Genomic DNA, 288358 nt, shown 5'->3' on the forward strand with positions numbered 1-288358 from the left:
AGCGTGAGCGTCAGAGCGTGAGCGTCCGAGCGTGAGCGTCAGAGCGTGAGCGTCTGAGCGTGAGCGTCAGAGCGTGAGCGTGTGAGCATCAGCGTGAGCGTCCGAGCGTGAGCGTCAGAGCGTGAGCATCCGAGCGTGAGCGTCAGAGCGTGAGCGTCAGAGCGTCAGAGTGTGAGCGTCAGAGCATGAGCGTCAGAGTCTGAGCGTGAGCGTCAGAGCGTGAACGTGAGCGTCAGAGCGTGAGCGTCCGAGCGTGAGCGTGAGAGCGTCAGAGCGTGAGCATCAGAGCGTGAGCGTCAGAGCGTGAGTGTGAGCGTCAGAGCGTGAGCGTCAGAGCGTGAGCTTCATAGCGTGAGCGTCAGAGCGTGAGCGTCCGAGCGTGAGCATCAGAGCGTGAGCATGTGAGTGTCAGAGCGTGAGCGTCAGAGCGTGAGCGTCAGAGCTTGAACGTGAGCGTCAGAGCGTGAGCGTCAGAGCGTGAGCTTCATAGCGTGAGCGTCAGAGCTTGAGCGCCAGAGGGTGAACATCCGAGCGTGAGCGTCCGAGCGTGAGCATGTGAGCGTCAGAGCGTGAGCGTCCGAGCGTGAGCGTCAGAGCGTGAGCGTCAGAGCGTCAGAGTGTAAGCGTCAGAGCGTGAGCGTCAGAGTCTGAGCGTGAGCGTCAGAGCGTGAACGTGAGCGTCAGAGCGTGAGCGTTCGAGCGTGAGCGTGTGAGCGTCAGAGCGTGAGCGTCAGAGCGTGAGTGTGAGCGTCAGAGCGTGAGCGTCAGAGCGTGAGCTTCATAGCGTGAGCGTCAGAGCGTGAGCATGTGATTGTCAGAGCGTGAGCGTCAGAGCGTGAGCGTGAGCGTCAGAGCGTGAACGTGAGCGTCAGAGCGTGAGCTTCATAGCGTGAGCGTCAGAGCGTGAGCGCCAGAGGGTGAACATCCGAGCGTGAGCGTCCGAGCGTGAGCATGTGAGCGTCAGAGCGTGAGCGTCCGAGCGTGAGCGTGAGAGCGTGAGCGTCGGAGCATGAGCATCCAAGCGTGAGCGTCCGAGCGTGAGCGTCGGAGCATGAGTATCCGAGCGTCAGAGCGTGAACGTGAGCGTCCGAGCGTGAGCGTCAGAGCGTGAGCGTCCGAGCGTAAGCGTCAGAGCGTCAGCGTCCGAGCGTGAGCGTCAGAGCGTGAGCGTCAGAGCGTGAGTGTGAGCGTCAGAGCGTGAGCGTCAGAGCGTGAGCTTCATAGCGTGAGCGTCAGAGCGTGAGCGTCCGAGCGTGAGCATCAGAGCGTGAGCATGTGAGTGTCAGAGCGTGAGCGTCAGAGCGTGAGCGTCAGAGCTTGAACGTGAGCGTCAGAGCGTGAGCGTCAGAGCGTGAGCTTCATAGCGTGAGCGTCAGAGCTTGAGCGCCAGAGGGTGAACATCCGAGCGTGAGCGTCCGAGCGTGAGCATGTGAGCGTCAGAGCGTGAGCGTCCGAGCGTGAGCGTCAGAGCGTGAGCGTCAGAGCGTCAGAGTGTAAGCGTCAGAGCGTGAGCGTCAGAGCGTGAACGTGAGCGTCAGAGCGTGAGCGTTCGAGCGTGAGCGTGTGAGCGTCAGAGCGTGAGCGTCAGAGCGTGAGTGTGAGCGTCAGAGCGTGAGCGTCAGAGCGTGAGCTTCATAGCGTGAGCGTCAGAGCGTGAGCATGTGATTGTCAGAGCGTGAGCGTCAGAGCGTGAGCGTGAGCGTCAGAGCGTGAACGTGAGCGTCAGAGCGTGAGCTTCATAGCGTGAGCGTCAGAGCGTGAGCGCCAGAGGGTGAACATCCGAGCGTGAGCGTCCGAGCGTGAGCATGTGAGCGTCAGAGCGTGAGCGTCCGAGCGTGAGCGTGAGAGCGTGAGCGTCGGAGCATGAGCATCCAAGCGTGAGCGTCCGAGCGTGAGCGTCGGAGCATGAGCATCCGAGCGTCAGAGCGTGAACGTGAGCGTCCGAGCGTGAGCGTCAGAGCGTGAGCGTCCGAGCGTAAGCGTCAGAGCGTCAGCGTCCGAGCGTGAGCGTCAGAGCGTGAGCGTCAGAGCGTGAGCTTCAGAGCGTGAGTGTGAGCGTCAGAGCGTGAGCTTCAGAGCGTGAGCGTGTGAGAGTCAGCGTGAGCGTCCGAGCGTGAGCATCAGAACGTGAGCATCCGAGCATGAGCGTCAGAGCGTGAGCATCAGAGCGTCAGAGTCTGAGCGTGAGCGTCAGAGCGTGAGCGTCAGAGTCTGAGCGTGAGCGTCAGAGCGTAAACGTGAGCGTCAGAGCGTGAGCTTGAGCGTCAGAGAGTGAGCGTCCGAGCGTGAGCGTGTGAGCGTCAGAGCGTGAGCGTCAGAGCGTGAGTTTGAGCGTCAGAGGGTGAGCGTCAGAGCGTGAGCTTCATAGCGTGAGCGTCAGAGCGTGAGTGTGAGCGTCAGAGCGTGAGCGTCAGAGCGTGAGCTTCATAGCGTGAGCGTCAGAGCGTGAGCATCCGAGAGTGAGAGTCCGAGCGTGAGCGTGTGAGCGTCAGAGCGTGAGCGTCAGAGCGTGAGTGTGAGCGTCAGAGCGTGAGCGTCAGAGCGTGAGCTTCATAGCGTGAGCGTCAGAGCGTGAGCATCCGAGAGTGAGCGTCCGAGCGTGAGCGTGTGAGCGTCAGAGCGTGAGCGTGTGAGAGTCAGCGTGAGCGTCCGAGCGTGAGCGTCAGAGCGTGAGCATCCGAGCGTGAGCGTCAGAGCGTGAGCGTCAGAGCGTGAGCATCCGAGCGTGAGCGTCAGAGCATGAGCGTCAGAGCGTCAGAGTCTGAGCGTGAGTGTCTGAGCGTGAGCGTCAGAGCGTGAGCGTCAGAGCGTGAGCGCCAGAGGGTGAACATCCGAGCGTGAGCGTCCGAGCGTGAGCATGTGAGCGTCAGAGCGTGAGCGTCCGAGCGTGAGCGTGAGAGCGTGAGCGTCGGAGCATGAGCATCCGAGCGTGAGCGTCCGAGCGTGAGTGTCGGAGCATGAGCATCCGAGCATCAGAGCATGAACGTGAGCGTCCGAGCGTGAGCGTCAGAGCGTGAGCGTCCGAGGGTGAGCGTCAGAGCGTCAGCGTCCGAGAGTGAGCGTCAGAGCGTGAGCGTCAGAGCGTGAGCTTCAGAGCGTGAGCGTGAGCGTCAGAGCTTGAGCGTCAGAGCGTGAGCGTGTGAGAGTCAGCGTGAGCGTCCGAGCGTGAGCATCAGAACGTGAGCATCCGAGCGTGAGCGTCAGAGCGTGAGCATCAGAGCGTCAGAGTCTGAGCGTGAGCATCAGAGCGTGAGCGTCAGAGTCTGGGCGTGAGCGTCAGAGCGTAAACGTGAGCGTCAGAGCGTGAGCTTGAGCGTCAGAGCGTGAGCGTCCTAGCGTGAGCGTGTGAGCGTCAGAGCGTGAGCATCAGAGAGTGAGTTTGAGCGTCAGAGCGTGAGCGTCAGAGCGTGAGCTTCATAGCGTGAGCGTCAGAGCGTAAGTGTGAGCGTCAGAGCGTGAGCGTCAGAGCGTGAGCTTCATAGCGTGAGCGTCAGAGCGTGAGCATCCGAGAGTGAGAGTCCGAGCGTGAGCATGTGAGCGTCAGAGCGTGAGCGTCAGAGCGTGAGTGTGAGCGTCAGAGCGTGAGCGTCAGAGCGTGAGCTTCATAGCGTGAGCGTCAGAGCGTGAGCATCCGAGAGTGAGCGTCCGAGCGTGAGCGTGTGAGCGTCAGAGCGTGAGCGTGTGAGCGTCAGCGTGAGCGTCCGAGCATGAGCGTCAGAGCATTAGCATCCGAGCGTGAGCGTCAGAGCGTGAGCGTCAGAGCGTGAGCATCCGAGCGTGAGCGTCAGAGCATGAGCGTCAGAGCGTCAGAGTCTGAGCGTGAGTGTCTGAGCGTGAGCGTCAGAGCGTGAGCGTCAGAGTCTGAGCGTGAGCATCAGAGCGTGAACGTGAGCGTCAGAGCGTGAGCGTCCGAGCGTGAGCGTGTGAGCGTCAGAGCGTGAGCGTCAGAGCGTGAGTGTGAGCGTCAGAGCGTGAGCGTCATAGCGTGAGCTTCATAGCGTGTGCGTCAGAGCGTGAGCGTCAGAGCGTGAGCATGTGAGCGTCAGAGCGTGAGCGTCAGAGCGTGAGAGTGAGCGTCAGAGCGTGAGCGTCAGAGCGTGAGCGTGAGCGTCAGAGCGTGAGCGTCTGAACGTGAGCGTCCGAGCGTGAGCGTCCGAGCGTGAGCGTCAGAGCGTGAACGTGAGCGTCAGAGCGTGAGCGTGAGCGTCAGAGCGTGAGCGTGAGCGTCCGGGCGTGAGCGTCCGAGCGTGATCGCCAGAGTCTGAGCGTGAACGTCAGAGTGTGAACGTGAGTGTCAGAGCGTGAGCGTGAGCGTCAGAGCGTGAGCTTCAGAGAGTGAGCGTCAGAGCGTGAGCATCCGAGCGTGAGCGTCAGAGCGTGAGCATGTGAGCGTCAGAGCGTGAGCGTCAGAGCGTGAGAGTGAGCGTCAGAGCGTGAGCGTCAGAACGTGAGCGTGAGCGTCAGAACGTGAGCGTCCGAGCGTGAGCGTCCGAGCGGGAGCTTCAGAGCGGGAGCGTCAGAGCGTCAGAGCGTGAACATGAGCGTCAGAGCGTGAGCGTCAGAGCATGAGCGTGATCATCAGAGCGTGAGTGTGTGAGCGTCAGCGTGAGCGTCCGAGCGTGAGCGTCAAAGCGTGAGCGTCAGAGCGTGAGCATCCGAGCGTGAGCGTCAGAGCGTGAGCGTCAGAGCGTCAGAGTCTGAGCGTGAGCGTCAGAGCGTGAACGTGATCGTCAGAGCGTGAGCGTGAGCGTCAGAGCGTGAGCGTCCGAGCGTGAGCGTGTGAGCGTCAGAGCGTGAGCGTCAGAGCGTGAGTGTGAGCATCAGAGCGTGAGCGTCTGAGCGTGAGCGTCAGAGCGTGAGCTTCAGTCTGAGTGTGAGCGTCAGAGCGTGAGCGTCTGAGCGTGAGTGTCAGAGCGTGAGCGTGAGCGTCAGAGCGTGAGCGTCCGAGCGTGAGCGTGTGAGCGTCAGAACGTGAGCGTCCGAGCGTGAGCGTGTGAGCGTCAGAACGTGAGCGTCAGAGCATGAGCGTCAGAGCGTGAGTGTGAGCGTCAGAGCGTGAGCGTCAGAGCGTGAGCGTCAGAGCGTGAGCTTCATAGCGTGAGCGTCAGAGCGTGAGCTTCCGAGTGTGAGCGTCAGAGCGTGAGCATGTGAGCGTCAGAGCGTGAGCGTCAGAGCGTGAGAGTGAGCGTCAGAGCGTGAGCGTGAGCGTCAGAACGTGAGCGTCCGAGCGTGAGCGTCCGAGCGTGAGCGTCAGAGCGTGAACGTGAGCGTCAGAGCGTGAGCGTGAGCGTCAGAGCGTGAGCGTGAGCGTCCGGGCGTGAGCGTCCGAGCGTGATCGCCAGAGTCTGAGCGTGAACGTCAGAGTGTGAACGTGAGTGTCAGAGCGTGAGCGTGAGCGTCAGAGCGTGAGCTTCAGAGAGTGAGCGTCAGAGCGTGAGCATCCGAGCGTGAGCGTCAGAGCGTGAGCATGTGAGCGTCAGAGCGTGAGCGTCAGAGCGTGAGAGTGAGCGTCAGAGCGTGAGCGTCAGAACGTGAGCGTGAGCGTCAGAACGTGAGCGTCCGAGCGTGAGCGTCCGAGCGGGAGCTTCAGAGCGGGAGCGTCAGAGCGTCAGAGCGTGAACATGAGCGTCAGAGCGTGAGCGTCAGAGCATGAGCGTGATCATCAGAGCGTGAGTGTGTGAGCGTCAGCGTGAGCGTCCGAGCGTGAGCGTCAAAGCGTGAGCGTCAGAGCGTGAGCATCCGAGCGTGAGCGTCAGAGCGTGAGCGTCAGAGCGTCAGAGTCTGAGCGTGAGCGTCAGAGCGTGAACGTGATCGTCAGAGCGTGAGCGTGAGCGTCAGAGCGTGAGCGTCCGAGCGTGAGCGTGTGAGCGTCAGAGCGTGAGCGTCAGAGCGTGAGTGTGAGCATCAGAGCGTGAGCGTCTGAGCGTGAGCGTCAGAGCGTGAGCTTCAGTCTGAGTGTGAGCGTCAGAGCGTGAGCGTCTGAGCGTGAGTGTCAGAGCGTGAGCGTGAGCGTCAGAGCGTGAGCGTCCGAGCGTGAGCGTGTGAGCGTCAGAACGTGAGCGTCCGAGCGTGAGCGTGTGAGCGTCAGAACGTGAGCGTCAGAGCATGAGCGTCAGAGCGTGAGTGTGAGCGTCAGAGCGTGAGCGTCAGAGCGTGAGCGTCAGAGCGTGAGCTTCATAGCGTGAGCGTCAGAGCGTGAGCTTCCGAGTGTGAGCGTCAGAGCGTGAGCATGTGAGCGTCAGAGCGTGAGCGTCAGAGCGTGAGAGTGAGCGTCAGAGCGTGAGCGTGAGCGTCAGAACGTGAGCGTCCGAGCGTGAGCGTCCGAGCGTGAGCATCAGAGCCTGAGCGTCAGAACGTCAGAGCGTGAACGTGAGCGTCAGAGCGTGAGCGTCAGAGCGTCAGAGCGTTAGCGTGTGAGTGTCAGCGTGAGCGTCCAAGCGTGAGCGTCAGAGCGTGAGCATCCGAGCGTGAGCGTCAGAGCATCAGAGTCTGAGCGTGAGCGTCAGAGCGTGAGCATCAGAGTCTGAGCGTGAGCATCAGAGCGTGAACGTGAGCGTCAGAGTGTGAGCGTCAGAGCGTGAGCGTCCGAGCGTGAGCGTGTGAGCGTCAGAGCGTGAGCGTCAGAGCGTGAGCGTGAGCATCAGAGCGTGAGCGTCAGAGCGTGAGCTTGATAACGTGAGCTTCATAGCGTGAGCGTCAGAGCGTGAGCGTCCGAGCGTGAGCGTCAGAGCGTGAGCAGGTGAGCGTCAGAGCGTGAGCGTCAGAGCGTGAGAGTGAGCGTCAGAGCGTGAGAGTGAGCGTCAGAGCGTGAGCGTCAGAGCGTGAGCGTGAGCGTCAGAACGTGAACGTGAGCGTCCGAGCGTCAGCGTCCGAGCGTGAGCGTCAGAGCGTCAGAGTCTGAGCGTGAGCGTCTGAGCGTGAGCGTCAGAGTCTGAGCGTGAGCGTCAGAGCGTGAACGTGAGCGTCAGAGCGTGAGCGTCAGAGCGTGAGCGTCCGAGCGTGAGCGTGTGAGCGTCAGAGCGTGAGCGTCAGAGCGTGAGTGTGAGCGACAGAGCGTGAGCGTCAGAGCGTGAGTGTCAGAGCGTGAGCTTCATAGCGTAAGCGTCAGAGCGTGAGCGTCAGAGCGTGAGCATGTGAGCATCAGAGCGTGAGCGTCAGAGCGTGAGCATGAGCATCAGAGCGTGAACGTCCGAGCGTGAGCGTCAGAGCGTGAGCGTGAGCATCACAGCGTGAGCGTGAGCGTCCGAGTGTGAGCGTCAGAGCGTGAATGTGAGCGTCAGAGCGTGAGGGTGAGCGTCAGAGCGTGAGCGTCAGAGCGTCCGAGCGTGAGCGTCAGAGCGTGAGCGTCAGAGCGTGAGTGTGAGCGTCAGAGCGTGAGCTTCAGAGCGTGAGCGTCAGAGCGTGAACGTGAGCGTTAGAGCGTGAGCGTCAGAGCGTGAGCGTCAGTGTGTGAGCATGAGCATCAGAGCGTGAGCGTCAGAGCGTGAGCTTCAGAGCGTGAGCGTCAGAGTGTGAGCGTAAGCGTCAGAGCGTGAGCGTCCGAGTGTGAGTGTCAGAGCGTGAACGTGAGCGTCAGAGCGTGAGCGTCAGTGTGTGAGCGTGAGCATCAGAGGGTAAGCGTCCGAGCGTGAGCGTCAGAGCGTAAGCGTCAGAGCGTGAGCGTCCGAGCGTGAGTGTCAGAGCGTGAGCGTCATAGCGTGAGCGTCAGAGCGTCAGAGCATGAGAGCGTCAGAACTTGAGCATCAGAGCGTGAGCGTCCGAGCGTGAGCACCTAAGCGTGAGCGTCAGAGCGTGAGCGTCAGAGCGTGAGCGTGAGCGTCCGAGCGTGAGCGTCAGAGCGTGAGCGTCCGAGCGTGAGCATCAGAGCGTGAGTGTGAGCATCAGAGCATGAGTGTGAGCGTCAGAGCGTGAGCGTCAGAGCGTCCGAGCGAGAGCGTCCGAACGTGAGCGTCAGAGCGTGAGCGTCAGAGCGTGAGTGTCAGAGCGTGAACGTGAGCGTCAGAGCGTGAGCGTCAGTGTGTGAGCGTGAGCATCAGAGCGTGAGCGTCCGAGCGTGAGTGTCGGAACGTGAGCGTCAGAGCGTGAGCGTCTGAGGGTGAGCGTCTGAGGGTTTGAGGTTGAGCGGGTGAGGGTAAGCCGCTAACGGCCGACAACTTGTTCTCAAATCCCGCATCGCTGATTGGCCGCGGCCTGACCAATCAGCGACGTGGGATTTCCTGGACAGACAGACACACAGACAGACAGACAGACAGACAGACGGGATAAGACAATTATATATATTAGATTGTGACGCGCCCCCTGGGCCGTGTGTGGGGGAATACCCGGAGCCGGGTCTCTGTGTAATGCTGGGGGCTTGTAGTCTCCGTGGCGGCGACCCGGTCCCGTGGCTCAGGGTGGTCAAACCTGTGGCGGATCTGTTTGTTTGGTTTTTAATGTTTAAATGTCCGACTACGCCACCCGTGGATTGCAGTCACTGAGAGCCGCCGCTGCGGGGCAGGCCGCTGAGGCTGATGTTGGGTGCACAGCAGAGGGTAGTATAACTCCCCACGGGAGGAGTATAGCCTCAGGGCAGCGTGTGTAGATGGTGAGGGTTGTGGTGCATGAGCGCAGCAGAAGTGACTCAGTTTTCTGCCAGGATGAGCTCTATCAGCTCCAATCCCTGACCTTCAGCTCCTGTCTCCTACATAGCTCCTTGCTTGCTGCTCTGTCCCTTCCTCTGGAACTAACTAACTAACCCTGCCCCAGATCCAGTTTATAAGGGGCAGGTTCCTCCCCTCCCTGGACTGGGGCAGGAGGCGTTGCATGCAACAGTGCTCCTGACTAGAGATGAGCGTTGTTCTACTCGGACTGTTCGCCAATCTCAAATTCGAGCTGTTTTGGGCGGTGTTCGAGCCGTTCGGCGAACACGAACAATTTGAGAAAAATTCGGCTGTTCGAGGTTATGTTCGATAACTGTTTGTGCACCAAAATCATAACTGGATTTTTTCTCAGTAATGATGAAAATTAATGTTAATACGCAGTTTGAGTGTACAGCGGGGTGGGTGGAGGGGCAGGGGATGGATCTCTGCAGGAACAATGAAGGTCTCCATTTTTTTTTTCTCTTTCCCGCATTTACAGTGGGGAGGTGCAATCTGTCAGCCTATCAGCAGCGCACACACGGAGCGAAGTGCTTTTTTTCACACAAGCAAGGGCATGTGTCATTGGCAGTGTATGTCACATGTCCTTGCCCTATAAGACCAAGCCATTTTCCCCGTCGCCACCATTTTCTCACTGCTGCAGCTGCGTGTTAGACGGCACCGCTGTTGCTGTGTGCGCTATACCTTGTTAATTTCAAGCCAATTTTCACACAAATCTACAGATAGCTTGGGAGTAGGGAATAGTTGTGATTGCAGTCCTTTTAAGGACTAGGTTACAGCATTTCCTTCGACTTTTATCAGGCAGGTCTGTGCTCTTAAATAGATAGATTGTGGGAGTAAAGACTAATTGTAATTGCAGTCCTTTTCAGGACTAGGTTACATCAGTTCCTATCAGTTTTTGCCAGGCAGGTCTGTGCCAGTGCTGTGCAAGTTTTTTTCACAGCATTTGTCTGAATCTAGCAAAGCTAATGCTTTTTGGCCTATTGCAGAGTGTGTTAGTCAGTGGAGTAGCCTATCTGTGTTGCAAGATATACCACCTGTGTATAGAATACCAATTTTTTTACTGCACCTAGTGAAGTAAAATCTTTTGGGCATAGCATCATTCTATTAGTCCATCTATACTGACCTCCATCAGGTTGCAAATTGAATATAATTTTTTCTGCATCTAGCTCTGAAAAAATATTGGGCTTCTAGCTGTGTGTGGGACTTGTTGTATTAGTCCATCTATACTGACCTCCATCAGGTTGCAAACTGAATATATTTTTTTCTTCATCTACCTCTGAAAAAATATTAGGCTTCTAGCTGTGTGTGGGACTTGTTCTATTAATCCATCTATACAGACCTCCATCAGGTTGCAAACTGAATATATTTTTTTCTGCATCTACCTCTGAAAAAATATTGGGCTTCTAGCTGTGTGTGGGACTTGTTGTATTAGTCCATCTATACTGACCTCCATCAGGTTGCAAACTGAATATATTTTTTTCTGCATCTACCTCTGAAAAAATATTGGGCTTCTAGCTGTGTGTGGGACTTGTTGTATTAGTCCATCTATACTGACCGCCATCAGGTTGCAAAATGAATATATTTTTTTCTGCATCTACCTCTGAAAAAATATTGGGCTTCTAGCTGTGTGTGGGACTTGTTCTATTAATCCATCTATACAGACCTCCATCAGGTTGCAAACTGAATATATTTTTTTCTGCATCTACCTCTGAAAAAATATTGGGCTTCTAGCTGTGTGTGGGACTTGTTGTATTAGTCCATCTATACTGACCTCCATCAGGTTGCAAACTGAATATATTTTTTTCTGCATCTACCTCTGAAAAAATATTGGGCTTCTAGCTGTGTGTGGGACTTGTTCTAATAATCCATCTATACAGACCTCCATCAGGTTGCAAACTGAATATATTTTTTTCTGCATCTACCTCTGAAAAAATATTGGGCTTCTAGCTGTGTGTGGGACTTGTTGTATTAGTCCATCTATACTGACCTCCATCAGGTTGCAAACTGAATATATTTTTTTCTGCATCTACCTCTGAAAAAATATGGGGCTTCTAGCTGTGTTTGGGACTTGTTCTATTAATCCATCTATACAGACCTCCATCAGGTTGCAAACTGAATATATTTTTTTCTGCATCTAGCTCTGAAAAAATATTTGGCCTTCTAGCAGTGTGTGGGACTTTCTCTATTAGTCCATCTATACTGACCTCCATCAGGTTGCAAATTGAATATAATTTTTTTCTGCATCTAACCCAGCCAATAGTTTTGGCCTAATACCACAGTTTGGCCACTCAGCTCTGCTCGGTTCCCATCCATTGTTTTTTTGTGCAAACAACTCCAGAGTTGTTAATTAGTTAAGCACCAAAATGAGTGGAAAAAGGCCTGCTGCTGGTGGAAATGGGAATAGGCGTGTTGGGAAGGGGAAAAAAGGTTGTGTCCGTGGGGTAGGTGTTAAAGCAACAGTAACATCTGCAGAAGAAAGACCATCTTCCAGCCAAACTAAAATGTCTACTTCTTTTAGCGGACAATGTGATAAGATCCCTTTCTTACGGCCACGCCAATCGCTACAAATTCCAGATGAGGCACAAAAACAGCAGGTGCTTCAACGGATATCAAGTGCTCCTTTAAGTGGGCTCTCCTCCACATCAACTTCAACATCACAAATACTCCAGTCCTCAAAGGTGTCACCCCAATCGCACTTGCTTCCTCACAGCTCCCAAATCTCCAGCTGCCCGTCTGAGTATGAGGTAGAACAGATGGTTGAGTCTGCAGAGCTGTTTACTCATACTATAGCCTGGGAATCAGAGGTCGACTCCAGCGCTTCTCTGAATCCAGACGAGGAAATGATCTGCACTGATGCCCAGAATCTTTATGAGTCGGATCCAGGACCAGACGCAGAAGGTTCTGACCATAATGTAGACCCTCATTCCCAAACTGTAACTCCTGTTGGTGGAGACAATGAGGAAGACGATGATAAGACTCAAATACCTGATTGGAGCGACAACTTTAGTTTTTTGTCAGGGCAGGAACAGGTTGGCTCTGAGGACGACGGGTGTGATAACGCACAGGGTGATGATGATGAGGATGGAGATCCCACTTACTGTCAACCCACAGTCAGCCAAGAGTTGAGGTCAGCAGAGGAGGTGGAGGAAGATGCTAGTGACGACGAGGTCAGGTTGCGCCTTCCTGGAGAGAGACGTAGTACTGGAAGCACGTCAACAACTGCATCCTCAAACACAACTCTGCCTCTCACCACAAGTCGTGGTGGCTCTTCAGGTCGCATGGGTGCTAAGACTTGCATAGCCTGGGCATTTTTTCAGATCGATAAAGATGACCCAACTCGTGTTATCTGTAACATTTGTCAGCAAAAGCTAAGTAGAGGTCAAAAAATACATAGTTTGAGTACTTCATGCATGAACCGGCACATGGACATGAAGCATAAGTTGCAGTGGGAAGCTCAGTGTGCTACAATGCGGCCTAGCCGGCCGGGCCAACCACCGTCTGCCATATCTTGTGCATCCGCGGCCTCTTCATCCTCTGTGACTGGGGGGACAGCAGTCACACCTGTTTTGGGGCGCAGACCTGCCACCTCTTTACCCGCAACAGCCAGCGTGATTGGCAGGTCATCATTTTCTTTGGAGGTGGTAACACCAGCTGGTGTTGAGCGCTGTCCGACATCGATAGCACCACCTTTGGATCAAGGCAACCTAACATGTCCGCCTGCATCTTCCTCACAGACCGGCAGTTTGCCGGGGACACCCTTATCAACCCCGTCTAAGCACAATAGCCAGCCCTCGGTCCCTCAGATGTGGACAAGTAAAAGACCATTTCCTCCTAGCCATGAGAAAGCTAAGAGGTTGAATTTCACCATCTGCAAGTTCTTGACTACAGAAATGCTGCCTTTCCGCCTGGTGGACACAGAGGATTTTCGAGACCTTATGTCCGTCGCAGTGCCCCAGTACCAGATGCCCAGTCGGCACTACTTCTCAAAGAAAGGTGTGCCTGCGCTCCACCAGCATGTCGCACACAACATCACCGCTTCTTTGAGAAACTCTGTGTGTGACAGGGTACATTTCACCACAGACACTTGGACGAGTAGGCATGGACAGGGGCGTTACATGTCGCTGACTGGGCACTGGGTAACTATGGTGACAGCAGGACAAGGGGCTGCTGTCCAAGTCTTGCCGTCCCCATGAGTTGTGCGTCAATCCTCTTTATGTCAAAGTTCCTCCACGGCTTCTGCCTCCTCAACCTCCTCTCGGTCTTCCACCTGCACCCAAAGCCTGTCTGGTCATGCCACAAGCTTTCTAACTGCGCAGAAGGGATCCTGCACACCTCCTTACTATGCTGGCAGTAGGGCTCAACGTCATCAGGCGGTTTTTACATTGAAATGTCTGGGAAATGTGAGTCACACAGCTGAGGAGTTGTGGTCAGCTCTGGAGAACCAATTTCATGAATGGTTGTCTCCACTGGACCTGAAACCAGGGAAGGCCGTGTGCGACAATGCTGCAAACCTGGGTGCGGACCTTCGCCGGGGCAATGTCACACACGTGCCTTGTATGGCTCACGTGTTGAACCTGGTTGTCCAGCAATTTTTAGCCCACTATCCCAGACTAGATGGCCTTCTGCAGAGGGCACGGTCGCTGTGTGCTCACTTTCGCCATTCGCATCCCGCAGCTCAGCGACTTACATCTCTACAGAAGTCGTTGGGCCTGCCACTTCACCGGCTAAAATGCGATGTGCCTACCCGGTGGAATTCAACTCTGCACATGTTGCAGCGACTATGGCAGCACCGACAAGCCCTGGTGCAATACGTTCTGATGTATAGCCTGGGCCAACGAGATCCAGAGGTGGGGCAAATCACGCTGCAGGAGTGGTCTCAGATCAGGGACCTATGCACCCTTCTGCACAGTTTTGAAATGGCGACGAAGATGTTTAGTGCTGACGATGCCATTATCAGCATGACTATTCCGGTGATTTACATGCTGGAGCACATGTTAAACAGAATTCGGAGTCAGGTGGTGGCACAAGAGGAGGTGGAGGAAGTAGAGGAGGAGGAGTTGTATGCGGAAGGGCTAACATCTGCAAGGTCCAGACGGTCGGCAGCACCAAGGCGGCAGGCATGTGAGGGTGGGGGAGATGGTTTTACCAAGGCACATGGTAGCAGCCAAACTAGTGAGGAAGGTGCAGGAGCCCAGGAAGAAGTGGAAGACGAACTGATGGAAGACTCATCAGATGAGGGAGACCTTGATCACATTTCTGTTGTGCGAGGTTGGGGGGAGAGGACAGAGGAAGGAAGCATGATTGTTACCTCGCCACCAACACAACAGGGACTTGGTGCTCCTGGATGCGCAACACACATGAGTGCCTTCTTGCTGCACTACCTGCAACATGACCCTCGAATTGTGAGAATTAGAAATAATCCTGACTACTGGGTTGTCACACTGTTAGATCCCCGGTACAAAAGTAAATTTGCAGAAATTATTCCTGCCATAGAAAGGGATGCACGCATGCAGGAGTATCAGCAGAGACTGTTGCAGAATCTTACATGTGCTTTTCCACAAAATACCAGTGGTGCACGTAGTGAATCTCACAGTTCCAACTTGCCAACCGTGGGACCGTCAAGTGTTCAGCACTCAAACCGTAACAGAACCACAGTATCTGCTGGTAACATCAATTTTGCGGAATCATTTCACCACTTTTTTAGCCCATCCTTTGCAAGGCCACAGGAGACAAGAAGTCTGACACATAGTCAACGCCTAGAGACGATGGTACAGGAGTATCTCCAAGTAAACATTGAAGCAACGACTGTGTCACTGGACCCTTGCTCTTTTTGGGCTTCCAATCTGGATAAATGGCCGGAGCTAGCCACTTACGCCTTGGAGATCTTGTCATGCCCCGCAGCCAGCGTTCTGTCTGAACGTGTGTTCAGCGCTGCTGGTGGTGTGCTGACAGATAAGCGCACGCGGCTCTCCACTGATAATGTAGACAGACTCACGTTCATAAAGATGAACAAATCATGGATCCGAAACGACTTTTCTACCCCTGTGTCATCCTGGGGAGAGTAAAAGCTTGATGATTGGTTAAAATCACCCTACCAACCGTTTTAAGCTTTCAAATTACTAATCATGTTTATCTGTATCTTGGCTGGAAAATAATTTGGGCTTTGTAGCAGTGTGCAGCACTGATTCTATTAGGCCATCTATAATAAGCTCCACCAGATTTAAAATAACTAATCATGTTTATCTGTATCTTGACTGGAAAATAATTTGGGCTTTGTAGCAGTGTGCAGCACTGATCCTATTAGGCCATCTATACTAAAGCTTCACCAGATTTAAAATTAATAATAATTTTTAGCTGCATCTAACCCGGAAAATAATTTTGGGGCTCCGAGATGCGCAAGACACATAAGTGCCTTCTTGCTGCACTACCTGCAGCATGACCCTCATATTGTCAGAATTCGAAGTAATCATGACTACTGGGTTGCCACACTCTTAGATCCCCCAAACTTTTCGATCAACCTTTTCATTTTAATAAAGACCAAAAAAATGGTCATTTTTGAAATTATAAGCATTAGCAGGTTGTTAGAAACTGAAATCAAACAGTTTTCAACTCAAAACTTGATTCTAGGTGATGTTACATTTTCACATAGGACCCCTTGTTCGAAAGGAGCTTCTGAACTCTCTCGTCCATTGAATTTGTCAGGTTTTGGATGGTTTCTGCTTCAATTGTTTTGCATGAGGACAGAATACCCTCCCAGAGCTGTTGCTTAGATGTGAACTGCCTCCCGCCATCATAGACACTCCTTTTGATGATGCTCCAGAGGTTCTGAATGGGGTAGAGGTCAGGGGAGCATGGGGGTCACACCATAAGTTTGTCCCCTTTTATGCCCATATCAGCCAGAGATGCAGATGTTTTATGTGCAGCATGAGATGGTGCATTATCATGCAGAAAAATGATCTTGCTGTGAAATACACGGTTCTTCTTCTTGAACCATGGCAGGAAGTTCTGTTTGAGAAAATCCACATACATTATGGAGTTCATCTTTAGCGCCTTCAGGGATCCTAAAGGGGCCGACAATCTCTCTCCCCATGATTCCAGCCCAAAACATTACTCCACCTCCTCCTTGTTGGCGCTGTAGCCGTGTTTGCGTGGGGTGTCCATCAACCAGCCATCCTCCACTCCATCCATCTGGACCATCGAGCGCTGCACGGCACTCATCCGTGAACAAAACAGTTTTGAAATCAGTCTTCATGTAATGTTTGGCCCACTGGAGCCGTTTCTGCTTGTGTGAAGTGGATAGAGGAGGTCGACAGGATGGCGTATGCACAGCTGCAAACCTCTGAAGGACCCTGCATCTTGTTGTTCGGGGGACGTTGGAGGCACAAGCAGCTTCAAAAACTTGTCTGCTGCTATGACAAGGCTTTTTTGCCGCTGCTCTTTCAACCTGACGTAATTGCCTGTAGGAAAGAGTCCTCAATTTGCCCTTATCAGCACGCACACCTGTGTACTGTGAATCAGCTACATACTTCTTGATTGCCAAGACACTTCATCCTGATCATCGCACAATGTTGATTGTAGTCATGCCTTGACTAGTGTTGAGCATTCCGATACTGTAATGTCGGGTATCGGCCGATATTCGCAGTATCGGAATTCCGATACTTAATTCCGATACTTTTACAATATCGAATACCGGAATCGGAAGTTCCCATAATGCCTGCGCTCTGCAGTGTCTGTGAAGGATGACAAGCTGGATGGCAGCGCGATCCAGCCTGTCATCAGAATGCCATCCCAGCGGGGGAGAATTCTCCTGATTGTTTAAAAGCCGGCGCGCGGTAAAAAGCCGCCGGCTTTTAAACAATCACACAGCCCCATACTGCTTCCCCGCAGCCTCCCACCCCGATCCTCCGCTCCCCTCGCCACCTCCCATCCCGATCGTAAGTTAGGACCGGGCAGGGAGCGCAGCACCAAGGAGCGAAGGACCCGGGCGGGGAAGCCGGCAGTGAAAAGACTTCACCGCCGGCTTTCCCGTTCTGTGCTGCGCTTTCCCGCCGGTTATTTCAAATGAACAGCTGAGGTATCAGGTGATGCCGATCAGCTGTTCATTTGAAGTAGCCGCGGTGCCCTCAGAGGGTTCATGTGAGTTCATGCTTGACTGCATGAACTCACATGAACTTTCCCACGACCGCACAGGTCAGCCACACCTCACAGACCATCAGACCGGTCATGATTAGTGTGTGTGCGGGGTGTCTGTGTGCGGGGTGTCTGTGTGCGGGGTGTCTGTGCGATGTTTGTGCGGGTGTCTGTGCGGGTGTCTGTGCGTGCAGGCAGACATAGGCCGATGTGACACTACTACTCCCATCGGCCTATGTCTGTCCCCCGTCCACTCGTGCCAGCAGGATCAGCTCGATGGGAGCAGTAGTTCCCATCAGTCTGATCCTGCTATTTAAATTGCCCTACTGTGTCCCCAATAAATGTTAAATACATGTCATTGGTGGCCAGTGGTTACCTACAATAAATTAGTTCATACATTACCTGTCCCCGCCGATCGCCACCTAAAATAAAGTAAAAAATAAAAAACTACACCTATACTCACCAAGACACCTAATTCCCCGAAGCCATCGATCTCCTGTAATAAAATATAAAATAATAAACCACAGCCTTATCCTTACCCCTCCGGAGTAGTCCACGAGTGTCCCACGATGATCTCCAGTTCAGAGCAGCCACATAGAATGTGACCGCTCTGAACCGCTGCCGCCGCTAGAATGACGGGGCCGTAAAGCAGCCCCGTCATTGCATAAGCGGGTTCACCGGAGTTCAGGCAGCGCTGCTCCGGTTAGCTGCTTTACGGCCCTGCTGTATCGTGAGAAATTCCCACGGTACAGCACTGCCGTAAAGGAGGTCTCCGGAGCTGCGCTGCCTGAATGCACTCCGGTGACCTCAGTCAGTGGCTCCCGCTGCCGGGAGCGGACGTGTTCCCGGCAGTGTGAGCTTACAGCAGCCATGCACAGCTGTCACCATCTCCAGATGTGACAGCTGTGCATGGGAGATCAGCGCAGGAACGTGGACAGGTAACTATTATTTTTAGTGAACTAAGAATTAAATAAAATGGTGTGTTTTATTTCAAATAAATTATTTTTTTCTGGGTGTAGTGTGTTTTTTCTTTTTAACACTTTGTAGGTTAGTAATGGGGGTGTCTTATAGACGCCCATCATTACTAACCTGGGCTTCATGGCAGCTGGCGCTGACATGAACCCCACCACTATTACCCCCTGCCACCGCACCAGGGCAGCGTGGAAGAGCGAGGCTAAGTGCCAGAATTGGCGCATCCTACGGATGCGCCATTTCTGGGGCGGCTGACGGCTGGTGTTTCTAGCCTGGGAGGGGGCCATTATTCATGGCACCCTTCCTGGGCTATTAATATCAGCCCCCAGCTGTCTGCCTAGCCTTTGCTAGCTATTAAAATAGGGGGGACCCCACGTCATTTTTTTTGGGGGGGTCCCCCATTTTAATAGCTAGTAAAGGCTAGGTATTCAGCTGGGGGCTGATATTAGTAGCCTGGGAAGCTCCGTGGGTTTTACCCCCTTCCCAGGCTTCAAACATCTGCCCCAGCCGTCTGCTTAACCTCCGCTAGAGACTAAAATTATGGGGGATCCCACGCCATTTTTTTTTTAAATAAATCCTTTATTTTAACACTAAATGACATTTGAGGAGTTAATAAAGATGCAGTCCCTAAATTATTATTTATTTTTTAATTAATTTTTCCCAAAACTTTTGACGTGGGCTTCGCCATATTTTTGTATGCCAGCCAGGTACAGCATCCAGCTTCTATGAACGCGCCATTTTCCGGGGCGGCTGCGGACTGCAATTTTCAGCGGGGGGGGGGAGGGGGGCAGAAAGCTTGGGCCTCCCTGCGCTGCGGATTCCAGCCCCCAGCTGCCTAGTTGTACCTGGCTGGACACAAAAATAGGGAGAAGCTCCACGTTTTTGTTTTTTTTTCATTATTTCATGAAATTCATGGAATAATTAAGAAAAAAAGGGCTTCCCTATATTGTTGTGTCCGGCTAGGTACAAATAGGCAGCTGGTGGTTGGGGGCAGCCCGTTCCTGCCTGCTGTACCTGGCTGGACACAAATATAGTGCAAAGCCCCACGTCAATTTTTTTTAATTATTTCAGGAAATTCATGAAATAATTAAAAAAAAATTGACGTGGGGCTTCGCTCTATATTTGTGTCCAGCCAGGTACAGCAGGCAGGAACGGGCTGCCCCCAACCACCAGCTGCCTATTTGTACCTAGCCGGACACAACAATATAGGGAAGCCCTTTTTTTCTTAATTATTCCATGAATTTCATGAAATAATTAAAAAAAAAAAATGCGTGGGGCTTCGCCCTATTTTTGTGTCCAGCCAGGTACAACAAGGCAGCTGGGGGCTGGAATCCGCAGCGCAGGGAGGCCCAAGCTTTCTGGGCCCCACCCGCTGCAAATTGCAGTCCGCAGCCGCCCCGGAAAATGGCGCGTTCATAGAAGCGCCATCTTCTGGCGCTGTACCCAACTCATCCAGGGCCCTGGTGCGGTGGCTCACTGGGTAATAAAGGGGTTAAGGCCAGCTTGGCATTATCAGCTGGCCCTAAGCCCGAAATTCATGGGGTCACGCCAATATTAGACATGACCGCCATGAATTTCTAGTAAAGTATTTAAAAAAAACACAAACACCCAGAAAAAAGTCCTTTAATTGAAATAAACACACAATTCTTTATTGTTCTAAATTAAACCATACTTACCATCACGCCCATTCCAGCTGAAGCCAACGATCTCCTGCAATAAAAGTAAAATAATAAAGCAACATCATCCTTACCTTTCCATGGCTCCCACGACAGCTTCAGCTCTGCTTCATCGAGATGACAGCCTGGATCGCAGCAGAAAGTTGCCATCCAGCCTGTCATCCCGCAGACACTGAGAAGCGCAGGCATGCTTGCGCTCCTCAGTGTCAGGCTGTGACGGCATCCCGATAAGCCGAGTCTCTCACGCTCACCGCATGCGCAGGAGAATTTTCCCACGCTGTCAGTGACGTGCATGAGGTGAGCTGAGTTCATTGGACATGACCTCGGCTCATCTGGATGCCGTCACAGCCAGACACTGAGGAGCGCAAGCATGCCTGCGCTTCTCAGTGTCTGCGGGATGACAGACTGGATGGCAGCGTTCTGCTGCGGTCCAGCCTGTCATCTCGATGTAGCAGAGCTGAAGCTGTCGTGGGAGCCATGGAAAGGTAAGGATGAGGTTGCTTTATTATTTTTCTTTTATTGCAGGAGATCGTTGGCTTCAGCTGGAATGGGCGTGATGGTAAGTATGGTTTAATTTAGAACAATAAAGAATTGTGTGTTTATTTCAATTAAAGGACTTTTTTCTGGGTGTTTGTGTTTTTTTTAAATACTTTACTAGAAATTCATGGTGGTCATGTCTAATATTGGCGTGACCCCATGAATTTCGGGCTTAGGGCCAGCTGATAATGCCAAGCTGGCCTTAACCCCTTTATTACCCAGTGAGCCACCGCACCAGGGCCCTGGATGAGTTGGGTACAGCGCCAGAAGATGGCGCTTCTATGAACGCGCCATTTTCCGGGGCGGCTGCGGACTGCAATTTGCAGCGGGTGGGGCCCAGAAAGCTTGGGCCTCCCTGCGCTGCAGATTCCAGCCCCCAGCTGCCTAGTTGTACCTGGCTGGACACAAAAATAGGGCGAAGCTCCACGTTTTTTTTTTTTTTAATTCATGAAATTCATGGAATAATTAAGAAAAAAAGGGCTTCCCTATATTGTTGTGTCCGGCTAGGTACAAATAGGCAGCTGGTGGTTGGGGGCAGCCCGTTCCTGCCTGCTGTACCTGACTGGACACAAATATAGGGCGAAGCCCCACATCAATTTTTTTTAATTATTTCATGAATTTCCTGAAATGATTTAAAAAAAATTGACGTGGGGCTTCGCACTATATTTGTGTCCAGCCAGGTACAGCAGGCAGGAACGGGCTGCCCCCAACCACCAGCTGCCTATTTGTACCTGGTTGGACACAACAATATAGGGAAGCCCTTTTTTTCTTAATTATTTCATGAATTTCATGAAATAATTAAAAAAAAAAAATACGTGGAGCTTCGCCCTATTTTTGTGTCCAGCCAGATACAACTATGCAGCTGGGGGCTGGAATCCGCAGCGCAGGGAGACCCAAGCTTTCTGGGCCACCCCCGCTGCAAATTGCAGTCCGCAGCCGCCCCAGAAAATGGCGCGTTCATTGAAGCGCCATCTTCTGGCGCTGTACCCAACTCATCCAGGGCCCTGGTGCGGTGGCTCACTGGGTAATAAAGGGGTTAAGGCCAGCTTGGTATTATCAGCTGGCCCTAAGCCCAAAATTCATGGGGTCACGCCAATATTAGACATGACCACCATGAATTTCTAGTAAAGTATTTAAAAAAACACAACACCCAGAAAAAAGTCCTTTAATTGAAATAAACACACAATTCTTTATTGTTCTAAATTAAACCATACTTACCATCACGCCCATTCCAGCTGAAGCCAACGATCTCCTGCAATAAAAGTAAAATAATAAAGCAACCTCATCCTTACCTTTCCATGGCTCCCACGACAGCTTCAGCTCTGCTACATCGAGATGACAGGCTGGACCGCAGCAGAACGCTGCCATCCATCCTGTCATCCCGCAGACACTGAGAAGCACAGGCATGCTTGTGCTCCTCAATGTCTGGCTGTGACGGCATCCAGATGAGCCGAGTTCATGTCCAATGAACTCCGCTCACTTCATGTACGTCACTGACAGCGTGGGAAAATTCTCCTGCACTCAGCACTTCAGCGTGAGAATTTTCCCACACTGTCAGTGACGTGCATGAGGTGAGCTGAGTTCATTGGACATGACCTCACCTCATGTATGTCACTGACAGCGTGGGAGAATTCTCACGCTGAAGCGCTGAGTGCAGGAGAACTTTCCCACGCTGTCAGTGACGTGCATGAGGTGAGCTGAGTTCATTGGACATGAACTCGGCTCATCTGGATGACGTCACAGAGAGACACTGAGGAGCGCAAGCATGCCTGCCTTCTCAGTGTCTGCGGGATGACAGGCTGGATGGCAGCTTTCTGCTGCGGTCCATCCTGTCATCTCGATGTAGCAGAGCTGGAGCTGTCCTGGGAACCATCGAAAGGTAAGGATGAGGTTGCTTTATTATTTTTCTTTTATTGCAGGAGATCGTTGGCTTCAGCTGGAATGGGCGTGATGGTAAGTATGGTTTAATTTAGAACAATAAAGAATTGTGTCTTTATTTCAATTAAAGGACTTTACTCTGGGTGTTTGTGTTTTCTTTTAACTTTGACTATGGGGTTAGTAATGGGGGTGTCTTATAGACGCCTCTCCATTACTAACCTGGGCTTGATGTCAGCTGGCATTATAAGCTGACATCAACCCCAACCCTATTACCCCCTGCCACCGCACCAGGGCAGCGTGGAAGAGCGAGGCTAAGTGCCAGAATTGGCGCATCCTATGGATGCGCCATTTCTGGGGCGGCTGACGGCTGGTGTTTCTAGCCTGGGAGGGGGCCAATATTCATGGCACCCTTCCTGGGCTATTAATATCAGCCCCCAGCTGTCTGCCTAGCCTGTGCTAGCTATTAAATTAGGGGGGACCCCACGTTATTTTTTTGGGGGGGTTCCCCCATTTTAATAGCTAGTAAAGGCTAGGTATTCAGCTGGGGGCTGATATTAGTAGCCTGGGAAGCTCCGTGGGTATTACCCCCTTCCCAGGCTTCAAACATTTGCCCCAGCTGTCTGCTTAACCTCCGCTAGAGCCTAAAATTAAGGGGAACCCCACGCCAATTTTTTTTTAAAATAAATCCTTTATTTTAACACTAAATGACAAGTACAGTAATCAACACTGTCACTGTACTTCATATATATGTGACTGACATGTTTCTATCTATCTAATCTATGTGTGATTCTCTATTCTTTCTGTTCTAAATTGTCGGGTACAGATGCTGAATTGCCGGCCGGCTTTCTTAAAGAGACAGTGCATGAAAACACTATTATTTTTTTAAATAAATCCTTTACACTAAATGACAAGTACAGTAAGCAACACTGTCACTGTACTTCATATATATGTGACTGACATGTTTCTATCTATCTAATCTATGTGTGAAGCTCTATTCTTTCTGTTATAAATTGTCGGGTACCGCTGCTGAATTGCCGGCCGGCTTTTTTAAAGAGACGGTGCATGAAAACACTAATATTTTTTTTAATAAATCCTTTACACTAAATGACAAGTACAGTAAGCAACACTGTCACTGTACTTCATATATATGTGACTGACATGTTTCTATCTATCTAATCTATGTGTGATGCTCTATTCTTTCTGTTGTAAATTGTCGGGTACCGGTGTATGCCGCTGATGAATTGCCGGCTTTTCATGTCATTCTACATTATTCTTAGTTGTTTTACTTCATGTAGAATTAACCTACAAGGAAAGAAAGGGTTTATTTTCATTCCGATATTTGTGTCCCATTGACTTGCATTGGTTTCCGGTATCGGAATCGGCGATATCCGATACTTTTTGGGTATCGGCCCGATCCAATCCGATACGATATTTCCTGATATCGGAAGGTATCGCTCAACACTAGCCTTGACCTAAACACTCCACAATTTGTTGCTTCTCAGCAGCCGACACATCCTTTTTCTTTCCCATTTTGGCAGAAAATGTAGGCTGCTTAATAATGTGAGACAGCCTTCATAAGTAGTCTTGCCTTTCATTGGACACACCTGCCAAACTAATTAGCACAGGTGTCTGCAATTGCTTACAGTGATATAAAGAGCCCTGACACACATCACCATCAATGAGTTTAACTGACAAACAAACAAATTCTTCCCTTATCACTCCTAAACACTTTTTGCATAATAATTTGGAACACAGTGTACATGTGCTTTTCCACAAAACACCAGTGGTTCACATAGTGAATCTTACAGTTCTAACTTGCCAACCGTGGTCTGTATGGAGTTGTTCAATAAAGGGCCCAAAATTAAGATAACATAGATGGGAGAGGTCTCTATGAATAGGAATTCCTAAGTATTTGATACCCTGTGAGGGCCAGGCAAAGGGAAAGTTGGACTGGATGGAATCCTATATGGATTTGGGGAGGGAGACATCGAGGGCCTCAGACTTCGCTGCATTGATTTTAAAATTTGACCATGTAACAAAGTGATCTATTTCAGCCATAACAGCATGGATGGATATATGTGATTGAGTGATATATACTAGGACATCATCAGCAAATAGAGAGCACTTGTACTCTGTGCCTCCCACCTCAATGCACCTAATATTGGGGTTATGGCGAATTGATGAGAGCAGGTGCTCCGTCACTAGGATGTATAAGAGAGGGGACAGAGAACATCCCTGCCTTGTCCCATTGGTGATTGTGAAAGGTGATGAAAATGTTCTGACGCGCCCCCTGGGCCTTGGGACACCCGGAGCCGGACCCTTTTTGGTGGATGCTGGTGGTTGTAGTCTCCGTGGCGGCAACCCGGTTCCGTGGCTCAGGGCGGTCAAACCAGTGGCGGAACTATTTATGTGGTTTTGATGTTTAAATGTCTGACTACGCCACCCGTGGATTGCGGTCAGAGTGAACCGCCGCTCCAGGGCAGACCGCTGAGGCTGGTGTTGTGGGTGCAGCAGAGCGTAGCATAACTCCCCACGGGAGGAGTATAGCCTCAGGGCAGTGTATGCGGAGGATGGGGGTGATGGTGCAGGGCAGCAGCAGTAATGACACGGAGTCAGTGATGCAGTCCAGGGCCTTTACTCACAGTTCTTATTATCCAGACCACGTCTGCAGGTAACGGCTGCCCACGTCGTACTGTGCTCACCAGGTGAGGGGCTCAGACAACTCCCAGATAACTTTGGAGTGCTTCACAGGACCCCCTTTGTGTGTCCTTTGTCTGGCCTTTCTTACCAACCCTTCTGTCCGGCTGCCTCGGGCCCCCTCTTGGTAAACTTGGCGCCAGTTTCCCTGACCCTATGTGGTGCCTTCCTAGCGGGTGTAGCGAGGGGCTGCGCCACATAAAATGTCACAGCCTCCTGTTTCTAGCTGAGGGTCGTTTCCTGCCTCCACTAGTTTCGGGGACCGGTCTCCCCCTTTGGCCTGACCCCTCCACGCAGGTGGATTCGGGCGTGCGGTGGCGACTCGCCCGTCCGCACCCCTGAGATCCCTTCGTTCCTCATTCCTGGAGCCTTCTCCGCTCCTCTTCCTTCCTTCTCCCTCTTCCAGGCCTAGGCCTCTGTTACTAGGCCCGCCTCCAGAGCAGAGCTCATGCAGAGCCCCTGCTCCCTGCCACTTCTGCTCAGACTTCTCTGCACTGAACTAAGATGGTGCCCACCTTTTATACTCCCTTCTCAATGCACCCAGGAACTGCTTCCTCCCTGCTCCTGCACTACAGGGTTCCCCTTCCTCAGTGTTCCCTCCCCCCACTCCAGCCAGGGACAGGGACTGTCGTGCCCATCTCAGGGGCATATTGGTCGCCCTGCCCCACGGCAATGTGGTGTAATGCATGCAGGTGTCGGGTCCTGATCCACACTACATCCTTACCTGAGAGTGAGATATCACACCTCTGGGTGAGGTGCAATACCTCTGTAGCAACCGAGCCCTCAGGGTGCTACAGTTCCATTTATCTTCAGCCTAGGTGACGTATTGCGATACAGGGCCGTGATTTTGGCTATAAAAGGGTCCCCTAGACCCCTACCCCAAGCTTTTTAAGAGAATCATATATGGCGTGCCAGGAGACTCTATGGAATGCTTTCTCAGCATCCAACGAGAGTATCTAATTACAAATTTTTAACTGCATCTAGCCCAGGAAATACTTTGTGCCTAGTAGCAGGGTCTGCTAGTCAGCGGATTATCCCGGCTGTTAAGCAAGCTACACCACCTGTAGTTTGGACACTTCATTTTTTCAAAGGAAATGCTTCGGGACCACGGGATACTCAGTGAAGAGCATCAGGAGGCACCCCAAGGCATAGGGGCTCGGACTGGCAGTAGGATGCCTTGCGGTGGACAGCCGAGCTCGATCCTTATAAAAGCTTTTTAACTGCAGCAGCTTTAATGGACGCTACTGGAGCTGGAATTACGCGGCTGCTGGCATGAGACTTGCCCTCCAATAGATCCTTGTAAATGGATTTAAAGTGTATTTATTCAAATTAGAGAGACAATTTAAATTAAAAAGCTTAGAGCTGCCTCCACCACAGGGGGGCTCGCTCGACCCACCAGCGGACAGGCACCAGTATTGGGAGAGGGGGGCTGGCCGTCAGGGTTCACCGCGGCTCTGGCACAAACCCGGCGACACGGAGGTGGCACGGGCAGGAGCGGACTGAACGTGTCGGCTTCTCACTTTTTGGATTTTAGAAGGGCATGACATGCCTATATCTGTGTCTCCCCCTCCTTTTACTCCTCCACCTCTTTTATTTTCGCATGACTATATGTACTTGTCACTTTTCCATGTGTTAGTTGTGTCTTCTGAGCAGTTTGTCAGCTTTTGGACACCTTTGAAGGTGTTTTCTATGTGTTTCTATGTGTTTTTGTTTGCCTGCCATTGGTTTTAACGGTGTTCGAAGGTGTTCGACGAACAGTTCGACGAACAGTTCGGCGAACACACGGGTGTTCGACGAACCGAACTCGAACACTACGGGGGTGGCTCAACACTACTCCTGACCAGGAAAACCCATGCTCGCTCTCAGACATGGTATTTCTACCACTGTTACAACCAGTTTCGGAACCAGTCCTGTTCCTTCCTCAGGTACAAATGGCAATATATAAATGTTTTTGCATATGTTGTTAGTCCTCTTATCTTGCCTTCTGAAAATTATCAAATGCACATTTTCTTGTACCCTTGTATTTGACAACACTAATTGGCTTACAACCATAAGATATGATCCAGTCTTCTCTAAAGAGCAAGGTTGTTTTGATGAGCACCATAATGGTAGGTCATTAGATCACTTTGGTTTAGAACATTTGCATTTTATTTTCTTGTTTTTTTGTTCAGATGACTTTAGGGAGGGGAGGAGAACGCAAAATTGTTCATGAAAGAGGACAAATGCTCGAAATTCAAAGGCTGTTCCCAATCATGTCTAAATCCAAAAGAAAGAGAGAACTGACCCTCATTTTTTTAACTGAAAACGTTTGTTTTTGTTTTTTTAGTAGAGGTTATTGATACAAATAACACGTATCAATGTACGATACACTGCACTGATCAATCTATCAGACTTTTTAAAATATTCATTTGTCATATCTTGTCTGCTGCAAAAATCAATTCAGCAGTCCACTACTCATCACAGAAAACATAGAGGAAAATAACATGATCAATTGCCAGTATTCAGAGCAACATGAAAGGAAAAAAATGCTATACAAGGAAGCATTTAATGCTACAATCTTCTTATGAAATTGAACAGGCTTATGGAAATTTTGTTTTTCACATTCAATTGCAGATATATTATTGTCGCTGTTAGACTTTTCTAAAGTACATAATTAATCATTCTATAATTTGCAAAAGAATATTACTCAAACACTATATTACAAGATTTATTTTTTATTTTATTTCTTTTTTTCATTTAGAGTAGATTAACTTAAATCCTATTAATATCTCAATTATTAAATTAAACCAGTATATAGAAAAATCCAAAAATACTGTAAAGAGCTAGTTATTCAAAGAAACACATTAAAAGATTTAGCAAAACAAAAAAGATATTACAAATAGAAAAATCCTATTATATAAAATGTTAGGTAGAAGCTTAATCATGGGGTGTCTCAATGGATTTTCAGAGAAAAACGTTTTTTGCCAGCAGGAAGGGAAAATAATAGAGAAAATTTAAATTGCAAATTCTTATTGTTATTTTGTTTGTGTCCATCATTTGGTAATGAAGAAAATTGCAGATAATTTTCTTCATTCATCCTATTAATGGGACCAGGATAATTACACATACAATAAAACATTTCGCTTGAGATGGGTGTAAATGCAAAGTATATCTGCTTAAATGTTAATGTATTACAGGGTAGTAAGATATTGTAAAGTGATGAAAGGGTGATTATTACTTAAGAGTTTATAATCCTTTAACTTGCTCTTTCAACAGGCAGCAAAAACGTAACATAGAAGAAAATTAGTTACTATTGGAAAAGTACTATGTAGAAGCCAGGACTCACAAGTTATCAGCATTTACTTGTTATAATTCATGAAATACAAAAAATATAGTTCTTTCAAAGAGGACAGTGGCAATTATGTAATGGACTTATCATAGACGTCATGTTATACAAAACATATAACATATATTATGTATAGTAAATTAATCTACTGAAATTCGATTAGGGCACATTTGTCAATTTAGGGGTAGGGGGTTTGATACACATTAAATAAATTTAGTGCTAATCAAATCTTCTGGGAAGAAGTTAAGAAAAATTATAAGCTCTTATACTCACCTCTTTTCTGCTCTTCCCATATATATCCCACCATAGTCACTTCTGGCCTGGCCATTCAATTGGTTCCTTTTCTTTATTTTTTGTCTTGGGGTCTTCTGGGGAGTGCTGCTGATGACTTGGCCCAACAAGGGCAGAATGCTACAGGATGGTGACTGGCCGGCTGAAATTTTGTTGGATTAGCTCCAAGTGAATTTCCTGTGTGTCTACCTCGCCTCTCCTCCTTGGTTGGGCAAGGAAGCTTACCCCCTGACATTAGCGGTATCTGATGAGAATTTTCTCAACATATTTTCCACAATGGCCTGCTGGGATAGCACCATTTTAGAAAACCTCTCCACCTCAGGAAGGAAAAATGCAAAGTTATCCTTGTAGCATGGGTCTAGCAAGGTGAACAACCAGTACTCTTTTTTGGCCAAGATAAATAAAACGCGAGGGTCACTGAAAAGGCAGCGGTACATAAAGTCGGCCATATGTGCTAAGCACCCTACAGCCAACACTTTCCTGTCTCATCCATGGTGACGACGCTCCATCTCCTCTTCCTCCTCCCTCTCTTCCTCCTCATTTCCATCCTCAGCCCATTCGAGTAAAAGAGACATGATGAAGGTTGTGTGGATACTAGCCTCTGTTGCTCTAGCAACCAGCTCCTGCTCCTCCTCAGCCTCCACCTGCTCACTGTTACCCAATTCACGCTGAGCAGATTAGATGAAGCTAGGCTGGGTAGTATCTCCCTGTCTGATGTCTTCCACAATTTCAAACTGGTCCGCATGCATAGCTTCATGTTTAATTGTGAGCAGCAACTGTTTAAGTAGGCACAGAAGCAGAATCGTTGCACTGACTGTGGTGTAATCGCCACTCATCATCTTGGTGGAGTCCTCAAAGTCTTGGAGAACTGCATAAATGTCAGACAGCCATGCCCACTCCTCAATTGTTATGTGTGGAGGCTTACCAAAATACCGACGGGCATTTTAGAGCTGGTATTCCATAAGTGGCCTCTGCTGCTCACAAAGCCTTGCCAGCATGTACAGTGTGGCGTTCCAGTGCGTGGTCAAGTCGCACACTAGTGCGCTGCTGCAGCACTGCCAGAGCGGCAGCAGCTGTAGACGACTCGTGGAAATGGACGCTGATGTGGTTTGCCTTGACCAGAAGCTCTGGCAAATCTGTGTATGTTTTCAGAAATAGCTGAGCTGCCAAGTTGAGCATGTGTGCCTTGCATAATACGTGTGTGAACTTTCCAAGATTCACAGCCGCCACCAGGCTACTCCCATTATCACACAAAACCATGCCTGGTTGAAGGTTCAGAGGCAAAAGCCACAAATCTGTCTGGTCTGTTATTCCTTTTAGTAACTCTGCCACAGTGTGCGGTTTGTCTCCTAGACAAATTAACTTCAGCAGAGCCTGTTGCCTCATGGCGGCTGGGGACCGAGTACGGAGGGACGGCTGCCGCCATGAGTCAATGGAAATCCTCCGTGTCGAAAAAGCCTAAATGGCAACATTTCCATGACAAGCAGCCTGGAAACGTGCCTGTTTAGCATTAAGGCCTGTGGGTGGGTAGATGGAAACTTTCTCTTTTGTTCCAAGGCCTGGAGTATGGACTAAAATGCCAAGGTACTCGTTGCTCGGGTCGAGCAAATTGGAATACTCGGGTGCTCGACCCGAGCAATGTGCCCAATGTAAATCTATGGGAAACTCGAGCATTTTTCAGGCGGCTCCTCCCGGCGGTCTGAACAGGGCCTAAAAATTGCCCAAATCGATGGGAGCAGTGCTCAAATAACATGGGAACAGCATGGGGAAGACCCCTGGAAGTATTTCTGACTCCCAGGTCACTGCTGTCAACAACGTTGTCAGAGTATTACGCCACTTTTACGGATTCACAATAGAACATACAAAAACAAAACCAAAATGGATTTTCCTGGGAAATATATTAAGAAACATCCTTTCCAGGGTAATGACTTGTATATAAAGCAAAATAAATAACCAAAAACAAAAATACTCCTCCACACCTTGGGCTATGTTCACACGTAGCGTTTTTTATGTATTTTTGCACTTTTGCATTGCTTTCAACAAAGACAAATGCATCCACCAGGAAATGTAATTTTAACATTTTACAACCTTATCTGGCCATGTGGTGTGTGACACATCATCAGACACATGCATACAGTGCTGAAAAGACATGGGAAGAGCATGGGAAAGACCTCTGGAAGCATTTATGACTTCCAGGACACTGCCTAAAAGTGTGCCCATCATAAGTGATGCTTGGCGCATGAGAAGATGCCTCCCGCCATGCACCTGTCATTGCAGACTTGCAACAATCACCGTCCACGTCCTTGTCCCAGTGCAGCGTTCAGTTGTCCCTACCCCATTCCTTGGAATGCAAGCGCAAGTATGCAGCCAGCCACCCACCCTCAGGCTGCCAAATTTCTGACAGCTGCTTGCACTTGAAATGTGGCCTTTTAGGCTCGTGGAGGCGGAAGCTTTTCATAACCTAATGCCGGCGGCGGCCGGGTGTCCATACTTGGTCCCCAGCCACCACTATTTTTCCCGGTATCGTCTCCGCCTTCCACAAGCACGGGTCCCACAACATTACCTGTGCCCTCCCCAGTGCACTTACTGGGAAGGACCGCCTAACCACAAACACGTAGACAGGTGAATGTGGCCAGGGACGGTACGGAGCCAGTCCACAGCTTTTTTTGCTGAGAGTTGTATTTAGCTTGGTGAAAGGACTGGCATAGAGGGAAACTGTATCTACCCTGGGTGTCATTTCTCCCAGGAAGTCCTCTAATGCAGCTTCTTGCAGAAGCAATGACAGCCCGTCCAACATCAACTTGCACTTGTCGGTGGTGTTTTGACACACAAACATCTTTCTTTGCGCATTTAATTTCATGAATACAAAGTTGGACAATGGCCTGATCTGCAATGCGGTTTAGGAAATAACATGCATAAGGATGTCCGATCCACATTAAAAAAACAGCCATAGAGTGTCTGGGAACCTTCCCCCACACTTTTCTTAGCCAGGGCTGCTTCTCAGCAGGGTTGGATGGGCCCACCAGAGAACTGGAGACTCCTCCGGTGGGCCCTGGCTTCTCCTTCAGGAGAATTCATAGTGTCGAGGTGAGGCCATGATGATGATAGAGGCCACCATCTGCTTAGTTCTCGGTTACTTAGAATGCAAGCGCAAGTATGCAGCCAGCCACCCACCCACAGGCCGCAACACTAAACTGCAAGATTTCTGGGCAGCTGCTTGCACTTGAAATATGGCCTTTTAGGCTCGTGGAGGCGGAAGCTTTTCACAACCTCATGCGGGCGGCGGCCGGGTGTCCATACTCGGTCCCCAGCTGCACTATTTCTCCCGGTATCGTCTCCGCGTTAGACAAGCACGGGTCCCACAACATTACCTGTGCCTACCTCAGTGCACTTACTGGAAAGGACCGCCTACCCACAAACACGTGGACAGGTGAATGTGGCCAGGGATGGTACGGAGCAAGTCCACAGCTTTTTTTTGCTGAGAGTTGTATTTAGCTCGGTGAAAGTACTGGCATAGAGGGAAACCGTGTCTACTCCGGCTGTCATTTCTCTGTCACCAGGTTCCGCCCATTGTCACACACGACCATGCCTGTCTGTATGTTCAGCGGTGAGAGCCACAGATCAGGCTGCTGTGCTACAGCTTTCAACAACTCTGCAGCGCTGGGCGGTTTGTCAATTAAGCATGTTATCTTCAGCACAGCCTGTTGCCGCTTGGCCAAGGCAGTGCTGCAGTGCTGTCAGCTTGTGACTGATGTGGTCACTTTGGAGATGGAGGAGGAGGTGCAGGAGCTGAACAATGTGATTACATTGAGGTTAAATTGGTGACGCTGTTTTTTATACTAAAGAAAGATCCTATTGTTTTGTTTTTTAAAGTTATTTTTTAAGACAAATGCATTCACCGGGAAATGTCATTTTAACATTTTACAACCTTATCTGGCAATGTGGTGTGTGACACATCATCAGACGCATACTTTTTTATTTATGATGGAGGAACTCTGAAAGTCATAAAGCCTATTTTTATAGAGACATCAGATGGCCCTTACTATTCTTAAAAGGCCACCAGTCAACCCTCGCTATTGCTAGAGAGCCATCATCGGCTATGCTTTGTTGTTCCCATTGTTAACAAGTGGGTCTCCTATACTGTTATTGCGTATCCAGTGACTGCAAGGGGCTGCCAAAAATTTGGACGCAATCCAATACCCCTTTGAAGAGACATAGAGGAGGGTCTCAGTAAAAAAAATGTTCCCATTTATAAAGGAGCGGGCCTCCTATAGTGGTAATGCCCATGCTGTGACTGCAAGGGCTGCCAAAATTTTTTAAAAAAAACACTAAGAATTTAAAGACACATACAGCAGGGCTACAGTAACAACAAATTCCATTTAGAAAGGATAGAGTCTGCTATACAGTTATAGGGTATGCAGTGAGTCCAATGGCTGACGAATTTTAGGAAAAACCCCACTAAGAATTTAAAGACACACACAGCAGGGCCACAGTAACAAGGTACGACATGTTCCCATTAGAAAGGAGAGAGTCTGCTATACAGTTATAGGGTACGCAGTGAGTCCAACGGCTGACCAATTTTAGGAAAAACCCCACTAAGAATTTAAAGACACACAGAGCAGGACCACAGTAACAAGTACGACATGTTCCCATTAGAAAGGAGAGGGTCTGCTATACAGTTGTAGGGTATGCAGTGAGTCCAACGGCTGCTCAATTTTAGGAAAAACCCCACTAAGAATTTAAAGACACATAGAGCAGGGCCACAGTAATGAAAAATTCCATTTAGAAAGGAGAGAGTCTGCTATACCGTTATAGGGTATGCAGTGAGTCCAACGGCTGGCCAATTTTAGGAAAAACCCCACTAAGAATTTAAAGACACATAGAGCAGGGCCACAGTAACAAGTATGACATGTTCCCATTAGAAAGGAGAGAGTCTGCTATACAGTTATAGGGTATGCAGTGAGTCCAACGGCTGACCAAATTTAGGAAAAACCCCACTAAGAAATTAAAGACACATAGAGCAGGGCCATACTAACGACAAATTCACATTAGAAAGGAGAGAGTCTCCCATGGTGTTGGCCTATGCAGTGAATGCAAGGGCTGAAAAAAATTGGAGGCATTTCAATGCCCCTTGGAAGTGACATGGAGGAGAGCCTCATAAAAAATGATCCCATTAGAAAGGAGCTGGCCTCCTATACTTGTAATGCCCATGCACTAAGTGTATGGGCTGACAAACATTTACCCCTGGGGGGTATACATGAACATACGGTATAAAAAATTTTTTTACGGTCATCATAAACACCCTTTAAAAAAATTATGTGGGTGTTGCATCACGGACCACGGTCACCCTGGTGATATGGTGGTGGAGGATGAGAAGAAGGAGGAGGACTAGAGCAAATAGCCAAAATCAGGAAGCGCATACCCATGTGTGGGTGTGAAAAGGTGTATGGGAATACACCTCCCAAGAAAAGACACTGGATTTGAGTTTATGTTACGCTGCTATCATTCGGTGGTGTTGAGAAGTCTTCCCCAATCCAGCCCTTGTTCATATTTATAAGAGTCAGCCTGTCAGCATTTTCAGTTGACAGGCGGATGCGCTTATTAGTTATAATTCCACCAGCGGCACTAAAAACCCGCTCTGATAAAACGCTGGCGGCAGGGCAGGCCAGGACCTCCAAGGCATAGAGAGCCAGTTCATTCCAAATATCCAGCTTGGATACCCAATAATTATAAGGCACAGCGGAATCACGGAGGATGTTGGTACGGTCGGCAAGGTGCTCCCTCAGCATCTTCCCAAAGTTTGCTCTCCTTGTGAGAGTACCCCGCGCCTCAGGGCCTGTGCGATGGGAGGGTCTGAGAAAACTCTCCCAGAACTTTGACAGTGTTCCCCTGCCTCTGCTGGATTGAAGTTGTGTCTGTCTCACCTGTACTCCTTGGTTGTCCAACGAAGTGTGCCATCTGCCGCCAGCATTTTCAGATGGGAATTTTTTTAATAGTTCCGCAAAAAGGGCCTTCTGGTACAGCCCCATTTTTGTAGACCTGTCCGACTCAGGAATAAGAGATATAAAGTCCTCCTTGTAGCGTGGGTCTAGAAGTGTCATCAACCAGTAATGACTTTGAGAACGCGACGATCATGGGAAAGGCAGCGTAACAAACTCAGCCATGCGTGCCAGACTGCTAACAGGCAAGACTTCCGTGTCCTCACCAAGAGGATGACTGACCATGCTCTCCTCCTCCTCCTCCTCTCTGTCCTCTGGCCATCCACGCTGAACAGACGGTATGACAGCTGTGCAGGTAGTACCGTCTATAGTGCATCACCTTAGCTCCTGTCCTTCCTCTTCCTCATTGTCACCCAATCCACGTTGGGATGAGATGAGACTTGGCATGTGTAATCACCCTGTATAGAAAAAATCAACCACATCCATCAGGACATCTCAGCCCAATCTCCTCAGTGCCTGGATCCCCTTCCCTGCCGCACTTCAAGCTCACTAGCCATCTTTGAGCCTGTTACAGAAGAAGAAGTTACCCAGCTCCTCGCTTCTTCTCAGCCTACAACCTGCAACAGTGACCCCATTCCTTCACATCTCCTGCAGTCCCTCTCACCGGTGGTCACCACTCACCTGACTAAAATATTTAACCTCTCTCTTTCTTCAGGTATCTTTCCCTCCTCATTTAAACATGCCATCATAACCCCTTTACTTAAGAAGCCATCGATGGACCAGAACTGCACTGCTAACTGCAGACCCATCTCTAACCTACCTTTCATCTCTAAAATCCTGGAACGCTTGGTCCACTCCCGTCTAATCCGCTATATCTCAGATAACTCTCTCCTCGACCCTCTACAATCTGGTTTCCACTCCTTACACTCCACTGAAATTGCCCTCACCAAAGTCTCTAATGATCTACTAACAGCCAAATCCAAAGGTCACTATTCCCTGCTGATTCTCCTGGATCTATCTGCAGCATTTGACACTGTGGATCACCAGCTCCTCCTCACTATGCTCCGCTCTATAGGCCACAAGGACACTGTTCTCTCCTGGTTCTCCTCCTACCTCTCTGACCGCTCCTTCACTGTATCTTTTGCTGGCTCCCCTTCCTCTCCTCGTCCCCTTTCTATCGGGGTTCCGCAGGGCTCAGTCCTAGGCCCCCTCCTCTTCTCTCTATACACTACCCCTATTGGACAAACAATCAGCAGATTTGGGTTCCAGTATCATCTCTATGCTGACGACACCCAATTATACACTTCTTCCTCTGACATCACCCCTACTATAATACAAAATACCAAGGATTGTTTGTCTGCTGTGTCCAGCATCATGTCCTCCCTCTATCTTAAACTGAACCTCTCCAAAACTGAACTTCTTGTGTTTCCCCCCTCTACTAACCTAACTCTACCTAACATCGAAATTACATTGGAGGGTTCAACCATAACTCCCAAGTAGAGATGAGCATTGTTCTACTCGAACTGTTCGCCAATCTCAAATTCGAGCTGTTTTGGGCGGTGTTCGAGCCGTTCGGCGAACACGAACGATTTGAGAAAAATTCGGCTGTTCGAGGTTATGTTCGATAACTGTTCGTGCACCAAAATCATAACTGGATTTTTTCTCAGTAATGATGAAAATTAATGTTAATACGCAGTTTGAGTGTACAGCGGGGTGGGGGGAGGGGCAGGGGATGGATCTCTGCAGGAATAATGAAGATCTCCATTTTTTTTTCTCTTTCCCGCATTTACAGTGGGGAGGTGCAATCTGTCAGCCTATCAGCAGCGCACACACAGAGCGAAGTGCTTTTTTTCACACAAGCAAGGGCATGTGTCATTGGCAGTGTATGTCACATGTCCTTGCACTATAAGACCAAGCCATTTTCCCCGTCGCCACCATTTTCTCACTGCTGCAGCTGCGTGTTAGACGGCACCGCTGTTGCTGTGTGCGCTATACCTTGTTAATTTCAAGCCAATTTTCGCACAAATCTACAGATAGCTTGGGAGTAGGGAATAGTTGTGATTGCAGTCCTTTTAAGGACTAGGTTACAGCATTTCCTACGACTTTTATCAGGCAGGTCTGTGCTCTTAAATAGATAGGTTGTGGGAGTAAAGACTAATTGTAATTGGAGTCCTTTTCAAGACTAGGTTACATAAGTTCCTATCAGTTTTTGCCAGGCAGGTCTGTGCCAGTGCTGTGCAAGTTTTTTCACAGCATTTGACTGAATCTAGCAAAGCTAATCCTTTTTGGCCTATTGCAGAGTGTGTTAGTCAGTGGAGTAGCCTATCTGTGTTGCAAGATATACCACCTGTGTATAGAATACCAATTTTTTTACTGCAACTAGTGAAGTAAAATATTTTGGGCATAGCATCATTCTATTAGTCCATCTATACTGACCTCCATCAGGTTGCAAATTGAATATAATTTTTTTCTGCATCTAGCTCTGAAAAAATATTTGGCCTTCTAGCAGTGTGTGGGACTTTCTCTATTAGTCCATCTATACTGACCTCCATCAGGTTGCAAACTGAATATATTTTTTTCTGCATCTACCTCTGAAAAAATATTGGGCTTGTAGCTGTGTGTGGGACTTGTTCTATTAATCCATCTATACAGACCTCCATCAGGTTGCAAACTGAATATAATTTTTTTCTGCATCTACCTCTGAAAAAATATTTGGGCTTCTAGCTGTGTGTGGGACTTGTTCTATTACTCCATCTATACTGACCTCCATCAGGTTGCAAATTCAATATAATTTTTTTCTGCATCTAGCTCTGAAAAAATATTGGGCTTCTAGCTGTGTGTGGGACTTGTTGTATTAGTCCATCTATACTGACCTCCATCAGGTTGCAAACTGAATATATTTTTTTCTGCATCTACCTCTGAAAAAATATTGGGCTTCTAGCTGTGTGTGGGACTTGTTCTATTAATCCATCTATACAGACCTCCATCAGGTTGCAAACTGAATATAATTTTTTTCTGCATATAGCTCTGAAAAAATATTTGGCCTTCTAGCAGTGTGTGGGACTTTCTCTATTAGTCCATCTATACTGACCTCCATCAGGTTGCAAATTAAAAATAATTTTTATCTGCATCTAGCTCTGAAAAAATATTTGGGCTTCTAGCTGTGTGTGGGACTTGTTCTATTACTCCATCTATACTGACCTCCATCAGGTTGCAAATTGAATATAATTTTTTTCTGCATCTAGCTCTGAAAAAAAATTGGGCTTCTAGCTGTGTGTGGGACTTGTTGTATTAGTCCATCTATACTGACCTCCATCAGGTTGCAAACTGAATATATTTTTTTCTGCATCTACCTCTGAAAAAATATTGGGCTTCTAGCTGTGTGTGGGACTTGTTCTATTAATCCATCTATACAGACCTCCATCAGGTTGCAAACTGAATATAATTTTTTTCTGCATCTAGCTCTGAAAAAATATTTGGCCTTCTAGCAGTGTGTGGGACTTTCTCTATTAGTCCATCTATACTGACCTCCATCAGGTTGCAAACTGAATATAATTTTTTTCTGCATCTAGCTCTGAAAAAATATTTGGCCTTCTAGCAGTGTGTGGGACTTTCTCTATTAGTCCATCTATACTGACCTCCATCAGGTTGCAAACTGAATATGTTTTTTCTGCATCTACCTCTGAAAAAATATTTGGACTTCTAGCTGTGTGTGGGACTTGTTCTATTAGTCCATCTATACTGACCTCCATCAGGTTGCAAATTGAATATAATTTTTTTCTGCATCTAACCCAGCCAATAGTTTTGGCCTAATACCACAGTTTGGCCACTCAGCTCTGCTCGGTTCCCATCCATTGTTTTTTTGTGCAAACAACTCCAGAGTTGTGAATTAGTTAACCACCAAAATGAGTGGAAAAAGGCCTGCTGCTGGTGGAAAGGGGAATAGGCGTGTTGGGAAGGGGAAAAAAGGTTGTGTCCGTGGGGTAGGTTTTAAAGCAACAGTAACATCTGCAGAAGAAAGACCATCTTCCAGCCAAACTAAAATGTCTACTTCTTTTAGCGGACAATGTGATAAGATCCCTTTCTTACGGCCACGCCAATCGCTACAAATTCCAGATGAGGCACAAAAACAGCAGGTGCTTCAACGGATATCAAGTGCTCCTTTAAGTGGGCTCTCCTCCACATCAACTTCAACATCACAAATACTCCAGTCCTCAAAGGTGTCACCCCAATCGCACTTGCTTCCTCACAGCTCCCAAATCTCCAGCTGCCTGTCTGAGTATGAGGTAGAACAGATGGTTGAGTCTGCAGAGCTGTTTACTCATACTATAGCCTGGGAATCAGAGGTCGACTCCAGTGCTTCTGTGAATCCAGACGAGGAAATGATCTGCACTGATGCCCAGAATCTTTATGAGTCGGATCCAGGACCAGACGCAGAAGGTTCTGACCATAATGTAGACCCTCATTCCCAAACTGTAACTCCTGTTGGTGGAGACAATGAGGAAGACGATGATGAGACTCAAATACCTGATTGGAGCGACAACTTTAGTTTTTTGTCAGGGCAGGAACAGGTTGGCTCTGAGGACGACGGGTGTGATAACGCACAGGGTGATGATGATGAGGTTGGAGATCCCACTTACTGTCAACCCACAGTCAGCCAAGAGATGAAGTCAGCAGAGGAGGTGGAGGAAGATGCTAGTGACGACGAGGTCAGGTTGCGCCTTCCTGGACAGAGACGTAGTACTGGAAGCACGTCAACAACTGCATCCCCAAACACAACTCTGCCTCTCACCACAAGTCGTGGTGGCTCTTCAGGTCGCATGGGTGCTAAGCTTTGCATAGCCTGGGCATTTTTTCAGATCGATAAAGATGACCCAACTCGTGTTATCTGTAACATTTGTCAGCAAAAGCTAAGTAGAGGCCAAAAAATACATAGTTTGAGTATTTCATGCATGAACCGGCACATGGACATGAAGCATAAGTTGCAGTGGGAAGCTCAGTGTGCTACAATGCGGCCTAGCCGGCCGGGCCAACAACCGTCTGCCATATCTTGTGCATCCGCGGCCTCTTCATCCTCTGTGACTGGGGGGACAGCAGTCACACCTGTTTTGGGGCGCAGACCTGCCACCTCTTTACCCGCAACAGCCAGCGTGATTGGCAGGTCATCATTTTCTTTGGAGGTGGTAACACCAGCTGGTGTTGAGCACTGTCCGACATCGATAGCACCACCTTTGGATCAAGGCAACCTAACATGTCCGCCTGCATCTTCCTCACAGACCGGCAGTTTGCCGGGGACACCCTTATCAACCCCGTCTAAGCACAATAGCCAGCCCTCGGTCCCTCAGATGTGGACAAGTAAAAGACCATTTCCTCCTAGCCATGAGAAAGCTAAGAGGTTGAATTTCACCATCTGCAAGCTCTTGGCTACAGAAATGCTGCCTTTCCGCCTGGTGGACACAGAGGATTTTCGAGACCTTATGTCCGTCGCAGTGCCCCAGTACCAGATGCCCAGTCGGCACTACTTCTCAAAGAAAGGTGTGCCTGCGCTCCACCAGCATGTCGCACACAACATCACCGCTTCTTTGAGAAACTCTGTGTGTGACAGGGTGCATTTCACCACAGACACTTGGACGAGTAGGCATGGACAGGGGCGTTACGTGTCGCTGACTGGGCACTGGGTAACTATGGTGACAGCAGGACAAGGGGCTGCTGTCCAAGTCTTGCCGTCCCCACGAGTTGTGCGTCAATCCTCTTTATGTCAAAGTTCCTCCACTGCTTCTGCCTCCTCAACCTCCTCTCGGTCTTCCACCTGCACCCAAAGCCTGTCTGGTCATGCCACAAGCTTTCTAACTGCGCAGAAGGGATCCTGCACACCTCCTTACTATGCTGGCAGTAGGGCTCAACGTCATCAGGCGGTTTTTACTTTGAAATGTCTCGGAAATGTGAGTCACACAGCTGAGGAGTTGTGGTCAGCTCTGGAAAACCAATTTCATGAATGGTTGTCTCCACTGGACCTGAAACCAGGGAAGGCCGTGTGCGACAATGCTGCAAACCTGGGTGCGGCCCTTCGCCGGGGCAATGTCACACACGTGCCTTGTATGGCTCACGTGTTGAACCTGGTTGTCCAGCAATTTTTAGCCCACTATCCCAGACTAGATGGCCTTCTGCAGAGGGCACGGTCGCTGTGTGCTCACTTCCGCCGTTCGCATCCCGCAGCTCAGTGACTTACATCTCTACAGAAGTCGTTGGGCCTGCCACTTCACCGGCTAAAATTCGATGTGCCTACCCGGTGGAATTCAACTCTGCACATGATGCATCGACTGTGGCAGCACCGACAAGCCCTGGTGCAATACGTTCTGACGTATAGCCTGGGCCAACGAGATCCAGATGTGGGGCAAATCACGCTGGAGGAGTGGTCTCAGATCAGGGACCTATGCACCTTTCTGCACAGTTTTGAAATGGCGACGAAGATGTTTAGTGCTGACGATGCCATTATCAGCATGACTATTCCGGTGATTTACATGCTGGAGCACATGTTAAACAGAATTCGGAGTCAGGTGGTGGCACAAGAGGAGGTGGAGGAAGTAGAGGAGGAGGAGTTGTATGCGGAAGGGCTAACATCTGCAAGGTCCAGACGGTCGGCAGCACCAAGGCGGCAGGCATGTGAGGGTGGGGGAGATGGTTTTACCAGGGCGCATGGTAGCAGCCAAACTAGTGAGGAAGGTGCAGGAGCCCAGGAAGAAGTGGAGGACGAACTGATGGAAGACTCATCAGATGAGGGAGACCTTGATCACATTTCTGTTGTGCGAGGTTGGGGGGAGAGGACAGAGGAAGGAAGCATGATTGTTACCTCGCCACCAACACAACAGGGACTTGGTGCTCCTGGATGCGCAACACACATGAGTGCCTTCTTGCTGCACTACCTGCAACATGACCCTCGAATTGGGAGAATTACAAATAATCCTGACTACTGGGTTGCCACACTGTTAGATCCCCGGTACAAAAGTAAATTTGCAGAAATTATTCCTGCCATAGAAAGGGATGCACGCATGCAGGAGTATCAGCAGAGACTGTTGCAGAATCTTACATGTGCTTTTCCACAAAACACCAGTGGTGCACGTAGTGAATCTCACAGTTCCAACTTGCCAACCGTGGGACCGTCAAGTGTTCAGCACTCAAACCATAACAGAACCACAGTATCTGCTGGTAACATCAATTTTGCGCAATCATTTCACCACTTTTTTAGCCCATCCTTTGCAAGGCCACAGGAGACAAGAAGTCTGACACATAGTCAACGCCTAGAGACGATGGTACAGGAGTATCTCCAAGTAAACATTGAAGCCATGACTGTGTCACTGGACCCTTGCTCTTTTTGGGCTTCCAATCTGGATAAATGGCCGGAGCTAGCCACTTACGCCTTGGAGATCTTGTCATGCCCCGCAGCCAGCGTTCTGTCTGAACGTGTGTTCAGCGCTGCTGGTGGTGTGCTGACAGATAAGCGCACACGGCTCTCCACTGATAATGTAGACAGACTCACGTTCATAAAGATGAACAAATCATGGATCCGAAATGACTTTTCTACCCCTGTATCATCCTGGGGAGAGTAAAAGATGGATGATTGGTTAAAATCACCCTACAAACCATTTTAAGCTTTCAAATTACTAATCATGTTTATCTGTATCTTGGCTGGAAAATAATTTGGGCTTTGTAGCAGTGTGCAGCACTGATTCTATTAGGCCATCTATAATAAGCTCCACCAGATTTAAAATTACTAATCATGTTTATCTGTATCTTGGCTGGAAAATAATTTGGGCTTTGTAGCAGTGTGCAGCACTGATCCTATTAGGCCATCTATACTAAGCTCCACCTGATTTAAAATTAATAATAATTTTTAGCTGCATCTAGCCCGGAAAATAATTTTGGGGCTCCGAGATGCGCAAGACACATAAGTGCCTTCTTGCTGCACTACCTGCAACATGACCCTCATATTGTCAGAATTCGAAGTAATCATGACTACTGGGTTGCCATACTCTTAGATCCGCCAAACTTTTCGATCAACCTTTTCATTTTAATAAAGACCAAAAAAATGGTCATTTTTGAAATTATAAGCATTAGCAGGTTATTAGAAACTGAAATCAAACAGTTTTCAACTCAAAACTTTATTCTAGGTGATGTTACATTTTCACATAGGACCCCTTGTTCGAAAGGAGCTTCTGAACTCTCTCGTCCATTGAATTTGTCAGGTTTTGGATGGTTTCTGCTTCAATTGTTTTGCATGAGGACAGAATACACTCCCAGAGCTGTTGCTTAGATGTGAACTGCCTCCCGCCATCATAGACACTCCTTTTGATGATGCTCCAGAGGTTCTGAATGGGGTAGAGGTCAGGGGAGCATGGGGGTCACACCATAAGTTTGTCCCCTTTTATGCCCATATCAGCCAGAGATGCAGATGTTTTATGTGCAGCATGAGATGGTGCATTATCATGCAAAAAAATGATCTTGCTGTGAAATACACGGTTCTTCTTCTTGAACCATGGCAGGAAGTGCTGTTTGAGAAAATCCACATACATTATGGAGTTCATCTTTAGCGCCTTCAGGGATCCTAAAGGGGCCGACAATCTCTCTCCCCATGATTCCAGCCCAAAACATTACTCCACCTCCTCCTTGTTGGCGCTGTAGCCGTGTTTGCATGGCGTGTCCATCAACCAGCCATCCTCCACTCCATCCATCTGGACCATCGAGCGCTGCACGGCACTCATCCGTGAACAAAGCAGTTTTGAAATCAGTCTTCATGTAATGTTTGGCCCACTGGAGCCGTTTCTGCTTGTGTGAAGTGGATAGAGGAGGTCGACAGGATGGCGTATGCACAGCTGCAAACCTCTGAAGGACCCTGCATCTTGTTGTTCGGGGGACGTTGGAGGCACCAGCAGCTTCAAAAACTTGTCTGCTGCTATGACAAGGCTTTTTTGCCGCTGCTCTTTTAACCTGACGTAATTGCTTGTAGGAAAGAGTCCTCAATTTGCCCTTATCAGCACGCACACGTGTGTACTGTGAATCAGCTACATACTTCTTGATTGCCAAGACACTTCATCCTGATCATCGCACAATGTTGATTGTAGTCATGCCTTGACCTAAACACTCCACAATTTGTTGCTTCTCAGCAGCCGACACATCCTTTTTCTTTCCCGTTTTGGCAGAAAATGTAGGCTGCTTAATAATGTGAGACAGCCTTCTTAAGTAGTCTTGCCTTTCATTGGACACACCTGCCAAACTAATTAGCACAGGTGTCTGCAATTGCTTACAGTGATATAAAGAGCCCTGACACACATCACCATCAATGAGTTTAACTGACAAACAAACAAATTCTTCCCTTATCACTCCTAAACACTTTTTGCATAATAATTTGGAACACAGTGTACATGTGCTTTTCCACAAAACACCAGTGGTTCACGTAGTGAATCTTACAGTTCTAACTTGCCAACCGTGGTCTGTATGGAGTTGTTCAATAAAGGGCCCAAAATTAAGATAACATAGATGGGAGAGGTCTCTATAAATAGGAATTCCTAAGTATTTGATACCCTGTGAGGGCCAGGCAAAGGGAAAGTTGGACTGGATGGAATCCTGTATGGATTTGGGGAGGGAGACATCGAGGGCCTCAGACTTCGCTGCATTGATTTTAAAATTTGACCATGTAACAAAGTGATCAATTTCAGCTATAACAGCATGGATGGATATATGTGATTGAGTGATATATACTAGGACATCATCAGCAAATAGAGAGCACTTGTACTCGGTGCCTCCCACCTCAATGCACCTAATATTGGGGTTATGGCGAATTGATGAGAGCAGGTGCTCCGTCACTAGGATGTATAAGAGAGGGGACAGAGAACATCCCTGCCTTGTCCCATTGGTGATTGTGAAAGGTGATGAAAATGTTCTGACGCGCCCCCTGGGCCTTGGGACACCCGGAGCCGGACCCTTTTTGGTGGATGCTGGTGGTTGTAGTCTCCGTGGCGGCGACCCGGTTCCGTGGCTCAGGGCGGTCAAACCAGTGGCGGAACTATTTATGTGGTTTTGATGTTTAAATGTCCGACTACGCCACCCGTGGATTGCGGTCAGAGTGAACCGCCGCTCCAGGGCAGACCGCTGAGGCTGGTGTTGTGGGTGCAGCAGAGCGTAGCATAACTCCCCACGGGAGGAGTATAGCCTCAGGGCAGTGTATGCAGAGGATGGGGGTGATGGTGCAGGGCAGCAGCAGTAACGACACGGAGTCAGTGATGCAGTCCAGGGCCTTTACTCACAGTTCTTATTATCCAGACCACGTCTGCAGGTAACGGCTGCCCACGTCGTACTGTGCTCACCAGGTGAGGGGCTCAGACAACTCCCAGATAACTTTGGAGCGCTTCACAGGACCCCCTTTGTGTGTCCTTTGTCTGGCCTTTCTTACCAACCCTTCTGTCCGGCTGCCTCGGGCCTCCTCTTGGTAAACTTGGCGCCAGTTTCCCTGACCCTATGTGGTGCCTTCCTAGCGGGTGTAGCGAGGGGCTGCGCCACATAAAATGTCACAGCCTCCGGTTTCTAGCTGAGGGTCGTTTCCTGCCTCCACTAGTTTCGGGGACCGGTCTCCCCCTTTGGCCTGACCCCTCCACGCAGGTGGATTCGGGCGTGCGGTGGCGACTCGCCCGTCCGCACCCCTGGAATCCCTTCATTCCTCGTTCCTGGAGCCTTCTCCGCTCCTCTTCCTTCCTTCTCCCTCTTCCAGGCCTTGGCCTCTGTTACTAGGCCCGCCTCCGGAGCAGAGCTCATGCAGAGCCCCTGCTCCCTGCCACTTCTGCTCAGACTTCTCTGCACTGAACTAAGATGGTGCCCACCTTTTATACTCCCTTCTCAATGCACCCAGGAACTGCTTCCTCCCTGCTCCTGCACTACAGGGTTCCCCTTCCTCAGTGTTCCCTCCCCCCACTCCAGCCAGGGACAGGGACTGTCGTGCCCATCTCAGGGGCATATTGGTCGCCCTGCCCCACAGCAATGTGGTGTAATGCATGCAGGTGTCGGGTCCTGATCCACACTCCATCCTTACCTGAGAGTGAGATATCACACCTCTGGGTGAGGTGCAATACCTCTGTAGCAACCGAGCCCTCAGGGTAATACAGTTCCATTTATCTTCAGCCTAGGTGACGTATTGCGATACAGGGCCGTGATTTTGGCTATAAAAGGGTCCCCTAGACCCCTACCCCAAGCTTTTTAAGAGAATTATATATGGCGTGCCAGGAGACTCTATGGAATGCTTTCTCAGCATCCAACGAGAGTATCTAATTACAAATTTTTAACTGCATCTAGCCCAGGAAATACTTTGTGCCTAGTAGCAGTGTCTGCTAGTCAGCGGATCATCCCGGCTGTTAAGCAAGCTACACCACCTGTAGTTTTGACACTTAATTTTTTCAAAGGAAATGCTTCGGGACCACGGGATACTCAGTGAAGAGCATCAGGAGGCACCCCAAGGCATAGGGGCTGGGACTGGCAGTTGGATGCCTTGCGGTGGACAGCCGAGCATGATCCTTATAAAAGCTTTTTAACTGCAGCAGCTTTAGTGGACGCTACTGGAGCTGGAATTACGCGGCTGCTGGCATGAGACTTGCCCTCCAATAGATCCTTGTAAATGGATTTAAAGTGTATTCATTCAAATTAGAGAGACAATTTAAATTAAAAAGCTTAGAGCTGCCTCCACCACAGGGGGGCTCGCTCGACCCACCAGCGGACAGGCACCAGTATTGGGAGAGGGGGGCTGGCCGTCAGGGTTCACCGCGGCTCTGGCACAAACCCGGCGACACGGAGGTGGCACGGGCAGGAGCGGACTGAACGTGTCGGCTTCTCACTTTTTGGATTTTAGAAGGGCATGACATGCCTATATCTGTGTCTCCCCCTCCTTTTACTCCTCCACCTCTTTTCTTTTCGCATGACTATATGTACTTGTCACTTTTCCATGTGTTAGTTGTGTCTTCAGAGCAGTTTGTCAGCTTTTGGACACCTTTGAAGGTGTTTTCTATGTGTTTCTATGTGTTTTTGTTTGCCTGCCATTGGTTTTAATGGTGTTCGAAGGTGTTCGACAAACAGTTCGACGAACGGTTCGGCGAACACACGGGTGTTCGACGAACCGAACCGAACTCGAACACTACGGGGGTGGCTCAACACTACTCCCAAGCAGCACGCCCGCTGCCTTTGGGTCATATTCGACACCAACCTTTCCTTTACTCCCTATATCCGATCACTCACTCGCTCTTGTCACCTGCATCTTAAAAACATCTCCAGAATCCGATCTTTTCTCACTTTTGAAACTGCTAAAACTCTTACTGTTGCTCTTATTCACTCTCGCCTGGACTACTGCAACTCTCTCCTGATCGGTCTCCCTCTTACCAAAATTTCCCCTCTCCAATCTGTCCTGAATGCGGCAGCCAGGGCTGTATTTCTGTCCAGCCGTTTCACCGATGCCTCCACCTTGTGCCAGTCATTACATTGGTTACCCATTCGCTACAGGGTCCAATATAAACTCATTGCTCTCACCCACAAAGCTCTCCACAGTTCTGCACCACCTTATATCTCCTCTCTCATCTCAGTCTATCATCCTACCCGTGCCCTCTGTTCCACAAATGACCTAAGACTAACATCCCCCATAATCCGAACCTCGCACCTCCGTCTCCAAGTCTTCTCTCGTGCTGCGCCAGTTCTCTGGAATGCTCTACCCCAGACTATCCGATTGATGCCTAGCCCTGATATCTTCAAGTGCGCTTTAAAAACCCATCTCTTTATACAAGCCTACCACCTCAAATACCCAGTAAACTAACTTTCCCCTGTTCTCTCCTAAATACTATTCAGAATCCGCCCCCCACTGTTCATCCTTCTCTATACCCTCCATGCACATAACTGCACCCGGTAATTGAGTACCGCACTTAAACATACAGGCTGATGACCAGATCATACAGCTTTATATGACAATCCCGACTTATTATAATTGCCCGACCTGATATAACAAGCACTCTCCACTTATTGTGTCCCCCCATTTCCTTGTAGAATGTAAGCTTGCGAGCAGGGACCTCACTCCTGATGTTACTGTTAAAGTGTCTCACCTGTATTGAATTTATTGTTTGTACATGTCCCCGCTTAATTGTAAAGTGCTGCGGAATATGTTGGTGCTATATAAATAAAAAAATATTATTATTATTATAAATTATTATGGTTCCTTGCTCCATCTCATCGTGCTCCGCCTGCAATGCATCCTCTTTGATTGTGAGCAGAGAGTATTTCAGAAGACAGAGAAGTGGGATGGTGAAGCTAATTATGTCGTCATCGCCGCTCACCATCTTGGTGGAGTCCTCAAAGTTTTGGAGGATGGTACATATGTCTGACATCCATGTCCACTCCTGAGGTCTTATGTGTGGAGTCTGAACTGAATACCGACGGCCTTGTTGATGCTGGTACTCAACAACTGCCCTCTTCTGCTCACAAATCCTTCCCAACATCTGCAGTGTAGAGTTCCAACGCGTGGTGACATCACACACCTGTCATGAGCCAAAACCTCTAAATGCTGCTGAAACACTGCAAGGGCGGCGGAAGCTGTAGCTGACTTTCTAAAATGGGCACACAGGAGGTGTACTTTAACAAGCAGATCCGGCAGCTCTGGGTAGGATTTGCGAAACCGCTGAACCACGAGGTTAAGCACATGGGCCAGGCATGGTACGTGTGTGAGCTTGCCTCGCCTCAGAGCCGCCACCAGGTTCCGGCCATTGTCACACACAACCATGCCTTACTGTAGGTTCAGCTGTGTGAGCCACAGATCTGCCTGCTCTTTCAGAGCTGTCCACAACTCTTCAGCATTGTGCGGTTTGTCACCTAAGCATATTAGCTTCAGCACAGCCTGTTGCTGCTTGGCCGAGGCAGTGCTGCAGTGCTTCCAGCTTGTGACTGATGTGGTCATTTCGGAGATGGAGGCTGAAGAGGAGGAGGAGGCTGAGGAGGATGAGGTGCAGGAGCTTCTCGCTGTGCAGCGCTGACATCCTGCATGGCACAGGGATGGTGCTCCATCTCTATGCCATGCAGGCAATCAGAGTAAAAAAAGTGAAAATCCCATAGTGGGACAAAGTATAAAAATAAAAAAACTGTCAGAAAGTGGAAAAAAAAAATTAAAAAAAATTGTAAAAATATTAAAAAAATAATAATATAATGTACCCATCAATAAATATTATTATGAAAAAAAACAAACAAACAATAAAAGTACACATATTTGGTATTGCCGTGTCCGGAACGACCTGACCTATAAAATTGTCCCACTAGTTAACCCCTTCAGTGAACACGATAAAAAATAAAAATAAAAAATGAAGCTAAAAACAATGCTTTATCATCATTCTGCCAAACAAAAAATGGAATAACACGCGATCAAAAAGACGAATATAAATAAAAATGGTACCGCTGAAAATGTCATCTTGTCCAGCAAAAGACAAGCTGCGATACTGCTCCATCATCCGAAAAATCAAAAATTTATAGCTCTCAGAATAAAGCGATGCAAAAAAATAATTTTTTCTATAAAATAGCTTTTATTGTGTAAAAGCACCAAAACATAGAAAAGCGATATAAATGTACTGACCCGAAGAATAAAGCTACCTTATCAATTTTACAACACGCGGAGCAGAATAAAAAAATGTAAAAAAACACAATTCCTGAATTGTTGGTTTTTCTTTATTCTGCCTCTCAAAAATCGGAATAGAAAGCGATAAAAAAAGTCACATGCCTGAATATGGCACCAATAAAAACGTCAACTCATCCCGCAAAATACAAGCCATCACATGACTCTGTCGGCCAAAATATGGAAAAACTATAGCTCTCAAAATATGGCGATGCAAAAACTAGATTTTACAAAAAAATGCGTCTTTTAGTGTGTGCCAGAAGTCAATCATAAAAACCAGATATGATTCTGGTATCTCTGTAGTCGCACCGATGCGAAGAATAAAGTCGTCTAATCACTTATACCGCACTAGGAACGGCGTAAAAAATAAACGCTACGGCTGGGGTTGGGTTTAGGGTTGTTTTTTTTTTCAAAAGTAAAAAAAAAAAAAAGATGACAATATGGCAACTAGTGTTGAGCGCAAGTGCTCGCTACTTGAGTTTGCATTGGGTGCTTGGGTATGAATTGAGTATCGTGGGTGCTCGAGTGACATGCTCGAGTCTCCGCCCCATATGCTCTGCGGCCAAAAAAACCTTACGGGGATTACCTGCCATGCACAAGCAATCCCCGCATGTTTTTTTTTGGGTGTCTAATAACCATGAAACATGTGGGCGGTGACTCGAGCATGTCACTCGGGCACCCTTGATACATGGTGCATACCTGAGTAACCGATGCAAACTCAAGTAGCGAGCACTTGCGCTCAAGACTAATGAGAACTTATTCAATATGATGACCTAATGTTATCAAATTCTGTGTCGTACCTCTGGGTTCAAAATGTTCACTATACCCCTTGATAAAATCCTTGAGGGGTGTAGTTTCCAAAATGGAGTCAATTGTGGGGAGTTTCCACTATTTAAGAACATCAGGGGCTCTCCAAAGGCGACATGGCATTCGCTCTCGATTCCAGATGATTTTGTGTTCAAAAAGTTACACAGTGCTCCTTCCCTTCTGAACTCTGCCGTGTGCCCAAACACTGTATTTTCCCCACATATGGGGTACTGGCATACTCAGGAGAAATTGCTCAAAAGTTTATTTTCTCCTCTTATCCTTGTGAAAATAAAAAAATTGGGGCTAAAACATCATTTTTGTGGAAAAAGTTTGATTTTTTTATTTTCACAGCTCTATCTTATAAACTTCTGTAAAGGATTTGGGGGTTCAAGGTGCTCAGCACACATCTAGATAAGTTCCCTGAAGGGTCCAGTTTCCAAAATGGTGTCACTTGTGGGGGGTTTCCACTGTTTAGGCACATCAGTGGCACATCCGCTAATTATTCAAGCAAATTTTACAATCAAAAAGTCAAATGGCTCTCCTTCCCTTTCAAACTCTGCCGTGCGCCCAATCAGTGGTTTTTCCCCACATATGGGGTATTTGCTTACCCTGGAGAAATTGTACAACAAACTGCATGGTGCAATTTCTCATGTTACCCTTATGAAAATGCAAAAGTGGGGGCTGAAAAACATTTTTGTGGGAAAAATGTGAACATTTTATTTTTACGGCTCAATGTTATAAACTTCTGTGAAGCACCTGGGGGTTCAAGGTGCTCACCACACATCTAGATAAGTTCCCTGAGGGGTCTAGTTTCCAAAATGGTGACATTTGAGGAGGGGTTTCCACTGTTTAGGCAAATCAGGGGCTCCCCAAATGCAACATGGCGTCCGCTAATTATTCAAGCAAATTTTACATTCAAAAAGTACTGACCCGAAGAATAAAGCTACCTTATCAATTTTACCACACGCGGAGCAGAATAAAAAAATGTAAAAAAACACAATTCCTGAATTGTTGGTTTTTGTTTATTCTGCCTCTCAAAAATCGGAATAGAAAGCGATCATAAAATGTCACGTGCCTGAATATGGCACCAATAAAAACGTCAACTCATCCCGCAAAATACAAGCCATCACATGACTCTGTCGGCCAAAATATGGAAAAACTATAGCTCTCAAAATATGGCGATGCAAAAACTAGATTTTACAAAAAAATGCGTCTTTTAGTGTGTGCCAGAAGTCAATCATAAAAACCAGATATGATTCTGGTATCTCTGTAGTCGCACCGATGCGAAGAATAAAGTCGTCTAATCACTTATACCGCACTAGGAACGGCATAAAAAATAAACGCTACGGCTGGGGTTGGGTTTAGGGTTGTTTTTTTTTTTCAAAAGATAAAAAAAAAAAAAAGATGACAATATGGCAACTAGTGTTGAGTGCAAGTGCTCGCTACTTGAGATGACCTAATGTTATCAAATTCTGTGTCGTACCTCTGGGTTCAAAATGTTCACTATACCCCTTGATAAAATCCTTGAGGGGTGTAGTTTCCAAAATGGAGTCAATTGTGGGGAGTTTCCACTATTTAAGCACATCAGGGGCTCTCCAAAGGCGATATGGCATCCGCTCTCGATTCCAGATGATTTTGCGTTCAAAAAGTTACACAGTGCTCCTTCCCTTCTGAACTCTGCCGTGTGCCCAAACACTGTATTTTCCCCACATATGGGGTATTGGCATACTCAGGAGAAATTGCTCAAAAGTTTATTTTCTCCTCTTACCCTTGTGAAAATAAAAAAATTGGGGCTAAAACATAATTTTTGTGGAAAAAGTTTGATTTTTTTATTTTCACAGCTCCATGTTATAAACTTCTGTAAAGGATTTGGGGGTTCAAGGTGCTCACCACACATCTAGATAAGTTCCCTGAAGGGTGCAGTTTCCAAAATGGTGTCACTTGTGGGGGGTTTCCACTGTTTAGACACATCAGGGGCTCCCCAAATGCAACATGGCGTCCGCTAATTATTCAAGCAAATTTTACATTCAAAAAGTCAAATGGCGCTCCTTCCCTTCCGAACCCTGTCGTGCGCCCAAACAGTGTTTTTTCCCCACATGTGGGATATCTGCGTGCCCAGGGGAAATTGCACAACAAATTTTGTGGTCCATTTTTTTCTGTTACCACTGCAAAAATAAAAAAAATTGGGTCTAAAGTAACATTTTTGTGAAAAAAGTTAAATGTTAATTTTTTTCTTCCACATTCTGTCATAAAGACCCCTCAAACTGACTTCAAATATGATGTGGTCCCTAAAAAAATGGTTTTGTAAATTTTGTTGAAAAAATCAGAAATCGCTGGTCAACTTTTAACCCTTATAGCTTCCCAATAAAAAAAAATGTTGGTTCCAAAATTGTGCTGATGTAAAGTAGACATGTGGGAAATGTTATTTATTAACTATTTTGTGTGACATATCTCTCTGATTTAATGGCATAAAAATTCAAATTTTGAAAATTGGAAAATTTTCAAAATTTTCTCCAAATTTCCATTTTTTTTACAAATAAATGCAAATGATATCAAAGAAATTTTACCACAATCATGAAGTACAATATGTCACGAAAAAACAGTCTCAGATTCAGGGGGATCCGTTGAAGCGTTTCAGAGTAATTACCTCATAAAATGACAGTGGTCAGAATTGTAAAAATTGGCCTGGTCATTAACGTGCAAACCACCTTGGGTTGTAATGGGGTTAAATGGAGGACAGTATCCTCCACGCTCACTGCAAATGACTGCGTTTGGAGCAAATTTATATGCGATCCATGTGATGGAGAAAACAGAGTTTTAAATACCTGGCCTGTAGATAACTAGTTTGAACAGCAAACTGCGGTGAATTGCTTCACTGACACACTGAAGGAAATTTTTAATGGAGGCCAGAAATGGCAGTATTTTCTGACAACGTGTGATCCGTGATATGTGATCCGTGTGACATAGAAAACAGAGTTTTAAATACCTGGCCTGTAGGTAAGTAGTTTGAACAGCAAATTGGTGTGAATTGCTTCACTGACACACTGAAAGAAATTTTTAATGGAGGCCAGAAATGGCAGTATTTTCTGACAACGTGTGATCCGTGATATGTGATCCGTGTGACATAGAAAACAGAGTTTTAAATACCTGGCCTCTAGGTAAGTAGTTTGAACAGAAAATTGGTGTGAATTGCTTCACTGACACACTGAAAGAAATTCTTAATGGAGGCCAGAAATGGCAGTATTTTCTGACAACGTATATGTGATCCGTGTGACGGAGAAAACACAGTTTTAAATACCTGGCCTGTAGGTAAGTAGTTTGAACAGCAAACTGCTGTGAATTGCTTCACTGACACACTGAAGGAAATTTTTGAACACTTTTTGGAGTGTTATATTCCATCGAAATTCAATACTCTATGGATGACTAATTGAATCCAAAAAAATTTTGAATGCATTTTTGGTGTGCTGAAATGTAACACAAATCAAGTGATACTCTATGGATAAGTAATTGAATTCAGAAAAAAATTTCAGTGCTTTTCTGAAGTTTTATAATCCACCGAAATGTAAAACAAAGTACGTAATACTCTATGTATGACTAATTGAATCCAGAACATTTTTTCAACGCTTTTTTGGAGTGTTATATACTACCGAAATTTAACAGAAAGCCCGTAACAGTCTATGTATGACTAACTGAATCCTGAAAAATTTTTGAATGCTTTCTTGGAGTGTTATATACATCCAAAATGTAACACATACCATGCAATACTCTATGGATGACTAATTGACTCCAGAAAAAAAATTCAACGCTATTTTGGAGTGTTGCTTTCCACCTAAATTTAACAGAAAGCATGTAATACTCTATGGATGACTAATTATATACAGAAAAAAATTTCAACACTTTTTTGGAGTGTTATATACATCTGAAATGTAACACAAAGTACATAAGACTCTATGGATAACTAATTGAATCCCGAAAAAAAATTCAATGCTTTTTTGGAATGTTATATACCACTGAAATGTAACAGAAAGCATGTAATATTCTATGGATGACTAATTGAAAACATAAAAATGTTTGAATGATTTTTCGGAGTGTTATATACCTTCAAAATTTAACAGAAAGCACATTATACTCTATGGATAACTAATTGAATGAGGAAACAATTTTGAGCGATTTTTGTAGTGTTACATACCACCTAAATGTAACACAAGCCATGTAGTACTCTATGGATGGCTAATTAAAGGCAGAAAAAATTTCAATGCTTTTTTGGGTGTTCTATACCAACGAAATGTAACACAAAGTACGTAATACTCTATGGATGACTAATTAAATCCAGAAAAAAAAATTAACACTTTATTGGAGTGTTATATTCCATTGAAATTCAACAGAAAGCAAGTAGTACTCTATGGATGACTAATTGAATCCAGAAAAGTTTTGAATGCATTTTTGGTGTGCTATATATCGCTGAAATGTAACACAAATCACGTGATACTCTATGGATAAGTAATTGAATCCAGAAAAGAATTTCAGTGCTTTCTTGAAGTGATATATACCACCAAAATGTAACACAAAGTACGTAATACTCTATGTATGACTAATTGAATCCAGAGCATTTTTTTCAACACTTTTTGGATTGCTATATACTACCAAAATTTAACAGAAAGCCCGTAATAGTCTATGTATGACTAACTGAATCCAGAAAAAATTTTGAACGCTTTCTTGGAGAATTATATACATCCAAAATGTAAAACAAACTATGCAACACTCTATGGATGACTAATTGAATCCTGCAAAATGTTTTCAGTGCTTTTTTAGAGTGTTATATACCACCAAAATGTAACACAAAGTACATTATACTCTATGGATGAGTGATTGATTACAGAAAAAATTTCAATGCTTTTTTTGAGTGTTATATACCACCAAAATGTAACACAAACCATATAATACACTGTGGATGACTAATTGAACACAGAAAAAAAATTTCAATGTTTTTTTGGAGTGTTATATACCACCAAAATTTATCAGAAAGCACGTAATACTTTATAGATGACAATATAAAAAATTTTTTCACCCCCCAAAAAATACAATGTGGTTACGTGTAGCAGTTAAATGTTACGGATCCAGGTGGTGGAACCTCTGTGCTGCAGTGCTAGGAGGGACCAGAGGGGCATGACTAAGTATCTACTCAGCCTGACCACGGCCGCACGGCGGCTCAGTCGACTCTGTGAACTAGGGAGGGACCGAGCAGAGGGACCAGGTGCCACTCTGGGACCGACCTTGTATGAGAGCCGGTGACTCTCTCGAGTCAGAAGGCTGGAACTGACCGGTACAGTGGATGAGCACGGCAGGCAGGCTGACTGGTGGTCTGGATAGACAGGTAGGCTGATTCAGCTGATAGCCAGACGGGTGCTCCGGGTAGGCAAGCTGGCGGGCACAACAGGTAACAGGCAGGTGCTTCCAGGTAAGCAGGCAAGTGGGCACGGCAGGTAACAGGCAGGTGCTTCCAGGTAAGCAGGCGGGCAGCGCCCATAGACAGACTGGCAGACTGGACTGTAGGCAGACTGTCGGGCTGGAAAGTAGTCAGACTGGTGGACTGGGCTGAAGAACAGACTGGCGGACTGGACTGACTTGCAGAGGACCTGAGGGCTGAAGCAAAGTAAGTATAACAGAGAAACAACCTTGCACGGGCACCTCCATATTGGAGGAGGTGCCTTTTATAAAGAAAGTCCTCCGGCCATTGGCCGGGGACTTTTTAGTACGGCGCGCGTGGCCCCTTTAAGATGGAGGGAGCTTGCGCGCCCTAAGCACAGAGCCAGGGAAGCTGCATGTACCAGCAGCCACAGCAGGGAGGCCGGAAGACGCAGGAGCAGGACCGCGGAAGTAAGGGGGACGGCGTCTCTGCCTGGCAGGGGGCAGAGACGCCAATGCTACATTAAATATTTAGCAACTGACTGCAAAGCCCTAAGCCCTGCCTAGAGGCTGTATTCAGCCACTCTCCCTGCTCCTGCAACTGTCCCTCCCTAGGATTTATTCAGAATGTATCTGATACAAGCAGCAAAGCACAAGATTATCCCTTAGGCCACAGCCCCACTATCAGTATTCGGTCAGTATTTTTTCTCAGCAGTGGGAGACAAAACCAGGAGTGGGTGATAAATGCAGAATTGGTGACTTGTTTCTATTATACCTTTTCTCTAATTGTTCCTCACCTTGTTTTGGCTCCCACTCCTGAGAAAAAATACTGACCGAATATTGCTAGTGGGGCCATGGCCTTAGAAGGACTGTTAGTATGATCTTTCAGTATCAGCACCAGAATTAACAAAGTCCTGGACAACCACTCTCTCCATCCAATAAGAACTGTCCCTAAGCTGCGCAATGACGTTGGTGTGTCGAGCGTGGCAGTGTCAGTTCTTTTTATAACCCCAGATGATATAATACGGCCAGTCAATCACAGTAATACCACTACCAAGATGGCTATGGCATTACAGTGACTGCATGTTTATTGGCTGTATAACAGGCAACCAAACATGCGGGGCGAGGATTTGAGTTTCAAATCCGAGCACCCAGATACTCAAGTGATATCCAAGTATCAACAAGCATGTTCGTTCATCCCTAGTCCCTACCCATCCTCTACCTGAGCTAAACCAACAATGGTCTTAGAAAAACTTCTGCACTCCAAGACTGTTATACCATGCCTAAAAAGGCTAGAGAAATGTAAGATATTCACATAAATCGGAATAAAATCTTCTGGATTTTTCTGTTGAAGTACAGAAGAAAAAACTATAGTTTATTGATGTGAAACATCATTTATAATACCTTCATGTGCTATGCTCTGCCCTGCCAGGCTGCAAGTATTGACATTCGAGTCTACCCACTTTGACGCACTTAAGGAAGCTCTCACTTGGAATGACTTTCATGAGCAGCGCATTCAATGAGCTGAGATAAGTGTAACAGATCACTTTTCCACATCTAGGATAATACTTTCCTGGATCAATCTCCATGAACAACGCATGTGGTGATTTGAATGCTATCTGCTGAACCTAGAGGAGTCACTTACTTGGATTGATTATTTTTGTTTAGTATATTCAGGGAGCTGAATGCAACTGATTTCTTTGAATCAACATTATCACCTGTCTAGAATATAATTGGTTCAAGACATTGCTCACAGTCTGTAGAACACTATACCATATTTTCTATAAGTAAATTAACTTAGAAAGAAATAGTGCCTAGTTCGGATGGGTTAGGATATTGTCTTTTTTGGAGGGTGCAGGATTTAAAGGGATGCCTGTTTTATTTGCAGTATTGCAAGTGTTTTTGTCACTATATTATGACACTTTGCTAAGTGTGAAAGATGCTCTTTACTTCATATAAGGTCTTCTGTTATCAGAGTCAGGTAACCCTCCAAGGGGCACGGAAGATACCGTTAAAATTTACTTTAAAGATAACTAAGCCTCAGCTGATTCTTAAGTAGTATGGGGTGCTATGAAGGCCTCCCTTAGAGGTACATTTATTCAGCTTATAAGCCATAAGAAAACTAATACTAGAAAGCGTGCAGAGACCCTGTCCAAATAGGTAAAGGAGTCTGAGTTGGCTTATATTCACTATCCTAGTGAAACCAGGGCCTTAGACACAAGGGGGTGGGAAACTTTGGAAGCATGTAAATTTGAGAAAGCACCTATTAAGCATTTCTTTGAAAAACAAACATACTATGAAGAAAGAAAAGGGGGCATAGAAACTGCTTGCTAAAATAGCAAGGACCCTGGAGGGGGTTTCAAGTTTGAACTCGAGTACATTGATGTCAAAGGTAAAAGATATTCATGAAATCTTCCAGAACTTCTTTGATAACTTATATAAATCTAGATTGAGATCCTTGATGTGTAGTATGTGTATCTGTATGAAATTACATTACCAATGTTACCGCAGAAAGACAGGAGCCAGTTGGTGGCTCCACTTACTTTGGAAGAGTTGCAGTTGGCAGCAATATCAATGGCGAATTCTAAGGCATATGGATCTGAAGGTTTTTCCTACTGAATATGTAAGGTATTTGGTGAGGTGCTTCTTCCTGAATTGCTACAGGTATTCTAGCATGCTCTCTAGGTTGCATGGCTCCCCCCCAGTGAGCGGGTATAGGGCCTCCTGATCCGTGGCTTTACTCGTCAAGCTTCTGGCCTGCCTGGAACTAGGCCTAGCTTGGTTACTGTCTCTCTCTCCCTTGCACCTGCTGACCTGGTGGTAGGGCCTTTTCTTGGAGATCACTCTCCCTGGATGCTGGGGCCTCCGTGACTCCTAGCCCTGGTACTGTAGTCAGCGTTTGGTAAACCTGGGACCTGTAGTCCTCCAGGGGTTCCGGTGGTCCCTACTGGGTATAAAGGGTCCCTGTAGGTGCGGACCCGGTGTCCGGTATATATCTCGGGGTGAGCCTGGTATGCTCCTCTGCCCCCTCGCTACTTCTTCCTTCTCCTCTCGCCTTCGGCCACACTCAGGGCCATCACTAGGCCTTCACTCGTGCTGTAGGCCTTGGCTTGCCTAAGCACGGCAGCCAGCATGCTGCCTCTTCGCTGCTCTCTGAGCGTCAGCACGCTCTCAGACTCTCTCTCTCAGTCTGACTGAACACTAAACTCAAACTGAAAACTCAGCTGCCTGGCTCCAGCCTCCCTTTATATATCCCTAACAGGCTCCCTCTGCTGGTCTGAGGTGGTAGGGTGGAGGTGTGTAAATGTGTGAGGGCCTCTTGTGGAAAAGTCCATCCATGTACCCTTCTGGGTTCTGTGGCACCAATGCACAGCAGGGCACCACACCTCCCCCCTAATAAAACTCAGTACTCCTGGACTGAGGCATTTTTTTTCAAAACAGGTTAAACAATAACATTTCTTCCCTTTATGGGAGGCACTTTTCTTGAACGTTACAGGTAACATTATAATACAATAATAACAATTATAAATAACATTAATTAAGTCACAGTAAGTCCCGTAACCTGGTGTCCATTTCACTGATGAAGGAACATGAGGGACCCGCCTGAAAACCCTCAACGTAGGCCCTGGGCGTGGCTACAGGGCATAGGTGATCCAGGTGCTGGACCACGTCTTCAACCACGCCAAACGGGTTTTTGTTCCATGGTCACTTAAGGGGCACTCCAGGGAGTGCAACTATGTACATGACAGTTTTTGGGCTGCTCACAGTCCTCAGCCACCGAGTCCTTTACATATACCCTTATGGGTAACTAAATACAATGAGAAGTGTCTGTGTCACATTAATTGTCCATTAGCAAGGCAAAATAAATCAATAAATAAATACATTCAATTATTACAAGAACATACCCTATGGGGTAACTATTTATACTGTCAGTGTTTCTCTTTTCACTCTCTATACCTGACAGGGGTCTGGCCTTTTGTGCTACGCGATGACCTGCGTAGTACTGGGATGCGTGTAGAGTGGATGCTTGCGCTATTTTCCGCTCTATGTGTTGGTGGACTGCAAGACTGCCTCAACCTCTCTACGGGACTGGCAAGTACACTGGTTACTGGGCCTACTGGCTCTGCTTCTACTGGTGTTCCTTCTTCCGGGGATTCTTCCTGAGCAGGCTCTTCTGGGGCACTTACAGGTCTTACTTGCGGTGGAGAGTCTTCTGGCTGCTGGTAGAAGTGTATGACAGGTATTATTACCGCTCCATCCAGTTGAGGCCAATCTGCCGGGAAATCTCCTAAGACAGTATGGAGTACTTCTTCTTTAGGCTCCTCCGGTACAGTGAGAGGCACTTCCTCCTGGGGCTTCAGCGGACTTGGGCACAACTTCAGATGGTCTTTTGATACCGTTGCAGTTGTTCTTCCTCCGTCTTTGCTAATTAGACAGGTTTTCCTATTGTCGAATCTGGAATTCAACACAGTGTAAGGTTCCCTTTCCCACTGGTCGTCAAGCTTGTGGCTTCTTCTCTTTCGTTTCAGCACAACTACTCCAGGAGTCAAGGGTTCGGCTGGTGCACTCTTGTTGTACTGTGCTTCCTGCTTATCTCTCACCTTACTTAGACTGTCTTCGACACAGGCCTGTACTCTCCTGTACTGCTCCTGTCGCGTCACATCCCAGTCTTCAGTGGACATATCTGCTTCTGGCTCTACCACTCCAAGCTCCAGGTCCATGGGCAACTTTCCGGGTCTTGCTCTCATGAGATTTGCTGGAGTACAATTGGTGGAACTCACAGGTATGTGATTGTACAGATCTACCAGGTCAGGTAGTTTGTCTGGCCACTGGTTTCTTTCTTCTAGAGGTAAGGTCTTCAACAGGTCGATGACTATGTTATTCATCTTTTTACATAACCCATTGGTTTGGGGGTGGTACGGTGTAGTCCGGATCTTCTTAAACCCGTACAGATGGCAAAACTCTTTGAACAGCTCGGCTTCAAAGGCAGGGCCTTGATCCGTCAGCACCTTATCCGGGTATCCATGGGGACTGCAGAAGTAGGCTTGAAACGTCCTTACTGCAGTTTCTGCCGTCAGATCCTTGACGGGGGCTACCACCAGGAACCGGGGATAGTGATCCACCATGGTCAGGGCATACGAGTAGCCTGACCTGCTGGGTGACAGCTTGACGTGGTCCAGAGCGATGATCTCCAGGGGCTGGGTTGTCTTGATGGACTGCAGGGATGCCTTCTGGCTGCTGTAGTCTTTTCTTCTGAGGCTACAGGGTCCACAATCCAGGCACCACCTCTCTAGTGAACTCCGTATTCCAACCCAATAAAACCGATTCTTCAGGAGGGTTTCGAGCTTCTTCCAGCCAAAGTGCCCTGCTTGATCATGGTAAGCCTCCAATACAATCTGGATGTCTGTCCTGGGCACTATAATCTGCCATACCATCTCATGGGTCCTTGGGTTGACATACCTTCGGCACAGCTTCTCTCTATAGATGAACAGCCGGCTTCTTTCACTCCACAGTTGCTTGGCTTGGGGAGGAGCGTCCGTCTCCAGGGAGAAACCTTCCTGGGTTATCAGTTCTTTGAAACGGCTGACAACCGGGTCGCTGTCCTGGGTCTCCTTCCAACTGTGATGAGGTAAGGGGTTTAATGTCTTACCACGATACCTCCTGGAGGTGCGCTGCTCATGGACCATCCCATTTCTGTGTAAGGCAGGTAGCTCAATCTCCTCCAGGTCATCCACTTCTTCTTCAGTGGCCGACTGGTGCGGCATTCTGGATAGGGCATCGCCGTTGGCGTTCTTGTGGCCTGCTCGGTACTTGATGGTGAACTGATAGATTGACAGCCGAGCCATCCAACGCTGTTCCATGGCTCCCAACTTGGAAAACAAAAACAGTAGGAGCGCCAATGGTGAAGAACCTGAGGATTGGGGGGGAAATGAAGGGGGAGATGTAGTGACCACTCACCTGGTCCTGTTGTGCAAAGGAGCCCCGCACAACAAGGGAAAACGCTTCCAGGTAGGAGTCTGTAAGATGATCACAACTTGGCAGGAACTGTTGTAGGGAGCTTCTGTCTGCTTCAGCGGTCACATGACCAGGACCGTGTGACCGAAGTGGGCATTCCACAATGACATCATGGCAGGTCCTGTAGTAGGCTAGTTGTAAACAGAGCAGCTTCCACCGCTCTCCACAGGGGAGATTAACAATCAAGAAAGAAGGAATTCTGCGGTGTTAGTGAAGCGCTAGAACAACTAGACAGTGGATTAGGTTATAACACACAAACCTTTTATTGTTTAGTACGCTCTCTAACGCCAGGACGTGTTTCGATAGCAGACGCTATCTTCCTCAGATTCTTCGGTTCTGGCCATTTCTGGATGGCAGTGACCTTCTCCGGGTCTGGTGCTACTCCTTCTGGACTGATGAAGTGCCCCAGGTACTGAACCTTCCGTTTGAGCAGGTGGCACTTGGAAGGCTTCAATTTCATCCCATACCGGGACAGTGCTTCAAATGGTCCTCATACGTCTTGGAGTACACTATCACGTCATCCAGGTATAGCAGCACGGTCTCGGAGTTACGGTGTCCCAAACAGCACTCCATCAATCTCTGGAAAGTTCCAGGGGCGTTGCAGAGTCTGAACGGCATACTGTTGAACTCGCAGAGTCCCATCGGGGTAGTGAAGGCCGTCTTCTCCCGGTCCTCCTCAGCAACTGCTACTTGCCAGTACCCACTAGTGAGGTCAAGGGTAGAGAAGTAATTTGCAGACTTTAGGGCAGCCAGGGATTCCTCTATACGGGGCAAAGGGTATGCATCCTTGTGTGTTATGCGATTTACCTGTCTGTAATCTGCACACATCCTCATGCTTCCATCCTTTTTCCTGACCAGGACCAGGGGAGCTGCCCAGGGGCTACAGTTATCTCTTATTACCCCTGCCTTCCTCATGTCATGCAACATTTCCTTTGCTTTCTGGTAGTGTGCTGGTGGTATGGGCCTGTAACGTTCTTTGATTGGTGGATGGTCACCTGTGGGTATATGGTGTTGTACCCCTTTAATCCTCCCAAAATCAAGTGGGTGTTTGCTGAATACCTGTTCGTATTCCTGGACCACCCTGTATACACCTTGTTTTTGATGCACAGGAGTGGCGTCTGACCCAACATGGAGCTGTTGATATCAATCCCCCACCTAGGTTTCTGAGTCATTGTCCTCCACTGTATCTGTTGGGGTCAAGGATTCCACTGTGTGTATGGCCTCATCATTCACAGTATACAACCTGGCAACAGTGGTGTATCTTGGTAATTTAACTTCATCCTCCCCACAATTTAGGAGACGTACGGGTACCCTCCCATTGCGTACATCAACCACCCCTCTGGCAGTTAAGAGTGTAGGTCTGTGCTCTGAGCTAATGGGCTCCATTACCGCCTGGTAGTTCTGTCCTTTGAGACCTATTGCTGCCCTACACCGAATCAGCATTTCACTCATCGGGGGAATCACAATGGGTATCGGGTCTGTCACCCGTACATTACCAATTTCACCACCTGTTAGCTTTACCTGTTGCTGGTACCGGAGGGCTCGTATCTCCCTCTGGAGCACCTTCCTCTGCCCTGGTTTGGCGGTGTCAGCAATCTGTTGGAGCAAAAACAACACTTCTCCCAAACAGTTACCGACAATATTTGTACCAAGCATCATATATAAGTCTGTATCACCAGGATTAGACTCCACTACAATCAGTCCTTGGTCCTTTAGTTCCGCTCTCCCCACCTTCACTGTCATGTCCTTAACCCCTACTAGGTTAAGAGGAAGGCCATTAGAGGCATACACTGAGAGGTTCGGTGCTGGCAGCTGGAGTTCATCTACGGACCAGTACTTTTTGTAGAGGACATCAGGTATGATGGTTACCTGAGATCCAGTGTCCAGCAGGGCAGGTGTCGCGATGCCATCCAGCACAATGGACAAGAAAGGTCTTCCTCCCACGAACCGATGGTACCAGCTTGATGCGCCTGCTTGATTTACTCCTGGGTGTCGGCCCTCGGCCCCAGGGTTTGCTCGTTTAAAGGACAGTTCCGCGCTGGGTGGCCAGCCTTCTGGCAGCGGTAGCAGATGAATTCTCCTGGAGGGTGACGTTGGTCGTTAGTCCTCCCACGGGGTGGCGTTGTCTTCCTTTTTCTCCTCATCCAGGGGACGTCCTCATGGCTGTCGGGCAGTAGGATCCTTCTGGATCAGGCTCCGTGTGTAGCTGCAGGGTGCTCAGGACAGTGGCCAGGGTTTTACTTAACTGGCGCACTTCAGAGCATAGGCTGTCCAGCTCGCTAGGAGGCACTGTTTGCATCTTTGTTTCAGCCGTTAATGAAGGAGCAGTGGGCACTGGGATAGCAGTATCTGTTGTTTCCAGGGGCTGCAGCCCCTTTATAGCCATGTCCTTAAGGGTGTCAAAGGTGGCATCTGAATGGTCTAAGGCCCACCACCTTACAGTTCTGCTCTCCTCCTGGGACCTCAACCCCCGGATGAACTGTTCCGTCAGCATTTTATTTTGATTTTGTATGCTGGCTGGACTAACCTGTTTCAGGGCCCACAGGGCTTCCTGTACACACCAGGAGTAGTCCCAGACACTGTCCTCAGGTTTCTGGACACAGTGGTAGAACCTCATCCGGAGATCCGTCTCAGTGCGGTTTTCAAACACAGCTTGCAGTCTCTTAAAGATGATGGATACCGATTCCTGGTCTGCGGCTGGCCAGGTTTCAACTTCCCGCTCTGCGGCACCAGTCAATTGTCCCAGCACAACAGCAGCTCTCTGCTTACCAGTCATAGAATACATGTCTAGCACACCGCATATTTTTCTCTTAAATCCGGACAGGGTGTCTGGCTGGCCATTGTACTGGGGAAGCCATCTCGCTCCAGGGATATACGGCAGGGCCATGGGTATCAATGGGGTCATGACCCCTGCTGGTGGAGCGGCTGCTCCGGTCTGTGCAGCGCCGGGCACAGGTTGGGCTCCAGGAGCGTTAACCGGTGCTCCGGCGGCTTGCGGGTCGTCGGCCATGGTTATGCCGCCCTAGTGAACACGAGCCTACGTTCTTCACTTTCTTTATCAGGTAGGCCACAGCTCCGCGGGCGACGGTCTTCTTCGAGGACTTTGCGTCGCTCGCGTCTGACAGGACCTGACGCTTCCTGGTTCGACGTCAGGGGCGGGGCGTGTTCTGAGCTTCGCGCGCTTCCAGCAGTTACACCTCTCCGATTCCCGCGGTTACGCCCCTCTTCTTCCCACGCGGCGACAGGAAAATGGCGAACAATGGCGAGCAATCTCGGGAATGGCGGGAAACCTTCACCACAGTGAGTATTACAGTCTTTTAAGGCGCACAGTACACGGTGGCAATGGGCATGGAATCCTGTTCGTTGCAAAGGGCATGAAATCCTGTTCGTGACGCCAGAGCTGACGCGCCCCCTGGGCCGTGGGGTACTTGACAGCTGGGCCTCTGTGGATGCCGGTGGGGGATATCATGGTGGCTGGCCCGGTCCATGACCCAGGGCGGTCAGTAAAAAAGGGGAATTTATAGGGGATTTGTAAAGTTCGTGACGCCACCTGTGAAATGCGGCAAAAGGGTGCTGCCGCTGCGGAGCAGTCCTCTGGAGCTGATGTTACTGCAGCAGGGATAGTGTGGCCCTCCACAGGTAGAGCTAACTCCAGGGCAGTGTAGGGGTAGATGGTGGATACGGGGGAGAGACGGCAGGACGGTCCCGGAGGAAAGACGGACACTCACACGGGGGTAAGCTTCAGTACCTTTACTGGTGATGTTGCAGGCACGGTCCAGGGTATTTTGGACGAAGGGAGCACTTTTGGACTCTCCCCAGTGAGCGGGTATAGGGCCTCCTGATCTGTGGCTTTACTCGTTAAGCTTCTGGCCTGCCTGGAACTAGGCCTAGCTTGGTTACTGTCTCTCTCTCCCTTGCACCTGCTGACCTGGTGGCAGGGCCTTTTCTTGGAGATCACTCTCCCTGGACGCTGGGGCCTCCGTGACTCCTAGCCCTGGTATTGTAGTCAGCGTTTGGTAAACCTGGGACCTGTAGTACTCCAGGGGTTCCGGTGGTCCCTACTGGGTATAAAGGGTCCCTGTAGGCGCGGACCCAGTGTCCGGTATATATCTCGGGGTGAGCCTGGTATGCTCCTCTGCCCCCTCGCTACTTCTTCCTTCTCCTCTCGCCTTCGGCCACACTCAGGGCCCTCACTAGGCCTTCACTCGTGCTGTAGGCCTTGGCTCGCTAAGCACGGCAGCCAGCGTGCAGCCTCTTCACTGCTCTCTGAGCGTCAGCACGCTCTCAGACTCTCTCTCTCAGTCTGACTGAACACTAAACTCAAACTGAAAACTCAACTGCCTGGCTCCACCCTCCCTTTATATATCCCTAACGGGCTCCCTCTGCTGGTCTGAGGTGGTAGGGTGGAAGTGTGTGAATGTGTGAGGGCCTCTTGTGGAGAAGTCCATCCATGCACCCTTCTGGGTTCTGTGGCACCAATGCACAGCAGGACGCCAGACCAGCAAAGGCCACTGCGATTAATTTGCTGTTACCTTTTGACAATTATGGGCAGAGGATAATTTGTTCCTTAGATGCCACCAAAAGCTTTTGATAGTATGGAATGGAAATTCTTTTGGGCAGTCTTGGTAAAATGGGATTTGGGAATATAATTATTTCTTCAGTAGTTACTCTATAGAGAACCCAGGGTGTGGATAAGGATAAATAGTTTTTTTTTCATTGGTGTTTGCATTGGGCAGGGGCATGCAGCAAAGTTGCCACTCTTCTGCTCTTTGAGATTGGTATTAAGCCTGCATTGAGCTTTTATTAGAGCGCATACAGTGCTTTAAGAGGAAAAGATAGAAGAGAAATTGTCCCTATATGCTGAAGACATGCTTATATTTTTGGTAAACCCAGATCCCTCATTAAAGAATGCCATGGAGACTGTCACGCGGTTCAGGACCTTTTTGGGTCTGACTATGAATTTTGATGAATACGAGATCTTACCAGTGGATGATATCTTCATACACCAAGATGGAAATGAGGTCTTCCTGAAGTACAAGGCAATTATAAAATACTAGATGGTGGCCCAATTCTAACGCATCGGTATTCTAGAATATGTATGCGGCCGACCGGGCGCAATCAGCAGAGCGTTGTTTAAATTTGGCGCCAAAATCGCTGATTGATCGCGGCCGGCAACCGCGACCAATCAGCAAAACGGTGTTTAAATTTGGCGGCAATATCGGTGAATGGTCGCGGGTGGCGGCCGTGACCAATCAGCGAACTGTGTTAGTGAGGACCAGAGAGCTTGTTTAAATTTGGCCCTAAAATTGCTGATTAGTCGCGACCGCGACCAATCAGCAAAACGGTGTTTAAATTTGCCGCCAATATCGCTGATTGGTCGTGGCCGGCGGTTGTGACCAATCAGCAGAGCGGGGTTTAAATTTGGCGCCAATAATGCTGATTGGTTGCAGCCGGCGACCGCGACCAATCAGCAGAGCGGTGTTTAGATTTGGCGCCAATGTCACTGATTGGTCGCAGCCGGCGGTCGCGACCAATCAGCAGAGCGGTGTTTAAATTTGGCGCCAATAATGCTGATTGGTCGCGGCCGGTGGTCGCGACCAATCAGCAGAGCGGTGTTTAAATTTGGCGCCAATCTCGCTAATTGGTCGTGGTCGGCCGCCGGCTGCGCCCAATCAGCAGAGCGTTGTTTAAATTTTGCGCCAACCTCGCTGATTGGTCGCGGCTGGCGGCCGCAACCAATTAGCAGAACGGTGTTTAAATTTGGCGCCAATCTCGCTGATTGGTCGCGGCTGGCGGCCGCGACCAATCAGCAGAGCGTTGTTTAAATCTGGCGCCAATCTAGCTGATTGGTCGCGGCTGGCCGGCTGCCGACCGTGACCAATTAGCTGATCGGTGTTTAAATTTGGCGCCAATCTCGCTGATTGGTCGCAGCTGGCCGGCGGCCGCGACCAATCCGCAGAGAGTTGTTTAGATCTGACGCCAAGATCACTGATTGGTCGCGGCAGGAGGCCGCGACTAATCAGCGGCGTATTAGTGAGGACCGGGGAGCGGCGCTGCTTGTGCGGCTACTTCCGCTGCTATGACAAGCCGGGAGATGAGCGGCTGCTCGCAGCTGAAGTATCCCGACCGACGGCACCGCTCCCCGGTCCTCCGTTCACACTTGCTGTCAGGAGATCAGCGGGCCAAGCCGCTGATCACCCGACACTAGCCGCATGGAGGTCAGCGGCGCCGCCTGTCGGGGTACTTGTGCTGCCCGCAGCGGTTAGATGAGCGGCTAGCGCCGGTCATCTCCCTGCTGCATCGCCGCTGACCTCCATCCGGCAGATGAGCCGCTAACGGCCGCCATCTTTTTCTGAAATCCCGCGTCGCTGATTGGCCGTGGCCGGACCAATCAGCGAAGCGGGATTTCCTGGACAGACAGACAGACAGACGGGATAAGACGATTATATATATAGATTCTGATATCTGGGTTTCCCTGACTATTTCTAATTATAAAAAACGTAACTTTGGTCCTTTTTTATCTAGATTTATACTTAAGGGGGAGTTGTTGCATAGTTTACCTCTTTCAATGGAGTGACATGATAACTTGATAAAGATTACTGTATATGGATGTCTCAATTATTTATATACAGGTGTTTCTCACAAAATTAGAATATATTCAAAAAAGTTAATTTATTTCAATTCTTTAATACAAAAAGTGAATCTCATATATTATACAGTGGCTACGGAAAGTATTCAGACCCCTTTAAATTTTTCACTCTTTGTTTCATTGCAGCCATTTGGTAAATTCTAAAAAGTTCATTTTTTTCTCATTAAAGTACACTCTGCACCCCATCTTGACTGAAAAAAACAGAAATGTAGACATTTTTGCAACTTTATTAAAAAAGAAAAACTGAAATATCACATGGTCATAAGTATTCAGAGCCTTTGCTCAGAAATTGAGTAGAAGCACCCTTTTGAGCTAGTACAGCCATGAGTCTTCTTGGGAATGATTTCCAAATGAAATGCAAAATTTACTTTCATCTGAAAACAACACCTTGGACCACTGAGCAACAGTCCAGCTCTTTTTCTCCTTGGCTCAGGTAAGACACTTCTTGCATTGTCTATTGGTCATGAGGGGCTTGACACAAGGAATGCGAAACTTGTAGCCCATGTCCTGGATATGTCTGTGTGTGGTGGCTCTTGAAGCAATGACTCCAGCAGCGGTCCACTCCTTGTGAATCTCCCCCAAATTTTTGAATGGCCTTTTCTTAATCCTTTCAAGGCCGCGGTTATCCTGGTTGCTTGTACACCTTTTTCTACCACACTTTTTCTATTTTACTCAATGACCCAGTTTGAATCCCAAGGCACCTGTTTTATAAAGTTAAATGTCTCTTCAGAGAGTTGATATGGAGGTGGAGGGATGGGAGCTGCTTGACTTATATTAGAGACCTTACACATACAAAAAGATGTGGGAGGATTGATGGCTTTTAATTTTGAAGCGTACTATTTGGTGGCACATTTGCAGCATATTAAGGCTGGAATACTTAAACTATATCACAAAGCAAGCTGATAATCTGTTATTTTCTCAAATTAGACTCTGTTATGGATGCTTCGGAGACAAATAGGTTTAGACTGAATACTCAGCAGTTCCTTACCATGCATGCAGTAGGAATAACAAAGTATGGTGGAAACTCAGGAAGATCTTTAATGTAGAAGGATGTACTCAGTTTACTTATCTTTGGAATATGCACTAGCTCCCAAAACTTTGTAGCTTGAAGGGATTTAGGCATTGGAAATTTAATGACATACAGTGTGTTTCGCAAGTCATAGATAATGGTGTGGTCAAACAATTCTCCGATATGCAGACTATCTTTAAACAGAATTTCTTAGTAGGATCGTCCCTCCTATGCCGTCTATATGGGCATGCAGGTCATAGAAAGATGAATAAGATGATAGTTTGATATCCGCACACTGATGTTTTATTCCAGAGAAATCCACATTTTTCTTTAATGTAAATGAGTGTGCCAGGCTATGAGGCGGACACAGATCTGAATGAGATTCTGCCTCCAGAGATTATTTTACATGAAGGACAAGTTACCAGTGTGATATGTAATGGCCGCTCTCTGCTCTCCTGATCTCACTGCAGAGCTGTGTGTGATCATACCTGACACATCTGCAGGTTCCTCTCAGTTTCCATCTCACAGGCAGACAGGGCAGCAATATTGTTAATTCAGCAGAGCTCAGAGAGCAGCAAAAAATGTGTTTGCAAGAAGATAAGGTTAATTTCTCCTGTTCTGTGTTAATTACACACTGGTAACTCACCTTTTTATTTAAAATAAGCTCTGGATTTAGATTCTCATGCGGATCAGTGTCCGGCCCACAGCCTGAAAAGTTCATTTACATGTAAGAAAAATGTGGATTTCTCTAAATTAAAACATAAGATTGCCGATATCAAGCTATCATTGTCTTCAGCTTCCCATGATTTACATGCCCATATAAATGGTTTTAGAGGGTTGAACCTACTGACAGATTTTCTTTAACTTAGCTTCAAATCAGTTTTACAAGTACGTGCAGCTGAGGAACCCTCTGGCAGCTGAGGAACCCTCTGGCAGTTGAGTTGGAGAAAAGTACATTACATAGTCTAATTGTTCACAGGATGTAATATTTCATATGCTGGGTTCTGCAGAAGGTATGCAAGGGCTTATTTCCTGTTTTTTATCAACATTTTGACAGTAGATTATTGGAGCAATACCCAATATACAGTATGTCAAAGTAAAATGGGAGTGGGATTTGGGCCCTTTTGAGGAGTACTGGCGAGACATACTTGATAGGGCACCACAACTTTCTCTTAGTGAGGATCATCATGTTTCTTACCTATATATGATGCACAGGGTAAATAAGACATCTCGGTTTTAGCATAATATTGGGGTTCTTGATTCTCCCTTGTGTCAAAGATGCAGAATATATAATGTAGATTTGCTCAATATATTGTAGTCATGCACCACTTTAGAAAGTTTTTGGATCGGGTGGAAACATTGATCAATAAAGTATATGGTTTGAATGCTGATTTATACCCTGTTGTATGTGTTTAGGGGTATGTTGAAGGACTCCCTGTTTACCAGATGAGAATTTATGAATAAGATTGATTGGTTTTTCTCAATGGAGAAGAGTATCTATTGTAAAAGAAATGCAATTAACACATATGAAGATTTATGAATTCCATGGCATGATGGTGTGGTGTTTGTCCCCTTTTTTCTCATTGGGGATTGTCTATTCCTCCATTAAGATACCGTTAGATGATCTATAACAAACATATTAAACTCTGGCCCGCTGGCCAAATCTGGCCAGCAGGGTGATTATATTTGGCCCTCGATGCCGGGATCACCCCCCATCATACTGTATGGAGGACTACATGGGGCCATTATACTGTATGGAGGACTATGTGGGCCGGTTATTCTGTATGGGGGACTATGTGGGGCCATTATACTGTATGGAAGACTATATGGGGCCCATTATACTGTATGGAGGACTATGTGGGCCCATTATTCTTTATGGGGGACTATGTGGGGCCATTATACTGTATGGAGGACTATATGGGGCCCATTATACTGTATGGAGGATGATGTGGGCCCATTATTCTGTATGGGGGACTATGTGGGGCCATTATACTGTATGGAGGACTATATGGGGCCCATTATTCTGTATGGAGGACTATGTGGGCCCATTATTCTTTATGGGGGACTATGTGGGGCCATTATACTGTATGGAGGACTATATGGGGCCCATTATACTGTATGGAGGACTATGTGGGCCCATTATACTGTATGGAGGACTATATGGGGCCCATTATACTGTATGGAGGACTATGTGGGCCCATTATTCTGTATGGAGGACTATGTAGAGCGCATTATACTGTATGGAGGACTTTGTGGGGCCCATTATACTGTTTGGAGAACTATGTAGGGTGCATTATACATTATGGAGGACTCTGTGGGGCCCAGTATATTATATGGAGCACTATGTGGGGACATTAAACTGTATGGATCATATGTGGGACCTTTATACTTTATGGAGGACTATGTAGGGCCCATTATACTGCAAGGAGGACTATTTTGGACCCATTATACTGTATTTAGGACTATGTGGGACCCATTATATATTGTGGAGGGCTGCGTGTGGATCACAGTTGGGGCATCATACGGTGTTGAGGTCACCATACTTTGTTGGGGGGGTACAGTAGGGTCATGATACCATGAGTATGGAGGGCACTGTGAAGGAATTCACTGTGAGAGTATCATACTGTGTTTGAGGGGGGCACTTTTGTTGGCATCATACTTTATTATCTGTATTACGAGGGTCAGTCAATAAGTAATGCCTCCTATTTTTTCTCTCCTTTTAATTGGCAAGAAATTCAAATGCAATTACATAGGTTGAAAACCACAACATTAATAATTAATTTGTCACTTTTCAATATAATCTCCATCCATTTCCACAGTCTTGGTCCACCGTTTAACAAGGGCATGTATTCCAGCATGGTAAAAAGCATTCTTGGGACCCACCAAGCACAAACTTTTCTTTATCCCAGTTGTCCAATAATTTTCATCACACTGCCTTTACTGAGGCAGATAATGGCACACAATTCATCTGCAGTCACCCGGCGGTCACCACGAATGATGTCATTGACTCGCTGAATGTTGCTTGGAGTCACTGCGGTTACTGGCCTGCCACTCCGCATTTTATCAGCCAACGGTGATGGCCCTTCAGCTGTGTTACAGCGACGAACCCATCGTCTAACAGTACTGACATCCACTGTTGCATCACCGTACACATTTTTCAGTCTCTCATGAATTCGAATGGGCGTTTCACCTTCTGCATGCAAGAATTCAATCACAGAACGTTATCTAATACGAACATCGATGTCAGCCATTTTGCAAATGGATACAGTCCAGCCACCTGTTGGTGCAGGAAGTTGCAATTGCTGTGGATTGGAGAAGAAGGTTTGAGGAATTGTGCCAAATTCAAATATTTAACATAACTACCTTATTTAAGGAGAAAAAAAATAGGAGGCATTACTTATTGACTGACCCTCGTATTTATTAATTTAAGTTTTTTATCCTTTGTTATTGCATATTTAAATTAGGCCATTGGGTCATAAGCTTTTTACTGCTCTTACATAACATATTATTCCAGTCTGCCCCATATGTGATTATGTGTTTATTTTATTCTAAGATCTATTAATTAAAATGTACTTTGTTCTTGGCACAGCCCCTTTAAGTTTCTTTCCATATGAAAAGGTTCATCGTTATATTTGGTGATAAGGAAAAGAGTCCTCAATTGTTAACATTTTTTTAATAGATATCAAGGTTGGCCCTTGACTTTGTCCAATTTTTTTATTTTGGCCCTCCCTGTATTTGAGTTTGACATCCCTGATCTATAAGAATAACTGTTTTTGGCTGAATGTAGTGATGCAAGTGCAACAAGAATTTTGGGTGATTTCCCATACCCTTATGTGAGTATTTATACTCCGTTCATATATTTTCCGCAGGACCATTCAATCTCTTTTCTTATTATTTTTCTTTATGTATGATATTGATATATCACATGTAGTGAAACTCCTTATGTGGGTGAGGTGCAGGGTTGTTTTTAATTTGGCTGCTTGCTATTATTTTATTGTTAATAAAAATGCTTGAGTAGAAAAATAGAAATAGGGTGGTTATGGGTTTTATAATAAATACTGTATCATATAATACTATTTGATCATGCATTTACTTACCTATGTATGTACTTATAATATAATAGGCTGCTTATAATAAGGCTGATGGCTATAAATGTGAATATTAATTACACAAGTGCAGGAGATAATCTCATGAAATTGTATTCTTTCTAGTAAAAAAATGCATTTTCTCTGTAGCTGATTCGGTACTGTCTGTGAATGCTTTGCTAAGCGCTTTAGCCCAGTTTTTGCCTGGCATCTAATGTTCAAAGATCAAACTGATAATATTCTGACACTACATGCCATATGGACTTTTATTTTACCAACTTTTTAGTGCATTTGTCAATTTGGACAGAAGCATCTGATATTTAATATTCATAATTCCAATAATTTTATATATATCACTTCATTACTACTCATTAATTTATACATATTTTTGCAACTTTGCTATTTTTAATGCATATTATCACATTGTTGAACACTAGTCTAAATCCACTTGGCACCTAAACAAAGGAGAGGAAACGTGTTCAAACCGAATTAGTTTTCAACTGGACCAGGGGCTGCTTGATCTCTATACAAACTCATGACAATAGCTGGAATCCCATATTAGACACTCCCTTTGATGCTCTCCAAAGTGTTTGACTGAAGTGTTTTATGACTGCAAGATAACCGAAAAAATTAACACTTATTTGTCGGCATACATTTGCATATATATTTTTATAAACGAAATCTAGCAAGGGGTGAGTTCGGGATAATTTGCATTAAAAGTGTTTTTCTAAATTATGGAGGTGGGCAATGGGGATGTTATGATAAACCATATGATATGTTATGGTATGGTATGGTAAAGCAGTTTTCTGTAGAGGTTTTGTAGCAATAGGACTGTCTTTGGAAAAACAACATCTGTAGATGTATATTCAGAACCTGAACATAGTCACATTTTTATTGACATTTACATAAGGATATGCTAAGACGTGAGCAACGTTCCATTAACGATGCTAATTATAACAGATTCTGAAATACACCATTAAATGATTTCTAGTATTTCAAGTGTTTGTGACAGTGTTCAGATAATTTTATGTTAACCTTATGGGCATTTGATGCAGTCCCATGGGTACATAGTCAAAAACGGTACTAAGCTCTTGAGTCAAGAAAAATATTTATAAAATGAGAAAAATGCTGCTCACTACAGATGAGCAGATCTTTTAAAATAAAAATTTGGCAAATTTTCGCAAAAAAATTGGCTTGCGGCAAATAAATTTGCAAGGATAAAAGCTTGTAATTGCTCATAAAATGCATGTAGGGGAGATGAGAAAAGAGCAGAGAGAGGACCTGGGTGACCCTAAGAGCTTACACTCTACAGAAGTCAGAAAAAGAGAGAGATATAGAAAGAGAGGAGCTCGCTGATTATAATAGCTTACACTCTAGAAGAGAGAGACTTACTCAATGACTTTGGAGATGGAAAACAACTATGTCGTACAAACTGTGCTCCACTGCGAACCGCTGATCTGTGATGGCCCAGGTACTGACCACTACTTCACAAGGTATGGTTATCTGCTAGATTTCGTAGCTGCAGGGCACGGAAGCCTGCATGGCAATGCAAAATTACATTTGGTGGCTCTCTTACTGTATGCTTCAGCAATGTGGGAAATGGTTCCAGGCAAGTTTTTTTTCTGTGAACTGAATATCAAAATGTCAAAATGTTCGAATTTGTGGAAAAACACAAATTTCAGGAAGTTCAACCTAATCCTCCATGAATTTATATGCTCATTAGTGTTGATCGAGCACTGAAATGCTTGAGTGCTCAATACTCGAATCGAGCACGTCGAGTGCACAGACATGCTCGACTCGAGTAGCGAGCATATGGGAAGTGAATGACAAACTCGAGTATTGTTCCAGAGGAAAAATTCTCTCTCTCTTCCTCTCTCCTCTCTCTCTCTTGCCCGGCTCAGATAATTCAAATAAGCTTCTTACGGGGACTCGAACACCATGTGACACTCAGCACTTCTCAATACTCGATCAAGCACCCCAATGCTCGATCGACCCATCACTACTGCTCATCTCTGCTGCTCACAGACATTGTCTTACAGGTGCTTCTCACAAAATTAGAATATTCTCAACAATTTAATTTATTTCAGTTCTTCAATACAAATAGTGAAACTCATATATTATATAGAGTCATTATACAGAGAGTGATCTATTTCAAGTGTTTATTTCTGTTAATGTTGATGATTATGGACTACAGCCAATGAAAACACAAAAGTCATCTCAGTAAATTAGAATACTTTATAACACCAGCTTGAAAAATGTTTTAAAAATTCAAAATGTTGGCCTACTGAAATGTATGTTCAGTAAATGCACTCAATACTTGGTCGGGGCTCCTTTTGCATCAATTACTGCATCAATGCGGCGTGGCATGAAGGCGATCAGCCTGTGGCACTGCTGAGGTGCTATGAAAGCACAGGTTGCTTTGATAGCAGCCTTCAGCTCGTCTGTATTGTTGGGTCTGGTGTCTCTCATCTTCCTCTTGACAATACCCCATAGATTCTCATAGATCGTCGGGGTTCAGATGAGTTTGCTGGCCAATCAAGCACAGTGATACTGTTGTTTTTAAACCAGGTATTGGTACTTTTGGCTGTGTGAACAGAGGCCAAGTCCTGCTGGAGAATGACATTTCCATCTCCAAAAAGCTTGTCAGCAGAGGGAATTATGAAGTGCTCTAAAATTTCCTTGTAGACGGCTGCGCTGATTTTCGTCTTGATAAAACACAGTGGACCTACATCAGCAGATGGCATGGCTCCCCAAACCATCACTGATTGTGGAAACTTCACACTAGACCTCAAGCAGCTTGGATTGTGTGCCTCTCCACTCTTCCTCCAGACTCTGGGACCTTGATTTCCAAAAGAAATGCAAAATTTGCTTTCTATGCAAACAACATATTGGACCACTGAGCAACAGTCCAGGTCGTTTTCTCCTTGGCTCAGGTAAGACGCTTTTGGCGTTGTCTATTGGTCATGAGTACCCTGACACAAGGAATTTGACACTTGTAGCCCATGTCCTGGATACATCTATGTGTGGTGGCTCTTAAAGCAATGACTCGAGCAGCAGTCCACTCCTTCTGAATCTCCCCCAAATTTTTGAATGGCCTTTCCTTAACAATCCTTTCAAGGCTGCTGTTATCCCAGTTGCTTGTGCACCTTTTTCTACCACACTTTTTCCTTCCACTCAACTTTCCATTAATATGCCTGGATACAGCACTCTGTGAACAGCCAGCATCTTTAGCAATGACCTTTTTTGTCTTAGCCTCCTTGTGGGGTGTGTCAATGACTGCCTTCTGGACATCTGTCAAGTCAGTAGTCTTCTTCATGATTGTGGAGCCTACTGAAACAGACTAAGATACCTTTTTAAACGCTTAGGAAGCCTTTGCATGTGTTTTTCGCTAATTATTCTAATTTACTAAGATAATGACTTTTGTGTTTTCAGTGGCTGTAAGCCACAATTATCAACATTAACAGAAATAAACACTTGAAATATATCACTCTATTTGTAATGACTGTATATAATACAGGGTGGGCCATTTATATGGATACACCTAAATTAAATGGGAATGGTTGGTGATATCAACTTCCTGTTTGTGGCACATTAGTATATGGGAGAGGGAAAACTTATCCAGATGGGTGGTGACCATGGTGGCCATTTTGAAGTTGGTCATTTTGGATCCAACTTTATTTTTTTCAATGGGAAGAGGGTCATGTGACGCATCAAAATTATTGAGAATTTCATAAGAAAAACAATGGTGTGCTTGGTTTTAATGTAACTTTATTCTTTCATGATTTTTTTACAAGTTTATGATCACTTATAAAATGTGTTCAAAGTGCTGCCCATTGTGTTGGATTGTCAATGCAACCCTTTTCTCCCACTCTTGACACACTGATAGCAACACCGCAGAAGAAATGCTAGCACAGGCTTCCTGTATCCGTTGTTTCAGATGCTGCACATCTCGTATCTTGATGGTATGGTGTGGTATATGGCGTGCAAAGATACTGGGGCCATTCTTCATCAATGGAAACCTCAATGCCACAGGATATCTGAAATTGCTACATGATGATGTGTTGCCCTCTTTATGCACTGAAGATGGCACGTTCCCTGAGTTTTTCCAACAAGATGGTGCACCACCACATTATGGGTATCAGGTCCGAGCATTCCTACATGAACAGTTTCCTGGAAAGTGGATTGGTCGTCGTGGGCGAGTTGAATGGCCACCAAGGTCTCCCGATCTGACCCCCTTAGACTTTTATCTTTGGGGTCATCTGAAGGCAATTGTCTATGCTGTGAAGATACGAGATGTGGAGCATCTGAAACAACAGATACTGGAAGCCTGTGCTAGCATTTCTTCTGCGGTGTTGCTATCAGTGTGTCAAGAGTGGGAGAAGAGGGTTGCATTGACAATCCAACACAATGGGCAGCACTTTGAACACATTTTATAAGTGGTCATAAACTTGTAAAAAACTCTTGAAAGAATAAAGTTACGTTAAAACCAAGCACACCATTGTTTTTCTTATGAAATTCTCAACAAATTTGATGTGTCACATGACCCTCTTCCCTTTGAAAAAAATAAAGTTGGATCCAAAATGGCCAATTTCAAAATGGCCACCATGGTCACCACCCATCTAGAAAAGTTTTCCCCCTCCCATATACTAATGTGCAACAAACAGGAAGTTGATATCACCAACCATTCCCATTTAATTTAGGTGTATCCATATAAATGGCCCACCCTGTATATGAGTTTCACTTTTTGTATTGAAGAACTGAAATAAATTACATTTTTGATGATATTCTAATTTTGTGAAAAGCACCTGTATCTTGACTAATGTAAATTTAGGCTAGAGCCTAGAAATTCGATCATTCACAAATAATTCACAGTAAACAGAATATCAAAGTGTTTTTTTTAAATATTTGCCTTATGCTGTATAAGGCACTGTTCACAATTTCATCCATAGAGTCTCCATTAGAAGACTTGTTTTAATAGAAAAAGTAGCAATTAGAGATGAGCAGATCGCTTTGCACAAATCCCAGTCCACCATCCAGCTCAGTGCTTTCTGGCCGTGAACAGGAGCTGTGCAAATTTCCTTACACTCCAGGATCCAAAGCTTGGCTTATTATTAGATGGGCTGGCGAGGCGTCACCTGTACACTGCACGCCGCACAGAATGAAGTCACAGAACCTGGAAGCTCAGGAAATTAGTGCAGCTTCTATCCACGGCCAATGAGCACTGAACTGTATGGTTGACCTGGGTTGTGCAGAGCAATACACTCATCTCTGGTAGCAAAAATGTATTGCTTATCCTATTCCTCACATCAAAATAGCAGAAACCACTGAAAACTTTACAGATGCCATACATAAGTCAGTGAATTGGAGGAGAATATTATTATTACCTCCACATTTACAAGAAGTAGTAAAGCTAGCATTCTAGCTATTTCTTGAAATTCTAGTCTGAATCTTTTAAAATCTATATATAATAACTTTAAAGAGCTTCTTTTACAAATACATTTTTAATGTTGAAATAAGAAAACCTAACTTATGAGATATTCCACATGAACTTTATAAATATATAATAATAAAATCAACTGCAATTATGTTTTTAAGTTCATATTTCTTAACAATGTATTATTTCTTTTCTATGAAATATTTAAATGCTAATATCATGCAAATATACCTATCACCATCACACTCATTTGGAATTCCTTTGTTCAAAGTAGATTGAATTAATATTAATATTAAACAATAGCTTAAAGCCATTGTTTTTCTTATAAAACCACTTCCTGCATATTTACCAGATTGAGCTCTGTCAAAGTTTCATATACATGTATTACCTCAATGTGGAGGCAGATGTGGACGAGAATATTAATTCTATTGTATTTACCAAAACCGTTTTACCTTTTGGATGGTTTAACATGAGTCTCATAAAAAGGAATACAATTTAACTCTTCAAGAAAATTACCTAATGTTAGCTACATTTACATTTTATGTAAAACATATTTTCTAAAATATCTTGGTGACTTTTTTCTACTTTTTAATGTTTCTTTTTATTTTTACAAAGTCCTGAAACCTTGCAGTGAACACAGAGACTCAAATTTTAGATTTAGAAATATCTATATATTAAAAAAGCACAGGATCACACCATTGACAGTGAATGGAATTGACAAAAGTAATATCTGCTGAGGTCACAGAACATACTTATAATAATCAATAAGGCAAATTGATCATTGCCCCTTTCTCCAAAAGTCAAGTAGCACACCTTCCTTTCTGTGCCATACCTTGTGCCCAAAAAGTAGTTTCCAACCAAATTGTTATTATTGACGTACTCACTAGAAATTTACTAACAAATGTTGTCATCCATTTTACCATTGTAGGGTATTATACACATACTGCGGTTACCAAATGGTTTTTCCCTCTCTTGTACTATTGTTATAGAGTATTATTTATTACTAGCTCGTCTTCCATGCATTTTCTTATTAACACCTTATAAAGTAATTATCTTTTCAACAGAAAATATTAGGTTAATCACACCCCTTAAGTAGTGTCTTTTTAACCCGAAGCTCTCAAACTGATGAAACAGTTATGATTAAAAGGCATCTGTCAATAGATCACCCTCCAAAGTCACCTATATGGGCATGTAGGTGTGAGGGGTGTGGGGAGATTGTCTACTCCACTCCCCTATAGAACGGTACTGTTTTAATAACTGTGTATGTTTTAGTCATCTGAAAAAAACTGTTGTTTTCAGGTACGGCCATTAGAAGGCAGAAGAGGTTTATACTTGTATTATATTGGGGGCACATAGAGGGTTAACCTAGGATGGGCCGACCTCGGTGACAAGGGGGAACTGAGGGATCTCTGGGAGGTTAGTTTCAGCCATCTTAGTTAGTTGTTCAGTGACAGTGAAGAGTGGAGATGTGTCAGGAGGACACAGGAACAAGTACAACAGAAGGGTGTGTGTGTAAAAGGAAGTAAGTGTTCTCAGCAAAACTACAGTGCGACAGTGTTCTCCCGGACACAGGCAAGTTGGGGGACCTACAGTGAGGAAGAGAAGTTTGAGGAACCTTTCTAAGAGAGGTGATGAGAACGGCCCTAGTGCTGGATAGGCCCGAGAGCTGCAGTCAGATAGACGGAGACAGCAAAGTCTGGGCACAAATTGGAAGAAGATAGTGGGAGAAGCTCCCTTACCTCTGTTCCCTAGGAAAGACTGGTCTGAGTGCAGTTCCACGGAGAAACACATCGACCTGGGTGGCGTTGCATTGGTAATATGGAGGTCCTCTGCCTAAACTGTAAATTGCCAGTAACGGTTGCACAAGTATTGTGCCATCACCAGTAACCGCCAAGAACGTGCCTCTGTTTGGTGCAGAAGTGAATAAGTGTAATTCCTGCTATCCTTTGTATGCTGATTGTTTGACAAGTAAAATGGACTTGGTTTTTATCAAACTGTCCGGTCTACTCCTTCTGAAGGCTGAAAGAGTCGACACCCGGGACAGCGGGTCAGAAGTGAATATGGAGGCTCCCTTCACAAAATCACCACAGCACACACACACCCAGGGATTCTCCCCATTTTCTGTAGCGGGCCAGGGTGAAGATCCAAACACTGAAACTGACATGCCACTCGTCAGCGACTACCACCGTGCCCCCTTTTACGTAGGTCATAGGTACCTGAATAAAATGACACCATATTTTTCTTACATATAAATAATCTGTTAAAATCTATAAGCAAGACACTGATCTGCATGAGAATCTGCCACGAAAACTTATCTTAAATGAAAGGGGGCATTACTAGTATGAGATATGTAATGACTGACAGTCTGCTCTCTTGATCTGATGTCTTGCACTGGTAATGCCACTTTCATTTAAAATAATCCCTGGAGGCAGATTCTCAGGGAGTTCTGTGTCCCGCCCATAGATCTTAACAGCTCATTTACATATTAAGAATAATGTGGATTTCTCTGGAATACGACATCTGATTGGAGATATCAAGGTATCATTTTATTCAGCTTCCTATGACTTATATGCCCATGTAGATGGTTAAGATGGTTGATTCTACTGACAGATTTCCTTTAAGAACCAGGGAGACATGGGTTCAAAACGCATAAAATACTCCCATTCTTAAGCTTTTTTTCCATTAACTTTCTTGTATTTTGAAATAAACATTTTATATTTTATTGAATTCCCATGAAGATCAGATCAACTTGAGGATGCCTTAATCTAACACAGCCAGCACTTGCTGTGTGTGGCGAGGGCTAAGCTCGCTCCATATATTTGCACCTGACGTGTGACATACATGCACAGTATGTTACACATTGAGTATGGGTTAGGGCAGATCTCAAGTCCTAGAAAAGAATAGTGAAAGCCAAAGTACTGCTTTCACTGTGTTTTTTCACCATGCCCTTTCACATATTATTCAAGTATTGATTTGTCTACTTTGGTAAATGCTGAATTGAAGATATATGCGACAGTAATCACTTGTTTTCCTGGTTGTTCATATACAGAGAACTGACTTAAATAGGGTCAATAGCACCAAAGTGTTAAAACAGTGCTGCACTCCTTTCATTCCTAGGATCAGTAATTGCCACAAAGGTCAGACCCCAACCAATCATAAACTGATGATCACTTTATAAACTGAGGATAGCCAGATAATCATTATCTTATCATCTTATCAAGCCATGTTCAATTTCTGCTAACCTTGTAGAGTTACTGTGGACAACTATTTACAACTATTATGTTACTCACATTAAAGGGGTTTTCCTGTGATCCCCTGCTGTAATGTCTGTATGCTCTTTTGCTTCCTCCCCTGCCCAGGAGATGTGGTATGATCAGACCATGTTCCTGTACGGTCAGACACAGCCATTACACAGTACACAGCAGGGGCACATTTATAAGATTATCTCAGCACAGGAACATTTTATTTAAACACATCCAATTGTGGAACTTATTATTATTCCAAGATCTATTGATTAAAATCAACTTTTGTTCATGGGAAAACCCCTTAAATGCCACAACACATTACAGACATCATCATCACTGTACCCAATGGTGATTGCAATCTAAATTCCCTATCAGTATGTATTTGGAGTGTGGGAGTAAACTGGAGTACCTGGAGGAAACCCACACAAACACGTGGAGAATAGTGATGAGCGAACGCGCTCGCCACTGCTCGGTACTCACCCGAGTATCACTATGCTCGACGACCTCGGCGACTATTTCAGGGTTGCTCGGGTGAGAACTCGGGTCACCTCCCTGCATGTTTGGCACTCTTTAGAGAGCCAATGAAAACGCAGGGATTGCCTGCCATGCACTGTAATGCTGTAGCCATGTTGGTTGTGGACATTACAGTGATTGGCTGGCTGCACAGCATCATCAGGTGTATATAAGACCGCGCGCCGCCATGCTCGTCACAGTCACTCCGGAACCAGGCAGAGTAGGGAGAGCTGCTGCTGCGTCAGGGAGAGAGTTGCTTCTTTATAGTTAGCATAGGTATTCCACAACATATATATATATATATATATATATATACTGTGTATATATATATATATATATATATATCCAACTGAACTACCAGTCTTTCTGAAGACTAATCCAGCTGCATACAGTACAGACCAAAAGTTTGGACACACCTTCTCATTTAAAGATTTTTCTGTATTTTCATGACTATGAAAATTGTACATTCACACTGAAGGCATCAAAACTATGAATTAACACATGTGGAATTATATACTTAACAAAAAAAGTGTGAAACAACTGAAAATATGTCTTATATTCTAGGTTCCTCAAAGTAGCCACCTTTTGCTTTGATGACTGCTTTGCACACTCTTGGCATTCTCTTGATGAGCTTCAAGTGGTAGTCACCGGAAATGGTTTTTCAACAATCTTGAAGGAGTTCCCAGAGATGCTTAGCACTTGTTGGCCCTTTTGCCTTCACTCTGCGGTCCAGCTCACCCCAAACCATCTCGATTGGGTTCAGATCTGGTGACTGTAGAGGCCAGTTCATCTGGCTTAGCACCCCATCACTCTCCTTCTTGGTCAAATAGCCCTTACACAGCCTGAAGGTGTGTTTGGGGTCATTGTCCTGTTGAAAAATAAATGATGGTCCAACTAAACGCAAACCGGATGGAATAGCATGCCGCTGCAGGATGCTGTGGTAGCCATGCTGGCTCAGTATGCCTTCAATTTTGAATAAATTCCCAACAGTGTCACCAGCAAAGCACCCCCACACCATCACACCTCCTCCTCCATGCTTCACGGTGGGAACCAGGCATGTAGAGTCTATCCGTTCACCTTTTCTGCGTCGCACAAAGACACGGTGGTTGGAACCAAAGATCTCAAATTTGGACTCATCAGACCAAAGCACAGATTTCCACTGGTCTAATGTCCATTCCTTGTGTTCTTTAACCCAAACAAGTCTCTTCTGCTTGTTGCCTGTCATTAGCAGTGGTTTCCTAGCAGCTATTTCACCATGAAGGCCTGCTTCACAAAGTCTCCTCTTAACAGATGTTGAAGAGATGTGTCTGCTGCTAGAGCTCTGTGTGGCATTGACCTGGTCTCTAATCTGAGCTGCTGTTAACCTGCGATTTCTGAGGCTGGTGACTCGGATAAACTTATCCTCAGAAGCAGAGGTGACTCTGGGTCTTCCTTTCCTGGGGCGGTCCTCATGTGAGCCAGTTTCTTTGTAGTGCTTGATGGTTTTTGCAACTGCACTTGGGGACACTTTCAAAGTTTTCCCAATTTTTCGCACTGACTGACCTTCATTTCTTAAAGTAATGATGGCCACTCGTTTTTCTTTACTTAGCTGCTTTTTTCTTGCCATAATAAAAATTCTAACAGTCTATTCAGTAGACTTCTGCACAACACAACTGATGGCCCCAACCCCATTCATAAGGCAAGAAATCCCACTTATTAAACCTGACAGGGCACACCTGTGAAGTGAAAACCATTTCCGGTCACTACTATTTGAAGCTCATCAAGTGAATGCCAAGAGTGTGCAAAGCAGTCATCAAAGCAAAAGGTGGCTACTTTGAAGAACCTAGAATATAAGACATATTTTCAGTTGTTTCACACTTTTTTGTTAAGTATATAATTCCACATGTGTTAATTCATAGTTTTGATGCCTTCAGTGTGAATGTACAATTTTCATAGTCATGAAAATATAGAAAAATCTTTAAATGAGAAGGTGTGTCCAAACTTTTGGTCTGTACTGTATATTCAGTGGTTATAGCAGGAGTTAGGCAGGCAGACAGTGTATGTGGCAGACTGCAGTGCATGATATAGCACAAGAGGGGCCATTGAACATCCTGTTAGTATAGGTATTTCACAACATATATAAATATATATATATTGGCTATTGAGCCTGTTCTACGCCGGGGTGGCGAGCATTTTTATTGGTATATGGTCTCCCATGCTGGTATTTGTGCTGTCTCCATCCTGGTATTTGTGCTGCCCCCATCCTGGTATTTGTGCTGCCCCCATCCTGGTATTTGTGCTCCCCAATTCTGTTCCCCTATCCTGTTATGTGCTGCCCTCATCCCTATCCTGGTATGCATGGCACGCCTCATCCCTATCCTGGTGTGCATGGCACCCCTCACCCCCAATCCTGGTACACATGGCACCCCTCACCCTCAATCCTGGTACGCATGGCACCCCTAACCCTCAATCCTGGTATGCATGTCACCCCTCACCACCAATCCTGTTATGCATGGCACCTCTCACCACTAATCCTGGTATGCATGGCACCCCTCATCCCTATCCTGGTATGCATGGCACCCCTCACCTCCAATCCTGGTATGCATGGCACCCCTCACACCCAATCCTGTATGCATGGCACCCCTCACCCCCAATCCAGGTATGCATGGCACCCCTCATCCCCAATCCTGGCATGCATGGCACCCCTCATCCCAATCCTGGCATGCATGGCACCCCATCCCTCATCCTGGTATGCATGGTACCCCTCATCGTTATCCTGGTATGCATGGCACCCCTCACCTCCAATCCTGTTATGCATGGCACCTCTCACCCCCAATCCTGTTATGCATGGCGCCTCTCACCACTAATCCTGGTATGCATGGCGCCCCTCATCCCTATCCTGGTATGCATGGCACCCCTCACCTCCAATCCTGGTATGCATGGAACCCCTCACCCCCAATCCTGTATGCATTGCACCCCTCACCCCCAATCCAGGTATGCATGGCACCCCTCATCCCCAATCCTGGCATGCATGGCACCCCTCATCCCAATCTTGGAATGCATGGCACCTCATCCTGGTATGCATGGCCCCCAGATCCCTATCCTGGTATGCATGGTACCCCTCATTCCCCGATCCTGGTATGCATGGTAACGCTCATCCCTCAATCCTGGTATGCATGGTACCCGTCACTCCTCAATCCTTGTATGCATGGCACCCCTCATCCCCAATCTTGGTATGCATGGCACCCCCCCATCCCCAATCCTGGTATGCATGGCACCTCCCATCCCCAATCATCATATGCATGGCACCCCTCATTTCAAATCTGGTATATATAGCACTCCTCATCCCAATCCTGGTATGCATGGCACCCCCCATCTCTCATCCTGGTATGCATGGTACCCCTCATCCCAAATTTGATATACATGACACGCCTCATTCCAATCCTGGTATGTATGGCACTCCTCATCCCGCAATCCTGGTATGCATGGCACCCCCCATCCCCCAATCCTGGTATGTATGGTACCCAATCCCTCATCCTGGTATGCATGGCTTTCTCATCCCCAATCCTGGTATGTATGGCCCCCTCATCTCTATCCTGGTATGCATGGCACTCCTCAGCCCCCAATCCTGGTATGCATGGTACCCCTCATCCCACAATCCTGGTATGCATGGTACCCCTCATCCCACAATCCTGGTATGCATGGTACCCCTCATCCACCAATCCTGGTATGCATGGTACCCCTCATCCCCCAATCCTGGTATGCATTGCACCCCTCACCCCTCAATCCTGGTATGTATGGTACCCCTCATTCCCCAATCCTGGTATGTGTGGCCCCCTCATCCACCAATCCTGGTATGTGTGTCCCCCTCACCTCCCAATTCTGGTATGCATGGTCCCCTCACGTCCAATCCTGGTATGTATGGTACCCCTCATCCCCCAATCCTGATATGTGTGGCCCCCTCATCCCTCAATCCTTTTATGCATGGTCCCCTCATCCCCCAATCCTGGTATGCATGGCACCCCTCACCCTCCAACCCTGGTATGCATGGTACCCCTCAATCCTGGTATGTATGGTACCCCTCATCCCCCAATCCTGGTATGTGTGGCCCCCTCACCCCCCAATCCTGGTATGCATGGTACCCCTCATCCCTTTCACGCTGCACACATACAAAAAAAATAAACACTTATAATCACCTTTCTTCCCTGTGCTCCAGTGCTGCTGTGTCCTGTTCTGCGGGAGGCCAAGGGAGGAGTGCGGCGCTGGAGTACACGTGTGTCCATACTGCGCTGTCCGGCGCCATTTTGTTGAAGACACACTGCACATGTGTCTTCAGTAAAATGGCGCTGGATAGCGCTATGCGCATGCGCCAATGCCAACGCCTTCACTCCACCCCCGGTCTCCGGCCAGAAGAGAGGCGCCGCGGCAACGCTCCTCTAGGTCAGGTAAGTATGTAAGTATGGCGCTGGAGATCGCGGTATGCATTCAGTGTCTACACATGCCGCGATCTCCGGCGCCATACCCTCCTCTTACCTGTAACAGCTCCATGTATTCTTCTGTCTGGAGCCAGACTGTGCAGGCATGTTGCTGCACGAGGCTTCAGAGAGAGGGACGCTTGTAGCATTATATTATAGATATATATCCAAATGAACGAACAGTCCTTCTGAGTACTAATCCAGCTGCATATATTCAGTGGTGATAGCAGGAATTAGGTAGGTAGGCAGTGTATGTGGCAGACTGCAGTGCATATAGTGCAAGAGGTTTCTGCTGCTGCTGTTCTTACAGATATTTGTAGACAGATATCAGGGGCCAGGGAAAAAATTTTTTTTATCTTAATCCTGGTTATTTGCTTAAAAAGCAATCCGGAGTACACCATTTTTCTTCTCCATTTGCTTGTTCTCACTGCAGAATAAACCCAGATCTGTGCCATATTTCAGCGATAATAATCCAGAAATTTAAACTGAAAGTGGAAAATATTGGCCTCCTTTTCCATTCTGTTGCAGTGTGTCGGTCAAGCTATTCACAGTAGGTGTTTGTGAAGGATAGTATTAGCAAATAACAGGCCTGCTATTTAAAACCGTGGTTCTCTGTCAGACGTATCACATATAACGGCGGTTCAAATCCAGCCATTTGTAGTGAACGTGGAAAATATTGTCCTCCATTTATAGATTGCAGCAGTGTGTCAGTTTACACCATTTTACAGCTTCATTTGCTGGTTCGCAGCATACAGCCATATTTTTTTTGTTTCATTCATATTTCTGTATTGTAGAAGCAGAGGAAGTTTTTTCACAGACACACGTGATCCATATGACTGCCATAATAATGCAGAAATTTTGTGGAGCGTGCCAAACATTCCACTCCTTTTAAAGTCAGCCACCTGTGTTTTGTTGAACCAATTGACACATGATCGCTTACAAATAGCATACTATTAGGCAACTGCCTGAAACCGTGGCCGTCAGACTTTATCCCATACGACTGCCCTAATGATCCAGCAATTATTGAGAGAGTGTCAAATATTACACTCCATTTAAAGTATTGCAGTTGAGGGTTCAAACCCATTCACAGTTGGCCGCTGACAAATAGCATATCTGTGAACAATGATGTCAGAGTATTACGCCACTTTTGCGGACTGACAAAAAAAAAAAACATAAAAAAACAAGCTAAGATGGAAAAAATGTTAAGAAACATTCTTTCCAGGGTAATGACTTGTATATAAGGCCAGAGAAATAAAAAAAATAAAGTTCTGAACAGTGGAAGACATTTATGCGACCAGAATGAACACTCCTGTGTAGATGGTGATGATACCACCTAGCAGCTGCACCTGTTCCTTTTGTAATAGTAGTGTAGTAGAATAGATTTTAAATTTTTGGGGCAGAACCAGAAGCATGCAGAATAAGGCAATAATACCTGGCTGGATAGGTGTAATACGCTATCCATACTGCAATACCTCACCCGTAAAAGAATTTCAGATAAGACAGTTAATATTCTAGAACATAGAATCTATTTGAATTGTCCTTCCCAATATTAAGGAGTGTGTCTCCTATACTGTTATTGCATATGCAACAATTTCAAGGGCTGCCAAAAATTAGGACGCACTCCAATACACATTTGAAGAGACGTAAAAAAAAAATAAAACACAGTAGGATCTTTCTTTAGTATTGATACCAGACTCGCCAATGTAACCTCAATGTCATCACATTGTTCAGCTCCTGCACCTCCTCCGGTTCAGCCTCCATCTCCAAAATGACCACATCAGTCACAAGCTGGAATCACTGCAGCACTGCCTTGGCCAAGCGGCAACAGGCTGTGCTGAAGATAATATGCTTAATGCTTAGGTGACAAACCGCCCACCGCTGCAGAGTTGTTGAAAGCTGTAACACAGCAGCCTGATCTGTGTCTCTCACCGCTGAACATACTGCCAGGCATGGTCTTGTGTGACAATGGCATAAACTAAATAGGCAGAAAAAGAGCGTGTATTTGTGTAGTGATCACCAAAAAATGTGAAAAAATATATATAGATAATAATGAGTATCCTGGATATAAAGTGCATCAACTCATTTTATTGAAATATAATCAGACACAAGTAGAGGACATACCAAATTTAAAACACCATTAAAAAAGTGGAATGACCCACTATATAAGGAGCCAGCTGCTAAAGAAACCTTCCCATGATATTAAAGAATACAATGCAAAAAGTGCACATGATCAAGTCAAAGAACGCACAGGCTGTATAGAGTATCTGTAGTGGTCAATAATTGCACAAGCCCTATATTGCACACAACTAAAATAAGGAATGGTATATAGCACACTATGTTTGTATACCTGAATACTGAGCCAATAGTATATTACACATATATAGGGTATAGTAAATAATTATTCAATAAACCAATAATATACACAAAGTGTGTCTGTAATGGTCAACAATTGCACAAGCCCTATATTACACATATCCAAGACAAGGAGTGATACATAGCACACTGTTTACAGAAAAGATTTTTGGCTCTCTCCCCACATGATATAATACACAACTATATAGTTGGAGTAGTCAGGATATGAACGATAAGTATTCAATAAACCAACAGTGTGCCTAAAGATAAATATCTGCAAGCAATTAGTGAGTCACCATGACTATAGAGGCAGAGAAAGTGACTCCCCGCATAATATGGCAATCTAGACCCACAACATGACCCTAAATGAATATACTTAAATCAGCATGCGCTCTGGAAGGTGAAGCTGGGACCTCAGTGCCCAACGCGTGTCGCCACGCAGGGCCACCCCTGATGAAGCCACCCTGCGTGGCGACACGCGTTGGGCACTGAGGTCCCAGCTTCACCTTCCAGAGCGCATGCTGATTTAAGTATATTCATTTAGGGTCATGTTGTGGGTCTAGATTGCCATATTATGCGGGGAGTCACTTTCTCTGCCTCTATAGTCATGGTGACTCACTAATTGCTTGCAGATATTTATCTTTAGGCACACTGTTAGTTTATTGAATACTTATCGTTCATATCCTGACTACTCCAACTATATAGTTGTGTATTATATCATGTGGGGAGAGAGCCAAAAATCTTTTCTGTAAACAGTGTGCTATGTATCACTCCTTGTCTTGGATATGTGTAATATAGGGCTTGTGCAATTGTTGACCATTACAGACACACTTTGTGTACATTATTGGTTTATTGAATAATTATTTACTATACCCTATATATGTGTAATATACTATTGGCTCAGTATTCAGGTATACAAACATAGTGTGCTATATACCATTCCTTATTTTAGTTGTGTGCAATATAGGGCTTGTGCAATTATTGACCACTACAGATACTCTATACAGCCTGTGCGTTCTTTGACTTGATCATGTGCACTTTTTGCATTGTATTCTTTAATATCATGGGAAGGTTTCTTTAGCAGCTGGCTCCTTATATAGTGGGTCATTCCACTTTTTTAATGGTGTTTTAAATTTGGTATGTCCTCTACTTGTGTCTGATTATATTTCAATAAAATGAGTTGATGCACTTTATATCCAGGATACTCATTATTATCTATATATATTTTTTCATATTTTTTGGTGATCACTGCACAAATACACGCTCTTTTTCTGCCTATTTAGTTTATGTCATTTTTTTGCGTGTGGCAGGTGGATCCCTATTACCGGATGGTGCCCTCCTTTAATTGTTGTTCCTTGTGTGACAATGGGTGGAACCTGGTGGCGGAGAAATGACAGCCGGAGTAGATACGGTTTCCCTCTATGCTAGTCTTTTCACTGAGCTAAAGAATATGGCTGTGGTGAAATACAACTCTCACCGAGAAGCAGTGTAAGTGAAAAACATTGGGCCCACCAGAGGATTTGATTTTGAGGGCCCACCTTTCTCCCCCAAAAAAGAGCCCCTCAAGAGAGTACCTCAAGAGCCCCATAGCAGCAGCAAAGTTTGCGCTATCATGAACTCCCCTGATGGAGAAGCCAGGGCCCAACCGAGGATTCTCAGGTGGGCCTGTAAAACCCTGCCGAGAAGCAGCCCTGGCTAAGAAAAGTGTGTGGGATGGTTCCCGGACACTCTATGGCTGCTTTTTTACTGTGGACTGGCTCCAGCAATCTACAAGATTGCAATCTATGATCCCTTCACTGGCTCCCCATTGGCCAGAGACTTCATTTCAAAACCGTAACTATGACATGCAAAGCCATCCACAACCTGTCTGCTCCATATATCTGTGACCTAGTTTCCCGGTACATACCAGCATGCAACCTCCGATCCTCACAAGATCTCCTTCTCTACTCCCATCTTCTCTCCTCTTCCCACAATCGCATACAAGATTTTTCTTGTACATCCCTTCTACTCTTGAACTGTGTACCCCAACATATCAGACTCTCGCCTACTGTTGAAACCTTTTAAAGGAAGCTGAAGACCTACTTCTCCCGACAAGCCTACAATCTGCAGTAACCCTTGCTCCACCTTACCGCTGCACGACCAGCTGTACCCTCACCTACTGTATCCTCACCCATCCCTTATAGACTGTTTGTGTGCCCTCACAGGCAGGGTCCTCTCTGCTCTTGTACCAGTCAGTGACTTCTTTTCACATGTAAAGTGCAATGGAATAAATGGTGCTATCATAATGAATAATAATAATTGTACTACTTGTACTCTGTGTCAATTGATGGCACTTTCCAGGTGACTGCCCCTAAATTGATGCATTTTGGCAGCTTTTGGTCCCATTTGAAGGTGTTGTGTATACGTTTGGTTTTGGCACCCATTAAATCCAACGGCATTTGGCAATGTTCGGCAAATATTCGACAATTACATTACAAAAACGGCGATTGTAATCCGAAACGAATATTGAAATATTTGCTAGTCTCTAATCAGAAACACCCTTAAAAAATGATGTGGGTGTTGCATCGTGGTCTCCCTGGTGATATGGTGGTGGAGGATGAGGAGAAGGAGGAGGGCGACATAAAATAGAACAATTATTGAAGGGTATACCCATGTCTGGGTGTGAAGGGGTGCATGGACCCCCCAAAAAATAACCACTGGATTTGAGTTTATGTTTGATGCGATCATCTGGTGGTGTTGAGAAGTCTGGCCCAATTCAGCCCTTGATCATTTTTATAAGAGTCAGCCTGTCAGCATTTTCAGTTTTCAGTTTTATCAGTTATAATTCCCCTATAACTATCTCTGACAAAACGCTAGCGGCCAGGACCTCCAAGACGTAGAAAGACAGTTCATGCTATGTGTCCAGCTTGCATCTTCCAAAACTTTTCCCTCTGTGTCAGAGTACCCTGTATATCAGGGCCTGGGTGCTGGGAGGGTCTGAGAAAATTGTCCCAGACCTTTGACAGCGTTCTCCTGCCTCTGCCGCATCTGGTTTGTGTCTTCCTCGCTTGTACTCCTTGGTTGTCCAATGAACTGTCTGACTGTGACCTCTGCTGCCAGCGTTGTCAGATGGGAATTTTTTTTTGTTATAATTCTTCAACAAGAGTCTGATCTTAATATCTCCCAAAATGAACTCCTTCGGTTTCCTCCCTCTACTAACCTACTGTAAGGTAGCGCTATTCATCACGCTGGGGGCACTCACTTCACCGGGTCAATTAAAGCACACATGCAACGTTTTTTCCGGTAATTCAAAGTCCAGCAGTTTATTACATCTCATAAACCGCTCATAACATAGTCCATCTTAGTGGCTCACCGACATGTTACACATAATATCCCAGAGCCTTTCGAGTGACAGACATGCCCACTTGGCTCCAGATACAGCCTTCAGCAAGGTAACAATATCAATGTCCACATCAAGCAGCGTTTTTACCTTTGCCGGGTCGCTGCTGTTTCAGTCAGCTCGGTTCTGCCACAGCTGTGGCTTTAGTTAGAACCCTCCTGTTAGTTTTCTCTATCTTGTGTTTTGTGGTCACGTGACCATCTGTCTATATATTCCAGCTCCGCCCTTCTGGCTTTGCTGTACTTCAGTGTTTGACTGTCTCTCTAGCCAGGAGCTTCTGTGCCTTTCTCTGTCTAGTTCGCTTGGTCCTCTGGGACATCTAGTACTTTTTGTCAGTTTGTCTTTTGTGTTCTGCAACAACTTCTGTTTAGGAGGTGTCCCATTTTTGTCCCAGTCCTTAGTCCTTTTAGGGACCCCTCCCTTAATTCTATAGGTCTTCGTTCAGACTAGCCGAGGACGAAGGCGGGTCTGTTAACTAGGAACAGGCAGCCCGCTACATCATAGGGATTCAGCTTAGTCTTACCGTAGGGACAGCCTTCCCCTATCTTTCCTTAGTTCATGTTGCAGATCATAACAGTAAGTCCAGCCCAAGAAATTTAAAGGAAAGAAATTCGGTTATCAGTATGGTTTCCATCCAGGAGTTGGCTCAACGCTTGCAGGAATTGTCTCTGGAGGTGGCCGAGCTCCAGAAACACGTGAGTAGCTGTTCTGGAGCGCATTTTGTCGAACCCAAGGTAGGACTGCCTGATGTTTTTTATGGTAAACAGCAAGATTTTTTTTCCTTTAAAAATGCTTGTTTGTTATATTTTCGTTTGAGACAAGATCCTCTGGGAATGAATCACAGCGCATTGGTTTTATTATGTCACTTTTGCGCAAGGAACCACAGGGGTGGGCCTTTTCTCTCCAACCTAATGATCCGTGTTTGGGGTCTGTTGAAGAATTTTTTTCTGCTATGGGGCTATTATATGATGATCCTGATCGAATCTCATCTGCTGAATCAGAACTTAGACGTTTGAATCAGGGGTCAGATGATGTTGAAAATTATTGCACACACTTCAGGAGATGGGCCTCAGAAGTTAAATGGAATGATTCTGCGCTGAGATGTTTATTTCTTGCTGGTCTGAGTGAAAGGGTTAAGGATTTGCTAATTGCATTCCCTGCACCTGAGACACTGCAGGAAGCTATACAGTTAGCTGTTCGTGTGGACAGGAGACTGAGGTCCAGGGTGAATGATGTAAAAACTCCTGTAACGTCAGGTCCTAGTTCCCAGAAAATATGCTCTGACAGCGGAGAACCAATGGAGGTGGGGGCAATGTCACTCCGCTCTCAGGAAAGAGACCGGAGATTCACCGAAGGTTTGTGTCTTTATTGTGGTAAAGCTGACTATTTGATTAAGTATTGTGAGCATCGTTTAAGTAAAGAAAAAAAAAAGGTCAGTTACGCCCGTATAGCTTGTTTACGCTCTGCGGGAGTATTTCTTTCTGGGAGTACTACTCTGCAGGGAGAGTTGATTGAATTTCAGGTATTTGTGGATTGTGGTTCAACACTTAATGTGATTGATAAAGGGTTTTTGGAAAACCTTAAATTGAAATCCAAACCTTTGTCATCACCTATTTCTGTGGTTGCAATTGATAACACTCCTTTGAAATGTATTACTCACAAGACTGCTGCATTTTCCCTCACTATCAATGGAGTTCACCAAGAAATTTTGGACTTGGTTGTTTTGGATAATTTGCCCTCTCCAGTTGTTCTAGGATTGCCTTGGTTAAAACTGCACAATCCTTTATTGGACTGGTCTACTAATGTGATTAAGTCTTAGAGTCTGAAGTGCTATGATAAATGTTGTAATGGTCACATTGCGGCTGTGGAAAAAGGGGAATTACCGATACCTATTCAAGATTTTTGCAGGGTTTTTTCGGTGGAGGAGTCGCAAGTTTTACCTCCTCATAGGGATTATGATTGCGCCATTGAGTTTGTTCCGTGTGCTACTCTTCCCAAAAGTCGCTTGTTTAATCTGACTATCCCTGAAAGAAAGGTTTTGGAGGAGTACATAGAGACTAGCCTGGCTGCTGGTCACATTAGACCTTCTAAGTCGCCTGTGGCAGTTGGATTCTTCTTTGTTAAAAAAAAGGACGGCGGTTTGCGTCCATGTCTGGATTTTTATGTAATTAATAAGATTACCGTACGCAATTCCTACCCATTGCCGTTAATTTCTGACTTGTTTAACCAGTTAGTGGGAGCCAAGTGGGAGCCAAAATTGATCTCCGGGGGGCATACAATTTGTTACGAGTGAAGGAGGGTGATGAATGGAAAACTGCTTTTAACACTCCGGTAGGTCATTTTGTGAATCTGATGTTGCCTTATGGTCTTACCAATGCACCTGCATTTTTTCAGAACCTTATTAATGACATCCTGAGACCTTTGATTGGTAAGAATGTAGTTGTGTATTTGGATGACATTTTGATTTATTTGCCAGATCTGGAGTCCCATTGGCAGAGTGTACGTGAAGTTTTGCAGTTATTGAGTGATAATTCACTCTTTGCTAAGCTGGAGAAATGTGAGTTCACTGTGCAGAAAATTTGTTTTTTTGGGCTACATTGTCTCCAGCAAGGGCTTTGTGATGGACCCTGTGAAGGTTCAGGCTGTGCAGGAATGGCCTAGGCCTATTGGTTTGAAATCTATACAGAGATTTTGGGGTTTTGCCAATTATTACAGGAAATTCATTAAGAATTTCTCTGTAATTGTTAAACTTCTAAGCGATCTCACCAGGAAAGGTGCGAATATGGCCCAGTGGACTACTGAGGCCATTGAAGCGTTTGAGTATCTCAAAGAGAGGTTCAGTTCTGCCCCTATCCTTATGCAGCCTGAAGACACCAAGCCTTTTTTGGTCGAGGTCGATGCTTCATCGGTGGGGGTTGAAGCAGCTTTGTCTCACGGAGAACAAGGGTGGAGTACATCCTTGTGCCTTCTTTTCGAGGAAATTTTCGGAAACCGAACTGAATTATGATGTTGGAAATCAAGAGTTGCTGGCTATTAAACTTGCGTTTGAACATTGGCGTCATTTTTTGGAAGGCGCTAGATTTCCTATTCAGGTTTTCGCAGATCATAAGAATCTGATCTATCTGGATGCTGCCAAGCGCTTGAATGCCCGTCAAGCTAGGTGGGCACTTCTTTTTTCTCGGTTTCATTTTTCTGTTACCTATATCCCTGGTACTAAGAATGTTAAAGCCTATGCTTTATCTCGCAGCTTCTCTCCTACGGTCGGTACCGAGGAGGAGGAGAGCATTTTACAGAAAGGAGTTGTGGTGGTGGCTTTGGACTCCGTTTCGGAGAATGGGATTCTGAAAGCTCAAGATGATGCTCCATCTAACACTCCCCATGGGAGGTTGTTCGTGCCTAGAGCCTTTAGGAGAGATTTGTTTGTGGAGTGTCATGAGTCTCGGTTGGCAGGTCATCCAGGAATTTCGGAAACTAAGAGACTTATCAGTCACAGTTTTTGGTGGCCTGGATGGCAGAAGGAAGTCATCAGGTGGGTGCGTCAGTGTACTGTGTGTGCTAGGTCAAAGGCTTCACATACTCCTGCTGCGGGGTTGCTTTGCCCTCTGGAAGTTCCTAGTGCGCCTTGGACGCATCTCACAATGGATTTTATTACTGATCTTCCTGTGTCCGAGGGTTTTACTGTCATCTGGGTGGTCGTGGACCATTTTAGTAAGATGTGTCACTTGGTTCCATTCATTAAGTTGCCCTGCGCCAAGACACTCGCTAAGGCGTTTGTTAAGGAGATTGTCAAACTCCATGGCGTTCCCACAGATATTGTTTCTGATAGAGGACCTCAGTTAGTGGCTCGCTTTGGCGTGCTTTTTGTGACAGGTTGGGAGTCCATTTGTCATTTTCGTCTGGTTATCATCCTGAGTCTAATGGACAGACTGAAATAAAGAACCAGGATGTTGAACAGTTTTTGCGTTGTTTTGTGGCAGACAATCAAGATTTGCTCTTAACAATCATACATCCTCCTCTGCTGGGTGTTCTCCTTTTTTTTGTTCTACTGGGAGACATCCGTCTTTTGGTTCGTTCTCCAAATTAGGGTCGGCGTTGCCAGAGGAGGAGAATTTTTCCGGTGATTTGGAGAGAGTTTGGACTAATGTACGTTGCAACCTTCAAGAGGCTAACAAGAAGTCCAAGAACTATTTTGACAGGAAACGTAGAGGTTTTGTTTACTGTGGGTGACATGGTTTGGTTGTCCTCGAAGAACCTGCGGTTGAGGATTCCCTCTAAAAAACTGGGTCCTAAGTTTGTGGGTCCATTTAAAGTGCTTCAGGTTGTTAACCCGTCTGCTGTTAGGTTGGCTGTACCTACTTCCTGGAAGATTAATCCTGTGTTTCATGTTTCCTTGTTGAAAAAGGCTGACGTATCTGATAGGGACGCCACTGTCACAGTTCCTCCTGTGGTGGAAGACGGCGAATTTGAGATTTCGCGTATCTTGGATTCTAGATGGCAAAGAGGGAGATTACAGTATCTTGTCTCCTGGAAGGGTTTCGGTCCCGAAGACAACTCCTGGGTAAGGACGGATGATGTCTCTGCTTCTAGGTTTGTTAAAGCTTTCCACAGGAGGTTTTCGGATAAGCAGTGATGTGCATGAGGTGAGCTGAGTTCATTGGACATGCCTGCGCTTCTCAGTGTCAGCTTTCTGCTGTGATCCAGCCTGTCATGTCAATGTAGCAGAGCTGAGAACCATGGAAAGGTAAGGATGAGGTTGGTTTATTATTTTACTTTTATTGCAGAAGACATTGGCTTCAGCTGGAATGGACGTGACGGTAAGTATGGTTTAATTTAGAACATTAAAGGAATGTGTCTTTATTTAAATTAAAGGACTTTATTCTGGGTGTTTGTGTTTTTCTTAACTTTGACTATGGGGTTAGTAATGGGGGTGTCTTATAGATGCCTCTCCATTACTAACCAGCCCTATTACCCCACTGCCACCGCTACAGGGCAGTGGGAATACCGAGGCTAAGTGCCAGAATTGGCGCATCCTATGGATGCGCCATTTCTGGGGCGGCTGACAGTTGGTGTTTCTAGCCTGGGAGGGGGCCAATATTCATGGTACCCTTCCTGGGCTATTAATATCAGCCCCCAGCTGTCTGCCTAGCCTTTGCTAGCTATTAAAATAGGGGGGACCCCACATCATTTTTTGGGGGGGTGCCCCATTTTAATAGCTAGTAAAGGCTAGGTATTCATCTGGGGGCTGATATTAGTAGCCTGGGAAGCTCCGTGGGTATTACCCCCTTCCCAGGCCTCAAACATCTCCTCCAGCCGTCTGCTTAACCTCCGCTAGAGACTAAAATTACGGGGAACCCCACGCCAATTTTTTTTTTTAATAAATCTTTTATTTTAACACTAAATGACAAGCACAGTAATAAACACTGTCACTGTACTTATTATATATGTGACTGACATGTTTCTCTCTAATCTATGTGTGATGCTCTATTCTTTCTGTTCTAAATTGTCGGGTACCGATGCTAAATTGCCGGCCGGCTTTTTTAAAGAGACGGGTGCATGAAAACACTATTATTTTTTTTTTAATAAATCCTTTAACACTAAATGACAAGTACAGTAACCAACACTGTCACTGTACTTCTTATATATGTGACTGACATGTTTCTATCTATCTAATCTATGTGGGATGCTCTATTCTTTCTGTTCTAAATTGTCGGGTACCGGTGTATGCCGCTGCTGAATTGCCGGCTTTTCTTGTTTCACTGTGAGCACTGTTCCCATCGATTTGGGCAACCACTGTAATGCCACAACCACCATGGCTGTGGCATTACAGTGAGTGGCAGACAATCCCTGCATGATGTGAAAAAATGCAGTTATGCTTTTGGTGCACGAACAGTTATCGAACATAATCTCGAACAGCCGAATTTTTTGCTAATCGTTCGCGTTCGTCGAACGACTCGAACACCGCCCAAAACAGCTCAAATTTGAGATTGGCGAACAGTTCTAGTCGAACACCGCTCATCTCTATTGTGGACCAACAAGTCACCTCCCATTTTGATGTCAACCTCTTCTACTGGAGCTACCCCGCTATCAACGGTCAAATTGTAATTTTTAGGGGGTACCAACCCACAACCAGCAGCCAATTTTGGTTTCCTATACTGCACGCTCTTTTGAAAATCCGCCCCCTTTTGAGACTCCACCCCCTTTTGGACATCCACACCTGTAGAGGGGTTTTTAAAAAAAAAACACGCGATAGTCTTAGGACCCAGTTCACAACATCTCTTACCACCTCCCCGGGCACCCTGGGACTATACTGGCGCCGCCGGAGAACTCACAGAATGGTCCACTGCTGCCATTCTATACGGTGCCAACAGCTCCTGCCGCTCCTGCACCATGTCCTGTTGCTGCAATTTTAACAGGTACCTTAACCGCTCAGCAGCTTCAGTCTCATCTGTGGCTCCCTTCACAGCCATTTTCATCTGCTCCTGCACCTCTTCAGAAAACTCTATTTTGCTGAAGAGTGTTTGCAGCCGGTCATCTAACCACTTCTCCATTCCATCTGGGGATACTGCTCCATTCTTAGCCATCGCAGTATACTGTTCACACTAGACACTACGCACCTCTCTCACCGGAAAATTTCCGTGGCCCCACCAAGCCACAGCAAACCAGGTTTGAGTGCGACGACAATTTTCGTAACCCCGCCGAGTTACAGCCGGATGCTTTAATCTTCGTGACCCCGCCGAGCCACAGCAAGATGCTTGCATCCACAATCATCATCCTGTGCCGTTACCCCTAGAAACCAGGCTGCAGTTGCCCGCATTCTCCAACCATATGTAAGGTAGTGCTATTCATCATGCTGGGGGCACTCACTTCACCGGGTCAATTAAAGCACACATGCAATGTTTTTTCTGGTAATTCACAGTCCAGCTGTTTATTACATCTCATAAGCCGCTCATAGCATAGTCCATCTCAGTAGCTCGCCGACATGTTACACATAATATCCCAGAGCCTTTCTAATGACAGACATGCCTACTTGGCTCTAGATACAGCCTTCAGCAAGGTAACAATATCAATCTCCACATCAAGCAGCGCTTTTACATTTGCCGGGTCATAGCTGCTTCAGTCAGCTCGGTTGTGCCACAGCTGTGACTTTAAGGCTTCCCAGATGGGGCCTCCGGGCCATGTACCTTCCAAGGCTACTGGTATCTCAAACACAGGGGGATCCAGCCTCTGCCTTCCAGGCTTCACCAGACCTCTCTCGCTAGGCCTCACCAGGCCACTCTTTCTAGGCCTCACCAGGCCACTCTTTCTCTCCCTGTTTCAAAACTACCAGGGTTTATATATCCTTTTGTGCACACAGGACCTGTGATGATGTCACAGTCACGTGATCAGTCACCTGAGGGGGAAGTAAATGGTCAGCTAGAGCACACCCCCTGGACATTCTAGCAATGCAGCAAGCCGCTGCATTACACTACCTATACCTGACTTTGCAATTTCCTTTAGTTGCTGCCACCATAACTCCCACTCGGTACGCCTGCTATCTTGGAGTCATATCTGACACACAACTTTTCTTTATTCAACTTGGAAAATCACTCACTCACTCACTCATATCACCTGCACCTAATCACTCATATCACCTGCACCAAAGAACACTGGATTTTGGCTGTTGGAGCTGAAAAGAGGACATCGGTAAACCAGGGGAGGAGTCCTGAGGAGATAATTTGCATATTCCCACTGCATTTTGGGGTAAGTGAAGAGTCTCCGCGAGCTCAAAGAACACTGGATTTTGGCTGTTGGAGCTGAAAAGAGGACATCGGTAAACCAGGGGAGGAGTCCTGAGGAGATAATTTGCATATTCCCACTGCATTTTGGGGTAAGTGAAGAGTCTCCGCGAGCTCAAAGAACACTGGATTTTGGCTGTTGGAGCTGAAAAGAGGACATCGGTAAACCAGGGGAGGAGTCCTGAGGAGATAATTTGCATATTCCCACTGCATTTTGGGGTAAGTGAAGAGTCTCCGCGAGCTCAAAGAACACTGGATTTTGGCTGTTGGAGCTGAAAAGAGGACATCGGTAAACCAGGGGAGGAGTTGAAGTTGCATTTTGAAGCCTTTTTTTTAAGCTTTTTTCACTGTTTTCAGAACATTAACAATAAGAACATGGAAGAGTCCAGGAGCCATTTGGTGAGCTGCATATCCTGCTACATGTTCACAGACTTGCCAGTGGAAAAGCCAAACTTCACATGCCAGAAATGCAAGCTTGTGTCCCTGTTGGAGGAAAAGTTGCGAAATCTAGAAGAGAGGTTAACTACCTTGAAAATCATTAAGGAAGGTGAAGAGTTCTTAGACAGAGCAGAATTATCTCTTCATGATTCAGAAAGAGAAGAAATTCGAACTGCACCTGACGAAACAGAGGAATGGAAGCATGTGACCCACAGAAGCAGGAGCATCGAGAGGCAGTCAGCACCCATACTGCTCAGGAACCAGTACCAGGCTCTCACGCAGGAGAACCATGAAGAAATACAGCAAAATAAGACTTTGCCAGCAATGAATAACCTTGTAAGCCCTCAGAATCCTCCTGGATGGAGAAAGAAGAATGTTGTGAAGAAAAAACGGAGAGTGGTGGTCATGGGGGATTCCCTGTTAAGAGGAACAGAGGCCGCTATCTGCAGACCAGACATAACCTCAAGAGAAATGTGCTGTCTTCCAGGAGCAAAAATTAAAGATGTGTCTGACAGGATATCAAGACTCTTCAGACCTACAGATCACTACCCATTCCTGCTAATACATGTGGGGACAAATGACACCGCAAGAAAGGACCTGGAAACCATCTGCAGTGACTTTGAAGACTTAGGCAAGAAAGTGAAAGAATTGGGAGCGCAGGTGGTCTTCTCATCCATCCTCCCAGTGGATGGCCATGGAACAATGAGGTGGAATAAGATTCTACAGGTGAACAACTGGCTACGTCGATGGTGCCGTCAACAAGGATTTGGATTTCTGGATCACGGAATGAATTACCTATACGATGGACTACTTGCTAGAGATGGGGTGCACCTTACGAAGACTGGAAAACATGTATTTGGAAGTCGCCTTGCTACACTCATCAGAAGAGCTTTAAACTAGAACAATGTGGGAAGGGAAGCAAAAGGCCAGAAAAAGCCATACAGCTGACAAATACTATTGAGATCTCTGCTACTGGAAGTGGAAAGGAAGAACAAAGACAAAACAATTTAAATAATAAAAATATGGGAGGAAGAGAAACCAATCACAAACTAAAATGTTTTTATACAAATGCACAAAGCATGGGCAACAAACAAGGAGAATTGGAACTACTAATGCAGGAAAAGGAATATGATGTCATTGGAATCACTGAAACTTGGTGGGACGATACACATGATTGGAATAAAAGGCTAAAAGGATACAACTTATTTGCAAGAAACAGACTTGATAAACGAGGAGGAGGTGTCGCATTGTATGTTAGAAAAGCGTATATCTGCACAGAGATTGAAGCTTCAGAGACTGGGAGTTCGGTGGAAACTGTTTGGGTAAGAATACAAGGAGCGAACAACGGAAAGGACACCATTGTAGGCATTTACTACAGGCCACCTTGGCAAGCTGAAGATATGGATGAACTCTTTATGTATCAAATGACCAAGTTCTCCAAAAAATATGACGTAGTGGTCATGGGAGATTTCAACTATCCAGACATTTGTTGGGAATCTCTCTCAAGTAAAACTAACAGGTCAAGCAAATTCTTATCGTCTCTTGCTGACAACTTTATCTTCCAAAAGGTAGGGGAGAAAACAAGGGGATCTGCTACTTTGGATCTAATCCTTATAAACAGGGAGGAAATGGTTGAGGAGGTAAAGGTGGCTGGGACCCTAGGAGGCAGCGATCATGCTATTATAGAATTTTGGATAACTAGAGGAGGAAGACATGTGAAGACTCAAACTTCAAGGTTAGATTTTAGAAAGGCAGATTTTAAGAGACTCAGAAAGAGAATAGGAGGGATCCAATGGCTGGATGTCCTTAAGGACAAAAATGTCCAGGAAGGATGGGAAATTTTTAAAAATGAGATTCTCAAAGCACAATCGTTAACAATCCCGAAAAGTAGGAAGAATGGGAAGCATTTAAGGAAACCAGGATGGATGAACACAGAACTTAAACACATGCTAAAAAGAAAGAAAGAAATGTTTATTAAATGGAAAGAGGGAGGCATATCTAAAGAAGATTATAATGCAGTCTGCAGATCCTGCAGGGCACGTATCAGGTTAGCTAAAGCTGACAATGAATTAAGGCTTGCAAGAGATGTCAAAAGCAATAAAAAAGGATTTTGGGGGTATGTCAAAAGTAAAAGAAAAGTCAAAGATGCTATAGGATTTTTACAGGATGAAAATGGAGAAATGGTAAGAGAGGATGTTGAGAAGGCCGAACTTTTTAATTCCTATTTTGCATCTGTTTTCTCTCAGAAAGAAAATGTAACATCAACTTATCTTCACTGTCCTTTTAAAGGAATAGAGGAATCCAAGTTATCTGTAAACAGAAAGATTGTGAGGGAATATTTAGCTAACATAAATGAGTTCAAGTCTCCAGGTCCAGATGAATTACACCCCAGAGTACTGAAGGAGAGCGTAGAAGAAATTTTAGAACCACTCTCCATAATCTTTGAAAATTCTTGGAGAACAGGAGAAGTCCCAGAAGACTGGAGAAGAGCAAATGTTGTTCCTATCTTCAAAAAGGGGAAGAAGGTGGACCCAGGGAACTATAGGCCGGTGAGTCTGACTTCTATACCAGGAAAGATCTTTGAACAAATTATTAAACAACATGTATGTAAGTATATGGATAAGAATGAAGTGATTAACCAGAGTCAGCATGGGTTTGTAACTAACAAGTCATGTCAGACTAACTTAATTTCCTTCTATGACAGAATCACTGACTGGGTGGATCAGGGAAATGCTGTAGATATAGTATATCTTGACTTCAGCAAAGCATTTGACAAAGTATCTCACACCATCCTTATTGAAAAAATGACCAAGTATGCAATGGACCAGGCAACTGTTAGGTGGATTCATAACTGGCTTAGTGATCGGACTCAAAGGGTGGTTGTAAATGGCTTCACATCCAGCTGGATGAATGTCTCAAGTGGGGTACCACAGGGCTCCGTCCTGGGACCTGTATTGTTCAACATCTTTATCAATGATTTAGATGAAGGAATTGAGGGTAAACTGATTAAATTTGCTGATGACACAAAGCTAGGAGGGATAGCTAATACTAGAGAAGAGAGAGAGAGGATTCAAAAAGACCTAAATAAACTGGAGCAGTGGGCAGCAACCAACAGAATGGTTTTTAACAGGGAAAAATGCAAAGTACTACATCTGGGCAATAAAAATGAAAAAAGCATATACAGAATGGGAGGAATAGAGCTAAGCAACAGTACATGTGAAAAAGACTTAGGTATACTAATAGATCATAGACTGAACATGAGTCAACAGTGTGATGCAGCAGCAAAAAAGGCAAATACAATTCTGGGATGTATTAACAGAAGCATACAGTCTAGATCACGTGAAGTCATTATCGGTCTTTACTCCTCTTTGGTCAGACCTCATCTGGAATACTGTGTACAGTTTTGGGCACCACATTTTAAAAAAGACATAGACAAACTGGAGCAAGTTCAGAGAAGAGCGACCAGAATGGTGACTGGTCTGCAAACCATGTCCTATGAGGAACGGTTGCAGGATTTGGGAATGTTTAGCTTGCAAAAAAGAAGACTGAGAGGAGACTTAATAGCTGTCTACAAATATGTCAAGGGCTGTCACATTGTAGAAGGATCATCTTTATTCTCATTTGCACAAGGAAAGACTAGAAGCAATGGGATGAAACTAAATGGGAGGAGACACAGATTAGATATTAGAAAAAACTTTTTGACAGTTAGGGTGATTAATGAGTGGAACAGGCTGCCACGAGAGGTGGTGAGTTCCCCTTCAATGGACGTCTTCAAACAGAGGCTGGACAGACATCTGTCTGAGATGATCTAGTGAATCCTGCTTTGAGCAGGGGGTTGGACCAGATGACCCAGGAGGTCCCTTCCAACTCTACCATTCTATGATTCTACCTTAAAAACTTCTCCAGAAGTCGACCTTTTCTCACCTTTGAAACTGCAAAACTCTTACTGTCACTCTTATTCACTAGTGCAACTCTCTTCTAATTGGTCTCACTCTAAACAAACTGTCTCCTCTCCAATCCCTTCTGAATGCAGCAACCATGGTCGTATTTCTATAAAGCTGCTTCACCGACGGCTCTACCCTGTGCCAGTCATTGCACGGGTTAGGTTAAACAATCGCTACAGAACACAATACAAACTCATCTCTCTCACCCACCAAGCTGTCCACAGTTCTGCACCGGCCAATATCTCTTCCCTCATTTCTGTGTATCACCCTTCCTGTGCCCTCCGTTCTGCAACTGATCTAAGAAAGACATCCTCCTTTATCAGAACCTCACACCTCCATCTCCAAGAATTCTCTCGTGCCGTGCGAGTTTTCTGTAATGCCCAAAATGCGTACAACGCGATGGCCACGGTAAAGGCAGGGGAACATAAAGTCAGCCTTCTGTGCCAGACTGCCAACAGCCAAGACTTCCCTGTTCTCACCAATAGTATTACTGTCTATGTTCTCTTCCTCCTCCTCCTCCTCATTATCACTCAATCCACACTGAGATGAGGCTGGGTAGCACCACCTTGTACAGTTCCTTGCTCCACCTGCAATGCTTCCTCTTTAATTGTGAGCAGCGAGCGTTTCAGTAAACAGAGAAGAGGGATGATGATGCTAATTATGACATCTTCGCCAATCACCATCTTGGTGGAGTCCTCAAAGTTTTGGAGGAGGGCACAGATGTCTTACAACCATGCCCACTCATCAGTTCTTATGTGCGGAGACAGACCTGAATGCCGACGGACATGTTGAAGCTGGTACTCAAAAGCTGCTTTCTGCTACTCAAAATCATTCCAAACATCTGCAACGTTGATTTCCAAAGCATAGTCACATCGCACACCAGTCTGTGAGCTGGAAGCAGCAAACGCTGATGAAGCCCGGCCAGGGTGGTGGAAGCTGTAGCTGACTTTCTGAAATGGGACACACGTGGCGTACTTTCACAAGCAGATCTGGCAGATCCGTGTTGATTTTGAGAAACTGCAGAAACACTAAGTTGAGCACATGGGTCAGGCATGGTACATGTGCGAGTTTGCCTAGCTTCAGAGCTGACGCCAGGTTCTCTGATACAGCTTTCAACAACTCTGCAACGGTGTGTGGTTTGTCACCTAAGTATACAGTCCTGCTTATTGTTATTGCCACACACGAAGTTTAAGTAAATAATCTGGAATATGTCCTGAAAAAATGAATCAAGTGATGGAGATGGAGGCTGAAGAGGAGGAGGTGGTGCAGGAGCTGTAGAATGTAGGGGTAACCCTGATTGAACCAGGGCTCGCAATCCTCTACGTCGGGAGGATGTGTTCCATCCCAGGGTCCCACTGGGTCCCGGCTTCCACAATATTAACCCAGTGGAATGTGTCAGTGAGATGAACAGTTCCTGGCCATATTCACTTGTCCATGTGTTTGTGGTTAGGCGGTCCTTCCCACTTAAGTGCACCAGGAGGGCATGGGTAATGTTCTGGGATTCACGCTTGTGAAAGGCGGAGACGATACCGGGAGAAATAGCGGCCATGAGGTTGTGGAAAGCTTCCGCCTCCTCGAAGCCTAAAAGGCAACATTTCAAGTGCAAGCAGTCCAGAAATGTGGCAGTTTAGTATAGCGGCCTGTGAGTGGGTGGGTGTCTGGCTGCATACTTGAGCGTGCATTTCAAGAACTGTGGTAGGGACTTCTGAACGCTGCAAAGGGACAAGGACTTGGATGGTGATGGTTGCAAGTCTGTAATGACAGGTGCAGGGCGGGAGGCATCTTTGCATGTGCCATGGACAGGGGATTGGCGTGCATGCACAACAGCGGAAGAGGTAGTGGTGTCACCCTCAGTCACTGTTTCTGGACCTTGGTGTTTTGTCCAGCTTGTCAGGTTCTTTGTTGTCATGTGCCTGAGCATGCTGGTGGTGGTCAGGCGGGTAGTTTTGGTGCTCTTGCTGATGCTTGCCTGGCAGATGTTTTAAATGGCCTTTTTGGGGTTATCTAAAAAGTCTTTAAAAAAGAACCAGACTCGGGAAGACTTAACAGTTGTACTGGCAACTTCTGTCGTGTTGGTGTTCCAGGGAGCAGTTGCCCGCCTTGTGTCTGTGGCCACCACACTGCTTGTTCCTGCCTGTTGTGGTGCTACACCTCCCTACCCCTGTGTGCTGCTGTCCTTGCTCTACATGTACCCTTGCCTGGTTGGGTTAGTGACTTCATCGTCCTCCGCTTCGTTTTCCACTTCCGCACCCTGGTCATCCTCCTGACTTTCTGTCCATTGTGTCTCATTATTATCCACCTCTTGCGACAGTATTTGTACTTTCCCACTGTCACCTTCGGGTGACCATGGCGCCTCAAATCGCTACATGTGAATTTCTGTTGCCCTGCTCGAAGCAGGCCGGTCAAGAGGCCCAAATTTATCGATGGAAAAGTGAACAGCTCTTGGTGTAACCCTGGACTCTAATCTCTTCTTCAAACCACATATCCAAGCTCTTTCCACTTCCAAGCGGACCGAGCGAGAGGCCAGAATCTATAAATGGAAAGATGAACAAAACAGCTCTTCAACGTGTCCAAGTGTGGGATCAGTTCTCTCAGGGCATTCGGAATGGTGGGAGGAAGGAGGATCACGGTGAGAAAGATGCCGACTCCAAGTAAAAAAATCTCCTGGATCCGCACATTCTTCAGCCACAAATCTACAAAAACACTAGTGCACACGTTCATCATCTCCCTTCTCGTCTACTGCAACCTCCAGGTCTGTGGCTTCCCTTCTAACACTCTCGCATTCCTCCAATCTATCCTAAACTCTGTCACCCGACTAATCCACCTGTCCCCTCGCTATTCCCTGGCCTCTCCTCTCAATCCCTTCATTGGCTCCCCATTACCCAGAGACTCCAGTTCAAAACCCTAACCTTGGAATGCAAAGCTATCAACAACCTGTCTCCTCCATACATCTGTGACCTAGTCTCCCGGTGCTTACCTGCATGCAACCTCCGATCCTCACAAGATCTCCTTCTCTACTCTCCTCTTATCTCCTCTTCCCACAATCGCATACAAGATTTCTCCCCCCTTCTCTGGAACTCTCATACCCCACCATTTCTGACTCTCTCCTTCTGTTGAAACCTTTAAAAGGAAGTTGAAGACCCACCTCTTGCGACATGCGTACAACCTGCAGTAACTCTCGCTCCACCATACCGGTTCACGACCAGCTTTATCCTCACAAACTGCATCCTCACCCATGCCTTGTAGACTGAGCCCTCGCAGGCAGGGTCCTCTTCTCTCCTGTAACAGTTGTTGTCACATTTTTGTTTTGTTGTTTTGATTATTGTAATTGTTTTTGCGATGTATACCCCTTTTACAAGTAAAGTGCCATGGACTAAATGGCAATAAAGTAATAATAATAATGTGATCCAGACTCACATCTACTGAGACTGGACCATGTGGAATACAGGGTGGTGGTGGCAAAGTGACTGGAAGCATTATCTGCTATCCAAGCAACAACCTTTTCATACTGCTCTGGCTTCAATAATGGTGTTCCGCGGCCCCCTAGAAATTGGGACAGGAAGGTAATTCGACATGACGTGGGTGTTTGTTGTGCTCCCTCAGCAGGCACAGTTTCATCCTGCCCACAGCTGATGGTGATGGTGCACTATCACCATCACCATAACGTCTACTTCCCCACCCCCTGACACACACTTTTCCCATTTTAAATGGAGTTTAAGATTTGTTACGTTGCCAAAAATGTCTGTATTATTACTGCAGTAATATAGGATCACGTCTGATGAGATGACCACAGTTTTAGGCAGTGCCCTGGGAGTCAGACCCCAGCTCCATGCGTCTTCCCCATGCTGTTCCCATGTCACACACCACATGGCCAGATAAGGTTGTACAATGTTAAAATTACATTTCCCAATGAATGCATTTGTCTTGGTTGAAAGCAATGAAAAAGTGCAAAAACGCATCAAAAACACTACGTGTGAACATAGCCCAAGGTGTGGAGGAGCATTTTTGCTTTTGGTTATTTATTTTGCCTTATATACAAGTCATTACCCTGGAAAGGATGTTCCTTAACATATTTCCCAGGAAAATCTATTTTGGTTTCGTTTTTGTATGTTTTATTGTGAGTCCGTAAAAGTGGCGTAATACCTCTGACAACGTTGTTGACAGCAGTGACCTGGAGTCAGAAATGCTTCCAGTGGTCTTCCCCATGTTGTGATCATATCATTGTAGCACTGTTCCCATCGATTTGGGCAATTTTTAGGCCCTCTGCAGACCGCCAGGGGGGGCAGCCTGAAAAATGATGGATTTTCCCATAGACTTATATTGGGCTCGTTACTGGGTCTGAGCACTCGAGCATTCCAATTTGCTTGACTCAAACAACGAATACTCGAGCATTTTAGTGCTCGCTCATCACTAGGGGAGAACATACAAACTCCTTGCGGATGGTGTCCTTGGTGGGATTTGAACCCAGGAGCCCAGTGCTGCAAGGTTAAAGTGTCACCTACAAAGGGTTATGCTTTGATTCAGTCAAAGATGTTTGTTTAAACTTGGTTGGGCCTGAAACCAGTTGTTCATACATGAAAGCTAACATATATAAATTATTCATGCTTTGTAACAGACATCCAAAAGACTAATACCAAGTTAAAGATATATTGGTTGAACAGTTGCAATCAATGATGTTGATGGTGCAATCCGTTAGGTATTAGATGAAATTTTACTTTAAGGGTTGTCCACTTTATATTTATTCTAAACAATATATTGGGGACTTGATGTTGTGGCACTTATTAATATATAGGTATTGCAGGTTTTCTCTCTGTACTTGTTAGTTCAACCTTCTTCACAAATTACAAAGCACCCCTGTCCAAATAAATGGCCGCTAATGGAGGAGCATATGACCAATGAGTCCATCAGACTCCTCCAATTAAAAAATTATAAAAGCAGCTTTCTCATACACGTGGGGTTTTTATTGGAGGAGGCTGATGGACAGATCCATTGCAGTTGTATTGTGGACACTAGAGCTGAGTAGTCTGTAAGGAAGGAGGAAAACCTGTTATGTTTATATGGCAAATGCCACAAAATTATATCCCCTACACACTTGTTATAATGAAGATAAAGTAGCCAGACCATTTAAAAAATGCCAATATTTTACAAAACACCATTAAATGAACTGAAAGCCTTCCTTTATTATATTTTTTTCAAATAAAAAAAAATAAAAAAAGTGGGACAGCTGAAGAAAATTATTATCTAGATTTGTTAAAAAGTAGAATTTATTTGCAATATGTTTCATACAAGTAATGAAGGTAGGGAAATCCACAAACATGATGCCACCTTAAAAAGAAGCAGAGGCATATGAATGTCATCTGGAATGTAAAATACTAGGCAGGTCTGCCACCTTGTGGTCACTAAGTATATAGCTATGGTAAGTATTCGATAGAAGCTAATATTTTGGCTTGTCTAGGTAACATATTGGAATGTTAATAGCCAAACAGCGCTAAAATCGTTAAAATAGTGCAGGTCCAAGAGGTGAGTATGTGTTTTTTTATATATATATTTTGAATGGGATATTTTAGCATTTAAGAATTGGTTGTCCAGTAGTGAACAACTATTTAAATAAGTGGGAGAAAAATGAAATTTCTTGTTAGTATTGATTTTATTCCATTTTTTTTATTATTCATAAACTCCTAACCTTATTTTTTTCTAGTTTAAAATTATCACACTTTTTTTTTTTTATTCCATTGCAGTTTTTGATGCAGTTTTTTAACTGAAACCCAGAATTAACTAGAAGAAAAAATATACACCCTTCCTTTTATATTTGCCATTCCTTTTTTATTTGTTACTCCACTCCACTTCACTTACACACTACTATTTAGTATTCAAGGGTTTGTTCCACTTCAATTAAAATTGTCCCCAGGCTGTAGTTTGCTATAAAAAAAAACTGCATGGTACCTTCTCCGGTCCACCGGAGGGTCTAAGCCACTGTTCCCGGTGACTCGAATTGGCTGCAGCACTGATGTCATCTTGACAGCATGGCAGCGAATCAGTGAGCTCAGCAGTTCTAGAGGGGCATTCCCGTGTGGACGGAAAGCCTCTTTTAGCTCACTAATTGGCTGCTAAACTGCCAAAATGACATCAGTGCCGCAGCCAATGCAAGACACCAGGAACAGTGGCAGAGACTCCCTAGTGGACCCGGAAAGGTGAGTACAGCACAGTTTGTTTTTATGAGAGACTGCTGTCAGAGAAATGTAATTAAACCCCCTTTAAGGCACTAGAATGCCCAGACAAATCTTTACAATGAAATCTCTTTTCACTCTATAATGTGTAACTCTATAACTTATAATGTGGCCTTCCCTATGGTTTAATTCATATTTATTCATTGGTGTACACTCATTATATTGGCAAGAAATATTGTAAAATTATTTACCCGACTCATCCTTATAAATAGAGACACAGAGTAAATGTAGAGAATTTATGAAACATAGCGCAGTAATTAATATGGAAATACTTTTTGACACACATGTAGAAAAATAATTATAGCTTTAAAAATAATGAGTAATAAACAGTAAAATATTAAAAAACGAAATGTGCTTTCCTACTGTTGGTTCATGTTATCATGTCTTTCCATTCCAGGACATAATCCACCCTTTTTGTGGGATAGAAAGGCATCAGAATCTTTGGGCCATTTCTCAATAATTGGCTGGAATTGTTGACAGTTCTGTACATGCTGACAATAAAAGAGAGGTATATGCGCTCCTCAGTGTCTCTGCAGGATGGCAGGCAGGATGGTTGCATCAAGCTACTATGCAGCCTGCCATCTAGATGTAGCAGAGCTGGACACATCGTGGGACACATGGATTCTGTTTCTCACATCGGAAAGGTGCGGATGAGGTTCATTTATTATTTTATTTTTATTACAGGTTGCATGGGATTCAGAGGAATGGGCGTAATGGTAAGTAGGGTTTAATTTAGAATATTAAAGGAGTCTGTGTGTTTATTTCAAATAAAATATTTTATTCTGTATGTGGGTGTTTTTATTTCACATTTCACTTTCACTATGGGGTTAGTAATGGAGGTGTCTTATAGACGCTTCTCCATTACTAACCTGAGCTTGATGTCAGCTGGCATTATAAGCTGACATCAACCCCAGCCCTATAACGCTTTTCGCCACCGCTACAGGACAGTGTGGCAGAGCGAAGCTAAGTGACAGAATTGGCGCATCCTGTGGATGCGCCATTTCTGGGGTGGCTGAGGGCTGGTGCTTCTAGCCTGGGAGGGGGCCAATATTCATGACCCCTTCCTAGGTTATGAATATCAGCCCCCAGCTGTGTACCTAGCCTTTGCTAGCTGTTAAAATAGGCGGACCCCCATGTAAATTTTTTTTTTGGGGGTCCCCCATTTGAATAGCCAGTAAAGGCTAGGTATTCAGCAGGGGGCTGATATTAGTAGCCTGGGAAGCCCCGCTGGTATTACCCCCTTCCCAGGCTTCAAACATCTGCCCCAGCTGTCTGCTTAACCTCTGCTAGACTATAAAATTACGGGGGACCCCACGCCATTTTTTTTAATTCTTTAATTTACCAATAAAATACATGTACAGTAAGCAACACAGGCAAAACACAGAATATATTTCTCACTCACATATTTATATCTATGTATATATCTATATGTCTATATCTATGTATATGTATATATATATATATATATATATATGATTTTGTGTATGTATCTACTGTATCAATCTGTATATATCTATATATATAGAGATATATGTATATCTATATATATATAGATATATGTATATCTATATATATCTATATATATATACAGGTGCATCTCACTAAATTAGAATATCATCAAAAAGTTAATTTATTTCAGTTCTTCAATACAAAAAGTGAAACTCATATATTATATAGAGTCATTACAAACAGAGTGATCTATTTCAAGTGTTTATTTCTGCTAATGTTAATGATTATGGATTATAGCCAATGAAAACACAAAAGTCATTATCTCAGTAAATTGGAATAATTAAAAAAAACACCTGCAAAGGCTTCCTAAGAATTTAAAAGGGTCCCTTAGTCTGTTTCAGTAGGCTCCACAATCATGGAGAAGGCTACTGACTTGACAGATGTCCAGAAGGCAGTCATTGACACTAAGTAAATGCAAAGTAAATGTTGCATTTCATTTGGAAATCAATGTCCCAGAGTCTGGAGGAAGAGTGGAGAGGCACACAATCCAAGCTGCTTGAGGTCTAGTGTGACATTTCCACAATCAGTGATGGTTTGGGGAGCCATGTCATCTGCTGGTGTAGGTCCACTGTGTTTTATCAAGTCCAAAGTCAGCGCAGCCGTCTACCAGGAAATTTTAGAGCATTTCATGCTTCCTTCTGCTGACAAGCTTTTTTGGAGATGGAAATTTCATTTTCCAGCAGGACTTGGCACCTGTCCGCACTGCCGTAAGTATCAATACCTGGTTTAAACACAACAGTATCACTGTGCTTGATTGGCCAGCAAACTCGCCTGACCTTAACCCCATAGGGAATCTATGGGGTACTGTCAAGAGGAAGATAAGAGTAGATTTTCTACAGCAGTAATGCTATTCAAATTTCATATATTTCAAGTTCGCATACTTAGCGTTACAGTGTGCTGCTTTGTTTGTTAGTTGTATATGGAGGTAGCTGCTCCTAAGTCAGCACCTGTTCACACCTATTTCTCGTTTTGGAAGTGCCGGACAATTTTTTAGTTCCTGTGTATAAGCTTTTACTGAGCACTCCACCTCTATGCCACAGGTGGTTTTAATTGCAGCGGGATCTTATTATCCCACACAGGAGCAGACATAGTCTTTTAAAGAGGTATTCACATTGATAGGGTCCTGGTATTTTGAGAGACGCCTTAACATGGCTACCTGGTACACATGAATTGGCCAATTTATGCGCTAAGATTTCTCATTTATTTTTATTTTCTACAGCAGTAATGCTGTTCAAATTTCATATATTTCATGTTCGCATACTTAGCGTTACAGTGTGCTGCTTTGTTTTTTACTTCTTCCACTACAAGCCTACCCAGCAGATGGAGACCCAATCAGGAGTCTCCACATTTCCAAAAATTTGTGGCAGACTCCACCAAAGTGGCATAAATTTCACTAGAGTATAAATAGTATAATTAGGACCTACGTCCCTTACACTACAGCCAGCCCACACGGTGGAATTCCACCATGTCGGCACATCGCATATCAACCGGTTAACTGTCATGGACAAAGACCTCTGTATCAATGCAAGTCGATGACCTTAGGGGTGTGAAGGGCGGAAGTGAGCACACAGCTTCCGTGCTTTCTGCAGCAGCTCATTCAGGCCAGTATAGTGGCAGAGAAATCGCTGTACCACCAGGTTGAGGATGTGAGCCATGCAAGGCATGTGTGTGAGCTTGCCTCAGCGTAGGGCCACCAACAGATTTACACCGTTATCGCACATGTCCTTCCCTGGATCCAGGTTCGGCAGAGACAGCCATTGTTCAAACTCGGCCTGGAGAGCAGTCCACAACTCTTCAGCTGTATGACTGCAATCTCCAAGGAATATTAATTTTAACACTGCCTGATTGCGATGAGACCTGGCTGCGCAGTATGGAGGTGGTGGGGATTCGCTCTGCACTGATGGAGCGCGTGTCTCATTAAGGCAGAGGTTGAGGGTGCAGGTGGATACCCTAGAGGAGGTGGAGGAGGCAGAAGCAGTGGAGGAAGTGTGAAAAACAGAGGTTTGTCCTGCAAGCCTTGGGGATGCCAAGACTTGTGGAGCAGCCCATTCCCCACCTGCCCCCACAGCCTCCAGAGTCACCCAGTGCTTAGTCAGCGAGATGTAACGCCCCTGGCCATGCTTACTCATCAAGGTGTCTGTGGTGAAATGCACCATGGGAGACATAGATTTAGTCAAGTAATGGGTGATGCTGTCTGCCACATGCTGGTGTAGCGCAGGCACAGACTTTCTTACAGAACTAATGGCGACTGGGCAACTGGTACTGGGAGACTGTGACTGCCATCAGCTTTCAGAAACCATCTGTATCTACCAGGCGGAAAGGCAGCATTTCCGTGGCCAACAGATTGAAGATGGTGGAGTTCAACCTCTTAGCTTTGTCATGTGTAAGAGGAAACAATCTTTTACGTGACCACAACTGCAGGAACTGAGGGCTGGCTGCAGTGCTGACAGAGGGCGCAGTTGTCACTGGTGTTTCAGGTTTGAAAGACAGTCATTCTGGATTCGCATGCAGAAGGTCGCTGTGCTTGGCTTTGCAGACACCTTCTTAATCCTTTCATTATCCCTCCCTCTCTATGAACCAGGGGCGATCTCCACCTTCTGCTGGTAATTAACACACCCTTGCTGGATCTTTAAATACACTCAGTTGCTCCAGGGAATCGAGGGTGATAGAGTAAATTCCTCTGTTCAGGTCTGGAGTTCTAGCAGTCAGCTAAATTCTTCTTGGAGTTCCTTTGTGGATTGTAGTCGTGATCTCTCTGGTGTCTTCTCAAAGCTAAGTGTATCCCCTTGTCTGTTTCCCTTGTTTGTCTTTAGTTGCAGTGGGGCTGACTAGTGCTCATCCCTCCCACTCCCTACCTATGGCCTATATCTAGGGACAGCCAGGGTTAAGGTATCCTGCTCTGCGATAGGTGCGGAACCTATTTAGGGACGATAGAGAAGTCAGGGTGTTGTTATATCCACCTACCGGTCTCCACTCTTCCTTTCCTTAGTTGCTGGGCTTCATCCCTTTCACCATTGTTGTACGCTGGGTCCTTCCCATACCTAGCATGACAGGATCCACAGAAAAAAGAAAAATCCAGCACGAAATCCAGGTAATGTGAAAAAAGTTAAAACTCCATTTATTGTGAAAAAGTTAAAACAATCTGACTCCTAAGTCCCATTGTTTTGTTTTAACTTTTTTCACAATAAATGGAGTTTTAACTTTTTTCACATTACCTGGATATCATGCTGGATTTTTCGCTTTTCTGTGTATTCTGTTGAAGGTTTGGAGCCTGACTCTTATCCTTGCACAAATCAGGTGTGAACCTCCTGAAGAAATTATACATGGTGAGCTGAACTTTTTTCTTTATACATCTACCTAGCATGACAGGAGTACAGTGAACCGGACATACTGCTGGACCGTGAGTGAGGTGCAGGTGGAGATGTTACGGTGGATTGATAAAGTTGTGGTGTGCTCGTTCTCTGAGATCAGTCAAAAACAGCAGGCATGTTCACTTCCGTTAGAGCTGAAGGGCTCTCACTCAGCCTGACTGGAGCGGGTAAAGGACCAGAGGTTCTGCGGTCGGAGACCTGCATGACAATACTTGGCACAGTAACAGAGGAGGAGGAAGAAGCAGCAGATGCAGTTGATGGGGCAGCTGATGGTTGTTGAGGTTAGCTGGTCCACATTTTATAGCAGTGAGATTGCCAGAGTAACGCATGTTGATTGCACATGTAAAGGTTCATGCATGTAGTAGTCAAATTATTGCACTTTTTCCCTCTATTCAGTTTTTTTTTGCAAAGTTGGCAAATAATGTGAGTTGGCTCATCCTTTGCGGTGTCAAAAAAGGCCGAGGCTAGGTAACCCTTGCCACCCCTGTGAGCTGCAGACCTGCGACCACTGCTGCCTACAGCCTCAGTTGTGGCTAAGGATGCAGTGCTCGTCATGGTTGCATCACTCTGTGTCTGCGACATAGGGCGCAATGTAACCTCTTCGTCTTCCTCCTCCTAAATCTCTTCAGATTACCTACTCATCTTCGCCCCTCTGGGTTCACACCGAGTGGGATCTACAACCTCATCATCATCCAATGTGTTATCCCATTACTTGCCCTGAGGGTCACCCTCCTCCTTTTTCTGCTCTGACAGCACAGTATAGTCCGCATGAGCCTCAGGTATCTGAGTCTAATCAGGATCACCTCCCCCAACGGGGGGCTAACATCTGGTGATGAGGGTCAGGATGCTGCTTGGACCTTACTTCATCCTGCCCCGAATCCAACCTAAAAAAATTTTGGACATCGGTGCAGATGCTTTCCTCCTCTTTACTCTTTGAATGTTTGGAGTACACTTCGGATGCCAATGCAGACTCACCCATCTGTGGTTCCCTTTAGTCAGTTGGCCGGTTGGAGATTTGTGACAAGGGGGGAAGCAAAGGTAATTGGGGTGCCACCTCTGTGGACTGTACTGTGTGTGATGTTGAGGTGGAAGAAGAGGAGGAGAGGCCACTTAATGCAGCACTTGCCATCTACTGGAGCGCGTGCTCTTTCTGGCCCTCATCTACAAGGCGTAGCGCTTTGCAGCTGCCATAGAAAGAGTGTGGAGTAGCCTGTCCAGTAACAGAAGTTATCAGTTGCTTTCACTAACACTACCACCTACCTCACGTATACCTTGAACACCAAGCCTATTCCCCCTTCCACCACGACCTCGCTTTTTCCCACTCATGTTGCTCAGACAATGTGGTAGGTGCATGCTATTAGCAACAAAAAAATTGTTTTTTTATTCTGCACACACAAAATGACAAGGTAAGATATGGCGTGCTGTATCACATTAGCAACAGAAAAAAATAAATTTTTTTACTCTGCAACAGCTCTGCGCATAGGTGGATTTCAGCACCACAAAATGACAAGGTGAGAAATGTTGTGCTGTATCACGTTAGCAACAAAAAAAAAATAGTATTTTTTTACTCTGCACACAGCTGAATTTTAGCGCCACAAAATGTCAAGGTGAGATATGGTGTGCTATATCACATTAGCAACAGAAAAAAAGTTTTTTTTACTCTGCAACAGCTCTGCACACAGCTGATTTTCAGCACCAGAAAATGACAAGGTGAGATATGGCGTGCTGTATCACGTTAGCAACAGATAAAAAAATATTTTATTTTACTCTGCACACAGCTGAATTTCAGCAGCACAAAATGATGAGGTGAGATATGGCGTGCTGAATCACGTTAACAACAGGATATGTTGTTACACAGAAGGTTATCAATCAACCAATTGTTTATGGGGGAAGGTATCGAACTCAGTAATGTGCCAAAGTCAGTATTTACAAGGGGTAAGTTATCCATAGAATAGACAATAACTTACTGATCCATGGGGTTCTAAACCACACTTATCAGTGTAATAGAAAATTTATATCCACGTTAATAAATGGAGCGGCAGATCGAATGTCCAACTAGTTCTCCATTTATTCTCTATGGGACTGCCGTAAAAAGCAAAAGCTCAGCTCTCTGGAGCCCTGTAGGGAATGAGTGTAGTGATGGTCAAACATGCGCACTGCCACTCCAATCTCATGAGGATAAAAGCTCCCTATTCTGCCTATTATTACGGGTCCCAACATTCGAACCCCCACGACCAACAAGTTATCAACTATTCTGTGTATAGGTAATAGCTTGTGTTCACCAGTCACACCTTCAATGACATCTATATGTCCTAATAGGTCATATGAATGTGGGTTGTCTGTCAGACAAAATCCTTAAAACTTAGATGTTCCACTCTTTAGTTATTTTTTCTATAGTGCTTTTGCATTGGCAGAGCATATGCTAAATTCACTTAATACTGTATCTGTTCTGCTTTGACTATAATATACATTACAGGAGCCTATTGATGTTTCTTCAAAATTAAAACATGGTATTTTGAATGTATCCAAAATTGCATTTAGGGCATTTGAGAAGCGAGAGGCCTTGAAGTTGCTTGTACTATGTATAAAGGAACAGATGTTTAATATACAATATGTTATGCTTCAGTACCCTCTATCAATCTTATCAACCTGTTTTATGATGTGATTCATAGCAAATGTTTCATAATCTGACCTTCTCATGAAGGAATCAAAATGAAATGTTACAGGTTGACTGGGAGTATACATTGACACCAAAGACAATGAGCAGTTGATCCAAATTTATTTTAACATGTGGAAATGGAACACTTAGGTAAGTCAGATACCTGCAGCCTGCAGCCGTGATGCTAACAATTATATTATTTCCTCACATCCAAAGAAGCAATCTGCTTCTTCAAAGGATACCATATTAAAGTTTTTTGTAGGACATGTGCTAATAATTTGTTGGCAGACGTAATCAATGTTACAACGAAGTGCTACAAAGCTAGCCAATACTTCCAGGTATGTAGCAAAGCGCTTCCATGTAAAATGTCAGGTTTATTAATATTTATTTTAATATTGTGGTTATTGGACCTGGTTTTACAATACACATTGATCTTTAAACTGCAAGTTCTGAATTCCTTAATACATTAGCACTATTGTTTTAAGTTGAACAGTAATTCTTTTCCATACTACAGTAAATTTCTTTTAATTCAACCTCTAAAAGTCCAGAAATGTTTATGATCTGCTATGAATTTCACGTACAGAATTGTAAGATAATTTCAGTCTACCAATTGTGAGGCTTAGACGATTACTAAGTGATAGTAGAATAATTTGTATTTTATCTTTTTTATCATTTTACGGCATAAGTATTTACAAGAACGATGTACCTGAAAGCTAGCGATATACTGTACATGTCCATATATCTATGATCTGGGTAATGTTCTGAGTTATTTCATTATAACATAAGACGTTAACATTACAGTACAATGTATTACAGTTCTCTAAAACAATGAGTAAATTATGCTAATAATTTGCTATTATCATTTATTTGTAGTGCTGCTCAGGGTTTTTCATGTATGAATACTGATTAGAGGATTTTTCAGCTTTCCTGACCTTTCTGTTTTATCAGTATCCTCATTCCCTCCTAAATAACTTAACAACTGAGTGATGGTTTGGTTTTGTCTCATCACACTTTGACATTGTCCTGTCAGTTTAAGACTATGTAGATTTATTCAATTGATCAGTATACCTACGTCGACCAAAAAATAAAGTGAATTATGAAAAAAAAAGAAAGAAATGCTTAATTCTTAAAGTGGCCCTGGAACTTGCTAAAGAATATTGAGTTGCATACCTTTTAAAAATCCCTGAGCTCCCCTGATTCTGGCGCTATTTTCCCTTTTGCTCTGCATCACTCCAGTGCAGAGAGGTTCACATTTGTTTCTTCTGAACTGTGCTAATTTTCTCTTCAGAAAGGAAGAGGACCCGAACTCTAGCGCCACCTACAGGAAGTAGCAATCCTAAAAGTCAATAGTGACTCTTTAACGAGCCTGATCACATGACTTAGGATATAAGCAGGAACAAGAAACTCATTTTGCAGACAGTGTGTTTCAGGGTACTGACCCTCATCAGTGCAAAGTGTGAGTTCTGGTTTGTCTGGGTGAGAGGCGTCAGACCGGTATCCAAGGGGTAACATTTCTCCTTTGGCTGTTAATTAGTTAAATCTCACTGTCCATTTCTGGCAGCGGGATTTAACATGAGAACACATCATTAATCCCGCCAATCGGTGCCCCTGTCACGTGATCTCTGGGCACCAATGGGTTGTCATGAATGTTGACGGTCTGCTGATGACCCCGTGCCTGTCATTACGATCCTCCTATGATACTCTTCTGCCTGCGGCCGGCGGTCATAGGAGATTGTGTTTTCTGCTATATATAGCAGTGCTAAAGCACAGGCGATTGGACGAGTACAGCTCCAAGGCTCCAGAAGAAACTATTGAAGACAATAAAAATTAAAAAACAAGGTTTTAAAAATATGAAAAAAAACAACAAAAGTTCAAATAACCCCCCTTTTGCCCCATTAATCAAAAACAATTAAAAAAATGATAAAAAATACACATATTTGATATCGCTGCATTCTGAAATGTCCAATCTATCAAAATATAAAATACATTAATCGAATCGAGTAACATGAAAAAAAAAAAAAAAACTCCAGAATTAAGTGTTTTTGGCCTCCACAACATTGCAATAAAATGCAATAAGTGGCAATGAAAAATCACATATACCCTCAAATGGTAGCAATGAAAACGATAGCTCAGGGAGCAAAAAATAAGACTTTATATAGCCCCAGATCCCGAAAAATTAACAGACCATGAGTAAGACAGAGTGTCAAAACTAGTAGGTCCTGTTAACAGTATTATATACTACTGTACATCACCTGCATACTTGGAGCTTTTTATACTTGAATAAATGTTATATTTTATTTTTTTTAAAAGCCTCCATTTCCGCTGGATCGTTTGTTCCTTCATTTTTGTACATGTGCAGCTGGTCTGACTGAATCCGTGCATGGGTTCTGACAACTCCACTTCTACTACGCCCAACTATTTGGTGAGCTTATCTACCACTGTTTTCTTTTCTTTGCTTGAAAAGTTAAAACGTTATGGGTCTCTGAAAATGAGGACAAAAACAGAATTTATTTATTTTTTTTTTTTTTTTACAAATTTCTGATTTTTTTTCACCACTTAAAAAAAAATATATATATACATGTTTGGTATCTATGTACTCATACTGACCTGAGAAATCATATTACCAGGTCAGTTTTACCATATAGAGAACATGGTAAATAAAAAACCCAAAAAACAATTGTGGAATTGCACTTTTTTTGCAATTTCAACGCACTTGGAATTTTTTTCTTCCTATCCAGTACACTATATGGTAAAATGAATGGTGTCGTTCAAAAGTACAAAGCATTCCGCAAAAAACAATCCCTCATATGGCTATATGGCCAGAAAAATAAAAAAGTTATGGCTCTTGGAAGAAGGGGAGGAAAAAACGAAAATGAAAAAATCAAAAATCGCAGGGTAGTGAAAGAGCTAAAGGCAAAAATGTTCTTTGCTTCCAAAGACAGTAGAGTTATTGGTTACATTTTAAATGTTGGTGCAGAGTATTTGGAACTAATTTTCCATTGTGGCTTGGTCAACTATGGATCTTAAATTTACCACAGTAAAGTTACACTGGGTGCATGTGAGGAGGTAAGTCATTTTTGAAAGCTTAGCTATATGAAAGTACTGAGTGTTGAAGCATTTTCATTTTGCTTTATTCTTGTGGTATTTTGTTTGAGAACATCGAGGCTTGAATATGTTTGTAAAATGAACTTTGCTCATTGATGATTATTTCAGGATATTTAAACTGACAACTGATTAGTAATTTCCTGGACAAGGTTTGCAACTTCCATCAGATAAACTCCTTGGCAATGATGTCTTGGAAAAAAAAAGAAAAAAGAGTTTTTTATCAAACAACCATAAGACGTTACTTTTGGCAGACATTTATAACTTGTTAGTGCATCAAGACCACAGTAACAGCCACTTAACATGCGCATATGGATGTCATGGTCAACTAAGCATTTTTTGCCAAGCAAGATGGTACCATCCTAAGAAGATGGGCTCCTTTCGTGCTGTTGATACATTGTAAATATTCCACAACTATATTTGGGAAGAGTAATTGGCTACAAATATAATTACTACACAGTTTTGTCTGAAACAACTACCACTAACTATTTTACAAATGTTCAGGTAAAGATATTTATATACATATATATACTAGCTTCGGTCATTCTAAACGGAATCATTCTACACAGCCCCACAGAGTAATAGTTTATTATTATTATTTTTATTATTATTATTATTACTAGTGATGAGCGAGCATGGTCAATACTGCTCGGTGCTCGCCCGAGCATCTCACTGCTCAAGATGCTCGGAGCTCGATGAGTATTTCCGGGGTTGCTCGGCGGGAGCTAAGATCCCCTCCCTGCATGTTTGGTGCTCTTTAGAGAGCCAATGAACATGCAGGGATCATCTACAACACACTGTAATTCTGCAGCCATGTTGGTTGTGGCATTACAGTGATTGGCTGGCCGCACAGCATCATCAGGTCTATATCAGACCAGGCGCCGCCATGCTCGTCACAGTCACTCCGGAATCAGGCAGTGTAGGGAGAGGTGCTGCTGAGCTAGAGAGAGATTTGCTTGTTTCTTAGTTAGTGTAGGTATTCCACCATATATTATTCACATATCCATCTCAACTAACAGTCCTTCTGAGGACTAATCCAGCTGCATAGGTATAAGTGCTATGCAGTCAGGCAGGCAGGCAGTGTATGTGGCAGACTGCAGTGCATATATCAAGAGGGTCAATTCCAGTTCTGTCTGCTGGTGCTTTTACAGATATTTCTAGAAATAGCCCCAGGTATCAGGGGCCAGGAATAATTTTTTTTTGGATCTTAATCCTGATTACTTGCTTAAAAAGCAATCCAGAGAACAACGTTTTTCTGCTCCATTTCTTTGTTGGCACTGCAGAATATAGCCAGATCCTTTCCATATTACAGCACTAAAAATCCAATTTAAAACTGTGGTTTGTCCGTTACACGCATCACATATAAGTGTGCTGAAAATTCTGCCATTTCTGGCCTCCATTGAAATTTTTTGTTGCAGTGTGTCAGCGAAGTTATTGACATGAGGTTGCTGTTAAAAATAGTTACCTACAGGCCAGCTATTTAAAACTATGGTTTGTCCGTCACACGGATCACATATAAGTGCGCTGAAAATTCTGCCATTTCTGGCCTCCACTGAAATTTTGTTGCAGTGTGTCAGAGAAGTTATTGACATGAGGTCGCTGTTAAAAATAGTTACCTACAGGCCAGCTATTTAAAACTGTGGTTGGTCCGTCACACGTATCACATATCACTGCGGTTCAAAACCAGCCATTTGTAGTGAACGTGGAAAATATTGTCCTCCATTTAAAATGGGCAAGGCGCGTGGCAAGGGATGGGGAAGTGGACGTGATGGTGATGATGGTGCATGCAGAGGACGAGGCCGAGGCGGTGGGCTAGCTGAAATTGTGCCACAAAAAAAAACCCACATCGTCTCGCTCGACCTTCCTGTCCCAATTAATAGGGGACCACAGAAAACCACTATTGAACACAGAGCAGTGTGAAAAGCTTATTTGTGGACGATGATGAGACACAATTTCCAGAAAGTCAGGAGGAGGACTAGGGTGCAGAAGTGGAAGACGAGGTGGCGGATGATATAGCAAATGACCCAACTTAGCAGGGGGACATACAGAGCAAGGACAGCAACACACAGGGGGAGGGAGGCATAGCACTATAACAGGCAGGAAGAAGCAGCGTGGTGGTCGCAGACAGAAAGCGGGCAACCGTTCCTCAAAATATCAACACGACTGAAGTTGGCAGTACAACTGTTAGGTCTTCCCGAGTCTGGTTGCTTTTTAAAGACTCTGCCGATAACCCCAAAAAGGCCATTTGCGCCACCTGCCTTGCCAGCATCAACAGGGGTTGCAAAACTACCAGCTTGACCACCAACAGCATGATCAGGCACATGGCAGCAAAGCAACTGACTAATTGGGCCACACCTCAGGGTCCAGGAACAGAGTCTGCGGGTGGCACCACTGCTTTTTCTGCTGTTGTGCATGCAAGCCAATTCTCTGTCCATGGCGCATGCGAAGATGCCTCCTGCCCTGCACCTGTCGTTACACACTCTCAAGTAGCACCATCAGCAAGCACGCCCACATCCTTATCCCAGCACAGCACTCAGTTGTCCCTACCCTAGTCCTTAGAACGCAAGCGCAAATACGCAGTCAACGTCCCACAGGCCTCACTGCTAAATTCACACATTTCGTGACTGCTTGCGCTCGAAATGTTGCCCTTTAGGCTCATGGAGACGGAAGCTTTCTGCAACCTGATGGCAGTGGCCATCCCTCGGTACTCAGTCCCCAGCCACCACTATTTCTCCCGGTGTGCCGACCCCGCATTACACGAGCACGTATCCCACAACATTAGCCGTGCCGTCAACAACGCAGTTACTGGGAAAGTCCACCTAACTACGGACACGTGGACAAGTGCTTGTGGGCAGGGACGGTACATCTCGCTGACGGCACACTAGGTTAACATAGTGGAAGCTGGGACCCAGTCAGACATTGGGACCGAATAGGATTGCGAGCCCTGGGTCAATCCCCACATTGCCCCCACATTCTACAGCTCCTGCACCTCCTCCTCCTCCTCTTCAGCATCCATCTCCGAAATGACAACATCAGTCGCAAGCTGAAAGCACTGCAGCACTGTCTCGGCCAATCAGTAACAGGCTGTACTGAAGCTAATAGGCTTAGGTGACAAACAACACAACACTGAAGACTTATGGACAGCTCTGAAAGAGCAGGCAGATCTGTGTCTGACACCGCTGAACCTACAGCCAGGCATGGTCGTGTGTGACAATGGCCGGAACCTGGTGGCGGCTCTGAGGCGAGGCGAAATCACACACGTACTATGCCTGGCCCATGTGCTTAACCTCATGGTTCAGCGGTTTCTCAAAACCTACCCGGAGCTACTGGATCTGCTTGTCAAAGTACACCGCCTGTGTGCCCATTTTAGAAAGTAAACTACAGCTTCCGCCGCCCTTGCCGTGTTTCAGCAGCATTTGGTGCTCACTGACTGGTGTGTGATGTCCCCACGGGTTGGAACTCTACATTGCAGATGTTGGGAAGGATTTGTGAGCAGAAGAGGGCAGTTGTTGACTACCAGCATCAACAAGGCCGTCGGTATTCAGTTCAGACTCCACACATAAGACCTCAGGAGTGGACATGAATGTCAGACATATGTACCATCCTCCAAAAAAATGAGGACTCCAACAAGATGGTGAGCGGCGATGACGCCATAATTAGCATCACCATCCCACTTCTCTGTCTTCTGAAACGTTCTCTGCTCACAATCAAAGAGGATGCATTGCTCGTGGAGCATGATGAGATGGAGCAAGGAACCATACAGGGTAATTACACACAGCCCAGCCTCATCTCATCACAACATGGATTGGGTGACAATGAGGAAGAGGAGGAGGAGAAGGAACTAGTTTCATGCTCTATAGACGGTACTACCTGCACAACTGTCATACCGTCTGTTCAGCGTGGATGGCCTGAGGACAGGGAGGAGAAGCAGGAGGAGAGCATGGTCAGTTATCCTCTTGGTGAGGAAACGGAAGTCTTGCCTGTTAGCAGTCTGGCATGCATGGCTGAGTTTATGTTACCCTGCCTTTCCTTTGACCCTCGTGGTCTCCAAATTTTGGGTGACAGTCATTACTGGTTGGTGACACTTCTAGACCCACGCTACAATGTGAACTTTCTATCTCTTATTCCCGAGACTGACAGGTCTACTAAAATGGGGCAGTACCAGAAGACCCTTGTTGCGGAATTATTAAAAAAAATTTCATCTGGAAACGCTGGCGGCAGAGGTCACAGTTCGTTGGACAACCAAGGAGTACAGGCGAAAGAGACACAACTCCAATCCAGCAGAGGCAGGGGAACACTGTCAAAGTTCTGGGACAGTTTTCTCAGAACCTCCCATCGCACAGGCCCCGAAGCGTGGGGTACTCTCACAAGGAGTGCAAAGTTTGGGAAGATGGTGAGGGAGTACCTTGCCGACCGTACCAGCATCTTCCGTGATTCCTCTGTGCCTTATAAATAATGGGTATCCAAGTTGGACATGTGAAATGAACTGGCTCTCTACGCCTTGGAGGTCCTGGCCTGCCCTGCCTCTAGCGTTTTATCAGAGTGAGTTTTTAGTGCCGCCGGTGGAATTATAACCGATGGGCGCATCCGCCTGTCAACTGAAAATGCTGACAGGCTGACTCTTATAAAAATGAACAAGGGCTGGATTGGGCCAGACTTCTCAACACCACCAAATGATAGCAGTGTAACATAAACTCAAATCCTGTGTCTTTCTTTAGGAGGTCTATTCTCATGCACCTCTTCACACCTACACATCGGTATACGCTTCCTGATTTTGTCTATTTGCTCTTGTCCTCCTCCTTCTCCACATCCTCCATCACCATATCATTCACCACCATATCTACCATTTCACCTTGCAAGGGGCATTGGAGTGTCTCCAAATTTTTGGCAGCTTTTGTATTCACTGAATAGGCAAACACTGTGGGAAACCCACTTCCTAATAATGGGAACATTGTTTTTAGGAGGCTCTCCGACCTCTACGTCTCTTCCAAACGGCATTGGAGTGCCTCCAAATTTTTGGCAGCCCTTGCAGTCACTGCGTATGCAATAACAGTATAGGAGACCCACTCATTAATAATGGGAACAACAAAGCATAGCTGGTTGATGGCTCTTTAACAATAGCGAGTGCCAATTGCTAGCCCTTTAAGAATAGTAAGGGTCGCCTGATGGCCCTATAAAAATAGGCTTTGTAACTTTCAGAGTCCCTCCATCATAAATGAAACAGGATGTGTCTGATGATGTTTCACACACCACATGGCCAGATAAGGTTGTAAAATGTTAAAATGACATTTACCAGTGAATGCATTTTTCACCGTTGAAAGCAATGCAAAAGTGCAAAAACGCATCAAAAACTCTAAGATTGAACATAGCCCAAGGTGTGGAGGAGCATTTTTGTTTTTGTATATTTATTTTGCCTTATATACAAGTAATTACCCTGGAAAGGATGTTCCTTAACATATTTCCCAGGAAAATCCATTTTGGTTTTGTTTTTGTATGTTTTATTGTGAGTCCGTAAAAGTGGCATAATGCCTCTGACAATGTTGTTGACAGCACTGACCTGGGAGTCAGAAATGCTTTCAGCGGTCTTCCCCATGCTGTTTCCATGTCATTTGAGCACTGGTCCCATCAATTTGGGCAATTTTTAGGCCCTCTGCAGACCACCGGGGGGAGCCGCCTGAAAAATGCTCGAGTTTCCCATAGACTTACATTGGGCTAAATGCTCAGGTCGAGCAGCCGAGCATTCCAATTTGCTCGACTTGAGCATCGAGCATCCGAGCATTTTAGTGCTCGCCCATCACTAATTATTACCTATAAAATTCACTTTTTTTCTTAATTCAAAAACTCATAGGCGGATTTTTAGGGTTCATCGGTAAAGTAATTGTTGAAGCCCTGGTAGTCAGAGGAACAGTTAGCATTTGGCAGCTAAAAGTAAGTGGTGCAGAATATGCTGATATCGTATAACCAGCAGTCTGCTGACAGATTTACATGGCAGTGACAAGCATGGGTTGCGGTACCATTAATGGAATTATGTACAGGGTGGGCCATTTATATGGATACACCTAAATTAAATGGGAATGGTTGGTGATATCAACTTCCTGTTTGTGGCACATTAGTATATGGGAGGGGGAAAACTTTTCCAGATGGGTGGTTACCATGGTGGCCATTTTGAAATTGGCCATTTTGGATCCAACTTTATATTTTTCAATGGGAAGAGGGTCATGTGACACATCAAACTTATTGAGTATTTCATAAGAATAACAATGGTGTGCTTGGTTTTAACGTAAGTTTATTCTTTCATGAGTTTTTTACAAGTTTATGACCACTTATAAAATGTGCTCAAAGTGCTCCCCATTGTGTTGGATTGTCAATGCAACGAGATGTGCAGCATCTGAAACAACGGATACTGGAAGCCTGTGCTAGCATTTCTTCTGCGGTGTTGCTATAAGTGTGTCAAGAGTGGGAGAAGAGGGTTGCATTGACAATCCAACACAATGGGCAGCACTTTGAACACATTTTATAAGTGGTCATAAACTTGTAAAAAACTCATGAAAGAAAAGTAAAGTTACGTTAAAACCAAGCACACCATTGTTTTTCTTATGAAATTCTCAATAAGTTTGATATGTCACATGTCCCTCTTCCCATTGAAAAAAATAAAGTTGGATCCAAATTGGATCCATTTAATTTAGGTGTATCCATATAAATGGCCCACTCTGTATAATGGAATTGCTGCTTATGCTTTCTACTTATATAAAAATATAGGTTTCTTGACCACTTAAAGAGAACTTGTCAACACGATTTTGCATTTTAACAGCATGGTCATAATGGCGTTGATATACAGCTTAAATAGATACCTTTAGTGAAGAAATCCACATGGTGGTTGTTTTTAATCTGCATAAGGGAAGGAACTGTGGGTAGGGTCTTCGGCTCCTGCCCTGGCTCTGATGCCTGTATGACAGGTCACTGATTTGTGAGAGACCCTCCTAATGTTTGAAAGTTCACAGTGGTGCCGTCCTCACCACAGGTGGTGCTTGCCTGTGCTTGTGAAGATTTATCTCCCAGCGGTCTTCAGCAACATGGCGCTGGTAGTGGTGCATGCACAGATTGAGATCTCAGCTGTCTTCAGCAAAATGCCAACGGTGGCGGCTCATGTGCATATTGAGATCTTGGCTCAATGACGTCCTTTAGAAATTTAATTAAGCCAAGATCTCAATCGCCACCATCGCCATTTTACTGATGACCGCCAGGAGATCAATCTGCTTCTTTAAATATGTTTCCAAATGCTATGATCTAATACAGTAACTACGTTATATTTTCCTCTAACATCCAAAAAAACACAGATCACAATAACTATTTATATGAATAAAGGAGCCAATAGCAGACAAATATCTAAAGAATTAATTTCTTTAACCTTCACAGAAATTACCCTGCTTCTCAGGTGCACGGGGTAAAACTGAACCACCAGGTTTTGACCAAATAATAGACCTCAAAAGTCAAACAGAAGTCACCTAAATTGGAGCTGGCTGTAGTCAATCACTTGCCATTAGAGTCTTTATTATGAGCTGATTGACAATCACAATGTCTTTTGAGAGCAATGATAACAGCAAACATTTCAATGCAGTTATTCGTAGATATGTGCATGTTCCCTTTAGATGGAGAGTCGGCCTCTAACATTATTTCTACTGATTCAAGGAACCGTAATCTTATTCTGCTGGTGTCCAGTATATGCTTATTTGCAAGAAGCCTGCACTCATAATTCGATTAATGGTCTTAAGACAAATAGTGAGTGGCATGCTAACATTTTGCGGCCTTTTTTCTGCATGTGGGCACTTTAGAGCTGATTTCTAGCTTTTCTTCCAGATGTCTTGACCAATGGATCATCTTTATAAAGGGTCTTGCTGTTGTCTTGTCCCTAAAAAAACAGTTAGGGGTACGGATTTCCCTTCTTTCTATCAAAGTAAGAAAAAGGGTTTAAAAGCAAAACCCCTCAAAAATACACTGATTACTACATATCTATAATCTCTGCATATGTATAGTAATTGTATACCAAAATGATAACAGCATTCAGCTGACACACAAAAAAATGCAATGTGTTTCTTGGAGAACTCCTTGCAGACATTGCTTATCAACAGAGATCTGCTTATTTTAGAAATAACTAGGAAAAATGGTAAAATTAAGCGAGGATCAGTGTATGAAATAGTTTTAATGTTACTTTTTCAATCTCTCGCAGGAAATAACATTAATTGAATAATCTAAGAATACACATTTATCTCAATGAACAAAAGCAAGCCTCATAAACTGTTTTGCTTAAAATGTCAGTTTCTCTCACACTATTTTGGCAAATATTTGATGTAAAGTCAATAGCTGTGTTTGATTTATTGTAGACTTTCCATCCCAGATGGACATTACAGTCTGCAGGGTGGAGAACTGACTTTAGCAGGGTTAAACCCAACCGGATAAATGAGGTGAAATTTTAAATATGAGGACAACTATTTGGATACACGTCAGTGCTGTGACTTCTAAAATCCCATCTGCGTTCACTTAAAGCTTTCTTGTAAAGCATGGGCTGGAATGTTTGACTTATAAACTATCATCAGCAGGGGGATTGCACTCCAAGTTCACAAAGGAGCAAGATACGGCTTCTATAGAGAGGCAGCCCATATGTACATACGATCATCATATAATCATCAAATAGGGTGGAACATTCAAGATTGTTTCAAATGACATTCACCTCTATGAAAACGAATGTATTCGAAGTAATTAAGTGGCTATAGTCAACAAAGCAAGTCTACAGTACAAGTTCATTTATCAGAAAGACATTGCAGACTATTGTCTGGCACGTTCTAGTAGGGTTTAATGGAAAACATAGTCAAATTTATTAACTTAGGACATGCCATATAATAGATTTTAGAGTAGGAATATATTATGGAATATTTCATGCTATTCAAAGCGTAAAGAATAATGATATGGAACTGCCAAAATAATCTACATAATGCAAGAAAGAGAGGAGTTATTGTTAATTATGTGACATAATCTTATAATTTACATCTTATCTGCCTAAGCCTTCTTTTGGGAGAGTTATTTCCTACAATGTCAAATGCTGGCATGTTTTCTATTAAAGGGATCCTATCAGCAATAATACCCCTGCGCAAGCAGAGGTAGTACAGGATAGGGCAATGTAAAGCATTAAGAAATATGCCTATTACAGTACTATGTGCTGTGCTGTTGTCCTGAAATTCGACTGTTATTGACATGCCAATTAGGTTCGCAAGTGCATTGGCGAACTTCTCAATCTATGACTCCTCTTCACTTTTCCCTGCTGGCGCTGCCATTGATTCTAGACTAACAGTGGTGAGCAGAGGTGACATTATGCAACAGAGCCTCTGTCTCTGATGTCAATCAAGAAGTGCTGGGGGGGACCGTCAACAAGTAGCAAAGACATGTCATAGACTGATACACCCACCAATTTGCATATCCATAAAATCCAAATTTCAGGACAACAGTGCAGTGGATACCACTGTAATAGGCATCTTTTAGAATGTTTCATACTACCCTTGCATAGGGGAAGTGTTATTGACAGATTCCATAAAAATTAATATTAGGATTTAACTATTTTTCAAAATCACATGTAAGGCATTTTCTTACATTTTTTCCCCTTGCATTTTGCTTTTCATCTCAACCCACCCCCTTACCCATTCATAAACTGCTAAAAACACTCTCAAGTATTTCACTTAGTCTTGTCATTGGTGCCATGTTCTCCTAAAGAGTAAAAGAGCAGGAAAGTTAGTTGTGTTACCTCGCCAGCATATCAGCTTTAAAAAAGTGACCACATTAGATTTACATAAACCCAGGAAATAGTTGTCATTTTAATTTATTCTTGGCTTCTGGAATAGTGTTGAGCGAATTTGTTCGGCATTTCAAATTCGTGTTCGTGTTCGGGGTTCCGGCTTGTTCGCGCAAAAAAATTGGCTCCGCCCATGAACATCCCTGATTGGCCACGCTGTCACGCAGATGTTATCTGCGTGACAGTGTGGCCAATCAGGGATGTTCATGGGTGGAGCCGATTAATTTGGAGCGAGCAAGCCGGAACCCCAAACACAAATTTGAAGTGCCGAACAAATTCGCTATTCTGGAATTCTTAGTTTAGAAGCCTTCTGTCTCCAGAATCTTGCAGTTTTCTTCCTTTCCAGCTACATTTTTGCATTCATCAACCATTTGCAATCCATTTAGTCCTATGAGTTGTGTGCTGTATGCTTTAAGAGTATCTGACAGCTCGCTAATATAGACTAGTAAATACCTTTACTCTGAATAAAATAATAATTCTGTATCTATAGCATCTTTTTCTTAAAACTCTACATTGTGCGACTCTTTTGTTATCATAAATTGTAAAAAATCCGGCAATCAAGTAAAATAGAAAAATGTAGCCCCTTCACGACCTTTGACGTATATTTACGTCAAAGGTCCTGTCCCTGACTTTGATGCGGGCTCTGACGCTGAGCCAACATCTTTCCCTGAACTTGATGGCTGATTTAATCCACCCGCGGCTGTTAACCAGCTAAAGCCCACTGTCAATCAGTGACAGTGGGATTTAACACACGTTAGCTGGAAGCGCATCACAAATCCCACCCATCGGCGCCCCTGTCATGTGATTGCGGGATGCCAATGGGTTGTCATAATTGCCGTGGATCTACAGAAGATCTCCATGCTTGTCATTGTGAATCTCCTGTGAATGCCAGCTTGTGGCCAACGTTCATAGGAGATCGTGATTTTTACTACACATAGCAGGGCTGAAGCCCTTTTATGTATAGCACAGGTGATCAGGACGATAGCAGCTTCAAGTCTCCTAAGGGGACTATTGAAGACAGTAAAAAGTAAAAAAAGCAAGGTTTTAAAAATAAGAAAAAAATAAAAAAAAACACAAAAGTTCAAATCACCCTCCTTTTGGCATTTTATACATAAAAATAAAACAATTTTAAAAAATAAAAAAACACATATTTGGTATTGCTGCATTCGGAAATGTTCGATCTATCAAAATCTAAAATAAATTAATCCAATTTGTAAACCACGTAATGAGAAAAAAATCCAAATGCCAGAATTAAGTTTTTTTGGTCGTCTCAACACTGTAATAAAATGCACTAAAGGCGATCAAAACATCATATCTACTCCATACACTATATGGTAAAACAAGACGCCATTCAAAAGTACAACTCGTTCCACAAAAAACAAGCCCCCATACGGCTATATTGATAGAAAAATAAAAAAGTCATGTCGTTTTATTTTATACTTCATAAATCAATGGTACATATGAAAATAAGCAACTTTGTAATATTTCATATCAGATAAATCATCTTCTTTCTCTGTCAAAACTGATCAGTCATTATCATTACTGAGATGTGAGCTGGTACTGATAAGATTCTATGTCTGTCTCTAGGTCTAGTTCCTCCCTCCTCCTGTCTACATAGAATCTTATCAGTAGTAGCGGTCATCTCCTATCTCAGTAATGGGAAAGTCTGTCTTCAGTGGATACAGATTTTACTTCAAAATTGAGAATTTTGATAATAACTGATCACTTCTGGCAGAGAAAGAAGAACATTTCTCTGATAAGATTAACTACAAAGTTGTTTATTTTCATGTGTACTTTTGATTTATGAAATAAATATTAAAACCACGGTTACTCTTTAAGCTTTTCTTTTGTATTAACAATGGATAAAAACTTCTTCGCATTTCCATGTTTGCTTAGCTCTTTTGGATATATTTTTTATTCCAACCATGCTACGTATGCTTTGAATAAGGATTATATCCATGACACTTGAGCGATTATAGACTTGGTGGAGATGTTTTTGTTCATAGTATTAATACAAAATAAAAGCTCAAGTTTTTCCAATTTACTGGAGTGCAGGATTTTTTAAATTTAGAATTACAAAGTAGTGGCATAATTCAGAGTTCTAAAAAAAATACTCTAGAAATGTCATCTCATGGGAAGTGAGAGTTTTCACGATTTATGCTATAAACTTCTGAGCAACTTCACAGCTTACATGCACCAGCAGGATACAAGTACTCATGTAAGTACTCATGCATTATGAGATGACTTTTCCTAACTTATACTCCTAATCAATGAAATGTCTCCTGGGACACTCTGGATAAATGGCCGTATGCGGTCTCCAGACCAATCTCCGTCTATTATTGCTTTCAAGACAAGAGTGGGGCTCAACTCTGAACAGGACAGATCTCAATTCAAGCCTCCATTGCTCTTCTGTGGCCTCCATCTAGAGTCCAAATGAGCAACCCCATGAAGAGGCCTTCACACTAATCCTACTTCTGGGATTGTGGCATGGGGTGGCATAATGTTGTAAATTTATTCATACATTTCTAATAGGAATTCCAGGAACTGCATAAAAATGTTATAACAGGTTTAAATTATGTGAAATACAAGTGAAACAGGCATATCAGGAGAGCTAAAAAGTCCTGCATGTGCTTGGTTAAGATTTTTTTAAAAATTTTCTTCAAGTATTCAAGTATTGAATAACTTATATTACCAGGATTCTACTTATTTCAATGCATTTTAATTGCGAAATGTCACAGCAAAGTTTTTTATTACTTCCCTCTCTTGGTTCATAATTTTCTTATCTTTGAAACCTCCATTAAAACAAATAACAAAAAATTCTTAATAATCGCTACAAAATAGTAAAGCAAAAATCACTTTTATGTTTGAATTCAAGGCCAGTTCTTCAGTATGTAGCATTCTAGTCCTGTTTTCAGTCGCAATGAATTACTGTGAATGAATTACAGATCAGTAAAGACTTGTGTGCCAAATGAAAATTTTCTGAGAAATTATATTAGTAGGGATGTGATAAAGCAATTGGTAATTAGTGAATTAGATCAGGAACATGAAAGCAGGCCTGGGATTAAATATACAGTGGGTATGGAAAGTATTCAGACCCCTTTAAATTTTTCACTCTTTGTTTCATTGCAGCCATTTGGTAAATTCTAAAAAGTTCATTTTTTTCTCATTAATGTACACTCTGCACCCCATCTTGACTGAAAAAAGCAGAAATGTAGAAATTTTTGCAAATTAATTAAAAAAGAAAAACTGAAATATCGCATGGTCTTAAGTATTCAGACCCTTTGCTCAGACACTATCCTGGATGAAAACCTCTTTCAGAGTGCTCTGGACCTCAGACTTGGCCGAAGGTTCACCTTCCAACAAGACAATGACCCTAAGCACACAGCTAAAATAATAAAGGAATGGCTTCAGAACAACTCTGTGACCATTCTTGACTGGCCCAGCCAGAGCCCTGACCTAAACCCAATTGAGCATCTCTGGAGAGACCTGAAAATTGCTGTCCACCAACGTTCACCATCCAACCTGACGAAACTGGAGAGGATCTGCCAGGAAGAATGGCAGAGGATCCCCAAATCCAGGAGTGAAAAACTTGTTGCATCATTCCAAAGAAGACTCATGGCTGTACTAGCTCAAAAGGGTGCTTCTACTCAATACTGAGCAAAGGGTCTGAATACTTATGACCATGTGATATTTCAGTTTTTCTTTTTTAATAAATTTGCAAAAAATTCTACATTTTTGTTTTTTTACAGTCAAGATGGGGTGCAGAGTGTACTTTAATGAGAAAAAAAAAGAACTTTTTAGAATTTACCAAATGGCTGCAATAAAACAAAGAGTGAAAAATTTAAAGGGGTCTCAATACTTTCCGTACCCACTGTAGTCAAAAAAATTCGACTGAACGGAGCACATGGCCATTTCAGGCATATCACCCATAATTTGATAGCTCAAAAAGATAACTACAGCTAAGTATCAATGATCAGTCCGAGGAGTCAAGTAAACACTGTGACAGGCTAGGCTTCCCTTATCAAACAATTGCTTTAGGCTATGTGCCCACGATGCAGAAATGCTCCGGATTTTTCCTGAGCGTTTCTGCATCTCCCTGGCAGAAAAAACGCATGCGGATTGTACATGCGGATTGTACATGCGGATTGTACATGCGGATTGTACATGCATTTTTCCTGCCAGGGACATGCGAATGTGAAGCGTTCTTCACAAGCATTTCCGCATGCTGGTTGACAAGCGCTTTCCAAGTGATTTTAGCATCACTTGGAAAGTGCTTGTCAACTTGGTCACACTATATAAATCCATGCAAATGGCATGGATTTATATAGTGTGACCGTAAAGAATGTTTAAAAATAAAAAAATAAATCTATACTTACCTTCCGATGGATCCCGGAGTCTTGCTTCTCTCTGTTCTCCCTTGCCGGCAGATCGCAGTACACTGAAGGACCTGCCGACATCAGCATCGCGTGACCCATCACATGACTATGACGTCAGCGCAGGTCCTTCAGTCCATCGCTAGGTGCCGGCAAGTGAAGACAAGGAGAGCGGGGGCCGTCAGAAGGTAAATATAACATTTATTTTTTATTTTATTATTTTTTTCACAGGTTCTATGGTACCCGGGTCCGGAGGTGAGTCTCCTGTCCTCCACACCGGGATACCATCCGCACATTGAAACGCATGGAATGCGCATCTACATATACAGTGATGCGGAATCCATGTGTTCCAATGCAAGTCAATGGCGGCGAAAATGCAGCGCTTCCGCAAAATAATTGGTAGTGCTGCGTTTTTTTCCGCAATGATAATCCGCTGCGGAAATTTCCGCAGCATGTGCACAGCACATGCGGATTATCATTGGGGAACATGGCAGGCCTTCTACCATGCGTTTTTTAAGCGTTTCTGCAGCGTTTTTGCCGCTGCGGAAACACTTAAAAAACGCATCGTGGGCACACAGCCTTACTCACACAGAAGATTTCCCAGGAGTACAGGGAGACATCATCCTGTCAACTCTCCACAGCCATCACAATCACTGGGAGTAGAATGGAGCAGTTCCCTGGTACCAAACTCCCAAACTGATTTACTTACACATTATAGGACAGGAACCTAGGGGAAATGTACACAGTATGAAACACTTTTTCCCTGGTCCTATTACAACACCAATGGACAAAACAAGGATCCATAAAACTAAAGAATACGCATGATCTAGTGAAGCTCCCTAGGGGGCAAGGCTATTACCCAGATCCAATCCTACAAAAAAGAGCAAGCATTCAAATGAGGCCATAGAATAATTAAAGAAAAAACACATCCCAATATTTGAGTAAGCAGCCATTAAAAAAATGCTAGCAGAGGACCCTTCAGGAATATATTTTTACTTCTTGTATGTTTTAAAGAATACCAGATTATCAGCATATCACAAAGTCTAACATGTTTTAAAGAATATCAGAAATGCACACTGATCCCCTACTTTGGTTGATGCTTTGTAGGAGTGGTGGAGGCGCTGTTCTGCTCCCTGACACTCTAAGGGGTTAAAAATTTGTTTCTGTAGGAAGAACTCTCTGGGGCTGCAGTTTAGCCTAGTTAGGGTTAACTGTAACGACTGGCCCATTAGAGGGAGGGGTGAACTGAGAGTTAGTATCAAGCTCAGGAAATCACAGTCAGTGAGTTGTGAGCAAGGAAATAGAGAGATGACAAGCAGCAGGCTCTAGTCAAGGGCTGCTAGGGACAACGTGGACCTAGAATCATGGGCAGTGGATTGCCAGAGAACCCTTCCTCACGAGTCCCTTATGCAGGTCTGGGAACCTTGGGATAGATGCCAGGGCCTGGGGGCATATTCTGTCTGTGAAGCTGCAGAAGATAAAGGACTCAAACTCTTAGAGGCGGAGTGAGATGGAATCCAGGTATACTTCAAGTGTTGGAGAAGAATCCCTAGGGCTAGAGAATTTATCAGAAGGGATGCTCTACCTAGAACGGGAACCAGGGCTGAAGTTTTATCCGGTACCTGTAGGAAAGATGACAACCCGTTGGGCCTTATCCTTTACACCTGCCTGTAAATGCTGTAAATACTGCCAGTCACCAAGTAAAGTTTTGGTTGTTTTTATGAACCTCGTGTCCCCTGGGTTCATTGCTGCCATAGTTCCAGAAAAGGAATTCCTGGAGTCAGAAGAGGCCTGCTGGTCAGAAGTAAGTGGGAAACACCACATACACAGCAGCACACCAGGACGGGTGCATACTTTGTCTGTAGGGTGCCAAAACAAGCAGAATGACAGCTCGCCCACGAATACCTTGCTTGTGCACCTTACAGCTATGTCTGTGAATCCATGCCTATTATGACCTCTAGGATATCTTTATCTTGACTCTTTATTTACATAATTATGATTATTGTCTATATTTATGGTGTATTGTTTTGATTTAGTCATCCCCCTTTTTCACTTGTTTGATTTACAGTTACTAGATTGTGATACACATATATACGCATGGACCTACTACCTTTGTTTTGCTTTTTTTTCTTGAATTATTTTCATCTTCTTATTATTTCTATATGTGCTCAGCCATATACATATATAGGGTTCTGGTTTCCCCACCTCTTTTCCATTGTGTGGATTAATTTTAATTGTTTTAAAATATTTTTATCTGATGCATTTTCAATAAAGTTTGTGATGTTCTATATTATATTTATACTACTTGGTAGTTTCCATGCCTCTTCTATGGGTTTGATAAAAAATATTCATTGCAGGTGGCTTTATACAAACTTTTGTACCACATTCATGTTGTTAGAAACAATATACCGTAACAAAAGACCATACAGCAACTATGTAACTCCTTGGATATCAATGAACAGTTATACTGATAATGAGACCCTTTTTGCTATAGTCTACATTTCTGTGAGTAATGCCTAACACAGTCGTATGCTCATCGACCTAGAAAATGGGATAACAAGGTCATTTGTCCAAAACCTATGACTTGCTAGAAAAACATTATACAGTACATAAGGTGACACTAGAGACATATCATGAATCTGGCCTTGTAACTTGAAAACTGTCTTAAAATGGCTTGATTCCAGTAAAAACAACATAAAAGAAATCCAAAATTAAAGTGTAGTGACATTTTATTTTCTTCATAATTTAAACAGATGATAAATCGTAAAATTGGCATATACTCAGAAATAAGTGTTTTCTTCGCAACTAACTTTGCTGACATGGCTGTGGGTGCAAAAATTCACATTTCAACTTGGCGGAATGGGTAATGGTGGTTGGGTTTATTTCTTATTCCAGTGATCCTATCATCACAATTTTATTTTGCCAATTTAAAAAAAAGTTTGTCAAGTCATCATCATTAGGGTGAACATACAGTACATACCTAACTACTCTCTGATCTTGCTTTGGCTTAACTTACTCTTTCATTTGCTCCGTTCACCTTCAAAATTCTAGCTCTGAAAACTCAATAACACCCTCTTCCAAGACCCTACATGCAAAAAGAGATGCAAGAGCTGAAACTATATTTTCAAGCTAATTTAGGTACCGTTACCTACCCTTTAACTTCATGAAGCTCATAAATGCTTTATTAGGCAGATTTATTAAACTGGTTTGAAAATACATCTGATTGTTTTTTTGGGGCACTTGAGTCTTAGCGCTAATATGCTAGCTGGGGTATTCTCGCTTTATCCACTTAATGTGACTACAGACTTCTGAATCATGACAGCATGCAGTGGGCACGCTGTCACGATTTCCCACTATTGCCGGTGCGAGCGAGCTGACACATGACCGCATATATGCAATTTGCATACCAGCAGTTATGCGCCAACTACAAGTTTTTGGCTTTTCTGAATTCACTTTTTTTGAGAAAAGATGAATGAAACTAGTTAGAACATGACCGCATGTATGCGATTCACTAGTGTGTGCACCACACGCTGTCATGATTCAGAAGTCTGAAGTCACATGGGGTCAAGGTAGACTTTGCTTTCAAATCTGGACAACCCCTTTAAGGTAAATGACTCATACTCCAAATGGGACACACCAGGGATAATATGAGCAAAATAAACCTTTTTATGGCACTAATGTCAAGTCTTTAACATGTTTTTCTTTTTTAAATTCTCTATCAGATGTCCCACAGGCTCCATGAACCAATTGTAAGGAAATTGGATCCTTCCTTGTAGTAGTGAAACAAGAGGTTCCTAAGCAAAAAGTGTATGTGTGATCTTCCCTCCTCAATACCAAAACAAACTCACAAAAGAGCACAGACAAATGTCCCCTATTATTATTATTAATATTATTATTTATTTTTAGAGTACCATTGATTCCATGGTGTTGTACATGAGAAGGAGTTACATACAAGATACAAATATAGAATATTGTGAACAAAATAACAATAACACACTGGTACAGAAAGGAGAGGGCACTGCCCTTGTGGGCTTACATTCTACAGGAGAATGGGGAAGGAGACAGTAGGTTGGGCGGTTGCAGCAGCTCCAGCGGTGGTGAGATTGCAGTGGGGCCACTGCAGGTTGTAAGCTTTCTTGAATAGATGGGTTTTTAAGCTCCGTCTGAAAGTTACGAATGTGGCGGATAATCAGACGTGTTGGGGCACAGAATTCCAGAGGATGGGAATGAATACTCGGGCGAAGTTTTGGAGGCAATTGGGTGAGGAGTGTATGAGTGTGAAGTAGAGAAGAAAATCTTGGGAGGACCATAGATTACATGTTGAAAGATATCGAGAGATTAGTTCAGAGATACAGTATACAGAAGAGACAGATTATGGACAGGTTTGTAGTTCAGTTCCATTGTCCATTGTAGGTCAATTCCCTATGTCAATTTGCATACGGCTGTTACCGTTTTTTCATCCTCATCACTTCAGGGCGATGAAACTATGGGTCTATGAAGTAGAGCTGGGACCTGCCTTCACAGGGTAAGTTACAAAGTAAGGTTAAGAATGAAACAAATACAATGGGTAGAGCCAATGTTAAAGTGCTTGAGACAGTATTTTTTGACAAACTTCATCTCTCTTTAATGTTCTTTGAATCCTTGTGCCATGTTCTGCCCCCCACACCCCAGGCCCTGCAGTAGGCACATTTTGCCAGGCATACATTAGGTCAACTTCAGTTGACCTTGGACTCTCTGCAGGCATTCGTTGTTACTAAGCTGTAGCCATTAGTGATAGCCTTGCCCAAGATGGCATAATTAGCATGTAATACATAGATACAGATTTATGTGTAATTTTAAAGCTCATGTCTGGACACTTCTGAAAATGGATATTACCTAATCTACAGAAAGAAAACCCAAACTTCACTGTGTAAAAGTGTCAACACTCTACACTATATTAGATTCATATGACAATGAACATACCAATGTCAGGTCCAGTAGGATCTTCTCAAAATTCTACAAACATTTTTCGTGTATGACAGAAGCTGTGCTTGAAGACGGATGTCATCATGTGTGTATGGTTATCTTCCAGGCTGCTGCGCAGTCACTCATTCATCTTGATTTGGTAATATACAAATGGGGTCAAGATGAACATTTATTTTATTGCTTTACCCTTGTCTGGTATGTATCCATTTTATAATTTATGGCCAATCTGTTATCTGCAATTTACATTTTGGTATTCAAAAGTTTTATAAATGTAATGGAGCTATAAAATAATCCCTTCTGTGCATAAAGAACACAGCACAACAGGTATATCAACTGATAATGTTCTGTGCACAAAACAAGAATTTAGGCATATGTTTTTTGATTTGTCACAAACTATGTCCATTATCACAATAACTGCCAAAAAGATTCTATTTTTGTCCAAAACCAAATATATCGGATCAGGTTGACACTCAAATTGTAATTCCCAGGAAAATTACATTAAAGGGAACCTGTCAAGTAAAAAACACTATTAACCAACAGATATGAGGTTAATCTGCAGGTTCTGAAGCCGCACGGTGTCTGCACTGAGAACCCCGATGCCGGGAGGAAATCAACTTTATTCCTTTCAGCAGTCTCAGGCTTTCAGTCATACGAGTGCAGCTTCATTGTTGTAACCATGCCGCAGCACTGACTGACAGCCAGTTCAACATTAAAGCCGGCTGTAGTCAGTGCTTTGGTTACAGCCGCTGCTCACTTTGTACTTAGCGGTGACTGAAACCGCATCCCTATAACTGAAAGCCAAATTTCCTCCTGACAGCATGGTTCTCAGTGTGGGTGTCCGGCAGATTCAGAAGCTATTGACCTGCAGATTAACTCCATATCTGCTGTGTAGTAGCAAAATTTTTACATGACAGGTTCCCTTTAACAAAAAGTGGCCTGGTTTGGATGAAACTTTTGTGTGAAAAGAATGTCACATAAAAGAGAAGCAGTTTGTGCTCCAGAGCTGCTGCTCCTATATTGAGCTTAGACAGGCATTTGCAAGCAAAACTACCTGCTTGAGAAATCTTAAAAGTACCTATAGAGATATGCATTAACTTGTGTAATAGTAGTATTATGTATACACTAGCTTCATTTCATCACCTTAATTTCTCCTTTTATTTAAGTGCCTTTTAGTTTTGTGTTTGCTGTTCTCATACATCTACCCTTGTGTCTATATCTCTTAGGATATGTTCACATATTGCGTTTTTGCTGCATGTCTTGCCAGAAGATTTGTTCAGGGTTTTTCTTGCTTCTTTGCTTGTTTTTTTTTGGTGCATTTTTTTCACTGTTCTTTTGTCTCTTTCATGCATGTACATAAAGTTCCGTGGGAAAAAAAAATCTCATTCTGGTTTTGGCACAAAAAATGCTGAAAAACCTGACACCTGAATTTTTGGCGGTTTTTCAGCATCCATTACTTCCAATGAGTGAAAAAATGCTGAAAAAACGCTGAAAAAAATGCAAAAAAACATGCAAAACACAAAATCCAAGATGTGTGCATGAGATTTCTGGAATCTCATAGACTTTGCTGATACTGTAAAATGCAGATGAAAATTTGCACAAAATAGCATAATAAAGCCCCACAAAAACAAAATGTGTGACCACAGCCTTACAGTTTCCATTCATTTCAATCAAAACAAAAACATCTCCAAGGTCTGGGAGCGATTTCAACCCCTGCACTTACTATAAGTAAAGATCTTGGCCGAAACCTCTTGTTGACCCTGAGTATGGAGGTGCCCTGTCCATAGTCCCGAGAAAATAGCAATGAATGCACCATGACTTCCTATGAGGCTCTATGAAAGATATGGTAACAACAGACATTATGTAACGGGTCTGGGAGGCGGAACCTCTGAGCAACTATACAAGGGGGCGGCCCTTGTAAGGAAGCGGGTGGCGCCCAGGGAAGACGGGCAGGTAGTCACAGCAAGTGACAGGGACAGTCTCTGGGTAAACGGGCAGGTGGTCACGGCAAGTGACCGGGACAGTCTCTGGGTAAACGGGCAGGTGGTCACGGCAAGTGACCGGGACAGTCTCTGGGTAAACGGGCAGGTGGTCACGGCAAGTGACCGGGACAGTCTCTTGACAGGCGGGTGGTCACGGCAAGTGACGGCAGAGCCTCCAGGTAGGCAAGCAGGCTGATAGCAGGTGGACGCTCCCAGGTGAGCGGGCAAGAGTGTCTGGACAGGCAGGTGGTCACAGCACGTGACGGCAGGGCCTCCAGGTAGGCTAACAGGCAGGTAGCAGATGAGCGCTCCCAGGTGAGCGGGCAAGAGTCACTGGACAGGCAGGTGGTCACAGCACGTGACGGTGGAGCCTCCTGGTAGGTTAGCAGACAGGTAGCAGGTGAGCGCTCCCAGGTGAGCGGGCAAGAGTCACTGGACAGGCAGGTGGTCACAGCACGTGACGGCGGAGCCTCCAAGTAGGCTAGCAGGCAGGCAGCAGATGTGCGCTCCCAGGTGAGCGGGTAGACGGATCCATAGACAGACTGGCAGGGCTGGTAGGCAGACTGTCGGACCGCAGGAATAGAAGCAGGTTGACACGAGACAGGCAGGTATCAGACAGGAAACTGGCAGGAAACTGGCAGGTAACTGGCAGGTAACTGGAAACGGGACCTGAGGGCTGAAGCAGAGTGATGAACTGTGCTACAACATTGCTCGGGCACCTCCATTTTGGAGGAGGTGCCTTATATATGGTGAAGTCCTCCGGCCATTGGCCGGGGACTCCTTAGGACGGCGCGCGCGGCCCCTTTAAGAGAGGGGGAGCGCGCGCGCGCCCTAAGCACTGTGGCCGGGAAGGAGCGCGCGCTGCTAGCAGAGCGGGATGAAGACGCCGGGCACGGAGCGGAGAGGTGAGGGGAACAGCGTCCCTGCCTAGCAGGAGGCAGGGACGCCGACGCTACAGTACCCCCCCCTTTAGGCCCCCCCTTTTTTAGGCCTGACAGGAATTTAGCAAGGATGAGAGGGGCATGGATGTTCTCCCGGGGCTCCCACGTTCTCTCCTCAGGACCAAACCCCTTCCAATCTACCAGAAAAAAAGTCTTTCCTCTTACCCTTTTGGTGGCCAGAATGTTCTCTACCTCAAACTCGTCTTCAGCAGAAACCGGAGCAGGAGGAGTACCTGTAGACTTGGAAAAAGAGTTAAGTACCACGGGTTTGAGGAGAGATACATGGAAGGAGTTAGGGATCCGCAGGTTGGCCGGGAGTTTCAATTTATAGGCCACCGGGTTGATCTGTTTGATAACCTCCAGTGGGCCGATGAACCGAGGCCCTAACTTGTAGGAGGGAATCTTGAGCCGGACATACTTGGACGAGAGCCAGACTTTATCTCCAGGACGGAATTGTGGAGGATCCAGGCGTTTTTTGTCAGCGTGTTTTTTCATCTGCTCGGACGACTGAAGGAGTGCGGATCGGGTACTCTCCCAAATGGAGGAAAATTCACTAATGAGAGATTCCGCAGCCGGATTATCCACCGAGGTGGAGACGGGAAATGGGATCCGAGGATGCTGACCGAAGACTACAAAAAACGGGGATTTGGAGGAAGATTCGCTCTCGTGATTGTTGTAAGAGAATTCGGCCCATGGCAGGAGATCCACCCAGTCTGAATGGTGGGCATTAACGAAGTGCCGGAGGTAACTAGTCAGGTTCTGATTGATCCGCTCCACTTGACCATTGGACTGTGGATGGTAAGCGGAGGAGAAGTCCAGGGTGACGTCTTGCAGTTTACATGTGGCTCTCCAGAAGCGAGAGGTGAACTGAACCCCACGATCCGACACGATGTGGAGAGGCAGGCCATGAAGACGGAAGATGTGGCGGATAAAGTCTTTAGCCAGCTCGGGTGCAGACGGGAGGCCTGGCAGGGGAATGAAATGGGCCATTTTGGAAAAGCGGTCAGCGACCACCCAAATGACTGTACAGCCGGCAGAGACAGGGAGATCTGTTATGAAGTCCATAGCTATATGCTGCCAGGGGGCAGCAGGTACTGGCAGAGGAAGGAGGTGACCGGCTGGCAGGTGTCTCGGAACCTTGTTGCGGGCGCAGGACACACAGGCAGAAACAAAGTCTATTACGTCCTTGGGCAGGGTAGGCCACCAGTAGTGCCGGGTAATAAGCTGGAGGGTCTTTTTCTGACCGGCGTGGCCAGCTAGTTTAGACGAGTGACCCCAGTGTAGGATCCTCTCCCGATCAGGTACAGTGACGAACGTCTTACCGGGAGGGAGACGATTTAGACTCACGGGAGCCACCTGCATTACTCTGGCGGGATCGATGGTATGTTTAGGTTCCTCCTCTAGATCAGACACCAGGAAGGATCGGGACAAGGCGTCCGCTTTGATGTTTTTGTCAGCCGGGCGAAAATGAAGAACAAAATCAAAGCGAGCAAAAAACAAGGACCACCGGGCTTGGCGCGGGTTAAGTCTCTGGGCACTCTGGAGGTAAGCCAAGTTCTTGTGGTCAGTGTAAATTATTACCGGGTGAAGAGCCCCCTCGAGCAGGTAACGCCACTCCTCCAAAGCCAGTTTAATGGCCAATAACTCTCGGTCTCCAATAGAATAGTTGCGCTCAGAAGAGGAGAAGAGTTTGGAGAAGAAGCCGCAAGTTACCATTCTCCCGGAAGACGATTTTTGGGTAAGTACCGCTCCGGCTCCAGAGGAGGAGGCGTCAACTTCCAGGAAGAAATGCTTGTTGCCGTCCGGGCGATGCAGCACCGGGGCGGAAGAGAAAGCCTGTTTTAAGGAAAGAAAGGCTTCCTCTGCTGCGGGCGGCCATTCTCTGGGATTAGTGCCCTTACGGGTGAGCGCGGAAATTGGGGCAGTCCGGGAAGAGAAGTGCGGTATAAAGAGGCGGTAATAGTTGGCGAAGCCCAGGAAACGCTGAATAGCCTTCAACCCCTCTGGTTGAGGCCACTTCTCGATGGCAGACAGTTTCTCAGGATCCATTCGTAGGCCGGTCTGAGAAATTATGTAGCCCAAAAACGGAAGCGAGGTCTGCTCAAAGAGGCACTTCTCATATTTAGCGTAGAGGTAGTTCTGCCTGAGCCTGAGCAGGACCTGACGAACATCCCTCCGGTGAGTCTGGAGATCCGGAGAGAAGACCAAGATGTCGTCCAGGTACACCACTACGCAGGAGTAGAGAAGGTCCCGGAAGATGTCATTGACCAACTCTTGAAAGACGGCGGGAGCGTTACAGAGACCAAAGGGCATTACCAGATATTCATAGTGGCCGTCCCGGGTGTTGAATGCCGTCTTCCATTCATCCCCCTGACGGATACGAACCAGGTTATACGCCCCACGGAGGTCCAGTGTGGTGAAGATTCTAGCCCCCCTCAGGCGGTCAAATAATTCAGGAATGAGCGGGAAGGGGTATTTATTCTTCACTGTAATCTGGTTAAGGCCTCTATAATCTATACATGGACGGAGTGAGCCGTCCTTCTTTTTGACGAAGAAGAAGCCTGCTCCCGCCGGGGAGGTAGATTTCTGGATAAATCCCCGGGCCAGATTCTCCTCAATATATTCAGACATGGACCGGGTCTCTGATGCGGACAAAGGGTAGATACGCCCACGGGGAGGAGTAGAGCCGGGTATCAGGTCGATTGGACAGTCATATGGTCTATGAGGGGGTAATGTCTCTGCTTCTTTTTTATTGAAGACATCCGCATAAGACCAATAGGGAACCGGTAGACCGGGTAGATTGACTGGGGTAGGAGAAGGATGAGCAGGATGAATGGGAACTAGACAAGTTTTATGGCAGTCCTGTCCCCAGCGAAGGACTTCTCCGGTCTGCCAGTCTAGCACGGGTGCATGTTTCTGGAGCCAAGGTAGACCCAGCAAGAGTGCATGAGAGAGTCCAGGTAGAACATGAAAGGAGATGCTCTCAGAATGCAGCATTCCCACCTGCAAAGTTATGGATTCTGTGATGAGTTGGATGGGATGTGGTAAGAGGCCCCCATCCATGGCGGCGACAGATAAAGGTACGGCCAGAGGTCTGGTAGGAATGCGGTACCTCTCTACCAGGGATTGAGAGATGAGATTACCAGCAGCTCCTGAGTCAAGTTGAGCCAGTTCGAAATAGCGGTTCTCTCCGCAGGTGATAGAGACTGACAGCATCAGGGATGGAGAGGGTTTACTTTTGTCTAGGGCGACCTCTCTGAGCGACCCTAGACACAGGCGTTTCCCGATCTCTCAGGGCAGGAATGGATCCGGTGCTCCTTACTGCCACAGTAGAAGCAGCTCCCCTCGGCACGGCGTGAGTCTTGAAGGGTTTTGACCATCTTGGTCTGGTCGACCTGCATAGGCTCAGGTGAGTGTGCCTGGCGAGTAACAGAGGGAGTGACGGGTTTCTGGAAAGTAGGGGCTAAACGTGGAAACCTCCTCTCACGGGTGACCTCTTTGGCGCGCTCCTGGAACCGGATGTCAATCCGGGTGGCAAGTGTTATCAAGTCGTCGAGAGTGGTAGGAATGTCCCAACCAGCGAGTTCATCTTTAATACGGCCGGACAGACCCTCCCAGAAGACAGACACCAGAGCGTCGTTATCCCAGGCCAGCTCCGAAGCAAGGGTACGGAACCGTATGGCATATTGGCCCACGGTGAGATCTCCTTGACGGAGGCGTAGCAAAGACGATGCGGATGAGGTCTTCTGTCCGGGTTCGTCGAAGACTTTCCGGAAAGCCGTGAGAAAGGCTGGCAGGTCGGACACCAGGAGGTCTCCTCTCTCCCATAGAGGATTTAGCCAAGCCAGTGCCTCCCCCGTGAGATGAGACATGATGAAGGCAACTTTGGCCCGGTCGGAGATAAACTGGTGGGACAGGAGTTCAAAGTGCAGGGTGCACTGGTTTATGAAGCCCCGAGCTTGAGCGGGGTCGCCTCCGAAGCGAGGTGGTGCAGAAAGCCGGGGTCCGGGGCAGGATACCATGGTATTGGTGGGCAGCGGCGCTGCCGGGTTGCGAGTCATGACGCTAGCGGTGGTTGCTGGTGGAGCAGTCAGAGTGTCCAGGCGAGAGTTGACATTCCGCAGGTGACCCAGGATGGACTCCTGTTGGGACCTCTGATGGGACAGTTCATGACATAGGTCCGAGAGCGAGGGAGCTTGGGTGCCACCGGGTTCCATGGCCCGAGCAAACTGTAATGGGTCTGGGAGGCGGAACCTCTGAGCAATTATACAAGGGGGCGGCCCTTGTAAGGAAGCGGGTGGCGCCCAGGGAAGACGGGCAGGTAGTCACAGCAAGTGACAGGGACAGTCTCTGGGTAAATGGGCAGGTGGTCACGGCAAGTGACCAGGACAGTCTCTGGGTAAACGGGCAGGTGGTCACGGCAAGTGACCGGGACAGTCTCTGGGTAAACGGGCAGGTGGTCACGGCAAGTGACCGGGACAGTCTCTTGACAGGCGGGTGGTCACGGCAAGTGACGGCAGAGCCTCCAGGTAGGCAAGCAGGCTGGTAGCAGGTGGACGCTCCCAGGTGAGCGGGCAAGAGTCTCTGGACAGGCAGGTGGTCACAGCACATGACGGCGGAGCCTCCAGGTAGGTTAGCAGACAGCAGGTGAGCGCTCCCAGGTGAGCGGGCAAGAGTCACTGGACAGGCAGGTGGTCACAGCACGTGACGGCGGAGCCTCCAGGTAGGCTAGCAGACAGGTAGCAGGTGAGCGCTCCCAGGTGAGCGGGCAAGAGTCTCTGGACAGGCTGGTGGTCACAGCACGTGACGGCGGAGCCTCCAGGTAGGCTAGCAGGCAGGCAGCAGATGTGCGCTCCCAGGTGAGCGGGCAGACGGATCCATAGACAGACTGGCAGGGCTGGTAGGCAGACTGTCGGACCGCAGGACTAGAAGCAGGTTGACACGAGACAGGCAGGTATCAGACAGGAAACTGGCAGGAAACTGGCAGGTAACTGGCAGGTAACTGGAAACGGGACCTGAGGGCTGAAGCAGAGTGATGAACTGTGCTACAACATTGCTCGGGCACCTCCATTTTGGAGGAGGTGCCTTATATATGGTGAAGTCCTCCGGCCATTGGCCGGGGACTCCTTAGGACGGCGCACGCGGCCCCTTTAAGAGAGGGGGAGCGCGCGCCCTAAGCACTGTGGCCGGGAAGGAGCGCGCGCTGCTAGCAGAGCGGGAGGAAGACGCCGGGCACGGAGCGGAGAGGTGAGGGGAACAGCGTCCCTGCCTAGCAGGAGGCAGGGACGCTGACGCTACACATTATAGGTGATATTTTACGCTGAGTCTCTCTGACATTATGATTTTTTAAGTTAGTGTTTTGATATCTATGACAATCACTTGATATTTTATTGCCAGACAAGAATAGCAGTGATGGAAACATTTCAGTTTTATACTTTATTTTCATAGCTTCCATACAACTAAAAAAAATATATAGATAGATAGATAGATAGATAGATGATAGATAATAATCACAGCACAAATATTGCAATGGAAGAAAAAAAATCTATAAAATTGTCATATTGTCATTTCACTAATGGCCACAAGAGGGAGCATCTCATTTATCATTTACCAGTGATTTTGTATGTAAGGGAAGGTTAGTAAAAATTCACACATAGACAGGAAAGGGTTCATCATATACATGTTGTTTATATATATATTTTAGTAAAAAATGTATCTATTCACTTTTATGCGAGTAGGCGCACAATACTTTTTAAAGGAAGTTTTTTTTATTTTTCTATTGCCAGAGGCATAAGAGAGTTTATTTTTACAGGACTAGATTTAATTTTAAATGGCAGCATTTAGTTTACCATAAATATACTAAAAAAAAACAGGAGACAATTTTTTGTGAAGTGAAAAAAACACTCAACTTTATTATTGTTGCTTGGTTTTATTTTCAACATGTTCACTGTGTGGGAAAAATTACCTGCTAGATTTATTCATTAGGTCAGTATGATTACAGTGATGCGAAATGTACAGTATAACAATTTTTTTTATACTTTCTCTGCTTTTAAAATAATAATTAAGGATGAGCGGACCCACGGATATTCGGGTTTGTCGGGTTCGGCGAACCGCCTTATAAAGTTCGGTTCGGGCATCAGAACTTGACCTCGAACTTGACCCCGAATCCGTACCCAATAGAAGTCCAATGGGGACTCGAACTTTGGTGCTGTAAAATGGCTGTAAAATGGTCATAGTAAGGGCTAAGGGGCTTCAAAAGGAAATGAGGGTTAAAGCAGGTCAATTACAATGCAAACAAATGTGGATAGGGAAGTCGCTTAAAATAACATAGAATAAAAAATAATAATAATCTGGAACCAGGAGGCGAGGTCCAGATAGAGGAGGAGGAGGTGGAGGTGGATGTGGCGGTGTAGGTGCAGGAGGCAGGCGAGGAGGAGGTAGCCAACATTGTTTTTGTGTTTATTTATTTTTTGTTTTGTTTTGTTTTTTTAGGGAAATTACTTAAAATAATATAGAATGAAAAAAAAAAAGCAATCTTGAACCAGAAGGCGGAGATCCAAGTGGAGATGAACGTGGCGGTGTAGGTGGAGGAGGTAGAGGAAGAGATAGCTAAAACTGTTTTTGTGGGGGTTTTTGTTAGTTTTTTATTATTGTTTTTGCTTGTTTTTGGTGGTTTTTTTTTTTTTTTTTTTTAGGAAAATGACAAAATAACATAGAATAAAAAAAATAAATGTTGGAATAATGCTTATTATACAGTATATATATATTGAAACAACTACTATTTACTGCTGTTTAATATTGGATGAGTTTCTGTCTCCAGCAATTGTGTTATATTGCCAGTACAGCATTGTTAAAAAAAAGTAAGTTCACTCACTATTTGTGTAGCTGGATCACACTTTACTTTCACTTTACAAGCTGACAGACAAGATGCTAAGATCCTAAGCTATAAGAAATAAGAGTTGTAAGCTGTGTTATCTTTGTTCCTGAATAAATATATATTCACTGATGAAAGGTTGGACGGTACAGAGATGAATCCGCTGCCAACAGATTATGGGCCCAGAGACCAGCCCTGAGGAAAGAGAACAACAGTATACTAAGAAGAAAAAGCAAAGATGGCCGCCAGCAGAAACTCTGTGACATTCAGTGTCAAACCTGGCTATCCAGAACTACAAATCCTGGAAATTCAAGGTAAAGATGCTGCTGAGAAGAGAAGGTATGTGGAATTACACATGAGTCTAGACCTGACCCACTACAAGAAGACTGGGAAGAAAAGGATCAAACACCATAAAGCACTTATGTATAGATGATGAGATTGTGCATGTATGTAAATGTGAAACTGCAAAAGAAATGTGGGAGCAGCTGCAGAAAGTGCATGAAAGGATACATCTCAGCAATACGCTATAATTAATGAGAATTGAATGAGAAAGCTTTATCAGTCTAAGCTAAATAAGGGCAAATATATGCAGGAGTACATAAGAAATACTCTAGAAATTATGAAGCGGCTGCGGGGCATTGGGGAAGATCTAAAGGATTTCCATGTTGCTGCACTACTATTAAGCGGTCTACCAGAAAGCTATGACACTTGTAACGGCACTAGATGCACGCCCAGATTATGAGCTTACATTGGAGTATGTCAAAGGAAAGCTTGTAGATGAGTACAGAAAAACAGAAAGAGTAAGCAGCAGTGGGGTTTACAAAGCAAAATCTGCTTTAAAAACCCAATATCTCCCCAAAAATAAAAGATATTTGAAGGAAACACGTGAGTGTTTTGTCTGCAAGAAATCAGAGCACCTAAAGGCTGACTGCAGGGTCTGGAATGCTAGAATGAATCAGCTGAAAAAAGCAAAATAATCATCAAAGGGTTAAACATGCCATTACTGAACAATATGACACTTCAAGTAATGAAGCTGCCTTTACTGATAATGTAAGTACATCAAAGCATGCATGGTGTATAGACTCTGGGGCAACTAGTCATATGACTAGTAACAGAAGCTTCTTTTCTAACCTTGACCAACATAAGTCAGGGAAAGTGATCTTGGCTAATAGTTAGTATATGAATTCAGAGGGAACAGGAGATGGTAACGTTAATTGCCAAGTCTCCCCAACACAAAGCAGAAAGATCTCTGTAAAGGATTTGCTCTATGTGCCTAGTCTTGAAAGCAATCTGTTATCTGTAAAGAAATGCACAAGACTAGGAAATTAAGTTACATTTAAACCTTACAGCTTTATCATCTCAAAAGAACTCACTCTCTAGCAGAAGGAAGAATCAAATATGAGTTGTACCAGCTAAAATGCAAGGAAAGTGTATACATTGCTAAATATGAACAGCACAAGAATTGTATCCATGTATAGCATTGGTGTCTTGAATCTATAGACTAGGGATAACCGAACCCAAATTGTAAAGTGTCCGCTAACGAACCCAGAACAAGGACTTTTAACAGGATGTCCGGTTTGCTGTTCAGGTTTCAATGCCTAATAAAGTTTGTTGAAAAGCTGCAATCAACAAGCTTTTATGCTGTGGGCACTTCCTAAGCCATCACAGCCATGCCACATGACCTGGCCTGTATAAATGCTGGATCACGATTGCAGCCGCCATTCTCCTCTAATTAGTGAGTGACAGAATTATACTGCGCACTATACAAAAAAAGCCTCATTGTGTACTCTGCACGTGTCTCAGGGGGAGTTCTGTGCCAAAAAGTTTCTATGTGTATACTACATCCATATCTGTAAGAGTGCTGTGCCAAAAAGCCACTGTGTGTACTCTGCAACTCTGCCTGTCGGAGTACTGTGCCTTTAAGCCTCTGTGTGAACTCTGCAGCTTCGCCAGTGGGAGTATGGTGCCTTTAAGCCTCTGTGTGTACTCTGCACCCCGCCTGTGTTAGTACTGTGGCTTTAAGCATCTGTGTCCACTCTGCACCTGTGCCTGTGGTAGTACTGTTCCAAAAAGCCTCTGTGTACTCTGCAGCCATGTCTGTATGAGTAGTGTGCCTAAAAAATAATTCTACTCTGCAGCCCAGTCTTTGCCGTTTATAGGCTAATCAAATAATTTTACTGCACAGCTGTGTCTATACGATTAGTGTTCCTCAAAAATAAATCTACTCTGCAGTAGTCTCTTTGCTATTTGTGGGCAAAAGAAACTATTTTACTGTACCGCTGTGTCTGTATGAGTAGTGTGCCTAAAAAAGAAATCTACTCTGCCGCCATCTCTTTGTGAGTAGTGTGCTGAAAAAACACTTCCAAGAGGAAGGATGAAATTATCAGATAGGGGACGTGGCTGTGCTGCTGTAGCTGCTGCTGGTGGCGGTGGTGTAGCTGCTGCAAGGAGAGGACATGGTCATTCTCAGTCTGCTACATGCCCAAATGAAACACCTTACTCTGGTGCATACAGGCGACAGTACGTTCTGTGTCATTTCGTAGGACCAAATACCGCTGCATTAATGGTGAGTCCACAAGCTGTTGAAAAGATGTTAGATTGGGTGGCTGAGAGTGCCTCCTGTTCCTATTATCTTCCACCCGGTCCACTGCAGAAAGCATAGAGTTGGCGCGTAAGGATCATAATCATCCGACTTCCACCTCACCCCATGCAAATCAGCCAAGCAGTCTGAGACCCAAGTCATGCAGCAGTCTTTTATGCTTTTTGATGACTCTGCTAGCTGGAGTTCTGTGGCCCATCCACCTGGCCCTGCACCAGTAGTGGAGGAGACTGAGTGCACTGATGCCCAAACACTTGTCAGGTTGGAAGATGAGTACATGGGAGGGCTAGTGCACATGGTCAGTGGACCACCACAGCACATAGTTACCAACTGCAGCGTCTTTCTGCAGTTTTCAAACCGGCAAAGAGCGCAGGGGTGAGGAGTGGGTGGAAAAAGATGCAGGGGATGATGAGGTCCTAGACCCCTAAACCCAAAGTACAGAAAAAAAAACCTCTAAAAATGCTCTTTATTTTATATTATTTAAAATACTATTGATAACACCAGACAGATAGACAAACAACACTAAAAATTAATAGGAAAGGGCCCATATTCGGACCTGAAACTAAAGAGTACTAAAATGCCCCCTCCGGGAGATTTCAGGGGGATTGACATCTTTTCTAAACTAGTGACAGAGGAAATTGCCAAGATCAATCCCAAAGGGGGAATGTCCCCTAATATATATGTGGAATAGAGGGCCGCAATATTTGGTCTGGAAAAGAACACTCAAATTGTTATCAAACCCTCGGACAAGGGTGGGAACATTGTGGTAATGGTTAGTGACAGATATCTTAACATGTGCTATTCTATTTTATCTGACATTACCACCTCTGAAATCTTAAAAAATAATCCAGGAGTGGAATATGCTTAGGAAATCTTACAAATTATGGATGAGGCATATCAAAAACTGAGTTTAATTTCCTTTACCCAAAATACCCAGTGATGGCCACTTTTTATTAATTACCAAAAATCCATAAAGGACTGGATCCTCTGAGGGGATGGCCAATAGTGTCCGCCTTTGATGCTTTATGCCAGAACTCCAGTGTTTACCTGGACCAGATATTGCGTCCTTTTGTTATGACCTTGCCCTGCCATCTGAGGGATACCATGGACTTGATCAACAAGCTTGAGAGCATGGTAGTTGAGAAGGAAGCCATCTTAGCCTCGATCGATGTGGAGTCACTGTATAGCAGCATACCATATTGATCAGGCATTGTAGCTGTGGAATACTATTTGAATACCAGGGGCGTACACCACAGACCACACAATAGGTTTGCCCTCAGGTTACTTGAATTTATTCTCCACCATAACTTTTTCCTCTTTAATGGGTGGTACTACCACCAGCTCAGTGGCACAGCAATGGGGAGCCTTTGTGCTCCCACCTATGCCAACTTGTTCCTGGGCTGTTGGGAGGATACTATTAAGTTTAAGGATGGAGATGTGACCTGGTGCCCCTAGATCATCTATTGGGGAAGATGCATCGATGATGCATTTGTGATATGGGCTGGTACTGAGACATCATTTAAATCATTTGTATCATATCTCAACACTAATGATATAGCACTCTCTTTCACCTATGAGATCGGGGGAGACCAACTCCCGTTTTTGGACATATCAGTCTTAAAGGGTGAGGATGGCTTGCTAAGTACATCCATGTTTAGGAAACCCACTTTTACAAACAGCCTGTTGCGTTGGGAGAGCCACAACCCGATGTATCTAAAAAGGGTCATCCCAAAAGGACAGTTCCTTCGACTACAAAGGAACTGCTCATATTTGGGGGACTCAAAGTAGAGAGCGCAAACATAGGTTCACCGAAAGACTCTATCCGAAAAAATCATTAAAACAGCCTACCATCAGGCACGGACTGAGGATAGGACAACCCTCTTGATACCTAAATCCAAATCGACAAACAAGTCACTTACCAGGATAATAGGCACGTATGATGACAAACTGGACCAGGTGATGTATATCATGAGAAGGCATTGGGTTATCCTTAAAGAGGTTTTCCCACAAGCAAAAGTTCATTTTAAAAATTGGCTGTGTCTGACCATGTACGGAACATACCACAACCCCTGGGCACTGCCTGTTTTTAAACAATATTTTACCTCACAAAATGAATCCTATGCGATCCCCTGCTGTAATGTCTGTATTGTCTTTTGCCTCTTCCCCTGCCCAGGAGATATGGTATGTTCCGTACATGGTCAGATACAGCCAATTTTTAAAATAAACTTTTGTTCATGGGAAAACCCTTTTAAGGCCGACCCTGACATTAATGATATAATCCCACAAACACCATCAGTTACATATAGGAGGGGAAAATCTCTCAGAGATAACCTGGTTCACAGTCACTAGTAGCCCCAAAATCAGGGGATACGTGGCTTAAAAGAGGCATTACTGGTACATACTGATGTGGCTCATACAGCTTCTGTCACTATTGGTGAGCGAACATGCTCGCTACTGCTCGGTACTCGCCTGAGCATCACGGTGCTCAACAAGCTTGACGAGTATTTCCGGGTTGCTCGGGCGGGAACTCAGGAACCCTCCATGCATGTTTGGAGCTTTTTAGAGAGCCAGTGAACATGCAAGGATTGCCTGCCACGCACTGTAATGCTGTAGCCATGTTGGTTTTGGCATTACAGTGATTGGCTGGCCGCACAGCGTCATAAGGTCTATATAAGATCTGGTGCCGCTATGCTCGTCACAGTCTACCCCGAAATAGGCAGAGTAGGGAGAGGTGCTGCTGAGTCAGGGAGAGATTTGCTTGTTTATAGTTAGTATAGGTATTCCACAACATATACAGTACAGACCAAAAGTTTGGACACACCTTCTCATTTAAAGATTTTTCTGTATTTTCATGACTATGAAAATTGTACATTCACACTGAAGGCATCAAAACTATGAATTAACACATGTGGAATTATATACTTAACAAAAAAGTGTGAAACAACTGAAAATATGTCTTATATTCTAGGTTCTTCACAGTAGCCACCTTTTGCTTTGATGACTGCTTTGCACACTCTTACATCTTGCCACATGTATGCATTCCTTGAACAGCAGGTCGGGGTTGCTTACTGCTGTGCGAGATGTGTGCACTTTGTGCGTTTGGAAGCCCGGGTACTGGATCTAAATGAGCAGCTGGCAACACTGAGATCCATTGACAATATGGAAAGTAGTCTGCTGCTCACTGAGCAGCAGCTCACTGGGGTAGATGTGGGGGAGGGTGGTAGTCGGGAGCTGCAGGACAGTGAGGCCGTTAGTTGGGTGACAGTTAGAAGGGGGGGTAGAGGGAAGAGTGCCAGGGAGGCTAGTCCTGATCTGGCACACCCCAATAATTTTGCAAAGCTGGCAGATGAGGGGAGTGATTGTCCAGGGGTAGCAATGCTGCAGCAAGGCATGTCCCCTGAAAGCCAGAGGAGTGTCAGCTCCAGTAAAGAGGTAAATAGGAGAGCAGGGCAGGCCAGGCAGGTGCTGGTAGTGGGGGACTCAATTATTAGGGGAACAGATAGGGCAATCTGTCACAAAGACAGGGATCGTCGAACAGTGTGCTGCCTACCTGGCGCTCGAGTCCGGCACATCGCTGATCGGGTTGACAGATTACTGGGAGGGGCTGGTGAGGACCCAGTGGTCATGGTGCACATTGGCACAAATGACAAAGTTAGAGGTAGGTGGAAGGTCCTTAAAGATGATTTCAGGGAATTAGGAAGCAAGCTGAAAGCAAGGACCTCCAAGGTGGTATTCTCTGAAGTACTACCGGTACCACGTGGCACGCCAGAGAGGCAACAGGAGATTAGGGCGATAAATAAGTGGCTCAAGAACTGGTGTAGGAAGGAGGGATTTGGGTTCCTGGAGAACTGGGCCGACTTCTCAGTTGGCTACAGACTCTACGCTAGGGACCGGCTGCACCTCAATGGGGAGGGTGCAGCTGTGCTGGGGGAGAAAATTGCTAGAAGGTTGGAGGAGTGTTTAAACTAGGGATTGGGGGGGGAGGGTATTCATTTTATAGGTGGGGAAGATAGTGCAGATAGTGACCTGGGCACAAATAAAGAAATTGGGGGTGGGGTTAGAACAGTCAATAAAGTAAGAAGGAATAGAGGTACAGAGAGATGCATAAAATGCATGTACACTAATGCCAGAAGCCTCACCAACAAAATGGAGGAATTAGAATTAATTTTGTTGGAAAATAATTATGACATGGTAGGGATATCTGAGACGTGGCTGGATGAGAGCCGTGACTGGACAGTTAATTTACAGGGCTATAGTCTGTTCAGAAATGACCATAGAAACAAGAGAGGGGGGTGTGTGTTTATATGTAAAATCATCCTTAAAACCAGTCTTGCGGGAGAATATAGGTGAATCTAATGAAAATGTAGAGTCCCTGTGGGTGGAGATAAGGGGAGGGGGAAAAAATAATAAATTACTGATAGGGGTTTGTTATAAGTCTCCAAAAATAATGGAAGTAGCGGAGAATATCCTCATAAAGCAAATAGATCAAGCAGCGACTCAAGGAGAAGTCATTATTATGGGAAACTTCAACTACCCTGAAATACATTGGGGGACATAAACATGTAGTTCAAGCAAAGGTAATAGGTTTTTGACAACTATGAGAGACAATTACCTTTCACAACTGTTTCAGGACCCAACAAGAAGGGGGGCACTGCTAGACCTAATATTAGCCAATAGGCCAGACTGCATATCAAATATACGAGTTGGGGGTCACTTGGGTAATAGTGATCACAAAATAATACGTTTTCATGTAACCTTTAATAAGATGTGTAATAGAGGGGTTACAAGGACACTAAACTTCAGGAAGACAAATTTCAAACGGTTGAGAGATGATCTTAGTGCAATAAACTGGGACAATATCCTGAGAAATAAAGCTACACAAAGCAAATGGGAGACATTTATTAACATCCTGAATAGGACCTGTGCACAATATATACCCTTTGGGAATAAACATGCTAGAAATAGGAGGAAACCACTATGGCTAAATAGAGCTGTAAGGGGCGCAATAAGTGACAAAAAGAAAGCATTTAGAGAACTAAAGCAAGTAGGTAGTGATGAGGCATTAAATAAATATAGAAAATTAAATAAATTATGTAAAAAACAAATCAAGGCGGCAAAGATTGAGGCATAGAGAATCATTGCCAGAGAAAGTAAAAATAACCCCAAAATATTCTTTAACTACATAAATAGTAAAAAACTAAAAAATGATAGTGTTGGCCCCCTTAAAAATAGTCTGGGTGAAATGGTGGATGAGGATGAGGAAAAAGCCAATATGCTAAATGATTTTTTTTCAACCGTATTTACACAAGAAAATCGCATGACAGAAAACATGATTAGTGACACTTGCTTAACCCAGCAGGAAGTACGGCGGCGTCTGAAAATCACTAAAGTTGACAAATCCCCGGGCCCGGATGGGATACACCCGTGAGTACTCCAGGAATTAAGTAACGTCATAGATAGACCATTATTTTTAATCTTTAAAGATTCCATAATAACAGGGTCTGTACCACATGACTGGGGTATAGCAAATGTGGTGCCAATATTCAAAAAGGGGACAAAAACTGAACTTGGAAATTATAGGCCAGTAAGCTTAACCTCTACTGTGGGTAAAATCCTGGAGGGTTTCCTAAGAGATGCTATAATAGAGTATCTGAAGAAGAATAACCTCATGATCCAATATCAACATGGGTTTACGATGGAGCGTTCCTGTCAGACTAATCTGATCAGTTTTTATGAGGAGGCAAGTTCTGGACTGGACCAAGGAAATGCAGTGGATGTTGTGTATATGGACTTTTCAAAAGCTTTTGATACGGTTCCACACAAAAGGTTGATACATAAAATGAGAACAATGGGGATAGGGGAAAATATATGTATGTGGGTTAAGAATTGGCTCAGTGATAGGAAACAAAGGGTGGTTATTAATGGAAAACACTCAGACTGGGTCTCAGTTAACAGTGGGGTACAACGGGGGTCAGTATTGGGCCCCCTTCTTTTTAACATATTTATTAATGACCTTGTAAGGGGCATACAGAGTAATATTTCAATATTTGCAGATGACACTAAACTCTGCAGGGTAATCAATACAGAGGAGGACAATTTTATATTACAGGAGGATCTATGTAAACTAGAAGCTTGGGCTAAGAAATGGCAAATGAGCTTTAATGGGGATAAATGTAAGGTAATGCACTTGGGCAGAGGAAATAAAATGTATAATTATATGCTTAATTGTAAAACACTGGGCAAAACTGTAACTGAAAAAGACCTGGGTGTATTGGTGGACGACAAGCTCACGTTTAGTGACCAATGTCAGGCAGCTGCTGCAAAGGCAAATAAAATAATGGGATGCATTAAAAGAGGCATAGATACTCATGAGGAGAACATTATTTTACCTCTATACAAGTCATTAGTGCGACCACACTTAGAATACTGTGTACAGTTTTGGTCTCCGGTGTATAAGAAAGACATAGCTGAATTAGAGAGGGTGCAGAGAAGAGCGACCAAGGTTATTAGAGGACTGGGGGGTCTGCAATACCAAGACAGGTTATTACACTTGGGGTTATTTAGTATGGGAAAAAGAAGGCTTAGGGGTGATCATATTACTATGTACAAGTATATGAGGGGACAGTAAAAAGACCTTTCTACTGATCTTTTTACTCTGAGGCCAAAGACTGGGACAAGGGGGCATATTCTACGTCTGGAGGAAAGTAGGTTTAATCATAATCACAGACGGGGATTCTTTACTGTAAGAGCAGTGAGACTATGGAACTCTCTGCCGCATGATGTTGTAATGAGTGATTCAATATTAAAATTTAAGAAGGGCATGGATGCCTTTCTTGAAAAGTATAATATTACAGGTTATATATACTAGATTCCTTGATAGGGCGTTGATCCAGAGAACTAGTCTGATTGTCGTATGGAGTCGGGAAGGAATTTTTTTCCCCAATGTGGAGCTTAGTGTTTGCCACATGGGGTTTTTTTTTGCCTTCCTCTGGATCAACATGTTAGGCTATGGGTTGAACTAGATGGACTTAGTCTTCCTTCAACCTTAAAAACTATGTTACTATGTTACTATGTTACTCTTGGCATTCTCTTGATGAGCTTCAAGAGGTAGTCACCGGAAATGGTCTTCCAACAATCTTGAAGGAGTTCCCAGAGATGCTTAGCACTTGTTGGCCCTTTTGCCTTCACTCTGCGGTCCAGCTCACCCCAAACCATCTCGATTGGGTTCAGGTCTGGTGATTGTGGTGGCCAGGTAATCTGGCGTAGCACCCCATCCCTCTCCTTCTTGGTCAAATAGCCCTTACACAGCCTGGAGGTGTGTTTGGGGTCACTGTCCTGTTGAAAAATAAATGATGGTCCAACTAAACGCAAACCGGATGGAATAGCATGCCGCTGCAAGATGCTGTGGTAGCCATGCTAATTCAGTATGCCTTCAATTTTGAATAAATCCCCAACAGTGTCACCAGCAAAGCACCTCCACACCATCACACCTCTACCTCCATGCTTCACGGTGGGAACCAGGCATGTAGAGTCCATCCGTTCACCTTTTCTGCGTCGCACAAAGACACGGTGGTTGGAACCAAAGATCTCAAATTTGGACTCATCAGACCAAAGCACAGATTTCCACTGGTCTAATGTCCATTCCTTGTGTTCTTTTGCCCAACAAGTCTCTTCTGCTTGTTGCCTGTCCTTAGCAGTGGTTTCCTAGCAGCTATTTTACCATGAAGGCCTGCTGCTCAAAGTCTCCTCTTAACAGTTGTTGTAGAGATGTGTCTGCTGCTAGAACTCTTTGTGGCATTGACCTAGTCTCTAATCTGAGCTGCTGTTAACCTATGATTTCTGAGGCTGGTGACTCAGATAAACTTATCCTCAGAAGCAGAGGTGACTCTTGGTCTTCCTTTCCTGGGGCAGTCCTCATGTGAGCCAGTTTCTTTGTAGCGCTTGATGGTTTTTGCAACTGCACTTGGGGACCCTTTCAAAGTTTGCCCAATTTTTCATACTGACTGACCTTCATTTCTTAAAGTAATGATGGCCACTCGTTTTTCTTTACTTAGCTGCTTTTTTCTTGCCATAATACAAATTCTAACAGTCTATTCAGTAGGACTATCAGCTGTGTATCCACCAGACTTCTGCACAACACAACTGATGGTCCCAACCCCATTTATAAGGCAAGAAATCCCACTTATTAAACCTGACAGGGCACACCTGTGAAGTGAAAACCTTTTCCGGTGGCTACCTCTTGAAGCTCCACAAGAGAATGCCAAGAGTGTGCAAAGTAGTCATCAAAGCAAAAGGTGGCTACTTTGAAGAACCTAGAATATAAGACATATTTTTAGTTGTTTCACATTTTTTTGTTAAGTATATAATTCCACATGTGTTAATTCATAGTTTTGATGCCTTCAGTGTGAATGTACAATTTTCAAAGTCATGAAAATACAGAAAAATCTTTAAATGAGAAGGTGTGTCCAAACTTTTGGTCTATACTGTATATATATCCATCTGAACTAACAGTCTATTTAAAACCTTGGTTCTCTGTCAGACATATCACTTATAACAATGTTCCAAAATCAGCCATTTCTTCCATTTTCATTTTGTTGCAGTGTGTCGGTCAAGCTATTCACACTAGGTCTCTGTGTAGAATAATATTGGTAAATTGCAGGCCTGCTATTTAAAACCGCGGTTCTCCGTCAGACGAATCACATATAACTGCATTCCAAAATCAGCCATTTTGTCCTCCATTTAAAATGGGAAAAGTGCGTGGCAAGGGACGGGGAAGTGAACATGATGGTGATGGTACATGCAGAGGTCGAGGATGTGGCCGTGGGCAAGATGAAAGTGTGCCACAACAAACACCCACATCTTGTAGCTCGACCTTCCTGTCCCAATTATTAGGGGACCGCAGTACACCACTATTGAACCCAGAGCAGTGTCAAAAGGTTGTTGGTTGGATAGCAGATAATGCTTCCAGTCATATTGCCACTACCACCACCCTGTCTTCCACATGGTCAAGTAGCAGTAGCAGTGAGTCTGGACCGCATATTCTTCACTCTGATCCTCCTTCCTCCCATCATGCCGAGTGCCCGGAGACAACTGATCCCACATTTGGATACTCAGAAGAGCTGTTCACTTTTCCATTTGTAGATTTGGGCCTCTCGCATGGTAAGCTTCAAGCGAGTCAAGAGGAAAACGAGTGTAGTGATGCCCAAATATTGGAGCAGCCACAGTCACACGAAGGCAACGGTGGGAAAGTGCAATTACTGTCGCAAGAGGTGAATGATGATGATGAGACAATTGCCAGAAAGTCAGGAGGAGGACCAGGGTGCGGAAGTGGAAGACGAGGTGGTTGATGATATAGTAACTGACCCAACCTGGCAGGGGGACATACAGAGCGAGGACAGCAACACACAGGGGGAGGGAGGTGTAGCACCATAACAGGCAGGAAGAAGCAGTGTGGTGGCCGCAGATACAAGGCAGGAAAGCGTGCCTCATAACGCCAACAAGACGGAAGTTGCTTTACAACTGTTAGGTCTTCCCGGTCTGGTTGTTTTTTAAAGACTCTGCAGATAAATCCAACAAGGCCATTTGCAACACCTGCCAGGCCAGCATCAGCAGGTGTAGCAAAACTAGCAGCCTGACCACCACCAGCATGATCAGGCACATGGCAGCAAAGCACCCGACTAAGTGGGCCGAAAACCCAGGATCCAGAAACAGTGTCTGTGGGTGACACACCACACAGTGCTGAAGAGTTGTGGACAGCTCTGAAAGAGCAGGCAGATCTGTGGCTGACACCGCTGACCCTACAGCCAGGCATGGTCATGTGTGACAATGACCGGCACCTGGTGGCGGCTCTGAGGCAAGGCAAGCTCACGCACATACCATGCCTTGCCCATGTGCTTAACCTCGTGGTTCAGCGGTTTCTCAAAGCCTACCCAGATCTGCTGGATCTGCTTGTCAAAGTATGCCACCTGTGTGCCCATTTTAGAAAGTCAGCTACAGCTTCCGCCGCCCTTGCCATTCTTCAGCAGCGTTTGCAGCTTTCAGCTCACCGACTGATCTGTGATGTCCCCATGCTTTAAAACTCTACATTGCAGATGTTGGGAAGGATTTGTGAGCAGAAGAGGGCAGTTGTTGACTACCAGCATCAACAAAGCCATCGGTATTCAGTTCAGACTCCACACATAAGACCTCAGGAGTGGACATGGATGTCATACATACCATCCTCCAAAACTTTGAGGACTCCACCAAGAGGGTGAGCGGCGATGATGCCATAATTAGCATCACCATCATGCTTCTCTGTCTTCTGAAATGCTCTCTGCTCACAATTAAAAAGGATGCATTGCAGGTGGAGCACGATGAGATGGAGCAAAGAACCATACAGGGTGATTCAAACAGACCAGCCTCATCTCATCCCAATGTGGATTGGGTGACAAGGTGGAAGAGGAGGAGGAGGAAGAAGAACAGGAGCTAGTTTCCTGCGCTACAGACGTTACTACCTGCACAACTGTCTTACCGTCTGTTCAGCGTGAATGACATGAGGACAGGGATGAGCAGGAGGAGAGAATGGTCAGTTTTCCTCTTGATGAGGACACGGAAGTCTTGCCTCTTTGCAGTCTGGCACATATCGTTGAGTTTATGTTACGCTGCCTTTCCCGTGACCCTCACGTTGTCCAAATTTTGGGTGACAGTCATTACTGGTTGGTGACACTTCTAGACCCAGGCTACAAGGAGAACTTTCTGTCTCTTATTCCCGCGCAGGACAGGCCTAATAAAATGGTGCAGCACGAGAAGGCCCTTGTTGCTGAATTATTGAAAAAATTCCCATCTGAAAACACTAGCGGCAGAGGTCACAGTTCGTTAGACAACCAAGGAGTACAGGTGAGAGAGACCCAAATGCAATCCAGCAGAGGCAGGAGAACATGTCAAAGTTCTGGGACAATTTTCTCAGACCCTCCCATCGCACAGGCCCTGAGGCGTGGGGTACTCTCCCAAGGAGGGTAAAGTTTAGGAAGATGGTGAGGGAGTACCTTGCTGACCGTACCAACGTCCTCCGTGATTCCTCTGTGCCTTATAATTATTGGGTATCCAATCTGGACACGTTGCAAGAACTGGCTCTCTATGTCTTGGAGGTCCTGGCCTGCTCTGCCGCTAGCTTTTTGTCAGAGCAGGATTTTAGTGCTACCGGTGGAATTATGACTGATAGGCATATCCGGCTGTCAACTGAAAAATGAACAAGGGCTGGATTGGGCCAGACTTATCAAAACCACCGAATGATAGCAGCTAACATAAACTCAAATACAGTGGGGGGTTTTTGGGAGGTCTAACTTTATTCTCATGCACCTCTGTCTTCACACCCAGACATGGGTATATGCTTCCTGATTTTGTCTATTTGCTCTTGTCCTCCTCTTTCTTCTCATCTTGCACATCCTCCTCCATATCACTACCATATCACCATATCTATGTCTCTTGCAAGGGACAATGGAGTTCCTCCAAATTTTTGGTAGCCTTTGCATTCACTGAATAGGCAAACAGTTTGGGAGACCCACTTCCTAATAATGGGAACATTGTTTTCTGCAGGCTCTCCGACCTCTATGCCTCTTGCAAGGGGCATTGAAGTGCCTCCAAACTTTTGGCAGTCGTTGCATTCACTGCATAGGCAAACAGTATGGGAGACCCACTTCCTAATAATGGGAACATTTTTTTCAGGAGGCCCTCTGACCTCTACGTCTCTTGCAAGGGGCATTGGTTGCCTCCAAATATTTGGCAGCCATTGCATTCACTGCATGGGCAAACAGTATGGGATACCCACTTCCTAACAATGGGAACATTGTATTCAGGAGGCCCGCCGAACTCTGCGTCTCTTGCAAGGGACACTGGAGTTCCTCCACATTTTTGGCAGCCATTGCATTCACTCCATAGGCAAACAGTATGGGAGACCCACTCCTTTTTAATGGGAACATGTCGCACTCAATACTGTAGCCCAGCTCCATGTGTCTCTAAATTGTTAGTAGGGTTTTTCCTAAATTTTGGCAGCTGTTGGACTCACTGCATACCCTATAACTGTATAGCAGACCATCTCCTTTCTAATGGGAACATGTCGTTACTGTGGCCCAGCTCTATGTGTCTTTAAATTGTTATTGGGGTTTTTCCTAAATTTTGGAAGCCGTTGGACTCACTGCACACCTTCAAACTGGATAGCAGACCTTCTCCTTTCTAATGGGAACATGTCATTACTGTGGCCAAGCTCTATGTGTCTTTAAGTTGTTAGTGGGGTTTTTCCTAAATTTTGGCAGCCATTGGACTCACTGAATACCCTATAACTGTATAGCAGACCCTCTCATTTCTAATGGGAACATGTCGCTACTCTGGCCCAGCTCTGTGTCTTTAAATTGTTAGTGGTGCTTTTCCTAAATTTTGGCAGCCGTTTGACTCACTGCACACCGTCAAACTTGATAGCAGACCCTCTCCTTTCTAATGGGAACATGTCGTTACTGTGGCCCAGCTCGATGTGTCTTTAAATTGTTAGTGTGTAAAACAAAGAAAGGGTGGGGGGGAGAAGCGCTGTGCCTGTGTGAACCCGATAGATTATAAACTGGCTGTGCGAATAATGGTAGGCTGCTCACCTTTGGGGGGTTGTGCAAACCGCACAACCCAGGTGTGGAAGCCTCTGGTATACAAGGTAGTTGCTGCCGCTTATGGTGCGTGGCCTCTGATGACCGCTGTCTGCTGCCGTTCACGTGCGGAACGGATCACGTGGACGGTGACGTCATCAAGGTCCTGGTTCCAGCGAGCGCATACAGTTCCCTGCAGCTCCGAGCCACAAATCCCCTCAGGGAATGCAGAAAATGTACAGATAGATTGTGGTCAAATTCGGGCATCAGGAACTGGAGAAAAACGACTGGAAGGATATTTAAAAGAAAACGAACCTCTTTATTCGACAATGTTATGCCCACAACGCGTTTCTGCAGCGATCTGCTGCCTTCATCAGGTGGAATTACAAGGAAAAAGGTAAATTAGGGCACTTTTTATACAAAAAGGAGGAACTCAGTGGGAGGATTTAAAAAATCAATCAATTTACCTTAACCCCTTGATTACTGTTCACCAAAAAAACAGTGTGAATTAGCAATCAAGAGAACCAAAAGGCCCTATAAAAAGCAACAATGATACATTAAAAATCTACTAATAACATAAAATAAGACGATGATAACAATCATGATAAAATATAATAGTAATACTCAATCACAAAAATAATTAAAAATGTTAAAAAAGTAATAAAAGAACTCATTAATAAATCATGCATGTAAGATCCTGACAACTTCACTTATTTCTAATACAGAGAGTACACATGCATCATCTGCAAACGTTGTCAATCGCTAAATTTAACCCTTCAGGATATAATGTACCTAATTTGAAGATCCAAAAATTCTCTTTCTTCATAAGGTATTTATACTGATTCACCATATTTTCAGAAATTTGTTCCAAAATTGTCACTCTCAGATCACTAGGATCCTTCTGGTGAGTAGTCAAAAAATGTTTGGATACACTGTGCTGTAAATAACCATTCTTGATATTGGAACGATGTTTATTGAGGCGGGCATGCATTCTTTGTATAGTCCAGCCCACATATTGCAAACCACATCCACATTGTAACATATAGATCACGTAATCAGAATGGCAATCCACCTTACAAGAAATATAAAATTGCTCCTCCGTTGTCTGTGAGGTAAAAAAGGTGGCACCATTGATCATAGCCCTACAACATAAACATCCAGGGGATCCGCAGGCAAAACAGCCTATTTCTTCCTGTTTTTGTTTCTCGTATTTTCGTGCTGAGGTTATAGGTTTCAGCGTCGTATTGCTGGGTGATATAAAGGACCTTAGATTCTGATTTTTTCTATAAATAATCCTAGGCTTACTTGGTAGGTGCTTATGTAGGATCGGGCCACCCAGCAAGACACACCAATAACGATTTATCAATTTCTGTATGTTCATTCTAGATTTATTGAAAGTGGTCACTAGACTCCAATCTTTAAATCGTGTGCTTGTGTTCTCACATTCCCGTTCAGAGACCTGTGCCAAACATGATTCTCGACTGAGCAGCTTAGTTCTTTTATACGCATCTCTAATCAGTTTCTTGGGGTATCCCTTCCTCAAAAACCTTTTTTGAAGAACATCAGCCTCATGGACAAAGTCACCATTGTGTGTGCAGTTTTTTCGTATACGCCAATACTGGCCATACGGAATGTTCTTAATCCACCTAGGAAGGTGGCCACTGTCAAATCTGAGATAGCTATTCACGTCCACAGTTTTGAAATGAGTGGACATGAAAAAATTCCCCATGTCATCCAGTTTCAACATAAGGTCAAGGAACTGTATGGAACTACATGACATGGATACAGAAAACTTAAGACCCCATGGGTTATGGTCCAAGGAAAAAAAGAAATCCCTGGCTGATTTCTCTGTACCCTCCCAAATAAAAATGAAGTCATCAATGTAACGGCGGTAGAGTAAAATATGAGCCTGGGCTAAGGATGAGGACGTGATAAACAAGGATTAAAAAAATGCATGCCCGCCTCAATAAACATTGTTCCAATATCAAGAATGGTTATTTACAGCACAGTGTATCCAAACATTTTTTGACTACTCACCAGAAGGATCCTAGTGATCTGAGAGTGACAATTTTGGAACAAATTTCTGAAAATATGGTGAATCGGTATAAATACCTTATGAAGAAAGAGAATTTTTGGATCTTCAAATTAGGTACATTATATCCTGAAGGGTTAAATTTAGCGATTGACAACGTTTGCAGATGATGCATGTGTACTCTCTGTATTAGAAATAAGTGAAGTTGTCAGGATCTTACATGCATGATTTATTAATGAGTTCTTTTATTACTTTTTTAACATTTTTAATTATTTTTGTGATTGTGTATTATTATTATTATATTTTATCATGATTGTTATCATCGTCTTATTTTATGTTATTAGTAGATTTTTAATGTATCATTGTTGCTTTTTATAGGGCCTTTTGGTTCTCTTGATTGCTAATTCACACTGTTTTTTTGGTGAACAGTAATCAAGGGGTTAAGGTAAATTGATTGATTTTTTAAATCCTCCCACTGAGTTCCTCCTTTTTGTATAAAAAGTGCCCTAATTTACCTTTTTCCTTGTAATTCCACCTGATGAAGGCAGCAGATCGCTGCAGAAACGCGTTGTGGGCATAACATTGTCGAATAAAGAGGTTCGTTTTCTTTTAAATATCCTTCCAGTCGTTTTTCTCCAGTTCCTGACACCCGAATTTGACCACAATCTATCTGTACATTTAAATTGTTAGTGGGGTTTTTCCTAAATTTTGGCAGCCGTTGGACTCACTGCACACCCTCCAACTTGATAGCAGACCCTCTCCTTTCTAATGGGAACATGTCATTACTGTGGCCAAGCTCTATGTGTCTTTAAATTGTTAGTGGGGTTTTTCCTAAATTTTGGCAGCCGTTGGACTCACTGCATACCCTATAGCTGTATAGCAGACCCTTTCCTTTCTAATGGGAACATGTCGTTACTGTGGCCCAGCTCTATGTGTATTTAAATTGTTATTGGGGTTTTTCCTAAATTTTAGCAGCAGTTGGACTCACTGCATACCCCATAACTGTCTAGCAGACCCTTTCCTTTCTAATGGGAACATGCCATTACTGTGGCCCAGATCTATGTGTCTTTAAATTGTTAGTGGAGTTTCTCCTAAATTTTGGCAGCCGTTGGACTCACTGCATACCCTATAGCTGTATAGCAGACCCTTTCCTTTCTAATGGGAACATGTCGTTACTGTGGCCCAGCTCTATGTGTATTTAAATTGTTATTGGGGTTTTTCCTAAATTTTAGCAGCAGTTGGACTCACTGCATACCCTATAACTGTCTAGCAGACCCTTTCCTTTCTAATGGGAACATGCCATTACTGTGGCCCAGATCTATGTGTCTTTAAATTGTTAGTGGGGTTTTCCCCAAATTTTGGCAACCCTTGCAGTCACAGCATGGGCATTACCACTACTTTATAAATGGGAACATTTTTCTTACTGAGACTCTCCTCTGTGTCTCTTTAAAGGGGTTTTGGGGTGCGTCCAAATTTTTGGCAGCCCTTGCAGTCACTTCATACACAATAACAGTATAGGAGACCCACTCTTTAATAATGGGAACAGCAAAGCATAGCCAACTGCTGGCCCTTTAAGAATATTAAGGCTGTAAAAATAGTGTTTGTGTTTTTCACAATCACTCCTTCATAAATGAAACAGGATATGTCTGATGATGTTTCACACACAACATGGCCAGATAAGGTTGTAAAATGTTAAAATTACATTTCCCAGTGAATGCATTTGTCACAGTTGACAACAATGCAAAAGGGCACAAATGCATCAAAAACGCTACGTGTGAACATAGCCCAAGGTGTGGAGGAGCATTTCTGCTTTTGGTTGTTTATTTTGCCTTATACACAAGTCATTACCCTGGAAAGGATGTTCCTTAACATATTTCTCAGGAAAATCCATTTTGGTTTCATTTTTGTATGTTTTATTGTGAGTCCGTAAAAGTGGTGTAATACCTCTGACAACATTGTTGACAGCATTGACTGGGGAGTCAGAAATGCTTCCAGGGGTCTTCCCCATGCTGTTCCCATGTCATCTGAGCACTGTTTCCATCGATTTGGGCAATTTTTAGGCCCTCTGAAGACCGCCGGGGGGGGGCTGCCAGAAAAATGCTCGAGTTTCCCATAGACTTACATTGGGCTCGTTATTTGGACCGAGCACTCGAGCATTCCAATTTGCTTGACCCGAGCAACGAGTACCTGAGCATTTTAGTGCTCGCTCATCAATATCTGTCACCATATTGCAGTGGGGAAGACGTTTAAGAGCGCCTCAACTGGCATGACTTACCATATGTGACATTTTTAACATAAGTTCCCAAAAATATATGGTTGCATACCACTTCTAAATCACAAAACCACAATCCTAGGTCTAGATGCTAGCCCAGGTAAATGAAGAGCTATACAGCGGGGGGAAAAATATTTAGTCAGCTACCAATTGTGCAAGTTCTCCCACTTAAAAAGATGAGAGAGGCTGTAATTGACATCATAGTTAGACCTCAACTATGAGAGACAAAATGAGAAAACAAATCCTGGAAATCACATTGTCTGATTTGGAAAGAATTTTTTTTCAAATTTTGGTGGAAAATAAGTATTTGGTCAATTACAAAAGTTCATCTCAATACTTTGTTACATATCCTTTGTTGGCAATGACAGAGGTCTAACATTTTCTGTAAGTCATCAAAAGGTTGGCACACACTGCTGCTGGTATGTTGGCCCATTCCTCCAGGCAGATCTCCTCTAGAGCAGTGATGTTTTGGGGCTGTTGCTGGGCAACACGGACTTTCAACTCCCTTCAAAGGTTTTCTATAGGATTTAGATCTGGAGACTGGCTAGGCCATTCCAGGACCTTGAAATGCTTCCTACGAAGCCACTCCTTCATTGCCCTGATGGTGTGCTTGGGATCATTGCTATGCTGAAAGACCCAGCCACGTTTCATCTTCAATGCCCTTGCTGATGGAAGGAGGTTTGCACTCAAAATCTCACGATACATGACCCCATTCATTCTTTCATGTACATGGATCAGTTGTCCTGGTCCCTTGCAGAGAAACAGCCCCAAAGCATGATGTTGCTACCCTCATGCTTCACAGTAGGTATGGTGTTCTTTGGGTGCAACTCAGCATTCTTTCTCCTCCAAACACGACGAGTTGTGTTTCTACCAAACAGTGCAACTTTGGTTTCATCTGACCATATGACATTCTCCCAATACTCTTCTGGATCATCCAAATGCTCTCTGGCCAACGTCAGGTGGGCCCGGACTTGTAATGGCTTAAGCAGGAGGACACGTCTGGCACTGCAGGATCTGAGTCCCTGGAGGCTTAGTGTGTTACTGTTGGTAGCCTAACGTGTAATGGTGTAACGTTGGTCCCAGCTCTCTGCAGGTCATTCACTAGGTCCCCCCGTGTGGTTCTGGGATTTTTGCTCATTTTTTTGCTCAGATCATTTTGACTCCACGGGGTGAGATTTTGTGTGGAGCCCCAGATCAAGGGAGATTATCAGTGGTCTTGTATGTATTCCATTTTCTAATTATCGCTCCCACAGTTGATTTCTTCACACCAAGCTGCTTGCCTATTGCAGATTCAGTCTTTCCAGCCTTGTGCAGGGCTATGATTTTGTTTCTGGTGTCCTTCGACAGCTTTTTGGTATTCACCATAGTGGAGTTTGGAGTGTGACTGTTTGAGGTTGCGGACAGGTGTCTTTTATGTTGATAACAAGTTCAAACAGGTGCCAGTACTACAGGTAATGAGTGGAGGACAGAGGAGTCTCTTAAAGAAGAAATTACAGGTCTGTGAGAGCCAGAAATCTTGCTTGTTTGTAAATGACCAAATACTTATTTTCCACCAAAATTTGAAAAAAATTTCTTTCCAAATCAGCCAATGTGATATTCAGGATTTGTTTTCTCATTTTATCTCTCTTAGTTGAGGTCTAACTATGATGTCAATTACAGGCCTCTCTCATCTTTTTAAGTGGGAGAACTTGCACAATTGGTGGGTGACTAAATACTTTTTTTCCCCACTGTATATGAATGAAATGATTAGAACAATCATGGTTGGTCACATATCATTAGGGGAAAATGGCAGAGCAATGCCCTGTTTGCCTTAGAAAATTGTCAGATCCCACATGGCTCCATGTATTCACAGTGGATAGGAGGTGGGGCAGGCTAGAGAAAAACTGAACTTAGTCGGGCATGAAGTGAGCTAAATAACAGTTGCAGATAGACAAAAAAGCACATTATAGACCTATAGACTTATTTTATCTGCTGGAATCCCCATGAAACATGTACAGTATGTACTGTGTACTTACTTAAAGAGGTTGATCCGTACAGCCAAGGATATACCCTGACGACGCCGTTTTGCAAAAGTGCTTTTTCCCAGAGGGGCGTTAACAAGAGAGGGTAGTGAGCGTCATTAAGTACACTGCAGGGGCCAATGGGATCATGCCAGAGATATTCTCTATTTCTAACTTAGTGCAATGGACCTGTTCACTGGTGGACAGAGCGGGTGGGCCCATTGTGCATCAGGTGGTAGGTGGCGCATGATTAGCTCATACCTGACTCGTTTGATGAAAAAAGGAATTCCGGTCTATGCGCTGGGACGCGTGTGTGGAACGCACGCCTTCTGACTGTGCATGACCGGAAGTACCCAAGCAACATGGGCACGCATTCACACAACCCTGGAACAAGAGGTAAGGTGCTAGAGATACAATAAGCCTCAAAAGGTGAGGGGGTCTAGAAGCGCTGTCGAATCGGGTCACATCAAGACACTCTGCTGAAACCAAAGGACCATGAATATAAACTTGGCAGAGAAATACAAAAAGGGGAATGGTGATAATAGGAAGGTGTACACAGGGAATGGGAAGATAAAAAGATAAAGCAAATTAGAAGGAAAATGGGAAAAATGGATAAAAGTAAAAACACTTGAAAAGCCAGTAAGGCTAGTTCTAATGAAGGAAGGGAAAAAGAGAATATAACATATAAAGCTTATAATCACCAAAAGACATCATCGGGCCATCAAAGGTAGCATAGTGGGCGAAGTGGATAATGATTCTCCTAGATATTCGATAAGAACCATAGCGCAAAATATGTTGAAACATATGAGCAAAAGGTGAATTGAGAATCAATATATCAATGAATAAGCAAAACACTAACAAAGCGTGTAGGAGGAAGTCCACCGAAAATCCAATGGTCCAGCAAAATAGTTACAGAAATCCAGGTTTTCGATGTCAGGTAACTCAGACCATGCTGGTTGTTGGGACACTAAGGTAGTTTGCTGATGAATCTGTTTTGTTTTCTTTAATTATAGGTCAAGGTGAAAGCGTATATTCATGTCTTCGGATAATGCCATTCTCCAGATGGACTCAGTCTAGTGGAGAACATCAGTCCCCAAAAAGGAAGCATTCAACAGGGCCAAACCACCCCTTACGTCCAACGTGATCCGCTCCATCAACACCACCAAGCAAAAGGATCACTCATCCAGGTTCACCTCCATCTCAAAGTCCCACCCCAGAAACAGAGTGGAACTATGGTCATAGGTGAGTGCGACAATGGAATAATAGGCAATGCAGTGTATCTATGAAACAATGATAAAAAACATGAAATAAATAACAATCCTTAAAATTATTAAAACATAATCACTAAAGGAAGGTATAGGAATGCAATCCATAAAAAGGACAGATAGGTATGAGGTAGGTATGGACAAAGAGGATAGAGGTTTTGGTTTGGTTGGGAAGGAGGGGGTAAGAGAGAGGGGCCATCGGAGAAATCCATTAAATGGTGAAAGGTAGATGGAGTAGGCAAGATTGAAAGGCATCATACAGACATTTCTAAGGAAAAGTTTATTTTACAGAAATGACCCGAACCCAGAGGTTTCATTCAGTCCCTGAGGGGCTAATGTTCCCAGCCTGTAAATCCATTTACTTTCAATTTGTGCAAGGATCTTTCCAAGATCCCCACCTCTTGGACCAAGAGTCACTTGGTCAATGGCCCTGATTCTTAGGCCATCAACCTTACTGTTATGCTGGATTTTGAAATGCCTCGGTAAGGTCTTGATCATGCTAACATCATCAGTTGTCGTTGATTTCTCAATGTCTCTGATGTGTTCTCTTACTCTTATTTTGAGCTCCCTGGTGGTGATATATAATGCCTTTAGAGGAGCAATTCAAAACTTTGTGTATAGTAAACGTTCGAGAACCATCATGATTCGTGAACGTCTTGCATTTCACCAGATTTTTGCAGGCTTTACAGTAACTGCATGGAAAAAAGCCTGGATTCAGGCCTATTTCATTAGTAGATCGACTAGGTGTATAATGGCTATGCACTACCGTATCTTGCAAGTTTCTTGACCTTCGAGCTACAGTGGGTATGGAAAGTATTCAGACCCCTTTAAATTTTTCACTCTTTGTTTCATTGCAGCCATTTGGTAAATTTTAAAAAGTTCATTTTTTTCTCATTAAAGTACACTCTGCACCCCATCTTGACTGAAAAAAAACAGAAATGTAGAAATTTTTGCAAATTTACTAAAAAAGAAAAGCTGAAATATCACATGGTCTTAAGTATTCAGACCCTTTGCTCAGTATTGAGCAGAAGCAACCTTTTGAGCTAGTACAGCCATGAGTCTTTTTGGGAATGATGCAACAAGTTTTTCACACCTGAATTTGGGGATCCTCTGCCATTCTTCCTTGCAGATCCTCTCCAGTTCCGTCAGGTTGGATGGTGAACGTTGGTGGACAGCCATTTTCAGGTCTCTCCAGAGATGCTCAATTAGGTTTAGGTCAGGGCTCTAGCTGTGCCAGTCAAGAATGGTCACAGAGTTGTTCTGAAGTCACTCCTTTGTTATTTTAGCTGTGTGATTAGGGTCATTGTCTTGTTGGAAGGTGAACCTTCGGCCAAGTCTGAGGTACAATGGACAGACTTGATTGTAGAAACTTTTTGAGAATAGGGTCCATTAGGAGAATGTTCCAATGTTTTTTTACAATGTTAGTTACTTCCGGCCATTGATTATTGAATGTTGTTATTAGTTGTGTTTGTTCATCCTGATTATGTCTGAAGGAATGCTTATTTCACTTACCATAGAGAAGTTCTTCTCTGGGGGTATCAATAGCCCTTTTCCATCCCTTTTTGATGTGCCTGTTGCTGTAGACCCTCTCTTTGAACCGACGGGTCAGGTAAGAGGCTAGACACCAAGTGTTGGAATCCCCAAGGCTTGCGGGACAAACCTATGTATCTAACATTTCCTACACTGCTTCTGCCTCCTCAACCTCCCATAGGACCTCCACCTGCACCCTCAATCTCTGCCTTAATGAGACACGCATTCCATCAGTGCAGAGAGAATCCCCCCCATCTCTGTACTGAGCAGCCAGGACTTGCCGCAATCAGGCAGTGTTTAAATTAATATGCCTTGGAAATCGCAGTCACACAGTTCAAGATTTGTGGACAAGATCCAGGCCGAGTTTGAACAATGGCTGTCTCCACTGATCCTGGAGCCATAGAAGCCTGTGTGCTATAATGGTGCGTTCCTGGGGGTGGCCCTATGCTGTAGCAACCTCACACACAGGCTTTGCATTTCTCACATCCTCAACCTGGTGGTATAGAAATTTCTCTGCTACTATCCCAGCCTAGATGCGCTGCTGCAGAAAGCACGGTCACTGTGTGCTCACTTCTGCCATTCGCACCCCATGGGTCATTGACTTGCATCGCTACAGAGGTCTTTTGGCCTACTAGTTGATATGCAAAAGTCCTCTACACAGTGTCAAAAGTGCTACTAAGATAGTTAGCTCTGACGATGCCATTATCAGCATCCCTGTTCCGGTCATCTAAATGCTGGAGCACACTTTGAATACTCTGCGGGAGGAGGTGGAGTATCGAAACACACTTATAGACAACCTTAAGAGTGATTTTCCCCAAGACAGCAGTGAGGCACACAGTGTGCATCGCAGTTGTAGAATTCCAACCCCGGTAACATCAATTCATCAAAAATATTATCAGCAGCATAAGTGGCAGAAGCAATTTCTGTGAATCGTTTCACACATTTTTTAGACAAGCCGATATTTTGGCCAAAATACGCAAGCTCGCAACCTAGTAAAGGTTCCTCTCCTCATACTTGCGAGTCCCTACTCTAAAATTAAAAATGGCTCACAGAAAAGGACATAAATTCAAAAAACATGACAGAAAAGAAACCAGCCTTACCAACACCAGGTCAGATTACCAATGCACTAGCAGGATGCAGTAAACCCCCATGATAAAGACGGGGGCCAAAATATCGACCAATACCTCATGTAATGTATTTATCTTATACATTATTTTTCATCTTTTTATTTCACATTTTCCATTTTTTTGCAGGATGTAGCCAGGCACTTTAGTACTGGTTGGGTGAATTGGGGCATCTGTCTTGTGGGGTGCATGTGCTGTATATAGTGCTGGGCAGCCCACTTGGTTTAAAATTATGGGCGTCACTAATAGGCTGTAAGCCAGAAACTGTGCATCACACACATCTTTGTGACTGGCGTCCTATGAAAGCCCCACCTGTATGAATTTGTAATACTAAACAGCCACCCCCTCCATGAATTGGCAGGTGTTGTGAGTGGCTGTCGCACTAGTATTTTGCACCTGTGCTGCATCTGCCTTTATTATGGGGGTCTGCTGCATCGTGCTATTGCATTCGTAATCTGACCTGGTGTTGGTAAGGCTGGTTTCTTTTCTGTGATGTTTTTTGAATTTATATCCTTTTCTGTGAACCATTATACAGAGCTCAGAATCGGTAGATCTGTAGGAGAGAAAGCAGTAATTTCATCAAAACTACAGCAAGCAGTCCAGTAAGTGATACATCACTGGAGTTTAGGTATCTCTCCCTACATCATGCTGCTTTCAGATTGCATAGCAAAAAGCTGGTGATAGATTTGCCTTATAGTGAACCTGTCACCAGTTTTGTCATATGTAAGCTATAACTATGACTTTATTCAGCACCTGTGCTGCATTTCATAAATGCTCATACAACACTGTCATGCTTTTCTTCTTAATTATGCCAGACATACATTCAGTAGGCCTGGAGCCATACATCTTTATGCTGACTTTTGAATTTTTGTTCTTCTCTGGTTGATCAACACACACTATTATTTGTATAAACCTGAATATTGATCACTTGAGTTGATATTTGATAATTGATGAATGGCTGTTATTTGCATCTTATATCAGGTCCTACAACATATTCACTGCCAGTTTTGCAATAGTGACTCAGGGTCTTTGAACAATAGATGTTTACCAGATATGTTAAATACCATTGTAGGGTGTTTGCCAGTCCAAATTGGGGGATGAACTGAGGATATTCAAGCATTGTGAATTAATATCATGATCCCTGACCCTTGACCTGTGAATGATGGCTTGAAAGGACAAATGTGAACTATAAAAAGGGAGTCCCTTCATCTGTTCTGAGAGACTCTATATGATGTCAGCCTAAGGGACCACAGCCCTGGCTGGAAAAATGCAGATCTGCTCCAGTGACCAATGCTGAACTCTCAGAGATGATTTGAAGTATCCAGGTTGGGACAATCATGTTACCTGGCCACATACCTCACTACTCTAATCTCGGCGAACCAGCGGAAGGTAATTGGCACCATATTGTGTATTTGCTGGGTCTGTTCTATATGTTATTGATTGCTGGTGGTTCAATAAATTATTGCCACACTGTTTACAATCACCCTGTGTTGTCTGAGTAGTGTTCTGCCCACGGTAAAAGGAATGGGGATTCAGTGGCATGAGCCCTGGTCCATGCAGTCTTTTTAAAGACAGTCGGGCCAGCGGACAAAAGCACCCACTAACCCTGTGTCTTCAAAAACTCCCCAACTCACTCTGTATACCCCCAAAAAACCTTTTAAAGTTGTGCTGCGCGGTATCGTAATCGAGTTGGTCTGGTTTGATGGGCATGGTTTCAGGCTTCTCCATCTCTCTCCCCGGCTGCTGCTTGTCGTCCTCTTTCTTTACTTGATGTCGACAACGCCTCGCGTAGGTCAAAGCATAGTGCACAAAGAAAATGACGGCACTTCCACTACAAAAAATAGGTGTGAACAGGTGCTTACTAAGAGCAGCTACCTCCATATATAATGAACAAATAAAGTAGCACACTGTAACACTGAGTATATAGATATGAAATATGAATAGCATAACTGCTATAGAAAATACAAATAAATGAAAAAAATGTTTGAAAAATTTTTTAGCGCATGTAAACATGAAGTATGGAAAATGAATAGCATTACTGCTGTAAATAAATGAGAAATCTTATCGCATAAATTGGCCAATTCATGTGTACCTGACAGCCGCGGTAAGGCGTTTCTCGATGTCAGGACCTGTTTACATACGCTAAAAAATTTTTTTCAAAAATTTTTTTCATTTATTTCTATTTTCTACAGCAGTTATGCTATTCATATTTCATATTTCATATCTATATACTCAGTGTTACAGTGTGCTACTATCGAACGCTTTTGAGAAGTCGAGATACACGACATCCACTGGTTCCCCCTGATCTACTCGAGAGCTAACCTCCTCGTAGAAGTCAATCAGGTTTGTTTGGCAGGAGCGATTCCTCATGAATCCATGTTGGTTCGGGATTAAAAGATTATTAGCATCAAGATGCTCCGTAATTGCCTCTTTAATGAAGCTTTCAAAAATTTTGCCCACAACGGACGTCAGACTCACCGGCCGATAGTTTCCGGCGTCACTTTTCGCTCCCTTTTTGAATATTGGCACTACATTCACCTGTCGCCAATCAAGTGGTACAGACCCAGTCTCAACAGAGTCCTTAAATATAAGATATAACAGTCTGTCTATCACATTACTTAGTTCCCTTAGTACCCGTGAGTGTATGCCATCAGGTCCTGGTGATTTGTTTATTTTAATGTTACTGAGGCGTTTCTGTACCTCAACTTGGGTTAGATTAGTCATACTTAGTGGAGGATTAAGCTTGTCACTTCTCATTTCTCCTGTTAGTTCTATTTCCTTTGTGAAAGTTGTCGAAAAAAAATTATTTAATAGATTAGCTTTATCCTCATCTTTCTCTATGATTTTGCCTTCCTCACTTTTTATCGGTCCAATATTATCCAATTTAATCCTTTTACTATTTATATACGTAAAGAACAATTTGGGATTTGATCTACTTTCCCTAGCAATACGTTTCTCTGTTTCCTCCTTCGCTATTTTTATTTGTTTTTTGCAGGTTCTCGTTTTTTCCTTGTAACACATTAGTGCCTCCTTACTGTTTTCCTGTTTTAATCTCTTGAATGCCCCTTTTTTGCTATTTAACGCCCCTTTTACGTTCTTGTTCAACCATATTGGTTTCCTCTTATTTCTGGCCCTTTTATTCCCATACGGTATATACCTCTCGCACTGAGTATTCAGAATTCTTTTGAAGGTTTCCCATTTACTATTCGTATTCCATTGATTAAGTACTTTGTCCCAGTCAATAAGTTGAAGGTTTTCTATCAGCTGATCAAACTTCGCCCTCCTAAAGTTTAATGGTTTTGTTGTTCCCTTATTGATAACCCTACTGAAGGGCATTTTGAAGTCGATAATATTATGATCGCTATTACCTAGGTGCCCCCCTATCTGTACCTCAGTTATTCTATCAGGCCTATTAGTCAATATTAAGTCCAACACGGCCTTCCCTCTCCCTTCCTGCACTAGTTGGGAGAGATAATTATCCTTAATATTTGTCAAGAACCTTTTTCCTTTCTGAGATCTACAGGTTTCTGTTTCCCAGTCAATATCCGGGTAGTTGAAATCCCCCATTACAATCACTTCATTATGTTTTGCTACTTTGTCTATTTGTCCTAATAGCAGATTCTCATTCTCCTCTGTTATATTTGGTGGCTTATAGCAGACCCCCAGTAATATTTTATTATTATTTTTTGACCCCTCTATCTCTACCCACATGGACTCGACCCCCTCTTCTCCCTCTCCTATATCTTCCCTTAGTCTGGGTTTTAGACATGACTTTACATATAAGCAGACTCCTCCGCCTTTCCCCTGTTTCCGGTCCCTTCTAAATAAACTATAATCTAATAAATTTACCGCCCAGTCGTAGCTATCGTCTAGCCAAGTCTCTGTTATACCTACGATGTCATACCTCTCCTCCGATATAAGTGCCCGCAGCTCATCCGCCTTATTGGTCAGGCTTCTTGCGTTGGTCAGCATGCAAGATAAAACTTTGGGGTTATTTAGCATCCGATTCTTCTCTAACGATCTAACTGTACTATCCCCACCCCCCCTCTCCACCCTCATTATATTCACTTCTCCCCTTCCCCCTTGCTTGCCTCACATCCCACCTATTTCCTTGGTTTCCCCCCCATCTCTAGTTTAAAAACTCCTCCAACCTATTAGCCATCTTCTTCCCCAGCACCGCTGCACCCTCCCCATTGAGGTGCAGCCCGTCCCTACGGTAGAGCCTGTAGCCGACCCCGAAGTCGGCCCAGTTCTCCATGAACCCAAACCCTTCTGCCTTGCACCAACTCTTTAGCCACTTATTCACCTCCCTAAATTCCCGTTGGCGCTCCTGTGTGGCTCGCGGGATTGGTAGTATTTCTGAGAAAATTACCTTGGAGGTCCTTGCCCTAAGCTTCCTACCTAGGTCCCTGAAATCATTTTTAAGGACCCTCCATCTACCACTCACTTTGTCATTGGCGCCGATGTGGACCATGACCGCTGGGTCTTCGCCAGCCCCACCCAGTAACCTGTCAACCCGATCCGCGAAACTCGAGCATTTTTCCGCTGGCCCACCTCCCCAGCGGTCATGAAGGGCCTAAAAATTGCCCAAATCGATGGGAACAGTGCTCAAATGATATGGGAACAGCATGGGGAAGACCCCTGGAAGCATTTCTGACTCCCAGGTCACTGGTGTCAACAATGTTATCAGAAGCATTACGCCACTTTTACGGACTCACAATAAAACATACAAAAACAAAAATGGATTTTCCTGGGAAATATGTTAAGGAACATTCTTTCCATGGCAATGACTTGTATATAAGGCAAAATAAATATACAAAAACAAAAATGCTCCTTCACACCTTGGGCTATGTTCACAAGTAGCATTTTTGAAGCGTTTTTGCACTTTTGTATTGCTTTCAACGTTGAAAAATGCATACACTGGGAAATGTCATTTTAACATTTTACTACCTTATCTGGCCATGTGGTGTCTGAGACATCATCAGACACATCCTGTTTCATTTATGAAGGAGGGACTCTAAAAGTCACAAACATTATTTTTATAGGGCTATCAGGCGGCCCTTAATATTCTTAAAGGGCCAGTAGTCGGCTATGCTTTGCTGCTCTCATTATTAAAGAGTGGGTCTCCTATACGGTTATTGCGTATGGAGTGACTGCAAAAGCTGCCAAAAATTTGGACGCACTCCAATACCCCTTTGAAGAGGCATAAAGGAGGAACTCAGTAAAAAAAATGTTCCCATTATAAAGGAGTGAGTCTCTTACAGTGGTAATGCCCATGCAGTGACTGCAAGGGCTGCTAAAATTTGGGGAAAACCCCAAAAACAATTTAAAGACACATAGAGCTGGACCTCAGTAACGACATGTTCCCATTAGAAAGGAGAGGGTCTTCTATACAGTTACAGGGTATGCAGTGGGTCCAACGACTGCCAAAATTTAAGAAAAACCCCACTAACAATTTAAATACACATAGAGCTGGGCCACAGTAACGACATGTTCCCATTAGAAAGGAGAGTGTCTTCTATACAGTTATAGGGTATGCAGTGAGTCCAAAGGCTGCCAAAATTTAGGAAAAAAACCACTAACAATTTAAAGACATATAGAGCTGGTTCACAGTAACGACATGTTCCCATTAGAAAGTAAAGGGTCTGCTATACAGTTATAGGGTATGCAGTGAGTCTAAAGGCTGCCAAAATTTAAGAAAAAACCCACTAACAATTTAAATACACGTAGAGCTGGGCCACAGTAATGACATGTTCCCATTAGAAAGGAGAGGGTCTGCTATACAATTGTAGGGTATGCAGTGGGTCCGACGGCTGGCAAAATTAAGGAAAAACCCCAATAACAATTTAAAGACACATAGAGCTGGGCCACAGTAACGACATGTTCCGATTAAAAAAGAGTGGGTCTCCCATACTGTTTGACTCTGCAGTGAATGCAATGGCTGCTAAAAATTTGGAGGCACTCCAATGTCCCTTGCAAGAGATGTAGAGGTTGAAAGGCCTCCTGAAAACAATATTTCCATTATTAGGAAGTGGGTCTCCCATACTGTTTGCCTATTTAGTAGTAGGCTCCAATCCAATTCTACCTTCTGCTGCTGTTAGATATTTCTAGAAATATTCCCAGGTCTCAGGGGCCAGGAATTCTTTTAAATGGATCTTAATCCTCATTATTTGCTTAAAAAGCAATCCAGAGAACACCGTTTTTGCTTGTTGGCACTGCAGAATACAGCCAGGTCCTTTCCATATTAGAGCGCTAGAAGTCCAGCTATTTAAAACTCTGTTTTCTCCATCACACGGCTCACATATACGTTGTCAGAAAATACTACCATTTCTGGCCTCCATTAAAAATTTCCTTTGGTGTGTCATTGAAGCAATTCACCGCAGTTTGCTGTTCAAACTACTTCCCTACAGGACAGGTATTTAAAACTCTGTTTTCTACGTCAAACGGATCACATATACGTTGTCAAAACATACTGCCATTTCTGGCCTCCTTTAAAAATTTCCTTTAGTGTGTCATTGAAGTAATTCACCGCAGTTTGCTGTTCATACTACTTACCTACAGGGCAGGTATTTAAAACTCTATTTTCTCTATCACACAGATCACATATAAGTTCGCTCCAAACTCATTTGTAGAGAGCGTGGAAGATACTGTCCTCTATTTAAAATGGGCAAGGCACGTGGCAAGGGACGGGGAACTGGACGTGATGGTAATGGTGCATGGAGAGGCCGGGGACAAGGCCGTGGGCAAGCCGAAATTGTGCCACAACAAACACCCACACCTTCGCGTCTGACCTTCCTGTCCCAATTTCTAGGGGACCGCAGCACACCACTATTGAACCTAGAGCAGTGTCAAAAGGTTGTTGGTTGGATAGCGGATAATGCTTCCAGTCACTTAGCCACCACCACCACCACCCTGTTTTCCACACGGTCAAGTTTCAGTAGCCATGAGTCTGGACCACATATTCCTCACCCTGGTCCTCCTTCCTCCCACCATGCCGAGTACCCAGAGACAACTGATCCCACACTTGGACACTCTGAAGAGCTGATCACTTTGCCATTTATAGATTCAGGCCTCTCGCCCGGTCCACTTGAAGCGGGGCAAGAGGAGATCGCGTGTAGCGAAGCCCAAATATTTGAGCAGCCACAGTCACACGAAGACGACGGTGTCACAAGAGGTGGACGATGATGAGACACAATTGCCAGAAAGTCAGGAAGAGGACCAGGGTGCGGAAGTGGAAGATGAGGTGGTGGTTGATATAGTAACTGACCCAACCTGGCAGGAGGACATGCAGAGCGAGGACAGCAGCACACAGGGAGAGGGAGGCAGAGCACCCCAACAGGCAGGAAGAAGCAGTGTGGTGGCCGCAGACAGAAGACAGGCAACCGTTCCCCGAAATACCAACAAGAAGGAAGTTGCCAGTACAACTGTTAGGTCTTCCCGAGTCTGGTTGTTTTTTAAAGACTCTGCCGATAACCCCAAAATGGCAATTTGCACCACCTGCCAGGCCAGCATCAGCAGGGGTGGGAAAACTAGCAGTCTGACCACCACCAGCATGATCAGGCACATGGAAGCAAAGCACGCAACTTTGTGGGCCGAACACCAGGGTCCAGGAACAGTGTCTGCGGGTGGCACCATTGCTTTTTCCGCTGTTGTGCATGCAAGCCAATCCCCTGTCCATGGTGCATGTGAAGATGCCTCCTGCCCTGCACCTGTCATTGCACACTCTCAAGTAGCAGCATCAGGAAGCACGTTCATGTCCTTGTCCCAGCGCAGCGTTCAGTTGTCCATACCCCAGTCCTTGGAACGCAAGTGCAAATATGCAGCCAACGCCCCACAGGCCACACTACTTAATTGTCACATTTCACGACTGCTTGCGCTCGAAATGTTGCCTTTTAGGCTCGTGGAGATGGAAGCATTCCACAACCTGATGGCGGCGGCCGCACCTCAGTACTCGGTTCACAGCCGCCACTATTTCTCCCGGTGTGCCGTCCCCACATTACACAAGCACGTGTCCCAAAACATTAGCCGTGCTCTCAACAACGCAGTTACCGGTAAAGTCGACCTAACCACGGACACGTGGACAAGTGCTTGTGGGCAGGGACGGTATATCTCGCTGACGGCACACTGGGTTAACATAGTGGAAGCCGGGACCCAGTCGGACCTTGGGATGGAACACATCCTCCCGACGTCAAGGATTGTGGGCCCTAGGTCAATCAGGGTTGCCCCCATGGTCTACAGCTCCTGCACCTCATCCTCCTCAGCCTCCTCTTCCTCTTTAGCCTCCATCTCCGAAATGACCACATCAGTCACAAGCTGGAAGCACTGCAGCACTGCTCGCCTAAAGCAGCAACAGGCTGTGCTGAAGCTAATATGCTTAGGTGAAAAGCCGCACAATGCTGAAGAGTTGTGGACAGCTCTGAAAGAGCAAGTAGATCTGTGGCTCACACCGCTGAACCTACAGCCAGGCATGGTCGTGTGTGACAATGGCCGGAACCTGGTGGCGGCTCTGAGGCGAGGCGAGCTCACACACGTATCATGCCTGGCCCATGTGCTTAACCTCGTGGTTCAGCGGTTTCTCAAATCCTACCCGGAGCTGCCGGATCTGCTTGTTAAAGTAGGCCGCCTGTGTGCCCATTTTAGAAAGTCAGCTACATCTTCAGCCGCCCTTGCAGTGTTTCAGCAGCGTTTGCAGCTTCCGGCTCACAGGCTGGTATGTGATGTCCCCACTAGGGTTGAGCTGCTTGGTGATATGGTTGAATCGCTCCCGTGTGCATGATTTGCAACTGTTTGACAGCTTTATTACATGTGAGGAATGTGTAAGAAATAGAAGTTCCTCACATGTAATAAAACTGTCAAACAGTTGCAAATCATGCACACGGGAGCGATTCAACCATATCACCGAGCAGTTGTAACTACTCGGCCCGAGCATACTCGGCGAAAGGGGTTAATAGAACATACTCGCACAACACTAGTCCCCACGCATTGGAACTCTACACTGCAGATGTTGGGAAGGATTTGTGAGCAGAAGAGGGCAGTTGTTGAGTACCAGCTTCAACAAGGCCATCGGTATTCAGTTCAGACTCCACACATAAGACCTCAGGAGTGGACATGGATGTCAGACATATGTACCATCCTCCAAAACTTTGAGGACTCCACCAAGATGGTGAGCGGCGATGACGCCATAATTAGCATCACCATCCTCCTACTCTGTCTTCTGAAACGCTCTCTGCTCACAATCAAAGAGGATGCATTGCAGGCGGAGCATGATGAGATGGAGCAAGGAACCATACAGGATGATTCCACACAGCCAAGCCTCATCTCATCCCAACGTGGATTGGGTGACAATGAGGAACATGAGGAGGATGAGGAGGAAGGACAGGAGCTAGTTTCATGCACTATAGATGGTACTACCTGCACAGGTGTCATACCGTCTGTTCAGAGTGGATGGCCAGAGAACAGAGAGGAGGAGGAGGAGAGCATGGTCAGTCATCCTCTTGGTGAGGACACGGAAGTCTTGCCTCTTAGTAGTCTGGCACGCATGGCTGAGTTTATGTTACGCTGCCTTTCCCATGACCCTCGTGTTCTCAAAATTTTGGGTGACAGTCATTACTGGTTGGTGACACTTCTAGACCCACGCTATAAGGAGAACTTTCTATCTCTTATTCCTGAGGCGGACATGTGTACAAAAATGGGGCAGTACCAGAAGGCCCTTGTTGCGGAACTATTAAAAAAATTCCCATCTGAAAACGCTGGCGGCAGAGGGCACACTTTGTTGGACAACCAAGGAGTACAGGTGAGAGAGAGACAACTTCAATCCAGCAGAGGCAGGGGAACACTGTCAAAGTTCTGGGAGAGTTTTCTCAGACCATCCCATCGCAAAGGCTCTGAGGCGCGGGGTACTCTCACATGAAGTGCAAAGTTTGGGAAGATGCTGAGGGAGTACCTTGCCGACCGTACCAACGTCCTCCGTGATTCAGCTGTGCCTTATAATTATTGGGTATCCAAGCTGGATGCGTGGAATGAACTGTCTCTCTATGCCTTGGAGGTCCTGGCCTGCCCTGCCACCAGCGTTTTATCAGAGCAGGTTTTTAGTGCCGCTGGTGGAATTATAACTGATAAGCACATCCGCCTGTCAACTGAAAATGCTGACAGGCTGACTCTTAAAAAAATGAACAAGGGCTGGATTGGGCCAGACTTCTCAACACCACCGAATGATAGCAGCTTAACATAAACTCAAATCCAGTGTCTTTTCTTGGGAGGTGTATTCCCATGCACCTTTTCACACCCACACATGTGTATACGCTTCCTGATTTTGCCTATTTGCTCTTGTCTTCCTCCTTCTCCACATCCTCCACCACCATATTACCAGGGTGACCGTGGTCTGTGATGCAACACCCACATAATTTTTTTTAAAGGGTGTTTATGATGCCTGTAAAAAAAATTTTTTTTACACAGTATGTTCATGTATACCCCCCAGGGGTAAATGTTTGTCAGCCCATACACTTAATGCATGGGCATTACAAGTATGGGAGGCCCTCTCCTTTTTAATGGGAACATTTCTTTATGAGGCCCTCCTCCACATCTCTTCCAAGGGTCATTGTAGTGCCCCCAAATTTTTGGCAGCCCTTGCATTCACTGAATAGGCCAACACTATGGGAGACTCTCTCCTTTCTAATGGGAATTTGTCGTTACTGTGGCCCTGCTCTTTGTGTCTTTAAATTCTTAGTGGGGTTTTTCCTAAAATTGGTCAGCCGTTGGACTCACTGCATACCCTATAACTGTATAGCAGACCCTCTCCTTTCTAATGGGAACATGTCATACCTTGTTACTGTGGCCCTGCTCTATGTGTCTTTAAATTCTTAGTGGGGTTTTTCCCAAATTTTGGCAGCCCTTGCAGACACAGCATGGGCATTACCACTATAGGAGACCCGCTCCTTTATAATGGGAACATTTTTTTTACTGAGACCCTATGTCTCTTCAAAGGGGTATTGGGTTGCGTCCAAATTTTTGGCAGCCCTTGCAGTCACTGGATATGCAATAACAGTATAGGAGACCCACTTGTTAATAATGCGAACAACAAAGTATAGCCGGCTGATGGCTCTCTAACAATAGCTAGGGCCGACTACTGGACTTTTAAGAATAGTAAGGGCGGTCTGATGGCCCTATAAAAATAGACTTTATAACTTTCAGAGTCCCTCCATAATAAATAAAAAAGGATGTGTCTGATCATGTGTCACACACCACATTGCCAGATAAGGTTGTAAAATGTTAAAATGACATTTCCCGTTGAATGCATTTGTCTTAAAAAATAAAGTAAAAAAAACAAACAATAGGATCTTTCTTTTGCATAAAAAACAGTGTCACCAATTTAACCTCAATGTTATCACATTGTTCAGCTCATGCACCTCCTCCTCCATCTCCGAAATGACCACATCAGTCACAAGCTGACAGCACTGCAGCACTGCCTTGGCCAAGCGGCAACAGGCTGTGCTGAAGATAACATGCTTAATGCTAAATTGACAAACCACCCAGCGCTTAATTGACAAACACAGCAGACTGATCTGTGGCTCTCACCGCTGAACATACAGCCAGGCTTGGTCGTGTGTGACAATGGGTGGAACCTGGTGACGGAGAAATGACAGCCGGGGTAGATACAGTTTCCCTCTATGCCAGTCCTTTCATCGAGCTAAGCAATACGGCTGTGGTGAAATACAACTCCCACTGAGAAGCTGTTTCAGATTGAAAAACATTGTGCCCACCAGAGGATTTGATTCTGAGGGCTAACCTTTCTCACCCGCTCAAGAGCCCCATAGCAGCTGCAAAGTTAGCGCTATCATGAACTCTCCTGAGGTAGAAGCCAAGGCACACCTGAGGATTCTCTGGTGGGACCGTCCAACCCTGCCGAGAAGCAGTCCTGGCTAAGAAAAGTGTGTGGGAAGGTTCCCGGACACTCTCTGGTTGCTTGTTTACTGAGGAGGAAACACACGCAAACACGGGGAGAACATACAAAGTCCTTGCAGATGTTGTCCTTGTTGGGATTTGAACCCAGGATCCCAGCGCTGCAAGGCTTCAGTGCTAACCACTGATCCAATGTGCTGCCGTTCACCCTCTAATATCTAACAGCCTGGAGAAACTTGCACCTACTGCCACTCTATCTTCAGCTCCTTTGTGAGAAAATGTATTTGGGCAGCCACTCAGTCTACCAAATAAAATTCCTGAGAAGGAAATTGGGGATGGCATCGCTACTGGTACTGGGGGCAGTGCTAATACCATGGCGTCGTACCATAGTTTGCTGTAAATATTCCAGGCTGGTAGGAGGCAAGCAAATTCCCACAGAAAAGTACCAGCAGTAATGTTCAGGCCACATTTCAAGTGCAAGCAGCTTTAGAGGACTTCTTGGGAGAAATGACACGCAGGGTAGATACGCTTTCCCTCTATGCCAGTCCTTTCCGAGCTAAATACAACTCTTAGCAAAATAAGTTGTGGACTGGCTCCGTACCATCCCTGGCCACATTCACCTGTCCACGTGTTTGTGGTTAGGCGGTCGTTCCCACTAAGTGCACTGGGGAGGGCACGGGTAATGTTGTGGGACCCGTGTTTGTGGAAGGCGGAGGCAATACCGGTTAATATGGTCGCGGCTGGGGACCGAGTATGGACACCCGGCCGCAGTCGGCATGAGGTTGTGAAAAGCTTCCGCCTCCATGAGCTTAAAAGGCCATATTTCAAGTGCAAAGAGCTGCCCAGAAATCTGGCAGTTTAGTGTTGCGGCCTGTGGGTAGGTGGGTGGCTGGCTGCATACTTACACTTGCATTACAAGTAACAGAAAACTAAGCAGATGGTGGCCTCTATCATCATCATGGCCTCACCTCGGCACTATGAATTCTCCTGAAGGAGAAGCCAGGGCCCGCCGGAGGAGTCTCCGGTTCTCTGGTGGGCCAGTCCAACCCTGCCGGAAAGCAGCCCTGGCTAAAAAAAGTGTGGGGGAAGGTTCCCGGACACTCTATGGCTGCTTTTTTAATGTGGATCGGCCATGCTTATGCATGTTATTTCTCAAAATGCATTACAGATCAAGCCATTGTCCAACTCTGTATTCAAGAAATTAAATGCGCAAAGAAAGATGTGTGTGTGTCAAAGCACCACCGACAAGTGCGAGTTGATGTTGGATGGGCTGCCATTGCTTCTGTAACAAGCTCAATTACAGGACTTCCTGGGAGAAATGACACGCAAGGTAAATACGGTTTCCCTAAATGCCAGTCCTTTCACCAAGCTAAATACAACTCTCAGCAAAAAAAAGTTGTGGACTGGCTCCGTACCGTCACCTGTGCACGTGTTTGTGGTTAGGCGGTCCTTCCCAATAAGTGCACTGGGGAGGGCACGGGTAATGTTGTGGGACCCGTGCTTGTGGAAGGCGGAGGCGATACCGGGAAATATAGTGGCGGCTGGGGACTGAGTATGGACACCCGGCCGCTGCCGGCTTGAGGTTATGAAAGGCTTTCTCCTCCACGAGCCTAAAAGGCCACATTTCAAGTGCAAGCAGCTGTCAAAAATTTGGCAGTATAGTAGTGCAGCCTGTGGGTGGGTGGGTGGCCGCCTGCATACTTGCACTTGCATTTCAAGGAATGTGGTAGGGACAACTGAATGCTGCAGTGGGACAAGGACGTGGATGGTGATTGTCTGCAATGACAGGTGCATGCCGGCAGGCATCTTCGCATGCGCCAAGGATCACTTATGATGGGCACACTTTTAGGCAGTGACCTGGGAGTCAGAAATGCTTCCAGAGGTCTTCCCCATGCTGTTTTCATGTCTTTTCAGCACTGTATGCATGTATCTGATGATGAGTCACACACGACATGGCCAGATAAGGTTGTAAAATGTTAAAATGACATTTCCTGGTGAATGCATTTGTCTTGGTTGAAAGCAATGCAAAAGTGCAAAAACGCATCAAAAACGCTACGTGTGAACATAGCCCAAGTTGTGGAGGAGTATTTTTGTTTTTGGTTATTTATTTTGCCTTTTATACGAGTCATTACCCTGGAAAGGATGTTCCTTAACATATTTCCCAGGAAAATCCATTTTGGTTTAGTTTTTGTATGTTTTATTGTGAGTCCGTAAAAGTGGCGTAATTCTCTGACCACGTTGCTGACAGCAGTGATCTGGAAGTCAGAGAGGCTTCCAGGGGTCTTCCCCATGCTGTTCCCATGTCATTTGAGCACTGTTCCCATCGATTTGTGCAATTTTTAGGCCCACTGCAGACCGCCGGGGGGAGCCACCTGAAAAATGCTCGAGTTTCCCATAGACTAACATTGGGCTCGTTGCTCGGGTCGAGCACCCGAGTATTCCAATTTGCTCGACCCAAACAATGAGTACCCGAGCATTTTATTGCTCGCTCATCACTACTATTTAGTGAATGCAACAGTTGCCAAACATTTGGAAGAACTCCCTTGCAAGAGACATAGATATGTTGATATGGTAGATATGGTGGTGGAGGATGAGGATTAGGAGAAGAAGAAGACAAGAGCAAATAGACAAAATCAGAAAGCGTATACCCATGTCTGGGTGTGAAGATAGAGGTGCATGGGAATAGAGTTAGACCTCCCCAAAAAAGACACTGTATTTGAGTTTATGTTATGCTGCTATTATTCATTGGTGTTGAGAAGTCTGGCCCTATCCAGCCCTTGTTCATTTTTTTAAGAGTCAGCCTGCATTTTCAGTTGACAGGCGGATGCGCCTATCGGTTATAATTTCACCAGCGGCACTAAAAACCCGCTGACAAAACGCTAGCGGCAGAGCAGGCCAGAACCTCCAAGGTGTAGAGAGCCAGTTCATGCCACTTGTCCAGCTTGGATACCCAACAATTCTAACGCACAGAGCAATCACGGAGGACGTTGGTACGGTCGGCAAGGTACTCCCTCACCATCTTCTGAAACTTTTCCTCCTTGGGAGAGTACCCCGCGCCTCAGGGCCTGTCGATGGGAGGGTCTGAAAAAACTGTCCCAGAACTTTGACAGTGTTCCCCTGCCTCTGCTGGATTGCATTTGTGTCTCTCTTGAATGTACTCCTTGGTTGTCGAGCAAATTGTGACCTCTGCCGCCAGCGTTTTCAGATGGGAAATTTTTTAATAATTCCGCAACAAGGGCATTCTGGTACTGCCCTATTTTATTAGGCCTGTACGGCGTGGGAATAAGAGACCGAAATTTCTCCATGTAGCGTGGGTCTAGAAGTGTCACCAACCATTAATCACTGTCACCCAAACTTTGGACAACTCGAGGGTTACGGGAAAGGCAGCGTAATATAAACTCAGCCATGTGTGCCAGACTGCTAACAGGCAAGACTTCTGCATCCTCACCAAGAGGACAACTAACCATGCTCTCCTCCTCATCCTCCTCCTCTCTGTCCTCAGGCCATCCACATTGAACAGATGGTATGACAGTTGTGCAGGAAGTACCATCTATAGCACAGGAAACTAGCTGCTGTTCTTCCTCCTCCTCCTCTTCCTCATTTTCACCCAATCCATGTTGGGATGAGATGAGGCTGGGCCGTGTGGAATCACCCTGTATGGTTCCTTGCTCCATCTCATCGTGCTCCGCCTGCAATGCATCCTCTTTAATTGTGAGCAGAGAGCGTTTCAGAAGACACAGAAGTGGGATGGTGACTCTAATTATGGCGTCATCGCCGCTCAACATCTTGGTGGAGTCCTCAACATTTTGGAGTATGGTACATATGTCTGACATCCATGTCCACTCCTGAGGTCTTTTGTGTGGAGTCTGACCTGAATACCAATGACCTTGTTGATGCTGGTAGTCAACAACTGCCCTCTTCTGCTCACAAATCCTCCACAACATCTGAAATGTAGCATTCCAACGCGTGGGGCATCACACACCAGTTGGTGAGCTGGAAGCTGCAAACGCTGCTGAAGCACGACCAGGGCAGCGGGAGCTGTAGCTGACTTTCTAAAAAGGGCACACAGGCGGCATACTTTGACAAGCAGATCTGGCATGATCCGGGTAGGTTTTGAGAAACCATTGAACCATGATTTTAAGCACATGGGCCAGACATGGTATGTGTGTGAGCTCACCTCGCTTCAGAGCTGCCACCAGGTTCTGGTCATTGTCACGTACGACCATGCCTTGCTGTAGAATCAGTGGTGTCAGAAACAAATCTGACTGCTCTTTTAGAGCTGTCGACAACTCTTCAGCGTTGTGCGGCTTGTCACCTAAGCATATTAGCTTCAGCACAGCCTGTTGCCACTTGGCCGAGGCAGTGCTGCAGTGCTTCCAGCTTGATACTGATGTGGTCTTTTCGGAGATGTAGACTGAAGAGGAGGAGGTGCAGGAGCTGTAGAATGTGGGAGCAACCCTGATTGACCCAAGGCCCGAAATCCTTGGCATCGGGAGGACGCGTTCCGTCCCAAGGTCCGACTGGGTCCCGGCTTCCACTATATTAACCCAGTGTGCCGTCAGCGAGATGTACCATCCCTGCCCACAAGCACTTGTCCATGTGACCATGGTTAGGTGGACTTTCCCAGTAACTGCATTGTTGAGGGCACGGCTAATGTTGTGGGACACGTGCTCATGTAATGTGGGAACGGCACACCGGGAGAAATAGTGGCGGCTGGGGACCAAGTACCGAGGGATGGCTGCTGCCATCAGGTTGCGGAAATCTTCCATCTCCACGAGACTAAAAGGCAATATTTCGAGCGCAAGCATTCGCGAAATGTGTGAATTTAGTAGTGTGGCCTGTGGGGCATTGGCTTCGTATTTGCGCTTGCATTCCAATAACTGGGGTAGGGAAAACTGAACGCTGCGCTGAGACAACGACGCGGACGTGCTTGCTTATGGTGCTAGTTGAGAGTGTGCAATGACACATGCAGGGTGGGAGGCATCTTCGCATGTGCCATGGACAGGGGATTGGTGTGCACGCACAACAGCGGAAGAAGCAGTGGTGTCAATCGCAGACACTGTTTCTGGACCTTGGGGTTCGGCCCACTTAGTCGGGTGCTTTGCTGCTATGTGCCTGATCATGCTGGTGGTGGTCAGGCTGCTACTTTTGCTATCCCTGAAGATGCTGGCCTGGCAGGTGGTGGAAATGACCTTTTTGGGGTTATCTGCAGAGTCTTTAAAAAACAACCAGACTCGGGAAGACCTAACAGTTGTAACTTTCGTCGTGTTGGCATTACGAAGAACGCTTTCCCGCCTTGTGTCTGCGGCCACCACATTGCTTCTTCCTGCCTGTTGTGGTGCTATGCCTCCCTCCCCCTGTGTGCTGCTGTCCTCCATCTGCATGTTCCCCTTCCAGGTTGGGTCAGTTACTTTATCATCCATCATATCATCTTCCACTTCCGCACCCTGGTCCTACTCCTGACTTTCTGGCAATTGTGTCTCATCATCATCATCCACCTCTTGCGACAGTAATTGCCCTGTCCGACCGTTGCCTTCATGTGACCGTGGATACTCAAATATTTGGGCATCGCTGCACGTGTTCTCATCTTGACTCGCTTGAAGCTGGTCGGGCGAGAGGCCGGAATCTACAAATGGAAAAGTGAACAGCTTTTCTGAGTGTCAATGTGTGGGATCAGTTGTCTCCAGGCACTTGGCATGGTGGGAGGAAGGAGAATCAGAGTGAGGAATATGCGGTCCGACTTACGGCTACTGAGACTTAACCATGTGGAAGACAGGGTGGTGGAGGTGGTGGCAGCAAACTGACTGGAAGCATTATCTGCTATCCAACTAACAACCGTTTGACACTGCTCTGTGTTTAATAGTGGTGTGCTGCGGTACCCTAGTAATTGGGACAGGAAGGTCGAGCGACAAGATGTTGGTTTTTGTTATGGCACAATTTCAGATTGCCCACGGCCACGTCCTCGGTCTCGGCCTCTGCATGCACCATCACCATCACGTCCACTTCCTCGTCCCTTGCCACGCACCTTGCCCATTTTAAATGGAGGACAATATTTTCCACATTCACAATAAATGGCTGCTTTTGGAACGCAGTTATATGTGATACGCTTGAACAAACAAAGTAGCACACTGTAATGCTGAGTATGTAAATAAGAAGTATGAAATATGAATAGCATTACTGCTGTAGAATATAGAAATAAATGAGAAATCTTAGCGCATAAATTGGCCAATTCATGTGTACCTGACAGCTGCGTTAAGGCATTTCTCGATGTCAGGACCTAACAATGTGAATACCTCTCTAAGGGACATCCGTCTGCTTATGTGTGGGAAAGTAAGATCCTGATGCAATTAAAACCACCTGCGGCATGGGGGTGGAGTGCTCAGTCAAAGCTTAAATCTAGTAACAAAGAAAACGACGGCACTTCCACTACAAGAAATAGGTGTGAACAGGTGCTTACTAAGAGGAGCTACCTCCATGTACAATGAACAAACAAAGTAGCACACTGTAATGCTGAGTATGTAAATATGAAGTATGAAATATGAATAGCATTACTGCTAGAGAAAATAGAAATAAATGAGAAATTTTAGCGCATGTAAATATGAAGTATGAAATATGAATAGCATTAACTCTGTAGAATATAGAAATAAATGAGAAATCTTAGCGCATAAATTGGCCAATTCATGTGTACCTGATAGCCACGTTAAGGCGTTTCTCGCTTGTCAGAACCTAAAAATGTGAATACCTCTCTAAGGGACATCCGTCTGCTTATGTGTGGGAAAGTAAGATCCTGATGCAATTAAAAACACCTGCAGCATGGGGGTGGAGTGCTCAGTCAAAGCTTAAATCTAGTAACAAAGAAAATGACGGCACTTCCACTACAAGAAATAGGTGTGAACAGGTGCTTACTAAGAGGAGCTACCTCCATGTACAATGAACAAAGTAGCACACTGTAATGCTGAGTATGTAAATATGAAGTATGAAATATGAATAGCATTACTGCTAGAGAAAATAGAAATAAATGAGAAATTTTAGCGCATGTAAATATGAAGTATGAAATATGAATAGCATTACTGCTGTAGAATATAGAAATAAATGAGAAATCCTAGCGCATAAATTAGCAAATTCATGTGTACCTGATGCAATTAAAACCACCTGCGGCATGGGGTTTTTAATTGCATCAGGATCTTACTTTCCCACACATAAGCAGACGGATGTCCCTTAGAGAGGTATTCACATTGTTAGGTCCTGACATCGAGAAACGCCTTAACGCGGCTGTCAGGTACACATGAATTGGCCAATTTATGCGCTAAGATTTCTCATTTATTTCTATATTCTACAGCAGTAATGCTATTCATATTTCATACTTCATATTTACATGCGCTAAAATTTCTCATTTATTTCTATTTTCTACAGCAGTAATGCTATTCATATTTCATAATTTATATTTACATACTCAGCATTACAGTGTGCTACTTTGTTTGTTCATTGTACATGGAGGTAGCTCCTCTTAGTAAGCACCTGTTCACACCTATTTCTTGTAGTGGAAGTGCCGTCATTTTCTTTATTACTATATGTGATACGTTTGACAGAGAACCATGGTTTTAAATAGCAGGCCTGTAGTTTACAAATATAATTCTTCACAGAGACCTAGTGTGAATAGCTTAACTGACACACTGCAACGAAATGGAAGGCAGAAATGGCTGATTTTGGAACGCTGTTATATGTGATATGTCTGACAGAGAACCACGGTTTTAAATAGCTGGCCTGTAATTTACTAATACTATTCTTCACAGAGACCTAGTGTGAATAGCTTGACCGACACATTGCAACAGAATGGAAAATGAGATCAATATTTTCCATGTTCAGTACAAATTTCTGGATTTTTATCACTGAAATCTGGAACAGATCTGGTAGTATTCTGCAGTGCTAACAAGCAAATGGAGAAGAAAAATTGTGCACTCTGGATTGCTTTTTAAGCAAATAACCAGGATTAAAATAAAAAAAAATTTCTCCCTGGCCCCTGATATACAGGGCTCTGTCTACAAATATCTGTAAGAACAATAGCAGCAGGAACGTGCTATGGACCTCCCTGCACTATATGCACTGCAGTCTGTTACATACACTGCCTGCCTGCCTAACTCCTGCTATCACCACTTTATACAGTGGGTATGACCCATTTAAATTTTTCACTCTTTGTTTCATTGCAGCCATTTGGCAAATTCTAAAAAGTTCCTTTTTTTTCTCATTAAAGTACACTCTGCACCCCATCTTGACTGAAAAAAAAGAGAAATATAGAAATTTTTGCAAATTTATTAAAAAAGAAAAACTGAAATATCACATGGTCATTAGTGTTGAGCGAGCATGCTTGACACTGCTCGGTACTCGCCCAAGCATCTCACAACTCGGGATGTTCGGCGAGCACCGAGCATTTTCGGGTTACTCGGGCGGGAGCTCGGGTCTCTGCCCTGCATGTTTGGCGCTCTTTACAGAGCCAATGATCATGCAGGGATTGCCAGCCAGTCACTGTAATGCCGCAGCCATGTTGGTTGTGGGCATTATAGTGATTGGCTGGCCTCACAGCGTCACCTTGAGTATTTAAAACCGGGCGCCACCATCTTGGACACAGTCGCTCCGGATTAGACTGTAGGGAGAGTGCTGCTGAGCTAGAGAGAGATTTATGCTGCGAAATAGGTAGTGTAGGGTCTCTAAAGCCTGCAAAATCAAACAAACAGTCCTTCTGAGGACTAATATCCATCCCAGATATCGGGCAGGCAGGCAGGCTGTATAGGAGAAGCAGTGGTTTTACCAACAAACACAGCATTACAGTCCTGTGTGCTGCTGCTGCTCAAATTGTTAGACTTAGCCCCAGGTCTCAGGGGCCAGGAAAAATCCTTTTTTTTCATCTAAATCCTTTTTTTTTTTTCCTCAGTCAGACTGTACAAATACCTGTCTTATTAACCTTTTGGTATTTCCACCCCCCCCAAAAAAAATTGAGTGTGTCTGTGAGTGTTCAGACACAAATATATCTGTTTAAAAGAGTCTGGTTCGGCCAGATTACTAGAAATGTGGTTTTGCAGTTCCACGGTTCAAATCTCTGTATTATCCACCTTTTTGCCTTTTTTACATAAAAAAAACAGTTTGAGAGTCTCGCTGACTGTTCAGACACAAATATATCTGTTTAAAAGATTCTGGTGTAGGCCAGAGAACTAGAATTGTGGTTTTCCTCTTCCACGGTTCAAATCTGGGTGTTATCCACCTTTTTGCCTTTTTTCCATTAAAAAAAAACAGTTTGAATGTCTCGGTGACTGTTCAGACACAAATATATCTATTTAAAAAAGTCTGGTATATGCCAGGAAATTAGAACTGTGGTTTTCCTCTTCCACGGTTCAAATCTGGGTGTAATCCACCTTTTTGCCTTTTTTACATAAAAAAAAACAGTTTGAGTGTCTCGGTGACTGTTCAGACACAAATATATCTGTTTAAAAGATTCTGGTGTAGGCCAGAGAAATAGAACTGTGTTTTTTTTCCTCTTCCACGGTTCAAATCTGGGTGTAATCCACCTTTTTGCCTTTTTTACATAAAAAAAACAGTTTGAGTGTCTCGGTGACTCTTCAGACACAAATATATCTATTTAAAAAAGTCTGGTATACGCCAGGAAATTAGAACTGTGTTTTTTCTCTTCCACGGTTCAAATCTGGGTGTAATCCACCTTTTTGCCTTTTTTACATAAAAAAAACAGTTTGATAGTCTCGCTGACTGTTCAGACACAAATATATCTGTTTGAAAGATTCTGGTGTAGGCCAGAGAACTAGAACTGTGGTTTTCCCCTTCCACGGTTCAAATCTGGGTGTAATCCACCTTTTTGCCTTTTTTACATAAAAAAAACAGTTTGAGTGTCTCGCTGACTGTTCAGACACAAATATATCTGTTTGAAAGAGTCTGGTGTAGGCCAGAGAAATAGAACTGTGGTTTTCCTCTTCCACGGTTCAAATCTGGGTGTAATCCACCTTTTTGCCTTTTTTACATAAAGAAAAAACAGTCTGAGTGTCTCGCTGACTGTTCAGACATAAATATATCTGTTTAAAAGATTCTGGTGTAGGCCAGAGAACTAGAACTGTGGTTTTCCTCTACTACGGTTCTAATCTCTTTTTTATTACCCTTTAGCCATTGATAGTGCGAGTGTAAGCTATTTTACTTAATTTACCATGGGCAAGGCACGTGGCAAGGGATGTGGAACTGGACGTTCTGGTGATGGTGCGTGCAGAGGATGGGGCCGTGGCCAAGGTGAAATGTGCCACAACCAACAGCCACATCTTCTCGCTCCCAGTTCTTGACCGAATTACTAGGGAAGCACACAACAACACCACTATTGCGAACTGATCAGTGTGACCAGGTTATTAATTGGATAGCAGATAATACTTCCAGTCACCTGGGCACCACCACCTATGGTCTGTCTTCCACACGGTCAAGTCTTAGTAGCCGTGAGTCTCGACCGCATACTCCTCCTCACCCTGATGCTCCTTCCTCCCATCATGCCGAGTGTCATCAGACAGCAACAGATCCCACAGTTGGACACTCTAAAGAGCTGTTCATTGTTCCATTTCTATATTTGGGCCCTCGCCTACTCCGCTTGAAGTGGTGGAAGCGGAGATCCCATGTAGCGATGGCCAAATATTTGAACAGCCACGGCCACAGGAAGGCCCAATTCAAGTACAAGCAAGCAGTATGGTATTGCAGCCTGGGGGTGGGTGGGTGGCAGGCTGCATACTTGCGCTTGCATTGCAAGGAATGGGGGAGGTACAATTGAACACTGCCCTGCACTGGGACAAATAGGGGCAGCTGGGGACCGAGTATGGACACCCGGCCGCCCCCTGGTGGCTGGGGACCGAGTGTGGACACCCGGCCACCGGGCGGCTGGGGACTGAGTATGGATACCAGGCCGCAGACGCAGCCATGACATGGTGGCCGGCGTTTGCCTCCACAAGTCTAAAAGGCCTCATTTCAAGTGCAAGCAAGCTAGCAGTATGGTATTGCAGACTGGGGGTGGGTGGGTGGCAGGCTGCACACTTACGCTTGCATTCCAAGAAAACAAAGCAGATGCTAACTTCTATAATCATCATCATGCTCCTCACCTTGGCACTCTCAACTCCCCTGATGGAGAAGCCAGGGCCCACAGGAGGAGTCTGGTTGTCTGGTGGGCTTGTCCAATTCTGCCCCAAATCAGGCCAGGCTAAGAAAAGTGTGGGGAAGGTTCCCGGGACCAATAGTGGTGGCTGGGGACTGAGTATGGAGACCTCGCTGCCGAAGCAGCCATGAGGTAGTGGCCAGCTTCAGCCTCCTCCAAACTAAAAGGCCCCATTTCAAGTGCAAGCTAGCAGTATAGTATTGCAGCCTGCAGGTGGGTGGGTGGTTGGTTGCATATTTGCGCTTGCATTGCAAGGAATGGAGGAGGTACAATTGAACACTGCCCTGGGACAAGGACTTGCACGGGGATAGTTGCAAGTCTGCATCTTCTGATGTGGCAAGGATCACTTCTGATGGGCATACTTTTAGGCAGTGACCTGAGTGTCAGAGCTGCTTCCAGGGGTCTTCCCCATGCTGTTCCCATGTCTTTTCAGCACTGTATGCATGTGTCATACAGCACATGGCCAGATAAGGTTGTAAAATGTTAAAATGACATTTCCCGGTGAATGCATTTGTCACGGTTGAAAGCAAAACAAAAGTGCAAAAACGCATAAAAAATGCTACTTGTGAACATAGCCCAAGGTGTGGAGGAGTATTTTTGTTTTTGGTTATTTATTTTACCTTATACACAAGTCTTTACCCTGGAAAGGATGTTCCTTAACATATTTCACAGGAAAACAGTTTCAGTTACGTTTTTGAACGTTTTATTGTGAGCCCGTAAAAGTGGCTTAATACCTCTGACCACGTTGTTGACAGCAGTGACCTGGGGGTCAGAAATGCTTCCTGGGGCGATCCCCATGCTGTCCCCATGTCATTAGAGCACTGTCACTATCGTTTTGGGCACTTTTTAGGCTTTCTACAGACTGCCGGGGGTGCAGCCTCAAAAATGCTCGGGTCTCCCATAGACTAACATTGGGCTCGTTGCTCAGGTCGAGCACCCGAGTATCACGGTGAGCTCGGCCCGATCTTTGAGCATCCGAGCATTTTACTGCTCGCTCAACACTAATGGTCATAAGTATTCAGACCCTTTGCTAAGAGACTCATGTTTAACCCCTTACCGACTTGGTACGTAATAGTACGCACCACGTTGGCACCCCCCCTCTTCAGCGAGGGCTCCGGCGCTGAGGCCTCACTTAACCGGGCACATGTCAGCTGATTTATACAGCTGACATGCCCGCAAAAGCCGCGGGTGGATCACTGTTAACCAGTTAAATGCCGCTGTCAATCTCTGACAGCGGCATTTAACTCGCGCTTTCAGGAAGAGCATCCTAGGCCCATCGGTGACCCTGTCACGCGATTGCGGGTCACTGATTTGTGGGCATGACAACCTGGGGTCTGCAGCAGACCACTGTGGTTGTCATGTAAAGATTGCTATAAGCACCACCTAGTGGTTGGCGCTCATAACACATGAGCATTTCTACTACATAGAGGCGATCTGCTCATTGCCTCTATGTAGAAGAGGCGATCGGATAGCTGCTGCTACTAGTCTCTTATGGAGACTATTGAAGCAAGCAAAAAGTGAAAAAGAAATGTTTTTAAAAATATTAAAAAAATAAAAAATGTATAAAATTTTAAATTACCCCTCTTTTGCCCCATTCAAAATAAAATAATAAAAAATAAACCCCACATACACATATTTGGTATCGTCGCATTCAGAATCGCCCGATCTATCAATATAAAAAAGAATTAATCCGATCGGTAAATGGCGTAATGAGAAAAATTACGTTTTTTTGGTCGCCGCAACATTGCAATAAAATGCAATAACGGGTGATCAAAACATTGAATCTACCTCAAAATGGTATCAATAAAAATGTCAGCCCAGCACACAAAACATAAGCCCTCATCCAGCCCCAGATCTCAAAAAATGGAGACGCTACGGGTCTCGGAAAATGGCGCCATTTTTTTTTTAGCTAACTTTGGAATTTTTTTCTCCGCTTAAATAAAAAAGAACCTATACATGTTTAGTGTCTACGAACTTGTAATTACCTGGAGAATAATAATGACAGGTCAGCTTTAGCATTCAGTGAATGTGGTAAAAAAAACAACTGTGGAATTGCATTTTTTATGCAATTTCACCGAACTTGGAATTTTTTTCCCGTTTTCCAGTACATGATATGGTAAAACCAGTGATGGAGTTTAAAAGTACAACTCGTCCCGCAAAAAATAAGCTCTCACATGGCCATATTGAACAAAAAAATAAAAAGTTCTGGCTCTGGAAAGAAGGGAAGCAAAAAACGAAAACACAAAAACAGGAAATGCTCCGGTTATGAAGAGTTAAGTCACATGCTGTCCATTTCCTTGTGATCCTCCTTGAGATGGTACTACTCCTTCATTGGAGTCCAGCTGTGTTTAATTAAACTGATAGGACTTGATTTGGAAAGGCACACACCTGTCTATATAAGACCTTACAGCTCACAGTGCATGTCAGACCAAATGAGAATCATGATCTCAAAGGAACTGCCCAAGGAGCTCAGAGACAGAATTGTGGCAAGGCACAGGTCTGGCCAAGGTTATAAAAGAATTTCTGCATTACTCAAGGTTCCTAAGAGCACAGTGGCCTCCATAATCCTTAAATGGAAGAAGTTTGGGACCACCAGAAGTCTTCCTAGACCTGGCCGTCCAGCCAAACTGAGCAATCTTGGGAGAAGAGCCTTGGTGAGAGAGGTAAAGAAGAACCCCAAGATCACTGTGTCTGAGCTCCAGAGATGCAGTAGGGAGATGGGAGAAAGTTCCACAAAGTCAACTATCACTGCAGCCCACCACCAGTTGGGCCTTTATGGCTGAGTGGCCCGACGGAAGCCTCTCCTCAGTGCAAGACATATGAAAGCCTACATTGAGTTTGCTCAAAAACATATGAAGGACTCCCAGACTATGAGAAATAAGATTCTCTGGTCTGATGAGATGAAGATAGAACTTTTTGGTGATAATTCTAAGCGGTATGTGTGGTGAAAACCAGGCGCTGCTCATCACCTGCCCATTACAATCCCAACTGTGAAACATGGTGGTGGCAGCATCATGCTATGGGGGTGTTTTTCAGATGGAGGGACAGGATGACTGGTTGCAATAGAAGGAAACATGAATGCAGCCAAGTACAGAGATATTCTGGATAAAAACCTCTTCCAGAGTGATCTGGACCTCAGACTTGGCCGAAGGTTCACCTACCAACAAGACAATGACCCTAAACACACAGCTAAAATAACAAAGGAGTAGCTTCAGAACAACTCTGTGACCATTCCTGACTAGCCCAGCCATAGCCCTGACCTAAACCCTATTGAGCATCTCTGGGGAGACTTGAAAATGGCTGTCCACCAATGTTCACCATCCAACCAGACGGAACTGGAGAGGATCTGCAAGGAAGAATGGCAGAGGATCCCCAAATCCAGGTGTGAAATACTTGTTGCATCATTCCTAAGAAGATTCATGGCTGTACTAGCTCAAAAGGGTGCTTCTACTCAATACTGAGCAAAGGGTCTGCATACTTATGACCATGTGATAATTCAGATTTCTTTTTTAATAAATTTGCAAACATTTCTACATTTCTGTTTTTTTTTCAGTCAAGATGGGGTGCAGAGTGTACTTTAATGAGAAAAAAATGAACTTTTTAGAATTTACCAAATGGCTGCAATGAAACAAAGAGTGAAAAATTTAAAGGGGTCTGAATTCTTTCCGTACCCACTGTATATGTAGCTGGATTAGTCCTCAGAAGGATTGTTAGTTCAGATGGATATATATATACAGTGGTGGCCAAAAGTTTTGGCACCCCTGCAATTCTGTCAGATAATACTCAGTTTTTTCCTGAAAATGATTGCAATCACAAATTCTTTGGTATTATTATCTTCATTTAATTTGCTTGCAAGGAAAAAACACAAAAGAGAATGAAGCAAAAATCAAATCATTGATCATTTCACACAAAACTCCAAAAATGGGCCAGACAAAAGTATTGGCACCCTCAGCCTAATACTTGGTTGCACAACCTTTAGCCAAAATAACTGCGAACAACCGCTTCCGGTAACCATCAGTGAGTTTCTTACAATGCTCTGCTGGAATTGTAGACCATTCTTCTTTGGCAAACTGCTCCAGGTCCCTCATATTTGAAGGGTGCCTTCTCAAAACTGCCATTTTGAGATCTCTCCACAGGTTTTCTATGGGATTCAGGTCTGGACTCATTGCTGGCCACCTTAGAAGTCTCCAGTGCTTTCTCTCAAACCATTTTATAGTGCTTTTGGAAGTGTGTTTTGGGTCATTGTCCTGCTGGAAGACCCATGACTTCTGAGGGAGACCCATCTTTCTCACACTGGGCCCTACATTATGCTGCAAAATTTGTTGGTAGTCTTCAGACTTCATAATGCCATGCACATGGTCAAGCAGTCCAGTGCCAGAGGCAGCAAAGCAACCCTAAAACATCAGGGAACCTCCGCCATGTTTGACTGTAGGGACCGTGTTCTTTTCTTTGAATGTCTCTTTTTTTTCCTGTACACTCTATGTTGATGCTTTTTCCCAAAAAGCTCTACTTTTGTCTCATCTGACCAGAGAACATTCTTCCAAAACGTTTTAGGCTTTCTCAGGTAAGTTTTGGCAAACTCCAGCATGGCTTTTTTATGTCTCGGGGTAAGAAGTGGGGTCTTCCTGGGTATCCTACCATACAGTCCCTTTTCATTCAGATGCCGACGGATAGTACGGGTTGACACTGTTGTACCCTCAGACTGCAGGGCAGCTTGAACTTGTTTGGATGTTAGTCGAGGTTCTTTATCCACCATCCGCACAATCTTGCATTGAAATCTCTCGTTAATTTTTCTTTTCCGTCCACATCTAGGGAGGTTAGCCACAGTGCCATGGGCTTTAAACTTCTTGATGACACTGCGCACGGAAGACACAGGAACATTCAGGTTTTTGGAGATGGACTTGTAGCCTTGAGATTGCTCATGCTTCCTCACAATTTGGTTTCTCAAGTCCTCAGACAGTTCTTTGGTCTTCTTTCTTTTCTCCATGCTCAATGTGGTGCACACAAGGACACAGGACAAAGGTTGAGTCAACTGTAATCCATGTTAACTGGCTGCAAGTGTGATTTAGTTATTGCCAACACCTGTTAGGTGCCACAGGTAAGTTACAGGTGCTGTTAATTACACGAATTAGAGAAGCATCACATGATTTTTCAAACAGTGCCAATACTTTTGTCGACCCCCTTTTTTAGGTTTGGTGTGGAATTATATCCAATTTGGCTTTAGGACAATTCTTTTTGTGTTTTTTCATTGAAGACAAATTAAATGAAGATAATAATACCAAAGAATTTGTAATTGCAATCATTTTCAGGAAGAAACTGAGTATTATCTGACAGAATTGCATGGGGTGCCAACACTTTTGGCCACCACTGTATGCTGTGGAATACTTTTACTAACTATAAACAAGCAAATCTCTCCCTGACTCAGCAGCAGCTCTCCATACTCTGTCTGGTTCCGGGGTAGACTGTGACAAGCATAGCGGTGCCTGGTCTCATATAGACCTGCAGCCATCCAATCACTGTAATGCCCACAACCAACATGGCTACGGCATTACAGTGCGTGGCAAGCAATCCCTGAATGTTCATTGGCTCTCTAAAGAGCGCCAAATATGCAGGGCGGGGAACCGAGTTCCCGCCCGAATAACCCTGAAATACTCGCCGAGCTTGTCAAGCACCGTGATGCTCGGGCGAGTACCGAGCAGTGGTGAGCACATTCGCTCATCACTAGTCTGGAGACTACATTTGCAATGTGATGAAGAGACCTACATGAGGGAACGTCACACCAGTCCTACTTTCAGGATTATTAAGTGCAAGGGCATAAAGTACGGTAGCCAGAACTCCTTAATCTTCATTCTAGGTTCAATAACAGCTCGGCGTTACACTGATTTGCTCATGAAACTAGTGGTGTGGCCACTTCTCCAAAGTGTCCAATGGACCATTTTTCAAAACGACAATGTCAGGTCAGTTGTAGGTCATGCTACATTAAACCGATTAATAAAATAAATTATTAAGTATGTATAATTAAAATATAACCCTACAATTAATGTACAGTATCTTCAAAACTTCAAAAACGTAATATGTCCATAATTTTTATTAGAAATATTTTATAAAACATACAGTATGTCATATTTAAGTATATGTATATCAGGAATATACAAAACACATAGGCAGACATAAACTGGTAAGGGTATAGTAAAATTTCAAGTCAAGAGTCAATGTTTATAATAAGTCATGCAGAACATATAGCAAATAGTAAGAAAGCTTGTATCCATCTATTTGCAGTGTATATGCAATAATGTACACCTATCCATGATAGTATAACAGAACATGACAAAGGTTATTTGGATTGGGGATTTTTTTTGCAAAAAAATCCCTTTTATTTAACATCCACCCCTCACGCCTATTCTTGGTCCTTCTCCTCCCATTCATACCACAAATAATGTGAATACAGACTGTGAGATGAAATGAATTGTCAACAGTAGCCTTTATTAAACTTACAACATAGAATAACCACATAAATAACAATATATTCCCCCTAAATATCCCAAACAATGGAAGGGGAGTGGTCTTTGAAGCCCCATATGTCTGGCAGGCCCATTAAGTACATAATGGATGCTCAGGTCATATTACCTCTTGCCGATACTACACTTACTCAGAAGCACCATGTAAAACAACCTGACAGCTTAACATAACCACTACCCGCAGGCTCCTGACAAAGACCCTCTTTTGCGGGTGTTCCACTATCCACCATAACAGAATTACAGTAAGTCAACCTGGGGGGACCAGAGCCTGCCGATTCCCCCTCAACCATCCCTTATGAGCCGTATTTCCAACTTCGAGGACCTCACACTCCCCCCGCCTCCACTGCTGTGACAATGTTAACCATACAGTTGGGAAAAAAAGTATTTAGTCAGCCACCAATTGTGCAAGTTCTCCTACTTAAAAAGATGAGAGAGGCCTGTAATTAACATCATAGGTAAACCTCAACTATGAGATACAAAATGAGAAAACAAATCCGGAATTTTTTTTCAAATTTTGGTGGAATATAAGTATTTGGTCAATTATAAAAGTTCATCTCAATATTTTGTTATATATCCTTTGTTGGCAATGACAGAGGTCAAACGTTGGCACACACTGTTGCTGGTATGTTGGCCCATTCCTCCATGCAGATCTCCTCTAGAGCAGTGATGTTTTGGGGCTGTCACTGGGTAACACAGACTTTCAACTCCCTCCAAAGGTTTTCTATAGGGTTTAGATCTGGAGACTGGCTAGGCTACTCCAGGACCTTGAAATGCTTCTTACAAAGCCACTCCTTTGTTGCCCTGGTGGTGTGCTTGGGATCATTGTTATGCTGAAAGACCCAGCCACGTTTCATCTTCAATGCCCTTGCTGGTGGAAGGAGGTTTGCACTCAAAATCTCACGATACATGGCCCCATTTATTCTTTCATGTATATGGATCAGTCGTCCTGGTCCCTTGGCAGAGAAACAGCCCCAAAGCATGATGTTGCCACCCCCATGCTTCACAGTAGGTATGGTGTTCTTTGGATGCAGCTCAGCATTCTTTCTACTCCCAACACGCCGAGTTGTGTCTCTACCAAACAGTTCTACTTTGGTTTCATCTGACCATATGACATTCTCCCAATACTCTTCTGGATCTTCCAAATGCTCTCTAGCAAACGTCAGTCGGGCCCGGACATATAATGGCTTAAGCAGGGGTGAAACCCTCAAATAATCAGGAAGGCTCCACATAGGGCCATGCCATCTACCCCAAATCCACCTCCTTGTCTTCCTTCTGTTTTACCATTTCCAGAAACTGCAAAGCTGATCTCAAATTTTCTGTGGACAATTTAGTCACCATGTCAACAAACGGAATAGAAAAACCATCTCTAAAATCAGTTGCTAGCACCCCAGAGGCCATTCTGTCTGGATATGTATTTAGAAAGGGAGCATCTCTTCCACTCGAACCGGAGTCTCCCCTCTTCTCATTATCTATATCAATGTAATGAATATGTCCTTTTTTTCTTCATCTTACTTTTTTGTGTCATCTTTTTTCAGTCTGTCCAGGTTAAAATGCTCCAAAGGAAGTAGTGATTTTTTTTTACATACTCTCCTTTCCAAATCTTTTCCGTAACCTCCTGATTTACATGAGCCCCCAAGTGACCCTCAAAATACACATATACTGCACCTTTAGCAGAATTATCTAATCTAGAGGTTTCGTCCGCATTATCCTTACTCAAGCCGCCAGTTTGAATTTGCACTGAAACTCCCTCCCCAGATACATCTATACTAACAGACAAACCACTACTTAGATTAGAACCAGGAAAAGTTAAATTTGTACCCAAAGCACTTGATCCTGGCCCATTGTACTAAGTCATCGCTGGTGACGATAACCCTTGCATACCCCCAAGCAGCAATGAGAAATTATGTAACCCCTGCAAAAACTCCCTTTTACCTCCACCAACCAACCCAGGAAGAGATCCTTTCACCCTACTCTCCTGGACAGGTAGAATAGATGTGTCCCCTGAAGCTGGAGATCCAGAGTCCTGACAAAAGGGATCTGTTACTCCCGGGTCTTGGTGGACAGTATCCAATGGGACGACATTTTCAGATCAAATCAATCTGCTGGAAACTGAGGTAGATCCCTGGTTACCAAGGTGCTCGGAGCACAAAAAGCCGTATCAAGGCTATGGGAAGAAGGGCCAGCAACCGGCTGCCCAGACGCATCCAGACACAAAAAGAAGCTGCTGAAGAGGACCCCCATTCAGACCGGGACCAGCATTCCCCGACATGCTCCTGATACTGGGCAGGCACCAGAGGATCCACCGCAACTGATCCTGGGCCAATGGTAACACTTGACGGAGGACGGGAGGCTGACAACTTTCCCCATTGCAGGTCCCGCCAGGGATTCCTCCCAGGGGTCCCAGAGTCCAAACTGGAGGGTCCCTGGAGGTGTTCCAAATATGGCGTCGGACCTGGGGGGTTACCTCTGGACTGAGGCGCGCTGGAGGAAAAGTCCTCTGCAGCGGGCTTGGAAGAAGGGCTGGCTAAGCAGTGCCAGCTCCAGAGCCCCCAAGCAGACTCCAGACTGATGCCTGTAGCCAATCTTCACCGCGGGTATCCACAACCCATCTGAGCTGCTCCAGGATTGCATCCACCAATTCCATAGTAGCAGGAAGAAGGTGGCAAGAAAACAGCTGACAGCAGAGAGTTTGATGACTTTTTCTTGTTGATACAGATATAGCTGCCCCTGTCCTAACAGTCTCTTAGTTTTATAACTCCCACCTAGCCCCCATCTTATCTGACCTCACCCTTAACTCACTCTGTAGCACCCTTTCTTCTCTTCAGAATCATCTTCAATATTTAACCCTTTTCATGCCTGCCCACATCCTGTCATGATGTCAATATTTAACCCTTTTCATGCCTTTCTTCTAGGCTTGCAGCCCTCATCCGGCATTACTTGCTGATAGATATAATTAATATTTACCCTGATACCATGGAGAATGGCCACACCCCACCACGCATTTTACATACTGCTTTCTCAAAGGAATGAGAATGCTTGAGAAAGCAGTGTGGTAAATGTGCATCATTTGCCTTTCAAAACAGCATCAATTCTTCTAGGTACACTTGCACACAGTTTTTGAAGGAGCACTGCAAGGGGATTGTTCCAAGCATCTTGGAGAACTAACCACAGATCTACTGTGGATGTAGGCATGGGCAAATCCTTCTGCCTCTCTATGCAATTCCAGACAGAGTTGATGATGTTGGGACTAGGGGGCCATATCATCAATTGCAGGGCTCTTCTTTTTTACACTTAAGATAATACTTAATGACATGTCATACTTAATGACATTGAGTGTAAGTTTGGGGTCATTCTTCTGCTGCAGAATAAATTGGAAGCCAATCAAATGTCTCACTGTTGGTACAGCATAATATGTAAGTACCTGCCTGCATTTCTCATCATCAAGGACACAATTAACTCTATCAAAATAGTTTTAACTAAGTGTCCTATTTTATTTACATGTACGATTACTAATCATTTACTTATTTCAGGGAATTTGATCATTTTGGTTTTATCTTAGGTTCAGATACACATTATTGTGTCACTCTCCAAAGATCCAGAGAACATGTGCTCTAGTCTTAGCTCTGGGGCAGCGCCCAGGAATCAATACTATTTTTCCTGTTTGGTTTTAATATGTTTCTTCCCAATGGCATGTGGGTCAGCGGTCGGAGCCTTTATTCTTACAAGTATGGAGTTCTGCCAGGTCACAACCAAGGTAGGTGAACATATACAATCCTTTGCTCACTGTGTATTATATAGAGGGTAAAACACTTGGAGCATCTTTTCTCTTTTTCTTTGAATAAAAAATTCATGGAAGGAACTAAAGCTCAGAGTTCATAGAAGGAGCCCAGGGAACTTTCAGGATTTGAAGAGTGTTTGTGAGAAAAATGGGACAAAATCACACCTGAGCAATGCATGAGACTATTTTCTCCATATTGGAGATGTCTTGAAACAGTTATCATCAACAAAGACCTTTGTACAAAGTATTAAATAAATTTCAGATAGTGTGTTCAATAATTTTTCCCTGTGTTATTTCTCATTATTAGTTTACACATAACTTAATTTATGAACATATATGGTTTGATTCTGTGTCTGTGAGGATTGGATGGGTTACAACCGACATCTGGTGAGAATTTCATTTCAGCAGCACGTGTCAGTAACACTTCTATGGAGTGTACGGCTTATTGTGGGCATATGGACAGATACGCCAGTCCCTGCTTGGCAACACTGCAGCTCCTTCAGGGTTACCATTAGTCTCTGTGCTGCCTCTCTGAATAATGCCCCCCGCCCCCACTTGCCCGGGCTGACAGTTTTGGTTTGGCATGTTTATTGTGGTACCACATTTGATGATAATGAATTTGATGGTGATTCAGGGGTTCATCAGATATTGGGATATTTTTTTTGTAACTGAACCGTGCCTTGAACCCTGCCTTTTACTTCTCAAAAACTTTGTCCCTGACTTGTTTGGAAATATCCTTGGCCTTCATGGTGTTGTTAGGTTAGTGGTGCCTTTTGCTTAATGGTGTTGCTGAGACTTGTCCCAGAGAAGGAGGGACAGTTCAGCTGTAGCCGAGGAGTCAGAGGCAGAGGAGAAACTGCAAGCCAGGGACGAGAGCCGGTCCTGGCTGAGAGAATCACACCACCAGACATTGGGGTCCGAGGCTGTCAGGGTTATAAGCCCAGCAGCAAAGAACCAAACCACGAGGGATTTCAGGTCCCTTGGCCTAAGAAGCCTGGAGGCTCCGCCACACAGAGGGACCAGTACAGCGAGGAGAAAGCAAAAGGTACACAAGGCCCGAGACGCAAGCCATGCAGGCGAGAAGTACACGGCCAGCTCAGGGACGAGGGCTATTACACCACGAAGAGGGGGATAGTCAGAAAGAGCATAGAGAGAATTGTAGGCCTACACACTCACCCTGATCGGTGGGGCTCGCCCGAATGCTCGCAGACACCCAGGCCCATTCCTAACCGGTACTACTGTTGGGTCATTAATAATACCTACAATAAAGACCCTGGACTGTTTGAAGCGGACTCTGAACTCTTACTGCACTATCACCCCCAGCATCCACCTACACTGACCTGAGGCTACACTCTTCCCGTGGGGAGTTATCCTACCCCTGTGCTGCACACCAACACCAGCCTCAGCAGTCTGCCTTACAGCGGCGGTTATCCCTGACCGCAATCCACGGCAGGCATAGTCGGACATTCAAAACACTGATAAATAGACTGCCACAATTTGGTCTGACCACCCTGAGCCACGGGATCGGGTTGCCACTACTACCCCCATCAGCACCGTACACCAGAAGGCCCGGTTCCGGGTACCCCACGGCCCAGGGGGTGTGTCAGTTTTGGCGTAGTCGGCAGGATTGTGACCAGCCCGCCACAAACGGGTATTGCGTGCCTGAAAAAGACTTTATACTTACCTGAGTGAAGTTTCCCACCATTCGGGGCCATTTCCCGCCAATCGGAGCCGTTTCCTGCCATCGGGCGCCATCTTCGGGACGCCGCGCGGGAAGAAGAGGGGCGTGGACGTCAAAAATGCGTGAGTCCTGAAGCCCCGCCCTACGCTGAGACGCTGCGCAAGGTCCTGGAAGGAGATCCAGCGGACGCCGACGTCATCACTGTGCGACCCAAGGTCCTCGCCCAGAGCATCGCGAGCGGAGCGGCAGCCTACAGAAGAGGATCGCCGGAAGGTAGGCCACGGTTAACTAGGGGGGAGGAAGATGTCGGACGCGGAGGGACCCTCTACCACCAGCGTAGCCGCTGCAGCTGTGATGCCGTTTTCCATGCCCTATATCTCCGGAGCAGCCTGGCTGCCACAGTATGCCGGCGAGTCGCATACCTTGGGCGACTTTAAAGAAAGGCTGTATAGCCTGTTCAAAGTTTATCCCCTGACAGAAGAACAGAAAGTAAGCATACTGATAGGGCAGTTAACTGGTGCGGCCCAGCGGGAGGTAAAGTCTTGGACAGCTGAGGAGAAAAGGACTGTAAGGGGGGGTCTGACCCGTCTACGGGACACCTTTGATACCCGTACCTCAGCAGAAATCAAAATGCGGTTCTATGGATGTAAGCAGCGAGCTCAAGATAGCATCAGAGATTATGCCCTAAATTTACAGGAAGCCTTGGGGGCAATTAAGCAAGCTGACCCTGGCAGCGTGCAAGATCCAGATAAGCTATTGACTGACCAGTTCATAGAAGGTCTGCTGTCCAGCGCCCACAGAACTCAGCTGCGCCTCATGGCCCTACAGAACCCCGATTTGACTTTTGCACAGTTCAAAGATAGGGCCATCCAGGTGCTCCGAGAACCTGCACCGGGTGGCGCTGTAGCTTCCCGGCGCCCTGCCATCACTTACCACCAGGGGGCGGCACCCTACCCCGCAGACCTTGTGGGGGCTGATGCGCAGGCCCTAAACCCATCCCCACCTGCAAACCTGCACCATCAGGTCCAAGAACTAACCAAGAGTGTTGCTGCATTGACCAGGACCGTACAGTCGTTACAGATGGACCCGTCAGGACCAATCAAGCTGGCTTCCCGTCCGGAGGATGTCCCGTGGCGTCAACAGAGGAGGATCCCGTCATTCAGAGGGAGGCCCACCGACCGTTACACTGAGGATGGATAGCCGATTTGCTGCCATTGCAGTCAGTCGGGACACGCAGCCAGGTACTGTACTTTAAATGGGTCCGACCTGGGGCAGAGGGCCAACCCCCAGGCATAAGGTCATCAGGCCCATCTAATTGGCGTGATAAGTACGTGGGGGGACGCCCAGTTTTACCCGTAGTGCTGGACGGTATCCCCATGAGTGCACTGCTGGATACCGGGTCACAAGTAACTACCATCCCCTATGTACTTTTCAAGCAGTATTGGAGTGACACTGACATAACCCGCTATCCAGACAATGACTGAGCATCATCGCCAGCAATGGCCAGCCCGTGCCGCAGGTGGGGTTCAGAGAGATGACCATTAAGATTGGTAAAGTTGAACTGCCGGCACAGGGAGTGATCATTGTGGACATTGACCGTCGAGAAAGTCACCCTAAAATAACCATGGGTACTAACGTGATTGAAAATTGTCTTTCAGAAGTAATTGTAATTTTGCAGCAGGTGGCGATGAATGCGAGCTCCAGCCAACAGAGGGTCCTGCAGAAAGAGATAAGAGCCCTGATGAGACGGCAACAGGTAGAACTGTCTGGTGGGGAAATCAGTAGCGTGAGGATGAGCGACCCGTTCCCCATTGCCATGCCTCCGAAAAGTGAAATGATGATCTGGTGTCGGACTGCAATCGGGTTAAGAGGGAGAGACTACCAAGCCATGGTAGAACCCGTGTACTCAGACAGCAGGCCCACCATTTTGACAGCCCGGGGGGTGGTTGATGTCTGCCATGGAAGGGTGCCCGTCCGGATCTTAAACATTGGGGAAAGGGAAGTACACTTGCCCCGGTTCGCTACCCTAGCCAAATTGTATACTGTTGAACACAATGCTGTCAGGGCTGTGGAACCCTTGCCTCCATCTCCCCAGGCGGAGGGTAATGGCTCCCAGAAACCTAAGGAGGACTGGTGCCAGAAACTCCACGTGGGTGTTGACTCCACTCCCTTGCACCAAAAACAAGGAGTCTACCGAGTGGTTCAGGAGTATGAGAGAATCTTTAGTAAGCACCCGCTAGACTTTGGCAGAGTGAAAGGGGTAGAACACCACATCCCCACGGGGAGCCACCCACCAATAAAGGAGAGATACAGACCTGTACCCCCCGCACACTATCAGAACGCAAAGGGCATGCTGAGAGAAATGAAAGAAGCCGGGGTCATTAGAGACAGCGGTAGCCCCTGGGCAGTCCCCTGGGTTCTGGTAAAAATGAAAGACCGTACCATGAGAATGTGCGTGGACTATAGACAAAGCAATCGTATCACCCATAAAGACGCATACCCGTTGCCTAGAATAGAGGAGTCTTTGGCCGCACTAAAATCAGCTAATTTCTTCTCTACTTTGGACCTTACTAGCGGGTACTGGCAGGTTCCTGTGGCAGAGGCTGACAAGGAGAAGACCGCCTTCACCACCCCGATGGGATTAAGTGAATTCAACTGTATGCCATTCGGGCTCTGTAACGCACCCAGGACCTTCCACAGGCTGATGGAATGCTGTCTAGGGCACCGAAACTTCGAGATGGTCCTACTTTACCTGGACGACGTGATCGTCTATTCCAAGACTTACGAGGACCATCTAAAGCACCTGGCCGAAGTGTTCGAGGCCCTGGCAGGCTTTGGCATGAAAGTGAAACCCTCCAAGTGCCATCTGTTAAAGCCGAAGCTACAGCACCTGGAACACGTGGTGAGTGCAGAAGGAGTAGCCCCCGACCCTGACAAAATCACGGCAATAAAGAACTGGCCAAGCCCCTCTAACATAAAAGAAGTGAGGCAGTTCCTCGGGTTGGTAGGATACTACCGAAGGTTCATCCCCGGGTTCACCAAGATGGCAGCCCCTATGCAGGACCTCCTTATAGGACAATCTAAGACCAGAAGCCAAAAGCCACCCTTCAAGTGGGACAAGCCGGAAGAGGAGTCCTTCCGCCAGCTGAAGATGGCCCTCACGGGGGATGAGATCCTGGCCTACCCTGATTGTGGCCAGCCTTTTATCCTCCACACAGACGCCAGTAATGTGGGGCTGGGAGCCATACTGTCACAGAACCAACAGGGCAGAGAAAGGGTGATCGCGTATGCCAGCCGGAAGCTGAGGCCCACTGAAAGGAACCCGGAGAATTACAGCTCCTTTAAGCTGGAGTTCTTGGCTGTGGTGTGGGCAGTAATGGAACGTTTCAAGCATTACCTGGCCTCTGCGAAGTTCACTGTGTACACGGACAACAACCCGTTGACGCATCTGGACAATGCGAGACTTGGTGCCCTAGAGCAGCGGTGGATGGCCCGGCTAGCAAACTATGACTTCACCATCAAGTACCGGGCAGGCCAAGCCAATGCCAATGCAGATGCCCTATCGAGAATGCCCCACTTGCCCGATGAGGGAGAAGATCCAGACGAGCTGGAGGAAATAGAGCTCCCTGCATTCCACCAGTATGGGGCCACTCAGTACTCCCACCGGGTAAGAGACAAAGACCTAGCCACCATCATGTTCAACCCCTTACCCCACCACGGCTGGGCTGAAATGCAAGATAGTGACCCTGCAACTTGCCTGGTGAAAGACCTGTTAACCCAGGCAGACGCTGGCCCTGGCCCGGACGCTCCAGAGGAAGCCAAGCAGTTATAGAAGGAGAAAAGCAGGCTATTCCTCTTCGAGGGTAAGCTGTGCAGAAGGCTTGTCAACCACCGGACACACGAGCCGGCCTGGCAGGTAGTGGTCCCGAGACGAGATGCAGCAATGGTCCTGGAGGCCTACCATGACAGAGCGGGACACTTCGGGTGGAAGAAACTGGAGTTCCTACTGAGAGAGCAGTTCTACTTGGTCGGTATGAGAGGGGCCATAGAGAAGTGGTGCAGGGACTGCGGTCCATGTGACCTCAGAAGGAAGGACTGTACCAGCCAGAAGTCACCCTTGAGGCCCATCGTCACCAGGCAGCCTCTTGAGCTGGTAGCTCTGGACCTTGTGAAATTGGCTCCAAGCCGGTCGGGCTACGTCTATGCTCTGACAATAGTGGACCACTATTCCCGGTTCCTGGTGATGGTTCCCGTTAAAGACTAGACAGCCCAAACAGCGGCCAGAGCCTTCCAACAACACTTCTGCCGTCCACACGGGTATCCGGAACAGGTCTTGACAGATCAAGGTCCAGCGTTTGAGGCTGAAATCTTCCAGGAGTTCTGCAACCTCTACGGCTGTAAGAAGATTTGGACAACGCCTTACCACCCGCAAACCAACGGGCTGTGTGAGAAAATGAATAATATCATCATTGATCTCATCAAAACGTTGCCCCTGGAGGAACGCAGCCTGTGGCCAGAAAAACTGCAGGACCTGATCGACTTATACAATCATATCCCGGTGAATGCTACAAATTGCACCCCGGCTTACCTGATGCGAGCAAGACCAGGTAAGCTGCCGATAGACCTGGAGATTGGAGTCCTGACACCCGAGGACACCTCCCCAGACGCCGACTGGGATACGGAACGGCGGCTACAGTACAAGAAGGTACAGGAGAGTGTGGAGAGGAGTCTGGCTCAAGCGAGAGAAAAGCAAGAGAGGCTCTTCAACCAACACGCCCCTGCTGGTCCCCTGGAATCTGGTGAGCAGGTCGTGAAGCGGAAGAGAAAGCTTCACAAGCTAGATGACCAGTGGGAGAGAGACCCATACACAGTACTGCCATCCAACCACGACAACTCGAAGGTATGTGTAATTACCAAGGATGGAGGAGAAACCACTAGCACTGTCTCCAGAGACCACCTAAAACGGTGCCCCGAGCAACTACAGAGTGCAGGAGAAGATCAAGATGACCTTGAACCCGCAGAGGACAAGGAAGAAATGATCAGCACAGTTCTTGGGGAGTTTCCCCGGTCCTGGACTCGGATAAACGACGCCATAGTGGTACCCATCCTACACTTCCTTCAGCCAACCCAGCAGGAACCTACAGGAGAGCAGGAAGAACAAAAGGAACAAACAGCCCTGGAGGCAGAAGAACCCATGCCAGCAGCCCAGGAGAGTCAACCCTCTGCTGACAGTGAGCCTGCCATGCCTGCGGTAAGTCAAAGGACCCGCAGACAGCTGTCTGCACTGCCTGTAAACCCAGCTAGTAGCTGTACCCTAAATGCTAGTGGGGAAAGCCAGGTTAAACCACCACCAGACAGTGGGTGACTTAGGTCAACCCGGAGCACTAGGGGGCAGATACCAGTTCGCTGGAAAATCTGAATGTAAAGTATATATTTAATGTTTTATGTTTGTACCCTGGTTATTAATACTGTTTTTTCAGTTCAATGGACTGACAGGTCATGGACACTGAATGGCCGGAGCTGTCCTGTAGATAGTTGCACTTGGTGCCCTCTTGCGAAGATGGCCACAGAAGAAAAACCTCTCCGGCATGGCCTCCTTGTGGTCCAAAGTAGTTAGCTTTTACCTTGCCGCCACGCCCAAGGCCAGTAACTTGGGGTTTATAGGGACAGTTCCCCACACTGTGGAAAATTTCACCTTATTGGGTGATATGGACACCCGGTCACGGAAGCGCCGTGACCTTAAGGACAAAATGTACTTGTAAATATGTTATGTTGTCATTTATACCCTGTTTGTTTTTGGCCAAAAAGGCTTAGTCCCGGAGTACTAAATTTTACTAGGGGGGAATGTGTCACCCCAGGCCTGGATGCCACAAATAATAAAGGCTGTGTCTGAGAGCAGGAGGGAAGTTCCCTGGTTAGGGACAATTAGCATACAGCACCTCCTGTCCCAGGCCAGTAGGGGGAGCTGGCTGCCCCTATAAAAGCTGGAACAGGGGGCGGGGTTAGAGAGAACTGGACGACCAAGCTCAGGACTGAGACTAGTCCCAGAGAAGGAGGGACAGTTCAGCTGTAGCTGAGGAGTCCGTGAGGCAGAGGAGAAACTGCAAGCCAGGGACAGAGGCGATGAGAGCCGGTCCTGGCTGAGAGAATCACACCACTGGACATGGGGGTCCGAGGCTGTCAGGGTTATAAGCCCAGCAGCAAAGAACCAAACCGCGAGGGATTTCAGGTCCCTTGGCCTAAGAAGCCTGGAGGCTCCGCCACACAGAGGAACCAGTACAGCGAGGAGAAAGCAAAAGGTACACGAGTTGCAAGCCATACAGGCGAGAAGTACATGGCCAGCTCAGGGACATGGGCTATTACACCACGAAGAGGGGGATAGTCAGAAAGAGCATAAAGAGAACGGTAGGCCTACACGCTCACCCTGACCAGTGGGGCTCACCCGAATGCTCGTAGAGAACCAGGTCCATTCCTAACTGGTATTACTGTTGGGTCATTAATAATACCTACAATAAAGACCCTGGACTGTTTGAAGCGGACTCTGAACTTTTACTATTGCGGCCTGCACTATCACCCCCAGCATCCACCAACACTGCCCTGAGGCTACACTATTCCCGTAGGGAGTTATCCTACCCCTGTGCTGCACACCAACACCAGCCTCAGCAGTCTGCCTTGCAGCGGCGGTTATCCCTGACCGCAATCCACGGGTGGCATAGTCAGACATTCAAAACACTGATAAATAGACTGCCACAATTTGGTCTGACCACCCTGAGCCACGGGATCGGGTTGCCACTACTACCCCCATCAGCACCGTACATCAGAAGGCCCGGTTCCGGGTACCCCACGGCCCAGGGGGCGAGTCACCATCTTCATCCATACTATTCTGTATATTGTGGTAAGACAACTCACTCGGATGCTTCCAGAAGTAGACTCAGGACACGGTTTCCTATGCTGGTTTATTGGAGCAGCATAAGCACTGCAGATTTAGCAAAATAAACATGGCCTTTCCGGTATAACAGCAAAAAGAAACAAAGTATAGCACAGTCCATAAGTGAACGGGTTCCGCCCACTCTCGGTATCACAAGCCGTTCAGGCAAAGTCCTTTTGTAGAGCTCTCTAGCTTACACACACAGCCTGGAGACTTCACTCTCCAGATCACACCAACAGAAAAAAATAGTGACTGAGCATTTAAGCTTGCTCAGCCACACCCAGAGGGGAGGTAGGGTGAATGACTTCCCACGCGATCTCTATGCCATTCACGCAAAACCACTCCCTTTTTAGGTGAATTAACTACCAACATATAACATGCTGGAGAAAAGTTGTAGATTCAGTTTACATAGGCTAGCACAGGCTAGCAGCTGGAGTGACACATACCCCCTCCTCGCATATAACTCCAGTGACTCTGACACATATTCCCCCCCCTCTGCCCAAAGCCGGGGGTTTGGGCACCTTCAGATACCAGACAGGGAATTCTAGAGAGGACATCAGCGTGCCCATGAAACTTCCCGGGCTTATGCTACATGTAAAAATTAAAGTTCCAGATACCTAAGAACCATCTAGTTAATTGGGCATTTTTACCCCTCTTTCACTCAATCATCTCAAAGGTCACAGGTATCCAACTTAAAAATCAATGTGGCGCTTCCCAAAAAAATCTTTCATATGTTCTCATCATATATATGAAAATATTTTTTTTATTCTAGGCAATCAATACAGCACAACGCGTTTCGGCTAATTTTTCACAATAGCCTTCTTCAGGTAATAAAAAATAAAAGCACAAAAAAACATGGTCAACACACAACAACAGTTCTTCCATTATAAAGGCAATCAAGTTTAGAAGGAGTGGTTGTTCACAGGAAGAGAATTGCTACAACCACACCCATCCAAAAGTTTTGTTTGTTTGTTTTTTTAAAACTTGCATATAAATAAGATAACAATTCACTGCGTTGGTCTCCACAATACAGAGATAAGATCATGTTATGCCAGCGGTACATAGATGATTTGGTTATATTTTGGAAGGGGAGTGAAATAGATGCGCAAAAACTGAGATTTAAACCACAATGATTGGGGAATATCTTTTTCCTCTAATATCAGTAATAAAGCTATAGTGTTTTTGGATTTGGAAATAAGCTATCATAATACTACTATAATTACAACAACTCATTTTAAAAAAGTTGACACAAACGGTTATCTTGACTTTCGCAGTGCGCACTATACAAAGTGGAAAAGAAATATCCCCTATAGTCAGTTTTTTAGGATTGAAAAAATTGTACAGACACTAATCAATATATTATAGAGTCTGACATTTTAAAAAGAAGATTAAAAAAAAAAGATACCCAGTCAAACTTATAAGTGGAGCATATGAAATTAACTTACAAAAAACCCAGGAGGATTGTTTCATAAAATCGAATGAGAATAAAAAAGCAGAAATGAAAATGCATTGCAAAGAATTAAGAAAAAAGGAGAATGTGAAAGAAAAGAAAATATGTGGAAATACAATTTTGTGAGGACGTATAATAAAGGGAACAGGATAGTTCGTCAGGTTTTGAAAAAATACTGGTATATTCTTATGAAAGATCCAGTACTAAATAAATTCCTCCCAACTGAACCAGGAATAACAATCAAAAGGGGGCAAACAATAAAAAATTTACTAGCACCAAGCAGGATTAAAGCTATTAAAAATAAGGAAAAAATCACTACCTTTAAAACAAGAGATGCAGGCGTATGTAAATGCAATTCAAAATAATACTGCAGTTGCAATATAATTGATCATGGCGCAAAAAGTATCAGATCCAATGCTACTGGTGAAACATTCCAAATTAAACAAAGAATGTCATGCAACAGCAATTATGCTATATACATTATCATTTGTACCTGTGGTCTTCAGTATGTGGGCCGCACTGTTCAGACTGTGCGGTCCCGCATGACTAGCCACAAGCATAATGCTAAAAATGGGTTTGTGAAACATAACAAGACAGTTGATGCTAAAACATAAGAAATGCTTTGATGTGAAAGTGACCCCTATAGAGCAGATTCCCGAAAATGTGAATAATCGCAATGCACTATTAAACAGAAAAGAATCCTATTGGATTCACCGCCTGCAATGCCTTTACCCAGATGGGTTGAATGATGTGGTGGAAAAAATATAAGTTTTTAGTACTTATGATTTTATTTGATATCAATATAGTGAAACAACGCAGTGAATTTTTTTATTTATATGCAAGTTTTTAAAAAAAAACAACTTTTGGATGGGTGTGGTTCTAGCAATTCTCTTCCTGTGAACAACCACTCCTACTAAACTTGATTGCCTTTATAATGGAAGAACTGTTGTTGTGTGTTGACCATGTTTTTTTGTGATTTTGATTTTATTTTTTATTACCTGAAGAAGGCTATTGTGAAAAATTAGCCGAAATGCGTTGTGCTTTATTGATTGGCCAGAATAAAAAAAATATATTTTCATATATATGATGAGAACATATGATAGATTTTTAAGTTGGATACCTGTGATCCTTGATGTTGCCTTAGGAGAGCCATTGAAATGTCTCCTAATTATTACCGTGTGCTGCATACCCATGAAATATAAAAATCTAATACTGGATCCCCCAAATTTTCCTATGACATAAGATTTCAATTGAAGCCTCAATATACTGGATACCAGATGAGCAAAACACTTGGTAAATTGATTTTGTTATCCTCAACAGCTACTCTTAGATCGGTGCCGCTGATCTCCCTTTTCTCCTTACAGAGAAACCATCTCAAAGGGGCATGGTCTGACACCAGTTTAAACTTCCAGCCTAGTAGGTAATATCTTAGTGTATCTACAGCCCATTTTATAGCTAAGCACTCTTTTTCTACTAATGCCTTTTTTGCTCGCAGGACGAGCGCTTCTGGCTCAGATAGAGGATGGGATGTTCTTCCCCATTTATCTCTTGAGAGAGTAAGGTTCCTAGGCCAACTTCTGAAGTGTCTGTCTGGACCACAAATTCTTTCTTAAAATCTGGTGCGACCAGGACCGGCTACTTACACAGTGCTAGCTTCAACTGTTGAAACTCCGTCTCTGTTTCCTCGGTCCATTTCACCATCATTGATCTGGTGCCTTTTAGGAGATCCATAAGTGGCGCAGCCATCATGGTAAAATTTGGGATAAACCGTCGGTAGTATCTCACAATTCCCAGGAACTCTCTCACTTGCTTCTTGGAGAGCGGTTGCGGCCAGGTCTGGATTGCCTCCACTTTATTGACTTGTGGATTTATTTCGCCTCTCCCGATGACATAGCCCAAGTACTTGGCCTCCTCCTTTCCAATGGCACATTTTCTTGGATTTATAGTAAATCCCGCCTTCATCAGAGCACCCAGAATGGCCTATACCTTAGGTAGATGGCTAGCCCAATCTGGGCTAAAGACCACAATGTTGTCAAGGTAGGCTGCAGCATACTTCTTATGTGGGGCTAGGATTCGATCCATAGCCCTCTGGAAGGTGACTGGGGCCCCTTATAGTCCGAACGGCATCCGAGTGTATTGGAAACACCCATAAGGTGTTGAGAAAGCTATCTTCTCCTTGGCCGTCTGGGACATGGGGATCTGCCAATAGCCCTTCATCAGGTTGAGGGTGGTACTATACCTCGCCGGTCCTAGCCTCTCGATGAGCTCGTCGACATGGGGCATCGGGTATGCGGCGCACTTGAACACCTCATTCAGTCGGCGGTAGTCGTTACAAAACTTCCACTTCCCGTTGGGTTTTGGCACGAGGATGGGACTCGACCATCCACTCTTTGACTCCTCTGTCACACCGAGGTCTAACATCCTTTTCACCTCGGTTAAGATCACCTCCCAGCATGCTTCAGTAATCCTGTGTGGCTTCAGGTTCACCCTTATATGCGGCTCTGTTAGCATGTCATATTCTACCACCTGGGTTTGCCCAGGCAACTCTGAGAACAGGTCCCGATTCTGCTGGAGTAGTCTTTGACACTGTTGCTTCTGGGCCGGCGATAGAGTCTCCGTTATTGTGACATCTTCCACCTGGCCTTTAGGAGTGGCTTCCAGGCAAGGAGCTCCCACGGGTTCTCGATCTCGCCACTACTTGAGCAGGTTTACATGGTACACCTGGTGCGACTTTCTTCAGCCAAGCTGGTGGACTCTGTAGTTCACTTCACTGAGTTTCTCCACCACTTCACTCGAGCCTTGCCATTTGGCCAGGAACTTACTTTTGATGGAGGGAATGAGAACCAGAACACGATCCCCAGGCTGGAACTGTCTTAGTCTTGCCAACCGGTTAAACACCCTCACCTCGGCTTCCTGCGCCTGGAGATGTTCCATCACAATGGGCATCACTTTTGACATTCTCTCCTGCTACTGGGTGACATGTTCGATGATGCTTCGGTAGAGCGTGACCTCGGCCTCTCAGGTTTCCTTGGCGATGTCTAGGAGACCTCTTGGATGCCGACCATACAGGAGCTTGAACGGAGAGAAGCCAGTGGAGGCTTGAGGAACTTCTATGATGGAGAAAAGTAGAAATGGAAGCAGGTAGTCCCAGTTTCGCCCATCCTTTTCAGCGACCATCCTGAGCATCGCCTTTAAGGTCTTCTTGAAGCGTTCCACTAGGCCGTCCATCTGTGGATGGTAAACTGAGGTCCGTATCTGGGCAATCTGAAGGACTCTGCATAGCTGCTTCATCACTTTGCTCATGAAGGGGGTTCCCTGATCTGTCAAAATCTGGTCTGAGCAAAAATATGGACCAGCTCCTGGGCTATACTCTTACTGGACGACTTCCTTAGGACCACTACTTCGGGGTACCGGGTCACATAGTCCATGACCACCAGGATGTATTGGTGGCCCCGGGCCGATTTAACTAAGGGACCCACGAGGTCCATGGCAATCCTCTCAAAAGGAACCTCTATCACAGGTAGTGGAACTACAGGACTACGGAAGTTGGAGGTGGGCACGGTTATCTGGCAGATGGGGCAGGACCCACAATAGTTTAAGATCTCCCAGTAACATCCTGGCCAATAGAACCTCTATATTATTCTCTCCTTGGTTTTCTCAACCCCCAGGTGTCCCCCCAGAATATGCGAGTGGGCCATATCTAATACCCTCCGATGGTATGGCCCTGGAACTAACAGCTGTTCCACTATCTCTTCACCCTTTAGTTTGGTCACCCTGCAAAATAGCTCCCCCTGAACTGCAAAGTGTGGGTACCTTGTCTCCACCCCCGGCTCTTGAGCAACCCTATTACAAACATTAAAATTGTCCCATGCCCCTTTCAAGGTGTTGTCGCGAACTTGAGCTGACCCAAAGTTCTCTCCGGGCACCTCTAACTGAGGGAGGTCGGCCTCCTCAGTCACAGTCTTGTCCTTGTTGCTAACAAGGACACACAGTGGGTACTCATCCACTTCCAATGTCGACTGGGGTATTTCCCTAGGTTCTTGGCTTTTGTCCACGTAACTCAGTTCGGTTCCCTTCCCCCACAAGTCCCAGAACAAAGAAAAATTACGCCCCGATATCATGGGATGCATCAGGTCCTTGACCACCCCAACCTTGTGGGATTGGGCGCCACAGCCTGTTTCCACTGTCACTCTGGCCACCGGGTAGTTCTTGGTGTCCCCATGTATGCAGCGGACTCCCACAGATTTGGTAGGGATCAGCTGGTGGGGAAGGGTGGCACTAATTAAGGTTGCCAGACACCCTGAGTCCATCAGTCCAAGCACCATCATTCCATTAACGGACACGGCACACGCCTGCAGCCCTTCACTGGGTTGATAGTCCACACTGCAGGCTGGATAAGCATAAAAGGAATGCCGTCTGCCTAGGCTGCAGTCCATTGGCTCAGCAGACATATGACACCTGGCGGCTACATGTCCCGGATTGTGACACCGCCAACAGACCACATCCTTAAGAACAGTCCTTGTGGCACCTTCAGTGGAATGGGATTCCCCCCAGTTGTGGCTCTGAACCCCTTCCGTGGTAAACCCGCCCCCTTTTGGGTACTCCAGTTTCGGGAATATACTATGTCTGGTTTCCCCAGGGATTTCTCGACCACTTGGTATCTCTCTACTAGACCCACGAGGTAATCCGCATTCTGAGGGTTGCCCTGGGCAACTCAGGTCTGCACAGGCCTGGTTAGGGAATGGATGAACCTGTCCATCACCACACGCTCAACCACCTGGGCAGGAGAGGAATACTCTGGCTGCAGCCACTTCTGGACTAGATGTAGCAAGTCAAACATCTGTGAGCATGGAGCTTTGTCACCAGCATATGCCCAGTGGTGGACCCTTTGCGCTCTGACAGACATAGTCACTCTGGAGCATGCCAATATCTCGCTTTTTAATTTGGCGTATTCCTTTGCATCTTGTAAAGTCAGATCATAATAGGCCTTCTGCTGTTCCCCGGTCAAATATGGCACCAGAACCTCCGCCCACTGCTTCAAAGGCAATATTGCATGCACTCTCGCACCAACTGTGGTAAGATAACTCACTCGGCTGCTTCCAGACGTAGACTCAGGACACCGTTTCCTCTGCAGGTTTATTGGAGCAGCATAAGCACTGCAGATTCAGCAAAATAAACACGGCCTTTCCGGCTTAACGGCAAAGCAAAACATTAAGTATAGCACAGTACATAAGTGAACGGGTTCAGCCCGCTCTCGGTATCACAAGCCGTTCAGGCAAAGTCCTTTTGTGGAGCTCTCTAGCTTCCACACACAGCCTGGAGACTTCACTCTCCAGATCACACCAACATAAAAAAATAGTAACTGAGCATTTAAGCTTTCTCAGCCACACTCTGAGGGGAGGTAGGGTGAATGACTTCCCACCTGATCTCTATGCCATTCACACAAAACCACTCCCTTTTTAGGTGAATTAACCCCCAACATATAACATGCTGGAGAAAAGTTGTAGGTTCAGTTCACACAGGCAAGCAGCTGGAGTGACACATACCTTCCCTCCAATTTAACACCAGTGACTCTGTCACAATATATACACTGCACAGTACTACTTCCCTTGCCATATATATATATATATATATATATATATATATATATACATACTGCACAGTACCACCACCAATATTACTCATAACTTCATTTATGGACATTTATGGTTTGATTTCTTTACCAGTGTAGATTGGATTGGTTGTTACTGACATCAGGTGAGAATTTCATGCCAATAGCACCTTTAGAAATATATTTACTTAGAAAACTGGTGACGTGCTCAATAATTATTTCACCCGCTGTACTTATCCTTCATGTAATACCATCAGGGAGGATTCTGATTGGCTCCAAATTTATTCTACATCAGAACAACTACCCCAAATATACAGTCAACCTTATTAATAATTATCTTTGGCATAAAGAACAAGTCCTGGAAGTGATGGTATAGCTCCACAGAGCCCTGATCTCAACATCATTGATTCTGTGTGGGATTACATGAAGAGACTGAAGTATGTGAACAAGTTTACATCCATAGAAGATCTGTGGTTAGTTCTTCATCATACTGTATTTGGAACATCCTCCCTGACATGTTTTTTCAAAAACTGTTTACAAATGTAAAAAGAAAAATGTATTATTTGATCCTGTTTTGAAGGCAAAGAGTGAACTGATCACACCAAGTATTGATTTGATTTATATTTCTTTTTTGTTCATTCACTTTGCATTTTGTTCATTGATAAAAATAAAGTATTAACATTTCTATTTTTGAAAGCATTCTTAATTTGCAGTCTTTTTCCACACCTCCCTAAATCATTTGTTTTATTTTTTGAGGTTTAAGGTCCATGGCACCCATGCACCCATGTATCAATGCAACTTGCGTGTGGTTATGGTGGTGGTGGTGTGGTCCAGAACCAAATGTTGCTGTAGGCTCCCTACTACTATGGTTACTCCCCTGCTCACCCAGCTCATTTCTGCTCTTTATCACATCCAATGCACTGGCTATGCCGTTCATTATTTTGTGTTTGTAACAGGTAGAGATGAGCGTTGTTCTACTCGAACTGTTCGCCAATCTCAAATTCGAGCTGTTTTGGGCGGTGTTCGAGCCGGTCGGCGAACACGAACAATTTGAGAAAAATTCGGCTGTTCGAGGTTATGTTCGATAACTGTTCGTGCACCAAAATCATAACTGGATTTTTTCTCAGTAATGATGAAAATTAATGTTAATACGCAGTTTGAGTGTACAGCGGGGCGGGGGGAGGGGCAGGGGATGGATCTCTGCAGGAACAATGAAGATCTCCATTTTTTTTTCTCTTTCCCGCATTTGCAGTGGGGAGGTGCAATCTGTCAGCCTATCAGCAGCGCACACACGGAGCGAAGTGCTTTTTTTCACACAAGCAAGGGCATGTGTGATTGGCAGTGTATGTCACATGTCCTTGCCCTATAAGACCAAGCCATTTTCCCCGTCGCCACCATTTTCTCACTGCTGCAGCTGCGTGTTAGACGGCACCGCTGTTGCTGTGTGCGCTATACCTTGTTAATTTCAAGCCAATTTTCGCACAAATATACAGATAGCTTGGGAGTAGGGAATAGTTGTGATTGCAGTCCTTTTAAGGACTAGGTTACAGCATTTCCTACGACTTTTATCAGGCAGGTCTGTGCTCTTAAATAGATAGATTGTGGGAGTAAAGACTAATTGTAATTGGAGTCCTTTTCAGGACTAGGTTACATCAGTTCCTATCAGTTTTTGCCAGGCAGGTCTGTGCCAGTGCTGTGCAAGTTTTTTTCACAGCATTTGGCTGAATCTAGCAAAGCTAATCCTTTTTGGCCTATTGCAGAGTGTGTTAGTCAGTGGAGTAGCCTATCTGTGTTGCAAGATATACCACCTGTGTATAGAATACCAATTTTTTTACTGCACCTAGTGAAGTAAAATCTTTTGGGCATAGCATCATTCTATTAGTCCATCTATACTGACCTCCATCAGGTTGCAAACTGAATATAATTTTTTTCTGCATCTAGCTCTGAAAAAATATTTGGGCTTCTAGCAGTGTGTGGGACTTGGTCTATTAGTCCATCTATACTGACCTCCATCAGGTTGCAAATTAAAAATAATTTTTTTCTTCATTTAGCTCTGAAAAAATATTTGGGCTTCTAGCAGTGTGTGGGACTTGTTCTATTAGTCCTTCTATACTGACCTCCAGCAGGTTGCAAATTGAATATAATTTTTTTCTGCATCTAGCTCTGAAAAAATATTTGGGCTTCTAGCGGTGTGTGGGACTTGGTCTATTAGTCCATCTATACTGACCTCCATCAGGTTGCAAATTAAAAATAATTTTTTTCTGCATCTAGCTCTGAAAAAATATTTGGGCTTCTAGCAGTGTGTGGGACTTGGTCTATTAGTCCATCTATACTGACCTCCATCAGGTTGCAAATTGAATAAAAAAAATTTCTGCATCTAGCTCTGAAAAAATATTTGGGCTTCTAGCAGTGTGTGGGACTTGGTCTATTAGTCCATCTATACTGACCTCCATCAGGTTGCAAATTAAAAATAATTTTTTTCTGCATCTAGCTCTGAAAAAATATTTGGGCTTCTAGCAGTGTGTGGGACTTGGTCTATTAGTCCATCTATACTGACCTCCATCAGGTTGCAAATTAAAAATAATTTTTTTCTTCATTTAGCTCTGAAAAAATATTTGGGCTTCTAGCAGTGTGTGGGACTTGTTCTATTAGTCCTTCTATACTGACCTCCAGCAGGTTGCAAATTGAATATAATTTTTTTCTGCATCTAGCTCTGAAAAAATATTTGGGCTTCTAGCGGTGTGTGGGACTTGGTCTATTAGTCCATCTATACTGACCTCCATCAGGTTGCAAATTAAAAATAATTTTTTTCTGCATCTAGCTCTGAAAAAATATTTGGGCTTCTAGCAGTGTGTGGGACTTGGTCTATTAGTCCATCTATACTGACCTCCATCAGGTTGCAAATTAAAAATAATTTTTTTCTTCATTTATCTCTGAAAAAATATTTGGGCTTCTAGCAGTGTGTGGGACTTGTTCTATTAGTCCATCTATACTGACCTCCATCAGGTTGCAAATTGAATAAAAAAATATTCTGCATCTAGCTCTGAAAAAATATTTGGGCTTCTAGCGGTGTGTGGGACTTGGTCTATTAGTCCATCTATACTGACCTCCATCAGGTTGCAAATTAAAAATAATTTTTTTCTGCATCTAACCCAGCCAATAGTTTTGGCCTAATACCACAGTTTGGCCACTCAGCTCTGCTCGGTTACCATCCATTATTTTTTTGTGCAAACAACTCCAGAGTTGTGAATTAGTTAACCACCAAAATGAGTGGAAAAAGGCCTGCTGCTGGTGGAAAGGGGAATAGGCGTGTTGGGAAGGGGAAAAAAGGTTGTGTCCGTGGGGTAGGTGCAGAAGAAAGACCATCTTCCAGCCAAACTAAAATGTCTACTTCTTTTAGCGGATAATGTGATGAGATCCCTTTCTTACGGCCACGCCAATCGCTACAAATTCCAGATGAGGCACAAAAACAGCAGGTGCTTCAACGGATATCAAGTGCTCCTTTAAGTGGGCTCTCCTCCACATCAACTTCAACATCACAAATACTCCAGTCCTCAAAGGTGTCACCCAAATCGCACTTGCTTCCTCACAGCTCCCAAATCTCCAGCTGCCCGTCTGAGTATGAGGTAGAACAGATGGTTGAGTCTGCAGAGCTGTTTACTCATACTATAGCCTGGGAATCAGAGGTCGACTCCAGCGCTTCTGTGAATCCAGACGAGGAAATGATCTGCACTGATGCCCAGAATCTTTATGAGTCGGATCCAGGACCAGACGCAGAAGGTTCTGACCATAATGTAGACCCTCATTCCCAAACTGTAACTCCTGTTGGTGGAGACAATGAGGAAGACGATGATAAGACTCAAATACCTGATTGGAGCGACAACTTTAGTTTTTTGTCAGGGCAGGAACAGGTTGGCTCTGAGGACGACGGGTGTGATAACGCACAGGGTGATGATGATGAGGTCGGAGATCCCACTTACTGTCAACCCACAGTCAGCCAAGAGATGAGGTCAGCAGAGGAGGTGGAGGAAGATGCTAGTGACGACGAGGTCAGGTTGCGCCTTCCTGGACAGAGACGTAGTACTGGAAGCACGTCAACAACTGCATCCTCAAACACAACTCTGCCTCTCACCACAAGTCGTGGTGGCTCTTCAGGTCGCATGGGTGCTAAGCCTTGCATAGCCTGGGCATTTTTTCAGATCGATAAAGATGACCCAACTTGTGTTATCTGTAACATTTGTCAGCAAAAGCTAAGTAGAGGCCAAAAAATACATAGTTTGAGTACTTCATGCATGAACCGGCACATGGACATGAAGCATAAGTTGCAGTGGGAAGCTCAGTGTGCTACAATGCGGTCTAGCCGGCCGGGCCAACCACCGTCTGCCATATCTTGTGCATCCGCGGCCTCTTCATCCTCTGTGACTGGGGGGACAGCAGTCACACCTGTTTTGGGGCGCAGACCTGCCACCTCTTTACCCGCAACAGCCAGCGTGATTGGCAGGTCATCATTTTCTTTGGAGGTGGTAACACCAGCTGGTCTTGAGCGCTGTCCGACATCGATAGCACCACCTTTGGATCAAGGCAACCTAACATGTCCGCCTGCATCTTCCTCACAGACCGGCAGTTTGCCGGGGACACCCTTATCAACCCCGTCTAAGCACAATAGCCAGCCCTCGGTCCCTCAGATGTGGACAAGTAAAAGACCATTTCCTCCTAGCCATGAGAAAGCTAAGAGGTTGAATTTCACCATCTGCAAGCTCTTGGCTACAGAAATGCTGCCTTTCCGCCTGGTGGACACAGAGGATTTTCGAGACCTTATGTCCGTCGCAGTGCCCCAGTACCAGATGCCCAGTCGGCACTACTTCTCAAAGAAAGGTGTGCCTGCGCTCCACCAGCATGTCGCACACAACATCACCGCTTCTTTGAGAAACTCTGTGTGTGACAGGGTGCATTTCACCACAGACACTTGGACGAGTAGGCATGGACAGGGGCGTTACATGTCGCTGACTGGGCACTGGGTAACTATGGTGACAGCAGGACAAGGGGCTGCTGTCCAAGTCTTGCCGTCCCCACGAGTTGTGCGTCAATCCTCTTTATGTCATTTTTCCTCCACTGCTTCTGCCTCCTCAACCTCCTCTCGGTCTTCCACCTGCACCCAAAGCCTGTCTGGTCATGCCACAAGCTTTCTAACTGCGCAGAAGGGATCCTGCACACCTCCTTACTATGCTGGCAGTAGGGCTCAACGTCATCAGGCGGTTTTTACATTGAAATGTCTGGGAAATGTGAGTCACACAGCTGAGGAGTTGTGGTCAGCTCTGGAGAACCAATTTCATGAATGGTTGTCTCTCTGGACCTGAATCCAGGGAAGGCCGTGTGCGACAATGCTGCAAACCTGGGTGCGGCCCTTCGCTGGGGCAATGTCACACACGTGCCTTGTATGGCTCACGTGTTGAACCTGGTTGTCCAGCAATTTTTAGCCCACTATCCCAGACTAGATGGCCTTCTGCAGAGGGCACGGTCGCTGTGTGCTCACTTCCGCCGTTCGCATCCCGCAGCTCAGCGACTTACATCTCTACAGAAGTCGTTGGGCCTGCCACTTCACCGGCTAAAATGCGATGTGCCTACCCGGTGGAATTCAACTCTGCACATGTTGCAGCGACTGTGGCAGCACCGACAAGCCCTGGTGCAATACGTTCTGACGTATAGCCTGGGCCAACGAGATTCAGAGGTGGGGCAAATCACGCTGGAGGAGTGGTCTCAGATCAGGGACCTATGCACCCTTCTGCACAGTTTTGAAATGGCGACGAAGATGTTTAGTGCTGACGATGCCATTATCAGCATGACTATTCCGGTGATTTACATGCTGGAGCACATGTTAAACAGAATTCGGAGTCAGGTGGTGGCACAAGAGGAGGTGGAGGAAGTAGAGGAGGAGGAGTTGTATGCGGAAGGGCTAACATCTGCAAGGTCCAGACGGTCGGCAGCACCAGGGCGGCAGGCATGTGAGGGTGGGGGAGATGGTTTTACCAGGGCGCATGGTAGCAGCCAAACTAGTGAGGAAGGTGCAGGAGCCCAGGAAGAAGTGGAGGACGAACTGATGGAAGACTCATCAGATGAGGGAGACCTTGATCACATTTCTGTTGTGCGAGGTTGGGGGGAGAGTTCAGAGGAAGGAAGCATGATTGTTACCTCGCCACCAACACAACAGGGACTTGGTGCTCCTGGATGCGCAACACACATGAGTGCCTTCTTGCTGCACTACCTGCAACATGACCCTCGAATTGTGAGAATTAGAAATAATCCTGACTACTGGGTTGCCACACTGTTAGATCCCCGGTACAAAAGTAAATTTGCAGAAATTATTCCTGCCATAGAAAGGGATGCACGCATGCAGGAGTATCAGCAGAGACTGTTGCAGAATCTTACATGTGCTTTTCCACAAAATACCAGTGGTGCACGTAGTGAATCTCACAGTTCCAACTTGCCAACCGTGGTCTGTATGGAATTGTTCAATAAAGGGCCCAAAATTAAGATAACATAGATGGGAGAGGTCTCTATGAATAGGAATTCCTAAGTATTTGATACCCTGTGAGGGCCAGGCAAAGGGAAAGTTGGACTGGATGGAATCCTATATGGATTTAGGGAGGGAGACATCGAGGGCCTCAGACTTCGCTGCATTGATTTTAAAATTTTACCATGTAACAAAGTGATCTATTTCAGCCATAACAGCAGGGATGGATATACCGTATATTCCGGCGTATAAGACGACTTTTGAAGACTGAAAAATCTTCTGTCTAGTCTGGGGTCGTCTTATACGCCGGTAATGCTTTTGAACTTTCAGAAATTGACATGCGGGGATACTCTGGGGGTGTTAATAAGTTGCCGTGGCCGTATCCCTGCCATGTCGGAGTTAATATAAGGTGGAGGGAGTTAAAATACGGCGGCGGTAGGTCCAGACAGTCAGCGCTTCTGTGCTGAAACTGACACATCGCTGCGTATTCCCAGCTCCGGACACAGCGCAGGGCTTCTGTGCCGACAGCTTTCACTTGTCACAGAAGCGCTGCGCTGTGTCCGGAGCTGGGAAGTTCGCATCGCTTCTGTGACAATATATGAAAAGCCAGCAATTCAGCAGCGGCATAAGCCGGCACCCGACAATTTAGAATAGAAAGAATAGAGCTTCACACATAGATTAGATAGATAGAAACATGTCAGTCACATATATATGAAGTACAGTGACAGTATTGCTTACTGTACTTGTCATTTAGTGTAAAGGATTTATTAAAACAAATATTAGTGTTTTCATGCACCGTCTCTTTAAAAAAGCCGGCCGGCAATTCAGCATCTGTACCCGACAATTTATAACAGAAAGATAGAGCATCACACATAGATTAGATAGATAGAAACATGTCAGTCACATACATATGAAGTACAGTGACAGTGCTGGTTACTGTACTTGTCATCTAGTGTTAAAATAACGGATTTATTTAAAAAAAAATTGGCGTGGGGTTCCCCTTAATTTTAGTCTCTAGCGGAGGTTAAGCAGACAGCTGGGGCAGATGTTTGAAGCCTGGGAAGGGGGTAATACCCACGGAGCTTCCCAGGCTACTAATATCAGCCCCCAGCTGAATACTTAGCCTTTACTAGCTATTAAAATGGGGGACCCCCCAAAAAAAATGACGTGGGGTCCCCCCTAATTTAATAGCTAGCAAAGGCTAGGCAGACAGCTGGGGGCTGATATTAATAGCCCAGGAAGGGAGCCATGAATATTGGCCCCCTCCCAGGCTAGAAACACCAGCCGTCAGCCGCCCCAGAAATGGCGCATCCATAGGATGCGCCAATTCTGGCACTTAGCCTCGCTCTTCCACGCTGCCCTGGTGCGGTGGCAGGGGGTAATAGGGCTGGGGTTGATGTCAGCTTATAATGCCAGCTGACATCAAGCCCAGGTTAGTAATGGAGAGGCGTCTATAAGACACCCCCATTACTAACCCCATAGTCAAAGTTTAAAAAAACACAAACACCCAGAATAAAGTCCTTTAATTGAAATAAACACACAATTCTTTATTGTTCTAAATTAAACCATACTTACCATCACGCCCATTCCAGCTGAAGCCAACGATCTCCTGCAATAAAAGTAAAATAATAAAGCAACCTCATCCTTACCTCTCCATGGTTCCCAGGACCGGTCCAGCTCTGCTACATTCACATGACAGGCTGGACCGCAGCAGAACGCTGCCATCCAGCCTGTCATCCCGCAGACACTGAGAAGCGCAGGCATGCTTGCGCTCTGCAGTGTCTGGCTGTGACGGCATCCAGATGAGCCGACAATGAACTCAGCTCACCTCCTGGACGTCCGTCACTGACAGCGTGGGAAACTTCTACTGCGCATGCGGGGAGCAGGAGAATTTTCCCACGCTGTCAGTGACGTGCATGAGGTGAGCCGAGTTCATTGGACATGACCTCGGCTCATCTGGATGCCGTCACAGTCAGACGATGAGGTTGCTTTATTATTTTACTTTTATTGCAGGAGATCGTTGGCTTCAGCTGGAATGGGCGTGATGGTAAGTATGGTTTAATTTAGAACATTAAAAAATTGTGTCTTTATTTCAATTAAAGGACTTTATTCTGGGTGTTTGTGTTTTTTTTAATTACTTTACTAGAAATTCATGGCGGTCATGTCTAATATTGGCTGGCCTTAACCCCTTTATTACCCAGTGAGCCACCGCACCAGGGCCCTGGATGAGTTGGGTACAGCGCCAGAAGATGGCGCTTCTATGAACGCGCCATTTTCCGGGGTGGCTGCGGACTGCAATTTGCAGCGGGGGGGGCCAGAAAGCTTGGGCCTCCCTGCGCTGCAGATTCCAGCCCCCAGCTGCCTAGTTGTACCTGGCTGGACACAAAAATAGGGCGAAGCCCCACGTCTTTTTTTTTTTAATTATTTCATGAAATAATTAAAAAAAAAAGGGCTTCCCTATATTGTTGTGTCCGGCCAGGTACAAATAGGCAGCTGGTGGTTGGGGGCAGCCCGTTCCTGCCTGCTGTACCTGGCTGGACACAAAAATATGGCGAAGCCCACGTCAACATTTTTGGGAAAAATTAATTACAAAATTAATAATAATTTAGGGACTGCATCTTTATTAACCCCTCAATTGTCATTTAGTGTTAAAATAAAGGATTTTTTAAAAAGAAAATTGGCGTGGGATCCACCATCATTATAGTCTCTAGCGGAGGTTAAGCAGACGGCTGGGGCAGATGTTTGAAGTCTGGGAAGGGGGTAATACCCACGGAGCTTCCCAGGCTACTAATATCAGCCCCCAGCTGAATACCTAGCCTTTACTAGCTATTAGAATGGGGGACCCCCCCAAAAAATGACGTGGGGTCCCCCCTATTTTAATATGTTTATGAGTGACAGTTTTCCTGCTATATACCTGCATGTCATAAGAATTTAAATTAAAAAAAGGACCATGTTAAATTCAAATCTGTTTTTTTTAAATTTTTACCGGTGTTTGGTATGCGTTGGAAAAGGGGTAGTCTTATACGGTGAATATATCCTAAACTCTATATTTTAACAGGAAAGTAGGGGGGTCGTCTTATACACCAGGTCGTCTTATACGCCGGAATATACGGTATGTGATTGAGTGATATATACTAGGACATCATCAGCAAATAGAGAGCACTTGTACTCGGTGCCTCCCACCTCAATCCACCTAATATTGGGGTTATGGCGAATTGATGAGAGCAGGTGCTCCGTCACTAGGATGTATAAGAGAGGGGAAAGAGGACATCCCTGCCTTGTCCCATTGGTGATTGTGAAAGGTGATGAAAATGTTCTGACGCACCCCCTGGGCCTTGGGACACCCGGAGCCGGACCCTTTTTGGTGGATGCTGGTGGTTGTAGTCTTCGTGGCGGCGATCCGGTTCCGTGGCTCAGGGCGGTCAAACCAGTGGCGGAACTATTTATGTGGTTTTGATGTTTAAATGTCCGACTACGCCACCCGTGGATTGCGGTCAGAGTGAACCGCCGCTACAGGGCAGACCGCTAAGGCTGGTGTTGTGGGTGCAGCAGAGCGTAGCATAACTCCCCACGGGAGGAGTATAGCCTCAGGGCAGTGTATGCGGAGGATGGGGGTGATGGTGCAGGGCAGTAGCAGTAACGACACGGAGTCAGTGATGCAGTTCAGGGCCTTTACTCACAGTTCTTATTATCCAGACCACGTCTGCAGGTAACGGCTGCCCACGTCGTACTGTGCTCACCAGGTGAGGGGCTCAGACAACTCCCAGATAACTTTGGAGCGCTTCACAGAACCCCCTTTGTGTGTCCTTTGTCTGGCCTTTCTTACCAACACTTCTGTCCGGCTGCCTCGGGCCTCCTCTTGGTAAACTTGGCGCCAGTTTCCCTGACCCTATGTGGTGCCTTCCTAGCGGGTGGAGCAAGGGGCTGCGCCACATAAAATGTCAGAGCCTCCGGTTTCTAGCTGAGGGTCGTTTCCTGCCTCCACTAGTTCGGGGACCGGTCTCCCCCTTTGGCCTGACCCCTCCACGCAGGTGGATTCGGGCGTGCGGTGGCGACTCGTCCGTCCGCACCCCTGGGATCCCTTCATTCCTCGTTCCTGGAGCCTTCTCCGCTCCTCTTCCTTCCTTCTCCCTCTTGCAGGCCTGGGCCTCTGTTACTAGGCCCGCCTCCGGAGCAGAGCTCATGCAGAGCCCCTGCTCCCTGCCACTTCTGCTCAGACTTCTCTGCACTGAACTAAGATGGTGCCCACCTTTTATACTCCCTTCTCAATGCACCCAGGAACTGCTTCCTCCCTGCTCCTGCACTGCAGGGTTCCCCTTCCTCAGTGTTCCCTCCCCCCACTCCAGCCAGGGACAGGGACTGTCGTGCCCATCTCAGGGGCATATTGGTCGCCCTGCCCCACGGCAATGTGGTGTAATGCATGCAGGTGTCGGGTCCTGATCCACACTCCATCCTTATCTGAGAGTGAGATATCACACCTCTGGGTGAGGTGCAATACGTCTGTAGCAACCGAGCCCTCGGTGCTACAGTTCCATTTATCTTCAGCCTAGGTGACATATTGTGATACAGGGCCGTGATTTTGGCTATAAAAGGGTCCCCTAGACCCCTACCCCAAGCTTTTTAAGAGAATCATATATGGCGTGCCAGGAGACTCTATGGAATGCTTTCTCAGCATCCAACGAGAGTATCTACTTACAAATTTTTAACTGCATCTAGCCCAGGAAATACTTTGTGCCTAGTAGCAGTGTCTGCTAGTCAGCGGATTATCCCGGCTGTTAAGCAAGCTACACCACCTGTAGTTTGGACACTTAATTTTTTCAAAGGAAATGCTTCGGGACCACGGGATACTTAGTGAAGAGCATCAGGAGGCACCCCAAGGCATAGGGGCTGGGACTGGCACTAGGATGCCTTGCGGTGGACAGCCGAGCTCGATCCTTATAAAAGCTTTTTAACTGCAGCAGCTTTAGTGGACGCTACTGGAGCTGGAATTACGCGGCTGCTGGCATGAGACTTGCCCTCCAATAGATCCTTGTAAATGGATTTAAAGTGTATTCATTCAAATTAGAGGGACAATTTAAATTAAAAAGCTTAGAGCTGCCTCCACCACAGGGGGGCTCTCTCGACCCACCAGCGGACAGGCACCAGTATTGGGAGAGGGGGGCTGGCCGTCAGGGTTCACCGCGGCTCTGGCACAAACCCGGCGACACGGAGGTGGCACGGGCAGGAGCGGACTGGCCGTCTCGGCTTCTCACTTTTTGGATTTTAGAAGGGCATGACATGCCTATATCTGTGTCTCCCCCTCCTTTTACTCCTCCACCTCTTTTCTTTTCGCATGACTATATGTACTTGTCACTTTTCCATGTGTTAGTTGTGTCTTCTGAGCAGTTTGTCAGCTTTTGGACACCTTTGAAGGTGTTTTCTATGTGTTTCTATGTGTTTTTGTTTGCCTGCCATTGGTTTTAACGGTGTTCGAAGGTGTTCGACGAACAGTTCGACGAACAGTTCGGCGAACACACGGGTGTTCGACGAACCGAACCAAACTCGAACACTACGGGGGTGGCTCAACACTAGTAACAGGCCACTTGTTATGGCTTTATAACGATGGAATTACATTTAAATTACAGTGAATTTTTATTCCCTTCATTGTAAGGCAAGGTCATATTTTCAATAAAGACTCACAACTTGGGAAGTGTGTGTGAGCCTTCATGCTTTCAGGTGCTGAGTCTGAATTTTATGGCTTACTCACACTGGTGTATAAATCGGATGAGAGCAATCCAATAAAAAAATCGAATTTCACTCGCACCAATATTATTCATTGAGGCAGTGCAGATCTGCATATTTTTTCTCAGCTGTATTCAGTGAGAAAAAAATCGCATGCCATCAGTATGACATCTGATTTTTACAGATACATTACAATTCTGTAGCATAGGAAACTGTAAATGGTCTTGTAAAAGATTAATAGCTGCTGAGTAAAAAAACGGATTGCATAAGCACAGCACACGGATGACAAGTGATAAAAAATTGTCCAACTCTCCTGGATGAGAATGGGACCGATGTTTTTATATGTTAGTGTGAGCGAACCCTTTGTCACAGTCCGGCCCTGAAAAGATCCATGGCTGAGAAAGGATGCAAGCAAACTGAATTTGTATTGTTAATTTAAAAGGTCACTAGCCATATCAGCAGTGTAGTGATCAGTGGGGGTGCATATGGCCATCTCATCAATTCTTCCTAACTGACTGGTTTCCTATCTTGTCATTGTCGATGTATGGATAGAGACCCGGCATTGGCGTAACTAGAGTCCAATTGGCCCCGATGCAAAATTTGAAACTGCCCCCCACATGTTGGTCACATGTATGGGGCCCTGTAACATTCTAAATCCTATAAGGACGTACAAGTTGCACACCCTCCCTCATTATGTAGTAATGTCCTCCTTCCTGATATACAGTTGAAACCAGAAGTTGACATACACTATATAAAAAGACACATATGCATGTTTTTCTCAATATCTGATATGAAATCAGAATAAATCTTTCCCATTTTAGGTCAATTAGTATTACCATAATTTTTAATATTTGTCAAATGCCAGAATAATGAGACAGAGAGAATGTTTTAACGCATTTTTATTTCTTACTGCAAAGTCAAAAGTTTACATACACTAAGATTACTATGCCTTTAAACAATTCTGGACTGCCCATATGATGATGTCATGTGTTTGGAAGCTTCTGTTTTTTGGCAACATCTGAGTTAATTAGAGACACACCTGTGGATGTATTTTAATGCACACCTGAAACACACTGCTTCTTTGTGTAGCATAATGGGAAAGTCTAAAGAAATCAACCAAGATATCAGGAAGAGAATTGTCAACTTGCACAAGTCTGGCTCATCCTTGGGTACAATTTCAAGATACCTGACGGTGCCTCGTTTATCTGTACAAACAATTATACGCAAGTACAAACAAGATGGGAATGTCCAGCCATCATACCACTCAGGAAGGAGACGGGTCCTGTGTCCCAGAGATGAACGTGCTTTGGTCCGACATGTGCATATCAACCCAAGGACAAAAGCAAAAGACCTTGTGAAGCTGGTAAGATTATGTGGCAATACTGAAGCAACGCCTCAAGACATCAGCCAGGAAGTTAAAGCTTGGGTGGAAATGGATCTTCCAAATGGACAATGACCCGAAGCATACTGCCAAAATGGAAACCAAGTTGCTTAAGGATAACAAAGTCAATATTTTGGAGTGGCCATCACAAAGTCCTGATCTCAATCCTATTGAAAACTTACGGGCAAAGCTGAAAATGCAGGTGCGAGAAAGGCGACCTACAAACCTGGATCAGTTACACCAGTTTTGTTAGGAGGAATGGGCCCAAATTCCGACTATTGTGAGAAGCTTGTGGAAGGATATCCCAAATGTTTGAACCAAGTCATTTAGTTTAAGGGCAATGGTACCAAATACTAATGAATTGTATGAAAACTTTTGACCTTTCAGTAAGTAATAAAAATGCCTTAAAACATTCTCTCTGTCTCATTATTCTGGCATTTGGCAAATATTAAAAATTATGGTAATCCTAATTGACCTAAAACGGGAAAGGTTTATTCTGATTTCATGCATACAGTATGTATCTTTTTATATAGTCTATGTAAACTTCTGGTTTCAACTGTATATGGCTCCCATCCTGGGCCCTATCTTAGTGTACCATCCTGGTATATATGTCCCATCCTGGTATATATATACAGTACAGACCAAAAGTTTGGACACACCTTCTCATTTAAAGATTTTTCTGTATTTTCATGACTATAAAAATTGTACATTCACACTGAAGGCATCAAAACTATGAATTAACACATGTGGAATTATATACTTAACAAAAAAGTGAGAAACAACTGAAAATATGTCTTATATTCTAGGTTTTTTAAAGTAGCCACCTTTTGCTTAGATGACTGCTTTGCACACTCTTGGCATTCTCTTGATGAGCTTCAAGAAGTAGTCACTGGAAATGGTCTTCAAACAATCTTGAAGGAGTTCCCAGAGATGCTTAGTAGTGTTGAGCCACCCCCGTAGTGTTCGAGTTCGGTTCGGTTCGTCGAACACCCGTGTGTTCGCCGAACTGTTCGTCGAACTGTTCGTCGAACACCTTCGAACACCGTTAAAACCAATGGCAGGCAAACAAAAACACATAGAAACACATAGAAAACACCTTCAAAGGTGTCCAAAAGCTGACAAACTGCTCAGAAGACATAACTAACACATGGAAAAGTGACAAGTATATATAGTCATGCGAAAATAAAAGAGGTGGAGGAGTAAAAGGAGGGGGAGACACAGATATAGGCATGTCATGCCCTTCTAAAATCCAAAAAGTGAGAAGCCGACACGGCCAGTCCGCTCCTGCCCGTGCCACCTCCGTGTCGCCGGGTTTGTGCCAGAGCCGCGGTGAACCCTGACGGCCAGCCCCCCTCTCCCAATACTGGTGCCTGTCCGCTGGTGGGTCGAGCGAGCCCCCCTGTGGTGGAGGCAGCTCTAAGCTTTTTAATTTAAATTGTCTCTCTAATTTGAATGAATACACTTTAAATCCATTTACAAGGATCTATTGGAGGGCAAGTCTCATGCCAGCAGCCGCGGTAATTCCAGCTCCAGTAGCGTCCACTAAAGCTGCTGCAGTTAAAAAGCTTTTATAAGGATCGAGCTCGGCTGTCCACCGCAAGGCATCGTACTGCCAGTCCCAGCCCCTATGCCTTGGGGTGCCTCCTGATGCTCTTCACTAAGTATCCCATGGTCCCGAAGCATTTCCTTTGAAAAAATTAAGTGTCTAAACTACAGGTGGTGCAGCTTGCTTAACAGCCGGGATAATCCGCTTACTAGCAGACACTGCTACTAGGCACAAAGTATTTCCTGGGCTAGATGCAGTTAAAAATTTGTAATTAGATACTCTCGTTGGATGCTGAGAAAGCATTCCATAGAGTCTCCTGGCACGCCATATATGATTCTCTTAAAAAGCTTGGGGTAGGGGTCTAGGGGACCCTTTTATAGCCAAAATCACGGCCCTGTATCGCAATACGTCACCTAGGCTGAAGATAAATGGAACTGTAGCACCCTGAGGGCTCGGTTGCTAAAGACGTATTGCACCTCATCCAGAGGTGTGATATCTCACTCTCAGGTAAGGATGGAGTGTGGATCAGGACCCGACACCTGCATGCATTACACCACATTGCCGTGGGGCAGGGCGACCAATATGCCCCTGAGATGGGCACGACAGTCCCTGTCCCTGACTGGAGTGGGGGGAGGGAACACTGAGGAAGGGGAACCCTGTAGTGCAGGAGCAGGGAGGAAGCAGTTCCTGGGTGCATTGAGAAGGGAGTATAAAAGGTGGGCACCATCTTAGTTCAGTGCAGAGAAGTCTGAGCAGAAGTGGCAGGGAGCAGGGGCTCTGCATGAGCTCTGCTCCGGAGGCAGGCCTAGTAACAGAGGCCCAGGCCTGGAAGAGGGAGAAGGAAGGAAGAGGAGCGGAGAAGGCTCCAGGAACGAGGAATGAAGGGATCCCAGGGGTGCAGACGGGCGAGTCGCCACCGCACGCCCGAATCCACCTGTGTGGAGAGATCAGGCCAAAGGGGGAGACCGGTCCCCGAACTAGTGGAGGCAGGAAACGACCCTCAGCTAGAAACCGGAGGCTCTGACATTTTATGTGGCGCAGCCCCTCGCTACACCCGCTAGGAAGGCACCACATAGGGTCAGGGAAACTGGCGCCAAGTTTACCAAGAGGAGGCCCGAGGCAGCCGGACAGAAGTGTTGGTAAGAAAGGCCAGACAAAGGACACACAAAGGGGGTCCTGTGAAGTGCTCCAAAGTTATCTGGGAGTTGTCTGAGCCCCTCACCTGGTGAGCACAGTACGACGTGGGCAGCCGTTACCTGCAGACGTGGTCTGGATAATAAGAACTGTGAGTAAAGGCCCTGAACTGCATCACTGACTCCGTGTCGTTACTGCTGCTGCCCTGCACCATCACCCCCATCCTCCGCATACACTGCCCTGAGGCTATACTCCTCCCGTGGGGAGTTATGCTACGCTCTGCTGCACCCACAACACCAGCCTCAGTGGTCTGCCCTGTAGCGGCGGTTCACTCTGACCGCAATCCACGGGTGGCGTAGTCGGACATTTAAACATGAAAACCACATAAATAGTTCCGCCACTGGTTTGACCGCCCTGAGCCACGGAACTGGGTCGCCGCCACGAAGACTACAACCACCAGCATCCACCAAAAAGGGTCCGGCTCCGGGTGTCCCAAGGCCCAGGGGGTGCGTCAGAACATTTTCATCACCTTTCACAATCACCAATGGGACAAGGCAGTGATGTCCTCTGTCCCCTCTCTTATACATCCTAGTGACGGAGCACCTGCTCTCATCAATTCGCCATAACCCCAATATTAGGTGGATTGAGGTGGGAGGCACCGAGTACAAGTGCTCTCTATTTGCTGATGATGTCCTAGTATATATCACTCAATCACATATATCCATCCATGCTGTTATGGCTGAAATAGATCACTTTGTTACATGGTAAAATTTTAAAATCAATGCAGCGAAGTCTGAGGCCCTCGATGTCTCCCTCCCCAAATCCATATAGGATTCCATCCAGTCCAACTTTCCCTTTGCCTGGCCCTCACAGGGTATCAAATACTTAGGAATTCCTATTCATAGAGACCTCTCCCATCTATGTTATCTTAATTTTGGGCCCTTTATTGAACAACTCCATACAGACCACGGTTGGCAAGTTAGAACTGTAAGATTCACTACATGAACCACTGGTGTTTTGTGGAAAAGCACATGTACACTGCGTTCCAAATTATTATACAAAAAGTGTTTAGGAGTGATAAGGGAAGAATTTGTTTGTTTGTCAGTTAAACTCATTGATGGTGATGTGTGTCAGGGCTCTTTATATCACTGTAAGCAATTGCAGACACCTGTGCTAATTAGTTTGGCAGGTGTGTCCAATGAAAGGCAAGACTACTTAAGAAGGCTCTCTCACATTATTAAGCAGCCTACATTTTCTGCCAAAATGGGAAAGAAAAAGGATGTGTCGGCTGCTGAGAAGCAACAAATTGTGGAGTGTTTAGGTCAAGGCATGACTACAATCAACATTGTGCGATGATCAGGATGAAGTGTCCTGGCAATCAAGAAGTATGTAGCTGATTCACAGTACACACGTGTGCGTGCTGATAAGGGCAAATTGAGGACTCTTTCCTACAGGCAATTACGTCAGGTTGAAAGAGCAGCGGCAAAAAAGCCTTGTCATAGCAGCAGACAAGTTTTTGAAGCTGCTTGTGCCTCCAACGTCCCCCGAACAACAAGATGCAGGGTCCTTCAGAGGTTTGCAGCTGTGCATACGCCATCCTGTCGACCTCCTCTATCCACTTCACACAAGCAGAAACGGCTCCAGTGGGCCAAACATTACATGAAGACTGATTTCAAAACTGTTTTGTTCACGGATGAGTGCCGTGTAGCGCTCGATGATCCAGATGGATGGAGTGGAGGATGGCTGGTTGATGGACACCCCACGCAAACACGGCTACAGCGCCAACAAGGAGGAGGTGGAGTAATGTTTTGGGCTGGAATCATGGGGAGAGAGATTGTCGGCCCCTTTAGGATCCCTGAAGGCGCTAAAGATGAACTCCATAATGTATGTGGATTTTCTCAAACAGCACTTCCTGCCATGGTTCAAGAAGAAGAACCGTGTATTTCACAGCAAGATCATTTTTCTGCATGATAATGCACCATCTCATGCTGCACATAAAACATCTGCATCTCTGGCTGATATGGGCATAAAAGGGGACAAACTTATGGTGTGACCCCCATGCTCCCCTGACCTCTACCCCATTCAGAACCTTTGGAGCATCATTAAAAGGAGTGTCTATGATGGCGGGAGGCAGTTCACATCTAAGCAACAGCTCTGGGAGGGTATTCTGTCCTCATGCAAAACAATTGAAGCAGAAACCATCCAAAACCTGACAAATTCAATGGACGAGAGAGTTCAGAAGCTCCTTTCGAACAAGGGGTCCTATGTGAAAATGTAACATCACCTAGAATAAAGTTTTGAGTTGAAAACTGTTTGATTTCAGTTTCTAACAACCTGCTAATGCTTATAATTTCAAAAATGACCATTTTTTTGGTCTTTATTAAAATGAAAAGGTTGATCGAAAAGTTTGGGGGATCTAAGAGTGTGGCAACCCAGTAGTCATGATTACTTCGAATTCTGACAATATGAGGGTCATGCTGCAGGTAGTGCAGCAAGAAGGCACTTATGTGCCTTGCGCATCTCGGAGCCCCAAAATTATTTTCCGGGCTAGATGCAGCTAAAAATTATTTTTAATTTTAAATCTGGTGAAGCTTTAGTATAGATGGCCTAATAGGATCAGTGCTGCACACTGCTACAAAGCCCAAATTATTTTCCAGTCAAGATACAGATAAGCATGATTAGTAATTTGAAAGCTTAAAACGGTTGGTAGGGTGATTTTAACCAATCATCAAGCTTTTACTCTCCCCAGGATGACACAGGGGTAGAAAAGTCGTTTCGGATCCATGATTTGTTCATCTTTATGAACGTGAGTCTGTCTACATTATCAGTGGAGAGCCGCGTGCGCTTATCTGTCAGCACACCACCAGCAGCGCTGAACACACGTTCAGACAGAACGCTGGCTGCGGGGCATGACAAGATCTCCAAGGCGTAAGTGGCTAGCTCCGGCCATTTATCCAGATTGGAAGCCCAAAAAGAGCAAGGGTCCAGTGACACAGTCGTGGCTTCAATGTTTACTTGGAGATACTCCTGTACCATCGTCTCTAGGCGTTGACTATGTGTCAGACTTCTTGTCTCCTGTGGCCTTGCAAAGGATGGGCTAAAAAAGTGGTGAAATGATTCCGCAAAATTGATGTTACCAGCAGATACTGTGGTTCTGTTACGGTTTGAGTGCTGAACACTTGACGGTCCCACGGTTGGCAAGTTGGAACTGTGAGATTCACTACGTGCACCACTGGTATTTTGTGGAAAAGCACATGTAAGATTCTGCAACAGTCTCTGCTGATACTCCTGCATGCGTGCATCCCTTTCTATGGCAGGAATAATTTCTGCAAATTTACTTTTGTACCGGGGATCTAACAGTGTGGCAACCCAGTAGTCAGGATTATTTCTAATTCTCACAATTCGAGGGTCATGTTGCAGGTAGTGCAGCAAGAAGGCACTCATGTGTGTTGCGCATCCAGGAGCACCAAGTCCCTGTTGTGTTGGTGGCGAGGTAACAATCATGCTTCCTTCCTCTGTCCTCTCCCCCCAACCTCGCACAACAGAAATGTGATCAAGGTCTCCCTCATCTGATGAGTCTTCCATCAGTTCGTCCTCCACTTCTTCCTGGGCTCCTGCACCTTCCTCACTAGTTTGGCTGCTACCATGCGCCCTGGTAAAACCATCTCCCCCACCCTCACATGCCTGCCGCCTTGGTGCTGCCGACCGTCTGGACCTTGCAGATGTTAGCCCTTCCGCATACAACTCCTCCTCCTCTACTTCCTCCACCTCCTCTTGTGCCACCACCTGACTCCGAATTCTGTTTAACATGTGCTCCAGCATGTAAATCACCGGAATAGTCATGCTGATAATGGCATCGTCAGCACTAAACATCTTCGTCGCCATTTCAAAACTGTGCAGAAGGGTGCATAGGTCCCTGATCTGAGACCACTCCTCCAGCGTGATTTGCCCCACCTCTGAATCTCGTTGGCCCAGGCTATACGTCAGAACGTATTGCACCAGGGCTTGTCGGTGCTGCCACAGTCGCTGCAACATGTGCAGAGTTGAATTCCACCGGGTAGGCACATCGCATTTTAGCCGGTGAAGTGGCAGGCCCAACGACTTCTGTAGAGATGTAAGTCGCTGAGCTGCGGGATGCGAACGGCGGAAGTGAGCACACAGCGACCGTGCCCTCTGCAGAAGGCCATCTAGTCTGGGATAGTGGGCTAAAAATTGCTGGACAACCAGGTTCAACACGTGAGCCATACAAGGCACGTGTGTGACATTGCCCCGGCGAAGGGCCGCACCCAGGTTTGCAGCATTGTCGCACACGGCCTTCCCTGGTTTCAGGTCCAGTGGAGACAACCATTCATGAAATTGGTTCTCCAGAGCTGACCACAACTCCTCAGCTGTGTGACTCACATTTCCCAGACATTTCAATGTAAAAACCGCCTGATGACGTTGAGCCCTACTGCCAGCATAGTAAGGAGGTGTGCAGGATCCCTTCTGCGCAGTTAGAAAGCTTGTGGCATGACCAGACAGGCTTTGGGTGCAGGTGGAAGACCGAGAGGAGGTTGAGGAGGCAGAAGCAGTGGAGGAACTTTGACATAAAGAGGATTGACGCACAACTCGTGGGGACGGCAAGACTTGGACAGCAGCCCCTTGTCCTGCTGTCACCATAGTTACCCAGTGCCCAGTCAGCGACATGTAACGCCCCTGTCCATGCCTACTCGTCCAAGTGTCTGTGGTGAAATGCACCCTGTCACACACAGAGTTTCTCAAAGAAGCGGTGATGTTGTGTGCGACATGCTGGTGGAGCGCAGGCACACCTTTCTTTGAGAAGTAGTGCCGACTGGGCATCTGGTACTGGGGCACTGCGACGGACATAAGGTCTCGAAAATCCTCTGTGTCCACCAGGCGGAAAGGCAGCATTTCTGTAGCCAAGAGCTTGCAGATGGTGAAATTCAACCTCTTAGCTTTCTCATGGCTAGGAGGAAATGGTCTTTTACTTGTCCACATCTGAGGGACCGAGGGCTGGCTATTGTGCTTAGACGGGGTTGATAAGGGTGTCCCCGGCAAACTGCCGGTCTGTGAGGAAGATGCAGGCGGACATGTTAGGTTGCCTTGATCCAAAGGTGGTGCTATCGATGTCGGACAGCGCTCAACACCAGCTGGTGTTACCACCTCCAAAGAAAATGATGACCTGCCAATCACGCTGGCTGTTGCGGGTAAAGAGGTGGCAGGTCTGCGCCCCAAAACAGGTGTGACTGCTGTCCCCCCAGTCACAGAGGATGAAGAGGCCGCGGATGCACAAGATATGGCAGACGGTGATTGGCCCGGCCGGCTAGGCCGCATTGTAGCACACTGAGCTTCCCACTGCAACTTATGCTTCATGTCCATGTGCCGGTTCATGCATGAAGTACTCAAACTATGTATTTTTTGGCCTCTACTTAGCTTTTGCTGACAAATGTTACAGATAACACGAGTTGGGTCATCTTTATCGATCTGATAAAATGCCCAGGCTATGCAAGGCTTAGCACCCATGCGACCTGAAGAGCCACCACGACTTGTGGTGAGAGGCAGAGTTGTGTTTGAGGATGCAGTTGTTGACGTGCTTCCAGTACTACGTCTCTGTCCAGGAAGGCGCAACCTGACCTCGTCGTCACTAGCATCTTCCTCCACCTCCTCTGCTGACCTCATCTCTTGGCTGACTGTGGGTTGACAGTAAGTGGGATCTCCGACCTCATCATCATCACCCTGTGCGTTATCACACCCGTCGTCCTCAGAGCCAACCTGTTCCTGCCCTGACAAAAAACTAAAGTTGTCGCTCCAATCAGGTATTTGAGTCTTATCATCGTCTTCCTCATTGTCTCCACCAACAGGAGTTACAGTTTGGGAATGAGGGTCTACATTATGGTCAGAACCTTCTGCGTCTGGTCCTGGATCCGACTCATAAAGATTCTGGGCATCAGTGCAGATCATTTCCTCGTCTGGATTCACAGAAGCGCTGGAGTCGACCTCTGATTCCCAGGCTATAGTATGAGTAAACAGCTCTGCAGACTCAACCATCTGTTCTACCTCACACTCAGACGGGCAGCTGGAGATTTGGGAGCTGTGAGGAAGCAAGTGCGATTTGGGTGACACCTTTGAGGACTGGAGTATTTGTGATGTTGAAGTTGATGTGGAGGAGAGCCCACTTAAAGGAGCACTTGATATCCGTTGAAGCACCTGCTGTTTTTGTGCCTCATCTGGAATTTGTAGCGATTGGCGTGGCCGTAAGAAAGGGATCTTATCACATTGTCCGCTAAAAGAAGTAGACATTTTAGTTTGGCTGGAAGATGGTCTTTCTTCTGCACCTACCCCACGGACACAACCTTTTTTCCCCTTCCCAACACGCCTATTCCCCTTTCCACCAGCAGCAGGCCTTTTTCCACTCATTTTGGTGGTTAAGTAATTCACAACTCTGGAGTTGTTTGCACAAAAAAACAATGGATGGTAACCGAGCAGAGCTGAGTGGCCAAACTGTGGTATTAGGCCAAAACTATTGGCTGGGTTAGATGCAGAAAAAAATTATTTTTAATTTGCAACCTGATGGAGGTCAGTATAGATGGACTAATAGACCAAGTCCCACACACCGCTAGAAGCCCAAATATTTTTTCAGAGCTAGATGCAGAAAATTTTTTTATTCAATTTGCAACCTGATGGAGGTCAGTATAGATGGACTAATAGACCAAGTCCCACACACTGCTAGAAGCCCAAATATTTTTTCAGAGCTAGATGCAGAAAAAAAATATTTTTAATTTGCAACCTGATGGAGGTCAGTATAGATGGACTAATAGACCAAGTCCCACACACTGCTAGAAGCCCAAATATTTTTTCAGAGCTAGATGCAGAAAAAAATTATTTTTAATTTGCAACCTGATGGAGGTCAGTATAGATGGACTAATAGAACAAGTCCCACACGCTGCTAGAAGCCCAAATATTTTTTCAGAGATAAATGAAGAAAAAAATTATTTTTAATTTGCAACCTGATGGAGGTCAGTATAGATGGACTAATAGACCAAGTCCCACACACTGCTAGAAGCCCAAATATTTTTTCAGAGCTAGATGCAGAAAAAAATTATTTTTAATTTGCAACCTGATGGAGGTCAGTATAGATGGACTAATAGACCAAGTCCCACACACTGCTAGAAGCCCAAATATTTTTTCAGAGCTAGATGCAGAAAAAAATTATTTTTAATTTGCAACCTGATGGAGGTCAGTATAGATGGACTAATAGACCAAGTCCCACACACCGCTAGAAGCCCAAATATTTTTTCAGAGCTAGATGCAGAAAAAAATTATTTTTAATTTGCAACCTGATGGAGGTCAGTATAGATGGACTAATAGACCAAGTCCCACACACTGCTAGAAGCCCAAATATTTTTTCAGAGCTAGATGCAGAAAAAAATTATTTTTAATTTGCAACCTGATGGAGGTCAGTATAGATGGACTAATAGACCAAGTCCCACACACTGCTAGAAGCCCAAATATTTTTTCAGAGCTAGATGCAGAAAAAAATTATTTTTAATTTGCAACCTGATGGAGGTCAGTATAGATGGACTAATAGACCAAGTCCCACACACCGCTAGAAGCCCAAATATTTTTTCATAGCTAGATGCAGAAAAAAATTATTTTTAATTTGCAACCTGATGGAGGTCAGTATAGATGGACTAATAGACCAAGTCCCACACACCGCTAGAAGCCCAAATATTTTTTCAGAGCTAGATGCAGAAAAAAATTATTTTTAATTTGCAACCTGATGTAGGTCAGTATAGATGGACTAATAGACCAAGTCCCACACACTGCTAGAAGCCCAAATATTTTTTCAGAGGTAGATGCAGAAAAAAATTATTTTTAATTTGCAACCTGATGGAGGTCAGTATAGATGGACTAATAGACCAAGTCCCACACACCGCTAGAAGCCCAAATATTTTTTCAGAGCTAGATGCAGAAAAAAATTATATTCAGTTTGCAACCTGATGGAGGTCAGTATAGATGGACTAATAGAATGATGCTATGCCCAAAAGATTTTACTTCACTAGGTGCAGTAAAAAAATTGGTATTCTATACACAGGTGTTATATCTTGCAACACAGATAGGCTACTCCACTGACTAACACACTCTGCAATAGGCCAAAAAGGATTAGCTTTGCTAGATTCAGCCAAATGCTGTGAAAAAAACTTGCACAGCACTGGCACAGACCTGCCTGGCAAAAACTGATAGGAACTCATGTAACCTAGTCCTGAAAAGGACTCCAATTACAATTAGTCTTTACTCCCACAACCTATCTATTTAAGAGCACAGACCTCCCTGATAAAAGTCGTAGGAAATGCTGTAACCTAGTCCTTAAAAGGACTGCAATCACAACTATTCCCTACTCCCAAGCTATCTGTATATTTGTGCGAAAATTGGCTTGAAATTAACAAGGTATAGCACACACAGCAACAGCGGTGCCGTCTAACACGCAGCTGCAGCAGTGAGAAAATGGTGGCGACGGGGAAAATGGCTTGGTCTTATAGGGCAAGGACATGTGACATACACTGCCAATCACACATGCCCTTGCTTGTGTGAAAAAAAGCACTTCGCTCCGTGTGTGCGCTGCTGATAGGCTGACAGATTGCACCTCCCCACTGCAAATGCGGGAAAGAGAAAAAAAAATGGAGATCTTCATTGTTCCTGCAGAGATCCATCCCCTGCCCCTCCCCCCGCCCCGCTGTACACTCAAACTGCGCATTAACATTAATTTTCATCATTACTGAGAAAAAATCCAGTTATGATTTTGGTACACGAACAGTTATCGAACATAACCTCGAACAGCCGAATTTTTCTCAAATTGTTCGTGTTCGCCGACCGGCTCGAACACCGCCCAAAACAGCTCGAATTTGAGATTGGCGAACAGTTCGAGTAGAACAACGCTCATCTCTAATGCTTAGCACTTGTTGGCCCTTTTGCCTTCACTCTGCGGTCCAGCTCACCCCAAACCATCTCGATTGGGTTCAGGTCTGGTGACTGTGGAGGCCAGGTCATCTGGCGTAGGGTCAAATAGCGCTTACACAGCCTGGAGGTGTGTTTGGGTTCATTGTCCTGTTGAAAAATAAATGAAGGTCCAACTAAACACAAATTGGATGGAATAGCATGCCGCTGCAAGATGCTGTGGTAGCCATGCTGGTTCAGTATGCCTTCAATTTTGAATAAATCCCCAACAGTGTCACCAGCAAAGCACCCCCACACCATCACACCTCCTCCTACATGCTTCACGGTGGGAACCAGGCATGTAGAGTCCATCCGTTCACCATTTCTGCGTCGCACAAAGACACGGTGGTCGGAACCAAAGATCTCAAATTTGGACTCATCAGACCAAAGCACAGATTTCCACTGGTCTAAAGTCCATTCCTTGTGTTCTTTAGCCCAAGCAAGTCTCTTCTGCTTGTTGCCTCTCCTTAGCAGTGGTTTCCTAGCAGCTATTTTACCATGAAGGCCGGCAGCACAAAGTCTCCTCTTAACAGTTGTTGTAGAGATGTGTCTGCTGCTAGAACTCTGTGTGGCATTGACCTGGTCTCTAATCTGAACTGCTGTTAACCTGCGATTTCTGAGGCTGGTGACTCGGATAAACTTATCCTCAGAAGCAGAGGTGACTCTTGGTCTTCCTTCCTGGGGCGGTCCTCATGTGAGCCAGTTTCTTTGTAGCCCTTGATGGTTTTTGCAACTGCACTTGGGGACACTTTCAAAGTTTTCCCAATTTTTCACACTGACTGACCTTAATTTCTTAAAGTAATGATGGCCGCTCGTTTTTCTTTACTTAGCTGCTTTTTTCTTGCCATAATACAAATTCTAACAGTCTATTCAGTAGGACTATCAGCTGTGTATCCAACATACTTCTGCACAACACAACTGATGGTCCCAACCCCATTTATAAGGCAAGAAATCCCACTTATTAAACCTGACAGGGCACACCTGTGAAGTGAAAACCATTTCCGGTGACTACCTCTTGAAGCTCATCAAGAGAATGCCAAGAGTGTGCAAAGCAGTCATCAAAGCAAAAGGTGACTACTTTGAAGAACCTAGAATATAAGACATATTTTCAGTTGTTTCACACTTTTTTGTTAAGTATATAATTCCACATGTGTTAATTCATAGTTTTGATGCCTTCAGTGTGAATGTACAATTTTCATAGTCATGAAAATACAGAAAAATCTTAAAATGAGAAGGTGTGTCCAAACTTTTGGTCTGTACTGTATATATATATATATATATATATATATATATATATATATCCTCCATCCTGGTATACCACCCTGGCCCCATCCTGGTATATATCCCCCATCCTGGTATATATGTTCCTTATCCTGGTATATATATCACTCATCTTGGTATGTATGTTCCCCATCCTGGTATATATGTCCCCCATCCTGGGCGCCATCTTAGTATGTATGTTCCCCATCCTGGTATATATGTCCCTCATCCTGGCCCCATTGTGGTATATATATATATATATATATATATATATATATATATATATATATGTCCTCCATCCTGGTATATATAATAGCCATCATGGCCCCATCCTGGTATATATATCCCCCATCCTGTACTTATGTCCCTTATCCTGGTATATATATCTCCCATCCTGGTATATATGTCCCCCATTCTGCCACTATTCTTTAATGCATAGGAAAAATGTAAATTATCCTGCGGTGATTCCCTCGGTTCCCCAGCAGTGTGGCGTCCTCTTCTAAAGCCAGCAGCGGATTTCATCATGCAAGCAACGAGAGCACATTACATAACTGCCATGAGCCCCCAGTCACATGCACACCAATGTCATCTTCTGGCCTCTGATTGGCTGGCAGTGTGTATTGCAGCGCACATACTCGACTGGTCTCTGCTCCGCAATACACTTCTGCCTAATGTGTGTCCGAGGACGCACATCCAGTTGAAATTTGCACAGGCATCGGTGGGCACCCCACCCACATGGGCCCGGTCACGGTAGTGACCTCTGTAACCGCAATCGTAGTGCCCCTGGCTCTATGTCTACTGTACCAATTTTCATGCACCCTTACCTAGATACATCATCTGTTGTACATTGGTTCAGCAAATGGTAACATTCACTCTCAGCCCTGGTTTCCTGGGTTTTAATTCCAGTCAAGGACCAATGTGCATTACCTGTAGTAGTAGTATCTGACATTTGCTCTAAGTAACTTATGCGAGACACAAGAAACTGAAAATAGCAAACTGTATTTAAATTGCTCAGCTTTGTTGTAAATCTGATCCTCAAAAGTTTGAGTATAAAATTTCAATTTTTTTTTTAGTGTACAGATTTGCACAATGAACAGTTAATGATTCTACCCATCCCCTATCATTAACAAACCACAATGCCTGCTGAATAATAACTTAGTGAGTGAGGAATAGGGGACACAGGGAAATCATTTGTCTACCTGCATATGTAAATCTGAACTTGAGGGTGGTTTTTATACGCCACCCTGATGCCTTTAAAGTGACAGTAGAGATCATCCACAACAATACAGATAAGCTGTCTTCCACATAGAACCAAGACACTAACATCTTGCTCTTCAACATTCCACTTATTAAGGAAAGGAAGTGTAAACCTTGTACAACAGCAGCACTAAAATTCTCAATAATTTCCATTTCACAAATGTCAACTTATCTGCCGTCTTTATCTACTATGACACGTCTGGTTACTTTACAGTATACATGTAATGGGTTGAAATTGTTCATATTAAAATATTTGCTTTTCTGAGAGCAGCCAATGAAAACGTGACATGCATTGTAAAAGTCTACTTATATAGGGGTCGATGAAATATGTGAACAGTTGACAAGACTTCCTGGAAATTTACTTCACGTCAGGAGCATGTTTCTAAAAACTATAGTCTGCACCTGCTGGAAGCAAAACTTGGTGTGATCTTGAACTGTCTCTTTGTCTTCATGTCAAAGCTGTCATTTACAAACAGCCTATACATACTTATGAACTGCACCATTATAACCCATTATTATATATGCTCAACAAACAATTCCATAACAATTGGGCACTATGCTTTCTTTTCTCTGTCTCTTTATCCTGCATAGCGAAAGCTTCATTTTTTGTATACAAGGAACAATGCAAAAATGTATCTTAGCAACAACAAAGAAGTTACGAAATATCCTAAAAAAACAGCTTTAGTTTTTTTTCAGCTACAGTCAGAGTTGTAGTTAGTGAAAGTTTCAGTTCTCTGTCCTAGTCCTGCATCTGAATACTTTGGAAAGGTCAATGTGGATTGTTGGTGCAACGCCTGGCATAGAAACCTTTCCAGTCATTCTACTGCTATGAATGGGTCCAGCTAAGAATCTATAGAAAGGAAGATAAAATAATCAACAAAAAGTGAGATTTTTGGAAAACATTGTTTAGACTTAAAGCATTTCTTTTTTTTTTATTGAAGTTTCTGGATAAAGGCTTATACACATAAGTATACTTGAGATATTTGCTTTTATATGCTTCACTGCTCCAGTGCATATAAAAGCAGTTTAGTCATTCATAATAGGTCTCCGCACATGTACAAGTGCTGTTAAGGGGCTGTATTACGGGTAAAAACAAAATAAAAATGTGAAGAACTGTTGAGCTACAAATTGAATGTCTGGCTATCAAAGGCAGTTGTGCATCTGGTGGAGTGTTTTTTTACTAAATTTATTTTTCAATCTCTGTATAATGTATTTTCTGCCTTTATTGGACAAGTTGAGCAATGCAAGTTACAAAGCATAACAAAACATATCTGTAATTATGACATGTGGAAAGGGAAAAAATAAAACAAATAAAATCACAAAAACAACAAATATGCTTCATAAAAGGGATCATGTCAAGTGGATTTACCCCTTTAATGTATTAGGTGCGCTTTGCCAGCCTTCTAATAACATTTTTAACAATCCACTTACCATACTTTTAAGAGGTTGTCCACTACTTTATCATTGATGACCTATCCATAGGATGTGTCATCAACGTCTGTTCGGTCAGGATCCAACACACAGGCACCACCGCCAATCAGCTGTTATCGGTGTCGGCGGCCGCCATCCGGAAATGCTCGTTTGCAGAACTGCTCCATCTTCTGATAGTGGCTGCATCCGGGCACATCCGCCTCCTATTGATTTGACTAGGAGGCGGATGTGCTCAGAAGATGGAGAAGTTCTGCATTTGAGCATCTCTGTCCGCTGGCCGTCGCCTCTGACACCGAGAACAGCTAAACGGCGGTGTCGGACCCCGACCAATTAGACATAGATTAGCGGACAACCTCTTTAAGCATTGCTGTAGAAAAATTCTATTTAAAGGGGTTTTCACTACTAGGACAGGACAACCCCTTCTGTGTCAGCACTCGTGGTTCCAGGGCTCTGATGCTGTGGAATGACGTATGGTGCCCAATCAGTGCTGGTGTCACTGTCCCCGTCTACGTACGAAATTGAACATGAAGAGTAAGTCAGAGATTAGCTGCAGCCTGGACTTCCTCTTCATGTTCATGCGCTGATTGGGTGTCGGGCACCTAGAGTCATGCCACTGGACCAGAGCCCTGGGGATCACAAGTGCCGACACCACTGGAGCAGTGCTGGCACAGGAGGTGAGTATAGGTTTTTTTTTATTTTATTTGGGTCAAACATTTAGTTCAAGAAGGGTTTGTCCTAGTAGTGGACAACCCCTTTAACTCTTTAAGGACCTGCACTTTTTCCATTTTTGCACTTAAATTTTTTTCTCCCCTTGTTCAAAAGCCATGAGTTTTTATTTTTCCATCGACAAAGCCATAGTAGTGTATAGATGGAGTTTGACACTGTATATAATGTACTGAGAAGTGCTAAACTATGCCACTTGTTTTGTTGTTTTGTCTTTAAGGCATTCATTGTGCGATAAAAATGATTCTTCAGGTCATTCATCATCAACATTTTATGAGAACCATAACTTTATTATTATTCATTCATAAAGTTGTGTCAGGGCTTATTTTTTGCTCAGTGAGCTGACATTTTTCATGATTTGGAGATAAATATTTGGATCACTTTTTATTGTAATTTACCAGTCCTGGCAAACTGCGGCACGTAGGCCACATCCAGCCCTTTGGTTGTTTCTGTTCGGTCTGGGATAGCCAAAGGGCTGAAAACAGTGGTGTACCTTCAATGAATTAAGGGAGGCCACACCTGAACAGTATCGTGATCCTCCTGCCCAGTGCCGTCAACTCCCTGTTCCACCATTCAGCTTGTGCAACTCAGCACAGGAGAAGTGTTGATGTCACTAGATCACAACTGCTGTGAATAGCCTTATTCAGCACACTATAAAGACTGTAGCAGTGCGCAGGTGAAAAGGGGGCAAGGTGAGTAGTATTTGTTTTTGTTCGTTTTGTTTTGTCAGTCACTTATGGGGGAATATGTGGGGGCTATCACACTGCTTGAGGGGCTGTGAAGTCATCATAATTTTTGGAACTGTGGGGGTGATCATACTGGATGAGGAGCTGCAGGGGCCATCATACTGTGTGGGTGTCTGTGGGGACATCATGCTGTGGGAGCTGTGGGGAATAATACTGTGTGTGGAGCTTTGGGGCCATCATAATATGTGGGGGCCTGTGGTAACCATCATAATGTGTGGAGAGCTGTGAGGGTCATCATACACTGTGGATAGCTGTGGGGTGTCATACTGAATATGGGAGCTGTGGAGTCCATTATACTGGGGAAGTATTGTGAGGACCATAAGACTGCTTTGAAGAATGTGGGGGATCATGCTATATGGGTGGGTTGTGGGGTTATAAAACTGTGGGGGGGGGGTGGTATCATCATATTGTATGTGGGGGTTGTGAATATTCATGCTTTGTTGGGGAGCTATGTAGACCATCATACTGTGGAGGGGGGTTGTGTTGAATCACACTATATGGGGAATCTGTAGGGGCATTGTACTGCATGGGGAAGATTTAGGGGCATCATACTATGTTAGTAAGCTGTGGAGGCATCATACTATGTGCGAGGCTGTGGGGCCATCATACTGTGTAAGGAGCTGAGGGACCATCATACTGTGTGGTGTTTGTGGGAGATCATATTGTTTGGGGAGAAATGTGGTGCTTCATACTTTGTGGTCAGCTTTTAGCGCTCATATTGTGTGTGGGAGCTGTGGGGTCCATCATATTATGTGGTGGACTATGGGGACATCATACTCAGAGGGCATCTGTGGGGGGATCATACTCTATGAGGGAGTTGTGGGGTCCATCATACTCTGTTGAGGGATTGCAGTGGCATCTTATTTTGTGTAACTGCATCATACTGTGTGTACAGACCATAAAACTGTGTGTAGGTGGCTGTGTGGTCCATCTTTCTGTGTTTGTATGCTGTAGAGACTTTCATACTATGTGGAGAGGTTTTGAGGGCATCACACTGTTTGAATTACAGAAGTAGTATGATTTTCTGTTCTTTATAAATTTTATAAAAAGCAGTAAATTACAGCGAGTGAAATAAGTATTGAACACATCACCAATTTTTTAAATAAATATACTTCTAAAGGTGCTATTGGCATGAAATTCTCAGCAGATGTCAGTAACAACCCATCCAATCCACACAGGCAAAGAAATCAAACCATAGATGTTCATAAATTAAGGTATGTGTAATAATGTGAAATGACACAGGAAAAAAGTATGGAACACGCTTACTGAAATTTATTTCATACTTCGTACAAAATCCTTTGTTGGTGATGACAGCTTCAAGACTCCTCCTGTATGTAGAAACTAGTCTCATGCATTGCTCAGGTGTGATTTTGGCCCATTCTTTCACACACACACACACACACTCTTCAAATCCTGAAGATTCTATGGGCTCCTTCTAGGAACTCTGAGCTTTAGTTCCTTCCATAAATTATATGGTTTTGCTTAGCCATAAATGTGATGACCAGGCGCTTGGTATCACAGATCCTAGAAGTGTGCATTGATGGATTCCTCCACAAGAGGCCCTCATAAGCATTCACACACCTCCACCTTCCACCTCAGACCACCAGAGGGAGCCCGTTAGGGATATATAAAGGGAAGGTGGAGACAGGCAGCCCAGAAAGTGATTCAGCAGTTCCCTGCTCAGACACAGAAGGACTCAGTGCAGTCGAGCCAGAGCCTAGCAGTTCCTGCAGAAAGAGTTCAGTATAGTCTGTAGAGTGAGTCCAGACTAGAACTCACAGAGCTCAGGATAGAGAGCTAGGAGTGTGCCGACGCTCTGAGAGCGGCGAAGAAGAGCAGTGTCCCGGCTGCAGCGTGTGTATAGCCTAGTGATGGCCCGAGTAGGCCGAAGGCGAGTGGAGAGTTAGTACATAGGGGGCAGAGGAGCTTAACTAGCTCACCCCGAAGCATTTACCGGACACCGGGTTCGAAGTTTACCGGGATCTCTAAGACCCAGTAAGACATAACTGGAATCCCTGGAGAACTACAAGTTCCAGGATTGCTAAAGTGCTGATAAGTAACAGAGCCAGGAGACACATAGGCCTGCAGCTAAGGTGTGTGTACTCCAAGGAAAGGTCAGCCAGCGCAGGACAGAGACAAAGTTAGGCCTAGCTCCAGACAGGTCAGAAACTTACTACACAGAGGCAAGAAATAGGAGGCCCAAAACCCGCTCATTGGGGAGGATCCTGATATGCACCCTTCACCCTACAGTGCTCCGGGACATGCCTGATTTTCCACCAGTAAAAGGTACTGAAGTGACTATCGTGTCTGTCCCCATTCTTGCTCTGACCTGACTGGGTCTCGCCTGTCCTGCATCCCCCTTTATACACCGCCCTGGGGCCTAGCTCCACCTGTGGGGATCTATACCATCGAGCTGCCTTATCATCAGCCTCAGTGGACTGCGCAACGCTGGTGATCCTCACCAGAAGCCACAGGTGGCATCACGAACTTTTATAAACGTAACAAATTATCCACCCCATTTTAAGGAGCGACCCAAGGGTACGGGCCCGGGAGCCGACCACCGCGACATCCCCAAGGCAATGGCCCGGGTACCGAGTCATCCCCATCCCCTGGGCTGGTCATAAACACTATTTGTCACAAATAAGGAAGACATATTGGCCTTTAAACCATGCAAATTAAAAACTGATGATGTGTTAAGCATTAGAGAATTTGAAAGTCATGACTATGGCGAACATGTTCTGTTTTTATCTTGGTATTTTTTCTTGTTGCTTTATTTTGTTGTCGTCTTTCTTTTTTTCAGGGTGACTATAATAGCATGTTTCGAAGATTTCAGCAGGAGACTTTGGAAAAAAATAATAGGCTTTTCTAAGAAGCTTAATGGTGGATTCCCACAGAGTTTTTAGTTATGAGGATTTTGGAGAAGATTCTGCTTGAAAATCCACATCAAATTGCTTCACATACTCTTTAAAGCTTTATTTTGGCAAAAATCAACTTTAGTGCTGTTTTTTTCCAAAAACTGTTTAGACTTCCATGGTCGAAAATGATAGTAATTCCTTTTCATGGAAGGAAAATAATTCTTTAAAATTCTCTGTGAACATACTCTTAATGTTAAGCAAGATCACAGTCATGTATCAATAGTGTTATTTCTATTACTTGTTTTTTTTTTGTCATATTGCTGTAGAGGTAATAATTTAGAATATTTAATCCTGATGCCTTTTAATACATTTGAACTTGATGTAGCAGGGATCCACTTCTTCCATTTTTATAAAAAATGTCACCATTGATTTAAAAGAAACCTGTCACCATGAAAATGGAGTATAATCTGCAGGCATCATGTTATAAAGCAGGGGATCTCAGCAGATTGATGTATAGTGTTGTGAGAAAAGACTAGGTATAACCTGTATTTTCAACATTTAATCCTCTGCTCTTTCATGCGTCTCCGGTCCAGTGGGCGGGGCTATCAATAACTGACAGCTATCTTTATACAAGTGTGCATACTGAGATAACTGTCAGTCACTGATAGAACTGCCCACTCGACAGGAAATCCCACAAAGAGCAGAGGTATAAATCAATAAATCACAGGTTATACTGAATCTATTCTCACAAAATCACATATCATTCTGCTCACCTCCTCCTTCTCTACAACATGGTGCCCACAAATCGCATTGCATTTTCTTGGTGACTGGTTCGGGCAGTGTGGCGCCCCTGAGGGTTCAGTCACCATAGAGGTACTGCATCTCACCCAGAAGTGTGGTACTCCACTCTCAGGTAAGGATGGGGTACTGCCCGGGACCCACCCACCTGCATCCAACACTACACCACTCCAGACCAGCAGGAGGGGCAAGATGCATGTGCACAGTGCTGAGCCCTGTCCCTGGTTGGAAGGGGGGAACCAAGAGAGGGGGAACCATGTAGTGGGTGTGGGTGGAGGAAGTAGATCAGGGGAGCACCTTCAGTAGGAGTATAAAAAGGGAGCCATCTTGAAGGAGTCAGGTCAGTCTGAGGAGAGAGTCAGAAGAGAAAGAGAGTGTTGGGAGCAAAGGCTCTGTAGGCGCTCTGCTCAGGAGGAGAGGAGGAAGAAGCGGGCCAAGACTGAGAGTCCCAGGAGGACAGGCTGAGAGAGGACGGGAGCAGAAGGAAAGGCACCAGAGAGACAGAGTGGAACCCAGGGGCACGGGAAGTGCAAGAAGCCCCCCGTGCGCCTGAATCTACACGGACGTGGAGGGATCAGGCTGCAGAGGGGACCGGCCCCTAACTAGTGGAGAACTACAAGGCTCAGCTAGATAATCGGAGGCTACTGTATTTTCAAAGTACAGCTACAAAAAAACACAATTACATCGCCGAAAAGGTGGCCACAGAGGGTCCAGGGGACTGCACGTCACCCAACAAGATCCGAGGCTACTGGCTTGGGACACTGATTGTGAGGCGCAGGGCAGGAGGGTGAGAGCCAGCGCAGGAAGACGACCGAGGAAGGCACATAGAACGGGGTCCCGTTTAAGTACTCCTGAGATACTTGAGAGATTGCTGAACCCCTTCCTTGGTGAACGCAGGACGACGTGGGAGGTTACACACTGGTGCTGGTAACCTGGAGTCTTGAACAACTGTGAGTAAAACCTTGAAGACTGCACCCCACTGTGTCCTAGAATTTTGCTGCGCCATCACCAGCCCTGCACTACACCGCACCAACAACATCTACCTCATAAAATCACTATATCCTGCCCTGAAGCTTACCTCTGCCTGTGGAGAGCTGAACCAACTCTGCTGCGTCACCATCAGCTCCAGAGGATCTGCACTGCAGCGGCGGCCCCATATAGCCGCATACGACAGGTGGCATCACGAACATTATTCACTCTAAAAACTTTATTCCCCTTTTCTTTTCCCTTTTTATTGACCACCCTGGGTCACTGCCACTGTGACATCCCCAGCACTGACCGGCCCGGCTATCGAGTACCCCACGGCCCAGGGGGCGTGTCATAGCAGCAATGATGCAATATTAGAGGATGTCCTGTAATGTGGCATAGAATGTTTTATAGAAAAGGAGTAATGTTGTACATGTTGAGTATGGAACTTTTTTTTTATTCCAAATGTTTAAATGTGTTTTGATATATTTTATTTGGTAGTTTGATACAAGAGCAGAGCTGAGTGTAATCAGTGTGATGGCTGCCTTTACCCCTGTGTGGACTCAATGAACTTTAAAGTGAATCTCCATTTTTAAATCCCTTTTTATAAATCTATGCTCCTTCTAGAGGTAGCTATGGGTTGCTGGTATGCTATATCTTAAATTAGAAAATGATATTCAGCCCTGTGTCTGAAAAATGGCGCTCCATAGACTCTATAGATATATTAAGAAATAAATCAGTACATAATATTGGTCCTACATATAATAATAATATAAAGATACTGATTCACTTTTTCATATAAGAGAATAGAGAGCAGTAAGAAGTGCAGAAGTGCTATTATATACCATGCCAATTGAAAAATTATGCAATCATCACACAAAACCAAATTATTGCACTAAACAAAGACCCCAATTTTATAGTATGTATATATATATGATGTCATATACAAGATATGTGACATCACATGTGTAAGGCTCAGTTATAGTTTTTGGACCAGAGCCCTGGAGTTTCACAATACAAGCAACATACAATAACCCACGTTGTGGCTTACCATCTGACTTTTTAACACTATTTCCAAACATTTGACCTTGACGATTATCATATATGCCGTGTCTATACGTTAACACATAATCGTATTGTTTGGTGACAGGACAAATCCCTAAACAAAACACTTTCCAAAAAAATGCCTTTGATAAAACCTGTAAATCTGTTGTAAGAGGTCTCACTCCAGACAGCAACTATGTGGTTTCATACCAACACTTAGACTGTTAAACTAACAACAGATTGTATAACATTATTGTTTTCAGATATTGTGTTGAGGACTATGGAATTAGGCCTCGGGCTTACCCAATGATTTCTGAATCATATTACCAGATGTAAGTCAGCATTGCCAGTTTTTATATTTGTAATAAAATAAATCTTACTTTTATTAACAGAAAACGTGCTCTGTAATTTGGTGGTGAACTTTTTGCCCAGAACAATTGATTTAGAAAGAAAGAAATATGGGCTTAAAATGTTGTTGCAGTTATCATACCAGATCCCATCTGTAGGACTTTTTTTGATTCTTACTATTTAGTTTGCGGCTAGTTTACACAACAGTAATTTTCCATTTTCGCATATTCACCGTTTAGTGGTCATAAACCCTTTCCCGGTACTTAGATGGTTGACTGGACTTGTTCAGCAGTCAAAGCCTCATTTACATGGTAATACCAATTAACATTCGAATAGAACAAAGTGCTGTTTTTTAATGAAGTACTAATGATCTAACTGAATGTGTTGTGCTTAAAGGCATTGTTAGTATTAGATTAGAGTTACATCCCCTTGTTGGCCTGGTAAACTCAGCATGCCATGGTAAACTGGGGTCTTTGGTATTATAGTATAACAAAGCAAAATGGGCTAATAGTTGCCGTCATACAATACAACAATGAATAAACCTTCACTAGCCAGACTGATCAAAGCAAATATTTTTCTGAACTCTAAACACAGTGAAGAATCAATTTCTGCCTTTGTTGAAGATTTGTTTCCTTAATTGCCCCATGTCAATTATATTCTCTATGACTAAGGGTGAACACAGCGCCAGAAATGCGTTAAAGTATTTTTCTATCACCAACATGTGGATTTTAATTATTTGATACTTATGGAATAAAATTTGAAGACTTTATCTATTTTTTGGATGTGCCGTTCAACTCTACTATTTCTTGAACTATATATTTGTTATAAAGTTTTCAAAAAGCTGTGTAAAATAAGGACCAAAAGACTGTGGTCAAATTTAATAAGGGCCTACCATAAAATTGCATAAAAAACAGTTGTGAGAAAAGGCTGGAAAGTGCTCCACATACATCTTGGAATATTGGATACGTTTGTTTAGAAACTGACTTTTGCCAAAAAAAACATGTTGAACAAAAAAAAAATCCCTAGTGAATCCAGATTTTTTTAGCAGATGGTAGAAAATCATTTTAAGATGTGGTCCTATTTTTATTAAAGGGAGTCAACAAGAATGGAAGTGATGAGTGTATGGAATAATTACCATTGCTTTCACTGTAATGATTGATGAGAGGTTACGATCCCAGATGAATAAAACATTTATAGCCTATATAAGAATAGGGAGAACAACTTTAAAAAGGCAAAAAATCCTTCTTGGCAAAGCCCTGGGCCGGATGGCATTCATCCACATATATTGAGGGAGTTGAGCTTAGTAATTGACAGACTGCTGTATCTCATATTCTTAGACTCTCTGGTTACAGGGGTAGTGCCACAGGATTGGAGGATGGCTGATGTGGTACCGATATTTAAGAAAGGTAAAAAGGTGGATCCAGGTAACTACCATCCAGTAAGTCTGACATCAGTAGTGTGCAAAGTTTTTTGGGGCATCATAAGAGATGACCTGCAGAGATATATCGCAGAGAATAATATAATACATGATAATCAGCGAGGATTTATGAAAGAGGAGTTGTGTCTAACCAACATGCTGGGTTTATCTAAGAATATGTTGTACATTTGGATGTTGGTAATACGGCTAATGTGATTTCTCTGGATTTTGCAAAGGCATTCGATACTGAACCACATAGCAGCCTTATACTGAAGCTACAGAAGCAAGGACTTGCGGGAACTATATGCAGATGGGTAAGGAATTGGCTAAATGATAGGAAACAAAGAGTAATCATAAATGGTACTTTCTCTAAATGGGACATAGTCAGCAGTGCGGTGCCACAGGGATCTGAGCTAGGACTGATTCTTTATAATCTCTTTATTAATGACCTTGTGGATGGGATTGAGAGTAAAGTGTCAGTCTTTTCTGATGACACCAAGCTATGTAGGATAATAAAAACTGAGCTCGATATTAAAGTATTACAAGACGATCTGGATAAGATGACTGAATGGGCAACTGAGGTTTAATGTTGATAAATGTAGAGTAATGCACCTAGGCCTGAATAATTGTATTGCGGAATATACATTAAATGGAAATGACGCGCCCCCTGGGCCATATTCTTTAGGGGAATACCCGGAGCCGGATCAGATGGGGGTTGTAGTCTTCCGAGTGGCTGTGACCCGGTCCGTGCCCAGGGTGTCAAGCTCAGAGTATGTGGCAGTCCTACAGATGTTATAAAGTTCTTTATGTCGACTACGCCACCCGTTGTATTGCGGTCACTACGGCCGCCGCTGCAGCAGGGTCCGCTGAGGCTGATGGTGTTGGTGCAGCTTTAGATATTATAACCCCCAACGGGTGGGGTATAGCCTCAGGGGGTCAGGTGCAGAGGATGGGGGTTGTGGTGGTGCAGCATAGATGGTAATTAAAGACAGAGTCGGGTTGTGCAGTTTAGGGTATTTACTCACTGCTGATGTTCCGGTCACTCCAGCTGCTAGTGACCACCCGAGCCGTGCTGCGTCCACCAGGTCCTGGATCCAGCCAACCCCCAAACAAGTCCGGAGCGTGGCCCTGAGCTCTCTTTCTGTCCCGTTCTCTGGCCGTCCCCACCAGTGATCCACCTAGGTCCAGCTCCCTCGGGCCTTCTGTTGGGACACCCTTGGCCTTGGGTTCCCTGACCCTTCATGTGGTGTGCCTTCGGGGTGGATGTGATGGGTGGCCGTGGCAGATGCTGCCCACGGCCTCCGGTCTCTGGCTAGGGTGTGTTTTCTGCCCCCACCAGCTTGGGTTCCGGTACCCTGTGCCGACTCCTCACCCGGTGCTTTAATTTGGGTTCTTGGGTCCTCTCTGTTCTCCCCTCTGGGTACTCCTTCTCTGCTCCTCTCTCACTCAGGGTCTCTCTCTTGCTGCAGGCTGACTTCCTCTCTGCTTGCTGTCTGCTCCTCTGCAGCTGTCTTGCTGTCTGCTCCTCTGCAGCTGTCTTGTTCTCTGCATCTGACCCTGATCTTAGTTGGTGCCCTCCTTATATACACCCTCTATGTGTGAGCTCAGGTGACCAGCACCCAATGAGCTCCTAACTTTACCCAGGCTGCTCCCCCTACCTGCCCCTACACTACTTGGGATGTTCCACCCCCCTCCCACTCCAGCCAGGAACAGACTCGGTCGTACCTGCACATTTCTAAGTGGGAGTACCGTCGGTCTGCTCCTCGGAAATGGGATGTGTGTAGTGCATGCAGCCTACCGAGCTCAGTTCCACACTCCATCCTTACCCGGGAGTGGAATATCACACCTCTGGGTTGAGGTGCAATACTCCTGTAGCAGCCGAATCCTCAGGGTGCTACATTCCCCCCTGGTAAATCACAGCACGTCCTCGGGCTGTAAGACATAAAACACCAAACATACATTTTTTTTTTTATAAACATAAACATATAAAACATCATATAAAACTTTTCATATAAACATTCTCGTAGTCGTTTCTTGTTTCAGGTTCCTCCTCCGGACACTGTGCAACGTGTGTCCGGGAAAAGTGCAACAGTTTCTCTAGAAAAATGGTTTTCCTATAAAACCGGTAGGGGGCGCTTTAGGACGCGCAACTATTTACAGGGGATATGGCCGCTCTCAGTCCTCGGCCAGGTATTGGGGAGGAATGACCGCTCTCAGTCCTCGGTCAGTGGGATTTAGGGGTTAAACGGGTAACAGTTCACACATGCTGGTCCCAACGGGGACTATATTTAGCAACAGTAACAGTGTCAGTTTATGGTGCCCCGACGGGCAACTATATACAGCTCCTGCTTCGCTGTACTTAACGACGGCGTCCTCCTGCTCTTTGCTTATAGCTGGTTGTTACCTTTGGCTCTAGTTTCAGACCCGTCCGGGTCCTCTTGCTCCTCCTCCTCGCACCGCAACTCCTCCTCCGTCAGGCGGTGTACGTGGAGGGCATAAGGTCCTTTGGCACACTTGTGCCGGGTAAAGGTGACCTCATCTCCGATGTAGAGGTCACGACCTCTGTGCCCCTCCGGCAGATGGGACTCCACGTCTCTGCGCGTGACAAAGACGTCGCCGGGGGTGTTGTTGTCTCGAATGAAGCCCCACTCGTGCTGCTGGTTAAACTTGATTACAGTCCCGGTGGTACGGGGACTGTGCGCTGCACGGGGGTCCCTCCTGGTCCGGCTCTTTTGCTCGGCGCTCCTTATTTGGGCCTGTTGTTCCCGGACCCGCCTCTCTCTCCGCTCCCTCGCGAACTCTTCGAGCTGCTGTCGGCAACACTCAGCGCGCTCTGCTGCAGCTGCCCTAGTTTCCTGAGTGAACCCCATTAGATCTTCTCCGGTGGGGTCCCACTCAAACTGTGCTTCCGCTAGCGGGGGCGAGATCCGTGCCACGGGCTTCGGAGCCGGAATCAGGGGTTCATCCAGGGGTCTTAGTTTCTGCTGCCGTTCCAGCTCATGGTATCCTTCGGGCCAGACGAAGGGCCGCCCGTCCGGCCATGTGAGCTGGCTGAACAAGTCCTCCCCCAGGTGTGGCACCCTTGGTTTTACGGGCGCGGGCGCGGTGGTGGTGGCGCCCGGGTTGCCCAGGCCTTGCGGCCAGGCCTGGGGCACCTGGAAGGTGAAGGGCACCGTTAGGACGGCGGCACCCTGGGCTACCTGGCCTTGCGGCCAGGCCGGAGGCTCCGCGGAGGTAGGGGGCGCTGTTGGTGATGCGGCGCCCGGGGGTACTAGGCCTTGCGACCAGGCTGGTGGTATTTCCTGCTTTGTCACGCTCCGGTTCGAGGCGCGTGACGTCACAGGGGTCGCTGCGGCGGCTTCCGGTCGGGGCCTAGTCCATAGCGGTGACATGGCGGCTACGGGCACAGCAGGGGGACTTTCGGGCTCTGCGACGGGGAGCTGGGGCAGGTGGGCGGTTTCTCGGCTTGGGGTATAGGCGTCCCCTTTACCTGCCTCCATGCGTTCGGCTCCCTTCTCGGCGCCGTCTCCGGCCTTGGGTCCTCCCGCGCCATCCTCAGAGGCGGTCTGCTTCCTCTTCCAGGGTAGCGTGCTCCGTTGACTGGTCTCAGCTTGCTGGGTCATCTCCCGGCTCCACTCCGCCAGTATCTCGCGCTGTACCCGGGCCATCCTGCGTGCGAGGCCCTCCAGGGCAGTCTGTGCACACTCCCGGTCTCGGGGGAGCTGTGCAAGGACCTCCACTAGGCCTAGTGGGGTCGTGGTGTCTAGCAGGCTCCTGACCAACGGGTCGGTGCTGCTCTGCTCTTCTTCCAGCAGGCTCCTGGCCAGCGGGCCGGTGCTGCTCTGCTCTCCTTCCTCGGTCTTTAGCAGACTCCTGGCCAGCGGGCCGGTGCTGTTCTGCTTTCTCTCCATATCCGGGTAAACTTCTCCGCTACTCCTCGTTAGACTTCTTGCCTCCGGGTGCGCTCGCTCCAGACTGCTCCAGGCGGCACCCATCTTTGCTCTTTTCTTTCGTCTCCTCCCACTTCGAGGGCGGTCCCGAGGCAACTCGGTGACTGTCAGCTCCAGGGGTAGTTCTTTCACGCTGACAGACACCTCCAGCATCACAGTCTCTGTTGGTGGGGGCGGTTTCCACTTTTGGCACCATTTTCTGTCCTGGCCCACGATGGGAGGTGGCCTCTTGCCCTCCTTTGGCACGCCCATAATGGCGTCCGCTGCTCTTCCAAGGCGGGAAATCTGCGGTTTTGGCGGGAAGCGTCGCCCAGTGGCGGGAAACTCTGCAGATGGCGGGAACAAGTTGGAAATGGCGGACAATCGGCGGGAAACGACTGGTGATGGAGTCCGATGGCGTGGACCCTCCGGAACCGGCGGGAGACTTCTTTCTGAGGTAAACTTGCACTTTTCTTCAGGCACGCAGTACCCGGGTGTTGCGGGCACGTAATCCTGCCGACTACGCCAAAGTTGACGCGCCCCCTGGGCCATATTCTTTAGGGGAATACCCGGAGCCGGATCAGATGGGGGTTGTAGTCTTCCGAGTGGCTGTGACCCGGTCCGTGCCCAGGGTGTCAAGCTCAGAGTATGTGGCAGTCCTACAGATGTTATAAAGTTCTTTATGTCGACTACGCCACCCGTTGTATTGCGGTCACTACGGCCGCCGCTGCAGCAGGGTCCGCTGAGGCTGATGGTGTTGGTGCAGCTTTAGATATTATAACCCCCAACGGGTGGGGTATAGCCTCAGGGGGTCAGGTGCAGAGGATGGGGGTTGTGGTGGTGCAGCATAGATGGTAATTAAAGACAGAGTCGGGTTGTGCAGTTTAGGGTATTTACTCACTGCTGATGTTCCGGTCACTCCAGCTGCTAGTGACCACCCGAGCCGTGCTGCGTCCACCAGGTCCTGGATCCAGCCAACCCCCAAACAAGTCCGGAGCGTGGCCCTGAGCTCTCTTTCTGTCCCGTTCTCTGGCCGTCCCCACCAGTGATCCACCTAGGTCCAGCTCCCTCGGGCCTTCTGTTGGGACACCCTTGGCCTTGGGTTCCCTGACCCTTCATGTGGTGTGCCTTCGGGGTGGATGTGATGGGTGGCCGTGGCAGATGCTGCCCACGGCCTCCGGTCTCTGGCTAGGGTGTGTTTTCTGCCCCCACCAGCTTGGGTTCCGGTACCCTGTGCCGACTCCTCACCCGGTGCTTTAATTTGGGTTCTTGGGTCCTCTCTGTTCTCCCCTCTGGGTACTCCTTCTCTGCTCCTCTCTCACTCAGGGTCTCTCTCTTGCTGCAGGCTGACTTCCTCTCTGCTTGCTGTCTGCTCCTCTGCAGCTGTCTTGCTGTCTGCTCCTCTGCAGCTGTCTTGTTCTCTGCATCTGACCCTGATCTTAGTTGGTGCCCTCCTTATATACACCCTCTATGTGTGAGCTCAGGTGACCAGCACCCAATGAGCTCCTAACTTTACCCAGGCTGCTCCCCCTACCTGCCCCTACACTACTTGGGATGTTCCACCCCCCTCCCACTCCAGCCAGGAACAGACTCGGTCGTACCTGCACATTTCTAAGTGGGAGTACCGTCGGTCTGCTCCTCGGAAATGGGATGTGTGTAGTGCATGCAGCCTACCGAGCTCAGTTCCACACTCCATCCTTACCCGGGAGTGGAATATCACACCTCTGGGTTGAGGTGCAATACTCCTGTAGCAGCCGAATCCTCAGGGTGCTACAGAAATATAGCGGGGATTACAGAACAGGAGAAGAACTTGAGTATTCTTGTTACAAGCAAGCTAAGCACCAGTGCTTAAGCTCAAAACAAGATTTTAAAATGTATAAAAATAAATAAAATCCTGTGACCCTAATAAATTATTAATACCGTTCTAAATATTTTTATAAACTCTAAGCATAGTGAAGCATCAATATCTGCCTTTGTTGCAGATTTGTCCCCTTGATTGCCTCACCTCAATTACATATTTGTTATAAAGGTTTCTAAAAGCTGTGTACAATAAGGACTAAAAGACTCCAATCAGATTTAACCAGGAACTACCATGAAATTGCATAAAAAGCAGTGAAAAAAAGTCTGGAAGGTGCTCTATACTTGTAAGGTCACATCTAGAATATAGGATGCAGTTTTGGGCTCCATATTTAAAAGGATATTCGGAAGTTAGGGTCAGTACATTGGCGGGCAACTAGATTATTTCATGGAAAGGAAGACCTATCCTATAATGTGAGGTTAGAAAAGTTAGGCCTGTTTACTTAGCTTTAAAAAAAAGAGATCTCATTTTATTTATAAATACATGTGTGGTCAACACAAGGGACTGCTACATGACTTATTCTTTCAAAAGACCTTATAAAGGACCAGGGGACACTCATTACGTGTGAAGGAAAGTCAATTCTTGTAGCTAAATAGGAAAGGGTTCTTTACAGTTAGAGCAGTCAGAATGTGGAATGAGCTACTACTACTGCAAGAGGTAGTATGGGCAGTTACTATAACAGCATTTAAAGAACTATTAGATGCTTTTCTCACAACAAATGGCATTGTGAGTTAAATTAGCCAGCAATAGAGAAATGATGGAGAAAAGTTGAACTTGATTGACCTAAGTCTTTTTTTAACCTATGTATCTGTGCAATTATGTATTAATTATCCATTATTAATTCTAAATGACTACCTTTAATATAGTCTACAGCGGTAGAAAAAAAGGGACGGCATCAGCAATGTGCATTGGTGACTCATACAGAAATATTTGCTTCTATAGATGGCATTATCTCTTTTCTTTTTTCTATGTTTGATTGCAAGGAGTATGTCTTCATCAAGACCTGATGAATTTTCTAATTTACTCTTTATACTATTGGTTATCACCAAAAACAGAATGCCTATCAGAAACTTGTGGACCCCTTGGCGTACAAAGGATTTAACATTGGGTTAAACTGACAAGTAAATTCCAAGGAATTCCCCAGCTTTCACCCTTTATCCCCATATACAGGATCTAGGCTTAGAGATAAGCGTACATTTTGAAATTCAATTTCGCCAAATTTTCCCCCAAAATTTAATTTGTGAAAATCTCAGTGGTGGACAGCTTGAAATTTCTCAGAAAATACATGTATGGGGAGGAAAGAGAGAAAGAGAATTCCACTGACCATAACAGCTTACACTCTGATCTACAGATGAGAGAGATAAGGGACCCTGCTGTTCATAGGAGCTTACACTCTACAGGAGAGTGAGTGAGAGTACCTTGCTGACCATAAGAGTTTATGAGAGAGAGATCCCCTCATCTCTACTTAGACTTCAAAGTGGGGGATCCACAGGTCCAGAGATGAAAACCTTTTCTAGGACCGGGGGCAAAAATTCACTTTGATGCACAACTCCTATACACAGCTTAAGCAGTTTGAGTAATGTGACTGCTCATATGCCATTTATATACTTACAGTCACATGTCGACTAGCTGCTCTTCCTAATTCTCTTTATGTTCAGTGAAAAACTATTATCCCTGCTTCATTGAGAGAAGCAGGAAGAGAAGCCAGTTGGTAAATTACAACTGTAAGTAGGAAAATCGCATATGAGTGATTATGTGATGACCCCTGTAGCTGACAAGCAAAGTCGAACACAGACAATGAAAATGTTACACGCTGTTAGGATTTTTCAACTTATAGTGCTTAATTTTAAAATTAATTCTTTTAACATAAATATACAGTACATGTAGTAATCCTTAACTTGTAAGACAGCACAATACTTTATTAACATAGCCATGTATCACATTATCTGAGAAGTTATGCATTACTATAAGTGTATAGGATCATACCTAATAATAATACATGAATACAGCACCAGAACCATAATCAATACAGAAATACCTCACCAGAACCATAATCAATACAGAAATACCTCACCAGAATCACCAACAGTACAGAAATACTTCACCAGAACAACCAAAACTTCAGAAGTACAAGATCACAACCACCAAGGGAAAAGAAATATGGCATCACAACCACCCACAATACAGAAATACAGCACCAAAACCACCATCAGTACATGAATATATCACCAAGCTTACTACAGTGGTCAATTTCAGTGTGAAGTCAGCCCGATATATCATTGTATTATACAAACCTACAATTCCTGGTATGTCCTTAACAATGGTAAGGAGATACTGGGAGTTAACTACTATTATCAAACTGAGGACGATATTTGAACTACAGTACAGATTAGATGCAGCCAGTATCACAAATAAATATTTACATCTAGATACTTTATAGATTAAATATTTTCTGTTTGAATTCATTCCCTTTTTTTTCTTTTCCATCTGGTCCAGAAGACAAGGTAACTTTTCACATCTAAAGCTCATCTTTGCAGACTTCCTGGTATGAATGTTTTCACACTCACACACGGCTAATAGAAAAAGGGAAGTTTAACCACAGGGAGACGCCACACCTACACCCAACTGGTTCCTGTACAGACTAGAAAGACCCTAGCTGCACAACTAAAAACACTACCTCAGACCTAACTCCCTAAAATGCCGCTTCTCGCCACAACACACTGCAAACTAGGGTAAAGAAAAGTGTGAAATAAGATATGAAAACCCAGGGTGAGAAGCTAAAACATGTTTATACTGGGTAGAGAGGGGAAACTAAGGAGAACCAATAAAAAAGGAACAAGCATGCTCCCAGAAACCTAACCGAAGTAAAAGGAAAATGTGATGGGAATAAAAGCAAACAGACTCACTGCAGGAATACAACTGGAGTTTACCGAACAAGGTAATCCCTTTAGCTGAAGAGCTGGAGCTAGGGAAACCAAAGCAGGAAAATGAGAAACAGTTGGAGAGGAGCAAACCAAGAAGGGAAAACAAAGACAATATAAACGATCAGCATTTGGACAGGTTAGAAAGGGCAAGAGCTCAGCTGACAGGTGAACTGACCACGCAGCAACAGGTAAGAGGATCAAATTCCCAAAGCGAACCATGACATTTCCATCTTTTCTTGTCTTCTGCAGCACATCCTGACATTGTGCCCTTAAAAATAACTCTATAATGCTCCTAAATAAAATTATCTGTCCTATGCTGTGCCCTTGAATAATAATTGCCCCTCAATGTGCTCCCTGCACAAAATGTGTCTACCACATTATTCCTGTTTTGGTTCAAAACCTCCACACTGCCCTCTCCTATAAAATATTTCCTCCACACTGTCTACCCTTATGAACTATAGCTACTAGTGATGGGCGAGCACTAAAATGCTCAGGTGCTCGTTGCTCGGGTCGAGCACATTGGAATACTCGGGTGCTCGACCCGAGCAATGAGCCCAATGTAAGTCTATGGGAAACTCGAGCATTTTTCAGGTGGCTCCCCTTAGCGGTCTGCAGAGGGCCTAAAAATTGCCCAAATCGATGAGAACAGTGCTCAAATGGCATGGAAACAGCATGGGGAAGACCCTGGAAGCATTTCTAAATCCCAGGTCACTTCTGTCAACAAGAGGTATTACGCCACTTTTACAGACTCACAATAAAACATACTAAAACGAAACCAAAATAGATTTTCCTGGGAAATATGTTAAGGAACATCCTTTCCAGGGTAATGACTTGTATATTAGGCAAAATAAAGAACCAAAAACAAAAATACTCCTCCACACCTTGGGCTATGTTCACACGTAGCGTTTTTCATGCGTTTTTGCACTTTTGCATTGCTTTCAACCGTGACTAATGCATTTTACAACCTTATCTGGCCATGTTGTGTGTGAGACATGACCAGACACATCCTGTTTCATTTATGAAGGAGGTACTCTGAAAGTCACAAAGCCTATTTTTATAGGCCCATCAGGCGGCCTTTACTATTCTTAAAGGGCCAGCAGTCGTCCCTCAGTATTCTTTGAGAGCCATCAGCCGACTAGGCTTTGTTGTTTCCATTACTAAAGAGTGGGTCTCCTATACTGTTATTGCATATGCAGTGAGTGGCAGGACTGCCCAAAATTTTATACGCACCCCAATACACCTTTGAAAATTTGGACGTACCCCAATACCACTTTGAAGAGACTTAGAAAAGGGCCTCCTGAAAACAATGTTCCCATTATTAGGAGGTGGGTCTCCCATTGTGTTTACCTATGCACTGAATGCAAGGGTTGACAAAAATTTGGAGGTACTCCAATGCCCCTTGGAAGAGATGTGGAGGTCAGAGGGCCTCCTGAAAACAATGTTCCCATTAGTAGACAGTGTGTTTTCCATTGTGTTTGCCTATGCAGTGAATGCAAGGGTTGACAAAAATTTGGAGGCACTCCAATGACCCTTGGAAGAGACATAGAGGTCCTCATGGAAAAATGTTCCCCTTATTAGGAAGTGGGTTTCCCATAGTGTTGGCCTATGCAGTGAATGCAAGGGCTGCCAAAAATTTGGAAGCACTCCAATTCCCCTTGGAAGAGCCCTGGAGGAGGGCCTCATAAAAAATATTCCCATTAGAAAGGAGCTGGTCTCCTATACTTGTAATGCCCATATACTAAGTGTATGGCCTGACAAATATTTACCCCTGGGGGGTATGCATGAACATACTGTATACATTTTTTTTTTACTGGTATCATAAACACCCTTAAAAAAAATTATGTGGGTGTTGCATCATGGACCACGGTCACCCAGGTGATATGGTGGTGGAGGATGAGGAGAAAGAGAAGGACAAGAGCAAATAGCCAAAATCAGGAAGCGTATACCCATGTGTGAGTGAGAAAAGGTCATGGGAATACACCTCCCAAAAAAAGACACTGGATTTGAGTTTCTATTAAGCTGATATCATTCGGTGATGTGGAGAAGTCTGCCCCAATCCAGCCCTTGTTCATTTTTATAAGAGTCAGCCTGACAGCATTTTCAGTTGACAGGCGGATGCGCTTATCAGATATAGTTCCACCAGTAGCACTAAAAACCAGCTCTGATAAAACGCTAGCAGCAGGGCAGGCCAGGATCTCAAAGGCATAGAGAGCCAGTTTATTCCACGTATCCAGCTTGGATACCTAATAATAATAAGGCACAGAGGAATCATGGAGGACATGGGTACAGTCGGCAAGGTAGTCCCTCAGCATCTTGCCAAACTTTGCGCTCCATGTGAGAGTACCCCGCGCCTCAGGGCTTGTGCGATGGGAGGGGCTGAGAAAATTCTCCCAGAACTTTGACAGTGTTCCACTGCCTCTGCTGGATTGGAGTAGTGTCTCGCTCGCCTATAGTCCTTGGTTGTCCAATGAACTGTGACCTCTGCCGCCAGCGTTTTAAGATGGGAATTTTTTTAATAGTTCCGCAACAAGGGCCTTCTGGTATTGCCCTATTTTTGCAGACCTGTCTGCTTAGGAATAAGAGATAAAAAGTTTTCATTGTAGCCTAGGTCTAGAAGTGTCATCAACCAGTAATGACTGTCACCCAAAATTTTGAGAACGCGAGAGTTATGGGAAAGGCAGGGAAAACATAAACTCAGCCATGTGTGTCAGACTGCGAACAGGCAACACTTCCGTGTCCTCACCAAGAGGATGACAGACCATGCTCTCCTTGTCTTCCTTTCTGTCCTCAGGCCATCCACGCTGAACAGACGGTATGACAGTTGTGCAGGTAGTACCATCTATAGTGCATGAAACTAGCTCCTGTTCTTCCTCCTCCTCCTCTTCTTCATTGTCACCCAATCCACATTGAGATGAGGCTGGGCTGTGTGTAATTACCCTGTATGGTTCCTTGCTCCATCTCATGGTGCTCTGCCTGCAATGCATCCTCTTTGATTGTGAGCAGAGAGCATTTCAGAAGACAGAGAAGCGGGATGGTGACACTAATTATGGCGTCATCGCCGCTCACCTTCTTGGTGGAGTCCTCAACGTTTTAGAGGATGGTACATATGTCCGACATCCATGTCCACTCCTGAGGTCTTATGTGTGGAGTCTGAACTGAATACCGACGGCCTTGTTGATGCTGGAACTCAATACCTGCCCTCTTCTGTTCACAAATCCTTCCCAACATCTGCAGTGTAGATATCCAATGCGTGGGGACATCACACACCAGTCTGTGAGCCGGAAGCTGCAAACACTGCTGAAACACGGCAAGGTCGGCCGAAGATGTAGATGACTTTCTAAAATGGGCACACAGGCGGCGTACTTTAACAAGCAGAACCGACAGCTCCGGGTAGGATTTGAGAAACTGTGGTTAAGCACATGGGCCAGGCATGGTACGTGTGTGAGCTCGCCTCGCCTCAGAGCCACCACGAGGTTCCGGCCATTGTCACACACGACATTGCCTGGCTGTAGGTTCAGCGGTGTGAGCCACAGATCTGCCTGCTCTTTCAGAGCTGTCCATAACTCTTCAGCATTGTGCAGTTTGTCACCTAAGCATATTAGCCTCAGCACAGTCTGTTGCCGCTTGGCCGAGGCAGTGCTGCAGTGCTTCCAGCTTGTGACTGATGTGGTCATTTCAGAGATGGAGGCTGAAGAGGAGGAGGAGGCTGAGGAGGATTAGATGCAGGAGCTGTAGACCATGGGGGCAACCCTGATTGACATAGGGCCCGCAATCCTTGGCGTCGGGAGGATGTGTTCCGTCTCAAGGTCCGACTGGGTCCCGGCTTCCACTATGTTAACCAGTGTGCCGTCAGCGAGATATACCATCCCTGCCCATAAGCACTTGTCTATGTGCCATGGTTAGGTGGACTTTCCCGGTAACTGCGTTGTTGAGGGTATGGCTAATGTTTTGGGACACGTGCTTGTGTAATGCGGGGACGGCACACCGGGAGAAATAGTGGCGGCTGGGGACCGAGTACCGAGGGATGACGGCCACCATCAGGTTGAGGAATGCTTCCGTCTCCATGAGCCTAAAAGGCAATGACTCGCCCCCATGGCAGTGGGGTACTCGGTGTCCGGGCCTATGGATGCTGGGGTGGGAATATGTCACAGTGGCTGGCCTGGTCCGTGGCCCAGGGCGGTCAACAAAAAGGGGATAGTTTATATGGGATTTGCAGTTTGATCGTGACGCCACCTATGGTTTCTGGTAATTTGTACCAGCGCTGCTGCAGACCTCTGAGGCAGTTGATAGGCAGCTAGGATGGAACAGCTCCCCACAGGTGGAGCGGGCCTCAGGGAAGTGTAGAGTTTGATGGTGGGTGGTGATGCTGGGGCTTGTAGTGCAGTCGGGATGGCGCAGCAGGAGTAACTGACAGAGACAGTGGATTCACTTCAATACCTTTACTGGTGCGGATGTCAGGTATGGTCCAGGGTACTCGGTAGGAAGGATGCACTTCAGGACTTCTTCCCAGTGAGCGGCGGGTATAGGGCCTCCTGGTCCGTGTCTCCCTCTCTCTAAGATCCTGGCACGCCTGCAACTGAGCCTAGCTTCTGTATTGTGTTGCTCTCTTCACCTGTCGCTTGGTAGTAGGACCTTCCGTTGGCAACCACTATGCCTGGGCGCCGGGGCCTTCGTGGTTCCTGGTCCTGTAATGGGTTTAGCTTCAGGTCGGCCAGTGACTTGTAGTCCTCCTGGTATGCCGGTGATCCCTACTGGGTATAAAGGACCCTGTACGTGCGGACCCGGTGTCTGGTTCGTGTCTTGGGGTGAGCCTATGATGCTCCTCTGCCCCCTCAACTCCTTTCTCCTCTCCTCTTTGCCTCCAGCCACACTCGGGGCCCTCAGAACACAGCAGCAGACGTGCTGCGTTTTCACTGCTCTCAGTGGCAGCACACTCTCTACTCAACTTCTGACCACCCTCCATATATTTATATCCCTAACAGGTTCCCTCTGGTGGTATGAGGTGGAAGGGTGGAGGTGTTTGTTTGTAATGAGGGCCTCTTGTGGAGAAGTCCATCCATGCACTCTTTTGGGTCCTGTGGTACCTGTGAACAGCAGTGTGCCACAGCAACATTTCGAGCGCAAGCAGTCGTGAAATGTGGGAATTTAGTAGTGTGGCCTGTGGGGTGTTGGCTGCGTATTTACGCTTGCATTCCAAGGATTGGGGTATGGACAACTGAACGCTGCGCTGGGACAAGGATGTGGACGTGCTTCCTGATGCTGCTACTTGAGAGTGTGCAATGACAGGTGAGGGCAGGAGGAATCTTCGTATGCACCATGTACAAGGGATTGGCTTGCATGCATATTAGCGGAAGAAGCAGTGGTGCCACCCGCAGACTTTGTTCCTGGACCCTTGAGTTCGGCCCAAAAGAAGTTGAGTGCTTTGCTGCCATGTGCCTGATCATGCTGGTGGTGGTTAGGCTGGTAGTTTTGCTATCCCTGCTGATGCTGGCCTGGCAAGTGGTGCAAATGGCCGTTTTGGGGTTATCGACAGAGTTTTTAAAAAACAACGAGACTCGGGAAGACCTAACAGTTCTACTGGCAATTTCTGTTGTGTTGGTGTTACGGGGAATGGTTGCCTGCCTTCTGTCTGTGGCCACCACACTGCTTCTTCCTGTCTGTTGGTTGAGGAATGCTTCCGTCTCCACGAGCCTAAAAGGCAATGACTCGCCCCCATGGCAGTGGGGTACTCGGTTTCCGGGCCTATGGATGCTGGGGGGGGAATATGTCACAGTGGCTGGCCTGGTCCGTGGCCCAGGGCGGTCAACAAAAAGGGGATAGTTTATATGGGATTTGCAGATTGATCGTGACGCCACCTATGGTTTCTGGTAATTTGTACCAGCGCTGCTGCAGACCTCTGAGGCAGTTGATAGGCAGCTAGGATGGAACAGCTCCCCACAGGTGGAGCGGGCCTCAGGGAAGTGTAGAGTTTGATGGTGGGTGGTGATGCTGGGGCTTGTAGTGCAGTCGGGATGGCGCAGCAGGAGTAACTGACAGAGACAGTGGATTCACTTCAATACCTTTACTGGTGCGGATGTCAGGTACGGTCCAGGGTACTCGGTAGGAAGGATGCACTTCAGGACTTCTTCCCAGTGAGCGGCGGGTATAGGGCCTCCTGGTCCGTGTCTCCCTCTCTCTAAGCTCCTGGCCAGCCTGCAACTGAGCCTAGCTTCTGTATTGTGTTGCTCTCTTCACCTGTCGCTTGGTAGTAGGACCTTCCGCTGGCAACCACTATCCCTGGGCGCCGGGGCCTTCGTGGTTCCTGGTCCTGTAATGGGTTTAGCTTCAGGTCGGCCAGTGACTTGTAGTCCTCCTGGTATGCCGGTGATCCCTACTGGGTAAAAAGGACCCTGTACGTGCGGACCCGGTGTCTGGTTCGTGTCTTGGGGTGAGCCTATGATGCTCCTCTGCCCCGTCAACTCCTTTCTCCTCTCCTCTTTGCCTCCGGCCACACTCGGGGCCCTCAGAACACAGCAGCAGACGTGCTGCGTCTTCACTGCTCTCAGTGGCAGCACACTCTCTACTCAACTTCTGACCACCCTCCATATATTTATATCCCTAATGGGTTCCCTCTGGTGGTATGAGGTGGAAGGGTGGAGGTGTTTGTTTGTAATGAGGGCCTCTTGTGGAGAAGTCCATCCATGCACTCTTTTGGGTCCTGTGGTACCTGTGAACAGCAGGGTGCCACAGCAACATTTCGAGCGCAAGCAGTCGTGAAATGTGGGAATTTAGTAGTGTGGCCTGTGGGGTGTTGGCTGCGTATTTACGCTTGCATTCCAAGGATTGGGGTATGGACAACTGAACGCTGCGCTGGGACAAGGATGTGGACGTGCTTCCTGATGCTGCTACTTGAGAGTGTGCAATGACAGGTGAGGGCAGGAGGAATCTTCGTATGCACCATGTACAAGGGATTGGCTTGCATGCATATTAGCGGAAGAAGCAGTGGTGCCACCCGCAGACTTTGTTCCTGGACCCTTGAGTTCGGCCCAAAAGAAGTTGAGTGCTTTGCTGCCATGTGCCTGATCATGCTGGTGGTGGTTAGGCTGGTAGTTTTGCTATTCCTGCTGATGCTGGCCTGGCAGGTGGTGCAAATGGCCGTTTTGGGGTTATCGACAGAGTTTTTAAAAAACAACGAGACTCGGGAAGACCTAACAGTTCTACTGGCAATTTCTGTTGTGTTGGTGTTACGGGGAATGGTTGCCTGCCTTCTGTCTGTGGCCACCACACTGCTTCTTCCTGCCTGTTGGGGTGCTCTGCCTCCCTCCCCCTGTGAGCTCCTGTCCTCGCTCTGCATGTCCTCCTGCCAAGTTGGGTCAGTTAGTATATTATCCACCACTTCGTCTTCCACTTCTGCACCCTGGTCCTCCTCCTGACTTTCTGGCAATTGTGTCTCATCTTCGTCCACTTCTTGTGACACTTTCCCACCGTCGCCTTTGTATGACCGTGGCTGCTCAAATATTTGGGCATCGCTACTTGTGATCTCCTCTTGCCCTGCTTCAAGTGGACCGGGTGAGAGGCCCGAATCTATAAATGGAAAAGTGAACAGCTCTTCAGAGTGTCCAAGTGTAGGATCAGTTGTCTCTGGGCACTCGGCATGGTGGGAGGAAGGAGGTTCAGGGTGAGGAATATGTGGTCCAGACTCACGGCTACTGAGACTTGACCGTGTGGAACACAGGGTGGTGGTGGTGGTGGCAGTGACTGGAAGCATTATCTGCTATCCAACCAATAACCTTTTCACACTGCTCTGTGTTCAATAGTGGTGTTCTGCGATCCCCTATTAATTAGGACAGGAAGGTTGAGCGAGAAGATGTGGGTGTTTGTTGTGGTACAATTTCAGCTTGCCCAGGGCCTGGGCCTTTGCATTCACCATCACGTCCAGTTCTCCGTCCCTTGCCACGTGCCTTGCCCGTTTTAAATGGAGGACAATATCTTCCACACTCACTACAAATGGCTGAATTTGGAGCGAACTTATATATGATCCGTGGGACGAACAAACAACAGTTTTAAATAGCTGGCCTGTAGGCAACTATTTTGATCAGCAAACTGGTGTCAATAGCTTTACTGAAACACTGAAACAAATTTTTAATGGAAGCCAGAATTTGCAGTATTTTCTGAAAACATATATGTCATCCGTGTGACGGAGAAAACTCAGTTTTAAATAGCTGGCCTCTAGGTAACTATTTTTAACAGCAAACTGTTGTCAATAGCTTTACTGAAACACTGAAACAAATTTTTCATGGAAGCCAGAATTTGCAGTATTTTCTGAAAACGTATATGTGATCCGTGTGATGGAGAAAACACAGTTTTAAATAGCTGGCCTGTAGGTAACTATTTTTAACAGCAAACTGGTGTCAACAGCTTCACTGACACATAGAAACAAATTTTTAATGGAGGCCAGAAAAGGCAGTATTTTCTGAAAACGTATATGTGATCCGTGTGACGGAGAAAATACAGTTTTAAATACCTGGCCTGTAGGTAACTATTTTGAATAGCAAACTGGTGTCAAAAACTTCGCTGACACATTGAAACAAATTTTTAATGGAGGCCAGAAATGGCAGTATTTTCTGAAAACGTATATGTAATCCGTGTGACGGAGAAAACACAGTTTTAAATGCCTGGCCTGTAGGTAACTATTTTGAACAGCAAACCGGCGTCAAAATCTTCGCTGACACATTGAAACAAATTTTTAATGGAAGCCAGAAATGGCAGTATTTTCTGAAAACGTATATGTGTGGCGCCCCTGAGGGTTCAGTCGCCACAGAGGTACTGCACCTCACCCAGAGGTGTGGTATCTCCTTCTCTCAGGTAAGGAGGGAGCGCCGCCCGGAACCCCAACACCCACATTCAACACTACACTGCTCCAGGCCGGCTAGAAGGGCAAGATGCATTGTGTTTTCCTGCTGAGTCCTGTCCCTGGCTGGAGTGGGGGGAACCAAAGGTAGGGGGATCCAGTAGTGTGTGTGGGTGGAGGAAGTAGAGTAGGGGAGCACCATAGTAGGAGGTATATCAAAAGGGAAGCCATCTTAAGGTGGCAGGTCAGTCAGTGAAGAACTGAGTGAGCAGTAAGGAGGGGAGCAGAGTACCGTCAGGAGCTCTGCTCCACAAGTGGGGCCTAGTGATAGTGGCCCAGGAGGGGAGCAGAGGAGGAAGGCTCCGTTCTATAGAAGGGATCCCAGGGGGTACGGTGAGTGCAGGACGGCACCCGTCAGGTGTCAGAGGGATCAGGCCGCAAGAAGGGGACCGGCCCCTGGACCAGCCGTGTTACTCCAGGTCTCGGCTGTAAAAACCGGAGGCTTCTGACTTTTATGGTGCAGTTGCCACAGCCTCATCTTAGTCACAGTGAGGGTCAAGTAGGTCCGGGAACTCCAGGTTGCCCAGAGGGACTTCAGAGCGCCCGATCGGGACTGTAAGTGGGGAAGAGCAGGGCAGGAGGGAGAAGACTCAGCGTGAGAAGTCGGTCTAGCAAGGAACATAAGGAAAGCGGGGTTCCGTCAAGCACGCCAGACACATCTGAGGAAGAGCTGAACCCCCGGTCTGGTGAACGCAGCGGAACTTACATAAGAACTGTGAGTAAAAACTCGGATGACTGTGTGGCACCCCAGGGGGTCTGGTTGCCACAGTGGTTGTAATACCATGTCTGGGAGCAAAACAGGAGTTTCCTGGTCAGGGAACACACTACATGCAACACCTCCTGCTCCAGACCAGAAAAGGAGAGGATCCTGCCCTATATATCTTGATCTGGAGGCGGGGTTAGGGAGTGTAGACAGTGTCAGGAGTCAAGCAGGACAGAGGAGTAAGAAGCCAGGGACTGGAGCTGAGATGGCTCGTCCTGGACAGCATACAGAGGACCGGACACCGGAGTCCGAGGCTGTGGGACCCTTCAGGCCCAGCAGCAGATACCACAGGGCAGGGGATTTCAGGTCTCCTGGCCCAATAGAAGCCCGGAGGCTCAGCCACACGAAAGGGTCACTACCGCCACAGAGGAGAGAGGAATACACGGGATCCGAGTCGCCAGCCATATGGGTGAGCACAGCACATCACACTCAGGGACGTGGGCTACAACACGACTATAAGCGGGATAGCCAAAGAGAACAGTCAGAACGGCAGGCCTCTAACTCCACCTGGCCAGGGGAATTCTAGGATTGCTTCCAGACTGACCAGGCCCTCATCCCTAGCAAGTACTATCGTTGGGGCCTATATAATTGCCACCAGTAAAGACCCTAGGACTGCACTGCAAAGACTCCGTGTTATCATTACTGATCCAGGCACCACCATCATCTATACACGCTGCCCTGAAGCTACACTCTTCCTGTGGGGAGTTACACTACCTTGCTGCACATACCACCTGCTTCAGCGGACTAGTCCGCAGCGGCGGTTCCCAATAATCGCAATCCACAGGTGGCGTAGTCGGACATTATAAATACTATGCATAGACTACCCTGGTTTGACCGCCCTGGGTCACGGACCGGGTCACCGCCACGGTGACTACTACCCCCAGCATCTACAGGGCCCGGCTCCGGGTACCCCCACGGCCCAGGGGGCGCGTCAACTGCACTGCCTCCGTCAATTATTTCAGCTGCGCCATCTCTCCCTCTGCACTACAAGTCCCAGCATCACCACCCACCATCAAACTCTACCCTGCCCTGAGGCCCGCTCCACCTGTGGGGAGCCGTTCCATCCCAGCTGCCTTATCAACTGCCTCAGAGGTCTGCAGCAGCGCTGGTACAGATTACCAGAAACCACAGCTGGCATCACGATTGAACTATAAACCCAATATAAACTTTTCCCCCTTTTAGTTGACTGGCCTTGGCCACGGACCGGGCCAGCCACTGTGACATATCCCTTTCCCCCAGCATCTATCGGCCCAGACTCCGAGTACCCCATTGCCCTGGGGGCGCGACAACTTCTGGCGTCACGAACAGGATTGCATGCCTGTTGCCAGCGGGTACTGTGTGCCTTATATAAACTGTGTTATTGTACTGAATGTGGCGCCTGCCCCAGAAGAACGGGCGCCATTATGTGCGTGATCAAAAACAACAATATGGAACCTCCCATCATGGGCCGGGTCCCAGAATGGCGCCAAAATCACAACCTGCCCCTTGCAACTGTGACTGTCCGTATAGATGTGTCCGTCAAGGCAGGGAGGACGTCTCAGGGAGTGACCGACAACAGGCTGCCATGGGACCACCCCCGAAAGGAGAGGGGAGGAGGAGAGAAGGAATGGAGACAGGGTGTGGTCTTAACGAGTCTAGACAGACCGCACCCGGCAGCCAGCATGGACGGAAGCAAGGAGCAAGCCTCCGCCTCTGGCCTGCAGCAGAAAGTGCCTTCCCTCACCCTGGAGGGAGCGACAAATGAGCTTTCCCCGGAGGATGCTGAGTTCCTCCAGAGCGAGATACAGGAGCTGAGCCAGCAGGTGGAATGGGCCCAGCAAGCAGTGGTCGCCAGATGGAAGAAGGAGCTGCTGGAGTAGTTAGCAGCTTGGCGGCAGCCAGCCCTGGGTACCATCAGCGGCGCTCCAGCCCCGGCGGAGCCAGATGAGCACCAGGAGGCCATGTGCAGCACAGGAGCAGATAGGAAGGGTTCCCCTGTTCCGGGCTCTGCAAGCGCTGACCTGCTCCTGGGCCTCCTACACCAGCACTCCCAGTACCCTGCCATGTACCCCCTGGAGCAGCTGCTAAGCCCGGAAACTCCACACCCGGGCAATGACTCCGAAGACCTCCTGCTCAGCTCCCTTCCGGAACCTCCACCCCCGGGCGCTATCTTCACGGGCCCTTTGCTCGACTCCCTTCCGGAACCGCCACCTCCAGCACCCGAATGGTTTGATTGGTCCGCGAGGTTTGAGGACCAGCAGCAGCACCTGCTATTGCCGACACCAGCGCCCCCGGTTGCCTGACCCGGCGGAGAAGAGTTTATCTGGAACAACCGGGGGGGGGGGGACCTGATGGGGTTCCTGTAGGAGACCCAAGCCCTGCAGAGAAAGGGGTTCTGTAGGCGGAAGCTCCTACAGCTGGAGAAGGAGCGGCGCACCCGGCGGGAACACTGCGAACGGATGGAGGCCCGGAACAAGGTCGCAAAAGCTCAGGTCCATCAAGCGGAATCGGCCCATCCTAGTCCCCGCGAAGAGGGACTGGTCGTAAAGTTTGATTTAAAAGCGGGATAGAGCTTTAGCCGCGATCCCAATTTCAGCAGGGATATCTTCGTGAACCGGCGGGATGTTGAGCCCTATCTGGAGCAGGGTCATCCCGACCGGAACTTGTACCCTGGTGACCGTGTCACCTACACTCGACACCACGGGGAACGCGGGTGGTATGCCCTCCAGGTGTACCGCATGATTGAGGAAGGAGAGGACATGCCCCCGCAGTTCATGGCTGATGACCCGGCTGGGTCAAGCAAAAATCAGAAGTACCCCAGGCGGGGACCCCATTAATGAGTACAGTAAGTGGGACTGGAAACTGTGTAAATAGTCACCCGTAAGGGTACAGAAATTTAAAGTTTGTGTTTTGTGTGTATAATTACCCATCAGGGTATACAGACTTCAGGCTGAGGACTGTGAGCAGCCAAAGACTGACCTTGTATATAGTTTGCACTTCTTAAAGTGCTCTCTATTGGTTTTATAAATAAAACCAAGTGACCTCAGAACAAAAACCCGTTTGGCGTGGCGGAAGGCGTGGTCCAGCACCAGGATCACTTATGCCCTGCAGCCATGCCCAGGGCCTACGTTGGGGGTTTGTGGACGGGTCCCTCATGCTGCTTGATTTTGTACCTTTTACCAGTAAGATGGACACCCTGTTTATGATCTTACTGCAAGATGTTTGAAAAACGTATATGCCAGTGAAAAGTGTTTTATAATGTTTTGATAACCTGTAACGTTCAAAGAAAAGTGCCTCCCATAAAGTGAAGAAATGTTTTGTTTGTAATCTTATATGCGAATGCATTCCAAAAATTTTGCATGTCTAAAATACCATGTTTTTGCTCAGTTCCAGCCCGCGGACGTGCTGTGTTTTACCAGGGTGGGTGTGGCGCCCCTGAGGGTTCAGTCGCCACAGAGGTACTGCACCTCACCCAGAGGTGTGGTGTCTCCTTCTCTCAGGTAAGGAGGGAGTGCTGGCCGGAACCCCAACACCCACATTCAACACTACACTGCTCCAGGCCGGCTGAAAGGGCAAGATGCATGTGCACAGTGCTGAGCCCTGTCCCTGGCTGGAGTGGGGGGAACCCAAAGGTAGGGGGAAGCAGTAGTGGGTGTGGGTGGAGGAAGCAGTTTAGGGGAGAACCATAGTAGTAGGTAGATAAAAAGGGAAGCCATCTTAGGGTGGCAGGACAGAACAGAGAGGACAGTCAGTCAGGGAGCTGAGTCTCTCTAAGAGCTCTGCTCCACAAGTAGGGCCTAGTGCTAGAGGCCCAGGAGGGGAGCAGAGGAGGAAGGCTCTGTTCTATTGAAGGGACCCCAGGGGGTACGGCAAATTCAGGAGGGCACCCGTACGCCACGAATCTGTCAGAAGACAGAGGGATCAGGCCGCAAGAAGGGGACCAGCCCCTGGACCAGCCGTGTTACTCCAGGTCGCGGCTGGAAAAACCGGAGGCTTCTGGCTTTTATAGTCCATTCGCCACAGCCTCATTCTAATCGCCGTGAGGGTCAAGCAGGTCCGGGAACTCTAGTTAGACAGGAAGGACTTCAGAGCACCCAAGCGGGACTGAGAGTGGGGAAGCGCAGGGCAGGAGGGAGAAGACCCAGCGTGAAGACGGTCTAGAGAGGAACACAAGAAAGCGGGGTTCCGTCAGGTGCTCCTAACGTACCTGAGGAAGAGCTGAACCCCCGGTCTGGTGAACGCAGCGCGACGTGGGAGGCTGACACCAGTACAGTGCACCAGTGGAACTTACATAAGAACTGTGAGTAAAGACTCGGATGACTGCACCGCACTGCCTCCGTCCATTATTTCAGCTGATCTATCTCCCCCACCCCCCTTGCCTGCACTACAAGCCCCAACATCACCACCCACCATCAAACACCATCCCTGCCCCGGGGGCCCGCTCCGCCTGTGGGGAGCAGAAACACCTCAGCTGCCATCCCATCACCCCCCGGAGGTCTGCAGCAGCGCTGGTAAACCTTACCAGGTACCACAGGTGGCGTCACAAACTATTTATTTTATTTTTCCTATCCAAATTACAAATTCCCCTTTTTGTTGACCGCCCTGGGCCACGGACCAGGCCAGCCACCGTGATATCCCCCACCAGCATCCATAGGCCCGGCTGCCGAGTACCCCACAGCTCTGGGGGCGCATCAGAAGCATCTCTGACACCCAGGTCACTGCCTAAAAGTGTGCCCATCAGAAGTGATCCTTGCCGCATCAGAAGATGCAGACTTGCAACTATCCCCGTGCAAGTCCTTGTCCCAGGGCAGTGTTCAATTGTACCTCCCCCATTCCTTGCAATGCAAGTGCAAGTATGCAGCCTGCCACCCACCCACCCCCAGGCTGCAATACCACACTGCTAGCTTGCTTGCACTTGAAATTGGGCCTTTTAGGCATGTGGAGGCAGACACTGGCCACCATGTCATTGCTGCGTCGACGGCCTGGCATCCATACTCAGTCCCCAGCCACTCGGCGACTGGGTGTCCACGCTTGGTCCCCAGCCACCCCACGGCTGGGTGCCCACACACGGTCCCCAGCCGCCTGGGGGCAGCCGGGTGTCCATAAACGGTCCCCAGCCGCCCCTATTTCTCCTGTGAACCTCTCCCACACTTTTCTTAGCCTGGCCTGCTTTAGGGCAGCATTGGACGAGCCCACCAGAGAACCAGACTCCATCCGGTGGGCCCTGGCTTCTCCATCAGGGGAGTTGAGAGTACCAAGGTGAGGAGTATGATGATGATGATAGAAGTTAGCATCTGCTTTGTTTTCTTGGAATGCAAGCGTAAGTGTGCAACCTGCCACCCACCCACCCCCAGGCTGCAATACTAGACAGCTAGCTTGCTTGCACTTGAAAATGGGCCTTTTAGGCATGTGGAGGCAGACGCCAGCCACCATGTCATGGCTGCATTGGCGGCCTGGTATCCATACTCAGTCCCCAGCCGCCCGGTGGCCGGGTGTCCACGCTCGGTCCCAAGCCGCCAGGGGGCGGCCGGGTGCCCACACACGGTCCCCAGCCACCTGGGGGTGGCCGGGTGTCCATAAACGGTCCCCAGCCGATTTGAAGGACAGCCTAACCACAAACACATGGATAAGTGAATGTGGCCAGGGATGGTCCATCTGACTGACGCCTTCACACTGGGTAATATTGTGGAAGTCGGGACACAGTTGGACACTTGGATGCAACACGTCCTCAAGACATAGAGGATTGTGGGTCCTGACTCAATCAGGATTCAGCACAAATTTCAGAAGGTAGACAGCAGCAGTGGTCGGCCTCCTACACAACGAGTAAATTATTCATGATCATGAGGCCATCCATCTCCTTAGCTTTCTGTGCTTTGGAATGCAAGTGCATGTATGTAGTAGCGGCTAAGCGTGAGGTGGTCAGCGTTTTGGCAGGATTGCTGGATGTTTTTCTGCTACTATCCCAGTTCTATGACTCCCGTTAAAACAAAGCTTCAGGTGATGAATGATGGATGAGGTGGTGGCAAAGGAGAAAGAGCAGGAGTAACAGGGACCATTCACATCAATATCAGGCCAGTCAACCACACACGTCTTGTAGAATATGTTTCTGTACCAAAAGGAGCGGTTCGGCTACACATTTATAGGGCATACAATGAGTGCAATGCCTACCAAAAATTTAGCGGCACTCCAATGTCCCTTGGAAGTGACATGGAGGTCAGAAGGCCTTAACTAAACCGTTTTTTCCATTGATAGCAACTGGGTCTCCTGTACACTGTTGGCCTAAGCAGTGAATAGAAGGCTTTCCAAAAATTATGAGGAACTGCAATTCCCCTTGAAACAGACGTGGATTACAGCGTACTAAAAACCTTCTACCCATTATTGGGGAGTGGGTCTACCTAATTGTTCGCCTATGCATTGAAAAGCAAAAGCTGACTAAAATTAGGAGGAAATGCAATTCCCATTGGAAGAGTCGTGGAGGTTAAAGGTAATTAAAAACAACATTTCACTGCCCTTTGGAAGAGCTGTGGAGTTCAGAGTAGCTTAACAAGACTGTTTAATGCCCCTTGGAAGAGTGGTGGAGGTCACAGTAGCTTAACAAGATGGTTTTAATGCCCCTTGGAAAAGTGGTGGAGGTTGCAGTAGCTTAACAAGACAGTTTTAATACCCCCTGGAAGAGTGGTGGAGGTCGCAGTAGCTTAACAAGATGGCTTTACTGGCCCTTGGAATAGATGTGGAGGTCACAGTGGTTTAACAAGATGGATTTAATGCCCCCTGGAAGAGACGTGGAGTTAAGAGTAGCTTAACAAGACGGTTTTAATGCCCCTTGGAAGAATGGTGGAGGTCGCAGTAGCTTAACAAGATGGTTTTAATGCCCCTTGGAAAAGTGGTGGAGGTCGCAGTAGCTTAACAAGATGGTTTTAATGCGCATTGGAAGAGACGAGAACGTCGCAGTAGCTTAACAAGACGGTTTTAATGCACCTTGGAAGAATGGTGGAGGTCGCAGTGGTATAAAAAGACAAAATCAATGCCCCTTGGAAGAATGGTGTAGGTCGAAGTAGCTTAACAAGACTGTTTTAATGCCCCTTGGAAGAGACGTGGAGGTCACAGTAGCTTAATAAGATGGTTTTAATGCCTCTTGAAAGAATGGTGGAGGCCGCAGTAGCTTAACAAGATGGTTTTAATGCCCCTTGGAAGAGACGAGGATGTCGCAGTAGATTAACAAGACGGTTTTAATGCCCCTTGGAAAAGTGGTGGAGGTTGCAGTAGCTTAAGAAGACGGTTTTAATGCCCTTTGAAA

This window comes from Phyllobates terribilis, unplaced genomic scaffold (genome assembly GCF_046119375.1).
Source record: "Phyllobates terribilis strain yellow unplaced genomic scaffold, ASM4611937v1 Scaffold_11__3_contigs__length_659146591, whole genome shotgun sequence".
Classification (NCBI taxonomy): Eukaryota; Metazoa; Chordata; class Amphibia; order Anura; family Dendrobatidae; genus Phyllobates; species Phyllobates terribilis.